The sequence below is a fragment of the Mobula birostris genome, chromosome 1, assembly GCF_030028105.1.
Source record: "Mobula birostris isolate sMobBir1 chromosome 1, sMobBir1.hap1, whole genome shotgun sequence".
In the NCBI taxonomy this organism is placed as follows: domain Eukaryota; kingdom Metazoa; phylum Chordata; class Chondrichthyes; order Myliobatiformes; family Myliobatidae; genus Mobula; species Mobula birostris.
This window is the reverse complement of record NC_092370.1, coordinates 162,704,274-162,948,066: the sequence shown is the minus strand read 5'-3', so window position 1 is coordinate 162,948,066 and position 243,793 is coordinate 162,704,274. Positions and strand designations below refer to the sequence as shown.

The 243,793-nt window shown below is 43.2% G+C and overlaps 2 protein-coding genes across 2 annotated transcripts; one reads left to right on the top strand and one right to left on the bottom strand.

The window, feature by feature from the left end:
• The first annotated feature begins 8,476 nt into the window (after positions 1-8,476).
• itpka (inositol-trisphosphate 3-kinase A) lies at positions 8,477-97,169 on the top strand. Its single transcript, XM_072265266.1, has 7 exons — positions 8,477-9,126; positions 69,146-69,245; positions 72,036-72,249; positions 77,851-78,055; positions 86,084-86,185; positions 86,838-86,909; positions 91,591-97,169. Exons 1-7 carry the CDS (start codon positions 8,653-8,655, stop codon positions 91,798-91,800), a joined length of 1,377 nt encoding a protein of 458 aa, XP_072121367.1. The 5' UTR covers positions 8,477-8,652; the 3' UTR covers positions 91,801-97,169.
• A 9,192-nt stretch (positions 97,170-106,361) lies between these two features.
• Positions 106,362-195,316, bottom strand: ltk (leukocyte receptor tyrosine kinase). Its single transcript, XM_072250730.1, has 21 exons — positions 195,256-195,316; positions 192,633-192,743; positions 189,079-189,162; positions 186,374-186,548; positions 185,206-185,356; positions 179,253-179,384; positions 177,898-178,054; positions 176,402-176,584; positions 173,989-174,087; positions 172,744-172,896; positions 165,908-166,018; positions 138,564-138,750; positions 132,780-132,870; positions 127,684-127,748; positions 125,242-125,371; positions 123,775-123,872; positions 122,329-122,421; positions 120,468-120,569; positions 115,659-115,793; positions 110,255-110,345; positions 106,362-107,500 (listed from the first exon to the last, which is right to left on the bottom strand). Exons 1-21 carry the CDS (start codon positions 195,314-195,316, stop codon positions 106,733-106,735), a joined length of 3,177 nt encoding a protein of 1,058 aa, XP_072106831.1. The 3' UTR covers positions 106,362-106,732.
• Positions 195,317-243,793: the final 48,477 nt, after the last annotated feature.

The following is a 243,793-nucleotide window of genomic DNA, read 5'->3' as shown; positions in this document are numbered from 1 at the left end:
TTTGTTCACTTCCATGGATGCTGCCTGACCTGCTGAGTTCCTCCAGAATTCTGTGTGTTTTGCTTTGGACTTCCAGCATCTGCAGTATTTCTTGTGTACATGTTCCCTTGTCCTGGTTTTGGTTAAAAGTCTAGCAGTGGCGTTATGAAAGATTTGAAGTCTGTCAATCGAGTGTTCTAATCTTTTCAACCAGACCCCTACGTGGTGACCTGTAGATCAAAAAGCTCTGCTGAATTAATCATGGTTATCATCCAATTTGGTTGACTCATGCATTTTTTTTGCATTAAAATAGAGTGCAAATTGTGCAGCTGAGTAACTTCCTGCAATGAATAACAAGGCTGCCTTTCTGCAGCTTTGAGGATTGTGTTAAATGCTGAAGAAACACCAGCCCAAGATATTTCATCCACTTAACAAAAAATCTTTACTTTAGAGTCTGTGAAACTTTCAGAATCAGAATCAGGTTTCTGGTTCATCTGGGGATAAGTCCAATGGACCATGATGCACAAGACCCTGGACAACAGGGTTAAAATCATATCCAATTCATGTATGGCTGCACCAGGCTGTGCGTGAAACCAAGGAATGTGTCACCTTGTACTGAGTTTGTACCTGTCCCTGATGCTGCACGTGGCCAGGTGGTTAGGGCATTGGGCTCACAATCTGAAGGTCGTGGGTTCGAGTCTCGGCCAAGGCAGCGTGTTGTGTCTTTGAGCAAGGCACTTAACCACACACTGCTCCAGTCCACCCAGCTGAAAAATAGGTACCGGCAAATTCTGGGGGTTAATCTCGCAATAGACTGGCGTCCTATCCAGGGGGAAGTCTCGTACTCTCAGTCGCTTCACGCCACAGAAACTGGCATGAGCACCGGCCTGATGGGCCACAAGGCTCGGGACAGACCTTAACTTTAACTGATGCTGCAAAGGATGGGTCTGACCCTTCTGGACATTGCCATACCACCTGTCCTAGGTGGAAAAGTCCTCCCAGACCAACACCTTTGACCACAAGTCCACCAGGCCGTGGTCAGCATAGAATGTCCTGCAGATACTGCAGGAGAAGGACTCGATGGATAATGGGGATAGGTCCCTGAGCAGACAGTCCAAATCATTTGGCAAAATGTCTCACGCTTTAACTCACCAACAAGCAACACGGCCTCTGCTCTCTCCCCTGGATGACTGCAGTGAGGATGCAATGGTAGCTCACATCTTTGTTTATATTATTTATTTATTTCCTGAGAGAAAACACGGAGTAGGCCATTCCAGCCCTTCGAGCCGCAGCATCCAGCAACTCCCAATTTAAACCCCAGCCCACTCACAGGACAATTTACAATGACCAATTAACCTGCTAACCGGTACATCTTTGGACTGTTGGAGGAAACCAGGGCACTCGGAGGAAATGCACATGGTCACAGGGAGAACATGGTGCATGGAATGGGTTGCCGGTGACGGTGGTGGAGTCGGATACGACAGGGTCTTTTAAGAGACTCCTGGATAGGTACATGGAGTTTAGAAAAATAGAGGGTAACCCGAGGTAATTTCTAAGCTAAGGACATGTTCGGTGCAGCTTTGTGGGCCGAAGGGCCTGTATTGTGCTGTAGGTGTTCTATGTTTCTAACATACAAACTCCTTACAGGCAGTGACAGGAATGAAGAGAGTGTGAAGAAAGATGTGAGGACCCCTGTCACAGTTCATCCACAGCAGCTGAGTAAACAAGGGCTCTCTGATCTATGGGTGGTCATCAGGGGCATTCATCAAGATAGATATCAAGTCTTCTAGACGTTTATCAATTCAGTGGAAGATGCTCTCTCGTCTGACCAAAACATGTTGGTCTTCCAATGAGATGTTCGTAAGGGAATGATCTGAATGGCTCATTCTGGGCTGGAGGAGTAGATGCTGTGGGATGAACTAAAGCTTGGTGCAGCCAACACAAGGGCTCAGTGGGAAAGAACCACAGGCTATTGTTCATCTTCTACTGGACACAGATAAGTGGTGAAGCCCATATATCATCTCAATTAATGTATTACCCTAGGGGCCCACACGAGTGGTTATGATTCTGTGGATTAAAAAAAATTAGTTCGCATTACTTAATTTATTGACCATGAATGTTAGCATTTGGCCCTGCTTAGTCTTCTGTATGTTTTTTATTATGATAATGTATTTCTGAAATATAAGGACAATTAAGTTGTATAGAACAACTATCTGACTTGTAAGATTTACTTCCAAATTTCAACTGAAGACAGTAATAAGTTCCATTTCAACAAAGTATAGGTAGTACCAGGTTATTTATGAGTCCTATTCCTCGGAATTACCTGTAAGCTGATGTCTCTGTAAATCAGAAATGTCCATTTCCTACAGTAGCCTGCAGTATGTTGTTTCCCTCTACATACAGTACACTTGCTATTATTACTTCATTTTATTGAGCCCTAACTCTATGGATAATTAAAGTAATCCTGTATCCAGTCATTAATGAATACTGCAAAACAGCTTCATTATTATGGTATTTTTAGTATTTCTCAGCTCAAGCTGGTAAAACTTGAGGTACGGGCATAGCCAAGCACACTCATTTCTCAATTGCTAGGAACTTTTGGACTAGTCTAGTGGAGTTTAGTATCGTAACTTTCTGAAGATTTACATAAATATTGCTGTGTAGTCCTAATTGTTTAATGTTACTTGTAGTGACTTTGGGATGATACCAGTTGTAGATATTATGCGTGGGACAATATTTATCCTGTTCATGTTCCATAGTCTTTCAAATTCCTCTTTTTTCAGCATATTTCTGGTGTTTTTCACAGATTTCTGTCTGTTGTGTGTGTTTCGAATAACTATATTATTAAATAAGTTGTTCTTGCTTGTTTATCCTGTAATATTATATCCAGATGGTTATTATGGATTGTCCTATCTGCAATAATAGATGAGTCATTACATAATTTATAGGACTCTGACTCTAAAATTGGATTAGGCTTGTATTTAGAGTGAGGTATGGTTTCTTTTATGAGTTTGTATTTTAAAGCAGGATTTTGATGAATGATGTTTGCCACTTGATTGTGCCTATGTAAGTAATTAGATTGTGTTAAAATGCTGCAGAATCTTGTAATGTATTTGATTGCTTCTGGTTTCTCTTGGCATTTTCTCAATTCATTGCCTTGAATTTGTTGCATCTTTTGTTATGTATTTTTGATAATCAAGGACCCCCTTCACCCTGGTCAATTTCTCTTCTTCCCCCTTCCCAGAGAGAAGATACTAAAGTTTGACAGTACATACCACCGGGCTCAAGAACGGTTATACCCACGGTTATACCTGGTCCTGTATTGCCACAAGCAGCTCCACTGTTTCTGGGGAGAGCTCTCCATCTCTGCATCCTTGTTGACATCTAGCCTGCTCACACATGTGAATGTCTTCCATGAAGGTCATACTCTTCCATTGGTTAACCTTTTCTTCTGTAGTGATAACCTTTTCATTTGTTCTGGGTTGTGCTTTCACTTAAGTTTTGTATTATGTACTTCTGATCAGAATTGCATATACTTGTGTTGAATGCTGAATCCTGTTTTTGTGTATGAAAATATATCTTTGGAAGTTTTATTTGACAGTTGTGTAAACTTTTAATATCTGTTATTCCCTTTCTCCTTCTGTCCTAGGTAGTGTTAGTCTAACTGTACATAGTGTTTTCTGAAATTTGTCATTTCAGTTCTTATTTTTCTTAGAAAGTTTTCCAGATTGGTTATGAACCAACAGTGGAGGTGTTTATTCCCTTTGCTATAGTTTTACTATGAGCTCTATTTGGCAGATTTTTTTTTAAGCCTTGAAGTAAATATGGTCTAAAGTTTCACTTTTATTCCACTCTTATCTGTTTTCTTTATTTGTTGATATCCAAGATACTTAAATGTTTCATGTTCATCCATCGGATGAGTTGTATCCTCCTGCTCTGTTTTATTTTGAATAGATCTATTGCACCTCTCTTTATGTTTAATTTTTGCAATTATCTAGTCCAAAGTTCATCATTATTACTATTAGCTTTAAGATATGTTTTACAAAATGTATGGAATAATTTGTGAATAAGTCAGTTTATTTGTAACCCAGAGATCCCCTGTAGAAAAAATAATACAGTCAGTAAGCTACATCACACTGCAATCACTACTGAGTTGGTCGTGGCTTTACTTTCTGAGTCAGACTCTTAGATTTGGACACATTACACAGGCTGATTCACCTGCAGTCGGGAGGAGTGCCACGCAGTCAAAGGAACAAGCTGTGACATTGTCTATCTTTGCACAACTGTTTCCTGAGCAATATTTGTCTCTATGAACACACCATAATAAATTATTAAACATTGATTCACTAATCTCAAAACCACTGTATTTACTGAACATAGAAAAGGCAGATGCTGGGAATCTGAAAAAAAAACTCAAGATTGCTGGAAACACTCATCAGGTCAGGTGGCACCTATTTTGAAAGAAGAAAAACAAGGTGGTTTGATGATGCAGAAAGAATGGAGGAGAAGAGAACGTTGCGAAGGATATATATACACAGTATATCTAAAAATTCCATTAACCTGCTGTTGGGCTTTTCAGTGATCCATGTCGTTTGAATCTGGCTCACCGAGTTATGTAAGCAATCCCCATTCTCAGTGTTTTAGGAATGGCTTCTTCCCCTTCATCATCAGATTTTGGAAAGGTTCATGGACACTAGCTCTCTAATCCCCCTTTGCACTACGTATATACCTTACAGAAATTTTTATGATTTGCACTGGACATGCCACCAACATCTCCATGTCACATACAGCACCCTGTCTACATTACTGCCCCATATAATCCATTTGACTGCACAACATGTCGTGGAGTCATCTCGTCAGATAGATTGACCTTTCTGGTTGACTGCCGATGACTTGTGCTGTTCTGCAGGGGCCGGTGTTGGAACTACTTTTTTCATGTTATATGTCAATAATTTAGATGATTATGTCATGGTCCGGTCCATGAAGTCCGCATTCCGGTTCACAGTCTGGTCTGTGGATTCCGTACTCCAGTTATTGCGTCTTTCCCTTGTTCCGTCAGGGGCCTTAATTGAGGCACGTGATTCTTGTCTCAGGCTGGCAACATACAATAGCTCTGGGGTCCAGTGATATTTACTGGACTGTTCTTGTCAGAACCCTGTAAGTTACCTTATCTGTAACCTTCGTCAGCGACCTCGTCAGAATCCCCGTCAAGTTAACCTGCTGGAGTGAGACTGGAGCCTTGTCGCGTCAAGATAAGGAACAGTCTATCATTGTGTGGTCTTGTCTCTTCGTGTCCTTGCCTTCACTAGGTAGGTCTGGCTGTTTGCCACTACCTTGAGTGGAGATCTGTCTCTCCGTGTTCGGTGTTCTGCTTATAAGAAGAGTCCCGTCCCTATGTCCTGTACCCAAGGAGGGGTCCTGACTCTGTGTTCCGTGTCTAAGAGGAGTCCCAGCCCCATGTCCTGTATCCAAAGAGGGCTCCGTGTTTCGTGTTCCAGTCCAGTCCGAGTCAAGTCTTTGTGTTCCAGTCCAGTCCGAGTCAAGGTTTCGTGTTTCAATATTGTCCACTGCTTGTGTCCGTGTCCAGCTACGCTTCTTCCAACTGACTTCAGGGTCTCCCATATGCCTTCTGGCGAACTATAACTGAGATTTCATGAGAGTTATTTTCAACAGTGGCTTCCTCTTTGTTTCAAGCATACTTAATAAATGACATCTTCAACAAACAAAAATTCAAAAGGGCAGCATCGTACAATGTTAGCCATACATTAACAATCAAAGCAGCGAAATCTAAATTTGAATCTTTGGGACATTGTTCACTTTAACTGAAGACTTATGTCAGTCCAATTTCTTCAAGTACACTACAAGGAGTCTCAGCTTCCTCTTGCAACAGAATGGTCCAGTCAGATATGGATCCAGCAACACAGACACTGTTGTAAACTCTCGCCATCCAGGGTCCCCTCTTGTTGAAACCAAACCCCCCACCCGCCCGGGTCGCCGATATCCGGGCAAGCCTGTTAATTGCCAGGAGGCTCCCATGGGGGGGGTGGGGGTGGGGGGGTACTGTCACAGTCCGGTCCGTGAAGTCCGCATTCCAGTTTATGGTCCGGTCCGTGGATTCCGTACTCCGGTTATTCCGTTTTTCCCTTGTTTTGTTGGGGGCCTTAATTGAAGCACCTGATTCTCGTCTCGGGCTGGCAACATAAATAGCTCTGGGGTCCAGTGATAGTTGCTGGACTGTTCCCATCAGAACCCCGAGAGTTACCTCGTCTGTAACCTAGCCTGCAACTTTTGTCAGCGACCTCGTCAGAATCCCCGTCAAGTTAACCCACCGGAGTGAGACTGGAGCCTTGTCGCGTCAAGATAAGGAACAGTCTATCATTGTGTGGTCATGTCTCTTCGTGTCCTCACCTTCACTAGGTAGGTCCGGCTGTTTGCTGCTACCTTGAGTGGGGATCGGTCTCTTTGCATTCAGTGTTCTGTGTATAAGAAGAGTCCCGGCCCTATGTCCTGTACCCAAGGAGGGGTCCTGGCTCTGTGTTCTGTGTCTGAGAGGAGTCCTGGCCCCAAGTCCTGTATCCAAGGGGGGGTCCCAGCTCTGTGTTTCATGTTCGAGCCCAGTCCGAGTTAAGGCTTCGTGTTCCAGTATTGTCCAGTGCTTGTGTCTGTGTCCAGCTATGCTTCTTCCTGCTCTGCCTTGCTCTCTCCTGGATTACCCCCTGATCAATCCTTTCTTCGTGACTTCCCTTGCTTTCTTGATAAACTCATTGCCCAGTTCCTAGTACTTCGGTGTCTGTGTCTTGCATTTGGGTCCACTATCAGTGCCCCCTTGCAACAGATTCTTTCATTCCCGGAATCATTCTCATGAACCTCCTCTGGACCATCCCCAAGGCTAGCAAATCTTTTCTTAGATAAGGGGCCCAAAACTGCTTGCAATGCTCCAAGAGCAGTCCAACCAATGCCTTATAAAGCCTTAGCATTATATCCTTGCTCTTATACTGGGACAGTACACATAGTGGTTAACACAACGCTTTGCTGTACCAGCAACGTGGGTTCAGTGGGCCTTGCGGCCAAGTTTGCTTTTGACACAAAGATAGGTGGAGGGTCAGATAGTGTTGAGGAAGCAGGGAGTCTGAAGAAGGATTTTGACAAATTTAGAGAATGGGCGAAGAACTAGCAGATGGATATGGTGTCAGGAAGTGTACATTTATGCACTTTGGTAGAAGAAATAAGGGCGTAAACTATTTTCCAAACTGGGAGGAAATTCAAAAATCAAGGTGCAAAGGGACTTGGAGTCCTTGTGCAGGATTCCCTGAAGGTTAACTTGCAGATTGAGTCAGTGGTATGGAAGGCAAATGCAATGTTAGCATTCGGTTCAAGAGGACCAGAATAGTTATTTATTTATTTACTGAGATACAACATGGAATAGGCCTTTCTGGCCCTTCATGTCATGTTGCCCAGCAATCCCCTGATTTAATCCCATAGGGCAATTTACGATGACCAATTAACCTACCAAATGGTATGTTTTTGGACTGTGGGGGGGGGGAACCGGAGCACCCAGAGGAAACCCGTGCAATCCCCGAACAGGCAGCGGTGCAAACTGAACCCGGGTTGTCGGTACTGCAAAGTGTTGTGCTAACCACTACGCTACTGTACCGCCCCAGTATAAGAGCAAGGATATAATGCTGAGGCTTTATAAGGCATTGGTTCAAATGCACTTGGAGCATTACGAGCAGTTTTGGGCCCCTTATCTAAGAAAAGCTTTGCTAGCCTTGGAGATGGTCCAGAGGAGGTTCATGAGCATGATTCTGGGAATGAAAGAGTCAATGTATAAGGAGCCCTAGAACTGTAATCCTGGAGTTCAGAAGAATGAGGGGGTATTTCATTGAAACCTATCACATATTGAAAGACCGCAATAGAACAGATACCGAGAGGATGTCTCCTATAGTGAGTGAGTCTTGGACCAGAGGGCACAGCCTCAAATTACAGGTATGGTCATTTAGAAAAGAGATGAAGAGGAATTTCTTTAGGCAGAGGGTGGTGAATCTGTAGAATTCACTGCCACCGACGACTGTGGAGGCCAAGCCATTGGGTATATTTAAGCTGGAGGTTAAGTTAGTGATTAGTTAGGGCATCAAAGGCTGCAAGAAGACAGGAGAATGGGGTTGAGAGGGAAAATGGATTATCCATGATGAAATGGGAGAGCAGACTTGATGAATCGAATGGCCTTACTCTGCCCCTATGTCTTATGGTTTTATGGGTTCAAGAGGGCGCTTTTCCGCCCTCCCTTCTCCAGGGTAAGGAAGTACCAACAAACTTTGGTCATGATAATATTATTCACATTCTTGGAATTGTCTTAACAAACATCATTGAACAGTTCCCGATTTTTGATTTGGTTTACGCGAGATTGCAATTTACACACACTTGTGGTTGCATTGTCATACGTCACACAAATACCGCCCAGAATCGAGCCTCCAATTGTCTTGTTTGCAGAAGGAGGGGTATTCGATCTTTAAATCAGACGTTTGAGCTAAGCTGCTGAATAGAGAGAGTTTGATCACCCCGTCTCGCTACAGCGGTCTGATACTGAACTTCCGCTTTTGGCACAGTTTGCAGTCAGAGGAGAGAGAAAGAGAGTCAGGCAGGTAATAAAGTGGATTGCAGAGCAAGGTATTCATGCAGGTTGGAACCACGCAGGTTCCCCTTGAGAAGCATCGTGCGATGCTTCATCGAAAGTCCTACACGATCAACGAGACGTCCAGGAGCAAAAGGAACTGCAGCCCTGCACCGCAAGCGAAATTCACCATGGTGGATCTGAGCGCTGCGAACACTTCCGCTGGTCCCACCAGCCAAGAGGGAGACAACTCTGTCTGCAGGCTGCAATCGGCCAGCTGGGACGAGGGGAGGACCGAGCTGGAACCTCGGCAGCGTCATCGACCCCCGGTCCCACAACTCACCATCACCTCGGACGAAGGGACGACGCAGGAAAGCCTGGAGCTGGAGCTGGACTCCGACATCAGAGTGTGCCGCAAGCTCTCCAACTCCTCGCTCTCCTCCACAGGCTCCTCTCTCCTCGAGGAGTCCGAGGATGACCTGCTGGAAGGTCAGGCGCAAGACCGGGGCGCCGAGGATCACCAGGGCTTCGGTCTGGTGAGTGCTTGATCTGAACTCTAGCTTCATTGCCACCTTTTAGAGAGTGTAGAGGGAGATTTCCAACAATGGTAAGAAACTCCAGAGTGTTGTGGACTGGAGATGAGATGAGCTGAGCTGGTACCATCAAATGGTCCCTTCAAACGCTAGGTGTTTTGAGCAGAACAATCGGCGGCAAGGTCGCTAACAGAGGGCACAAATATGACGTAATTGGCAGAAGAAAATTGTTTGTTTTGGAGTGGCACAGAGGGTGCAGCTGTTGTCTCAGCTCCAACAACCGGGGTTCACTCCTGACCTCTTGCAGATATGTGTGTGGAGTTCTCTAGTTCTTCCCGTGACCATGTGGGGTTCACGGGTGCTCCAGTTTCTTACCGCACCCCAAAGGCTGCCATGTGAGTGGGAGAGTCTGGGGGGAGAGGACCGTGGCGACAATGAAATGGCAATTGTCCTGACGAAGGGTCTCGGCCCGAAACGTCGACTGTACCTCTTCCTAGAGATGCTGCCTGGCCTGCTGCGTTCACCAGCAACTTTTATGTGTGTTGCTTGAATTTCCAGCATCTGCAGAATTCCTGTTGTTTGGGAATTGTGTAGATGGCTGTTTTTTGGTTGGTGTAGATGTAGTGGATCAGTGTTCCTGTGTTGTATGAGCTCTCTAAGTGTGTAAGTGAATGGCAGAATTTCAAAGTCAAAGTTGATTGTCATATGCACAAGTACATAATGCTAAGGTTCAATGGAAAACTTAATTGCATAGCAGCAGATACAGAACATTATTGCAAAAAAAAACAAATTAAGCATAAATCATGCACAATTAGAACAAAAACAAACTCTTGTTATACTGTAAAGTGGCCATACTGTTGCTACACTGAGGTAGTGAGTAGGGTTGTGCAGGTTGGTGTTAGAGCCTAATGATTAAAGGGGAGTAGCTGCTCTTAAATCTGGTGGTGGTGGATTTAATAATCTTGAGGCAAGTTAACAGGAATATGGGGAAAACAGATTCCAGGGAAAATTAGTGGGAGAATGTGATCGCTGGTGTGGATGTGATGGGTCAAATGGCCTTCTGAATAGGAAAGATCTATCAAAACAGAAACTTAAAATATAAAAAGCAGCAGGAGAGACAACATTTGTGGAGAGGAAACCATTCACCGTGATGGCATTTGACTAGATGCTGTCTGCTGTTGTGATCTGGAATGCACTGGCTTGGAGGATGCCTGGGGAAGGTTCAACTGCAACTAGCAAATAGGAACCAGTACAGTAGCTGTTAAAAAGAATATTTCGGAGCTCTTAGTTAAGGAACAGGTGTAAGGAGAAGGGGTGCCAGGGCCAAATTGTCTCCTCCCATGTGGTGGGCTTCCATGTGCAAATCAGAAAATGCCCAAGTCCCTGGAAGCATGGAGCCTCTGGGACAACTTTATGATCACAGATTTGAGCCGACTGGGCTCTCCATTGATGCTGCTCAGCACCATAATTTCCGTTCTTGTTTTGTTCACGGAACAGCAAGCTGTGGCTCTAAAGTTTATCATGTCCACCCATGCCGGGAGAAGTGCTCTTGTCTTGCTTGGTGCAGTATGAGATAAGTTACAAGAAATTGTTCCAAAAACTAGCAGCAGTAGGCGTGAGTAGTTCTTTTGTTATGTAGTTTCGCAGGCAGACAGGGACTGCATTGTTTACAGGTGGTGGAACAAAACTACTTCAATGTCACACACACACACACACACATGCGCGTGTACAGACTCAGTCCCATGTACACAAAAATGTACATTTATATGCGTACACACAATCACAATGACATACATATAAAGTATTGTGCAAGAGTCTTAGACACAGGTAAAAAAATATGTAAAATGAAGATGCTTTCAAGAATAATGACATGAGAAATTGCTAAATATCAAAAAATTTACTATAAAGCACAGTAAAGAGTAAAAAAAAGTTTGGTGTGACCACACTTTGCCTTTAAAACTGAGTCATTTCTCTTAGGTACACTGTTGTGCAGTTTATAAGAAAATCAGCTAGTAGGTTGTTCCAAGCATCTCTGAGAACTTGTCACAGTTCTTCTTCAGTCTTTGGCTGTCCTGCTTGCTTCTGCCTCTCCAGGTAATCCCAGACAGCCTTGATGATGTTGAGATGAGGGGTCTTTGGAGATCATACTATCCGAAACCAAAAATCTAGGGTGCCTAAGACTACATACAGAAAGGTAGTCAATACACTCAGGCAAACACACACACACACACACACACACACACACACACACACACACACACACACACACACACACACACACACCTGCCCTTATACAAAAATACACATGCAAGCACGCACTCATAATGCAGGAGATGTAATGAAAGTTGGAACTTGAAGTGAAACCAATAAAAAATGTCCATAAATGCTGCTGAGTCAATGGCTTAGTATAGACAGGGAGATGGCTTTGAAATGCATAATTACATTCAATTGCTAATCGTGGTAGGAATTTCTTCACAACAGGCAGGTCTAATTATCATTTTATCTTCATATTGCTCCATCCTGTACATTTCAAGCATTCCTAAGGATTCAGTGGCATATTTGCAGAAATGCATAAATAAAGTTTGTAGGTACTCTCAGAAACTCATCTGTTTCTGAAGGAACAGCATTTGCCATTTGACTTTGGACCCAGTGCATTCAAATATTCTTGAGTTATGTAATTAATTCTGTAAGATACAGTTCAGACTTAGGAGCCTCAAAGTTTACAAAATAATACTTTTATTGTCTATATACAGTGATTCCAAGAGGAAAATTTATATAGGTCATTTTTAAACATTTTGAAAACGTTTATTCTTATATAAATATTACAGAATAATATTTAAGAAGCACTTGGATAGGTGCGTGGAGGTGTGGGGCATAGAAGGATATGCGCTGAACGCGGGGTGGGCACCATGGTTGCATGGACTTGATGGGTCGAAAGGTCTGTATTAATGCTGTATTGCTCTGACTCTACAGTATGTATCTATTTTATAGTTAGTGCAATTTCTTTCTGATGTAATTTATATCAGACAGAGTATTGAGCATATAATGTAGTTGATGGTAGTCTGTATGCATTTTGGGTAGGCCTTTGCCTAGGTCCTACATGGAAAACATGCCTAAAAGGTTAGAACCTATAGGATCCTAGACAAATTGGACCCAAGATCAGCTTGGTAGAAAAAGGGAGAGGGTGATGACATCACCATCATTATGTGCCATGGACAACCATGGTCTTTCACCATGATTGTTCTTGGCAAATTTTTCTGCCGAAGTGGTTTGCCATCGCCTTCTGGACAGTGCCTTTACAAGACAGGTGACCCCAGCCATTAGCAACTCTCTTCAGAGATGGTCTGCCTGGTGTCAGTGGTTGCATAACCAGGACTTGTGATATGCACCAGCTGAAATACAACCATCCACCACCTGCTCCCAAGGTTTCACGTGACCCTGTTTGTGGGGGGGGGGGGGGGAAACAGGGAGGGGCTAAGCAGGTGCTCCAACTCACCCAAGGGTGACCTTCAGGCTAGTGAAGGGAAGGAGCACCCTTTGGTGGAGATGTACCTCCACCCCACCACCCAAAGGATTGTTTTTATGACTAGAAGCCTGTGACCAGTGGTGCTGTTTGATATGTACATTAATGATCTGGAGATGAATGCAGGAGGTATGGTTAGTAGCACTCACAACACACTGGAGGAACTCAGCAGGTCAGGCAGCATCTGTGGAAACGATCAGTCAACGTTTCAGGCCGGAACCCTTCGTCAGGACTGAAGGGGGAAGGGGCAGAGGCCCTCTAAAGAAGCTGGGGGGGAGGGTGGGAAGGCAAAGGCTGGTAGGTGCCAGGTGAAAAACCAGTAAGGGGAAAGTTCAAGGTTAGTAAATTTGCAGATGACAAGAATATTGATGGTCTTATTAGTGAAGAGAATAACCATAGACTACAGGGTGATAATGATCATTTGGTAAGATGGGCAGAGCAAATGCCGATGGATAATAAATGTGAGGAATAATAGGGGTAGGATGTAAACCAGAAATGGCTCTGGGGAGTTTGGAGGAACAGAGGAACCTTTTTATACAAATCCAAAGGTTTCTGAAGGTGGCAACATGGAGAGATGAGATGATGGAAGAAGGCACATGGGGTAATTTCAATCATTAGTCAGGGCACAACATATACTTTATACTTTATTGTTGCCAAACAATTGATACTAGAATGTACAATCATCTCAGTGATATTTGATTCTGCACTTCCCACTTCCTGGATTACAAATCAATAGTAGATACTAAAAATTTAAATTATAAATCATAAATAGAAAACAGAAAAATGGAAAGTAAGGTAGTGCAAAAAAAACTGAGAGGCAGGTCGGGATATAACAGCTAGGGCATTATTGTACATCTTTATAAAACACGCATGTAATAGTAACCTTGAATTGGACTATGTCCACCACCCTTTCAGGCAGTGCAGTCTAGATTCAATAAGTGCTGTCTGGGCCCAGGACAGGTAATCCAGTATGTTAACAGCCAGGAATTTAAAGCACCACTGATCCCAATCTGTGTTCACCCTCTTTCAACTTCCTGAAGTCAGCAATCAGTTCTGTAGTTTTACTGATGCAGAGTGAGAGTCTGTTTTTGAGGCACCACTCAACCAGTTGTCCTCTCACTCCTGTACACTGACTCATCACCATCTGCGATTCATGCAATAACAGTGGTATTGTTGGCGTATTTGTATATGGCATTGGAGCTGAGCTTGCCGAGCAGGTAGGGAGTAGGTACCTATTCAATAATTGAGAAATCTAAACGAGCATTCAAATTGCCTAAGCATAAAAATCGATGGACAAAGAGCTGGTGAATGGGTTAGTGTAGGAAGAGACATGATGGTTGGCATGGACACAGAAGGTCAAAGGGCCTTCTGCTGCACTGTGTGTCTTTTTGACTTTACAGTGTAGGTTGGCATTCCTGCATCATGCCAAAGGAATATTGCATTGTTGGTGAAGAGGATAAATAGAGGCTCACTCAAGTGTCTTTGTAGCAAACCATTGTGATATTTTGAAGAAACCCTGAGGCCTTCTCCATGATGAACTGGTCCATGTCAATCCTTTAGCCAATGACACCACGAAATAGACTATTATTTCAACAATAAACTTTATTCATCATAAAAAATATACAGTGGATTCCAGTTAATTGGGACACATTGGAACATTTTGGCTAAATTAAGAGGCTTCACCAATCAGCCGAAGTTAAATAGTAGTTTGTCTTCTTTATAAATCGTTCACGTATAAAAAAAAGACAAACTACTATTTAACTGAGTAAGAAATTATGTATTTAAATGAAATATACAGGACAAACTAAAACACTAACAATACTACTACAGTACAAAAAACTGTAGTTTCTAATGATAATCGACGGAGGTATTTATCCAGTGTACACTGCTGCGTTTTTTTGATTGACTGTAAATGAACATCACAGACACCTAGTCTAGATAATGGACTGGCTTCGTACAATGCTTTTGGCGATTGCATCTTCTATATCTTCATTTTCATTGTAACATTACAGATGATTGTTGATACCTTCAAGTTCTTCGGAGTTCCTAACTTGTTGAAGTAGCGAAAAAATTTCATTTTCACTCCAAGCTGTTTCTAGCATCTCCAAGCCTGAATGCTTGAAACCGCAGTGAACAAAACGGTTCTGAGTTGTCTTACTGCTTATTTCTCGCCAACTATCAGTGACAAAGATCACTGATCTTTGAACACAAACACATGCAATTGACGCTGTTTAAAAACTGTTTGCTCTAAGCACGGTATGGTGCCTAACGGCCACACAAATGCACGTGATGCTAGTTAGAAACTGTTTGGCAACAGTCTCTTGTCCCATTTAAGCGGCCTAGTGCCCAAATAAATGAAGGGAAACCCAGCTATTTTCTTGAATATTTTTGTTTCTTAAGAGTTGTCTGAAATAAGCGGCAGCACCAATTAACTGATGGCCCAATTAACTGATGGCCCAATTAACTGGAACCCACAGTATATCCAGAAGAATGTTTACTGCAAAATGCTTGCATTCATGGTCAATACAATCAATAGTGTTAACTTCTGTTTTAACTCTGGCATACCACTGATGTGGCCCTCTGAGGGTGATATGCCCACACTTACTGTAATTCCTGTAATGGCTGTGGAGAACAGGGAGTCATGCAGCCTTAGAGTCTAACCAGGTCTATACCAACTGTATTACCCAATGAACTAGTCCCATCTGATCTGTAATCCTCTAACCTCTTCTATCCATTTTCTTATTGAGCTAGCTTGTAAGTGCTGCTAATATGCCACCTCAACCACTATTTCTGGCAGCTCATTCCAAATATGCACGAAGAAGCTGTCCTTAATGTCCCTTTTAAATCTCTCACATCTGATTTTACACCTGTGCCGTCTTGTACTGGACTACTAAAGTGCTCCAGTAAATGTGATAACCTGCTTTGGAGTTTGTGGGGCATAGCTTTGGAAACACCTTATATTCCTGTGTTATCATTAATTTGGTAAAACATCCCAAGCTGTTTGGGATAGCTTGGTGCCATACAAATACAACTGCTTTCCTCCTCCTGTCCATCCTTTCCATGCGTGTAGGATTTAGGAAATAATCTCAGTTACGGTATTGCTGGTATATACTCCTCCTCAATTTCACTCCGAGCCAAGATTTTCACCAACAACATTGACAGAACTATTATTAGTTCTTGTGTCAGAGGGTTCTCCTGTATGGAAAGGTAAATTAAATACCCAAATTAAACATGTAGCTTTGTGTTTGTTGTAAAAGGTGTATCAGGCTGCACTCACTGGTTCCTATTTGCTAATGGTGTTGCCTTGACTGTCACACACAAATCAAATAATTGTAATTCCAGTGATTCAACCAGGATTTATGATGTGGCCGACAAACTTGAAATGCCTTGAAACCGTTCTTGTTGAATAATGGTTAAAATAACTAGTAGATAGCTGTGAGTACAGGAAGGTGCTTGTGTTTTTTTTCCCATTGTGATTATATTGAGCTGGTTCATGGTTTCAGCCCTTTGCACAGTTGCTCTTGATTCAGTCTGTCTCAGGCTTTCAGAGAAAATATCAGTCCCACAATATTTCAGTGCTTTCCTGTATTCCTACACTTTCCATGAGATAACATCCCACTTAAAACGGTCTCATCTTTTACCCAGTCTAGGGGTAAACAATCACCTGATCCAGTAGAATTTTAGTTCCATTCTCTCTGGAGACCAAGTTAATTCCAGTTAATCATTGCCCTTTACGCATTGGGTAATTCTATTCTCTGTATCTAAACCCACCCTCCTATTCCTTCTGAGGGTAAACTAACCCTCATGCTGCCCTGGCTGAGTTTCCCTCTCTCTTGGGCTACACCCATTGTCTCACACTCTCTGGCTCCGGGCTCCCTCTCTCTGGGGGTGCATATCTCTTCCCCCCCCCCACCCCAACTCTGTCCTGGACTGATTTTATGTTCTAGGAATACACACAGCTCCATACATCATCTCAGGCTGCAGGCACTATCTCTGCACACATAAAAGCTATCTCAAACTTGGCTGCTGATGCGGCAGTACTCCTAAAGAGCCTTCCTACCACACTGTGCAGTTCTTTGCCATTTAAGTAGCACTAGTATCCACCCCTCCCCTACCCTTCACACCTTTTCCTGTTCCACCCTTCCTGTGCACTCTTGTATCAGTCCAAGAACCGCGTGTTACTATACTTCATTCTGACTTGGTAGCATGCCCTATGTGTGCAGATTGTGAAAGGCCAGCCACCCCCTCCTCGTATTTGTTTACATGTGAATACTTGCGCTGTTTTGAGAGGTTTAATTAGTCATAGAAAGAGTCGTAGAAAAATACAGCACAGAAACAGACACTTTGGTCCATCTAGTCTGTGCCAAACCATTTGAACTGCCTAGCCCCATTAACCTGCACCTGGGCCATAACCCTCCATACCCCTACCATCCATGTACCTATCAAATAAGTCCTGGAAATCCCAATTAAGCAGACTGTCCGGAGCTTCTGTTCCTGGTGTTGTGATACTGCAGCAAATCTAGGTTATCAGAACGTCCTGTTACATTTTTGCTGCTCAATTACTTAATCGTTTCATGTTTGCTTCTGGGGGTGAAGGAGGTTGAATCTGTGCCAAAGCCAAGAGCTATCTCATAAATCCCACTGCCTTACTTGTTTTTCCACCACCCGGATTCTCTTGCCACCCACCCACACTCAGGAGAGGGGACTTCACAGCAGCCTTTGGGGTGTAGGAGGAGACTGGAGCCCTCAGAAGCAACCTGCACAATCACAGGGAGAACATGTAGACTCCACGCAGACAGCGTCACGAGTCAGGATTACTCGAGCTGCTTGGCAGCGGCACTGACTGCTGTGTCTGTGCCGCTCCCTGTCCTCAATTACAGAACTATGCACATTTTAGCTACATGACCTCCATCTCAGTGACTTCCCCTGCTCATATACTGATCAGCAGCCACTGGTTGGTAAAACTCACGGTTACAGTTCAGAGCGAAAAAAAAAAAAAAAAGATGGAACTACAGAGCGGGTCAGGCTGCAGAGGTGGAAAGAGAAATAGCATCAATGTTTTAGGTTAGAGCTGCTTCAGGGGAAAGAAAAATGTTTTGGGATTGACATGATTGTGATTTAGCTGGGTTGATATTAGAAGCATCCACGAGTAGTAGTCAGTAGATGAAGGCATCCAACAAAGCTCAATATACTCAGCAGATGCGGGGGTCAAAGCAACACTCACAACACGCTGGAGGAACTCAGCAGGTCAGCAGCATCCGTGGAAACGATGACTCAACGTTTCGGGCCGGAACCCTTCGTCAGGACAGAAGAGGGAAGGGGCAGAGGCCCTATAAAGAAGGTGGGGGGGAGGGTGGGAAGGAGAAGGCTGGTAGGTTCCAGGTGAAAAACCAGTAAGGGGAAAGATAAAGGGGTGGGGGCTGTTACCTAAAAAGGTACCTAAAAAAAACACTTAACAAAAGCTGTTACCTAATTTGTAGCTCATAGAATTGAGAGATTGTGGGATGAATGTTCATGCTGTAAGAGAGAGCAGGGTTAATGGGCCCATACTTGAACTGAAGGTGAAGAGACACTAATATTAAACCTAACAACCTGAGTTAGGGTCTCAACTATTGACTAGATCAGTGGTGCTCAACAGGGGCTATGCCGGATTTCATAGGGGCCACAAGTTAAAAAACTGGAGTTTCTGAATGGGCCGTGATAAGTTTTACTATTTTAATGAAATATTGCTAAAATATATAAATAGAAATGAATTTATGTAATTTAATTGGATCCCTGAATGAAATGAATGGGAAAATATGCTAGATGATGCAAATGAGGCAGCAAAACAGCTTTGCTGATTGTTATCTCTGCTCCTGCTTGAGTATGCTCAAATCACCATCCATTGGTGATGTGGAGGCCCCACTCCACATCCACCCCCAAATCACAAACTGCAGATTCCGACGGGGTTTTCTGCAGCAAGTCCAGTCAGCATGAGGCTGGTTCCACCGACCCTCGTGTACTATAATATTTATAAAATGTGACGAGGAGGGTGCAGTGAGGTCACCCGTCACTAATGGCTAAACTGCAGAGCAGTGAGAACACGTGAAGGCTACCACTACGTCCCCATCTACCAGCACAACTTCCATTAAATCTCTGATACTTAACGCATTTTGAAAGGAAGTTGAATTCACTTTTCTTGGTGAGGACACACTCGTTATTGCTACATAGAATGTGCATGTATAATAGCACTTAAAAATATATGCCTGAAAAATTAAATTATTTAAAAAAATACTCCCTGAAAAGCTAGTTTTATTTTTACATGTATATTCAATATTGAAACTAATACGTGAGATTATATTTATTATAATTTTTAGGCGTTTTCTAATTTTCTGTAGAACCTACTCACACAATTTTGTTGGTACTGTGTGTGTATATATACACACACACACACACACACACACACACACACACACACATCAGGTCAGTGAGGAAATGCCTTTCGCTTAAGAGCTTAAGACAGATACTGAATGTGAAACTATTTTTGAAGAAGTCAAGAGCTATATCTTTGAAAGTAATATCCTGCTGGAAAATGTAATGGCTTGTGCAACTGATGGTGCTGTTTCTGTGGTAGGAAGATGCATTGCTCATTTAAAAAATGCTGTGCCTTGTGTATTTAATATTTGAGTAGCATTTGAGAAATATTGTAAATATATTTGATTAATTATTCTTGTTCGTTTGGTAATTCATTACATATGTGAACTGCATACATCATGATAAATACATGCCTTGTCTTAAGTAAAAACGAATGTACATGAGTTATGACCTGGCTCTGTTGTCTTCCTTTCAATTAGTTTTATGTTTTGGTGTTACAAAGCATAACAGTGGTGATGAGTGAGTTTTAAATGAGTCCAAGATGACTTGAGGTGCAGCAAGGTGTTCAAGTTAGAAAAAGTGCAGCAAGAAATGATCGAGTTAAATAAAATCACAGCACTCTTTTTCTGATAACTGGCTCATGTATACTGAGTGAATTGAACAGTATTTTGAAGTAAATGGATTAGCCAATGAAAAGCGAGTTGGATTGGATTTAAAGGCACACTGTTTGCTTAGAAGTTTAACTTATAAAGTACATATAAAACTTATAAAGTATATACATGTCTTCACATACAACCCTGCCTGCAAGAAAATAAATCTCAGGGTTTTATATGTGACATATATGTACCTTGAAAATAAAATTACTTTGAAATTTGAACTTCGACTGCTCTATTCAAATCTGCCGAAATGAGCTGTGCTGTTATGAAAATAATGCAGGAACATTTATAACTGAAACCATTGTTGATTGCAGAGTGCTTTGGGTTTTATAAGTGGAATCAAAACGGAGTTCATTTTGGTTTAGATGGCTGAATTGAATAGATTGTCTGAACATTATCAGTTCAACGATAGGCTTAATGATACACTGAGAAATTTAGTTTGTGGAATCTTACAAGAAATCATGCAAAAATGGCTCCTAACTGAAGTACAACTTATGTTTAAAAGAGCAGTTGAAATATCTATATCAATGGAAACAGCAGAGAGAGACACAACTGAATTGCAGTCAGGAATGGAAGTAAGCAAAAACAAAATTGTAATATCTAAACAGAAACTGATCTGGTCAAAAAAATTGTGTTACTGTTGTGGCAGGGGCTCACATACACCAGACCAATGCTGGTTTAAAGGCAAAACTTGCAGAAAGTGCAAGAAAGTAGGACACATAGAGAGATCATGTTGGGCAGACAAAAGTAAATGGATTGCATGGGGAAGAGTAAAAGATAAAAAGTCAAATTGTAGTTTCCTAAAGAGCACTATTCTGTATGCTGTTGATAAAAAAAAAAATCTGATAATGATGAGAGTGACACAGAACTGGCTAGCCTTGAGCTTTACAGTGAGAAAATTAACAGTAGGCACCCCAATATGGCTTACACCAGGAGTGAATGGCAAATTAATTAAAATGTAATTGGACACTGGTTCGGCTGTTTCAGTCATTCCACAAAATCTGTTTGAATGGCATTTCAAAGACACTAAACTGAAGCCTGCAGATATTCGTTAAGAACTTACACTTTAGAAAATATCATTCCTGTGTGAATGACAATTGTAACAGTGAGATACACAACCAACAAGCCACATTGGGCTTGTATGTGGTAAAGACAGGAGGGGCAGCATTTTGGGGAGGTGATTGGCTGAGACAACTACAACTTGATTGGAGATCCATCAACTATTTGCATGTCACATTTCCTGTAATAGATTTAACTGAAAGTGGATTAAGAAAGATTGTTGCTACAACTGTCTCTCTGCTGTACACCATGAACCATTGCCCAACATAGGGCAGATACATGTTGATGCCAACCTCTGTGACTCTGTTTGGAAAGCTTATTGGACCAAGGAAGGACCATGCTGCTCAGAGGAATCATGAAAGTGATCAAAGTAGTGGTCCAACTACAACATTTTTTGTGGGTAACATATCTGAGAAAGGTTCTAATATATTAATCAGCAGTTACTTGCAAAACGTGACTTGGTTTTAAGCTAGAAGCGAGTTTAAGGAGCTACAGGAAAGTTGAAAGCCTTTGGCTTTTGTGAGTATAAAGATTCAGAACCTACTATGTGTGATTTAAGGTTATTGCGTGAACTTCAAGTGGAAGACAAAAAGTTGCTTGTAAAAACAGATGCAGAGACCAAAACCCAGCTGGATGAATGGAAGGCCAAAAAGAATGGAGACACAAAAACACAGGATTCGTCAGATGATGTTGTGGATGAGGAAACCAAAAGGAGAGATCAGATCGAAAAGGGATCAATAGAAGGATTTAATAAGAGAATGTTCTGGTGAACTGAATGCACCTTCCCAAAATAGAGATGCCCATCCAAGAAAGAAGGAAAAGAAAGAGGAGGATGACATATGGAAATGGAAGAAGATAAATGAGACCTAATTTCTCGAGAAATTAGCAAATTCTGAGATAGAAGAAACAAAAAGGAGAGAAAGAAGCTGGGACTGAGAAAGAAGTAAGGATCAAGGTAGATCCCAGAGCTGTCAGAACCACTTCCTGCAGTCTCAGAGCCAACTCCTACAACCACCACGGAGGTGGCCCCAGAACCTGAGATTGTTTTCACAGGCACGATTCTTACCTGCCAAACAAATTGACTGACACCCCCACCCCCTTCCTTTCAGATAAAACATTATTTCCCAAGAGTAAGAAAACCTGCTTATTGACTAAATCTTTTGGCCAGAATGGAACAATTTAAAATTTGCTATGCTGTGGATGTCTGTATATAGTAGTTGTATAATATTGTTGAGATGCATTCTATATTGAGTTGAAGTTTATAGCTAAGGAGGGAGGAGTGTTGTGTATTTAATATTTCAGTAATATTTGAGTAATATTGTAAATATATTTGATCAAGCATCCTTGTTTATTTAAATAATTCATTACAGGTTAAATGTAAAAATAAGTGAATTGCATGCGTCATGATGCTACAATGTCATACGTGCATGCCTCGCCTTAAGTAAAAATGAACATACACGAGTTACCTCCTGGCTCCCTTGTTTTCCTTTCAATTAGTTTTATGTTTTGGGGTTATAAAGCAACACATGCCTGACATTTTTTTGCATATACTGTGTCATACATGTCAGTATGTGATTGTGTGACATCCATAATAAAGGCTGTCAACTTCACCAAATCAAATGCAGTTCAAGATCAATTGTTTTGACAACTTTGTGGAAAACGAAGATTTTGAATAACTACTATTGCATACAGAGGTCTGAAGCTTATCAAAAGGGAATTGTCTTTGTTGCTTTAATGTACCTTGGGATAGTAATGTAGCATTTCAAAGTTATTGTTGCCGCTAAGTCCAATGTAGTTGATATCATTTAATCTTGTATCATGCAAAGAGTCTATTACTTTCCTTTGAAAACTCAAACTTTTCAGCCGCAATATTGAACATCATGAGTTTATGCAATTTCCTTCACTGGTCACTCTCAAATAGAAATGCAAGATGATGATCTGATTGTGTATCTTGATCATTTGAAACAACTGGACATTGATGGGGAATTTCCGTTCAGAGACCTGCTGGAGATGCATATTCCAGCTTGGGTGGTGGATCCATCTGGGGTGAATGTGGATGATGATGACACCACATTGCAAGAATGTCTTATTGAGCTGCAGAGTGATAAAACAGCTCAGCAAAATTCAAACACAGCAAGTGAAATTTCTGGATAACTAGTGATAATCAAAATAAGTTTCCACAGATCTGGAAGAAAGCAAAGTTGTTCCTAATTGGAATTCCCACCACATATCTAGTTTTGAATGTGGTTTTCATAGTCATACTTTATTGATCCCGGGGGAAATTGGTTTTCGTTATAGTTGCATCATAAATAATAAATAGTAATAGAACTATTAATAGTTAAATAGTAATATGTAATTTATGCCAGTGAATTATGAAATAAGTCCAGGACCAGCCTATCGGCTCAGGGTGTCCGACCCTCCAAGGGAGGAGTTGTGAAGTTTGATGGTACACTTGATGCTCTGTCGGACACACAGTGTTGCAAGCACACGTACTGTGGTCTGCCAGTCAGGTAGTCAAGAATCCATGATACCAGGGAAACATCCACCTGCATCGCTGTCAGCTTCTCCCCCAGCAGAGCAGGGCAGATGGTGTTGAACGCACTGGAGAAGTCAAAAAACATGACCCTCACAGTTTTAGCACTTCACCTGTGATCAAGAGCTCATAACTGCCTTGACGTTGTGAAAAGAGGTGATCTTCGATGATCTTCAATCAAGTTGCAACCAGATATTCAAAAACCTGCTCATTTGCATCAGTCACAAGTCTCTCACTAAATACCCAAAGTAGCAATAATAAGTGGTTTTTCGAATCTGGTAATGCCACCCCACCTTCACCATTCCCCATCCCCTTTTCCCTCTCTCACCTTATCTCCTTGCCTTCCCATCGCCTCCCTCTGGTGCTCCTCCCCCCCTTTCTTTCTTCCATGGCCTTCTGTTCTCTTCTATTGGACTCCCCTTCTCCAGCCCTGTATCCCTTTCACCAATCAACCTCCCAGATCTTTACTTCATTCCTCCCCCTCCTGGTTTCACCTATCACCTTGTGTTTCTCTCTCCCCTCCACCCACATTTTAAATCTATTCCTCATCTTTTTTTTCTCCAGATCAGCCGAAGGGTCTTAATCTGAAAGGTCGACTGTACATTTTCCATCAATGCTGCCTGGCCTGCTGAGTTCCTCCAGCAATTTTGTTTGGATAGATTTAGAATACACATTATTAGTCACCATCTCTTTGATCAGAGGAGTGAGTAAAAAGGCTTGTTCTTAACTTGCTTTGTGTCAGATGTCTGGTCTGATTGTGTTTGTTGACAGGGTGAGGGACCAAAGACTGCTTTAATGTCTGTGTCCTTCCAATCAACAGGCACAGTGTGGGATTGGTTTTGATTTCCTCACTACAAAAAGCAGTGAGAGGACTAAAACTGAAGAGATTCTGCAGGTGCTGGAAATCCTGAGTAACACGCACACAAAATGCTGGAGGCACTCAGCAGGTCAAGCAGCATCCATGGGAAGGAATAAACAGTCAACATTTCGGGCCAAGACCTTTCATCAGGATTGGAAAGGAAGGAGGAAGGAGCTAGAATAAGAAAGTTGGGGAGGGGGAGGAGGTGATAGGTTTTTTTTTTGGCTGACTGTCTGGTGTGACATGATTAAAAGAAAAGGTGATAGGTGAAGCCAGCTGGGTGGAGGAGGAGGTTTGAAATGAGAAGCTGGAAGAGGTAAAGGGCTGAAGAAGAAGGAACCTGATAGGAGAAGAGTATGGACTGTGGGAGAAATGTTCAAAGTAAATATATTATCAAAGTACATATGTGTCATCATATACAACCTTGAGATTCATTTTCTTGCGGGCGTACTCAATAAATACAATAACCATAATAGAATCAATGAAAGACCACGCTAGCAGGTTGGACAACCAATGTGCAAAAGACAAAAAACCTGTGCAAATGCAAATAATCAGTAATAATAATAATAATAAATAATAAATATTGAGAACACGAGAGGAGTCCCTGAAATTTCATCCGTAGACTGTGGGAACTATTAAGTGCTGGGGCAAGTGAAGTTGAGTGAAGTTATCCTCTCTGTGTCAGGAGCCTGATGGTGTGAGTCCTGAGGCTCCTGTACCTTCCTGCTGGCAACAGTGAGAAGACAGCATGACCTGGTGGTGGAGGTCCCTGATGATGGATGCTGCTTTCCTGCAACAACATTCCATGTAGATGTGGTCAGTGGTAGGGAGGGCTTTACCTGTGAAGGACTGGGCTGTATCCAGTACCTTTTGTAGGATTTTCCATTCAAGTTTATTAGTGATTGTGGTGGAGCCGGTCAATATATTCTCCACGACAGATCCATAGAAGTTAGTCAAAGTTATAGACGTCATGGCAAATCTTCACGAACTAAGGAAGTGGAGGTGCTGCTGTGCTTTCTTCATAATTGCACTTGCATACTGTACTCGGGTCCTCTGATCCCCTGCTGAGGGCTGGCTCCAGTTTCCTCCTCCTGAAGTCAATAATCAGCTCCTTGTTCTTGCTGACATTAAGTAAAGGGTTATTGTTGTGGCACCATTCAACCAGATTTCCAATCACCTGCCTACATGCTGATTCGTCACCACCTTTGATTGGACCTACGACAGTGATGTCATCCGCAAACTTTAGAGCTGTGCTTAGCCACACAGTCATAAGTGTAAAGCAAGCAGAGCAGGGGACTAAGCACACAGCCTAGTTGTGCACTTGTGCTGATGGTGATTGTGGAGGACATGTTGTTGCCAGTCCCACTGCGGTGGGTCTGTAAGTGAGGAAGTCGAGTATCCAGTTGCACAAGGAGGTATTGAGGCCAAGTCTTGAAGCTTATTAATTGGTTGACAAGCATCGGGGGGGAGGTGATAGGCAGGAAAGGAGAAGTGAAGAGGTAAGAGGGGATCCAGAGTAGGAATGAAGGAAGGGGAAGTGAGAGAAATCAATACTCATGCCTTCAGGTTGGAGTCTACTGGACGACATATGGGTTGTCGCTGTAGAGGAGGCCATGAATCGACCTGTTGGAATGGGAGTGGAGATTGGAATTAAAATGGCTGGCCAACGGGAAATCCTGGTTCTTGTGGATGGAGCAAAGATGCTCGACAAAGTGGTCCCCTAATCCATGGGTCTCACCAATGTGAAGGAGGCTGCATCGGGAGCACCGGACACAGTAGACAACCCCAATAGATTTACAGGTGAAGTGTTGCCTCACCAGGAAGGACTATTTGGGGCCCTTAATAGAGGGGAGGGAGGAGGTGAATGGGCAGGTGTAGTACTTCTTACGCTTGCAGGGATAAGTGCCAGGAGGGGATTAGTGGGGATGGACAAATGGACAAGGGAATCATGGTGAGGATGGTCCCTACGGAAAGCAGAGAGTTGGAGGGGTGATCATTAAAATAAAGATGGTGTTTGGCGGTACGACAGTTTCCTTAACATTGTTATAGCCGGGGGTGGTAGTGGGGATAAGCTGTCACTACCTATTAAATGCTCCCAATGGCATGCGTCTCAAATTGCCTCTGACAACTGAGTCCAGCTCCTGGCCTTTACGTGTGGCTTGGCTTCTAATCCCGGTGGAACCGTTTGTACTGACAGGAGAAGGGGCAAAGGTGGGTTACTGGCACCTTAGAACCAGTCACTTCGGGCAGATGGGACTCATCAGCTGTGGCTGGGAGCTCATCTAGAAGAAGAAAAACCCTGAGCTTAAACTCTTCTGCTTTGTGGCTGTACCCACTTGTGGAGAAGGCCTTGGGAGTAAACCCTGAGGAAAATTCCAGTTCTGGGGTCCCAAAGAAAGTCCTACGTTGAGTTCAACCCTGATTGACAACTCTGTGATGCTGCTAGTGCCAAACTGGATCGGTCTTTGTCATTACTTTGGATTCCTCAGCTGCGTTGAGGGGGGGGAGCCTGCTGCATGCGTCTCCATATTGTACTGCCCAGGCTTGCGTACTTGTGTACTGGTTTGCATATCATGTAGACAGCTGGGCGACAGCATGCATGGTTGACCCCAAGAGAGGGTCTCACTTGGTGGTAGGATCCCCATGAAAATGGCTGAGGTTGCAGAGAATGGTTTGCTGGATGCGGAAGCGCAGCGGGTGATCGGAACTAAGGGAGGACAATGTAATTGCTGTCTTCCTGATTTTAGTTCTTTCAAGGCTGATCCTTGCATTCCCTTCCTGGTAGGGATGGCAACTGACTAGGGATCAGACTGGGAAAATTCCTTCAGGGTCGGCATTCTCACACCAATCCACCGAGGCAGTGTTAACTGTGAAGTTATTAAATCACAACCATAGAAGCCACTTAATATATTCCATTGCGGTTTGTCTGATTGATGCCTCAAGTCTGGGACCAGTGTAATGTAGTGTTCCCAGCCTTGTATCGCTATGTAAGGGAGAGCTTGTGGTTGGGGCATCTTGTGGGGGTGAGCTTGTGGGTGGAGCGTGTTGTGCATGGGGCTTGTGTGTGAGACTTAAGGGTGGGGCTTGTGGATAAGCTTCTGGGTGGGACTTGATGGGGATGGGGCTTATTATGGGTGGGGCTCCTCAGAGCCATGGGCAGTGGCTAGTTTTGGGTTGTGAGTGCGTCTAGTGGGTGAGGACCATTGGGACAGCTTTTACTTTGGGCAGGGGCTTGTTGTGGATGGTGCTTACTCTGGGTGGGTTTCATTGTGCTCGATGCTTGTTGCAGCCATGGTAGTGGCTAGTTGTGGGTTGTGAGTGTGTTTTGTTGTGGGTGAGGCTGATTGGGATAGGTTTGATTATTATAGCTTACCCTCCCTGTAACAAATTGGGGAGTGGAGGTCCATCCAACCTCTTGATGCCTAGTGGTGTCCAGGAGCAGAGGTTGAGGGAGGTCTTTTTGCTTGTTCACAGGCTGTTTCCTGGTAGCCCTGGGCAGCATTGGATGGGAGGAAGACCGAGCCTTGGGTTGAAACTGAGCTTGGACTTTTCATGGGTCTAGACACCAAGGGGAGTCAAGTCCTATAGTTAGCTGCCACCATAGCCTCCTGAAGGCTCCTCGCCTCCTTCTCAGAGTAAACAGAGTGATAACATCAGTGGTTCTCTTTTTATGGAGTTATATCTATTCTGGGCTTTATTGTTGGTTTTACAGAAAAATTGGTTTCTTTTATTAATGTTATATGAAACGGGCAAGTTTCCTTTTCAACAAGGAAGTTCCATTTAGTAAAGGACTATTTGCAACCTCAGCTAAGCAACATTCATAGTCATGGAAAAATACAGCACAGAAACAGGCCCTTCAGCCCATCTAGTCCATGCTGAACCATTTAAACTGCCTACTCCCATCAACCTGCACCAGGACCATAGCCCTCCATACACCTAGCATCCATGTACCTATCCAAACTGCTCTTAAACATTGAATCGAGCTTGCATGCACCGCTTACACTGTCAGCTTATTCCTCACTCTCACAGCCCACCGAGTGAAGAAGCTTCCCCTCATGTTCCCCTTAAACTTTTCACCTTAATCCATGACCTCTAGATGTAGCCCCACACAACCTCAGTGGAAAAAGCCTGCTCATATTTACCCTATCTATACCCCTCATAATTTTGTATATCCCTATCAAAAGTCCCCTCAATCTACATTCCAAGGAATAACGGCCTAACCTATTCAACCTTTCCTTATAACTCAGGTCCTCCAGTCCTGGCAACATCCTTGTGAATTTTCTCTGTACTCTTTCAATCTTTTTTATATTTTTCCTGTAGGTAAATGATCAAAACTGCACACAATACAACAAATTAGGTCTCACCAATGTCTTATAGAAGTTCACCGTAACATCCCATCTCTTGAACTGAATATTTTGAATTATGAAGGCCAAAGTGGCAAAAGTTTTCTTTACAAGCCTATCTACCTGTGCTGTCACTTTCAGTGAATTATGGATCTGTATTGCCAGATCCCTCTGCTCTACCACACTCCTCTGTGCCCTACCACTCACCATGTAAGACCTACCCTGGTTGGTCATCCCAATGTGCAACACTTCACATTTGTCTACATTAAATTCCACCTGCCATTTTTCACTTTCCAGCTGGTCTAGATCCCCACTGCAAACTCTGATAATCTTCCTCACTGCCCACTACACCCCCAATCTTGGTGTCATCTGCAAACTTGCTGATCCAGTTAACCACATTATCATCCAGTCCTGGAATATGACACAAGTCGAAGTCAAGTTAATGATTCCAAGATGTCCCACGCAGTTGCCTTGGCAAAACATTCAGTCAGTTCTCTCATAACATGTCATTATACACTACCATGGAGCTGCCAGTTAAAGAGATCGATCATAATCTGTTTCGGTGACTCCAAACACACACTGTGAACTTTTTAAAGTAGATCAGGCTGAAACACATTGTGCAAGATCGAAGTCTCCGTGTTGTTTCCACACCTGGGGGTAAATTTGCTAGCTGTCAGTTGAAATGCTAATTCAAAAGGAACACGCGTCAAATCTACTTCAATGGAAATCATGTTTATGCATGAAAATAAATAAATTGCACTTATTGCACTTGCATCTGTGTGGACCTCAAGTGTAATTACCATTGTTGGGTAGAAATTAAGTGTGCTCACCATTTTAAAAAAGGTAGCCAATTTAGATGCATGATAGTCTCACAATCAGCAATGTGATAATGACCAGGATATTTGGTTTAGTGATGTTGATTGATAGATATTGGTCAGAACTTCAGGAAACTCAGTTAGGCCACTTGGCTAGCATGGAAATGTTGGGCCAAATGGCCTGTTTTCCTTGCCGTATAGCTCTGTGACTAACAATCTGACCTATTTTGCACAGTATCACTGGGTCTTTCTCATTAAACTCAGAATTTATCTGAAGTCTTATTTGCAAGTTGCCCCTTCTGACAATGCAGCTTGCTCTGTATGGCCTTTGCTTTGATTACATGCTCAGGCCTCTGGTGCAGTTCTTAAACACAGAACCTTCTGAACAAAGGCAACAGTATCTAAATAGTTATACCAAATTACTGAAGTAGTGAGTTGAATGCTGTGGAGAGGTTAGCAGTGGGTGAAGGAGTGCAGAGAGTGCTCTTGTTTGTTCTTGTCATGGGCAGTGGAAGATTGGTATTGGAATAGGAAGGACCACCTTTCATCAGTCACCATCTGTGCTCCATCCACCTCACCCTATCATTGCGCAAAGCAAAGAGGACAATTCTGCGAACTCCTGCAGCACCTGCAACTGGAATGATAACACATATGCACTTTCACATTCGTTTATTGTCAACAGGCATATATACTCAGGGTATCAATTCCATGAAAGTCAGCATTTTGCAGACCAGGTGACCTCAAGTGAAGTTTAAATTTATTCTTGTGGGCACACATGCCCAGGTGTAAATACAGTGCCAGCACAGTACATTACAAACATCAGTTAACATAGACTTAAATTAATGTAAATTATACTTAACCTACCAGGCAAAATAAACTAAAAGAAACTTTATGCATTAATGCAAGTTGAGAGAGGGAAAAAGTAGATTTGGTTTTGAGGTAGTTTTAGGGGTTTTCAGGTCAATTCAAGAGCCTGTGGATTGTCAGGCTCCTGTACCTCCTGCCTGGTGGCAGCGAGAAGAGGGCCTGGCTCAGGTGGTGGGGGCCCCACCCTTCTGAGACATTGCCTCTTGCAGATGTTGTCAATGGTGGGGAGAACCTGTGATGGAACTGGCTGAATCCACCACTCTTTGTAGCCTCTTGTGTTCCTATGCATCAGAGCTTCAACATAATTGCTTGAACTTCCAGCATCTGCAGAATTCCTCGTGTTTACGTTGAGCATTTTCTTGGTGAATTACATTCTTGCTTGTTACTGAATAACTAACTAGCAACAATGAATTTGGGTTCCCACATTCAACAAGCTGTTAATAAGTAACTCTGAGAATGGATGTTCCCTTTGAAATGATTGAGTCAGTGCAGGGTGTATGAATCAGATAAAGATTGGTCAAAGCAATCTTGAGTGCAATTAAGTTAATTACAAATACCAGAAGTTCTATCTGCTGCTGGCATTTTAGATTTACAGTACATAGATTAGTTAATTCAGAAATGTTATTGTCATGATTACTCTACAGTCTGTTTGAACATTATGGTACAAGGCTCCGGATTTCCGGCATATGTCCTTAGGGAATGCTACTGCACATAGCAGCTGGTGTTAATGCATTCAGGCGCCTCCCTGTCAGCTACTAATGCTGTTTTACTCAAGTAATGAAGTGACGTGTTACATTGCACCCTTCCACTTGCCTTACAGCTGCTGGTGTAGAGCATCTTGTACAGACTTTCAGAGCCATTTCTCCACGAGGACATCAAATCACAAAGATCTCACAGACCTATGGTTCAGGATGATGTTTATGTTCCTTTACTCTATCTCATCGTGTCAACATAACCTCTGTTTTTTCCTTCTTCACATTTAGCTGACCTTTAAATCCACCTATGTTTTTCATCTCAATTACTCTTTGTGTCAGAACTTGCACATGTGAGCTGCATTTTATTAGCATCTTCATGTTTTCTTCTAAAGGAGAGGGAGGATTAAACTGATGAGCATTCAGGAAAAGGTGCTGGGTATCGGATGTCTACTATAACTGGTTTCTTGGCTAGACTCAGTACAAGAGCTTGCACTGTGAGTGTCCAAACCCTATAGAATAATGTTCCAGTGGAAATCTTCAGTATAGAAATGCACTTTTATTTTTGTCCTAAGCATACTAGTGGCACTTTACAACTGATGCAGTACAAGGGGTGATTGGTAAGTTCATGGCCTAAGGTAGAAGGAGTCAATTTTAGAAAACCTAGCACATTTATTTTTCAACATAGTCCCCTCCTACATTTACACACTTAGTCCAGTGATCATGGAGCATACGGATCCCTTCTTTGTAGAAGTTGGCATCTTGGACTTCTAGAAAGTGGTCCACAGTGTAGAAGGAGATGAGTTATTAACTTCAAGCTTTCTGCATAATCACTCAAAGAGTTGAACTGCACGTGGATGTAATGAGAGCTGTATAACTCATCTCCTTCTACCTTAGGCCACGAGCTTATCAGTCATCCCTGGTACTTCTGTGCTTGACAAAGTTCTCAAAGAACTTTCTAGAGGACATAGCTTGCTGGGGTTTTGGACATTAAGGAATTTGTGTGCAGTAGTGTTGTCTGTGTAGAGTTCTTCCTGTGGCTGTGTGGGTTTTCTCCAGATTCTCTGATTTTGTTCCACATTCCAAAAACATGATACTGGTGGGGTAAGTAGCCACTGCAAATTGCCCCTGTTGTAGGCGAGGTGGTAGATCAAGGGGGAAATTGATGAGAATGTAGGTTAAGTGCAAGAATGATGTTATTCCATTATTCAAGAAGTGAAATAGGAATAATCTTGTAAATTATAGGCCAGTGTCTCATGCCAGTGGTAGGGAAATTATTGGAGAGGATTTTTAGGGATAGGTTTTATGAGCACTTGGAGAACTGTACCTTAATAAGAACAGTCAGCATAGCTTTGTGTGGGGCAAGTCATGTCTTGCTAACCTGACTGAGTTTTTTCCAGGAGCTATGGATGTTGAAAAGGTCCCTCTTGGATGGCTCTTACAGAAAATTAGGATGGATGGGATTCACAGTAAATGGTCTGTTTTGATTCCAAATTGGCTTGCCTGTAGAAAACTGAGGATAGCAGTTGATGGGGCTTCTTCTGGCTGGATGTCTGTACCTAGTGGTGTTCTGCATAGATCTGCACTGGGCCTCTGGTGATTGTGATATATGTATGACTTTGATGAAAATGTAGATGGGTAGTCAGTAAGTTTGCAGATGATCTGAAGATTGGGGGTGTTGTGGATAGTGTCAAAGACTGTCAAATGATTCAGTGGGATATAGATCAGTTGCAGGTATGGGTAGATAAATAGCAGATGGAGTTTAACCTGGCTAAGTGCAAAGTGTGGCATTTTGGGAGATGAAATATAAATGGACAGTACACTATTAATGGCAAGACCCTTAAGAGCATTGATGGATGGGCAGAGGGATCCTGGGGTCCAAGTCCATAGCTCCTAGATAGTGGCTACATAGTTTGATAGGGTGATAAGAAGGCATGTAGCATGCTTACTTTTATTAGTCAAGAGTCAGGAAGTTATGTGGCAGCTTTATAAAACTCTGGCTAGGCCAGATCTGGAATACTGCATTTAATTCTTCTTGCCCAACATAGGAACGCTGGAGAGGCTGCAGAAAAGGCTCACTGGGATGCTGTCTGGATTAGAGGGCATTGCTAAAAGGAGAGGTTGAACAAACCTGGGTTTTTTCTCTGAGGCAGCAGGGGCTGAGGGGAGAAATGACAGAAGATTATGAGAGGCATAGATAGAGCATGCAGCCAGTATCTTTTTCCCAAGGTTGAAGTGACTAATGCCAGAGGGTATACATTTAAGGTGAGAGGGATTAAGTTCAATAGAGATGTACTGGCAAAGTTTTTATACACAGAATGGAGGATGCCTGGAATACACTGTCTGTGATGTTGTGGAGACAAATATGATGGAAGCCTTTAAGAAGCTTTTAGATCGGTATATGAATGTGCAGGAAATGGAAGGATATAGATATAGTGTAGGCAGAAGCGATTAGTTCAATTGGGCATTTGATTACTAATTTAATTGGCTCAGGACAACATTGTGAGCCAAAAGGTCTGTTCCTGTACTGTACCTATGTTCTGTTAGTATAATAATTAACAGTGACTCAATGGGCAAATGTTTCCACTCCTTATCAGTTCTTTGACAAAGAGAATCATGAAGGGTTTTATCAGAGTGAATAAACAAAACAATTTCTGGTTGATGACCAGAGGAGATTGACGAGAGTGGAAAAAGACCAGAAGGAAATAAAAACGATGCAACTATTTATGGTAATGCCTACATTACCATTGTGAGGACATTTCAAAGTACTTAATTAATCGTTGAGCACTTTGGAATTTCCTGAGGTGAGGAAAGGTGCCATAAAGAAGCATGTGTCCCTGCACAGCAAAGTGTTACACCTGCGACATCCAGGGCCCTGATCACCGCTTCCACGTGAGGTAGTCTGTCACATGTGAGTTTCACAGGATTATGTTCTCCTGGTGTGTCCTCCTCCACACTGGTGAAACTGGAGATAGGTTGGGGACTGCTTCACCAAGCACCTGTCATGCCTGCTGCCATCTCCCTGTGTCCAGCTGCTTTATTTCCTCTTAATATTCCTGCACCAACATTCTGCCCACGGTTTCCTCCACTGCCAGGCCAAGGGTAGATGCAGATTAGGGGAGCAGTACCTCATATTCTGCCTTGGTGGTCTCCAACCTGACGCACGAACGTTGATTTCTCTAACCTCTGGTAACCGCTCCCCTCTGTCCCTTTTCCCTATTTATCTTTTTTCTCTCCTTCTGGTCTAACTGCCCCCCCCATCACCCTATCTCTTTCCACTTCCCTGTCCTCTCCATCTGCCCATCACCCACACATACCTCCCCCGTACTCCTACACAACTCCCTCACTTTATTCCATGATCCACTGTCCTCTCCTATCAGATTCCAATAGCCCTTTGTCATTTTCACCCATCACCTCCCAGCTTTTAACACAATTTCCACTCTCTGTCATCCCTCATTTGCCTGTCACCCCTGTCACCTGGATTCGCCTATCAGCTGCCAGCTCCCGCCTAGCCCCTCCCTCCAGCTTTTTATATTGGCACCTTCCCTCTTTCTTTCTAGTCCAGATGAAAGGTCTCGACCCGAAACATCGACACTCCCTTTCCCTATGTAGATCAGAATCATATTTAAAGTCCTAGGCATATGTTGTGAAGGTTGTTTTTACGCAGCAGCAGTTCATTGCTTACATAATAAAAAACTAAATTCTGGTAAGAAGTCTGTGTGTATGTGTATATATAATCTGTATTTAAAAAGTTAAATTAAACAAGTAGTGCAAAAAGAGAGAGAGAAAATAATGAGGTAGTGCTCTTGGGCTCATTGTCCATTAGAAATCTGATAGCAGAATTGTTGAGTGTGTGCCTTCAGGCTCCTGTACCTCCTCCCTGATGGTGGCAATGGGAAGAGGGGTTGTTCTGGGTGATGGGGGTCCTTAATGATGAATGCTGCCTTTTTGAGGCATCACCTCTGGAAGATGTCTTGGATAGTGCCCAAGATAGGGCTGACTGAGTTTAAAATTTCCTGCAGCAGTAACGCTGCCTGACCTGCTTTTCCTGTGCTTTGGGTGCTGATACTGTATCATTCTGTCTGATACAGGTGAGCTGACTCTCTCTGAGAACACCTTGAGGCTATTGCAACAGTTTAGCTGAGGCATGATTTTTGCCTTTTCATACTCTTTTGACATTAGGTGATGGGTGCTGTCCAAACTTCCATAGCTTTCACAACTTTCCACTGTTCGTCATTCACACTTTAAAATTCCAGGTGTGGAAAATTGACTTGAGCTGGCACTGAGACAGAACATGACGTAACTCAATAATGAAAAGCGGAAGGAGTCATTCTTCCAGGCTATTTATTTCTGTTCTGTATTATTGAAGCGAAATACACCATTACATCTTTTTTCCCTCAGGCATTAGAACAGCAAAGAGACTTCAGACTTAAGATATTTTCAAAGTGTCATTAAGGAGCAAAATATGGCAGACTTGTAAACAGAAAGCTCCCACAAACAGTGTGCTAACGTTTGGGTGACATTGTATATTGCAAAAAACTATAGATGTTAGAGTTATCAGTAGGTGACAACATTTGTGAAGAGAGAAACAGAGTTAATGTTTAATAATTCCTGTTTTTACGCGTCCAGCAGACCAATCATCTCCCTTTAATGCGCATTGACTACTCTGTTAGATGACACCAGTTGCATTCTCATGGTCTCCACCATGGCGGATATAACCTTTGTCCTCTGCACCCATTACTCACCTCTGCAATTTAAAACACTTCTTGTTTTCTCCTTCTCCCTGTTCTGATAAAAGGCCATTAGCATGAAATATTAACTCTCTCACACTTCAGTAGCCTGGATCTAATGCTGAGCTTGGGTGCATTCTGTGTGGAGTTTGAATGTCCTTCCTGTGTCTGCATGAGGCACTCGACCAAGAGATCATAAACATAAACTGTAAATCCAACAGGTCCTTGGAATAAATTACTTTAGCAAAACAGAGGGCAAAACTCATAGTTCTTACTACTGCATGCCCTTATGGTAGGAGAGAATTATAGGGATGCATATACTGGGCTGTGTAGAAGTCTTAGGCACATATATATAGCTAGGGAGCCTAAGACTTTTGCACAATACTGTAGTAATTTTATCTATTGCACTGCACTGCAAAAAAAAAGATATACCCGTTTGTAGGTTAATTGGTCATTGTAAATTGCCCCATGATTAGGCTAGGACTAAATCAGGGATTGCTAGACAGTGTGGTTTGAAGGATGATTCTGTGCTGTATCCCAATAAAAATTTTATGAAAACTTTGCCAGGAAGGGCACTTCCTGACTCAGGCAGAAAAAGCCTTTATTTTCGGTCTGTTTCATTGCACTTTTATTTGCTGTTTGCTAACCTTCTTTGGCTCTGCTGCCTCTGCGCAGTGTACTTGAGTCAGTAGGCTCAATCTTGGGTCTCATCCTTTATTCCTGTGCGATATTGGTTTCACAATCAGAAGTGCTGTCTGTTGGAAAGGACAACAAAAACCTAGACCTTACGTAGACTTAGATGGAAGTGAAAGATGCAAAGCTAGTGTTACAAAGTGGGGTTCTCCTCAGTGACTAAGCCTGACAATATTACTGAAAAATGATTTTACAGGTTTTCTGACATCAAGTCTGGGTGATGGTCTGGGACATTGACTTTCCATAATGTAAAACTGCATCATTTGTGCATGTGTCAAGAAATGCAAGTTGTTTATTTCTTTATTTGTTCACATAAGTTTTGCTGGAAAAAATTATTAATTCATACTTAAAAATTATCATGTAGTGATTCATGAATTCTGTATGGGTTATTACCCAAATGGCTGTAATGCAGAGTCTCCTGTATCGTTTTAGGATCCAGCTTTGTATAATGTTTCCAAAATTATAACGTATGTGCATATTTATGAATAATGACAATGGAGTTGTTAGGCTGAAAGTGCTTTCAGGTCTTGACATGCAGAATACAAGGGCCCGTTTATTTTTTATAGCCCTTCCTAATTAAATTGAGAAAGCTTGTCCATTCTACCTGCTGAAGGGTCTTTACCCCAAACGTCGACTGTTTACTCTTTTCCATAGCTGCTGCCTAGCCCTGCTGAGTTCCTCTACCATTTTGTGTGTGTTGCTCGGATTTCCAGCTTCTGCAGATTTTCTCTTGTTTGTCCATTCTAGTTGCTTTGCGGGATTTTAAAATTTGTTCATTCTTTGGTAGCCATGCTTTACAGTTATTTGTTACCTATCCTTAACCACCTTTGGGATGTGGTGGTGAGTCATTTCTTGAACTACTGCAGTCCTTTGGGAGAGGGTACTCTGTGGCACTCTTAGGGAGGGAGTTGCAAGATTCAGGCTCAGTAATGAAGGAACTGTGCTAAATCAGGATTGCATGTGACGTGGAGAGAAAGGCGCTGCTGATTCCATTCATGTACTGACTTGTCCTACTTTGTGGCAAACACGAGGAATTCTGCAGATGCTGGAAATTCAAGCAACGCACATCAAAGTTGCTGGTGAATGCAGCAGGCCAGGCAGCATCTTTAGGAAGAGATACAGTCGACGTTTCGGGCCGAGACCCTCCGTCAGGACTAACTGTAGGAAGAGCTAGTAAGAGATTTGAAAGTGGGAGGGGGAGGGGGAGATCCGAAATGATAGGAGAAGACAGGAGGGGGAGGGATGGAGCCAAGAGCTGGACAGGTGATTGGCAAAAGGGATATGAGAGGATCATGGGACAGGAGGCCCAGGGAGAAAGAAAAGGGGAGGGGGGACCCAGAGGATGGGGAAGGGGTATAGTGAGAGGGACAGAGGGAGAAAAAGGAGAGAGAGAAAAAGAATGTGTGCATACAATTTGAGAAAGCGGGATCTCCCAGTGGCCACACATTTTAATTCCACATCCCATTCCCATTCTGATATGTCTATCCACGGTCTCCTCTACTGTAAGGATGAAGCCACACTCTGGTTGGAGAAACAACACCTTATATTCCGTCTGGGTAGCCTCCAACCTGATGGCATGAACATTGACTTCTCAAACTTCCGCTAATGCCCCACTTCCCCCTCGTACCCCATCCATTATTTATTTATATTCACTCATTCTTTCTCTCTCTCTCCTTTTTCTCCCTCTGTCCCTCTGACTATACCCCTTGCCCATCTTCTGGGTTTTCCCCCCCCTCCCCCTTTTCCTACTCCCTGGGCCTCCTGTCCCATGATCCTCTCATATCCCTTTTACCAATCACCTGTCCAGCTCTTGGCTCCATCCCTCCCCCTCCTGTCTTCTCCTATCATTTTGGATCTCCCCCTCCCCCTCCCACTTTCAAATTTCTTACTAGCTCTTCTTTCAGTTAGTCCTGATGAAGGGTCTCGGCCCAAAACGTCGACTGCACCTCTTCCCAGAGATGCTGCCTGGCCTGCTGCGTTCAGCAGCAACTTTGATGTGTGCTACTTTGTGGCTTAGGTCGGAATGAAGGGCAGACTACAGAAGTAACTGCAGTGCATTTGTAGCCTGTACACACAGCAGCTCCTGTGTAATGGTGGTAGAGAGTGTGAATGCTTAAGCTGCTGGTGGTCGGAGTACTAGGCAAAGAGGCTGCTTTGAAGTGGATGTTGCTGAGAGGCATTGGAGTTGAACTCATCTCATTTTGATTTGTGTCTTGTAGAATTTGGAAAGGCCTAGGGCGTCAAGAAGAGATACACGTGCTGCAAGATACTCTGACTGTGACCTGTTCTTGCATCTATAGTATTTATGTAGCTGGTCTGGTTGAGTTTCTGGTCAATGCTGACCTCAAGAAACTCAGTGATGTTAGTGCCATTGAACATAAAGAGTGGGTGGAGACCCTGTTATTGGTATCGTTGCCCAATACTTTCATAGCACAAATGTTCTTAGCTACCTATCAAGGACTTGCTACACGCAGGCATGGGCTGCTTCATTGGCCGAGAAGTTATAAATAGAATTGAGTATTGTGCATTTATTAGCAAGTATCCCTAGTTCTAACCTTTGATGAAAGGAGGTTATTGATGAAGCAGTTGAATATAGTTGGGTCTAGGACCATCAACAATGATGTTGTACTCTCTGATAACCATGAGCACTGGAGTGTTTTCCCTTTGACCATTGATTTACCAGGTGGTACCTTTGTATCATTCTCTATCAAATTGATATGCAGAACACCTTTATTCACCTCTCCTCTGGAACTCAGTCCTTGGTGATGATAAGACCATGAGATTTCGGAGCAGAATTTGGCTCATTGGGTTTGCTCCGCCATTTCATCATGGCTGATCCATTTTCCCTGTCAGCCCCAATCTCCTGCCTTCTCCCCGTATCCCTTCATGCCCCGACTAATCAAGAATCTATCAACCTCTGCCTGAAATATACCCGGTGACTTGGCCTCCACAGCCACCTAAGGCAACAAGTTCCACAGATTCAGTACTCTCTGAATGTCTGGAGCTAAGTGGTCTTAGCAAAACCACAAGGGGCATCACTGAGCAGGGTGCTGGATAAGTAAGTACTGCTCGATAGCATTGTTAAAGAAGCTTCCACCACTTGGCTGGTGATGGACTGTACACTGATTGGGTGGGAATTAGGCAGAAAGGATTTTTGTGAATTGAATATAAATTTGTAGTCTTCCATATCATCTGGCAACCTTGGTGACATTGAAACTAGAGATGTGGCCTAGTTCCAGAGAGTAAGCCTCTAACGCAGGGCAAATGTTGCCGTCACTTTATCTAGATCTCTCATCCATTTCTTGATACCATATAAAATGACTGAAATGGCTGAAAATTGGCCTGTGTGAAGGTGAGATGGATACCATTTCTTAAAGACTTCTGCATACATGGTTGTAAATACCTCAGCTTTACCTGTAGCACTCACATGCTGGTCCTGCCATCGATGAGGATGAGGTTGAAGCTCCCACTTCCTGTTAGCCTCTTAATTATACACCTGCAGTCCCACTCAGACCCTGGGGCTTCAGCCTGATTCACTGGTCACAAGACCTCTCAGCTTTGTCTGTCGCCTACAGCTTTTGTAATTTACAGTCCGCATTATCTTTGTTTTTTTTTGACCATCTTGGTACCTCAATATTTTACTGTTGGCTGGCTGCTACGTCCTGCTCACCCTTTGATTCCCCTGGTTTGACTGTGATGATAAAGTGAGGGATGTGTCAGGCAAGAAGTCACAGATTGTGGTGGTGTACATTTCTGCTGCCACTGTTGATAGTTCACAGCTTCCAGAACTGTGATTACCCTGTTCAACACGAACATCTTGTCATACAACACGTGGTGGATGTGCTGGGTATAAAGACACGACTTTGTCTCCAAAAGTGCAGTGGCCGTATTATTGAAGTGGAACCCGTAAATTTCTGATAATTAGCGTTTCCTACTACACTGTGCACCATTCTGTTATTTTTGCCCGTCGCTGACGTATTCACTGTTTACACTGAGCTTCACGCAAGTCAAAAAATTTGATTGCGCCTTGGTGAGTGTAAAATGATCTGAGGTCACAAGAAAATGTTTAGACACGCAAGTTCTTTGTTTTCTCTCACTACTATCCCTTATCTGCTGTGTCCAACAGGCAGTGAGAATCATTCGTGACATGTTTCCCCTCAGCCAGCCAACAGTTTCACCGTTACCTGCACCACTCCGATAGTATGTGTAGTATTGGAAAAGGAAGGCATGGTTCAATTGACATGGCAACGTGAAATTTTATAGAAATTGTGCTGCAAAGTCAGGCGAGATCCATCCAGAACTTTACTTCAGGAGGTGCTATACTTGAGTTGTATACACTACAGATCTGATATTTCAGATTAATGCATTTATTATGGAGATACAGTGTGGAATAGGTCTTTCTGGCCTTTCAAACTGCTCCACCCAGCAATCCCCCGATTTTAATCCTAGCCTAATCAAGGGACAATTTACAATGACCAATGAACCTACCAACCGGCCAAACAATTAATCATGATTTATATGTTGTCAGCTCATATTTCCTATTATTTTAGGCTAAGATTGATATTCATAGTTGGCAACGCACACAAATTGCTGGAGGAACTCAGCAGGCCAGGCAGCATCTACAAAAAAGTAGAGTGGGATGTTTTGGGCCGAGACCCTTTGACTATACATAGTTGGGGCTGTCAGGCCAATGTTACAGCTGTTGAACTTATCCACATCACTAGATGACAAATGTTGTTGCATACTAATGACTCATCTCACAACATTGAAATCATAATCATAGAAATAGGCTGCTTTCACCAGCAACTTTTATGTGTGTTAGTTGATTTAACAGGTCAGTCACCTAGCATATGAGATCTCTTCCTCCAGGATCTCCATCTGTTCTTTTCTCCTGCATGTATTTATTCTCTATAAATGTATCAATACTATTTGCCTCAGTTGCTGATGCAGAAGGTCGAGCATCAGACTTTCAGTGAACATTGGACAGCGTGGAGTGTTGTTCCTTCAAAGGCCACACTCAGTCGTCTACAGGGCTCTCGGCTGCAGCTTACTGGGATACTGGCCTTTCATTTTCTCCTATAATTGATCAACTGAGAACAAATTTAGAAATTCCAAGCGCAAGTCATATTGAGCACAGGTTGAATATTCAGCCATTTTTTTGGGAAACATGGCCAACTTCATAAGAATGTAATGTTACAACTTTGCAAAAATTGCATTAAATAGGGTTGTTCTAAATAAAATGTTGAAATCTGCCTTATTCTTTTGTGCTTGATAACTAAAGAGCATTTTTACCAATTTTTGTAGCGTTTCTTAAAGTTAACCTTTTTAAACATAGCATTAAAAGGCATCTTTGAAATAGATGTTTTTTAAATAAATAAACTGACCATGACAAGTGAAAAGATCAAAGTATTTTTAACTTGTATTTAATTATTCAGAATTGAGTTGTGCGTCATTGGTGGTTTGACACTCGTTAATTTTTGTGATAAACAGATTTTGGTTTTGTTAATGGAAATGTAGCAGTTTAGTACCTTTAATGTAGCGACAAATACTTTTAAAACACGTTTTTACAAACATGCCACATTCTAAAATGCAGCCTTACTTTGATTCTTTATGGAAGATGTGACATTTGAAAATATGCAAATAAATTTTTGCAAAAACACTTGAGGAAAACAGTTCACAACAGTAACTCTTGGGAATTCATTTTTTAATTTGAGAAAGTGTCTCACGGGGCTTCAAAGAGGCATAAAGAGACGAAAGCTGGAGTAGCAATTGGATGAGGGAAAGCAAAAGCTTTGTTAAAGGAGGGCTTTAAGGAGGAATTTTGCTTCCTTCTCAGGGTACATAAATTTAGGATCAAGTATGTAAAAATGTTGCTCCACTACTCAACATAATCTTGGGTGATCATCTCCTTCAGTTCCCCGTTTGATGTCTTTTCCCTTATCCTGTGATCCCCTATCATCAAGAAATGCATCAACCTCCTCATTTGATATATTTGATGAAGTCCTGATGAAGGGTCTCAGCCCAAAACATCGACTGTTTACTCTTCCCTTTAGGTGCCGCCTGGCCTGCTGAGTTCCTCCAGCATTTTGTGTGTGTTGCTCGGATTTCTAGCATCTGCAGATTTTCTCTTGTTTGGCATTCAGTATGCTTAATGGCTTGGTCTCCACTGGCTTTCGTGGTAGAGAGGTCTGTAAGTTTACCACTCTGCTGGTTTTGCCTTACCCCAGATATCACAGTTCAAAATATAAACAAAAACTGACAAGCAACCAATGTGGAAAAGAAAATAGGGACACGTTTTGTCCCACTTCAAGCCCTTCTCCCAATGCCATTGGCTCAGATTTTGCCCGATGACACCCTTTTAAAACATTGATGCTTTTCGACACTGGAAAGTGAATGAGGCTCCAAGTTTACACAAACAGTTCAAAATGCAGATTTTGGGATCTGAATGAAATATACTTAACAGACTTATTTCCAGTCAGAGGGGGGATATAGGTCAGGGATGAGGATAGCCAGGTGACATGTGGGCATCAGAGAGATCCGTAACTGTAAGATAGCTACTAAAAGAATGTCCAGCAAGGAGCCTAGGATAGGCCACTTTACCCAAAGAGTGGTGAGAATGTGGGACTTGCTACCACAGGAGTGGTTGAAGTAACTACCACGAGCATGCTTAAGGAGATGAGCATATAGGAGGAGAAGGTAGTTGTAGGTTTTGATACCTGCAGAGCATAGATCTGACAGGGTAGCTGTAGGTTAATTCTTGTGCTGTACGTTCTCCTTCAGTTTGTGAAGTATAATTTCTGGCGCTCACTGCTTAACAAGTCAGCTAACCACACAGTGTTTTTGTTTCTGAATCCGTTGAGCAAGATATTTAAATATCTCTGCAGCTCTGCTTTTACACCTCGGAACAGGTGGCTAGGCCACGTTGTCTCACAGATAATCACGAGAAAGGGAGGAGTCTACGCACTGCCAACATTCAAAAAAAGTTGCCACAAGAACCACAGCAAGATCACACTCAGAGTGTGGCCTTGTAATGTCTCTGCTGTTTCCTCACGCTCTCCCGCTCTCTCTGTCTGTCTCTCACACAATCTTTCTCTCTCTCTCTCTCCTCTCTCCCCCTCTCTCCCCCTCTCTCCCCCCTCTCTCCCCCCTCTCTCCCCCCTCTCTCCCCCCTCTCTCCCCCCTCTCTCCCCCCTCTCTCCCCCCTCTCTCCCCCCTCTCTCCCCCCTCTCTCCCCCCTCTCTCCCCCCTCTCTCCCCCCCTCTCCCCCCCTCTCCCCCCCTCTCCCCCCCTCTCCCCCCCTCTCCCCCCCTCTCCCCCCCTCTCCCCCCCCTCTCCCCCCCCTCTCCCCCCCCTCTCCCCCCTCTCCCCCCCCTCTCCCCCCTCTCTCCCCCCTCCTTGGTGGGTGGTAACCTGTAAAGTTTAATGGAACTCATTGTCGCTGATGCAAGTTCTGTTCTAAGCTGATCATGACAGTACTTTGTAATTGGAACAGCCGCTAGCAGCAACAGCCTTCTTTTCTCTTGTCCTGATGCCATATAGCATTTCCAGTTTGACCCCATCTGATGCAGTATTCTTCAGAGGTCAGAAGATCACATCAGGCACCAGTTCCATGTAGGGTAATCCCCACAGCAGTAGTGAAAAGGATACAAAATCATTTCTTGCTGCCATGGTGCTCAGAAGCTGCAGTCTATTGGTTGGAATGATAGAGTCCTACAGCAGACAGCAAACTCCTTAGCCTATTTAGTCCATGCCAACGAGCACCCATCCACACTGCTCTCCCCACACTCCCACCACCCCAACCTCTCTCAAACTCCACCACCCACCCACACACTCTGGTCAATGCAAAGTGCCCAATTAACCAGCCTTTGGGATTGGGGGAGGGGGGTAAACCAGAGCATGGGGAGGGATATGGAGTGGGGGGTTGGTGGGGGGGCAAAGGTTGTGTTCAGTGGGCTTGGGGACTGTGGAGACTCGGGGGAGGTCAAGTCCTGGGATTTGGAGCTGTTAGTGGAACCACTGCCTCACTCCGTCAGAGACCTGATTTTGGGAGCTGTCGGCGTGGAGTCTGCATGCTCCCCTTCTGACCACATGGGATTCCCTTAGGTGTTCCAGTTTTCTCATGTATCCCATAGACATGTGGATCGGGAGGCTATTTGGCCACTGTAGGTGAAGTTGTAGAATTTGGGAGGAGTTGAAGGGAATCAGGGGCGAATTAAAAATATGATTAATATAGGCTTAGTCTTCAAAGTTCAAAGTTTGAGTAAATTTATTATCAAAGAATGTATATATAACCACATACTACAAACTAGTACATTGAAGTTTACTTTTTGCTGGCATTTGCAGGAAAAATAAAGCAATGCAATATAATATATGAGAAAACAACTATAAACAAAGTGACAAACAACTAATGGGCAAACTGTGTAAATAAAAGAAAATTTAAACTGAGAACACGAGCTGTACAGAGTCCTTGAAAGACAGTCTGTAGGTTGTAGAAACAGTTCAGAGTTGCGGTGAGTGAAGTTACCCACAGCAGCTCAGGAGCCTGATGGTTGTAGGGTAATAACTGTTCCTGAACCCGGTGGTTTGGGTTGTAAAGGCTTCTGTATCTCCTGCCTGATGGTCGTAGCGACAAGAGAGCACGGCCTGGAAGGTGAGGGTCTGTGATGATGGATGCTGTTTTCTTGTGTCAGCACCCCATGTGTGTGTAGTCGGTGGTGGGGAGGGCTTTACCTGTGATGGACTGGGCTGTATCCACCACTTTCTGTAGTCTTTTCCATTCCTGGGCACTGGTGTTAACGTACAGGCCATGATGTAAATCTATACCATTTCTGAGCAAGTAGAGACATCGTCATACCGTCTTTGTGATCCTCTGATATTTTAAAGCCAAGCAATGTAAAGGTATTGACCCTCTCCACCCCTGAATCCCTAATGAAGACTGGCTCACGGGGTTAATAATCAGCTGTTCAGTTTTGCCGCCGCTGACTGAAAGGTGGTTGTTGTAGCGCCATTCAACCAGATCTTCAATCTCCCTCCTGTATGTCAGTTCACCACCAGCTTTGATTTAGCCAGCATCCATGTTGTAGTCAGGAACTTAAAATACGACATTGGAGCTGTATTTAGCCTCATAGTCATAGGTATAAAGTGAGTAACGCTCTGTAAATGGCCATCACACACTCATTTGGCCAAAGGGCCTGTTTCTGTGCTGTTTGCCTCTGTGACTCCATTACAAAAGTCACAGGTGGAAGTTTCAGACTATGATGGTGGGAACTGAACTCAAATCCTTGGGATGCTCAGTAGGTCAGGCAGCATCTGTGGGGGGAGAAACAAAAGTTAACATTTCAAATATTGTCACATCTGTTCCCTTCATTAGAGTGGGATGGCTACAGATGGCTGTAAAGCCCAGGGCTGGATATAGATCGTGGGGAGCCAAGGTAGAGAACCACAAAATGTCAAATAACATGACATGGGTGGGCAGAGTCAGCTAAATCACCCACCAGCTGCACCATTGAACCTCAGGCTCTGCTCTATTCTCCGTAAAGGGAAATTTCCTCCATTCTCGAATCCCACCCACCCCCACCCTGTCATTTGCACCAATTAGAAGTGGGACTCCACGTTCATTTGCTCTGTTGTTTGTCCTGAAGCTGAGCTCTGCTGAAAGCTCAGCGTCACATCTTGTAGGTTGCACCTGTAGCCTGTATGCTCAGGCACAGCAGATGTGCCACCAAGACAGACTTCTCTAGACTTACCCAGGCACACTTCCCTCTCTCTCCTGCAGGCCAACAAGTCACACTATTAGCAGCCAGCCAGACAGGGGTGGGTGGATAGCTGGTCCCATCCTTCATTATATTTCTGATGGGTAGATGGTGGTCCGTCGGGAGTCATGGATACGGGGAGCAGGCAGGAGAATGGGGTTCAGGCAGAGATCAGGGCAGTCATGACTTGTAAAGAAACTCAGCTTCAAAACAGGCCATTCAGCCCTCTGAGTCTGTACCGACTGTTAAACACCCACTTCCCGTAACCTTACCCAAGCCTACTCTCCCCACATTCCCATCAATTCCACCCAGATTCTACCACTCACTCACTCACTGAGGGTTATTTACAGTGACTAATCAACACAGTCACAGGGAGAACATGCAGACTCCACACAGAGATCCAAGGTTAGGATCAAACTTGAGGCATTGGCTTTGTTATATGCGCCACCGTTTCACCCTCCTTTCCCTACTCCTATGTCCTCCTTCTGCAATCTTTGATGGCCTGTCCACCCATAGACAGTGCTTGCCATTGGGATAACTGTCAGCAGGGGAGTGAACTGAAACCATTGAGGACATCCTTCTGCTCATTTCACAAGTCACATTATAACCATATAACCATATAACAATTACAGCACGGAAACAGGCCATCTCGGCCCTTCTAGTCCGTGCTGAACTCTTACTCTCACCTAGTGTCACCGACCTGCACTCAGCCCATAACCCTCCATTCCTTTCCTGTCCATATATCCATCCAATTTAACTTTAAAGGATTATAGCTCATTCAGATCACTGTGAGCTATGGCCTGACGTAGAACAATTAATCGCACTCTTAATCTCACAGCGGCCGGGGCATAAGCACAAATACTGGCAATACAGGCAACTTAACAGAGTTTAGAGGCAGCATGGGCATGTGATGAGACAACAGATTAGACTGATTAATTCATACTGACACAATTGTATTTCTAAGCTTTCTTGACTGCTCTGTTGTATATCTTACGGTGCATACTGTTTATTACAAATCACTGTAATTTGCATATTGCACATTCAGACAGAGACGAGACAAAAATTTTTACTCCTCACGTATGTGAAGGATGTAAAAAATAAAGTCAACTCAATTCTGCTGTAAGCACGTTGGGCAGGGTCTGTAGAGAGAGAAACATTTCAAGTTAGTGACCCTTTGCCAGGATGGTTGGGAACATGCAGCTGGGACAGGACACAGAAGAATGTAAACAAGAGTGATTATTTCACCCTTCGACAGGGTGTGTGGAAATGGATGGCCAGGACAGGGGACTAAGGAAAGTGCAAGCTGGGATTGTACAAGCATTCCACCATAGAAGACACTGATGAGCCAGGCCACTGTGGAAGTCTGGGGCATTGGGAAGACAGGCAGAGAGCTTGAGGTCACTGTCACCACCTTGGCTCAGGTATCATACTGCGCTTCACTGCATGGAAACAATGAACAAGCGTGTTCATATACCAATGGATCTAGCTGCCCTGCATGGTCTGATGGCCAAGGTCAACAGTGTCAGCGGCAACACTCACTATTTAACATTACCCTGAGGAAGTGGTTCCTAGGACGGCAGGTCCAACTCATGAAGAGTCATTGGATTGGCTAATCTTCAATTGGCGGTTTATGGGCCAATTGTGGGCAAATCGGTCTAGCTTAGATAAGATTCTGGTTAGCATGGAGAAGTGGAGCCACAGAGCTTGTTTTGGTGCTGTATGACTCTTTGACTCATCCTGTAGAATGGCACAGAAGACTTGAAAGCTGCCTTCTACTGCTATTTTCTCTGTTCTTATGTTTGGGAGTTACTGTGGAAGGAAACTCACTCAGATTGTCCTCATGCCAGCTTCGCCTGATGACCGTATAGGCAAAGGCATTTGTAACAGCAGTCAGACTGGATGAGGCTTTGTCCCAGGGGAGTGGCTGTGTGGGGTATGAATTCTGAGGAAGATTTCCTCGCATATGCCCACCTGTTCAGCCTGGAGCACCTAATGCCAAGGTGGTACAGTTCACAGCTGGATCTTACAGCTAAGGCAAACCCACTGGCAGTTGCCCCCTTACAACAGCCAGTTGGGCTAGCTTTTGGCATAGTTGTGGTCAGAGTAAGGCTAGAACCTTGGAGGGTATTCTTGTGCATAATGTCATATCTACTCTCAAGGTACAAACTTTTGTGACTTAACGCTCATTTCAGCTTGTTGTGAACTACAACCTGGTAAGGAACAGTTGTGCATCTGTTATATTGGCTCAGTTATCTGTTGTTTTTCATTCCCTTATTGGTCTTATTCTCTCTGGGAGTGGAGGACATGCTCAGCAAACAATCCTTCTCTGCATTTCATGACTCCTACTTTTGTCTCTGTCCATTGTTTTCACTGATTGATCGGGTAGTCTTGTTTATAGTTAATCTATATAGTCAACCTGATTTTACCTGGTCAGAGACATCCCCTCACCTACCTTCACCTTAACAAGCTCCTTTTGTTTACTTTCCAGTTCTGACAAAGAGTCTTTGACCCGAAACATCAGTTCTGCTTCTCTTCCCAGACCTGCCGAATACTTGCAACATTTTCTGTTCCATAACAGTGAGGAAATGCTGTCACTAATTTCACACCGGCAGGCAAAACCTCAGATATTGGAAGTGGACACAATTTAAATGCGGGCTTGGAGGAAATGTGTATATGTGGTGAGATGTCTGATTGTAACATTTGTAGAGAGAAAATGGAGCTGGTAAATTGGTAAATTTGTTTATTATTATCACATGTACTGAGTAACAGCAGCAAACCTTGATTTGCATGTTTTCCACACAGATCATCTCATCGCACCAGTACATCAAGATAACACAAGGGAAAAGCAAGCACAGATTGCAGAATATAGTCTATGGTTGCAGAGAAAATGCAGTACAGGCAGACAATAAGGTGGAAGGCCATGAAGAGGTAGATCGTGAGGTCAAGAATCCATCTTCCGATACAAGAGGTTCATTCAGTGGTCTTATAACAGCAAGATAGACATTTCCCTTGAGCCTAGTGGTATAGGCTTTCAGGCTTTTGTATCTTCTTCCCGATGAGGAGGGGGTGGAGCTGAGAGAATGTCTGGAGTAAGAATGATCTTTGATTATTTTTGCTGCTTTCCCAAGTTAGTGAGAAATATAGACAGAGTCTATGGAGGGGAGAAGTTAACATTTCGATGGCCATCCAGTGTTCTTAAGCCTTGAGTATGTAGGTGTACGAGGGTAGGCAAAGTCACATGGAGGATATGGATACCACAATAGCACAAAATGGCAGGACTTTTAGGGCCTTCCATGCAAAAAAAAAAAGTTTGTGTGTTCAAGTGCAACACAAGTGAATTGTATGATGGAGAAGCATGCTATATATACATTTGTCATCGCTCATGACACCACTGTTGTTGGTAGAATCTCTGATGGCAATGAAGAGGTTTACAGGAGGGAGATAGGTCAGCTGGTGAGTGATTTTGTGTCAAAACCTTGCACTCAACATTAACAAGATGGAGAAATTTATTATGGACTTAGGAAAGGGAAGTTAGGAGAACACACACCAATCTTCATTGAGGGGTCAGTGGTGGAACGAGTAAGCAGCTTCAAGCTCACCTCAGGGGATTGTCCACATCGATGCAATCATGAAGAAGGCACACCAGCAGCTCTCCTTCGTTAGGTGTTTCAGGAGATTTGGTATGTCAATGTCTCTTACAAATTTCTATAGAAGTACCGTGGAGTTCTGACAGGTTGCATTGCATTCTGGTGTGGAAGTTCCAGTGCTAGAGGCAAGAAGGGATTATAGTCTCAGTCACCTCCATCATGAGCTCAGCTCAGCTCTCCCTGCCATCAAAAACATTTTGAAGAGGCAGTGCCTAAAGAAGGTGGCATCCATCATTAAGATCCCTCGCCATCTGGGACATGCCCTCTTCTCGTTGGTACCGTCAGGGAGGTGGTACAAGAGCCTGAAAATCCACACTCAGCAACTTAGAAATAACTTGTTAACGGTCCATGAACCAATTAACATGGCCATTTTTAGGCAGTATTGATTTATTTTTATAATTTATAGATTTTTTTTGCATGTGCTGTTGCTGTAAAGCATCAAATTCCACATCATATGTCAGTGGTCTGATTTTGATCTGATTCTGCTTTCCTTCATCATCCGAGTCACTGAGTGTCACAGTCAGGAAGTCTTACAGAAGCTGTATAAAACTACGACCACTTTTGTATATGGTACGCAGCTCAGATCACCGCGCCATAAGATGAATGTGGGGGCTTTGGAGAGGGTACAAAGGAGGGTGCTCCATGGATGAGGGAGTTGGGTAGAAGGAGAGGTTGGCCAAATTTGGATTGTTTTCTCTGGCGTGTCAGAGGCTGAGGAGCAAGCTGATAGAAATTCATAAAATTATGAGAGGCTGTGATAGGGTGGATAGAATCCTTTTTTCCCTCCCAGTGTGGAGATGTCAGATACTACAGGGAATATCCTGGAGGTGATGTGCGAAGCAAGTTTTTTCACACAAAGACCAGTAAGTACCTGGAATGTGCTGACAGGGGGAGATAAAAGAAGCCAATATGGCAGCAGCATTTATGAACATACAAGCTGGAAGGAAATGGAGGGATTTAGGCCATATGCAGTCAGGTTGGATTAGTTAGAATGGTATCATGATTGAACAGACTTAGTGCACTGTGCTGTTCTATATTTACATACAGTATGCCTTAATTTCATTTATAAATATTTAATTTGTGACCTTTTTTGTTTCTGGATATTGGCCAAACATTAATTGCTAGAGGGAAGTGAAGGAGCATTTGAATGGGGAATTGAGCCCTTCATTGACAGTCAGACCTGTCGCTGCTGCTTCCTCTTCTTTCTCCTCAAGCCCTTGCAGCTGAGTGGTCTTCTGTACAAGTGTTGCCCCCTCATAATCGGCAGGTAGCAGGCAACAGGCCACAGGCCATCAGCTACCCTGGCAGCCCCTCAGCGCAGCTCAAGCACCGCAGGGCTCCTCCAGTGCAGTCCAAGCAACACAAGTTTGCCTCCACAATGTCAAACATATTGACGCAACCACCCCGTCACGCTTGCAGTGGCAGCACGACTTGCGTTCACACAGGCTGTGCACAAGCACTTGGGTTGGTCAATAGCTTTGCTGTTAGTGCAGAGCTGTGTTTGCTTAGTAGCAATAATATAACAAAAAATTACTGGTTATGTTCAGCTGGTGGGGCACCATCCGAGCATGACCTTTCATCAGGTTAATGCCTTGTTGCTTTCCAAAGCATAGTTTAATTAAACTTTCAGGTTCAAATCTGTCTGTTCAAGTGTCATGTCACACGTTTGCTAAGTTGTACAATCAGCACTGTGCATCAGTGATACAGTACAAATTCCAACTGTATACATGCACTATATATAATTACCTTCACTACCTTACAATTATATGACATAAAATAAAATATATAATAACATAAGCTATTCTGTTTTAAATTAATGCTTAATTCGATGATATCATTTAAAAATTAAGTTTAATTACACGCATTCTATTCGTGACATTGCTGTAGCAGTCCAATATTACATCTCCAATTTCGAGTAATCGAGTCATACAGCACTGAACCAGGCTATTTGGCTCAGCCACTCCACAGCGAGTATTAACTACTCTTCCCACATTAACCCACCTCCCCCAGCTTCCACCACTCGCCTACACACTGGGGATAATAATTCACAGCAGCAGATTAGTTTAAGAGCTCGCGTCTCTTTGGGGTGTGGCAGGAAACCGGTGTCTGGAGATATGATGTGTGAGATCACAGGGAGACAGTGCAGGCAGCGCCCGAGCTCAGGATTGAACCGGCGTCGCTGGAACTGTGAGGCAGCAGGATTACTGGCTGCACCATCATTGACTTGACAGCGGTCATTTGTCTGTGTGAAGAGTTTTGATATAGCATTAATCCTGTTGCTGAGGTCACTGACTGCTGCTTGTTCTTGATATTTCCCTTTCCATCAGTTGTTACCCTTAAACTTTGGAGACTTAGATCCATGGAGTTCTACAGACCAAAATAGGCTCTTTGTACCAAACTGTCTATACTGAGCAAGGTGCCTTCCGCAGCTAGTCCCATTTGTCTGCATTTTGCCCATATCCTTCTAAATTGGGGGTTCCTAACCTTTTTTATGCCATGGAACAACACCATTAAACAAGGGGTCTGTGGGCTTTGGGTATGGAGCCCCTGCTCTAAACCTTTCTTACTGATGAACCTGTCCAGATGTCTTTTAAGTGCTATAATTGCGCCCACCTCTACCACTTCTTCTGGCCACTCATTCCACATACCCACATCCTCTGCGTGAAAGTCTTGCCCCTCAGATCTCTTGTAAATCTTTCCCCTCCCCAACTTAAACCTATGCCCTCTAGTCTTAGATTCCCCTACCCTGGGAAAAAGACTGCGCCCCTCGTGATTTTATAAACCTCTATAAAAGAAAGCTACCTCAGTCGCCTTTACTCCAGGGAAGACAGCCCCATCTTATCTAGTCTCCTTATAACTCAAGCCCTCTAGTCTTGGCCACTTCCTTGTAAATCTTTTCTGCACCCTCTCTAGCTTAATCACATCCTTCCTATAGTGCAGTGAGCAGAATTGCTCAGAATGTTCAAGTACTGCCTTACCAATGTCTGTTACAGCTCTACAGTGATGTCCCTGATAAAGTTTAAGGGAATGGGGGATTTTCAGATTCCTGTAAACAATGGATTGAGTACTTGACTATGTCTGTGACTGCAGTGTGTTTTGATGTTGTCTCACAGCTGCCTTCTTTGGAGCAAGATAATGGGTAAAGTTCGCCCAGATCCACATAAGATGTCTCTGGGCTTATCACACCTTTTGATTTTGACAAAAAGCGTACCTGATGGAAATTAGACAGAACATTCCTTTCTTAGTTATAGCATAAATTTGACGGGTGTTCTTATCTTTGTAATTAAGTTGTGGCTTCAGCAAACCAGGTAGGACATTCCTTTCTTTAATTAAGGTGGCTGGAGTGTCTAACAAACTGATTGTACTTTTGTATCAATAGTCCATTGACTTAGCCGGAATGGTTATCAAACTGATTGTTCTCTGTATCAATAGTCCATTGACTTGGCCGGAATGGTTATCAAACTGATTGTTCTCTGTTTCAATAGTCTATTTATTTGGCTGGAAGGCTTATCAAATTGATTGTTCTTTTGTATCGGTGGCCTTATAACTTCTGACAATTTTGACATCAGGTAGTGAACTTGCTGAACTGCCGGGGAGATGAGAACGGTTCTCTCCCTGATGTCAGGTTCAAGTTCACTCGCCGGCTGAGCTGGAAGAAATAAACGGGTGAAAAGATAGGTAACAATCTTTTTGTGCTGTCGTTATTTGTTCCAGCAAAGTTACATTTACATCCCAAATCCTGTTTTTGGTGGCCCAACGAATGAAGGCAAGCTTGCTCTAAACCTCCATTACCAGTCTGCTACCTGTATCACCACCTTCAGGAAACTGTGGCTTTCTATGCCGAGGTCTCTGTGTTCAACTCTGCTAAGGGCCTTGCTATCTATCGTGTATGTCTTAGCCTGGTTTAACTTCACAGACTGCATCACTTTGCACCTGTCTGAGTTAAATTCTACCTCCCGTCCTTTTGCCTACTCTAGATCTTGCTGTAACCTTAGGCATCCTTATTCATTGACCACTACACCAATAGTTTTTGTGTCATCTGCAGACTTACTAATCATGCCTCCTACATTCTCATCCAAATCCTATATATATATATATATATATAATAATCAATAGAGAACTCACTACCACCCTCTACCTCCTATCACCAAAGAAGTTTTGTATCCAGTTGGTCAGCTTACCTCAGCTCCCATGTGATCTGAGCTACCATGTGACACCTTGTCAAAGGTCTTGCTAAAGTCATAAGCAATCCCTCCTGATCTGCCCTTATCAATCCTCTTGATTACCTCTTCAAAAAAACTCAGTCAAATTTGCGAGACACAACTCCCCACGCACAGAATGATGTTGATCCCTAATGATCCCTAATCCGTTCCTTGCTTTCCAAGTGCTGTCCCATCCCGCAGAATCCTCTCCAGTAACCTTTCCAATACCTGTGCATTTCTTATGGACTTATTCTAGGGATGTCGGGGTCAGTGATTAGCTTTGCTTCCCATGCAGACACTCGGGGAAATTCTCACTGTTGATGTATCTTGTTTTTGCCAACACGCGTGCTTTCAATGCAAACACTATTACGTGCGTATTTTCTACTAGAGATGCAAAATGGCTTGATTTTCCCCTTTTTTTTAATGAGAGGCTTGTTAAAATTTTCCTCACTGCATCATAACCATCAGTATTCAGCTGCTCCTTTCAGTAGCTGTTTTAAGTTTGTTGTCTATTCTGACATACGAGGAATTAAAGAATTCAACTCCTTTCTTGCCCCTGATGTTTCTAGCTTTGCAGTAGCTGTGACAGTTTGGGGTTTGGCTCCATTCTGGGGTGCATACTGTTCTGAAAAGTTGGCATCCCTTCTCATTTATGACGCATTTAGCTTTAGAATAGTTTTGCGTTCTTTTTCCGTAGCCCCATGATTTAATGAGATCAACAGTTGTCACTCACAATCTTCCATTATCATGACGGGACATCCACTGAACTTTCCCTTTGCCCTCTGATTCCTACTATTTGTTCTTGTGGAATTCTGTACATGCCGTGATTATAATTTTGCTTTCTTTCAACATATTTTCTTTAAGATTATGTATCGGTAACCACCAAGTTTTTGAACCGACTCTAAACCTCTACATCACCAATATACTTGCACTGCTAAAGACTTATAATTGATTGTGTCTGTATGTTTTTTTTGGACTAAGTTCTTGTTTCTACACAGTCCTTTCCTTTCTCTCATCACTGTCATCACAGTAACATAGTGACTAGCAGAATTGCTTTGCATCGTTTGTGATCATCGATCAGAATTCAGTTCCTGCTGCTGCTGTCATTCTCCTGGTGACCTTACGGATGGGTTTTCTCCTGGCACAGCGTTCTCCTCCCACATAAAGACCTACAGTTCGGGTCAGGGTTAGTAAGCTGTGAGCATGCTGGAAGCCCCTTGCCGATTTGATTTGATGTGAATGATGAATTCCACTATTTGTTTCAATGTAAATGTGACAAATAAAGCTAATCTTTATCTTTTTTTATTTATCTTTCGTGTAACCTATGTATAATGCATGGATAATAATTTATTCTGTGTGGTGTCTTTTCCTACGTATGTGCATGTTCATTATACCTGTACCTCTCCATACTTGTGCATATGATGGTGCACTTGATTTTCAGAATTTCAGGAAACATCTTTCAAGTATAAACAGAGTGGTGTGATGTAATTATATCAACACACACACAAGATGCTGGTGAACACAGCAGGCCAGGCAGCATCTATAGGAAGAGGTGCAGTCGACGTTTCCAGCTGAGACCCTCTTACTATCTCTTCTTTCAGTTAGTCCTGATGAAGGGTCCTCACTTATTTCCCAATTGTTACAAAGATCTACTCGTTTCCCTGCTGCCTATAAGAAGTCATAGCTGATCACTTTGTTACTTGAATGGGGAGAAAAAAACCTGCAAATGGCGCAAATTGGGAATTAAAAACTAAAAATGCTGCGGAGAGAGAATGTTTAACATTAGTGTTTAGAGTTAATGCTCCAGGTTGATCACTGTTTGGTCAGAGCTACTGTATGAAGGGCAGCGTGGTAGCATAACACTATTACAACACCAGTAACCTGGCTTCAAATTCCGCCAGTGTCCGTCAGGAGTTTGCCTGTTGTCCCAGCGGCTGTGTGGGTTTCCTCCAGGTGCTTTGGTTTCCTCCCTCTAAGACGGGTCAGTAGGTTTATTGATCGAATGGCCTACTTCTATATCTTATGGTCTTATGATCACAGAGATATAATTGGGTGATGCAGTCTCATTGGGCCAGAAGGGCCTGATCCTTGTTGTATCTCTAAATTAGATTAAATTAAGAGTTAAAACACAGACGTGTTTAAAACTGCAGGAAAGGGGATGAAAACAAAGGGAGTGTCTGTGACAGAGTTAGACTAAGAAAAAAAAAGATGACACTGGTGTTGGCTAATAGTGAGTGGCAGAGAATCGTTAATGGCATCTAAGCCACCTGGAGGAGGGGAACAGAGAAAGGAAACATAAAGCAACACTGGAGTTCAAAGGGACTGAACAAAGCAGTCGTAAATCTGAAGTAAGGTAAAATGCTGGATAAGCCAGGCATGTTGGTCTGCATCTGTGGAGAGCGCAGAAACAGAGGGGATGACCCAGAGCTGGTGGTAGGATTGTGTGGCTGATGGGATGAGTGTAGGTAGAACTGAATAGATCAGGAGGAGGCAGAACATGGACAAAGAGACCAGTTTACTTGAAATTAGAGAACTCAGTGGGTTCATACTGTACATTGTGTTGAGGGTCAGCTAAAAGTCCTGCTCCCTGAGTACCCAGTGTTGGACTTGTCCCTTTGTCTCTCCTTTCTCCACCAGCTGGAGCTTTTCTAAGGACCCTTTGCCCACTCTCCTACTGACACTATGTAACAAAATGTGCGCCTGTTAACGCAGCCATGCCTAATATCTGTCCATTTGGTGTGGAGACCTTGAAAAGTATTAAGGTCAAGAAAAAATTTCCCAATGAGACGCCTCTCCGAAGACTATGAAATGAAATCAAGTTTAATTATCATTCTAACCATACATAGATACAGCTGATCGAGACAGCGTTCCTCTGGGGCCAAGGTGAAAAACATTCAAAATAGCAAGCAATCAAAAATAGCGAGTAACATAATTCAAAATAGTGAGCAAAGAAGCATATTGACTTGGAAAAAAATCATATGTATGGTCCAAGACCCTGGGTGACAATGTCCAGCAACCAATGGTACAGTCCCCTGGCAGTGTACAGAAGCACGCAATCCAGCCTGTCATTCCACATTTGTAAAATAGCAAGAACATGACATTAATCAACAGCTAACCCTTGAGTAATTTATGTTGCCTTTGAATAATTTAAATCTAAATTTAAAGGAGTTGATAGTTGTCTTCAGGAAGGGGAAGACAAGAGAACACACAGCAATCTTCTTTGAGGGGGTCAGCAGTGGAAAGCTTGAGCAGCTTCAACTTCCTGGCATCAACATCTTAAGAGGACCTGTCCTGGACCCAACACATTAATGCAATCACCAGGAAGGCACTCCAGTGGCAATACTTCGTTAGGAGTTTGAGGAGATTTGGTGTGTCACCAAAGACACTATTTCCAAATTTCTACTGTGGAGAGCATCCTGACTAGCTCCAACACAGGCCTGGTATGGAGGGTCGAACGAGGCTGCTGAGGGTTGTGTTCTCTGCCAGCTCCATCAGGGCACAATCTTCCCCACCATTGAACACATCTTCAAGGGCCAGTGCCTGAAGAAGGTGGCTTTGATCATTGAGGTCCCCCCACCCCCATCTGGGACATGGCCGCTTCTTGTTATTTCTATCTGGGAGCCTGAAGACCCATGCTCAATATTGTAGAAACAGCTTTCACAACCTATGTCAGAGATAATAAACCAGATTCTGATTCTAAACTGTCTTTCTCTGTTCTAAGCTAGCCTGCCCAGCTCTTCTTCATAAGAAAATTCACCTATTTCACATATTAGTTGAGTAAACTTTCTCTGAACTCCTCCCATCAAGTATTCCACCTCATCCCCAGCACCTGCACGGACAGGGTATCTCATTTGCGTGTCCCATTGATGTGCTTTTGTTGCTGGCCCCATTTTGGAATTCTGTTGGAACCACAGGTCATCCCTGGGCAATGAATGGGTTCTATTTTCACAGAAGCCCAACAATTGATTCTACTTACAAGTCATAAACTTATGAAAAATCACTTCAAATGCTAACCATAACTGCATAGTGTTATTGTGAATAATGCAAAAAGCACATAAAATCAAAAAAAAGAGAGGGGGAGAGAAAAAAACAAGTTCTGCCCCTTGTAGGAACCCACATATGTACGTATGTGGGACTCTGAATTTAATAATATTGTGGGCACTTCTTCATATGTGCAGGTGTACATAGGTTGGATGTTTGCAATCATTAGGTATGATAAACTTTCCCTCCTGTGAAATTGTCTGGAGCTGTTTATTTTGCTGCTCCGTATTTAGTTAATTTGAATGCAAAGTACTATATATCCATAAAATCTGATACAATGCAGAAAATTCCTGGACACCACAAGACCTTTTTAACTAGTGGGTGACTAGAAAAATAATGCCTGCCCCTTAATTCATTTTTCCAATCCTCCTGCCACTTGTTCTCTATACCTTTTTTAATCCTACTTCTCAATTCTGCTCTGCCTAGGGAAACTCTAATTTCTACTTGCCTGCTCTGTAAGGAAGACTTTGCAATGCCATCCACAATTTCATTTCCTTCCACCCCAGCATGCCCAGGTATCCATGAATATCTAACTGCACAACCCATCTTCCCTACTCTAAACAACACTAAGAGAATCTCAATAACTATGTTAGGACGAGCTTTTGATTTATTCCCTTTTATAGCCTCTAAGGCAGCAGCAGAATCCGAACAGATGATAACCCTACGTGGTCGAGAGTCTTCTATCCACCATAAGGCCCAGAGGATTGCTAATAATTCTGTTGCTAAGACAGAAACACCATCTGAAACCCGGTGACTAATCTTAACTCCAAGTTGAGATGCATACATCCCAAATCCTGCCCAACTGCTCTCTGCGTCCACTGAGCCATCAGTAAAAATCTTCAGATAAGATCCCAAATTATTATTTAAATATTCATTTGTGATCAACGCTGATGAAATTGCACTGCTTCCTTGAAGCTGAAAAAGGAGGAATAGGTCTACTTCTGGTTCTGGAAAGAGCCAAAAAGGGATGGGTGGCAAGCAAATTTGGTCAGCTCTGTCTTCCTCAGTCAGTTCCAATTTCACAGCCCAGTTATTAATCAAATCTAAAAATGGGTATCTTTTAATTTTACTTTGGCGCTCCAACTTCCCCTGCAAAAGTCACTTTGGTGGATAGCTGTGATTGAATCCATTTAGTTTTACCCAATACTACAGGCCCAACTGAATTTGTCTTAAATACAGAGGCACTTCTCCCATCTCCACACATAATGCCGGGACTGATGTTTGTTCTAAAAGCTCCACAACAGAGTCTAAGTGCTTTGGACCGCACAGTGTCTAGTTTTCCAAGCACTGCCGTAACAGCAGAACCATAATCTATAACTGATCTAATCATCAACCACACTCGAACCCAGGTCCACTTATGTTCCCAGCCTCAGGACGAGCATCAGGTGCCTATGATTAAGCCCAACTGAAACAAGGGCCAGCCGGAAGACCTGGAGTCCATGGACTGGACCATGAACTGGAATGCAGGCTTCACGGACCGGACCATGACAGACACAATGCATAAAAGCATGCAGACATGGTCACGAGGTTTGGTTATTGTTCAGACTGAACATCAGAATGGGGAAGAAATGTGACCTAAGCGACTTTGACCATGGAATGATTGTTGGTGCCAGACAGGGTGGTTTGAGTATCTCAGAAACTGCTGGTCTCCTGGGATTTTCACATGTAAGCCTCTAGAGTTTACAGAGAATGGTGCGAGAAACAACAAATGTTTAGTGGGTGTAAATGCCTTGTTGATGAGAGAGGTCCGAGGAGAATAGCCAGACTGATTCAAGCTGACAGGAATGTGACAGTAACTCAAATAAGCACAGTAATTACAACAGTGGTGTGCAGAAGAGCATCTGTCGGTGCACGACACATGGAACCTTGAAATGAATAGGGTACAGCAGCAGAAGACCACAAACATATACTCAGTAGCCATTTTATTAGGTAAAATGGCCACTGAGTACATGTTGCCTGATTTGTTGTGTATTTCTAGCTTTCTCTATTAAGTGTGGAAGATAAGGATGGTTTGCTGTAGGGATTTGTGTATTCAGTTCAAAAGGGATTTTTTGTGTTACAGGGGCTATTAATCCAGAAAGGAAAGATTAGTTTTTTATTGAAAAAAGTATATAGAGATCATGCTGATTCAAAGTGATGACAATAAACGTATCTATATGGATTTGGACCCTGAACCTATATTCTGAAATATGTTGTGGATTGTTTATTGTGTAAAATTGCTTGGAGTTGGTTTTCAGTTGTAGGGCAGGGATTGCTTATTCTGTAATTATTTATCATTTAGATTATCCAGCACAGTAAAATTTAAATGCTTTAGGATTGTAATTAAGATTTTTTTTTTGCATGCATATGTCTATCCAGGAACAATGGGAAAAGAAACAATGACTTCCATGTACTCCTGTCAAATCCTCTGAAAGGATTGCCCACACAAATTCTACCTGAAGAAAGGTACTGGTAGGGCAAATGTTCTGATGTAAGGTTTTGACACAAAATGCTGATGATTCCTTTGGCTCCACAGAGGCTGCTTGACCTGCTGAGCTCCTCTAGCAGTTTGTTTTTGGCTCCAGATTCCAGTGTCTGCGGTTTCCTGTGTCCCCATTTTGTTAATTCATTGGCATGAGAGTCACTAACATTGTGATTGCTATGCCATCGGATTTCTGAATGGACAATGAACCCAAGAACACTACCTCACTTTTTTTTGCTCTCATTTTGTGCTACTTATTTAATTTAATTTTTAAATATATACTTATTGTAATTATTAATATGTATTGCAATGTACTGTTCCCACAAAACAACAAATTTCATGACATATTATTAACCAGAATTCTGATTCTGCTTCTGCTGGAGTTGCTTAACTAAGCAAGACTAGAGTTGTTGTTTGTTCAGCAGTATTGCAATTGTTTGAGGAAGCCTTAGTCTAGGCAGCAGGTCAGAGAGCAGAGATTACTGCTGCCCAGTGGACCCTGAACCTATATGCTGGATTTCAGGTTCTATTTTTCTAAAATGATCAAAGTCTACTCTGGCACACTTAAGGTAAGGATGAATTTTATCCGTGGATGATTGCCTTCATTGAGATGTAGGAAGATGTTCTGGGGTTTATTATAAACTTCTTTTGTGGGTAGTGAGGGCTTGGAATGAACTGCCAGAAAAAGTGGTTAAGATGAGTACAATTGCAACATTTAAGAGGCACTTGGTAGGTACATGGAGGAGAAGGGTTTGGAGTGTTATGGGCTGGTTTGGAGCAACTGGGACTAGCAGGGAAGGTGCTGTGGTCAACTTGGACTAGTTGGGCTGAAGGGCGTGCTTCTATGCTGCATTAATCTATGACTCTCTAAACATTTGTTGTTAGCGGGTAGTGTGCAACAAAGGCAGGTTGGTGGAAACACTTTGATTAAGACCTGTTATCCTCATACCTACCGCAGGTATCTCGTAAAACTGCAGAGAGACACCGCCAGTGATTCCTCCACAGAATGTTCCAAATCCATTGGTAGGATAGGGGACCCAGTGGCCCTCCCCTCTGCTCACTCAGCATTCTCAGCATTGAGAATCGGCACCCAGTCATTTCTAACTTTCAAGCCCCCTGGTTTACACCCCAGATGCCAGACTCCTGCACAGATTACTGCTTGGAGTTCTTCCAAGGCAAGAGGTTATAGGCTGACAGAGGAAAGGATTCTTAAGACTATATGATCATAAAATATAGGAGCAGAATTAGACCATTTGGTCCATCAAGTGCGCTCCACCATTCAATTGTAGCTGATTATTTTTAACCCCATTATCCTATCTTCTTCTATGACTTTTACCCCTCCCTTTACCAATCAAATACCTATCTCTTCCTTTAATGCACCCAGTGATTTGGCTTCCACAGCCCTCTGTGGCAATGAAATCCACAGACTCGCCACGCTGTCAGTAGAAATTACCCCTCAAGTCAGTTTTAAAAGGATTCTGAGTCTGTACGCTCGGATCTTAAACTCTCCCTCTAATGTAGGCATCTACACGTCCACTCTATCCAAGCCTTTCAGTATCCAGTGGGTTGCAATCAGATCAGCCCTTATCCATCTGAAGTTCATCAAGTGCAGACCCAGAGACTTCAAATGCTCCTCATAAGATGAGTCCTTCATTCTTGTGGTCCTCCTCTGGACCCTCCCTAGAACCAGACAATGGGGCCCAAAATCGCTGACAATATTCCAGACGCGGTCTGACCAACACCTTATAAAGCCTCCACAGTACATCCTTGCTTATACGTTCTAGTCCACTAGATTTAAGGATCTTTTCCAGGCCTCCCATCAATTCCGCCCAAAAAAAGAGAAGGTGCATTGAGAACTTCAACTCTGGAGCACACAGAAGCCCAATGCTGTTAATGGAAGTATTACATCACTTCTCAAACTATGTTAAGCACCTCCTGTCACAGCTGTAGGAGAGTCTGTCAGTCCCATACGGAACTCATCACTCACCTGGAAGTCGGCGGAATTGGAGTGGAAGTGAGTCATTTTTGACCTTGATATATTGATATATTACATAACAGAAAGGTCACTGGTACACACTGTGTGGTTGCCGTTCAGTACAGTACTTAATAAATGGAGCACTGCCTGAACATCTATGGGAATTTACTGTGAAGATTTTAGGTTCCCATATTTGCGGAGTCTATCGTGAAGGCTCATGTGATGATAATTGGCTTCCTGGTATTCAGAACAAGAACAGGGAAATTGTCAGAATGTGCAAAAGTCATGGTGATAAGGGGATCTTGCTATTCAAATAGAGACTGGGATAGCAATAACAAGGGGAAAAAGAGGGGGTGCAGGTCCTGAGATGCGTTCAAAAGGACTTACTTGAACTTTATGTTTCAATAATGAGGAAGTCATTTTTTGCTGATCTTGCTTCTGGGAATATGTATCAAGTAGGTCCACATTGGTAAATTACTTAAATTTGGGAGTCACATGACTTCCTACCCTGCAATGACCTGGTTTCTCACCCTCCCCTTTTCTATTTTCCTCTATGCTTTAATTTTCATTCCCTTCCCTTCCTCATTTCTTGTTCTTAATCTTTTCTGCTTCTCTGCTTCCACATGTCACTATGATTTTATACCCCAATCCTCTTTCTCTCAGTTGATCCTTTGCCTGTAATTCCGTCTTTCTATACAGTTCCGTTCCCACCTTCCTTGGTACATTGATTTTCCTGTCATCTGTATCTCTCACTGTAATTCTCCTTGCTGTCTTTCTGACTCTAATCCCTATCTGAATCATTCTCCCTTTCTCATGTCTTTCTCCTTCTCTGTCTCACTTGCTCATTCCCCCATCACTCTCAGTAATTCAGGCTTGTCCTCTCTGTCCCTTTATATCCCTCATCCCCTTTTTTTGAATTAATTTTCTCTCCTACATTTTTCCCTTCTCTCACTTTCTCTTGTTCTGTTTTCAACTCTTACTGTTTTGCTTCCTAGCTTTCCATTTCTTATCCTTCATGCTCAGCTGAACTTTCTGTGAGCATGAACTTCAGTCATACACACATTATCTTCGTTTGCACACCACACTCTATCATAATCCATTCACTACCTTCTGTGTCCTTTACCTCACTTCCTCTTTATCTCTCTTGTAATTGTTTCTCCTCCTCTGGCAGCTCATCCCATGGACTCACCACTCTCTTATGTGAAAAAAATGGCATCTCACAACCCCTTTTAAGTCTTTCTTGGTATTTCTCTACCTGACTACTTTTCTCTTCTGTCCTCCCTCATTTCGCTCTGCTCTATCTTTCTTTCAGCTCTCCACCACCTGTCAGTCACCACTATATTTTCCGAGTCTGTTTCTTTTGCTTTATCTCCCTATCTCTCTCTCTTGCTCTATATTCCTTTCTTACTTTCCCTCGCTCCCTCTCCCTTTCACATGCTCCCTATTTCATTTCCTGTTAACCAGAATACACATTAACCAATCATTTTAACACATAGTTCATACTTTCTAACAAGTATGCATTACGTTGGAATCAAATCCCACAGGACACACACAGTGCAAAATGGTGGACACAGGATGTTAATAGCCCTGGCAAGTAACAGCAGTTCTGAAGAATAAAGAGGCTTTTGCAAATATGTGAAACTTGGCCAAGGAAATGATGGCGAGGGAAAAGCGTGAACTACAAAGAGAAAGGAACGGATTATAAAAGTCAAATGTAGAGATTGACAGGTATGCAGGCAAGCACAAGAAAATTTAAAGGGGAAGATGAAAATGGCAGAGTTCTGTTGGGTACTGGATTATATCAGTTGTCAGAAGCTAGGAATTATGCTCCTGGGCACTTCTTAAAGAAAATCACATGGATTCTCTAGGAGAAATGATTCCCACTATTCCAGCCACATTCCAGTTTCTGATCCCAGTCGTGGCCTTGGGACCTGATTCCCAACCCCTGTCACAGTCTGGCTTCCCAGCTCAGTTGTAACCAGTACCTGGTCCCTAACCCAGACCCCACCTTGGCCTGCAGCTTCCCATCGCAAACACTCTCCTGCTAACAGCCCCACACCTGTCTATATTCCTGGCCTTGTTTTACCTGCCCACCAGCTTGTCTTCCCACCCAGGCCCTGGATCCTGTCCCACAGCCCAGCCATTCCGCACAGTACTCCAGTTACACCACGCAGCCCTGTTTCCAAGAACTCTAACCACATACATGGCTCTCTCCCCAGGCACTTGATGCCTGCACACTCAGCTCCATTACTGGGCAATTGATGCTCACACACCCTGTTTCCAAGCACAGTGCCCACACCTGACTCTGTCCTGTTCCTTTCCGTATCCCAACCCTCAATTGAAGATATTTCTTTATTTATTGAGATGAAGCACGTAGGCTCTTCTGCCCTTTCAAGCCGGGCTGCCCAGCAATTCCCAATTTAACCCTAGCCTAATCACGGGACAATGTATAATGACCAATTAACCTGCCAACTGGTACATCTTTTGGGAGGAAACCGGAGCACCCGGAGGAAACCCATGCAGTCACGGGGAGACTGTACAAATTCCAGACAGGCAGCAATGGGAATTGAACTGGAGTTGCCTGTACTGTAAAGGCATTGTGCTGACCACTACACTGCCGTGCCATCCTAAATGCAATGGATGGAAACTCTTCTTTATTCACAGAGTTCACTTCAGGGGTGGTTGAAAAGGAAGATTTTTTAACGGTGCTCAAGAAGGAGCAAGAGGAAAAAGCACCAATTAGGCAAGAGGCCAAGGCCTGGGATTTGCACAAGCAGGACAGAGTTCACATCTCCTTCTTCTATGTCGACATTTGTGGTGCTCTACATTCAGTAGGGCATGAGATATTTATTAAAGTTGTATATGGTTTTAGCAGCGTAAGCATAATACGCTGCAAGGCAGCAAAACCACTGATTAACTGATTAGATTCAGTGGAAGATTGCCTTTGTAACTGCTGCTCTCTCATAGTCGTCCATCATTCCTGAGTCCAGTGCCATAAAGTTCTCTGGGCTGAGTTGAACCAATCTGTGTCGCCAATTGCAAGCTGTTGTTGCAGTTAACAGCACATTATTCTGAAACAACCACGCAGCAAGTTCCTGTTTTGAATGGAGTGACATTTGTAGAGCATGGTGACTGAGGTACCGCAATATTTGCATTTAAAATGTCTGGAGGAAGTTATTGCAGAAAAACAAAATGACTGAGGCTCAGGTGGCATTGGGAAGAGAGCGAGCAGACTCTTTGACTTCACTATCAATTTCTGGACCAGTTTAAAGGCTGAGATCCCATTTGCCTTTGAAGTTTCTTGGTTGCAGCTCCCAAAAACTGCACTCAGTGACACACACAGGCAAAAGCTGACTGCATTAATTGTAATTGACACATTATTTTCACAGTATTAACCTGTGATTTCTAAAGTAGCAGCATCCATCGTCAGGGATCCCCACCAGCCAGGTCATGCTCTCTTCTCACTGCTACCATCAGGAAGAAGGTCCAGGAGCCTCAGGACTCATATCAACAGGTTCAGGAACAGTTATTACCTCTCAGCCATCAGGCTGTTGAACTAGAGGGGACAATTCCAATCACCCCAAAACTGAACTGATTCCACAACCCATGGACACACTTTTAAGGGCTCTACAACTCATGTTCTCAATATTTATTGCTTACTTATTTATGGTTATTATTATTTTTTCTTTGGTAGTTGCACAGTTTGTTGTCTTTTGCACACTGGTTGTTTGTCCGTCTCTGCTGTGTACAGTATTTCATTGATTCTGTTGTGTTTCTTTAAATTTACTGTGAATGCCTGCAAGAAAATAAAGCTCAGGGTTGTATATGTTGAGATATATGTACTTGGATAATAACTTTACTTTGAACTTTGGTTAACTCATATGTTTTGGTCTTGTCCTCTTTTGGAAAAATATTGGAAAGCTATTTTTGATATTATCTCAACAGTTCTATGTTTTGACTTACAACCCCATCCTATTATGGCAATTTTTGGATTGCCAATGGTAGAACATAGATCTTTGTCTTCTTCAGCCTGTTGGATGATTGCATTTGTTACTTTAATGGCCAGAAGATCTATTCTATTGAACTGGAAGGAGACCAATCCTCCTACTACATTTCAATGGTTTTCCCAAACTATATTATGTTTAAATTTAGAAAAAATTAGAAGTGATATTTTTGATCCTTGGGTTAAATTTGAAGAAACTTGGAAATTGTTTATTCAACATTTTCATATGATGTAATTTGACCTTCCCGAATCCTTCTTATTAACTTAAAATATATGAATAGAGGAGCAGAGTTGACGACGTTACTGGACGTGTTTGATTTAAGGTATTGGTCTAGCCCTGTTTTGTTCCGTTTGCTTTTTTGGGTTTAGTATTTAGTTCTTTTTTTTTCTTTTTTTGGGGGGGGTTTTCTTTGTATTTTTTTTCTTTTTATTTCTTTTTTCTCTATGATTAATTACATCATGAGTTTGGAAGTCTATTATACCTGTGTTATCTGAAATCTTTTTTGTATATGTTTATTAACAATAAGATTATTCCAATCTCTTTTTGTATCAACATTGTTATTTTGTTTATAATTTTGGAAAAATTAATAAAAAGATTTAAAAAGAAAGAAAAGAACTTTGGTAAGGGTCAATGGGTTCATACCAAATTTCTGAGGAAGTAGAGACATCAGTGAGTTTTCTTGATCATGGCACTGAGGTGGTGAGATTTCTTGGCCATGATGTCTACATACAGTAGTTGGACCAAGACAGGCTGTTGGCGAAGGTCTCAACCATTTTAATCTCAGTACCTTTGATGCAAACAGGAACATGGGCACCACTCCCCTTTCTGAAATCAATGACCAGCTCTTATGTTTTGCTAATACTGAGGGAAAGGTTTTTGTCATCTTCTTCCTGTACTCCAGTCCATTATTATTTGAGATACGGCCCACTACCGTGACATTATCTGCAAACTTGTAGATGGATTTAGAGCAGAATCTGGCCATGCAGTTGTGAGTGTACAGGGAGTAGAGCAGTGGGCTGAGAATGTAACCTATGGGGCATTGGGGTTTAGAATAATCATGGTAGAGGTATTGCTGCCTAAGTTTACTGATTGTAGTCTGTTGGTCAAGAAGTCAAGGACCTAGTGCAGTGGCAGTTGTCTTCAGCCAGGTGTCAGAGTTTCGTGCTGAGTTTTCTTGGAATTAAGGCAGAGCAGTAGTCAATAAACAATAGTCTAACTTAGGTGTCTTTACTGTCCAAGCAGGGAGGTGATAGGCAGGAAAGGTGAAGAAGGAAGAGGGGAAGATACAATGGGTAGTAGAAGGAGGCGGAACCATGACTGAGGTGATAGGCAGCTGGGGGAGGGGGCAGAGTGACATAGGGATATACGTTCCCAGGAAGGAGACGTGGCTGTGGTAGCAGGTCTGGGTGAGGATCTGGTCGAAGAGTCGGAGAGAGGCGGAGATCACAGAGGGGGAGCAGTGAGAGAGGGTCTCACTGAACTCCCATCGAAGGGACGATTTAAACTTCTTCAGGGTAGACATACCTCGAAGAGACTTCGCAGTGGAATAGCAAATCGTAAACACAAAATACTCAGCAGATGCTGGGGTCAAGCAACACTCACAACACGCTGGAGGAACTCAGCAGTTCGGGCAGCATCCATGGAAACGATGAGTCAACGATTTGGGCTGGAACCCTTCGTCAGGACTGAAGAGGGAAGGGGCAGAGGCCCTATAAAGAAGGTGGGGGGAGGGTGGGAAGGAGAAGGCTGGTAGGTTCCAGGTGAAAAGCCAGTAAGGGTAAAGAGTTTGGGAAGCTAGAGTTAATATGTGCTGTGCTTAGCCTCTTGAAGTGGTTTATTATGACAGGAAGAATGAGAAAACTGCCTGAGGTGAGTGAGATGTTTGATTATGTTGGCTACTTTCCATTCTGATACCAGAATGGTGAATCTGTGGGATCCGTTGCCACAGGCAGCTGTGGAGGCCAAGTCTTTACGTACATTTAAGGCAGAGCTTGATAGATTCTTGATTGGTCACGGCATGAAGGAATACAAGGAGAAGGCATGAGATTGGGCTGAGAGAGAAAATGGATCAGCCATGATGCAATGATGGAGCAGACTCTATAGGCGCTCTTATATCTTACGGTCTTGACTGAGTCAGCGAGATGTGTAGAGTGAAGCCATGGAGGAGAGGCTGTTTTCCATGATGGACTGATTTCACTGATAGACTGAGCTGTGTGCGGAACTCTAGTCCACAGTTTCATGTGCTCATATGCAGAGCAGTTGCCATTCTGTTTGTACTTGTATCTGCTGGCATGGTTCAGTATCTGTATTTTTGTTTACATGGTAATTCTGTGAACTGCCTTGGGATGCTTTGCAATGTTAAAGGCATTGTTTTGCATGTTATCAGTAACAGAGACGTGTTGAATAGAAAGCTAGAGAGATGTGGAGACTAAAGATCTCTCTCGCTCTTTATATATATATATATATATATATATATCTATCACTCTCTCTATCGCTCTATCTCATGATCTCTCTCTCTAAAGCTCTCCTTCTTTATCCCGCTCGCTGTCTTTCTCTGTCTCTTTCTGTCTTTTCTCTTCCGTCTCTTTCTCCACACTATTTTCTTCATTTCACTACCTTTGTCTCTCTATTGTCTCCTTTTCTCTCTAAGATCGATCCTTTTCTCTATCCTCTACTCCCTCTCTCTCTGACACTGACACCACACTGTTTCCTTGATCTTCTTTCTCGTTTCCTCCACAATGACACTGGTCCTACATGGAAACCTTTATTGCATGAATGTAGTTGGACTTCATTGCAGACCTCTTGTCTTGTTGCAGAATAACCCCCAGGTGAAAGCTAAAAGGAAAGAGCACTATTCACCATTCAAAGTCTCCTTCAAGAAGGAATATTGCTGGATTCAACTGGCTGGTCATGCAGGTAATTCTCCTCATAGGCACTTTATCTCTGAAGCAACATGCATTTGCAAGTGACATTTTGTGTTGCTCGCTTTTATCTCTGTGTTTTACAATAATGAAAGGGAGAATTTGCATTAACATAATGCTTCTGAACATCTGAGCATCAGAGCCAAAGGTGGCATATAAGAATGAAGGAAAAGACTATAGTCAACTTGCATGCAACAAACTTACAAATAGTATTGATGCAATGAGCCAAGAATTTGGCACGGTAAAATTGCTTGAGGGAAAAATACCATGACGTAAGAACAGAATTAGGCCATTTGGCCCATCAAGTCTGCTCCGCCAATCGGTCATGGCTGATTTATATTCCCTCTCAATTTCATTATCCTGCCTTCTCTCTCTAATCAACAACCTATCAGCATTCGCTTTAAACACACCCAATGTCTTGACCTCCAGAGCTGTCTGTGGTAACAAATTGACAGATTCACCATCATTTGGCTAAAGAAATTTCTTTTCATCTCTGTTCTAAAGAGATGTCCTTATATTCTAGAACTGTGGTCCTAGGAACCATCCCACTCTCGGAAACATCCTCTCCATGTCCACTGTATCTAGGCCTTTCAATATTCAGCAAGTTTCATTGAGCTTCCTCTTTGACCCCCACTCCCATTCTTCTAAACTCCAGCCAGTCCAGGCCAGAGCCATCAAATGCTCCTCATACATTAACCCTGTCATTCCTAGGATCATTTATGTGAACCTCCTCTGAACTCTCCAATGCCAGTACATCATTTCTTAAATCCTTCCTTGCAGGACAAATGTGGGCCAGAGCATTGGGAAAGCTCTGTCGTTATTCTCAGAGTCTAATGAGCAGTCTGATAGGTCAAATTTAATTATTCATAAGAAAGAACATTAGAAACAAAAAGGAGGCCACTCAGCCTCTCATATTAGCTCTGTCACTCAGTGAGCTCATATCTAACTGTTTCGCTCAGCTACCTTTCCCTGCACTTAAACCCTATCAACCTTGGTCTTGAAAAAACACGAGCCGATTCTGGGATGCTTCAGTGGTGCAGCAGGTAGAGTCGCTGCCTTACAAAGCTGGAGAACCCGGGTTCAAACCTGACCTCAGCTGCTGTGCATGTTCTCCCTCTGACCACATGGGTTTCCTCTGCGTGCTCTGGTTTCCTCCCAATTACAGATGTGTAGGCTACTTCAAATTGTTCCTCATGTGTAGGTAAGTGGTAGAATCTGGTGGAGTTTTGGGGAGAATTTTCAAAAGGGGATTAATATAGGATTAGCATAAATGGGTGGACAATGCAGGTTTGCAGGGGTGGGGCGGCACTGTAGGGTCTGTTTTGGGCTGTTTCTACACTATAATCCTGCAGTGTTATTGGGTACAGAATTCCAAAGAACCTCCACCTTCTGAAGAAATTTCTTCCAAATCTGTGCTGAGGAATAAGGTTGAAGCCATATTTTGACTGGTTCTAAACATCCCAGCCAGAGGTAACATCATCTCCTCATCATTACATTTTGTACTCCTATTGTTGAGATAACACTCAAACCCACAACCACCAAACCAGAGTACAAGTGTGCTATTCAGAACAGTAAGGCTCATTTCAACTCATGAATAATCTTGCAAATCCAGTTGGATGGGTGTTATCAACTTCCTGTAATGTTTTAAGTGATCAGAAGTTTACACAATATTGTGTTGTGCGACAGCAAATATGTGTTCCAGTTGTTGCACTTTTTCACGTGTTGTCCAATGAAGTTTTCTTAACTTACTGTTAGATGTACTATTGTGGGCAGATTCTGTGAGCTAAGCTCTCTGTTCATTGTTTCCTGTTTACTGTTTTCTCTGGTATCTGTGGTCTGGACTGTCAACTTGGCAAAGGGTGAAGGACAAAATGTCCTTGTATTTGAGCGTCATCAGCTCACATCAACTTCTGAAGGAGCCGATAATAACCCTCAAACTAATTCCCACACTTGCTTGCTGCTATCTGTCCATTGGTCAGGGATTGTGGCCTCAATTTCAACTGTTTCTAGCTGGTCAGTTCCCACGTTCTGCATCAGTCCCACCTCCTCCTCACTGTATTCCCATCTTAGCTGGTTCAAGTGAAAAGGTGAAGAAGATAGACATGGGCCTGAGCAGGGGAGCAGTGATGGCTTCCTTTTCAGATTAACTTGGTGGGAACTAGAAGCCTGGAAGTTAAATTTTAATCATCTTCGGTTTCCTTGAATGGAGGAGTGCTTGTGTAGGGCTACTAAGCATTGAACCAAGCCTAGAGCCTCTCCTACCTCCTCACGATCCTGTCCAGATTTACCTTTTAAACCTGCCCGTCCCTTCACCAACATTCCTGACTCTTCTCATGCCTGGAGCACCTCTTGAACATGCCTGGAACCTCCCTTTTCCTTCCAACTCCTTCCTGGATCTCCACTGATCTTGCCCTGAGCTTTGCAGAACCTCCTGACTGTAATGGATGCTCCTAAGCTGTGCCTTGCACTCTTCAGTGTGGTGTAGACTTAAGCTGGCCCTAAAAGGTATCATTTTACTGTTGATAAACAAACAATCGATATCTTTTAACTACTCCTTTAAAGTTCCTTTGTGTTCAAGGGTGTCCTTCCTGAATCTGCTTAGAACTCCTCTCCACTCAATTTAATCCAGATGCTTACCCTGATCACCTCCCAGCAACTCACTGGCCAGTTGTTAGGCAGTTTTTGTGCTGTGATGCATCTTCATTGGTAATCGAGTATATTACCTTCCATTTTTGTCGCTATTCCTGTATGTTAAAAAAAATGTTTTCCTCTGTCTCTCATTTAGGTAGTTTCAAACCAGGGGATGATGGGAAGATCCTGAAGAAATACAGTGAAAATGAGAAGATGTGCTTTGAGCAACTAAAAGCAGACCGGTTAGCTCCTTTTGTACCAGGTTACCATGGTGTAATCAAAAAAGGAGAAGAGCTGTACATTCAGCTGGATGACTTGTTGGCCGAGTTTGACAGTCCGTGTGTTATGGACTGTAAAATGGGAGTAAGGTATGTGAGATCTTCATGTTTAAGGTGACCCAGAGTTAACCCCTTTGCTTTAAGAAAAGTGGAGAGAAAGGGAAAGAAGAGCCAGAAATAAAAGGAAGCCTTTCCGAGCTGCTTCACGTCAAGTTTATTGTCAAAAGTCGAGCTTATTGTCATATGCACAAGTACATGTCAGAGGTTCAATGAAAAACTTACTTGCAGCTGCGTCACAAATAAATAAATTAAACATAAATTATGCACATGTTTTACAAGAAAGAACACCATTAGAACAAAAAAAAACACCCTTGTTTTGTGAATGAAGTGGACATAATAATGTACTGGGGAAGTGATTCGGGTTGTAACAGTTGGTTCAGGAACCAAATGGTTGAAGGGAAGCACAATAGATGTCCTTGAACCTGGTGGTGCGGGTCTGCTGGCCTCCCTTCCTCCTGCCCAGTGGTAGCTACGAGAAGGTGGCCTGGCCCCACTGGTGGGACTCTTTGGTGACAGATGTTGTAGGCAGCACTTCATGTAGATATTGCTGATGGTTACGTGATGTATCAGGGTTGAGTCCAGTACACTTTGCAGCTTCTCTGCATTCCACTTTCTGCACCAGACCATGCTGCAACTCGTTAGGATTCTTTCAACAGTACACCTGTAGAAGCTTATTATTATGTTTGGTGACATGCCAAATCTCTTTCACCTCCTAAGAAAGTAAATACACGAGTAACACTTGAGGTGCCACTGTTGAGGCAATATAGGAAACGTAACAATGAATTTGATGATTTAGAAGTGAGATTTGTATTAAACCAATTGCCAAAAAATGTTATTCGTTGCAGTCAAGGTTAATGGGACCTCTGGCCATTACCTCTTGACAAGGGACTCCTGTTGCCTTTCACTCACAAACATACCTTCTGCTGGTTGATAGATGTGTGTTTGTTATTGCTTATTGAAAGATTGTCTCCTGCAGTGTGTCCTTGCACCCGTCAAATATGGACTCATCCAAAACTCTCGTCTGCTCCTGCTCATATTCTAACTTGCCCAGTTTCCTAATGCCCCCTCACCTATATTGGCTCCTGGTCCAGTCATGTCTCAATGTTAATATTCTCAGTCAGCATGCATATGCCCCTCTCTATCTCTGTAAACACCTGTCTCTCTAATCTGTGACCTTCCCACACATATCAGCAGATTACCAGCATTCTCAGTTTATTCTTCTACAGGTTCAAGATTCTTTCCCTGATTGGCCCATTTACAGAATGCCTGCTCACAAGTTGAGATAAGAAAGGTCTCACTGACAGTTCTGTAGATGTCTATCACACCGGATCTGTGTTTCCCCCCTAGGACTCCACTGCTTAAAAACCACAAGAATCTAGTTGAAGCTGCTTGTGTGAATCCGGTTGAGTTTCCCTTTTGTGTAGGAGAGTTATTTTTGATTTTACTTATTTTAGGATGCAATTACCATACTGCAAAGTATGATGCTAGAGTGGCATTCGAGATCTTATGCCAATCGGCATCTGAAATCCTTGCATTAAAATGGTGATCTCAGTAGAAGACGGAAGTCAAAGTGTCCAGAGTTAATTCATCATGAAAGACTCAACGTTGAAAAACAAAAATAAAACTGCAGTTGCTGCATATTGAAATAAAGATTTCTCACAGTACTTTTCCCGTGCACCTGCAGGAAATACAGCACAGGCCCATTTACCTCTTCCCTTCCCACACTCCAGGGATGTAAGTCGTCGCTCCAGGAGAAGCGGTAATTCACTTGCCCGTAGATTTATAGAGTCCGACACCACAGAAACAGACCCTTTGGCCAAAGTGGCCCACACCAACCTAATTCCCAACCAAGCTGGTCCTGTTTGCCCAATGTTTGGCCTGTAACCTTCCAAACCTTTCCTATCTACGTCCAAGTGTCTTTTAATTGTTGATACTGAACCTACCTCAACCACTTCCTTTGGCAGCTCATTCCACATACTTGCCATCCTGCCTCTTGTAATTTAGTCTACTCTGATCCATGACCTCATCTGTTGCTTAGTAGTTGCCTAGCCCCTCGCCATCCCCGACTAGATGGGGAGAAGCACTCATAATTCCCTTCGGAGTCTGAGGTTACCATCTGAATTTGACCGGAACAATGCCTGTTTTTTTCTTTGCGTAGTTTGAGCATGAGAGTCTCGGTGTCAATCATAGACCCTGCAACACATTCAGTGCCAAACCACAGGTTCCTAGTACAGAACAGTTAAGGAAACACTAAATTAAGTTGACATTTTAAACCAAACAATTGTTGAACTGAGTGAAAGAATAAACATGTAAGAAAGAACTTCAGTACATAGCACTCTTTTACAAATACAGGATAGTGCAGCACGAACAGGCCCTTCACCCCATTGTGTCAAACGTGTTAAACTAAATATCGGTGAGACCCAACATAGATTGGGAGACTGCTTTGTCAAGTACCTTCACTCCGTCCGTCACAAAAGGTGGGATTTCTCGGTGACCGCCTATTTTAATTCCACTTCCCATTCCCATTCTGACATGTCAGTCCCTGGCCTCCTCTACTGCCACAATGATGCCACACTCAGGTTGGAGGAGCAACACCTCATATTCCATCTGGGTAGCCTCCCACCTGATGTCATGAACATCGATTTCTTGAACTTCTGATAATTGCCCCCTTCTCCTTCACCATTCCCCATTCTTGTTTCCCTCTCATACCTTCTCCTCTTCCTGCCCATCACCTCCCTCTGGTGCTCCACCCCCTTCCCTTTTTCCCATGGCCTTCTGTCCTCTCCTATCAGTTTACCCCCTTCTCCAGCTCTATCTCTTTCACTGATTTCCCAGCTGTTTACTTCACCCTCTCCCCCATCCCAGTTTTGCCCATCACCTGCCACCTTGTACTTCCTCCTCCCCTCCCCCACCTTCTTACTCTGACTTCTCCCCTTCCTTTCCAGTCCTGATGAAGGGTCTCGACCTGAAATGTCAACTGTTACTCTTTCCCGTACATTCTGCCTGACCTATGACTGTTGCTTGGATTTCCTGCATTTGCAGGTTTTCTCTTGCCTATGATAAACTAAATCTCCTCTGCCTGCACATGATCCGTATCTCTCCAGTCCCTGAATATTCACGTGTCTGTCTAATAGTCTCTCAAACACTAGAGTCATGTTTGCCTTCACTGCTACCCCTGACAGCCCCTGATTTAGGCATTTCCCATTCTGTGTGTTAAAAACATTGCCCACAAAACTTTAAATATGTCCCCTATCAACTTCAGTGCATGTCTTCTATTAATTGACATTTCTGCCCTGGGGAAAAGATTCTGACTCACTCCCCTCTCTGTGCCTCTCATCATTTTATAAACATCAATTTGCTAAGTCTGTAAGAACTTTAAAGCTAAAGGAGTTCTGGATTCATTCTTACTTATACCGCTGGTGTTTAGGGCAGCAGTGAAGGTCCTCCGTCTCTGGCAGCGTTCAGAGCTTCCTTCAACAAGCCAGTAATTTCCTCTCGGTTTTCACTACTCAGTCAAATCCTGGGTGGAAACTCAGGAAAACCATCGCACTAGGATGTAGAAGGAATCTTCATTGCTGTTTCTGCAACAGTTTTGTTTGACCAGTTAGTGTTGTTAGCCCTGAGCTGAACCCCTGAACCGGGAGGACCGCTGGACCACTCTTAGTCTGGTCTCTACCCTTTGACCTGTTTGGCATTGGAGACTCTACCAAGAGCCAAAGCATAAAGCCCCGACTTCAGCCAGCATAGCTCTCATTGAAGCACAGAATGGGAAACCACTACGAGGTTGTGGTTCTCTTGGAAGATAGGTTCATACAGCACAGAAATCAAGGAAGGACAAACCAAGGTAGAACATACAAGTTAAATGGTAGGGCACTGAGGAGTGCAGTGGAACAGAGGGATCTGGGAATACAGATACAAAATTCCCTAAAAGTGGCATCACAGGTAGATAGGGTCATAAAGAGAGCTTTTGGTACGTTGGCCTTTATAAATCAAAGTATTGAGTATAAGAGTTGGAATGTTATGGTGAGTTTGTACAAGGCATTGGTGAGGCTGAATTTGGAGTATTGTGTACAGTTTTGGTCACCAAATTACAGGAAAGATATTAATAAGGTTGAAAGAGTGCAGAGAAGGATTTACAAGGATGTTGCCGGGACTTGAGAAACTCAGTTACAGAGAAAGGTTGAATAGGTTAGGACTTTATTCCCTGGAGCATAGAAGAATGATGGGGGATTTGATAGAGGTATATAAAATTATGATGGGTATAGATAGAGTGAATGCAAGCAGTCTTTTTCCACTGAGGCTAGGGGAGAAAAAAACCAGAGGACATGGGTTAAGGGTGAAAGGGGAAAAGTTTAAAGGGAACATTGGGGTGGGGCTTCACACGGAGAGTGGTGGGAGTATGGAATGAGCTGCCAGATGAAGTGGTAAATGCGGGCTCACTTTTAACATTTAAGATAAACTTGGACAGGTACATGGATAAGTGGTGTATGGAGGGATATGGTCCAGGTGCAGGTCAGTGGGATTAGGCAGAAAAATGGTTCGGCACAGCCAAGAAGGGCCAAAAGGCCTGTTTCTGTGCTGTAATTGTCTATGGTTCTATGGTAAATAGATTCTTTGGACCGTTGAGTCCACTCCAACCAGAATATCAGTCCTTTACACTGATTCTCACATTGTCATTGACACCCAGCACTCAGATTCCTCCACTTACTTACACACTGGGGTCAATTTACAGAGGCCGGCTAACCTAACAGCCTGCAGTTCTTTGAGGGTGAGGGGAGAAACCCACATAATCACCATGAGAGTGTGCAAACAGACAGTACCAGAAGTCAAGACTGAACTCGGGTCATTGTGGCCATGAGGTAGCAGCTCTATGGGCTGGCCAACTGTGCTGAAGCTATGCAGCCTGTGCTATAGTGATGTTAGTAGCACCCAAATTGGCCATAAGACCATAAGACATAGGAGCAGAATTACCACTGAGCCTGCCCCACCTGATTTATTATCCTTTCAACCCCATTCTCCTGCCTTTTCCCCTAATTTTTGTCATCCAGACTAATCAAGAACCTATCAAAATCCACTTTAAATATAGCCAGTGACTTGGCCTCCACAGCCATCTGTGGCAATGAATTCCACAGATTCACCACCCTCTGGCTAAAGAAATCCTACCTTATCTCTGTTCTAAATGGACACCCCTCAAGTCTGAGGCTGTGCTGTCTAGTCCTAAACTCACCTGTAATGCCATAGAGCGTAAAGACATGGAAGCAGAATTAAGCCATTCAGCCCATTGAACCTGTTATGCTGTTCAATCATGGCTAATTTCTTATTGCCTCTCTACCCACTATAGGAAACATTCTCCGTAAGTCCATTCTATATCTAGGCCTTTCAAATTAGATAGGTTTTAATGAGATCCCCTCTCATTCTTCTAAACTCCAGCAAGTATAGGCCCAGAGCCATCAAATGCTCTTCATACATTAACCCATTCATTTCCGGAATCTTTCTGGTGTACCTCTTCTGGCCCCTGAGCACCTCAGGGTATATCAGTGACACAGTGAACCTGTTGTAAAATGGATTTGGTGTCCTCCACAGTGAAAGTTCATCCCAGTCTCCAACACCTGCATCCTTTCTCCTCTATAGGACGTACTTCGAGGAAGAGCCAATGAAAACCCGAGAAAAACCAAAGCTGCGGAAGGACATGTACAAGAAGATGGTAGAGGTTGACCCTCACGCACCGACACCACAGGAGCATGCTCAGCAGGCCATAACCAAGCCACGTTACATGCAGTGGAGAGAATCACTCAGTTCTACAGCAACACTAGGCTTTCGCATTGAAGGTGTTAAGGTACAGGAGGATTAGGGGTTAATTTTAATCCTCTGGAGGCATCTTAAGGAAATGCTTTGTGATCCTTCTCCTGGAGAAATACAGTTGTGTACAAAAGTCTTAGGCACATTTATATAGGGTACTTAAGACTCTTGCATAGTACTGTATTTGTCAACGTGGAGCAGAGAGCAAATTTGTAAATCGGGCGGGAGCAAAGGATGTTGGGAATGGCAAGTGTGGATTGCTGCGGGGGGGGGGGGGCGGGGTGTGGGAAAGGTGGCAGAGGAATGCCAGACCCTTCTTTTCTCAACCGTGAATCCCCTCTCCCTATTCCCTTCCCACTTTCAGTCCACAATACAGACCCATATCAGAGCCAGGTTTATCATCACTTGCATATGTCATGAAATCTGTGTGTGTGGTTTTTTTTTTGCAGCAGTACAGTGTAATACATAGAATTACAAAGTGTGGTGCAAAAGTCATAAGTGCCTAAGACCTTTGCACAGTACCGTGCAAGCAAATTTTTCTGCCGTTTCTCTGACAAGTTGTTGTCATCACTGGTCGTGCAGGGGTAGAAATCTCACCTGCCACCCTGGAGCCCTGGGTTCGATTCCCAGCCAGTACAAAATGCTAGTCTTTAGAGTGACACAAGGCTGGTGGTGCCACGGTCTCACAGCTCCAGTGTCCTGGGCTCACCTCTTCCCCCCGTGCGGTCTTTGGGGAACGTCAGTGCCTCTCAAATTACTGTGGGTGTCGATTGCGTGTTTTGGTTTCCTCCCACAACCTAAAGACATTGCTGGTAGGCTAATTAGCAGCTGTGAGTTGCCACAGGTGAGTGCTTTTGGTGCTGAGGGGAGTTCATCAGAATGGGATTTATGTAAGGTTGGTGTGAGTGGGTGGATGATGGTCAGACCACACTCACTAACCTGGAGGACCACTGTGACCTTATGGGGGACTATAGTGACATATTTCAAGGGTTAGGAACAATCTTGCCTGACCTTCATAGGTGGACAATCACCAGTAACAGCTCTCTTTCTGGTCGCACGCTCTGGAGGTAACTTGGCCCATTCCCAACTGCTTAGGCCCCATCACTTCTGTGTGATGTGTTCTTTGATGACAGCCACCTCATCCGGGACTTCCAAATTATCAGTTTCCAATCGTAAACCAAAACTTTCAGCGGCAAAATATGAAAGCGTTCTAAACATTCCTTTCTTGTGCTCCATTTCTTGATCATTGATTTATTCTCCTTTTCTTTCACTCCTGATCTTTTCATAATTTCACGCAGACTTCTCTCTCTCTCAGTCTCCTTGTCTCGATTTGTGGGTGTTGTGGATCGTCTGGAGGGCTGTCAGAGGTTACAGCAGGACATTAATGCAGATGCAGAACTGGGCTGAGAACTGGTAGATGGAGTTCAACTCAGATAAGTGTGAGGTGGTTCATTTTGATAGGTCAAATTTGAAGGCAGAATATAATATTAAAGGTAAGACTCTTGGCAATATGGAGGATCAGTGAAATCTTGGGGTCCATGTCCATAGGACACTCAAAGCCGCTGCACAGGTTGACAGTGTTGTTAAGAAGGCGTATGGTGTGTTGGCCTTCATCAACCGTGGAACTGAGTTCAAGAGCCGTGAGGTAATGTTACAGCTATATAAGACCTTAGTTAGACCCCACTTGCAGTAATGTGTTCAGTTCTGGTCACCTCACTAGAGCGAGGATGTGGATATTATTGAGAAAGTGCAGAGGAGACTTACAAGGATGTTGCCTGGATTGAGGAGCATGCCTTATGAGAATAGGTTGAGTGAACTTGGCCTTTTCTCCTTGGAACGACGGAGGATGAGAGGTGACCTGATAGAGGTGTATAAGATGATGAGAGGCATTGATCATGTGGATAGCCAGAGGCTTGTTCCCAGGGCTGAAATGGCTAACACGAGGGGACATAGTTTTAAAGTGCTTGGAAGTAGGTACAAGGGGGATTTTAGAGGTAAGTTTTTCACACAGAGAGTGGTAGGTGTGTGGAATACACTGCCAGCAACGGTGGTGGAGGCAGATACAATAGTGTCTACCTCAGAGACTGCAGCGGTTCAAGAAGGCAGCTCATCACCACCTTCTCAAGGGCAACTAGGGATGGGCACTAAATGTTGGCTTAGCTGGTGACGCCCACATCCCGTAAATGAATAAATAAAAAAAAAAATCCAATTGACACACACAAAATGCTGGAGGAACTCAGCAGGCCAGGCAGCATCCACTGGAAAAAGTACAGTTGACATTTCAGGCCGAGGCCCTTCGACGGGACTGGAAAAAAGGATGAGCAGTAGATTTAAAAGGTGTGGGGAGGGGATAGTGAAACACAAGGTGATAGGTGAACCTGGGAGGGGCAAGGGGTGAAATAAAGAGCTGGGAAGTTGATTGGTGAAGGAGATACAGGGCTGGAAAAGGTGGAATCTAATAGAAGAATGAAGAGGCCATGGAAGAAAGAAAACGTGGAGTAGGGAGAGACCAGAGGGACGGCAGGGAGACAAGTTGAGAGAGGGAAAAGGGGACAGGGAAAGGTGAAGGGGAGGCATCACCAGAAGTTTGAGAAATCGATGTTCATGCCATCAGGTTGGAGGCTACCCAGATGGAATTTAAGGTGTTGTTCCTCCAACCTGAGTGGGCCCCATTGTGACAGTGGAGGAGGCCATGGACTGACATACAGGAACGGGAAGTGGAATTAAAATGGGTGGCCACTGGTAGATCGTGCTCCTTCTGGCAGACAGAGTGTAGGTGCATGGCAATGTGGTATCCCAATCCATGTCAGGTCTCACCGATATTCCACACCGGGAGCACCGAACACAGTATATGACCCCAAAGGACTAACAATTGAAGTGTCACCTCACTTAGAAGGACAGCTTAGGGCCCTGAATGGTAATGAGGGAGGAGCTGTAGGGGCAGGTGTAATACTTGTCCTCTCCCGCCCTGAAACTCATGCTCAGAAACTCCTGCCCTGAAACTCCTGCCTTGAATCTCATGCCCTGAAACTGCTGCTTTGAATTTCCTGCCCTGAAACTGCCTCCCTGAAACTCCTGCCGTTAAACACCTGCCCTGAATCTCCTGTCCTGATTCTCCTGCCCTGGATCTCCTGCCCTGAATACTTGTTCCGCTTGCAAGGATAAGTGCTAGGCAGGAGATCAATGGGGTGGGACTAATGGACAAGAGTCACTTAGGGAGCGATCCCTGTTTGGAAACAAAAAATGCGGGTGAGGGAAAGATGTGCTTGGTGGTGGGATCCCTTTGAGGTGACAGAAGTTCCAGAGAATTACATGCCGGACTTTTCTTTCATCATGGCCTTCTGTCTTCTATTAGATTCGCTCTTCTCCAGCCCTGTATCTCTTTCACCAAGCAACTTCTCAGCTCTTTACTTCATCCCTCCCTCTCCCAGTTTCACCCATCACCTTGTGTTTTTCTCTCTCCCCTACCCCCTCCTTTTAAATCTACCTTTCATCTTTTTTCCCCAGTCCTGACAAATGGTCTCGACTCAAAACATCAATGGGTCTCACCTCTCACCTGCCAGCTTGAACTCCTTCCCCTCCTCCCACCTTCTTATTCTGGCTTCTGTCCTTTTCCAGTCCAGGTGAAAGGCTTCGACCCGAAATGTTAACTGTTTTTTCCCTTCCAAAAAGAGCTGCCTGAGTTAGAGTCGTAGAAAAGTACAGCACAGGAACAGACCATTTGATCCATCTAGTCTGTGCTGAGCCATTTAAACTGCCTAGTCGCATCAGCCTAGACTAGGACCCTAGCCCTCCATACCCCTCCTAACCATGTACTTACCCAAACTTCTCTTGAACGTTGAGATCAAGCTCGCATGAACCACTTGCACTGGCAGCTCATTCCACACTCTCATGATCTTCTGAGTGAAAATGTTTCCCCTCATGTTCCCCTTAAACATTTCACCTTTCACCCTTAACCCATGACCTCAAGTTGTAGTCCCACCCAACCTCAGTGAAAATACTCTATTTGTACCCCTCATAATTTTTTATACCTCTATCGTTTTTATATTCTTCCAGCACGTTTTGTGTGTTGCTCAAGATTTCCAGCATCTGCAAAATCTCTTGTGTGTCTGGTGATGCTTTTCCAACATCAGTAGTTAGTGTACGTGAGAGGGCTGGAATCTAGTCTGCACTTGGCACTTAGTGCTGGTAGAGGTGGTGGAAGGAGATGGCCAAGGCGTTTGGCTGAATTGAAGATTGCCTGATGAACTAGAAGAGAATGTTAAGACCAGGAAGCTGTGAAGATGTGAAATAGTGGGAAAGCAACATTACAGGACATGTGGTGCAGATACGGAGTGCTAGCTACAGATTTTTTCTCTCCCTGTAATCTTTGTACATGGCTAACATAGCTGAAGTTTATTTAGAGATGTTATACTTTTAACTAACAAAATGTTTCTCTCTAGTATGCAAGTTAAATTAAGTGTGGAGGGTTTTGAGAATGGGCTGGGGTCTGGGGGCTTTCAAGAGGTGAGGTGGGAGGGGACTGTAATTGGAGACGTGTTAAACAAAAGAGTTGTTAGTCGTGTTACAGGGTCAGAGAGTAAGTAGCTCAGCAAGGAAATGGACCCTTCGCCCCAACTCACCTGTGCCAACCAAGCTGCCCACTTATGCCTGTCTCATTTGCCTGTATTTGGCCTCTCTCTCTTTGAACCCTTCCTAACTATGTACCTACACAGATGTCTCTTGCTATTGTACAACCCATATGTCAACTACTTCCTCCTCAGGTCCCTTTTAAGTCTTCCTCTTGTATCTTAATCCTCTGTCCTCCAGTTTTGAAAATCAAGCAAGGGAAAATCTGCAGATGCTGGAAACCCAAGCATCACACCCAGAATGCTGGAAGAACTGAACAGGCCAGGCAGCATCTATGGAAAAGAGTACATTCAATGTTTTGGGCCGAATGAGTTCCTCCAGCATTTTATGTGTGTTCCTCCAGTTTTGGTTCCTTTTCTTTAAGATCGTCTGATTTCACTCTGTCTATGTCCCTCGTGATTTTATATTTATTTATAAAGTGACTTCCAAAGAATGAGTTGTAGCGTGGTAATATCTCCCTATAACTCTGGCCCTTGGGTCCTTGCATCATACGTGGAAGTTCTCTCTGCACTCTTTCCAGCTTAATGAGATCTCTTCTATAACCAGGAGACCAAAACTGAACATAATACTCATCATCCTGTACAAATGCAACATAATGTCACAACTCCTATACTCGATGCCCTGTCTGATTAAGGCCAGCATGTTAAACGCCTTCTCCACCACCCTAGCTACCTGTGACGCTGCTTTCAGGGAACTAAGTACCGAGGTCTCTCTGTTCCATAACCCTCCTGGGATGCCACCATTCACTGTATAAATCCTACCGGAGGTTCAGCTTACCAAAATGGAACACCTTACGCTTACATGGATTGAAAGCCATTTGCCAGTCCTCAGCTCTTTCACTCAGGTGATCAAGATGCTCCTGCGGTTTTTGACAACTTTCATGACTGTGTACGAAATTGGTCTTTTGGCTAAGAATCAAGTCAGTTTCAACGTAGCTTTTCATACCACTTGTTTACATTAAAAAAGGATGAGCTGTAAGAGAAACAAAACTGCTTAAAAGCTGTCCAGGGAATCTTGCCACCCGACCTTGGCAAGAAATCCCTGTTACACGTGCCAGGAGGCATGGTTTGGCTACAAGGTTAAAGAAACAGGCCTTGTGATCATCCGAGAAGGGTTCGAGGGGAGCAAGGACAAAGTAGATGCTTGAAGAATTTGCAAGATGCAGTGCAAAAGGGATACTTCTTTCTCTATGGCCATTCCCCAGCATCATGAATGACCTGCTTCCACTCCAGTTGTGAAGTGGCTGATGAGGCCGATGTGTGGTGTGCAGGCTCTGCTGGGGTAAGGCAGGAATTACTCGATAGCCCAGGCAGATGGATGATTAGGGAAGGGGCTACTGTTTACCGAGCTTTTGTGTATCCCCAGCAAATAAAGCAGACAGATGATTCACGGAGGGAAAACAGCGAAAGTGCATCAGAGGGTCGCTAGAGGCTACACCTGGAATCTGGAGCAACAGAAACAAGCTGTTGAGGGAACGCAGTAGGTCAGGCAGCATCTGCGGAAGCAGTGGGATCCAATATGTGGCTTCATCCAACCAGCTGCTTCCACAGATGGTGCCTGACCCATTGAGTTCTTCCAGCACTTGGTTATATGCGACAGAGGCACCTGTGGTAACAATGTTACAGGGGGTTGGGGAATACTTTATACTTTATTGTCGCCAAACAATTGGTACTAGAACATACAATCATCACAGCGATATTTGATTCTGCGCTTCACACTCCCTGGATTACAAATATTAAATATTTAAAATATTAAAAATAGTTAAAATTAGTAAATATTAAAAAATTAAATTATATATCATAAATAGAAAATAAAAAAATGAGAAGTAGGTTAATGCAAAAAACTGAGAGGCAGGTCTGGATATTTGGAGGGTATGGCCCAGATCCGGGTCAGGATCCGTTCAACAGTCTTATCACAGTTGGAAAGAAGCTGTTCCCAAATCTGGCCATATGAGTCTTCAAGCTCCTGAACCTTCTCCTGGAAGGAAGAGGGATGAAAAGTGTGTTGGCTGGGTGGGTCGTGTCCTTGATTATCCTGGCACTGCTCCGACAGCGTGCGGTTAAAGTGAGTCCACGGATGGAAGATTAGTTTGTGTGATGTGCTGCGCCGTGTTCACGATCTTCTGCAGCTTCTTCCGGTCTTGAACAGGACAACTCCCATACCAGGTTGTGATGCACCCTAGAAGAATGCTTTCTACGGTGCATCTATAAAAGTTAGTGAGGGTTTTAGGAGACAGGCTAAATTTCTTTAGTTTTCTCAGGAAGTAAAGGCGTTGGAGGGCCTTCTTGGCAGTGAACTCTGCTTGGTTGGACCAAGTCAGGTCACTTGTGGTATTGACCCCGAGGAACTTAAAGCTTTTGACCTGTTCCACTTGCGCACCACTGATGTAAATTGGGTCGCTACTCCTTCCGAAGTGAACAACCAATTCCTTCGTCTTGTTGACGTTGAGGGATAGGTTATTGCCTTCGCACCATGCCACCAGGTTCTTAATTTCCTCTCTGTACTCAAACTCATCATTACCCGAGATACGGCCTACAATTGTTGTGTCATCAGCGAACTTATATATTGAGTTCGATGGAAACTTGGCTACACAATCATGGGTGTACAGTGAGTACAGCAGGGGGCTGAGTACACAGCCTTGTGGGGCACCGGTGCTCAGAGTGATTGTAGAGGAGAGCTTGTCCCCTATTTTTACAGCCTGGGTCCTGTCTGTGAGGAAGTTGAAGATCCAGCTGCAGATCTGAGTGCTATCTGAATTGTTTCAAGGCAGAGAGAAATGTCTTCAGCAAAGAGCACCTGCGGGGGAAATTTTAGATGTTACATGTCAGGGAGTGTGTTATTGCTTAAGGAGCATTACATGAGAAAAATAACGAACACAATAAAGTTCAAAGTACATTTATTATCAAAGTACATATACATTATACAACCTTGAGATTCACCTCCTTGCAAGCAGCCACAGAACAAAGAAACCCAAAAACCTATTACAACAAAAAAAAGACCATCAAACACCTAATGTGCAGGGGGAGAAAAAAACAAATCGTGCAGACAATAAAAGTTAGCAAATAACATGAAGAACTGAGGTTCACGAAAGTGAGTCCACAGCCTCAGTTCAGTGCAGGAATGATCAAACCTAACAGAACAGCAAGCCGAGCACCGACTGGCTCGTCCTTCTCCGCCAGCCCTAACACCCTGACATTTTCAATCTGGCCCACTGCTTAAATCGACAACAGAACTTATTGAGAAACACAGATAACCGGGGCATGCACTTTTATAAGGGAGGATGTATTTGGGACAGTACATCTGGATGTATTTGGGACAGTACTTTACAATGTCTAATCTTCAGTGGTTTATTATGTGACTCAGAGCCTGAGTTCTGTGCATTTGCTGTCTCCCTTCCTGGGTATAATTGTTACTCTCTTCTCACTCTCCCTTGCAGAGAGCAGACAACGGATGCACCACAAATTTCAAGAAGACCAAAACGAAGGAACAGATTCTTCAGGTGTTTGAAGATTTTGTCGACGGAAACAAGAACATCATGGTAATACTACTTTAGCAATACCGGACCCAAAGCACCAATACAGTCTGACAAAAGGCTACACAGTGGTGCAGCGAGTAAACTTGTTGCCTCATGGCTCCTGAGACACAGATTCATCAGGTGCTGAATGTGTGGAGTTTGCACGTTTTCACTGTGACCCTGTGGGTTTCTTCCAGGTGCTCCACCATTGCCCCACATCCCAATGGTTGGTCCATTGATCCCTGTAACTCGCCCCTTGTGTGCAAGTGGGTGGTTGAATCTGCGGCAGGGGTAAAATAGGATTATTGAAAATGGTTGCAGACTCAATGGCTGCTGAAGGGATGGTTTCCCTGCTTCATGACTCCAGGGCAGTGGGTTAAGAAACAAGACTGGGAGTTAAGAGAACCAAATAGGGTATAATGCACAATATCAGGGTGGTCGGGTGTTTGGGCGGTATGTGTCGGGGTGGCAGGGTTGACCCAGGGGTGGTGGGGGTGGGGGGGGGGGGTCAGCTAATGAAGAAAGAATGGGATCACCTGATCCCAACTTGTCCAGGTGAGCAGCCCACCCATCACCAGCAGGTATTACCAGCACAAGACCAGGGACAGGCTCTACGTTATCTCAATCCCTGTCGTGTGACTGACTATGTGTATTTCTGAATTCTTTGAACATGTAGAAAGCCTACCTGATGCGACTGCTTGAGATCCAGGAAGCCCTGGAGTCTTCTGACTTCTTCAAAGTGCATGAGGTAGGTGTCAGCTTGTTGTTAGTCTGAAAATCATGGGATAAACAGGGGGCCAGGGAGCACTCCAGAAGTGAGTACTGAATTTTCCCTGGATTTTCTTTCTACTCATAATGAATTGGGAACCACAGATCAGGAACTTTCCCTAACTGGTGTCCACTGGTCCTGACACAGAAGTACAATCAGGCTTATTATTATATTACTAACTGCCTGTTAACACCACTGGTGTTTAGGGCAGCAGTGAAGGCTTTCCCTCTCTGGCAGTGGTCAGAGCTTCCTTCATCATGTCACTGTCTTCCTCTTGGTTTTCACTACTGTCAGTCATCCAAGTCCCGGGTGGAGACTCAGGAATACTGTCGCACTCAGATGTAGAAAGATTCTTCATTGCTGTTTCCATAACAATTTTGTTTGACCAGTTAGGGTTGTTAGCCCCGAACCTGGAGGATCGATGGACCACTCTTAGTCTGGCCTCTACCCTTTGACCTGTTTGGCATAGGTGACTCTACCAAGAGCCAAACCATAAAGTCCTGACTCCAACCAACACAGCTCTCCAGGTCCCTGAGGCACGCAAGCCTCTAAACCATGACAAGCTTGTGGCCCTCTTGGAGGACCACTGACTTAGATGACATGACAATTGTTCTACAGCAACAATACAGTGCAAAGACATTAAAAAATACTGTAAATTACAAAATGAATAGTGTAAAAAATAAATAAGACATAGTGTTCATGGACTTTGTTCAGAATTCTGATGATGGAGGGAAGGAAGCAGTTTCTAAATCATTGAGTGTGTGTCTTCAGGCTCCTGTACCATCACCCTGATGGTAGTAATGAGAAAAGGGCCTGTACGAGATGCTGAGGCTCCTTAAAGGTTGGTGCTGCTTTCTTAAGGTTGCAAGCACGATGGAGCTGGCTGACACTACTACTCTCTGCAGTCGGTTTTGATTTTGTGCATTGCATCCTCTATAAGGGGCTGTGATACAACCAGAGTGCCAGAGTGCCCTCCACAGTACAACTGCAGAAATTTGCAAGTGTCTTTGGTCTGGTTGCATACACTATTGGTTTCTCACTCTTACAACTTTATTGGGATAATCGCTTTTACTTCATCAAATCTCTTAAGCCTGCAGAGTCCATAAGACATAGGAGCAGAATTAGGCCATTCAGCCCATCGAATCTGCTCCACCATTCCACCATGGGTGATCCCTGCCATCACGCTATATCCTTTGATGCCCTGACCGATCAGGAAACGATCAACTTCCACCCAAAATATACACACGGACTTGGCCTCCACCGCAGTCTGTGGCAGGCATTCCACAGATTCATCACTCTCAGGCTAAAAAAATTCCTCCTACCTCTGTTCTAAAGGGTTGCTCCTCAATTCTGAGGCAGTGTCCTCTAGTTCTGGATAACCCCGCCCTAGGGTGTTATGTTTGTAATAGGGAAGATTAGCTTGGAGTCCCTCTGCAGGCCTGGTTGTCAATATTAGCACCAATTGCTTGTCTGAAGTGTCTTGCAGTGCCCCTGCATTAGTTCAGCAACTTTTTCATTGGCAGTTAAGTGGCATAGTAGTTAAGTAGTTAACTGGGGGTGTTGCTATGTGCCGGAGGGAAGTGTGTTTTTTAGACGTTCACCTTGCAGGGGTGCAAGGATCCCCTGAGTGTGGGCTGGGCTAAAAGGCGCAAGGGCAAGTTGAGTGAGAAGCAAGGTATGAACGTTAGGACAGGGCCAATTTCTGCTTGGCCTAAGAGGAGAGGGGTGAGCGCTGAAGTCTGCTCTAAGTAATTTTTCTGTTGTACCCATGTGTACATGACAATAAACTTAAGTCTGACTTTGGAGTGTCAGGTAACCTCAGTCACGACACTAGTACTAATTAATGCACTTTGCACTTTGGCAGAAGAAATAAACGGGCAGACTATTATTTAAATGGGGAGAGAATTCAAAATTCTGAGATGCAGTGGGACTTGGGAGTCCTCGTACAGGATACCCTTGAGGTTAACCTCCAGGTTGAGTCGGTGGTGAAGAAGGCGAATGCAATGTTGGCATTCATTTCTAGAAGAATAGAGTATAGGAGCAGGGATGTGATGTTGAGGCTCTATAAGGTGCTGGTGAGACCTCACTTGGAGTACTGTGGGCAGTTTTGGTCTCCTTATTTAAGAAAGGATGTGCTGACATTGGAGAGGGTACAGAGAAGATTCACTAGAATGATTCCGGGAATGAGAGGGTTAACATATGAGGAACGTTTGTCCACTCTTGGACTGTATTCCTTGGAGTTTAGAAGAATGAGGGGAGACCTCATAGAAACATTTCGAATGTTGAAAGGCATGGACAGAGTGGATGTGGCAAAGTTGTTTCCATGATGGGGGAGACTAGTACGAGAGGGCATGACTTAAGGATTGAAGGGGGCCCATTCAGAACAGAAATGCGAAGAAATTTTTTTAGCCAGAGGGTGGTGAATCTATGGAATTTGTTGCCACGGGCAGCAGTAGAGGCCAAGTCATTGGGTGTATTTAAGGCAGAGAGTGATAGGTATCTGAGTAGCCAGGGCATCAAAGGTTATGGTGAGAAGGCGGGGGAGTGGGACTAAATGGGAGAATGGATCAGCTCATGATAAAATGGCCGAGCAGACTCGATGGGCTAAATGGCCGACTTCTGCTCCTTTGTCTTATGGTCTTACGGTCTTAATTTCGTCAGCTCGTGGGTGTCCTCGAGAGAGAGCATCAGAGCTTCTCTTTCTGAGTCGCACATTTTGCTAATTTTCCTTCTGCTCCTTGTCTAATCTTAACTTTAGATTTGGAAAGGAAGGGACAACAGAGTCATGTTGAACAGTGTTGTGAGGCGGGGGGGGGGGGAGCTGCTCAGTTTGCTTCTGATAATGGTGGGTGGGGTGGGGTGAACTCCTGCAAAGCCCCACTAGATTCTCCTGGACCTGGAGGAATGTGGGAGGAGAGGTGCAGACTGCCCGCATCCATAACCAGAAGCCAGTGCTGAAAGAAATTCAAACCGGAGTCCTTCTCCCCTCTACTCTACACCCCTAGTACCGCTCTCAATCCTCCGCCTCATACCAGGGGAATCGCACTTCATGTCGGAAATCATTACAGAGCAACTCCAAGTTCCTTAAGCATCCCAGTAGTTGTTGGTGCGTGTGGTCAACAGTGATTCAGTTTTAAAATCCTCCTCCTTGTTTTCAGATTCCTCCATTCCCTCACCTCCATTTATCGGTGCAGTCTGATTGAGTCAGGCCCTTCAGCCCATTGAGTTTATGGCAACAATCAGGATCCCATTTGCATTAATCCAGGGGTTTCCAGCTGGGGTCCACAGGACCCTCGGTTAATGGTAGGGGACCATGGCATAAAAAAAGATTGGGAACCCATGCACTAATCCTGTTTTATTTGCTCCACGTTCACATCAGCTCACTAAAGATTCTACTGCTCAATGACACAGGATGGGCAACGTACAGTGGTGAATTAACCTACCAAACTGCACGTCTTTAGGAGACGTTAATTAAATCAACATCACTCTCACCGGAGAAGTTAGATGATTTTTTAGAAAATGTTTCTAATGTTTTAGGACGGTTTCTCAAGTGCTGTTTTGCGACCATACATTTTAATGTTAACAACAATAAGTGGAACTTAAATAGGTGCTTTACCATAGTAAATGTTTGCAACAAACCTCACTATTGAACACATTTCACTGCTGAGCTACACATATATGACAAAAATAATGTCATCTCCTGTGCTGCAACTACAGTCCTCCTATACCAGCTCATTGAGGATTAATTTCATTGCTCCACTACTTAGGGCCCTGCTTTCCATTGCCAAGGTTCTCAGTTTGGAAATTCGCTCCGTAGCCCTCTCTGTCCATTTACGTATAAGTTATTGTTGTTAATTTGCAGTCTGTTACCCAATCTAGTGGGCGTGTGACACAGTAGCATAATGGCTAGCATCACACTTTACAGTATATGCGACCAGGGTTCAATTCCTGCCGCTGCCTGTAAGGAGTTTTGCGCCTTCCCCCCATGGCCACGTGGGTTTCCTCTGGGTGCTCCAGTTTCCTCCCACAGTTCAAAAACATACCAGTTGGTAGGTTAATTGGTCATTGTAAATTGTCCTGTGATTGGGCTGGGATTAAATTGGGATATTGCTGGGCAGCATGGCTCAAAGGGCCAGAACGGTCTAACTCATGCTGTAACTCAATAAATAAATAAGAAAAAATCTAGCTCCTCCTTTGATAGGTTCTAAAATAACTCATTTGCCCTCGGATATTGGCTGCTAGTTCATTAGATCTTGGTGAATCTGTGCATACAGTCTGTTTTGCCACCTTTGACAAGCCACACTTGACAGCTTGACCCAACTATTACCTTTCCTTGTTGCTAAAGCTCCAGTTATCCCAGAGAATTTCAGATTTCTGCTGGCTTCTTGTTTTTCTTCTGAGAAGACTTTCCAGGTAGAGGATTATGCTAATTTCTTCTAGATACTCCCATCAAAAAGAATAGTCTCTACCACATCTGTTAAAACCTGTTAGCATTTTAAACATCTCAGCCAAATACCTCCTCATTTATGCAATTGTTCTGACGTAGCTTCATCCTATATTCTGGTGAAGGTACAAACGTTTGTAAATTTCATCTTGGTGTGGGAGTGTTCTGAATCCTAGAGCCATGTTATTGATGTCCACCCTTCTGCACTTGATACAGGTTATTGGGAGCTCTTTGCTGTTCATCCATGACAAGAGTGAGGTAGCCAAGATTTGGCTGATTGACTTTGGCAAAACCAGAAAGCTACCAAATGGACAGACTCTTAACCACCGCCTGAGGTGGCAGGAGGGCAACAGAGAAGATGGCTACCTCTGGGGGCTCGACAACATAATTAACATTGCAACCACGATCTTGGAGGACAAGCGGTGATTCCTGGCCAGGACTTTCTTTGCTGTGGGTTTTCCATTGGGAACCTCCAAGGTTATCTGACTAGGTTTTTGAATGTGGGTGCATTACTACAATTCCTGCTAGTAAGACAGTGGGCAAAAAAAAAGAGAAAGAATGAAATGGTGAGACAAAATTAAGGTTTCTCCATTGACCAGAAACTTTCTTGAGTAATGGGCTCAGATTATGAATGCAATAATACCCAGAGAAAAATAGTCTCTACACAGTGAGTGGGTCAGCTTGTCAAGTGGGAAATAGGGTTACTGTTGTAACAGAACAGTTGCAAGTGATTGTTTTTGGCAAAAGTAAGAAAACTTAGGTTTTTCCCCCTGAAGAAATGATGAATTCAGATGAATATTAATGAAGCACCTGTAAACAAGCTTCTCTCCAGATATTCACTTCTGCCTCCTTGTGGCCAGTTTGAAAGCAGCAGCAGCCAAGGATGTTTGGTTTCCAGACTCCCCTTGGCCCTGTCCTGTAACATACCCTTGCGATCTCTTTTGCCTCAAATGTGAAATGACATCTGAGGTAGGAAATGGACTAATATTTTTCTAAGGAATTTTTCACTGTGTGCCTCCTTGCATTTCTATTGCAGCTTTCACAACCTCAGGATATTTTTAAGCCCCTTTCAGCCAATTTAGTACTTTTCAAGTGTGCTCATAGGAAAGCAACTGGTCAATATGTTTGCAGCAAGCTCTGGGCAAACAACAATGACTGATGCTTGAGTTTTAGCCATTGGCCAGGAGGCCAGGGAGAATTTCACTGTTCTCCAGAAATGTGTCACAGAACTCTTACGCAGACTGAAGAACATGACCGAAAGGAAGTCAGTGCAACTCTTGGCATTTATCTGCAGTGTGAGCTGAGATCCCAGAGTGGGACCTGAGACACAGTTAGACCGTCCTTCTGTGATGTTGCTGTAAGCAAGTATTTCATTGCACCTGTACCCCCCAGTACTTGTGCACATAACAATAAACTCGACTCAATTTGAACTGATGTTGCTTTATAAATAAAGTTAGTGTAGACAAGGCTTTGCTACTTACTTGGAGCTACCTGTGACAAGGCACTGATCAAGTGGAGCCCAATGGTGCGGACACTGACAAGCACAAAGATATATTACACTAAAATTGCAAATTTTAAAAGTAATAATTCTGACCAATATTCACTGTAACGACTGCACATTAAAACAGAACAAAGAAACAGTACACTAGACATTTCCTGTTGCTATGTCATTAAGAACTTAAAACACAGAATACAGCACAGTACTTCCTTGGCCCAGAAGAAAGATGTTTTGTAATACATAACAGATACAATGGATTACTAATTCATTGGTTTGCATATCTGCACACAATGAATTTCTATAAAACAAACATCTCACTTCAAAGCACAAATGTAACAAGCCGTTAACATTCTGATATTACCTAGCATCCGGCAGTGTAAAACTCTGAGAGACCCGCATCTCTTTACTGGCATGATCTACAGTTTGTAGGACCCAGGTCTCCTAGAATAAATCTCTGGCCATTCTTTAAACTACCTGATATCATCAGTGTCCTCACTCTAACACTCTATATATCACTCACCCCTCACAGCAACAATATATGCACCCCCCACACCGTAAGAGACTGAAATACTCCACCCTCTTACATGTACTACACACATTTTGATACAACCCACATCCTCTACGTAACACTTTAATGCATCCCACACCCCTCCATAACACGGATGCTTTCTACACCTCACACTTTAACACTCTTAGAGAGAGATATATGTATATATATGTATGTATATATAACACTGATATATTCTACACCCCTCCCTATAGTCTCATACCCTGACTATAACACCCTGATATAGCTCAAGTCCTCTTTATAACAATCTGATATACTCCACGCCTCTTACTAAAATACTGATACATCCCAACCCCAACAGACAGACTTTAAGATGCTCCCATCATAGGAAATAAATTCTCTGCTTCTTTTTGTACCACTTTAAAAATTTCCATCATATCACCTTGCCAGTGTCTAAACTCTGAGCAGTGGAAACCTCATTAATGTAATCTCCTTTATCAATGTAAACCTTAAAATTCTGCCGTTATTGTGGTGTGTGTAGTATTGTAAGACAATAATAACTTAAGACATAGGAGCAGAATTAGGTTTTTTGGCCCATGGTCTGCTCTGGCATTTCATCATGGCTGATCCATTTTCCCTCTCAGCCCCAGTCTCCTGCCTTTTCCCCATATCCCTCCATACCCTGACATAATTGAATGGCTGAGCAGACTCAACAGGCTAAATGGCCTAATTCTGCTCCTATATCTTATGGTATAATGGTCTAATCAAGAACCTACCAATCTCTACCGAATCACTTGGCCTCCACAGCCATCTGTGGCAATGAATTCCACAGATTCACCACTCTCTGGCTAAAGAAATTCCTCCTTGTCTCCATTCTAAAAGGATGTTCCTCTATTCTGAGGCTGTGTCCTCTGGTCTTAGACTCCCCCCACCATAAGAAACATCTCCACATCCACTCTATCGAGGCTTTTCAACATTCTATAGGTTTCAATGAGGTCACCCCTCATTCTTCTGAATTCCAGTAAGTAGAGGCCCAGAGCTATCAAAAGTCATATGATAAGCCTTTCAATCATTGAATCAATTTCGTGAACCTCCTTTGAACCCGCTTCAATGTCAGCACATTGGGGCCCAAACTGCTCACAATACTCTAAGTGAGGCCTCACCGGTGATTTATAAAGCGTAATCCTTGCTTGTATATTCTAGTCCTCTCAAAATAAATGCTTCCTCACCACTGACTCAACCTGCAAATTAACCTTTAGGGAATCCTGCATGAAGACTCCCAATTCCCTTTGCACCATAGATTTTTGAATTTTCTCTCCGTTCAGAAGATAGTCTATGTTTTTATTTCTTCTATCGAAGTGCATGACCAGACACTTCCCGACACTGTATTCCATCTGCCAGTTCTTTGCCCATTCCAATCTGTTTAAATCCTTCTGTAGCCTCTCTACTTACTCAAAACCACCTGCCCCTCCAATTTGTCTTTGTATTGGCTACGAAGATAGCTGTTCCATCATCCACATCATTGACATATAACATAATAAGAAGCGGTCCCAACGTTAAGAACAGACATTTTTCCCAAGTAAATATTGGGAAAACGAAAGCCATCACCTCAAGCTCCTGGAAGAAATTTCATTTTCTAGCCACTGACTCCAATCTATTCCCTGTTGGAACTTAATCAATTTCTGTTAAAACTCATCTAATACTGATAATCTGGCCCACACTTTTATTGCTTCTAAACATGATGCTCCAGCAGTCACATGGTTGATCTGCTGTGAATTTGAGGTTGCATCAAACGCTCTTCCAACCATTTCCTAACTTGCAATCACCATCATCCCCTGTTGCTCCAGTGTTTCTGACCAGTGTCAAGTCTTCCATTTTATTTGAGTATCTACTTAACATCTCCATGTGGTTCAGTGTTAACGTTTGTTTGATATCACTACTTGGGTCATTTTGACTTCTTAAAGGTGCTATCTGACGCAAGCTGTTGTTTGAATCTGCTAAGGGGAATATATCCTTCCTGAGCGCACTCCATTAGCTTATTCCTACGATGGAGCTGATGGTCCACCATTTATTGGGCTCCCTTCCGGAGCTCTCCTGCTACTGAAGGCCTGGCCTTTCCTGAAAGATTTACTCTTTCTCCTGACTCACTAACAATGGGACACTCCAGTTCCAAGATGTGGTGACACAGCAAACCTGAGAAAATGCAGATCAGTTGCCAGTCCAAGGTGAACTCCAAAAGCAAAGGCGAGCTGTTCCTAGCTACCTCAGTTGACTAAAGTTAAGCCTAATGCAAACGTTTGATGCAGATAGTTGTATCAAGTTGATCGACTTAGTGTTGGGACACTGGCGTTTCATCTACTGAATCAGGATTCAAATGGACCAGTTGCTGTGAGTGAGTGCCACCTCTCATAATCTCTAGTAGCTTCCTTCTAGGGTGGATAGCAGAACATTGCCTTCCCTTCCTGCTAGTTACACTTAGCTTCCAGAGCTCGGGTGCTATGGTGCTGTTATAATGGTTAAGGCCTGCCCTAACCACTGAGAGGCACGAGTCCACATCCTATGGTGCAGCATACAGGCTGTGTCCGTAACCTGGCAACACTGTGGGTGGGATGTGGAATCTCTGCAGATGTGTGAAAAGTATTATGACTCTGAGAACTTCCCGGTGAACCCTGGTTCACCCTAATTTAAGTGTGATTTACTAAATGTGCCCCATGAGCACCAGAATTTGAGTCTTCCAAGCCATGCACCTTCAATTGATAGCAATTTCAATTGTCATCAGTGACTTTGGCAAGTCAGGTCTTCTCTTTTGTACAAGGTGAAAGATATTTTCTTCTTCTTCATACACCATTCGGGTTTTTAGCCGAAAACCTGAGGTCTTAATAGTTAATTCTACTGATATCAGCTGGTTAAAAAATTGCATTAAAATCACAAACTGTCTCAGTGGAATTTGAACCAACTTTTTCCAGTTATTCCAGGAGCTAAGCTGAAGTCCAGAGCAATAGAGGACGAGGTGCTAGTGTTAAGGTTAAAGTTTCAGAGCGAGAGAAGCAGGGAGAGAGTTGCTTTAAAGAAAAGAGGAAACCATATTAAAGGTAGAGGAAAAAGAGTAAAGAACAAGGAAGAAAATAAACAATAAACAGAAAACTAAATAAGGGAGTATGTTCTTACATACTCCATCTAAGTTTTTTCATTGGTTTTCTTATATTTATACTTGTATTCCAAATGTAATGTAATTTTGTTACCTTGTGTTCTTCCTACCATTGTATATGAGCAGAAAAGAAAGTTTAAAAAAAAAACATTTTATTTCGATCACTGTTGGGTTCTCCATAGATACTTCTGAATCTAGGTCCTCACTTGCCTATTGAGAATAACAATAGAGGTCTTCCTTTCAAGGTCACATCATTAAGAAGCAAGTCCAAAAAACTTCCCAACTGAGTTTCTGTCTTGTTTGGTTGCCAAGGTATTGACTGCAGCAAAGTAAAATCTCCATCTCCGAGGGAGAGAATCGAGGTCATATTAAGGTGTTCTATATCATTTGTTCTGAAGTGAGGAAGGGAGTTATTGTGAATTATTCTGGACTTTGCTGAAAGCTGAAAATGATCCTGTAATTATTCCATGGAGAAACAGCTGATCTGTATGCATTGGAGCAAGTATTCCAACAAATGGGAATGCAGTGACTCCAGAGGAATTGCCACTGTTTATAACTGAACACTACTAATAATTGTTATAGAGTGATTTTGTACAATGTAGTAGAAAATGGGTTGTAAAATAAATTGTTATTGTATTTACTGTGGTCTCAATAATGTTATTTTGGTCTGATTAATAATTACAAGCACACGTCTCAATAAGCAAACCATGTTTTGGATCAAGATCTGGTGATCTGTTCTGATGTCTTCTGTGCCTCAGTGTCAAAATATTGCTGATATTTACTGCTGTGAAGCATCTCATTGGTTCAATTAACAATTTACATATAATGATATAACAATTACAGCACGGAAACAAGCCATCTCAGCCCTTCTAGTCCATGCCGAACTCTTACTCTCACCTAGTCCCACCGACCTGCACTCAGCCTATAACCCTCCATTCCTTTCCTGTCCATATAGCTGTCCGATTTAACTTTAAATGACAACAAACCTGCCTCAATCACTTCTGCTGGAAGCTTGTTCCACACAGCCACCACTCTCCGAGTAAAGAAGTTCCCCCTCATGTTACCCCTAAACTTTTGCCCTTTAACTCTCAACTCACGTCCTCTTGTTTGAATCTCCCCCACTCTCAATGCAAAAAGCTTATCCACATCAACTCTATCTATCCCCCTCATAATTTTAAATACCTCTATCAAGTCCCCCCTCAACCTTCTACGTTCCGAAGAATAAAGACCCAACTTGTTCAACCTTTCTCTGTAACTTAGGTGATGAAACCCAGGCAACATTCTAGTAAATCTTCTCTGTACTCTCTCTATTTTGTTGACATCTTTCCTATAATTCGGTGACCAAAACTGTACACAATACTCCAAATTTGGCCTCACCAATGCCTTGTACAATTTCAACATTACATCCCAACTCCTATACTCAATGCTCTGATCTATAAAGGCCAGCATACCAAAAGCTTTTTTCACCACCCTATCCCCACATGAGATTCCACCTTCAGGGAACTATGCACCATTATTCCTAGATCCCTCTGTTCTACTGCATTCTTCAATGCCCTACCATTTACCATGTACTATTTTGATTAGTCCTACCAAAATGTAGCACCTCACACTTATCAGCATTAAACTCCTTCTGCCATCTTTCAGCCAACTCTTCTAACTGGCCTAAATCTCTCTGCAAGCTTTGAAAACCTACTTCATTATCCACAACTCCACCTATCTTAGTATCATCTGCATACTTACTCATCCAATTTACCACCCCTTCAGATCATTAATGTATATGACAAACAACATTGGACCCAGTACAGATCCCTGAGGCACACCACTAGTCACCGGCCTCCAATCTGACAAACAGTTATCCACCACTACTCTCTGGCATCTCCCAACCAGCCACTGCTGAATCCATTTTACTACTTCAATATTAATACCTAACGATTGAACTTTCCTAACTAACCTTCCGTGTGGAACCTTGTCAAAGGCCTTACTGAAGTCCATATAGACAACATCCACCGCTTTACCCTCGTCAACTTTCCTAGTAACCTCTTCAAAAAATTCAATAAGATTTGTCAAACATGACCTTCCACGCACAAATCCATGTTGACTGTTCCTAATCAGACCCTAGCTATCCAAATATATACCATTTCTAAGAATACTTCCCATCAATTTACCCACCACTGACGTCAAACTCACAGGCTGATAATTGCTAGGTTTACTCTTAGAACCCTTTTAAACAATGGAACCACATGAGCAATACGCCAATCCTCCAGCACCATCCCTGTTTCTAATGACATTTGAAATATTGCTGTCAGAGCCCCTGCTATTTCCACACTAACTTCCCTCAAGGTCCTAGGGAATATCCTGTCAGGACCCGGAGACTTGTCCACTTTTATATTCCTTAAAAGCGGCAGTACTTCCTCTTCTTTAATCATCATAGTTTCCATAACTTCCCTACCTGTTTCCCTTATCTTACACAATTCAATATCCTTTTCTTTAGTGGATACCGAAGAAAATAAATTGTTCTGAATCTCCCCCATCTCTTTTGGCTCCACACATAGCTGTCCACTCTGATTCTCTGAGGGATCAATTTTATCCTTCACTATCCTTTTGCTATTAATATAACTGTAGAAACCCTTGGGATTTATTTTCACCTTACTTGCCAAAGCAACTTAATATCTTTTAGCTTTTCTAATTCCTTTCTTAAGATACTTTTTACATTCTTTATATCCCTCGAGCACCTCATTTACTCATTTACATCTGAATGAAATATTCTATACTTTGCATTAATATTTTGGTTAGCAGAGGTATTGGTCAACTCTGGAAACTTTCAGCAGATTATTTGCATCAGTGAAATGCTTCCTTTTGAACTCAAAGATAAAGCATTCCTGTCAACAACATGGAGCTTACAGGAGTATTGCCAGGAAGCTGAGAAACAGCAAACATTTTGTTTATAGACCACCTTCATGGATAAGTGTGTCAGACCTTCTCACAGAAGGTAGTGAATCCCTGCAGTTTCTTCAGAAGGTTGTGGAGGCTGGATCACTTGGGACATTTTGAAAGTAAGTAGTTACATTGCTTAATTATCAGGGGATTGAGGGCTAAGTGGAACTGATACAGATGAGGAGCTGAGGCCTGTGACAGATCAGCCATGATTATATTGAAAGATGGGGTAGGTTTGAGGGGCTGAGTGGCCTATTCCTGCCCCTATTTATGCTCTCTCTGTGCTGACAGGAAATTCACAGAAGTCACATCAGGTATTTATCAGTGATAGGAATTGTTAGCTGAGGTATTTAAGTTTCAAGTTAAATTTTAGAAAAAAGATGGAGATCATAAGGGAAGGAATTCCAGAGAATGGATGACAGATAAACAGCCACTAATCTACAAGTCCCTAGTATCATTGTTCCACCCCTTCCCCAGCACTTAAACTCCTGTGGGTGTCTTAAAATGAAAGTACCATATCCTTCAGCAAATGAAGTGTAACTCACTTGATTGCAAAGTGAATGTATTACACTTTGTCCAGGAAAGGAGGAATAGCACTAGAGGGGGGTGGTGGGCAGTTCAGCATCTTTATTCCATCTGGCACAAAAGTCAGGATTTCCTGGTGGAAATTAATTTGATTTCTCATTCTCATTCCAATATGTCAGTTCATGGCCTCCTCTACTGTCACAATGAGACCATGCACGTGTTGGATGAGCAACACCACACATTCTGTCTGGTTAGCCTCCAACTTGATGGTATGAACATCGATGTCTCTAACTTCTGGTAAATTCATCCTCCTTCCCTTCTCTTTTTTTCAATTCACCATTCTGGTTTCCCTCTCATCCATTCTCTTCTCCTCACCTTACCTGCCAGCTTGTACCCCTTCTCCTCCCTCCACCTGCACACTCTGGCTTTGTCTTTCTTGCCAGTCCTGATGAAGGGTATTGGCCTGAAACATCGACTGTAGATAGCCTGCTGAGTTCCTCCGGAATTTTGTACACGTTGCTCGAGATTTCCAGTGTCTGCAGAATCGTTTGTGTTCCACATCACTGGATGACGGGCAGCAGCACCAACCACAGAGCCGCTGTGCCAGTTGCCCTCGTCACTCCTTCCCCTTCTCTGATTCAGAGTGGTGGTGTTGTGGGGAGAGCCTCTTCTGCTGCCATCCAAAGACAAAGCAGAAGGAGGAACATACACATGCCGTGCAGAAATAACCTTCATGGTGACGAGAGTGCCCACTGTCGATTAAATCAAGGGAACATGGTATCACAATGGAACACCATAAGCTTACCTGGTATATTTAACATTGCCCCTGCTCATCACATTGTTTGGCCAATCTTTGGGGAGGAGTGTCACCTCCAGTAAGATGAAACACTAAGCTCTGAGGTCCCTTTGCGTCGGTTCCCCTCTCCCTGTGTAGAGGACTGCCCTTCTGGGTGTATTTCATGCAGAACTGCCACATCCTTCTCTGTAAACCGTGGGACTCATCCACTCTTGCCTGCATTCCCCCCCTCCCCCCACCTCCACAGCTGACTAATATGTGCCGCTGGCTTCCGGCCTGTGCGGGAAATGTGTCTTCAAGAGACAACTGCTCACTACGATCACTGGGGAGCAAAGTGTCCAGTTGAGCCTGGGCCCATTGGGAGCCAGATGGAACCTGGTCTTGCCTAGGTATGAACCTCCCCCGACTCTACTTCAAGTGCTTTTTGGACCAACTGCTCTAATTTTGTGATGGTGCTAAATGTGAAGATGTAGTCACAAACCAAAAAAAATGTAAACCCTTGTACTAGGGATTAGAGCATTGCAGCCAAGGTCAGCCCTTACCGCTCTTCCCTCGTTAACCCTGAAAAATGAATGGTCTTGAACACTACAGTTCATTTGGTGAGGCTGCTGTTAGGTAGGAAATGCCAGGTTGCTGATTGTGTGATAATAAAGAAAAAAATTGGAATGAGCATGTAAGCTGGAATGGTATATGGGATGATGAGATTCTCATGTACCTTCTTCCCTTCTTGCTAAACATATTTCTGTAAAAACTGATCTATTCTTCTTGCTATATTTACACCACTTCATTCGGCAGATATCAAAACCCCTGAACATTTTATGCAATTAACTCTAAACAGGAAATTGAATTGGAATTGGTTTATTATAGTCATGTACTGAGATACAGTGAAAATCTTAGTTTTGCAGCCATCCATACAGATCATTTCAAACACAAGTACATTGAGGTAGTACAAGGGAAAAGTAATAAGATACCCTGGATAATTAAGTACATTGTATGTGCCAGCTGACAGATAAGGTTATGATCTGTCCTTGTCTGTCTTGCTTCAATTCCAGTTATCTTTTGATGCACCATATGGGCGTTTACCCTTACTACCACCTGCACTACCTGTTCATGACTCCAGTGTTGTCGTGAACTATGATCTGATGTAGGAATGTTGGCTGATCCTTCCTCTTCCCTGGCCTTGAGATGGTGAGGAAAATACAGAAATACACATCATTATCCCAGTTGCTGGGTACTTTAGGTAGATCTGTCCTGTGCTGTCCCAAGGTGAGCAGCATAATCAGCAAAGAAGCTTTCAAGGAAGTTGTCAGTTTTGTGTAAATAAGCTTTAATGAACTTCTACTTGTAAATGTAAACAGTGCAACTTCTGAAGTGTCCTGTATAGAGATTGCCAAGCAAAAGATAGCCAAATCAAAAGAAACCACCTAATGTTAACATTGAAGTGACTGTGGTTTTTTTTTGAAAAACAACCATCGACAACCTGAAAAAAGCAGAAATTTGCTTACAATATCCACAGTAACATGAAAAATGTATCAAGTTTGAGTTAAACCAATCACATTCCGTAAAACATGAAATGACATCAGATTTGGTTTGACCAATCAGGCCCCAGCTCAGGCGGTGTTTCCAGCTTGAACTTTGGATCCCTGCCTCACATTCCTGGACCAATGAGTGAGCCAGATGCCAGGTCATCTTGATCTCTGAACTTCAAATGCAGGATTGTTGGAGTTATACTGCTTTTTTTTGGCTAGTTTTGCAAATATTTTCAAGGTATTGGTGTAAGCATTAGCATAATATGCAGCACATTAGCATACCAAAGGAAATACTCCAATTTCTTGGCACTGATTAATGTTACAGCAACATGTTACAGCATCCAACTACAACTTTACCAGCATTTGAGTAAACATGTTAGACATTTAGTAAACCCTACTGACAGAATTTGTAGAAACTATAACTATTGATTTAAAATTACTTAACAGTGTTTTAACTACCTAATACAGTTTTATTAGCATTCAGGATGTCTATAAGACACATTCCTGTTTGTTTTCAGTAGTTAATCCCCTCACACCAGCAAATATAAAAGCCACCTTAGAGACCAAAAGTACCAACATAAATCATGACATTAAATTAAGAATACCAGTTCACTGGAACTGTTCTGAATTCAAAGCTATAAGGAAACAAGGAAAATATATCAGGCACCTTTAAAAAATTTTTGTTTTAATTATTTCAAAAATGTTGGAAAGGGAAAATAAGGTTTCTTAATATGTCAGGCAGGTAAGATTTCCTCCACTGCTGGTCGAGGCCAAGGGTTCCATACTTAGCTACTGACTCAGTAAGAGTCAACTCATGCAGGGTAGGGGGTTGAAATAGTGATCAAATCAGCTCAATCAGCTGCACAGAGCATCTCACAGTCTCACTTGTCAGTGGCCAGTGTTAAATTAGATAAATCACTGGCGATCTTCACTAATTGTGACCATTTGGTCTCAATTCTGTGTGAACTAGTTGCAGTAATGTATGTTAAAAAACTGAAGAAATTATCCAACCACAGTTCACAGGCTTAGCTGAATGCAGTTCTGAACCTAATCTACCACAAAAGATTGGTACTTCTTACGATAAATATAGGGAAACCATTCGGCCCATTAAGTCCATGACAGCTGCCATCAGACCCCGCCTCAGGCCTTAAAAAATATTGTCTCACATGCTCATTAATTCCCCTTCAATCATTTTGCTGCTCACTGTACCAAAAGGACACGTATAGTGGCTAAGTTTCTAGCACGTGGGACGTGGGTCAAAACCAAAGCACCTGGACGTGACCCGTGCAGTCACAGTGAGAATGTGCAGACAGTGCCCGAGGCCAGGATCAAACCCGGGTCCCCAGATCTGTGAGGCAGCAGGACTATTACTATACCACCAAAAACAGTACAACAGAATCTACCGGAGGGTCTGATGTAATGTTTCCACCCAGAACATCCACAATTCCTATAAACCCCCACCACCACCCCCTGAATCCAGCACGACATGCTGAGCTCCCCCAGCGTGCTGTTTATCGCTTCAAATTCCAGTGTCTGCGGTATCTTGTGTCACCAAAAGTGGTAACACATTCTGTTTGTGCTCACTATCAGAAATCATCTTGGAAAATGTAACACTGATATGGAATTTGCCTTGCTAAGCTTCATAAAGAAATACTTCAGGACAAAACAACTGATTTTGGAAGGACTTAACATAAGAGACCCCTATTAACATCTCCTGCAGAAACTACTTGGGAAGGACACATTTTCTGAACTTGGTGCTGTTGATGTCAGATGACAAACTCTGCCATCACCATCCCTGATGAAGATGATAGAGTTTGTCATCGAAATTTCTGTTAAAATTGATACCCGTAATGGGCTGGAAGCCCGAGAAGAGTTTATTTGCATACACAACATTTCCTATCCGTACCTGAAACGTTTAAGGAACCTTAACACTGAACAGGGACTAAAGGGAAGGGTTGGAGAGAAAGGGTCAAAGAAGGGCAAGAGCTTGGGGGATAGTGTAAAATGAGGATCAAGGGAGAGAATGGTGAGTTTGTAAGGAGAACACAGGGGTGGAAAGAGGTAGAGCAGACAGGAAGCAGTGTCAAGAATAGGGAGAGGTGAGGACGGGGAAGTGAACAGGAAAGAGGTCAAACGGAAGCAGGTGAGGAGAGATGTTAAGGAAATGGCGGGGGAGTGTGGTTGTTAAATTGGAATTAGAGATAGTGGAAGGATGAGTGTCGCACGGATAGTGTGAAAGAATACTGGGGAAGGAAAGGATAACAGGATTTTAAATGACAACATTGCTGGCCACAGTTGCTATATGAAGTGTTTGTTCTAGTAACCCCATTGTTAAAAATGATGTGCGAAGGTAATACCACAAAAGAAACGCAAACACAAGGAAATCTGCAACTGCTGGAATTTCAAGCAACACACACAAAAAATGCTGGTGAACACAGCAGGCCAGACAGCATCAGACTCTCTGACGGTGGTGTCTGAAAAGAGGATGCTGTCCAAGTTGCATGCCATCTTGGACAATGTCTCCCATCCACTACATAATGTACTGGGTGGGCACAGGAGTACATTCAGCCAGAGACTCATTCCACCGAGATGCAACGCAGAGCGTTATAGGAAGTCATTCCTGCCTGTGGCCATCAAACTTTACAACTCCTCCTTTGGAGGGTCAGACATCCTGAGCCAATAGGCTGGTCCTGGACTTATCCTGGCATAATTTACATATTACTATTTAATTATTTATAGTGCAACTGTAGCGAAAAACAACTTCTCCCGGGATCAATAAAGTATGGGTATGACTATGACTATCTATAGGAAGAGGTACAGTTGACGTTTCGGGCTGAGACCCTGTGTCCTGACGAAGGGTCTCGGCCCGAAACGTCGACCGTACCTCTTCCTATAGATGCTGCCTGGCCTGCTGCGTTAACCAGCATTTTTTGTGTGTGTTACCACAAAATAAATATTTGCTGATCCAGTTCAAACACTTTGAATAAAAATTCGTTGCAAATGATCCCAATTGTTTGTCCTGCAAAAAACCTTATTCGGAGCCTTCCTGTTTCGGTGTTCAGCTTCAATGTTGCCGTATTTACTCTTTAAACGTTCTCTTGAATTCTGTTGGTTACCAGGTGAATGACCCATTCCAATTCGTTGTTCATGTGCTCCAATCCCTCTTTAGCGAAGCAGCAAGGCGTATGTAAAACAGTGAAAATGTAATCGAGACATCATTGACCGCAGGTGCTGATGATCTGGACAACACACAAAGCGCTGGTGGAACTCAGTGCGTCCGGCAGAATCTACGGAGGGAAATGGGCAGGCGATAATTCAGGTCGAAACCCTTCCCATAGATTCCGGTTGCCCCCTAGAGGGAGACGCGGCTGTGCAATGTGAAGTCAACGTTTTCATATACTGTAAACTCTTCTTTCACGAGGACGTGTGTGAAAGGAAGATTAAAGAAGCCCTCATTTACAAAGCCGCAAATGTTGAGTCAAATAGTCCTCACAGATTCATTTCCCGTTTCAAGATAAAGAATGCCTTCTACCGAAAAATCAGAAATAAATTTTCAAAATGAGGCTCTAAGGCAGGAGTTCCCAACGTTTTTTATGCCATGGGCCAATACCATTAAGCCAAGGGTCCGTGGACCCTGGATTGGGAACCCCGGCAAGCATTTGACAGAACGATAAGCGGGTTACACTTTTGTTTCAGAAACAGTAAAAACACTTGCTTCCGTTCCCGACCCGATCATCTCAAATTATTGTACTTCCTGTCTTCATTTCACGCGCGTTAATAAGTGCTTTTTAATCAAAAAATATTTTGACTAATGTTTACCGCAGTCAATGACTCACTAACTGCATCGAAGTCCGAAAGCCCGAGACATGCATCTCAGTTAATTTAAGAACACTACTTCGAAATAGGTGTTTGTAGTTGGGAATTAAATTGGATAAGATACAATACTAGGCAGAATGTTGGAAATGTAATTCCAGTCTGTATTTGTAACTCCTAAAGATGAGGGATTTAAGAGTTCGATCCTACATCTGGTCTTATATTTTGGAGGTCGCTGTAGACTTCAGACTGTCGAGACTCATGTTTAACTTCAGTTTTCAACTGCTCCTCTCCGCTGTGTGAGATTACTTCGCCGGTCCGATGCGGCGATACATCGCGTGTCCCATATTCGTCGACGAGATCCGCGGGAAAAGTCTCATAAGTGCCAGTAAGCGATGACCGCAGAGTCCAACAAGCTCTCAGCAGCAAAACAAATATGCAGTTTTCTGACTAGCGACCTAACAGCCTTTCAATCTTATCTTGAAGATTGACGTAAGGCGGCTACTTGATAATCTGAGTGCAGTGGTCAATGGAAATGGTATATTTTACTTCAACATTCAGGCCGAACTTGGCTAATTCATGCAACGTTGCACACATGGGTTGGTTTCTACACGGGGGTGATGCTGAGGTCCTCAGACAGTGAGAGGCCCGAGTCGCGATCTCTTGTCATCTTCTCCGGGTTGCTAAGACAATCCATCTCTTTATTCAGGGGCAGGGTCTTCTGCTTGGGACCATTCTCGTCACTGGCTTCAGTTGAGAGTCGCTCCCCATCAGCGTCGCAGCCCAGACTGTCGTAAGCATAGTTTATGTTTCCGCATGGGAAGCTCTGCAGCTTGGCCAGCGCCAGCCCGCCTATCTCCAGGGGTGTATAGTAACCGATAGGGGAGGGCGACTCCCGAGAGCTGGGCGGCGAGCTGCCGTTGCAATCCAATCCCGAGTCATCATGCTCGGGGGAGGCAGGGGGCTTCCCAGCCCCTTCCACCGCCGCGGTTTGGCTGAAGCTCTCGGAGATCCAGGAGCCGTAAGTGGGATTCCAGAGGGTTTTGGAGTGGTTCTGTAGCATCTGCCCTCGCCGAGGCTTAGCATCGGGGCGGGTATTGGCCTCGGGATCCTGGCAATGCCAATCGCGGCCAAGCGAGCCCGTCTCCACGCTGCCACCAAAGTTGCCTCTCTTCAATGGCTCCCGAGGGCACTGAAGCTTTGCCCCAGCTTGCAGAAACTCGGGCACCTGACAGGTAATTTGAGGCGCAAGGTTTGTATCGACCTTCAGGGGTGTCAGACCGCTGGAGCTGTCAGGCCGTATCACTGTACCTCCTTCTTCTTCGCAGGAAGGCTCATTCTCAACAGGGAGGAGTGTGTTCACAATGTCCGGATCCTAAGTCAACACACAATGCAAAAAAAAACTTTCAATACACGCTTTAAACTTCACTCTCCTCCTTTCTTAAAAATGCCCACCTATACACGCTCAGCTTCCCGAAGAAATATTAAATCCAAGTCTCCCAGTCACGTAAAGTAACACACAGGCTGTTTTCATTTCTTCTATTGACCTGCATTCACTGACTCCCTTAACTTGCAGGATGAGTCAGTATTGAAGGGTGGCAAATGCAATGTTGGCATTCAGTTCCAGAGGACTGGAATATGAAAGCAAGGGTGTACTGTTGAGGCTTTATAAGGCATTGTTTAGTCTGCATTTGCAATATTGTGAGCATATTTTGGGTCTTGTATCAAAGGAAGGACAAACTGACTGTGGAGAGGGTCCAGAAGAGGTTCCCAAGAATGATTCTGGGTGGTGGGAGGAGGGAGGAGAGGAGAGAATGGAGTCAGAATGATGAAGAGGAATCTCATTACTGCATACTGAAAGGACTGGATAGAGTGGACCTGGGGAGGAGGTTTTCGTTAGTAGGAGAGTCTAGGAACCGAGGGCACAGCTTCAGAAATAAAGGACGTCCCTTAAAACTGAGATGGAAAAATTCTATAGCTAGAGGGTGGTGAATCTGTGGAGTTCGTGACTAGATATATTTAAGGCAGAGAATGATGTAATTTTATTATAATTATTCATTATAATTGCCATACATTATAATAAATTATAATAATTTTATATTGTATTGCAATCTACTGCTGCCAACAAATTCCCTAACATACACCAGTGATGTTAAATTCAGATTCTTGATTGGCAAGTGGGTCAAGGATAATTGGGAAAGGTGGAGGAATTGGGTTAAGAAAATCAGATCTGTTCCTGCTTCTTCTGGTCATAGTAGTGTTGCCCCAGTGTTTTGGCCAATACTAGAATTAAATTATCTGGTAGTGAGCCTGCTGCTGTTTGTGAGAGTCAATAAACCTCATTCACGTTTTCTGGGTTGTTAAGCACATTGAAATACTATTGTGAAAATATTTTTCCATCCTTCGTAAAGAAGTTCTTAAAATTTCGGTGTTGTTCAATCTTGGTTGATTACCAGAGCAACCACACTTTAAATTAAAAATTTTAGTCATATTCAAGATCTGATGTGCAACTAATTCATCCCATCTTTATAACTTATTCCAGTGCTACAGTCTACTCCCCACCCATTCTGCATTCATCCAACTCTGAGCTCTCTGCCAATAGCAATTCCAGTTTCTCCGCTTTACTGCTGTTACCTGTGCCGTCACCTACCTAAGCCCTGAAACTCTGGAGTTCCCTCCCTAAATGCACTCTTTCTCTGCTTCATTCTTCTATTCAGTTAAAAGCTTGCGATCATCTGCGCTCATGTTTCATTTCGTGACTTGCCTTCACGTTCTTACTGATAGCATTTCTGTGAAGCTTCTCAGGATCTTTCCCATGTTAAAGTAAGTATATAAATGCTAGTTAATATTGTGTGATCCTTGCCAGATGAATTCCTCACAACACCAACAGTAAGTGACTATGTTATCTTAGTGTTTCTTATCCACAATCTTGGTGAGATTGGTGACCATTATTATTAAGCCCATGAATCTGGCTGTAACACACTAAATAGATTTTGATTCATGTCAAACCATGTACTAATGATAGTTCTTGTAGAACCACTCCAGTAATGGCTGCAGCTATTCACTAATCTATAGACCCGAAGTCCAAGGCTGGTATTTCTTAAGCCATAAATTGAATGTTGCAGGGAAAAGACTGATCAAGTCAGCAATATTAATTCATTCCGTATGAGTCATTTGACCACACCTGTTCTTTTAGGATGCCTGGACACCAGTTGTTGTTAATCTAATTCAGAAAACAAAATAAACTAGGTGTAAATCTGAAGTAAGAGCTGAGAAAGATGGAACTACTTAACTGGGCAGGCAGCATGACGGAGACAGAAAGAGATTAAACATTTTAGACCAACGAACTTTCATCGCTGTCTTTCACGCAGAGAAGGGTCATCGAGTTTAATCCCTTCCCCCCTCCACAGACGTTGCCTGACGCATTTGAATCTTTCCTGTTCTATCCTCTATCCAGAGCTATCCTTCAGTCCTGTACAGTTTTAATACCCTGTGTAGACTAAATTTCTTGTTCTGAAATGTCATTCTTTATAAAGATGCTCAGTTGATGTTCACTTGAACCAGTATCCAACTGGATCACAGCCCCAATTCCAGTAAAGGGTCCTCATAGTCCTGTCTCAGATTCAATTTGGCTAACTCCTTTTACCCATTGCATTTGTTGCCTTTGAAACAATTTTCTTTTTGATTTTTCATGAAGAATCCTTGGATATCAACCAGGTCACAGAAGAAGAGTCTAATGTCTATGTTACCATTAAGTCAAAAATTTATTTCTTCATCTATATGATACCCAATGTTCTTTAACAACCAATTTCCACAGAGCCTAGCTCAAGACTGGCCATTCATGGTTAGATGGCTGCCGCCTGGATCAGTGTGTTAAACATCCTTGTGAAAGGGAAACTAGATAGCTGCCTGAGAAAGAGATGGGTGGTTAGTGGACTTTTGTGATGGAGCTGATATTTTACTGTAATGCAAAATAGCTGACATTTGTGACTGATGGCCAACAAAGAACGTTGTCAATATGGTTTCTGTTTTAATGTAAGAATTATGGAAGTTATCTTCCACACAGTTGCTTCTGCAGCTGACAATGTTTATTCTAATATTTCTACTGAATACATACTGAGCTTCCTACCTGAGTACAGTAGTTAATTCTTTCCAAAATAGTGGAGAAATCTGGCCGATGTTCAGGTGAATGCTGCCAGCACTGGGTCATGATACGATATCTAAAGGAAGGTTACCAGATAAATTCATTCAAACTGTACAGTCTCAGGACAGCTTAGTATTTTACAGCCAATTGTGCACATTTGAAGCAAAGACCTTTATTGAATATAGGAGTACTGCATAGATGTCTTGCCACAATTATATTGGACCCTGGAGAGTCCAAATCTGGAGAACTAGTTACAGTTTTGGTCTACTTTCCCAGAATGCATGCTGCAGAGGATGTACAAAGATTTCTCAGACTACTTCCAAGGATGGTGGGTTGATCATACAGGAGAAGTTGAATAGAATAGACAAGTATTTTCTCAAGTTTAGCAAAATGGGAAGTGAACCTCATTGAAACTTACAAAATTCTTACAGGTATCATCAGGCTGGGTAGGATGTTTCCCTTGGATGAGGAATCTAGGGTATTGCAGTTACAGAAAAAGACACTGGGAATTTCTCCAAGAAATCCTGGAAGGTAGTGAATCATTGGAGCTCTCAAACCTGAAGGGTTGATAAGCCTTTTTCAAGGAGCTCATTGATGGATACAAAGGAGGATATTAAAGGGATCAAAGCATACAGGAGCAGTGCATGAAAAGGGTGTTGAGGCACAAGATTGTGTTGAAATCTGGAGCATGCTTGAATGGCTAGCTGGCCTACTGCTCCTAATTCTGATGTTATAATGTAGAAAACACAGCAAGCAAGTAGTACATTACAGACTCCCTACACACCAATGTGATAATGATCTGATGATTAGATTCAGTGATAATAGCAGAGAGATGGAAATTGGCCAGAGGACCTCGGAGGGCTCTTCTGTTCATTGCTGTTTTGTGACACCAGCTCACTTAAACCACTGGAAGACTTAGATAGGATTTTGGTTTAACATTTCATCCAAAACATAACAACCTTGACAGTGCAATTAGTCCCTCAACATGAAATATATGGATAGAGTACATGAAAGTTAATGAAATAGTGTACATTATCTGTGGACTCAGAGGAGATGGTGTGGCCAATGAAACAAGACTAACTTTGCATTTGTTGTGCTCTTCTGCCCTTGTCTCCAGTTTCTTGATGTTTCTATATTGGAGCCAAGTCATTCACCTCAACTTAAGAGACTATGTTTTCCCTATAAGTGCACGTATGATCAGCTGAAGGATGTCATAGTGTAGCCTCTGCAGAATTCTAGAGCAGGGGTCCCCAACATTTTTTGCAAAGTAGACCGGTTTAATATTGGGGTGGGGGTAGGGTTGCCAACGGACAAGAGTAGCAGTCAAATACATTGGGTTTACCCCGAGAAAGACTACAATGCCCATGAAGCCTTGCGCTGGCACCAGTGCACATGCGTGACTTGCGCATGCGAGACCTGTGCATGCGTGTATGTGCCGATTTTTTTCTACAAATCGTTTTTTTGGTGATTCTGTTCGGGGGGGGGAGTTAATCACGACCCGAATATAGGTGATAAGTGGCTAATACACTCAATGTCGTTTCTGAAAGAGTTTATCTAACAAATTTAATATTAAACACACAGCGCATATTTTCCTCGCATGAATGTAGTGATAAATCAATTATCAGGGGAGCTTGAAGTAAGTGTTGAACTAACTTCCAGTAGAAGTGGTAGAGGCAAGTTCGATATTATCATTTAAAGAAAAATTGGATAGGTATATGGACAGAAAAGGAATGGAGGGTTATGGGCTGAGTGCAGGTCGGTGGGACTAGGTGAGAGTAGCGTACGGCATGGACTAGAAGGGCAGAGATGGCCTGTTTCCGTGCTGTAATTGTTATATGGTTATATAAGTCAATAGCGTCATAACATTTTAAGTAACACTTAGATATTAAACGCACAGCACGTATTTTCCCCGTATGAACATAGAAAATCATCGCAACACACCAATATCGCTGAATCAGTGGGAGCCCTAGGTTTGTTTTCCTGCAACAAAATGGTCCCATCGAGGGGTGATGGGAGACAGCGATACTCGAAGGGGGTTCCTTATGTCCAGTCTATTCCGCAATTTAGTTTTCGTTGCATTCATTGCAGAAATATGTTGGAAATGGAAGCAACGTTTTCAGTGCTTTTGTGGCTGTCTCAGGATATTTAGCCTTGACTTTGAACCAGAATGCCAGCAGAGATGTTATGTCAAACATACTTTTCAGTCCATCGTTATTTGCAAGCTCGAGGAGTTGATCTCCTTCCCGCACTGACATGGATGACGCGCGGGTAATGACCTCGCATGCGTTCAAGCTCAACAGTGGGCGTGACAGGGAATGAGGAAAGGTGCAGCTGACTCCTATCACCAAATCATATCATTTCCTCACGGCCCGGTAGCGCATGCTTTGCAGCCCGGTGGTTGGGGACTGCTGTTCTAGAATTTACTGAGCCATAATGAAAAAGAGATTTCATAGCTAAAATTCCTTTTTTTGATTATTGAAGATTACAACGGTACCTTTAACATTTTCATGTATTTCCATATTTACTTAAGACATAGGAGGATGTCATTCGGGCCCTTGAATCCATAAAACCATAAAACATAGGAGCAGAATTAGGCCATTGGTCCACTGAGTCTGCTCTGCCATTTCATCTTGGTGGATATATTATGCCTCTCAACCATATTCACTTGCCTTCCCCCTACTCACCTGTAATCTTTGATACCCTTACAAATCAAGAATCAATAAACCTCCTCTCTAAATATATCCAGTGATTTGGCCTCCACAATTAATTTCACAGATACTCCACCCTCTGGGTAAAGAAACTCTCCCTCATCTCTATTCTAAAGGGACATCTATTCTGAGACTGTGCCCTCTGGTCCTAGACTCTCCTAATATAGGAAACAAGCTCTCCATGTCCACTCCTTCTTTCAATAGTCGATAGATTTCAGTGAGATCCACTCTCATTCTTCTAAACTTCAGTGAGTACAGGCCCAGAGACATCAAAAGCTCCTTTTTATTAACCCTTTCATTCCGGGGATCATTCTCAAGAACCTTCTCTGGACCCTCTCCAATGCCAGCATATATTTCCTTAGATAAGGGGACCAAATCTCACATTACACCAAGCACGATCTGACCAATACATTATAAAGCCTCAGCATCACATTCCTCCCTGGTCTTATATTCTAGTCCTCTCAAAATAAATGCAAACATTGCATTTGTTTTCCTCACCACTGTCTCAACCTGCATGTTAACATTTATGGAATCCTACACCAAAACGCCAAAATCCCTTTACATCCTAGATTTCTGAATTTGTGCTTCATTTAGAAAGTAGTCTGAGATTCTATTTCATCTGCCAAAGTGCACGACCCTACACTTCCCTGCACTGTATTCCATCTGCACTTCTCCAAACTAAGTGCTTCCGTAGACTCCCTTCTTGCTCAGAACTACCTGCCACTCCATCTATCTTTGTATTTTCCGCAAACCTTGCCACAAAGCCGAGTCGGCCATCCAAATCATTGATATGTAATGTGAAAAGAAACGCTCCCAACACTGGCCTGTGCGAGAAACCACTAGTTGCCTGTAGACAACAGAAGAGGCTCCCTTTATTCCCACTCTTTACCAGCTGCCATTCAGTAAATCCTCTAGCCATGATAGTATATTTCCAGTAATACCATGGGTTCTTTATCTTGTTTAGCAACCTCACATGTGGCACCTTGTCAAAGGCCTTCTGAAAATCAGTAAACAACATCCACTGACTCTCCTATGTCTATCCTGCTTGTTATTTCCTCAAAGGGTTCCAGCAGATTTGTCAGACAAGATTTCCCCTTAAGGAAACCATGCTGACTTTGGCGTATTTTATAATGTGCCTCCAAGTACCCTGAAATCACATCTTAAATAATGGACTCCGGAATCTTCCCAATCACCAAAGTCAGGCTAACTGGTCTATAATTTCGCAAACATGAGGAATTCTGCAGATGCTGGAAATTCAAGCAACACACATCAAAGTTGCTGGTGAACGCAGCAGGCCAGGCAGCATCTCTAGGAAAAGGTACAGTTGATGTTTCAGGCCGAGACCCTTCGTCAGGACTAACTGAAAGAAGAGCTAGTAAGAGATTTGAAAGTGGGAGGGGGAGGGGGAGATCCAAAATGATAGGAGAAGACAGGAGGGGGAGGGATGGAGCCAGGAGCTGGACAGGTGATTGGCAAAAGGGGATATGAGAGGATCATGGGACAGGAGGCCCAGGGAGAAGGAAAAGGGGGAGGGGGGGGAAATCCAGAGGATGGGCAAGGGACAGAGGGAGTAAAAGGTGAGTGAGTGAAAGAATGTGTGTATATAACGGAGGGGGTACGATGGGGATGTGGGACATTAGCGGAAGTTAGAGAAGTCAGTGTTCATGCCATCAGGTTGGAGGCTAACCAGACGGAATATAAGGTGTTGTTCCTCCAACCTGAGTGTGGCTTCATCTTTACAGTGAGATCCTGCTTTCTCTGGCAGACAGAGCATAGGTGTTCAGCAAAATGATCTCCCAGTCTGCGTCAGGTCTCGACAATATATAGAAGGCCAGTGACCCTATATCTATGGAAGGATGTGCTGGTACTGGAGAGGATTTAGAGGAGGCTACCTAGAATTGCTGGAGTTCAGAAGAATGAAGGGGAATGTTATTGAAACCTATTGAATATTGAAAGGCCTGGATAGAGTGGACATGGAAAGGATGTTTCCAAAAGTGGAAGAGTCTAGAATCAGTGGGCACAGCCTCCGAATAGAAAAAAAAACAAAGATGCGAGGAATTTCTTCGCCAGTGTGGCAAATCTGTAGAATTCATTGCCACAGCAAGCCAAGTCATTGGGTATATTTAAACTGGAAGCTGATAAGTTCTTCATCAGTCAGGGCTTCAAAATTACAGGGAGAAGGCAGGAGAATGGTGTTGAGAGGGAAAATCAATCAACCATGATCAAATGGTAGAGTAGACTCGATGGGCCAAATGGCCTAATTTTCTCCTTTGTCTTATATGGGCTTACATTGGAGTATTATGAACTCTGCGTTTGAAGTGGTGTAATCTACGCATAAACACCTTGCCTCTTTTCCTACAATAATGACTTTAACACACCTTACTAGCTGTAAAAATCAGGAGGTTTGAAAGTTGGTACATGATGCAATTTCTTAAGATTGATCCATATTCAAACAATTAACAATGTTTATTCAGCAACATTCCTCATCAAGTTTCATCCATGTGCTGATGAAATGTTTAATGTCCATCTTGATCCAGGATTTTGTCTTGTTACCCTTTTGATTACTGTTTAATTCACTCTGCTTTCAGGAACATCTTTTGATTACTGTTTGACCTGCAGCTATACTTTGTGCTGGAAATAGCCCTAATTTGTCATCACCCTGCTTTGCTAAGATTACTTACACAGGTCCTGGACAGTTCTTAGGGGGATCCATCCTTCCACCATTTGTCACAAACTCCAAAACTTCCTGATTGCTCTTGCAGGGATAGGGCATGTATCCAAGTGATAAGATCTCCCATAGCAACACACCAAATGACCTGCAGAGATATTCAAATGCAAGAAAGGACTTGAAATTTTATAGCGTGGCTCAAAGTGCTTTACAACCAGTTGGTGTGAATTTAATAATGTAGTGACACTTAGCATGGATTGTATCAATATGATTCATATTAACAATGTCACTAAGTACTAATATGTAGTGAGATATGAAACTAAAACCTGGGAATACTCCACAGGTTGTGCGGCACCTGGGGAAAGAGACAGACATAACATTTCAGATTGAAGTTAATTCTCTCTTTTTTCCATTGACACTCTCTGAAGCTTTTTCTTCTTTCATTTTAGATTTGTAGTATTTGCATTGTTTTAAATTTCTGTTTTTAATTTCAGTTGATTGCAAAATGAAATCCTGTCACAGGTACCAATGCTTGTCGGTGGAATCAGAAACGTGCTCGGGTCACTAGGAATACTGAGCTCCTCTCAAATACTTCTCACAGACCCTTTAAAGCAATTGAGAGGAAAGTTTGGGGGTGGTCTTTGTTTCAACTTTTCATTCAAATGATGGTACCGCCAATATTTCAATATTTCTCAATATTTATCAAGATAGAGCACGGTATGGGCTTTTCCAGCAGACCAGCAATCCCCCGATATAATCCTAGCCTCATGATGGGATAATTTACGATAACCAATTGACCTACCAAGTAGTCTTTGGATTGTGGGAGGAAACCGGAGCACCCAAAGGAAACACACGCAGTCATGGGAAGAAGATACAAACTCCTTACAGGCAGCAGTGGGAATCGAATCCTGGTCGCCTGTACTGTATGTCACTTCACTACCATGCCGCCACTGGCATGTTTTCCTGGATAATACACCCAAGGCTTTGAAGAGGGACTTTCAACTAAAAGCAGCAGTCTTACTATAGCTGACCTGAATTTTATTCTGTGGTGTTGCTGTGCAATATTTGGTTGCAGGGTTTATGTGTGGGCAGGATGGAGGCAAGCCCACATGACTAGTTAGATCTTTTGAGTGAATGAGTGAAATCATGGGGAAGTTGGAGGGCTATCATTTTGCAAGAGGTTCAAGTACAGACGAAGAATACAGCACCTCATCTGTTAATAATTAGATTAGATGAAATTGGATGTATCAGTGCCGTGTGCATTGAAACATAGAGTCAAATGCATCATTTGCATTAACAACCAACACTGTCTGAGGGTGAGCTGGGGGGAGCCTGTGGGTGTTGCCAAGCTTCTGGCCCTGACAAAGCATGCCCACAATGAGAACTAGACCATCTTCTGGCTGGAGCATGCCTGACATAAGAGGAAGCGTGCAGAGTAGTCTCCTATTGTCTCAGTTGCCTTTAGGTAGGTTTGAGGGATTATCAGTAAAAATCTCAGGGTCCTCCCCGCCCCCACCCAATTAAACTGAGATTTTGTCTGAGCGTTCACTGCTTCTCAACAAACTGCCATCATGTTCTTGAACTGAAATAAAAGACCTTCATTCTACCTCGGACTTAATTTCCCTCAACTTGCACTAATGTCATTATGTCTAGTTTTGTTTATCTTGTCAGGTGAGTTATGTATAATTTATGTTAATTTAATATGTGCTACTGATGCAAAAAGTAAATTCTGATGGTGTTTATATCCTAAATATGCATGCCCTTGACATCCACCACACTGAGTAAAATAACTTACCCCTTTTGCATCCCCCTTGAACCTACCCCCCCTCACCTTCAATGCATGCCCTCCAGTATTAGACATTGCAACCCTGGGAAAGAGATACACTCTGTCCACTCTATCTATGTCTCACGTAATTTTGTAAACCTCTATCAGATCTCCCTTTAGCTTCTGAGAAAACAAACCTCTTCTGCAGCCTCTCCAAAGACTCAACATCTTTCCTATAGCAGGCAACCAGAACTGTATGTAATACTCCAGGTGTGGCCAAACCAGAGTCATATAAAATTGCAACATAGCCTCCTGATTTTGAACTAGCATTCCAAAAGCCTTCTTAACCACCTTTTTGACCTGTGTAGCCACTTTCAAGGAGCTATGAACATGGATCCCAAGATCTCTCTGCTTGGCAACACTGTTAAGGATCTTGTCCTTAACAGTGTACTGTCTCCTTGCATTTGCCCTAGCGAGGTGCAACACCTCACATTTATCTGGGTCAAACTCCATCTGCCATTCCTCAGCTCACATCCCAGAAATCTCATCTCTTGCCTTTTTCAATAACCTGGGGTAAATCCCATCAAGCCCAGGGGAATTATCCACCTTAATACTCATTCGGAGACCTAACACTACCTCCTGCTTGACCTCTAAACACCCTAACATACTTATACGCTCAGCACTGATCTCCAGGTCCACCATATCCTTTTCCTTGGTAAGCACTGAAGCAAAGTACTCAAGTACCTCATTCACGTTCTCTGCATCCAAGCAAATGATCCACCCCCTTTATCCTTGAGCTCCCACCCCCTCCCTAGTTATCCTCTTGCTCTTGATGTAGGTATAGAATGCCTTGGGATTCACTTTAATCCTACTTGTCAACAACTTTTCATGGCCCCTCCTGGATTTCCTAATTCACTTCTTAGTTCCTTTCTAGCTTCTTTGTACTGCTCATGTGCTTTGTTTGATCCTATCTTCCAAAGTTTTACATACATTTCCTTTCTCTTCTTGACTAAATTCATCGTCTCTCTAGACATCCAAGGTTCTCTTATCTTTCCATCCCCGTCTGTCCTTCTAACAGGAGCATACCTTTCCTGTACTCTGTGCAATTGGTCTTTAAAATCTCTCCACATGTCTGATGTGGACTTGCCTGAGAAAAGGTGTTCCCAATTAATGCTTCTTAATTCCTGCCTAACGCCCTTGTAATTTGCTCCAATTTAAAACTCTCCTGTAAAGACTATATCTGTCATTATCTATAGCTAATCTGAAAGCTCAGGAGTTGTGGCCACGGTTCCCTAACTGTTCACCCACTGAAAGGTCAGTCACCCTAGCCAGGCTCATTACCCAACATCAGGTCCAGTACGGCCCCTCCTCTCATTGGTCCATTCACATATCGATTTTCAAAACCTTCCTTGGTATACCTAACAAATTCTACCCCATCTAAACCCCTTACGCTAAGGTGGTCCCAGTTTATATTGGGGAAGTTGAAATTCCTGTGACAATAACCCTATTATTTTTACACATTTCCTTAATCTGATTTTATATCTGTTCCATCAACGTCCCAATGACTACTGGGGGGGTCTGTAGTACAATCCCATCAGCGTGATTACATCCTTACTATTCCTGAGTTCCACCCAAAATGGACTTAGTGTCTGACCCCTCCGTTATGTCTCCCCTGAGTGCAGCTGTGATATGGTCCCTGATTAGTAGTGCAACTCTCCCTGCCCCACATACACACTTTTACCTCCTCCTCTCTCTTTTCTGAAGCTTTGAAAACCTGGTACATTAATCCCCGATTCTTGTCCCTCACTTCATCAATTTTCGGTAATGGCTACAACATTGTAGTTCCATGTACTGATCCATGCTCTAGGTTCATCACCCTTACTCCAAGCATTAAAATATTTCCAGCATCTGTAGATTTTCTCTTGTTTAGCATTAAAATATACCCACTTCAAACTAAGCGACCCACCATACCTGTTTTTTTTTTAAATCTAGAATAAATGATGCATCTGTCGAATTATTAGGTGCTGATCACAGTAACCTAACCTAGAAATTTAATTACACAAAATAAAACACAAGCAGTGAGCAGGATTGGTTGCAAACAAGCCCTTTGACATGGTACAGTTGTCATTCATTATGTGCCATGCCAATCACTTAGGTGTTCGTTGTCTTGACCATGACTGTTCCTGGCAAATTTTTCTACAGAAGTAGTTTGTTATTAACCTTTTTCTGGGCAGTGTTTTTGCTGATAATCCCAGCCATTATCAGTACTCTTCAGAGATTATCTGCCTGGAGTCAGTGGTCACTTAACCAGGACTTGTGATGTGCACCAGCTGCTGATACAACCTGCTCCCATGGCTTCATGTAACCCTGATCGGGGGCTAAGCAGCTGCTACATCTTGTCCAAGGGTGGCCTGCAGGCTAGTGGAGGGATGAAAGTGCTTGACACCTCCTTTGTTGTTGTCGTTGTTGTAGACAATTCATTGTAATGAGAGATGTTCTCAGTATAGTAGGGCTGCTATTGATTTTTCGTGTTGGCGCGTGGCCAAGTGGTTAAGGTGTCGGTCTAGTGATCTGAAGGTCACTAGTTCGAGCTTCAGCTGAGGCAGCGTGTTGTGTCCTTGAGTGAGGCACTTAACTACACATTGCTCTGTGACAAAACTGGTGTCAAACATTTCTCAAATTTATCAACACATTTTAGAACATACTCTCAATGGCCACATTAGTGGCGTGGAGAGGGGAGACTTGCAGCATGGGCAACTGCCGGTCTTCCATACAACCTTGTCCAGGTCTGTGCCCTGGAAACCTTCCACGGCACAAATCCATGGTCTCGCGAGACTAACAGATGCCAATTATTATTACTATTGATTTTTCATTTGTTTTGGTGGGTGTGAATACTTGTGCCATGTCTGCCATCTCTGTTTTGCACCCTTAGCTTTTCAGGGGTGCAAGGTTTAGTGAACAGAGAACATGCACTAGTTTGGCCACAACTGGTTAGACGTTGACTTCACAGAACGACCTGCCATGAGCTTTAGGTGTTGCAAATGTCTGCTGCATTACCATGTGTCTGTCTTTGAAGTGAAGATTCCTTCAAGGAAAGCTTCTGGAGGCATCCACTTGACTGGTAGCATTGCGCGCCCACCTTTCCTGTAGTAACTCGCCCTGGAGAGAGGCACATTGAGATCAAATTACGCAAGGAGAATCTGGGAATTAAGCTGAGTTTTAGGAATGAACTGCAATAATCACGGGCACTTCTGCAGCTTATTTCACAACAAAACATTCCAAGGAGCTTTACAAGTATATTCTCAAATAAGGTTTGACCACACAGGGAGATGTTAGCACGGGTAGGTTTTAAGGACTGTCTTAAAAGAAAACTAGAGGGGCTGACTAGAAAGGGGATTTAAGTGTTTAGCATAATGGCGGTGAGATTAAAATTAGGGCATTTTCATGGTGGGAATCTATTTATTTATTGAGATAGAGCATGGAATAGGCCCAGCTATGCCACTTTAGCCCTGGCCTAATCGTGGGACAGTGTACAATGATCAATTAGCCTACCAATGGGTACATCTTTGGACTGTGGGAGGAAACCAGAACACTTGGAGAAAATTCTTGCGGTCACGGGGAGAACGTACAAACTCTTTACAGAAGGTGGTGGGAATTGAACTGGGGTCAACGGTACTGTAAAGTGTTGCACTAACCAGTATGCTCCTGTGCCACCCCAAGTGGAAGAGTGCAGTGATCATAGGATAAGTGGTCTGGAGGAGGTTACAAAGATAAGGAGAAGTGACGATACAGCGGAATTTGAAATAAAAAGATATTGCTCTGATAATACCAATGTAGGATAGCAAATACAGGAGTGATGAGTGGATGGGACTTCTCTGCTCAACTTGCTCTGAGCTTTTAGTTAAGATCGAGTCTCGTGAGGGTGGAACAGTGGGAGTGCTTTGGAACACTTACATCCGAAGGTAAGAAAGGTAAAGCTGCAGTTAGCAGCAGTTGAGCTGATGGTGGAATCAGATCATTTTATTGATGTGGGAGTAGACTGCTTTAGCTACAGCATGGATTTGCAACCACACTGGACCACCATTGCCGAAGTTACAAGGCTCTGACAGGGATGGCATCAAGATCTGTGTAACTGAGCATGGACAGAATGCCTATGGTCTTCCAGATATTCAGCCAGAGGAAATTTCAACTCATTCTGTTCTGAATAGTAGACAAGCTATCTGACAAGTCAAATACAGGTGAGGGGTGCTTTACTGAGGCTGATGTTGGCACTCTGCATACTGAAGCTGACAATGGGCTCAGATAACACTACAAGGGACATCCTTCAGGCTCAGCAAAGGTAATCATTCCTAACTGAGAAGAGAAGTCATTATGGATAATTCTTTAGCTGCAACTAGACATATATTTAAGGAAACCATCGAGCATGGCCCCATCCAGATACAAGACAGCTGAGAAGTACTGAAGAAGAATGATTTGGTGAACCACACTAAAGACTAAATTTGTCAAGTATATCATGCATCCTTGTGAGTGGGTTTGTACATAGTAAGGCATTGGGCCGGCTGGTGGTGTAGTGGCATCAGTACTGGACTTCAAGGCAGATGGTCCTGAGTTCAAGCCCAGCCAGGTCCCAACCTGGGCAGCAACAGTATATGCAAGGAAGGAAGGCCTGTCAATCTACTTCCGTATCTTGCCTTCAGTCATTCTTCACTCCTCCCTATCCCTGCAATCTCCTCCAGACCAATAGTCCTCCAATCATCGCACTCTTCCAATTAGGGCGGCATCCTAGCATAGTGGTTGGTGTCTAGTCATTGCGATAGTAAGGCATGGACTTGATTATAGTAAATACTATCTAAAGGATGGACTGGTCCAGCTAAATTCAACTCATGTCAAACACAAGACTGGCAAGGATATGAGATACCTGTAAATGTCTCGAGCCATCCCGAAGTCTCCAATTTTAGCTGCTCGCTTGGGTCCAGTGCAGGTTAATAAACAATTCCTAGCTGCAATGTCCCTGAGAGGAACCAGCCAGAAAAGAGTTAGATAAATCTGACGCCAGCATGCTGAACTCTATCACAGGAATAGCAATGGCTGGCACCACTGTTGAAATGATGTACAGAACAACAGTAATAATAGAGGTTATAGATACACCAAGGAAAATGTGCAGTCATAATAATGGATACAGCGGCTGTAATAAAAAGGACACAAGAACTATAATAATAGTGGACATTCAATAACAACAAGGTATTAAGAATAGCCACAACTCTTACCAGCAGGATATAGTTGCAGAAGTAACAATGGACACATCTACAATAAAAACGATGGGAACTACAGAAATCATATCGGTCCCAACCAGAGCAAGAGACGGAACCACATAAAATCCAAAATTACAACTTTGTTCTTAGCTGGCTCCTGGTTTCCAGTCCAATTTTGTGAGGTTTTGAAGTGGATGAGGCCAATGTGGGAACTGCCAATTCTTCGACAGACAGTGTGGGTGGTGCCTAATAGGATGTTCCCTCTCAGCTGCACGGCCACACAGTAACTGAAGTGCTCCCACACACATAGCCTTTGTTGTCGCACAGCTGGAATTTTCTTCTATATAATGTTAATGTTAAGGTAACACACAGTTTTCAGGACGTGTAAAAATTTCCTGCTCAGAGCAACGGTTGGTCTGCACAGCTGTAAAAAAAGTTAGAGGGAACACTAATGGCTAGTGACCAGTTTGTGAGGTGGAAGTGCTTCCAATACTGTAATGGTATTCAAAACCATCCTAAGTTCTCACTCTCTGCTTTCAGAGGGTCATGGGTCAGAAATTTTCAGGAATCAGTGGGGATGTTGTATTTCTTCTAGCATGCTCTGAGAGCCTCCTTGAATCTTTTGCTCTGTCCACCTGGTCATCTATGTGACAGAGCTTGGCATAAATTGTCTACTTCTGGAATATGGGGTCATGTTGACGACACTGTGCACCCAACATGCTTACTGTAATTGCAGCCTCAGTGATCGGAGTATTGGCATGGGAGAGGATGCTGGGATTAGTCTGCTTATTCTTCTAGTGAACTAGGCTTTAGCAGAGAGAACATTGTTGGTATCTTTCCAGTACCTTGAGGTGCCTGCTACACTGCAGATATATTCTGCCATACTTATAACTTGCAAACTCTCAGGTTTATGAACAGTTCTCAGGAATGGAGCCCTCTTGTAACCCGGGGTGACCTGTACAGGAATAACTACAGTGATAAAGAAAGGTACATCTTCACTAGTTATAAAGGATATAACCCAAGCAAACAAAAAGAAACTAATACAATTCATTAATATAAAATCTAATGCCTTTAGTCTGATTAAGATTCCATAATCTGATATCATTACCAACCTGTGAATGAAATGGTTGTCTTCCAGGTATTTGCAGCCGCAAGCTATATCCTTGGCCATGCTCAGAAGGTCCAGCATTGTCATTGTAGATGTGTGTGCCTGAAGTAAAAACAATAAATGGCACTGGTATGAGATGATCCACTGCATTTAATATGGTTAAGAATAAACCATTAAATTTAGAAAATTAGTCAACAACTAGGTGTCAAACCATATAACTTATATTATGATCATAGGACACAAAGCTATAATTATGTCTTGAATTATGGAGTCTTTGGATATTTGTTGCATTTCTAAAGAAATACAAGTGAAAACAGAAGTACATTATGCATAAGACCATAAGATATAGGAGCAGCATTAGGCCATTTGGGCTTTCGAGTCTGCTCCGGCATTCAATCATGGCTGATATTTTTTAAACCTATCTTTGTAGGATACAAAGGGAAATTGACAGGATGCAGAGCTGGGCTGAGAAGTGGCAGATAGAGTTCAACTCAGAAAAGTACGATGTGATGCACTTTGGAAAGGTCAAATTTGAAGGTGGAGTACGGGCTTAATGATAGGATTCTTAGCAGTGCGGAGGAACAGAAGGAGCTTGAGGTCCACATCCACAGATCCCTCAGAATTGCCGTGCAAGTTGATAGGGTTGTTAAGGCGGCTTATTGTGTGTTGACCTTCATTAGTCGGGGGATTGAGTCCAAGAGCGACGAGGTAACGTTGCAGCTCTATAAAACTCTGGTAGACCACACTTGGAATATTGTGTTCAACTCTGGTCACCTCATTATAGGAACGATTTGGAAGCATTAGAGAGGGCGCAGAGGAGATTCACAAGTTTGTTGCCTGGATTAGAGAGCATATCTCATGGGAATAGGTTGAACGAGCCAGGACGTTACTCTTTGAAGCAAGGGAGGATAAAGGGTGACTTAATACAAGAGGATAAGAGGCATAGATCGAGTGGACTTTTTCCCAGGGCAGAAATGGCTAATACGAGTGGGCATAATTTTTAGGAGATTGGGGGTGATGCTAGGAGTAACTTATTTTGCACAGATTAGTGGGTGCAAGAAATATCCTGCCAGGGGTGGTAGTAGAGACAGATACATTAGGGATATTTTAAAAACTCTTAGATAGGCCCATGGTGATAAAAACAAAATGGGATCTATACAAGAGGGAAGGTTAAGTTGATCTTAGGTTAAGGGTTTGGCACAATATTGTGGGCCAAAAGGTCTGTACTGTGCTATCATGTTCTATGTTTTAATACATCACCTTGCTGCTAGAGAGAAAGTTATGTACTTGAATGGAATACATCACATCAGGCAAGGTTGGAAAGTGGTTGGAAAGTTTGTTTAATTATTTACTCGCCATCTTTGTATTTGTTCAACTAGTATTGAAGCCCACATGAGATCTGTCACTTGCTCTTCAGCCTTGAGAGGTGAACCACACAGGAAATATTACAAATATTTGCTTTTGTGCTTACAGCTTTAGGCCTGTTTTCTCTGAGAAAAGTCTTCATGTCTCCTCCAGACATCAGTTCCAGTAGGATAAATCGAGGCAAGGCTTGAAGACTCACACCGATACACTGGACAATATTCTGGTGGTTAAACTTGCTATTAAAAACAACGAGGAAATAATATAGTTAAAAGTTCAAAGCACATTGAAGACTAGGGGAATACTAGCGATGAAAATTTCACTGAATAAGGAAGAGGAAAGGATTATACCCATATAATAAACACCTTCTCACCAGTGGTAGAGAACAAGTTTTTAGATATTAGCAAAAGAACCTGAAGGAGGATGAGAAGAATTATTTTTATCCCAACTAATTGTTATGATCAGGGTCGCCTTGCCTAAGGAGGTGTTGGAAGCTGATTTAATGGTGGTTTTCAAAAAAGGAAACTCAGTATTTGTATAGAGGAAAAAAAAAGAGCTACAGTTGGATGGGAAACATTCTGTCAAGGCAGAACTTGTGGGGAGCTGATTGGGCAACATAAGATCAAGTTGTAGAACAAACTAAATTTGGAGCTAGGTTAATAATTTAGATCGAGGTGGCCAACCTTTTGCATTCCAAGCGTCAATTTTTTCACGCACGAGTTCAGATGCGCCATATATCTCTTGTACCCGCATTCAATTCTTGTAAAGATATGTTAATATAGACATATTTAGCATTTTTACATGATATATTGATTTAATATAAAAACAAGATAAACATTACTTACCTTAATGAGACTTTTGAGTCTGTTTTGATTTCGCCAAGCTTTTAATGTTTGGAGTTAAATTAGTTACTGAAAGCAGCAGAGAATTCTTCAAATTTGAATCAGTCAATCGCAACCTCATTTTGTTTTTAGTCATAGTCATAGTCATACTTTATTGATCCCGGGGGAAATTGGTTTTCGTTACAGTTGCACCATAAATAATTAAATAGTAATAAAACCATAAATAGTTAAATAGTAATATGTAAATTATGCCAGGAAATAAGTCCAGGACCAGCCTATTGGCTCAGGGTGTCTGACCCTCCAAGGGAGGAGTTGTAAAGTTTGATGGCCACAGACAGGAATGACCTCCTATGACGCTCTGTGTTGCATCTTGGTGGAATGAGTCTACTTTAATCAATTTCATGGCTGAAAATGTTTTCAGAAACAATGCACAACGGTTTTCCTGACGGACCCGCTATAAATAAGAACTAATTTTCCCACTGTTCATTGAATTCACGTTTACTATCACTTTCTGCTTTTCATTTGCTCACTTTCTTTTGCACTGTGATGGGTAACTGAATGTAAAAACAAGGCTTAATCTTCCAAAAAGTACAAAACTGCAAATGTTCTCAAAGGGCGAACAAAGCACAACTCCGTAGTGCACGAGTGTCAGTTGTAAACTGACTGGCAAAAACCTGCGACACACGGCTGGTGCAGATGCCTGGCGCCTCAGGATCAAACAAGTATCAAACATGTATTGAACAGTTATGGAACCACTGCAGAACAAAAGTCCTTCTTTCCTAGTTTGACTCATCGAACATTTTTTTAAAAATTGAAAACAGATTAGTGTGAAAGGAGATAACTTCCGCCAAAAGATGTGCACGAAATAATAAAATTGCTAAAAATAATTGCTAAGTTTTAGATTTATTCTCAGTAAAACCCATTTCTAGCTCAAAGCCTCTTGAATTCCTGTTATAGATTTTTTTTCTACAAATCGGTTTCTGGTTAATACTTTTTGCACGAGTAGGCTTACTTTTTTATTATTATCACTGGGGTGCAAGGCACCACTTTTGCCGCATGTGCCCCATCCCTGGTTTAGATGGCTTTCATGAGGAAGGGGATTTCAGAAGAATGTTTCTTAAATGGAGGATGCATTAATGGAAGCGTCACTCACAGTCCCATCTAACTGGAGAAGTGGGATGAAAAAGAACAGGATTGAATGTTCACGTACCACCCGCCTTTGAGTTTATCATTTAATCCTAATTGACCTTCACTAATTAACTGACAGTCAGCTTTTGACTGTCTGTATGAGTCCGGCAGTCCAGACTCAAAGGTCAGACCTGTGATTAACGTCCTGGGATGAGGTCCGAAGTTGGAGCCCAATGTCTGTGAGTCTGAGTATCCAGGGACAAGGACTAGAAGCCTGGGGTTGTCCTATCCTGGCATTGGAGTCTTCAATGGGTGCGGGAGGACTGGGAAAGGACTTGTTCTGTTGTCGTTGTTATTGTTGCTTGTGTTGTTCTTTGGAACATTATGGGCTTGCTACATTGGCGTTGGAATGTGTGGCAACATTTGGGTGCGTTGGTTGTTAATGCAAATGATGCATTTCACTGTCGGTTTCAATGTACATGGGATAATTAAACCTGAATCTAAATCTAAATGTAAACTGTGTGACTGTTCTAAACCTTCAAGCAATCAGAAATGCACGAAAACAGAGTTACCACTGTTACCTGATAATTAAAGCCTCCATCAGGAAATCCATTTCATCCTGCTCGGAACAGATTTCTGGCAGAGTCTGTGATTGGTAGCAAATAAGTGCAACAATACATCAGCATTTAAGAATTAGGAATTCAAGGATTTAATGAAAGAGGAATTGGATCATGGGCCTTACTTGGGCCAATTTTTACACTTAATTATATCCATTCCCTTAATTTGTAAAAATTCTTAAACCCAGACCCAAATATATTGAAAAATGAAGCATCTGTAGTCCACCACACAAAATAATTACAAAGAATTGCAACTTGTTGCATTAAAACAATCTCATTTAAGTCATAAATAGCTGATGGCTTATGAATCCTACTTAGCTGTACTGTAGAGTCACAGAAATCATACAATATTTAAACAGTCCATCATACTTATGATGACCTTTATACATATCTATACAAGTTCCACTTAGTTACATTCATTCTATAGCCTTCAATGTGAGGCATTTCAAATGTTTGTCTAAGTACTTCTTAAGATTTTAAGGAAGTTCTATCTCCACTGCCTCCTCAGGCAGTGTATTCCAGACTCCACTCTCTATACGAAAATATTCTTCTTCAAGTCTCCTCTAAACCTCTTGATCTCAATTTATACCTATCCCCTCTTGCTTTAGACACCCTCACTCAAGAGAATACCGTCTACCCTATTAACCTCTGTTTGCTTTTTTATACTCCACAGAGAAAATATCGCCATAGTGCCTACCGTGATAGTCTCTCACAGAGAACTTTCTGTTGTGTTGAGATCATTTCATTCTTTGATATTTCAAAGCATATAGTTCCCTCCTTCTCAATCTCTCCTCAAAAGATAGTCTTTGCATTCTAATAAATAATGCACTGTGCATTCATCACAGTATGTATAAAACAAGTAGAATCTTAGATAAGAATTCAAAATCTATACCCAGCACTCCACACGTGATCTCATCAAAGTAATACACAATTGCATCATCTTAATTGAAAAAAAATCAATGGCCACTTTATTATTACACCTGTTCATTAATGTAAATACTGTATCTAATCAGCCAATCATATGGCAGCAGCTCAATGCATAAAAGAGGTTCAGTTGTTGTTCAGACCAAACATCAGAATGGGAAAGAAATGGGATCTAAGTGATTTTGACCGTGAAATGATTGTTGGTGCCAGATGGGGTGGTTTGAGTAGCTCAGAAACTGCTGGTCTCCTGGGATTTTCATGCACAACAGTCTCTTGAGTTTACAAAGTAAGGTGCAAAAATTAAAAAAAAAACATCCAGTGAGCGACAGTTCTGCGGACGAAAATGCCTTGTTATCGAGAGAGGTCTGAGGAGAATGGCCAGACTGGTTCAAGCTGACAGGAAGGATATTGTAACTCAAACAAAAATATGTAACAACAGTGGTGTGCAGAAGAGCATCTCTGAACCTTTAAGCAGCAGCAGAAGACCAGGGATATGCACTCAGTGGCCACTTTACGAGGTAAAAGTACCTAAAAAGCATCGCCATTGAGTGTATATTCCTACTCCCAGACAACACAGGCCAAGCTGACGCCTGCTGTCCTTGCTTGCTAATGTTTTGCCATATGCACATAATGACGTTCGAATTTCTCCGATTATCAGAATAATTCATTCCCTCACCTTCTGATTAATGCTCTCATTCTTCCTCTCAAAGTGAATAATCACATCAGGCTCCATACACTTTTGGGGGTATTCTATAGGCACCCTGGTAGCAGCAGAGATACAGAGGAGCAGATTGGGAGGCAGATTTTGGAAAGGTGCAAAAATAACAGGGTTGTTATCATGGGTGACTTTAACTTCCCTGATATTGATTGGCACCTGATTAGTTCCAAGGGTTTAGATGGAGCAGAGTTTGTTAAGTGTGTCCAGGATGGATTCCTGTCACAGTATGTGGACAGGCCGACCAGGTGGAATGCCATACTAGATCTAGTACTAGGTAATGAACTGGGTCAGGTCACAGATCTCTCAGTGGGTGAGCATCTGGGGGACAGTGACCACTGCTCCCTGGCCTTTAGCATTATCATGGAAAAGGATAGAACCAGAGAGGACAAGAAAATTTTTAATTAGGGAAGGGCAAATTATGAGGCTATAAGGCTAGAACTTGCGGGTGTGAATTGGGATGATGTTTTTTGCAGAGAAATGTACTATGGACATGTGGTCAATGTTTAGCGATCTCTTGCAGGATGTTAGGGATAAATTTATCCTGGTGAGGAAGATAAAGAATGGTAGGGTGAAGGAACCATGGGTGACAAGTGAGGTGGAAAATCTAGTCAGGTGGATGAAGGCAGCATACATGCAGTTTAGGAAGCAAGGATCAGATGGGTCTATTGAGGAATATAGGGAAGCAAGAAAGGAGCTTAAGAAGGGGTTGAGAAGAGCAAGAAGGGGGCATGAGAAGGCCTTGGCAAGTAGGGTAAAGGAAAACCCCAAGGCATTCTTCAATTATGTGAAGAACAAAAGGATGACAGGAGTGAAGGTAGGACTGATTAGAGATAAAGGTGGGAAGATGTGCCTGGAGGCTGTGGAAGTGAGCGAGATCCTCAATGAATATTTCTCTTCGGTATTCACCAATGAGAGGGAACTTGATGAAGGTGAGGACAATATGAGTGAGGTTGATATTCTGGAGCATGTTGATATTAAGGGAGAGGAGGTGTTGGAGTTGTTAAAATACATTAGGACGGATAAGTCCCCAGGGCCTGATGGAATATTCCCCAGTTTGCTCCACGAGGCAAGGGAAGAGATTGCTGAGCCTCTGGCTAGGATCTTTATGTCCTCGTTGTCCATGGGAATGGTACCGGAGAACTGGAGGGAGGCGAATGTTGTCCCCTTGTTCAAAAAAGGTAGTAGGGATAGTCCGGGTAATTATAGACCAGTGAGCCTTACGTCTGTGGTGGGAAAGCTGTTGGAAAAGATTCTTAGAGATAGGATCTATGGGCATTTAGAGAAACATGGTCTGATCAGGGACAGTCAGCATGGCTTTGTGAAGGGCAGATCATGTCTAACAAGCCTGACAGAGTTCTTTGAAGAGGTGACCAGGCATATAGATGAGGGTAGTGCAGTGGATGTGATCTACATGGATTCTAGTAAGGCATTTGACAAGGTTCCACACGGCAGGTTTATTCAGAAAGTCAGAAGGCATGGGATCCAGGGAAGTTTGGTCAGGTGGATTCAGAATTGGCTTGCCTGCAGGAGGCAGAGGGTCGTGGTGGAGGGAGTACATTCAGATTGGAGGATTGTGACTAGTGGTGTCCCACAAGGATCTGTTCTGGGACCTCTGCTTTTCGTGATTTCTATTAATGACCTGGATGTGGGGGGTAGAAGGGCGGGTTGGCAAGTTTGCAGACAACACAAAGGTTGGTGGTGTTGTAGATAGTGTAGAGGATTGTCAAAGATTTCAGAGAGACATTGATAGGATGCAGAAGTGGGCTGAGAAGTGGCAGATGGAGTTCAACCCGGAGAAGTGTGAGGTGGTACACTTTGGAAGGACAAACTCCAAGGCAGAGTACAAAGTAAATGGCAGGGTACTTGGAATTGTGGAGGAACAGAGGGATCGGGGGGTACATGTCCACAGATCCCTGAAAGTTGCCTCACAGGTAGATAGGGTAGTTAAGAATGCTTATGGGGTGTTAGCTTTCATAAGTCGAGGGATAGAGTTTAAGAGTCACGATGTAGTGATGCAGCTCTATAAAACTCTGGTTGGGCCACACTTGGAGTATTAAGTCCAGTTCTGGTCACCTCACTATAGGAAGGATGTGGAAGCATTGGAAAGGGTACAGAGGAGATTTACCAGGATGCTGCCTGGTTTAGAGAGTATGCATTATGATCAGAGATTAAGGGAGCTAGGGCTTTACTCTTTGGAGAGAAGGAGGATGAGAGGAGACATGATAGAGGTGTATAAGATAAGATAATAAGAGGAATAGATAGAGTGGATAGCCAGCGCCTCTTCCCCAGGGCACCACTGCTCAATACAAGAGTACATGGCTTTAAGGTAAGGGGTGGGAATTTCAAGGGGGATATTAGAGGAAGGTTTTTTACTCAGAGAGTGGTTGGTGCGTGGAATGCACTGCCTGAGTCAGTGGTGGAGGCAGATACACTAGTGAAGTTTAAGAGACTACCAGACAGGTATATGGAGGAATTTAAGGTGGGGGTGTTATATGGAAGACAGGATTTGAGGGTCAGCACAACATTGTGGGCCGAAGGGCCTGTAATGTGCTGTACTATTCTCTGTTCTATATTCTATCTGCCACCTTCTTGCCATTCAGTTAATCTGGCCGCACCCCCTTGCTTCCATCACACATTTGCTCTCCCTACATTGTCTTACAAGTGAACTTAGCTAGTTCCCTCATCTCAGCAACCGAGATCTGAAGGGCAGCTTTTTCCCCGCAGAGTGTGAATACCCTCTGGAATGAGCTTCCAAGGGAAGTATAATTTCAATGCTTAAATGGATTTTGGACAGGTAATTGAATCGGGAAAGTGTAGAGAGCTACATGTCTAATGTGGCCAAATGGGATTAAGGTGGATAGGTGTCATGCTCAGCTTGGATGAGCTGAGCCACGAGGGCCCTTTTCTGTGCTGTATATTTCTGTGATTCTATGGTATGCAATTTAAATTGCTTATTTGTTTCTCCTTGCATCAGTCTATCGGTTACACTCTACTAACCCAAGAATGACCGCTTTATTTCTAGTCTAACTTTTATTTCTCATTAACCAGTCCTTAGTCCATCCACCCATAATCTGAGGAGTCTCAGTCTCATTCATTAACCCAATCACCCTTACATTGGAAAATGAACTTGGAAGGAGTTGCACATGTTTGGAGCAAGAATGGCAATGGAGCAGTAGGATTGAACATTTCTACTGAGTCACGTTAGCCTCCGTACACGCTGGGCAAACTACAGTGCAGGGGTTAGGAACCTGGCCCGCTGAGGCAACAAAAAAAATTTGTCTCAAAACACCATGCAAGGAGAGAGAGCCGTCCGTGCGTAGGCTGCCCAGTCAATGCACCACGCGAGTAGTCGGCCACATACATACTTGACGCATTCTCGCAAACAATCTGATATGGTTCAGAAAGGTCTATCACTAACCTTGATTGCCACTTGTAAAGGGGCTGATTCACCACCAATTCCAACCACATGGCCCTCATACACCTCACCAAAAGCACCATGACCAAGGGCCCTTAGAAAGAAAGATGCTTGGTTAAGATTGTAAAATGCACCTTGTTATCAAGTTGTATCTCATCTACAGTGTGAAATGCTAGAGCAACAATATCTTAGTCAACGTGTGGATCCAGAGGTGAAACTTGCCCATTGAACAGTGCATGTCAGTCTATCTCAGTCACAGCAATTTCATATCTATTCATCAGCAATGAACAAGTCATTTCCCACATCCTCTAGATCTGACATCTCAGTGGAACATTTGCAATATTGTCAGGGCTTTTTCTCCTGACTCTCCACTTGCATTGTGTCAGGCATGGGCAATGTCACCCCTGACGAGTTCCTCATCACCCACACCCCCCTATCCATGTTCACACCCTCCTCCTTCTGTGCTAGGTCCCAGTTGACCTGTAGCAGATATTTCCATGATGTCTTGCCCCAGGGAACTGACAAATTGTCTGTTGGGTATGAGCCTGCGTTCATGTTCTCATCATTGCTGCACTTATTCTAACCGTTCATTTATTCAGTCCAGGCAGCATTTTGGATGGTAAAGTCCGGACCAGAGCTACTTAGGCCTATTGTTGTGTAGAGGCCTTATACAGCCATCAGCTTCCTCCGTCTTTCCAGAACAGCCACATGCTGGAGGGACACAGCTGCAAAGGATAGATTGGCACATGGAAGGCAGACTGTAAAGAGCATGCACAAGAGGAGAGGATGGCTTCAGGCTGGGTGGTGTGGTCTAGGCCTGGAGCACTTTGCTGCAGTGGAGACCAGGTCCGAACGTGAGGCACAATCTGCTCTCTGGATGATTTATACGCCAGCCCAGATGGACTGGAAAGGCTGGGTGTTGAGACTGGAGGTGAGGATTGGGCCAATTTCACTCACTCTCCCGTGATGTTCACTCCTGTCTCCATGATACTGAGGCTGTGAGACTGCCCTGGCTGCTGTGCTTCATGTCTGCGAGCTTCGCGATGATTTGCCCCACTTATATGATGAAATGAGACCGAGGCTTTGGGCCTATTCTGGCCTACTCCGGGGATTCAATCTAAGGACTCAATTTGGTTGAGAATGCTGTTGCTTGCTTCTATAGTTTGCATGATTTGTGTTTTTTTCCCCTCTTTCTCTATGCATGGGGTGTGGGTCTTTTTTTAAATTGGGTTCTTCTGGGTTTCTTGCTTTGTGGCTGCCTATAAGGAGACAAATCTCAAGGTTGCATAATTTATACATTAAAAAAAACGTACTTTAAATCGTTGAAGGGTGGTGAGTCAGTGACCAAATAATTTCACTCACTTGGATTTTAAAATTGTTGAGTTGTTTAGATGTGGCTTTCATGGTTTGTTGCAAAACCAGATACAAAATCTGGTAACTGAAGAACACAAGGACAGTATTAGGTTTCTGGCTATTATTTATAAACCCATTCAGTGTTTTAATTTCACCCATGTATCTACGATTGGGATTTCAGATCATGCATGGATGCACACTACCCTTTCTGTGCAGGTACATCACATTTATGGAAGATTACAATCAAAGGTTAAGCAACAGAAGGTTGCAACTATATTTCCCTGTTCATTTCATGCCAGAAGTTTGTTGTGGGTCTACAAAAAAACCTGCCGTTCATTTGTATTTCCAGATAACAGAGAGTACCTCAGGAGTAGCATGAGTAGTCCATTATCCATCGGATCTTGTAGAGTTCAAAGAATTCTCAGGGACCAGTCATTTTTACAATCTATACAATTGACATAATGACTTGAATAGGGATCCCATAAGAATAGTTGTTGTCGACAGCTGCAGTCAGTGCTTTTGAGAGTTTAAATTTCAAAGTTCGAAGTAAATTTATAACTGATGTACACAGATGTCACTTTGAGATTTGTTTCCTTGCAGGCATTTACAGGACAATAAAGAAATACAATAAAATTTATGAAAAATTATAAATAACAAAGACTGACAAACAACCAATGTGCAAAAGGCAACACATTTTGTAAATAATACAAAAAAGTAAATAAGTAATACCGAGGACATGACTTGTAAAGACATTGAAAGTGAGTCGATAGGTTGTGGAGTCAGTTCATTGTTGAGGTGAGTGAAATTATCCACACCAGTTCAGAGCCCAAATGGATGAAGGGTAATAACTGTTCCTGAACCTGGTGATGTGGGACGGAAGGCTCCTGTACCTCCTCCCCAATGGGAGTAGTGAGAAGAGGGCAAGGACTGGATGATGGGGGTCCTTGATGATGGATGCTGCTTTCTTGTGGCAGCGCTCCATGTAAATGTACTCCATGATGGGGAGGGCTTTGCCTCTGATGGACTGGACTTTTATCTACATTTTGCAGAATTTTCTGTTCCTGAGAATTAGTGCTTTCATACCAGTCAGGATACTCACCACTTTGCATTTATACAAGTTTACACTAGTTTTAGATGACGTGCCAAATTTACACAAAATTCTAAGAAATAGGAGACACTATCATGCCTTCTTTGTGATTTTGCTTGCATGCTAATCCCAGGACAGATGCCAAGGAATTTAAAGGCGACCTTCTCCCCCTCTGTTCCCTTAATGAACACTGGGTCATCGACCTCTGGCTTCTTCCTATCATCAATAATCAGCTCTTTGGTTTTGCTGATGTTGAGTGAGAGATTGTTTTGATACCATTCAATCAGATTTTCAATCTCTCTCCTTTGTGCTGATTCATCACCAGCTTTGGTTCGACCAACATACTAATTACAACCAGAAATGTATTAGCTGGAGTAACAAACTGTAATTTCTATTGGTAGACTTTTTTTAATGCTTGTATTTAATTTGGCTTGAAGACATTTTTAGGTTTGTATAAGAATATTTAGGACACCGAAGAGCATTTTTGCCAAAGGCATCTTGTTGTTTTCCCAAGAGATTGAGAAGGGTTTACAACCAGGAAGGTTTTAATGGATTGAGAAAATACAAACCATTTTCACTAGTAGGTGGCCTATTACTGGTGGTCCAAGGTTTAAGGTAATTTACACTGGGTTGTGGGCTAGGTGGAAGGTGAGTTGCTCACATAATTCTACAGTAGTTCTGATAGTTCAAAGTAGATTTATTATCAAAGTACATACATATCACCATATACAACTCTGAGATTCATTTCCTTGTAGGCATTCACAGTAAAACAAAGAAATAATAGAATCAATGAAAAACTACACGCAAAGACCGACAAACAACCAATGTACAAATAAGTAAATACCGAGAACACGAGTTGTAGAATCAGTTCGGTGTTGAGGTGAGTGAAGTCATCCGTGCTGGTTCAGGAGCCTGATGGTTGAAGGGTGATATCTGTTCCTGAACCTGATGGTGTGGGACTCAAGGCTCCTGTACTTTCTTCCCGATGGCAGCAGCTGGTTCCTCTTTGGAACTGAAATCTGCAGCCAGAGACTGGCATGTAGCATTGTTTCAAGCTATTCAAAAGAACTGAGAACCTTCAGGAGTTCGGAATGTGGTTGCAGCAGCTGGGAGCTCAGGAAGTTCCCCAATTTCTCAGGACACGAGGTTGTTCAGGAGGCCGGAATAAAACTGAAGCACAGGGCTTTAAGGCCTATACAGATGAAGATCGTGTGAGGTGTCACGGATGTTGGTAAGAAGGGACTGAAGTTGGGGGGATAAAACAGTGTCAAGGTATGCAGATATGAGTTCAGTTGGGCAGGAACAAGCTGAAACGATGGTTTCTACCCGGCCAAGTGGGTTTGTGGATCTTGGGTAGGAGCTAGAAACGGGAGGTAGAAATAACTTCAAGACCTGTGTGGAGAAGTGTATGCCTTTGAGAGTTTTCCAAAAATGGATGCCCTGGGTAAACCAAGAGATTCACAGTTTGTGAGAGCTGGATCTGTGGCAATCTGGACTGGCAGTTCAGAATCATTCTAGAAGTCCAGGCAGGATTTACAGAAGGTCATGAGAGAAAAAAGATAATTCATGCTAGAAGCAATCAGATGCATGACAACTGTGGCAGATTGGTATGCCATTAAGTGAAATTTGACAGCATAAATGGCGGTAATGTATCATTTCCTGATAGCTCAATGCCCTTTTATGCATGCTTTGGAAGGGAGAATAACACTAGATCTGTGCAAATCCCCATAGCATCCAGCAATCCTGTGATCGCATCTCAGGATGAGATGAGGGTGAACTCTTGCAAGGCATCCGGCCCCAGTAGTGTACTTGGCCAGATACTGAAAAATGGTGCCGACCAAGTGGCTGGAGGACAAGTGTTTGAGGACATCCTCAACCCCGCATTGCTGGGGTCTGGGGTTCCTCCCTGCTTCTAAAGAGCAGCAATGATACTGATGCCCAAGAGCAGGGTGAGCAGTTTCTATATTAACCACCCAGTTGCAGTCATGTCCACTGTGATGAAGTACTTTGAGAGACTGGTTATGGCTAGAATTAACTCCTGGCTGAGCAAACAGCTGAAACTATTGAAATCTTCCTACTGCTGCAACAGGTCTACAGTGGACACAATCTCACTGGCTATGGAGCACCTAGACAACTGCAAAACATAGGTTTCTATTTATCGATTACAGTATAGTGTTCAGCACTGTCATCCCCTCAGTACAAATCACCAAGCTTCGAAACCTGCTCCTCTAACTACCTGTGCAACTGGACCTTCAGCTTCCTCGTCAGGACTCCATAGCCAGCAAGACCATTTCAGTTCTGACAATCAACACAAGCAATCTACCTCAACAGATGAGCTTAGCCCACTACTCTTTTTTTTTCTAAAGTCATGACAACATAGCTATTTATAAATTTCCAGAGGACACCACCATTGGTAAAGTCTCAGGTGACAATGAGAAGGCATGCTGGAGTGAGATAGATTGACTAGTTGAGTGGTGTTGCAATAACAACCTTGCACAGTGCCAGCAAGATCAAGGAACTGACTGAGAATGCCAGGTAGGGGAGGTTTGGAGTTTGAGATGTCAGTGATGGAAGGGGTAAGCAATTTTAGGTTCCTGTGTGACAACATCTCAGATTTATCCTGGGCCCAACACATTGATGCCATCTTAAAGGCCGGACACCGGTACCTCTACTTTGATAGGAATTTGAGGATATTTGGTATGACACCAAAGATTCTTGCAAATTTCTGTAGATGGACCGTAGAGAGCATTCCAACTGGAGGCATTGCCATCTGGTGTGAAGCTCCAACATACAGGATCGCGACGGACTGCCGAGGGTCGTGGATTCAGCCTGTTTTATTGTGGGCACAATGCTCCACACCATGGAGGACATCTTCAAGAGGCGGTACCTCAAGAAGGCAGCATCCATTAAGGACCCTCACCATCCAGGATGTGCCCTGTTCTCACTTCTACAAAGGGTGGCGGGGGGGAAGGAACCCAAAGTCCCACATTCAATGATTCAGAAACAGCTTCTCCCATCACGATCAGATTTCTGAATGGTCTGTGAACACTACCATGTTACATTTCTTGCAGTACTATATTTGTCTCTTATACTTGTTGCTATTCTGTGTTCTTGCACTGTACTTCCGCGGTAGAACAGCAACTTTCATACCATACAAGACAGTGAAAGTAAACCTGATTCTGATCTGTAGTAGACTGCCTGAGTGGATGAAAGTAGCTCAGTACATTCACACAAAATTGATGAGTAAAATGGAAAGGCGAGGAGGAAAGGACAGGTTGGAGTGAATCTCATTGGACAGCAGTAAGATAGGCTTAATGGTGATTCTCCACAGCTTTAGCGTCACCCACCTCAGCAAGGAGATGTTCCTCCTGGGTACCTCCCTGAGTTCGTTGAGTGATGCCACCTTGCCCGCAAAGCAGTAGTTCGGGTTGTAATCCGTCATGATGGTTGAAGTCCTGATCTTGCTCAGCTTGTACTCCGAGCTCTGCAGCTTCACCCTCACCGCCGCCAGCCTGCTGTTCTTACGATAGTGAACTGCCGTGGAAACAATAGAACGATTGATCAGGGTGCTGCCTCATACCCTGCCACGGTGCCATGCCCACCAAGCAGTTCACACAGGCCGACTGTAGGCGCACACTTATACGCGCGACACATGCAAATATACAGATCCACAGACTGGACAAGGGTTGCAGTTTGTAACACTCCAGTGGCAGCCATTCTGGGCTTGTATCCATGCTTTATGCCATAGGTGTTCTGCATTACAACAGTAACTCCACTTCAGAAATATTTCACTGGCTGCAAGCACTCTTGGATGTCCAGGGGGTACTGAAGGTTGGCACAAATCCTTTTTGTTCTCCCTTGCAACACAAAGAGAAACAAATCCCTGTGTACTTAAGAACCAGTCAGGAGGTTATGTTGCAACTTTATAAGACTTTGGTTAGGCCACATCTGGAATGTTGCATACAGTACTGATTGCCCCACTACTTGAAGGATGTTAAGGCTCTGAAGAGGGTGGAGAAGAGGTTTACCAGGACACTGCCTGGTTTAGAGGGCATGTGCTATCACCAGAGGCTGGATAGACTTGGGTTGCTTTCTGTGGAGCACCAGATGATGAAGGGAGATCTGATAGAAGTTTATAAGATTATGAGAGGCATAGATAGAGTGGACAGAGTGTACCTGTCTCCCAGGGTTGAAATACCAGAGGACATGCAATAAAGGTGAGAGGGAGTAGGCTCAAGGGGGGTGTTATTTACCTAGAGAGTCGTAGATGCCCGGAATGCACTGCCTGGTATGGTGGTAGAGACAAATACATTACCAGACTTCTAAGAAATATTTGGATAGGCACATGAATGTAAGGAAGATGGAAGGGTATGGACATGGTGTAGGCAGGAGGGAGTAGTGTTTCGGTGTTTTTGATTTGCTTTTTAGCTGGTTTGGCACAACATCGTGGGCCGAATGGCCTGTTCCTGTGCTGTACTCTTCAATGTTCTAACTATAATAATGAGAAACCTCTCACATCAGCCCATCAGAACTGGTTGCTGAGCTCAAGTTGGCTCATTGATGGTACCTTGCCTCTGATTTAGAACATTGTACGCATTTACTCCTCCATCACAAGAGAACCAGTTACTATAATCTTACAGTTTATGGAGCTCTTCCTTGTATGTTGTGTTGCCTTTGAGACACAGTGAATATATTTAAAATGCACTTCGAGATGTGAAGTGCTTTGAGATAGTCAGTGTGAATAGCCCTGTACAAATGCAAACTCATTTCCATTCATTTTCTAAGTGTTCTGTAACCATATTAGTCTTAATTTTTTACTGATGATCAATTTATGCTTTTGCTAAATGGATATCTTAAGTTAAGCCAAAATTAGTTAAGATAAGGAATGTACAAACAAGAGTTACTGATGCAAGAATAGGCAAATTTGGCTCCTCTGACATTCAGAAAGGTCATGAATGATAATTTCCCTCATTACCACTTCTCTGCCCTAAGCCCATATCCATTGGTTACCTTAATATCCAAAATTCATTGATTTCCATCTTGGATATCTGTCCAGCCCCGTAAGAATGGACATCGAGATCAGCATTTATTACATGAAACTCTCGAGAGTATAGGCTCTGTTTGCTAACACAAGCTAGGACTCAGTTGTTGATTCTACTGATTTTAAACTGTAATTTCCAATAGAAACCCATCAAATTTCTTTTGAAACCTCTCAACCTTGTTTCCACTTGACTTAGGGTAGCAGTTGAAATTAGAGGACAGAAAGCCAGGCATGACTCGTAATGAGGAACTGCAATATTTGGAAAAAGGAGAGAACGTCATCGTGTACTACCCAAGAGGAGAGGGGTAATGGTGACTGGCAAATGGATGTCTTCTGAATTCTCTACTGTACAACATTTTAGAAACCAACTACTCTCATTTTTTGAGCAACACACTTTATCAAAGTTGCTGGTGAACGCAGCAGGCCAGGCAGCATCTCTAGGAAGAGGTACAGTCGACGTTTCGGGCCGAGACCCTTCGTCTCATTTTTTGATATAGAGGGGAGCACTCAGCCTTCTCGGCTGGGTCTCAACATCTCCTGTTAGTACCATTTGCCCATTAATTTCCGGTTTTTTCCTGTCTATCCCACTCTGGCTCTCCTTCACTAGAGGGAACATACAGTGGCCAGTGGACACTGTCATATCACTGGAATTAAACTCTCACAGTCACAGAGATAACACACCAACTCTCTAAAGGCATCAGCTGATTTTACTGTAAAATAACACGTGATGAGTGTTAAGCACCATTTTATCACAACAGGAATTGGGACGAAATATTGGGAGCATCTCTCCTTCACCGAGTGCCTGGCCCCTCAAGCCATGTACTGGACTCTCCTCATTGGGCACACTTTCAAAACCCCATCCCATGCTGAACCTCATGACTGTGGGTGGGTCGTGGCCCTTATATAAAATGAGATTTCTGCAGTTTCTCTGTTGCGCTCTATTCAATTAAACATCCTTAAAGTGAGGTGATCACAATCATCCTTATGGTTTCCCGAGTACCCAGTGCCTCATTGCCCGCACATTTGTGGGCTAACTTTTCCTGTCAGTAATATACTTCAACAATCATGGTTACTTTCCCTGCAGAAACTGACAAGGACAGGGGAAAGGGTTGGTGTGTTTTGATTGAAAAGGAAAGCTTCACAAGGAGGCAGCCACAGAGTTGTTTCAATCACTGACGCACACTGTCCCACCGTGGGGGCCCCGACTTATTTGGTCAATTAGCACCAGAGAGATTGGTGTGGCCCCTTGAGCTTCCTCTGTCAAGCGATTCTTCCTTGAACCTGAAGCAATGCATTTAACTATGCCAGACTTTGCAATTTTAGCGAGTACCTTTCCTGCCCAGTCGCACCAAAGAAGGTGACTCATAAAATAATAGAAATTTTATGACACAGCTGATGACATCTTGGCCAGTCTTGACCATGTTGATGAAAAATGGTGCTTCTTCAAACACTAACAATTTAGCTCTTGAAGTACCCATTCAGGTACACTTTAAACGTGAGAAGGGCAGCGCATGAAAGAGCAGTTTTAGTCCGTGGCTAACCTATATGACAGATACATTTGTATGTCTTTAATAATCAGACCAGAAAAATCAATTGACATAGGCTTGAATGCTTAACTCGAAAACTTTGGTATTGTGTTGCCCTTAATGTTAAAATATACTAGCTGCTTTTTCTCTTGAATGGTTCTGATTTTATTCCTCTCACTCTTGGCTCCCCCTGCAGGTGAAGTGGTTTCTCTCAGTATACAGGGTTGCATTGTCTTTTCAGGATCTTCAGTCACATTCATGTCACCTTCCCTTCTCCCATTCTTCAGGGAATACAAGGCTAATGATGCTGAGGTCCATGCTAGGGCGTGCTGGGAAACAACATCAGTGATGTCACCTGGGGTCATCGGGTGTTTCAGGTCTTTCAACATCAGACGCCCTTGCCCAAGCGACCTAGCCAGGGTTGATCAGGCCCCAGCTTGTGTCCCAGCAGCAATGATCCGCCGGTCACACCTCGAGCCATAGCCATCTGGAGGCTCACTCAGAAGCTTTTGGTTCTTTTCTTTGTAGCCCCTGTAATGCCAAGGAAATGTATCCTGCACACAAATTGAAAGCTGGTGATATTAACGACAGGTGTCCCAAAGCTCCAAGGTTAAAATGAAATGGGATTTCTGCAAGCTGGTCAATTGTAATAACTTTTTCGAAGCAGGACCATAAGAGCCAAGATATTTCCTCTATCTTATTCCCAGTATTCCAGCCACTCCTGTAATGGCTACTACTTCCCTACTGGTGATGAGTTACTGCCTGTGTGGATTTTATGCTCCCAGGCCAAGCATATACACATCACTCATAGGAAAACAGACGTTTTGGAAACCCGCTGCAAAGATTGATGACATAATTTGGGCAGAGTACTTAGTGCAACTCTGAAAGATCAACCCTCTTATTCAGACAAGATTAAACTAAGGTCCTCTCAGCTCTTCCTGGTGAACGATCCCAATACTTGTTTTAAAGTAAGGACACTCTTCTTAATGTCCAGACCAATATTTATCACTCACAGAACAGCTACAGTAAATGGAAAGGCAGCATTATATTGTTGAATGGCAAATCTTGTTGTGCTGAAGTTGATAGTCATGATTTCTCCGTAAAACCATCACTATACTTTAAAAAATGTACTTTACTCACTTCAAAAAGATGTGAAAAGTCATAAGGTCAACAAGGTGATATGAACCATGACATTCATATATCGCTGTGCTAACATCCTGAACAAAAATGTTGCAATAGATTATGAAAAGATAAACCTTTTTTTTTAACCTGCCAGCAGATAACATTTAACCTCAAGAGGCCTTGTCCTTCCTTCTGTGCTCTATTACTTTTAATTGACAAGTAGTCTTCTAATTTCAAAAGTAGGCAAAGGAAATTCAAACTATTCCGTTCTAAAAAGGGACAGTAAAGCAGGTAAACGCTGATGCATTCATCTCTCACAAGTTGTGGATAAACTTGGAGTTTAGTTGAAATTAGAGAATATTTAGAAAAGTATGGGAAAATTAGAATCGACCTACCTAAATTCACTAAAGACAGATTGTGCTTAGCAAATTCAACAATGCTCCTTTAATAAAAACAAACTGGTGATAAGGTTAATTACTAATAACAAGGAGACCATTTAGTCCATTGTGTTCATACTGGCTCCCCACAGTTAGCTGCATTCTTTCCATTTCTCAAATTCCTTTTTCTCAGTGACCAGCTTTATTCTCTCTCTCTCACCGCTCAGCAACTCCCCCGTGATCTTCTGCTTGCTACTTGCTTACACCAGGGACTAGTTAACCCACCAATACACACAAAATGCTGGAAGAATTCAGCAGGCCAGGCAGCATCTATGGAAAAAGTACAGTCGACGTTTCAGGCCGAAACCCTTCGGCAGGACGGGTTTACCCACCTTCAAGTCTTCGGGTTGTGGGAGAAAATGAATGCATCTGGTGGAGACCCTACATGATCACAGGGACAACGCGAAAATGCCACAGAGACAGGGTCATGAATCAGGATCAAACCCAGGTGCAAGTCAGTAGCACTAACCACTGCGCCACTACGCTCTCAGTGAAACATATATCTACAGATATTTGTGGTTTATACAGAACAAACAGCATGAAAGAGGTCCCCACGGGCTTTACTAAACAATATGCATTTTTACAGGGCATTTAACATAATATAGGGTGTCAACAATATACAGTATTTGATCTGCACTTAATAGGATAGTGAGGCCTAAAGGAGCAGCAGGGAGTTGAGGGCATTGGAGGAGAATATTTCATGGAGCTGAGTTCCAGAGTTTAGAATAAAACTAATTAATAAAATTAGAGTTTAATTAAAATGAAATGAATTAGCTGAAGACTACTTTATAATTGTTCTGGGTGCCAAAGTTAGTGTGTCTGAGGCTCTGTAAGGCAGAACTGTAGAAGTGAGATAACGGAAGGACTTACAGAGAAAGTTGAGAATTTTTAATCCTTCATAACATTTATTTTCCCAGTACTTCCCCATTGGCTGGAATCTTTCAAGAACCTTTGGTGATAGATTGCTTCCAAGTTTCCTTCTGTAAGATTGTAGCATGGCACAAGCTCAAAGCAACTGACACCGGAGCTTATTGAGTTTCCAGTGGGTCGCTTTGAAAGTCTGCCTGATTCAATTCCTGCTGAAGCTACTTCACACTGACTCTGTTGGACTTAACATCTGTGTTGAAACAGCTACTGAGCAGCAGTGGACCTCTGACATGTTGTTTAAAAAATAAGATGTTGTTTACGATTTGGAGTCAGAGTCAGAGAAAAGTACAGCACTGAAACAGGCCCTTCGGCCCCTCTAGTCCATGCCAAATCCATTTCAATTGCCTACTCCCAACCACCTGCACCAGGACCATAATCCTCCATACCCCTACTATCCATGTACCTATCCAAGCTTCTCTTAAACATTGAAATTGAGCTTGCATGCACCACTTGTGCTGGCAGCTCATTCCACACTCACACGACTCTCTGAGTGAATAGGTTTCCCTTCGTGTTCCCCTCAAACTTTGCTACAAAATGGTAAGGTGGGTTAATTGTTTCTCTTTTACTTCAATTGAGAACTTCCTCCTAATCATGTTCTTTTACATTGCAACTATAACTGCACTCCAGAAGTACTTCACTAGGAGTTTTGAAATGTTCTGAAGCTCTGAAAGACACCATAAAAACATATGACAGTCTTGTTTCTTCCTTTAGAAAATGAAGTATTTTTCTTGCGCTTAGGTCAGGATATTCCTCATATTCATTGATCAGCAGAACCTTAAAGTTTACAGTTTATAACTTCAAGGGTATACCCCTTTTTAGTCAGTGTTAGGCAATTGAAAGGCTATTTTCTGTGAAGTACAATGCAATGCCAACCATTTCTGGGTCAGTCCAGCAGTTTGACCTGGTACAGTGGCCCAGTAATCTAGCAGGTAGAGCTAATAATCCAGAGATCCAGGTTCAAATCCCACAACTGCAGCAAAAGGAGGAATTGGGAAATAAAACACATACATATAGCTTGTTTCAATTATGACGTTACAGGAATCCATCAGCTTCACTAGTTGTGCTTCAGGGAAATAAATTTGCTCTTCTTACCTGATCTGGCCTGAGCAGGATTCTGACCACCAGTGTGGTTGATTCTTATTTTCCCTTGGAAAATGACTCCGCAATTAAAGGGCATTTAAAGATACTCAATAAGTGTTGGCTTTGCCAATGATTCCCAGCTCTGAAAAATGAATAAGTTAACAAGAACTGGAAAAGAGTCACTCCAATGATCTAATCTCTGATATGATTTCAGCATGGGGGTGTTAAGGATGCCATCACTCAGTCCAAACCCCCTGTAGGAAGGTTGCAGGGACAGTTGGATCCTGAGGGAGCCCATCATCGGGTACTTCCAGCATGATCAGAGCTTTCCAGTGCAGTACCCGACCAGAACACTCGCCAGGCAAGTTGGCAACTTGCTGCAGCCCAGTTCCCACTGTCACATTTTCAATGCCAATAATGTGCAACACCAAGTCTGTTATCCCCAATGTCCAAACACCTTCAGTTTGCTGTGTGGGACAGGATAACATTGGTCCCTGCTTCCATGCTCATGAGTTAGTATGCATTAGAATTTTGAGGCAGATATCTCCTATTCCAAAAGCAACTTCTTTGCACAGTGGTGAGATAATTACCTCATCATTGTGGACAAGCTGTCCCATGGTATCGCCTTGAAACTTCTTCTGTAGGAAATCTATAGTCCCCCAGATGTCCATCTCTGGTTCAACTGTGCAAGTTCAAACTCTGGGAGACCTTCCATAATCCTCTTCACCCGTCCTAACCCTTCCTTAAGAGGCTTGGGTTTATATTTGGACCTAATCTTAACTCTCTCCATCTCTAGCATTTACCAAGTAGGCTTAATGTACAATGAGACGTGGTGAAAGACATTGGTAGAGAAATATTTACTGTAATTGCATGGAGAGATGATTAAAGCCACTGCAAGCTCCAGCTACTGCAAAATTAGAAAAAGAGACTGTTGTAATGTTGCATAGGGATATAATTATAGTCCCATGTTTATTGCAGTTAAATAGATGGTTTGGTCACTGAGTGGAAAGCTGGGAAATGCAAATTTTTGTGTGTTTTCCTTTCTAAAAGAACAATATACCCCAATGAATCTACTGCTACAATTACATCTTCTACCTGTGATTCATCGGATCATCTTGCCATAGATTATGGTGTAGTTATCTCAGTGACAAAAGTACCATTAATTAATGAAGAATCTAAATATTCTGTTCACATAACTTGTGCATCTGGGATTTAAATAGATTAGAGGCTTAGTCTTGTTATTCCTAAAAGAATGGCAGACTTGTATGGACATTGAGTAAATACCCTTTGTACACGTTATTAATGAAATTTCCCCTTCAATCAAAGGGAATCAGAGCTGCTATCTTTATCCAGACACATCTATGTCAGGGGTTCCCACCCTGTGGTCCACCGACACCTCGGTTAATGGTAGGGGTCCATGGCATAAAAAAGATTGGGAACCCCTGGCCTGTGCGAATTTAGGGTTATATATATTGAATTATTACTTCTTAATGTTTGGAATTTTGTTTTAAATGTACTTGGGTATGAATGTAGGAGGCATACTGCATTTAGTAAGTCTACAGATGACAGCCATTGATACTACTGCAGATGACAAGGAAGGTTGTCTAAAGCTGCAGTAAGACATAGATCAGGTGGAAAGTTGAACCAAGCTTTAGCACATGGAATTTAATCCCAACAAGTGCAAAGTGATGCACTTTGGAAAGTCAAGAAAGGACAGGGCAAAGTAAATGGCAGGGTGTTGACGATCGGTTGAACTTTGGGGTTTAAGTCAATAGTTCCCTGAAAGTAATGACACAATAGATAGGGTGGAGGAGAGGGCATGTGGTTCAACTTTACAACACACTGGTTAAATTGCTCTTGGGGGATGGGGGGTGGGATTGTGTGCAGTTCTGGATATGACATAACACGAGTGATGTATTTGAGCTGGTGAAAACGCAAAGGACATTCACCAGGATGTTATCTGAATTGGAGGATTGTAGTTATGGTGAGAAACTGGATAGGCTGGACCCGCCTTCTGTGGAGCGAAGAACAGTGAGGAATGACATATCAGAGATATAAAGTTATAAGAGACAGATAAGGCAGATGGGCAGAATTATTTGCCCACAGCAGGGGCATCAAAACAAGGGAATAGGTGCAAGGTGAGAGGAAGGAGTTTTAAAGGGTATTTGAGAGGAAAGGATTTTTTTTATATACAGAGAGTGGTTCATATCTAGAACATGCTGCTGGAGGAGCTGATGGAGTCAGACACAATCACTACATTTAAGAGACATTTAGACAAGCACTTAAATCAGCAACGCATCAGGGGCAAGTAGGATTCCAGTAGATCGGCATGGATGTAATAGGCTGAGGGGCCCCAACCTGTGCATGTAACTCGACCCTATCATGGTTCCACTTAATATTTCCCTCTTTCTTGCATCTTGCTAAGGGCACTTATAGCTTTTGAGGAATTTGGATGAATATCAGCTTGTGTGCCTATAGGTATATTGGCAAGTAAACTATTTGGTGCAGCTTGACCCTACATATATTTTACCTGATATCCATATACAATGTCAGGACTTAGGAGCTGTTGGCAAGACAGGCAGTTATTGCACAGCCCCAAATGTCAATACAAAAACAATGGTGACTTAGTTTGTTCCTGAACTGCTGAAGTTTGCATATTGCAAATAGACCACAATTCCGTTAGGTAAGACGTTTCAGGGCTTTGAATTGGAGTCAATGGAAAAACAGTGATAAGTGTTCAGATAATCTAGTATGACACTTGGAATGTGGATGGCCTTCCTAAAGACCTGCTGTCTTTCTCCTATTAAATTACTGAGCTTACATCTGGGAGGGGCAACCAACAATGCCTCAGTGAGTAGCTATTGGTTGACATAAGCAGCCATGAAGCCCCGGAGGAAGGGGGACATTTAGATTGGTGAACGAGGTAGCAAATAAATAGATATTGCCCTTGGTGCTGAGCTAAAGTATGGTGGAGCTGTACTCAACCAAGTAAATGGTATTACCAAAATGATGGAGGGAGAGGTAAAAGAGCTTCGCAAACATACAGCCAACTCTAACAATCTTAGGTCAACCAAATGGTTTATGGCTGATTAGGATGTTAAATATAATTTGGAAGTCTAATATAAGAAATATGTCAGCAAATTTGAACAAAGTAAGATACCATTATTAGCAATGAAATAAGTGCCTGTATATTGCTCGATGCAGTTAAAGAATAATATCAGGACTGGACAATGAAAGAATTTCTCTACCCTTTAAAAAACATCATGTGATCTATGACGTTCACTAAAAAGGCAGACTTCAAGTTAATAATAATTTTAAAACCGAGCAGCACTCCCTCATCACAGCACAAAATTGTTAATGTCAGTAGCAGGACTTGAACCCTCAATACCCTAACTGAGGTGGTAAAAATGTTACCCTCAGAGGTGGCAGTGCTGTAATAGAGCAGCATCTGTAGGAGGAGGGAAGAGGGAGGCTGTTACGTTTGTATTTTCCTCTGCTCCATGGCTGGCAAAATCAATTGTTAAATTGACTCTTCAAAGACCAGCAATTCAAACTGGTGTTGGCTTCAAACTTTTCTAACTGATCCAGTGTGGGGAACTCAAATGACAGAAAACTTATTAGGGTGTTCAGGAAGAGCACTTGTCTCACTTACCCCAAACACTGACAGCCAAGAGATGCTTGCGTTCGTAAAATATCCAGGAGAGTGAGGTCAGCCAATACCAATGAAACCAGACAAAAGCAGCAATTGCAATGAGAGAGAAAATCATTTCTTTGAAATCTCCTTACCTGATCTCCATGGAGACTGTCTTTCTAGGATGGATCTCCCTACCAGATCTTCATACCAGATCTCCTTAACATGATGTGGGAATAGTTTGTTCTCTTAAAAACAAATCTCAGTCTTGGAGACCTACTTCTAACTTCAAAGAATGTGGAGTTCATTGACTGCTCATTTCACAAACTGCTGAATATATTCTATTTGTTGATATAACAGAATTACAATTCTCAAGATCACTTCTCGATTAAAAGTTATAAGTGTTTTTATTTGATTTCTGTTTGATATATGGAAAGTGTTTGCTTCCTAACAGCCTTTCAATCCAGTAATTTTTCTTGGAGCCATAATCTTTTGTCACGGAATCTTTTAAAGATCAAAACCAAATTAGATAAAATATCAGGAAAAATAATCTAGTGGCACAGTGATATAGCAAGAACAGATTCTGCCTCAAAGTTCCAGCAGCCTGGGCTTGATCCCAAACTCTGATGCTGTCTGTGTGGAGGTGGCACTCTCTTTCTGCGATCTCATGGGTTTCTTCAAGGACCTCTGGTTTCCTCCCATGTTCCAGATTAATTAGTTACTCTACTTTGCCTGTCGTGTGTGGGTGGAAGAAGAATCAGGGAGGGATTTATGGGCATATGTGTGTGAAAATACTTTACAAGGAAATTTGTGGGGAAATGGGCAATACTCATAAAATGCTGGAGTCCTGTTGAAGAGCCTTGGCCCAAAATGTCAACTATTTATTCTCCTCCATAGATACTGCCTGATGTACTCTCCTCCAACACTTTGTGTGTTGAACAGGATTTACAGCATCTGTAGACTGTCTGTGGGAGATAGGATTGATGGCAGTGCTTTGTGAGCTGCCAATGACTTGATGGCCTGAATGGCCTCCTAATATGTCATACACAAGTATGAAACCATACAAGTGAAAATTATCAGTTCTAGGAAAGCTGGGACAAGGGTAGAATAATCTGGCTGGATGGCCCTCAGAGACCACCGCTCTGGGAATACTGGGACGCTTGTAATAAACCAGCTTATCTAACACTGCAGCAAACCTGGAAAACAGTCACAATAATCCTCTGAATACAGGGAAGAGCCTATAAGGCATGTCCTCTGGGAATATCATGGTCAACGCGAGGATAGCCGACTGACAATTACACCGGGAATTCTGTGGCCCCACCCCCACCCAACAGAGTTCCCTCATCCTGCGATCAAGTCATAACCACGACATCAGAAGTACACTGTTTGCTAGTCCAGTTTACAGCTTGCCAAAGGAAATAGGAATAGAATGCACACATCTCATTCAGGGAGCAGTACCTCAGAGAGCCGGAGCCCATCATTAAGGAACCCCACCACCCAGGACATGCCCTCTTCTCATTGCTACCATCAGGAAGGAGGTACAGAAGCCTGAAGACACTCACTCAATGATTCAGGAACAGCTTCTTCTCCTCTGCCAGTTAATTTCTGAATAGATATTGAACCCACGAACACTACCTCACTACGTTTTTATTTTCTATTCTTTTGCACTACTTAATTTAACTACTTACTACATACTTACTGTAATTCAGTTTTCATTTTTCTCTCTATCATGCATTGCATTGTACTGCTGCTGCAAAGTTAACAAATTTCACGATATATGCCAATGATATTAAACACGATTCTAATGGACAAAATGGACCTAGCTGACGCTGAGCCCACTTTTAGCAGGTACGTACGTCCAAAGACATTTTCATTATAAACTTCCCGTGCTACACCAGTTCAAATTCAAAGTGATGTAGTCACCCAAAGCATTTGGACATGGGGCTCAAGCTTGAAGTGGAAGTTTGGAGCACAACTTGAGGAGTGATATTGTACATCCCAAAGTGATCCTGTAAATTATAGTTCTGTTATATCAATCAGCAAATAGAAGCATTTAATAGATGTAAACTAATTCACCCAGCTTATCGGGGGGGGGGGGGGCGGGAAGCATTGGCATCAAGTTTAAAGTCTAGGTAGGAACTTGTTTACTAGTCAATTTGTCCTTCCTTGAGATATCACTGAGCATCATGACAATCCAAAGGAAATTTAGATGGTGGGATACCAGTTTCACTAGTTCCACTGTATTCTATTAAATTTCTGCTTACAGTTCAGATTTGAATTCATGTTTGTCATCTTCCCCAAAGACTTGTCTTGATTGCACAATGGTGCAGTCCTGTGGCACACCCCAGGTAGTCTGAAACCAGCTGACTTTCCAAAGACAAGAACAATCTAATGTAAAGCAAGCTGGAGCAATGGTCAGATGTGCAGACTCAGGCCTCGATATCTCATCCACGAAAATTGATCTGTCTTCAAGTGAGGCAGAGGCCGAGTGGCCCCATTTCATCTCAGACTTTTGGGTTTCAAGAAACACAGGACAGAAGCGTTGAAAGAGAAAGTTGGGGTTGTTGATCCACTGGGACACCATACCAATCAGTCTTTAGCATCTACGATGGGAATCGCATATGTGTTGACATCTGGATCTGAAGGGGTTGGACTGAACTGCAAGATTTTTCATGGTCAAATGGATCACCAATACTCCAGTGGAGGGCCACCATGGAACTGCAAGTTTATTGAGAGTTAATGCCTTCACAGCAAGTTGGACAGAAAATTGCGGCAAAAGACTACGAAGTCTTTATCCAGCCAAGTGCAAAAAGCAGCAACACCATCAACCTTCTCTGACCCCCAAGAAAGCACCTTACTGACTACAGTACTATGCAAGGGTCTTAGGGACATACAGTATACATAGCCAGGATGCCCAAAACCTTTGCATAGTACCGTGTATTGGTTAAAGTAGGAAGGTGGTTGGGTAGCAGCAATAGCAGTATTTAGCTTTGTATTACCTCAGTAGTATTAAGTGTTATTTGGTCACTGGAAAGGCATTATATACAGTAACGTGCAAAAGTCTTCAGCGCCCATATATATGCCTAGGATTTTGAGCACAGTACTGTATATCCCATTAGATCTGATGAGGGTGCTTCTTGAATTAAAATGGCATGACTCAAAGGTGGAACTAAATCCCCAGCATTTCAATTTTAGCCTCGCTTATTAAATTCCTGTTCTTTCCTTGTCTGACTCACTGAAGCTAATAAATCAATCCTTGGCCTTCCAATCAATCCGATAAAAGGTGACCCCTCAGATCAAAGCTATGCACCTAACATGAAACATCAGAGCCTCTTTCCTGCAGGTCACAAGAAGAAAAAAAGGAAAAATTGAGCCAATGCCCACATTACTGGTGCGATATCAAAAAAATCCAGTTCTCACACCAAAAACTGATAGGATGGCTTTTTGGACATCCAAAATAAGGACCTAAAGCCTGTTTAAAGATCTTTAGCAATCAGGGAAATCAAGCTATAATGTTGCCCAGTTAGTATGCCTAAAGGAGCAGCTTGAAGCTGCAACCATTAAGGTCAAATGTTGACACCATACTTACCTGAATATGGGGTTTGAGAGGAGCAGAGATATTCAAGGTGGGTTGCTTTGAACTTGACCCATTCCCTTCTCAAGCTGAAGCCCACAAGCACATTTCCCCACTCTTTGCAGCTTAGTACTGGTACATTAGCACTTAAATAATTGCACCAGACACAAGGAACATTTTCTAGTGAGCCTTTATTTGCCTCTTCTGTTAGACACAGTGCACACTTGACAACGTATCATAGGCTCTGCAGAAATTCACTGCAGATTAAAATGACTAAAGCCAACTAAATTAAGTTCAGATTTACAAATTGTGGAGCCATAGTTCAAACAGGCCAAAGAATTGGTATTGATTGCTAAAGATCATTACCTTGGTTAGAAACAAGGAATTAATTAGTCAAGATAAAATCAACTGAATCTTTTGTTTTATTGAGGTGGACAGAAGTTTTGATTGATTGTTAAAGGTTGTGATATCAAAACACCAGTGAGGTTGTTAAAGACATAATAGTGATGGAAAAGATAAGAATGGTGATGGCAGAGTGTCATTGTGGTGATGTCAAAGGCAGTAGTGATGGTGTCAAGGACAATCATGATGATATAAATGGCAATTGTGATGATGTCAAAGACACGGCAACAGTATTAACAGTGATATGGTACTGTCACGTTATGGCGTGATAACACTCCATAATGGCAGATCACGATAAAGCCATCAGCTGAAGCAATTGAGTCTAAAATGTTTGCTGCTCTGTGCTTAGTCAACTAATACTGAGAGAACGATTGGTTTTTACATTCTCAAATGTTTAAATCTCACCACTGAGGTACAGTATAGCTTAAATAGATGATCAGTTAGCATTTAATAAATGGTGAGACGAGAGCAATATGAAGGATTATGTGAGGATTAATGGTTAAATATTGTATCACCTTAGTATTTCCCATTGTATACAAATGAGGCCTATCACATTTAGACTATCACATCTAGCCTGGATCAATGAATGAGCTTCCCAAATAGCCCCACCTTTGCTTCTTCCCTAGGATTTATTTTTAATCTTTTACTACATCAATTCCCTTTTGACAGATACCGTGCTAACAAGTGCCCAATTAGCTCAGTTGTACAGTAATTTGGAGTCGTTGAATTCCAAGACTCAAGCACATGGTCAAAGACAATACTTCAATGGAGCTCTGAGTTATTAAAGATCCCATCTACCTGTTCCTGTGGTTCAGACTTATCCTCAAAGCTCTTCTTCGATTACTTGAGGAATATTTTGCACATGGAAAGGACTAGGTTAGTTCATTTCTTTCCTCTTACTATTCAAACATTGATTCTTAACAATAGAACTTAATAATACTTGGTACTTAAGCAGGAATAAAGTGCAGCTTCTAACAATATCCATAAAGCTCAGGCAGTCTGACTACAGCGGGGTACATAGATTAGTTTCCATTAATACTTGAAATAATATTACAATATATTGAAGATTAGAACAACAACTTGCATTTTAGTGTATTTTGAATATCAAAACTGTTCCTAGGCACTTCACAGGAGCATTAATAAGTAAAATTACGCTAAGTCCTCAAAAAAAGAGAGATGGCCAGATTTTCAAGAGCACATTTAAGAGGGTGGGGAGACATAAAAGGTTTATGGAGGAAATTTTGGAGCTTAGGTAGGATCAAGGCAACCATTGGCATGCCTGTCAGTGATGAGATGATTAAACTTGGGAATACCCCAAAAAGGAGCATTGGGATCAAGGATTGCAGAACTGGAAAAGATGACAGAAAGTAGTAGAGTGAACATGAAGGGAGTTGAAATCAGGATTCTGAAGGGGAAACACAAAGTTCCTGGGTTAGCTGAACTGTTAGCAGGCACTGGAATTCAATGAGTCTTGTAAAAATTGAGTATAATTTATGTTTTTCTTGTGAATGCTGCTGATATGATACTATGCACCTGTTTTTAATGCACTTGTACATACACGTACTTGTGCATATGACAACAAATTTGACTTTGACTCTAAGCTCATGCGGCAAAGAGGATGGGAGGCTAGACATTGGACCGTTGGAACAGTCTACAGATAACAGAGTTATAGAAAACATAGAAAACATAGAAAATAGGTGCAGGAGTAGGCCATTCGGCCCTTTGAGCCTGCACTGCCATTTATTATGATCATGGCTGATCATCCAACTCAGAACCCTGCCCCAGCCTTCCCTCCATACCCCCTGATCCCCATAGCCACAAGGGCCATATCTAACTCCCTCTTAAATATAGCCAATGTACTGGCCTCAACTGCTTCCTGTGGCAGAGAATTCCACAGATTCACCACTCTCTGAGTGAAGAAGTTTTTCCTAATCTCGGTCCTTAAAGGCTTCCCCTTTATCCTCAAACTGTGACCCCTTGTTCTGGACTTCCCCAACATCGGGAACAATATTCCTGCATCTAGCCTGTCCAATCCCTTTAGGATTTTATATGTTTCAATCAGATCCCCCCTCAATCTTCTAAATTCCAATGAGTACAAGCCCAGTTCATCCAGTCTTTCTTCATATGAAAGTCCTGCCATCCCAGGAATCAATCTGGTGAACCTTCTTTGTACTCCCTCTATGGCAAGGATGTCTTTCCTCAGATTAGGGGACCAAAACTGCACACAATACTCCAGGTGTGGCCTCACCAAGGCCTTGTACAACTGCAGTAGTACCTCCCTGCTCCTGTACTCGAATCCTCTTGCTATAAATGCCAGCATACCATTCGCCTTTTTCACCGCCTGCTGTATCTGCATGCCCACTTTCAATGACTGGTGTATAATGACACCCAGGTCTCGTTGCACCTCCCCTTTTCCTAATCGGCCACCATTCAGATAATAATCTGTTTTCCTATTTTTGCTACCAAAGTGGATAACTTCACATTTATCCACATTAAATTGCATCTGCCATGAATTTGCCCACTCACCCAACCTATCCAAGTCACTCTGCATCCTCTTAGCATCCTCCTCACAGCTAACACTGCCACCCAGCTTCGTGTCATCCGCAAACTTGGAGATGCTGCATTTAATTCCCTCATCCAAGTCATTAATATATATTGTAAACAACTGGGGTCCCAGCACTGAGCCTTGCAGTACCCCACCAGTCACCGCCTGCCATTCTGAAAAGGTCCCGTTTATTCCCACTCTTTGCTTCCTGTCTGCTAACCAATTCTCCATCCACATCAATACCTTACCCCCAATACCATGTGCTTTAAGTTTGCACACTAATCTCCTGTGTGGGACCTTGTCAAAAGCCTTTTGAAAATCCAAATATACCTCATCCACTGGTTCTCCCCTATCCACTCTACTAGTTACATCCTCAAAAAATTCAATGAGATTCGTCAGACATGATTTTCCTTTCACAAATTCATGTTGACTTTGTCCGATGATTTCACCGCTTTCCAAATGTGCTGTTATCACATCTTTGATAACTGACTCCAGCAGTTTCCCCACCACCGACATTAGGCTAACCCGTCTATAATTCCCTGGTTTCTCTCTCCCTCCTTTTTTAAAAAGTGGGGTTACATTAGCCACCCTCCAATCCTCAGGAACTAGTCCAGAATCTAATGAGTTTTGAAAAATTATCACTAATGCATCCACTATTTCTTGGACTACTTCCTTAAGCACTCTAGGATGCAGACCATCTGGCCCTGGGGATTTATCTGCCTTCAATCCCTTCAATTTACCTAACACCACTTCCCTACTAACAAGTATTTCGCTCAGTTCCTCCATCTCACTGGACCCTCTGTCCCCTACTATTTCTGGAAGATTATTTATGTCCTCCTTAGTGAAGACAGAACCAAAGTAATTATTCAATTGGTCTGACATGTCCTTGCTCCCCATAATCAATTCACCTGTTTCTGTCTGTAGGGGACCTACATTTGTCTTTACCAGTCTTTTCCTTTTTACATATCTATAAAAGCTTTTACAGTCAGTTTTTATGTTCCCTGCCAGTTTTCTCTCATAATCTTTTTTCCCCTTCCTAATTAAGCCCTTTGTCCTCCTCTGCTGAACTCTGAATTTCTCCCAGTCCTCAGGTGAGCCACTTTCTCTGGCTAATTTGTATGCTTCTTCTTTGGAATTGATACTATCCCTAATTTCTCTTGTCAGCCACGGGTGCACTACCTTCCTTGATTTATTCCTTTGCCAAACTGGGATGAACAATTGTTGTAGTTCATCCATGCAACCTTTAAATGCTTGCCATTGCATATCCACCGTCAATCCTTTAAGTGTCATTTGCCTGTCTATCTTAGCTAATTCACGTCTCATACCTTCAAAGTTACCCCTCTTTAAGTTCAGAACCTTTGTTTCTGAATTAACTATGTCACTCTCCATCTTAATGAAGAATTCCACCATATTATGGTCACTCTTACCCAAAGGGCCTCTCACGACAAGATTGCCAGTTAACCCTTCCTCATTGCTCAAAACCCAGTCCAGAATAGCCTGCTCTCTAGTTGGTTCCTCGACATGTTGGTTCAAAAAACCATCCCGCATACATTCCAAGAAATCCTTTTCCTCAGCACCTTTACCAATTTGGTTCACCCAATCTACATGTAGATTGAAGTCACCCATTATAACTGCTGTTCCTTTATTGCACACATTTCTAATTTCCTGTTTAATACCATCTCCGACCTCACTACTACTGTTAGGTGGCCTGTACACAACTCCCACCAGCGTCTTCTGCCCCTTAGTGTTACGCAGCTCTACCCATATCAGTTCCACATCTTCTCGGCTTATGTCCTTCCTTTCTATTGCGTTAGTCTCTTCTTTAACCAGCAACGCCACCCCACCTCCCCTTCCTTCATGTCTATCCCTCCTGAATATTGAATATCCCTGAACGTTGAGCTCCCATCCCAGGTCACCCTGGAGCCATGTCTCTGTGATCCCAACTATATCATAATCATTAATAACAATCTGCACTTTCAATTCATCCACCTTATTACGAATGCTCCTTGCATTGACACACAAAGCCTTCAGGCGCTTTTTTACAACTCTCTTAGCCCTTATACAATTATGTTGAAAAGTGGCCCTTTTTAATGCTTGCCCTGGATTTGTCGGTCTGCCACTTTTACTCTTCTCCTTAGTACTTTTTGCTTCTACCCTCACTTTACACTCCCCTGCTCTCTGCACTGGTTCCCATCCCCCTGTTTTGAACTAACCTCCTCACACCTAGCCTCTTTAATTTGATTCCCACCCCCCAACCATTCTAGTTTAAAGTCACCTCAGTAGCCCCCGCTAATCTCCCTGCCAGGATATTGGTCCCCCTAGGATTCAAGTGTAACCCGTCCTTTTTGTACAGGTCACGCCTGCGCCAAAAGAGGTCCCAATGATCCAAAAACTTGAATCCCTGCCCCCTGCTCCAATCCCTCAGCCACGCATTTATCCTCCACCTCATCGCATTCCTACTCTCACTGTTGCGTGGCACAAGCAGTAATCCCGAGATTACTACCTTTGCAGTCCTTTTTCTCAACTCCCTTCCTAGCTCCCTATATTCTCCTTTCAGGACCTCATCCCTTTTCCTACCTTTGTCATTGGTACCTATATGTACCACGACCTCTGGCTCCTCACCCTCCCACTTTGGGATATCTTGGACACGATCAGAAATATCCCGGACCCTGGCACCAGGGAGGCAAACTACCATCCGGGTCTCCGGACTGCGTCCACAGAATCGCCTATCTGACCCCCTTACTATCGAGTCCCCTATCATAACTGCCCTCTTCTTCCTTTCTCTACCCTTCTGAGCTACAGGGCCGGACTCTGTGCCGGAGGCATGGCCACTGTCGCTTCCCCCAGGTAAGCTGTCCCCCCCAACAGTACTCAGACAGGAGTACCTGTTGTTAAGGGGCACAGCCACCGGGTTACTCTCTATTACCTGACTCTCCCCTTCCCCCTCCTAACCGTGACCCACTTGTCTGCCTCCCGTGGCCCCGGTGTGACCACCTGCCTGCAACTCCTCTCTATCAACTCCTCACTCTCCCTGACCAGACGAAGGTCATCGAGCTGCAGCTCCAGTTCTGTAACGCGGTCCCTTAGGAGCTGCGTCTCGATGCACTTGGCGCAGATGTAGACGTCCGGGAGGCTTGGAGACTCCAGGGCCTCCCACATCCGACACCGAGAACAGTGTATAAGTTGAGTTGCTGAAGAGGGGTGGAAACAGGCACTGTTCTGGAGGTGAAAAGCATCTTAATGAAGGAGATAGGGAATTAGAGACTGAACCTGGCACTGCACAGTTGTAAGTGAATGATTATGGAGCCAGTAGTTGGCAAATATGATGTTTAGAACTCTAGAAATCATACAATCATTGAACATCTATGATACATATGGAGGCTGTTCAGTCCATTTTGTCTGCTCCAAGCAAAAGAGGAATTGTCAATTCCAATCCCACCTCCCAATTTTATGGTGTTGGCCCTACAGGTCTTACTCTTCAAGTGCTGGTTAACTAAGCCGAAGATTTCAGCCTCTTATTCCCCCCACTTCCCTCTAATCCACTCATTTCTTCAAATTGATGGTCCTTAGTTTGAGTTTCCATCCTATTCAAGCAACACACATCAAAGTTGCTGGTGAACGCAGCAGGCCAGGCAGCATCTCTAGGAAGAGGTACAGTCGACGTTTCGGGCCGAGACCCTTCGTCAGGACTAACTGAAGGAAGAGTTAGTAAGAGATTTGAAAGTGGGAGGGGGAGGATGGAGCCAAGAGCTGGACAGGTGATTGGCAAAAGGGATATGAGAGGATCATGGGACAGGAGGTCCAGCATCTACAGATTTCCTCGTGTTTGCGTTCCATCCTATTCATTCTATTTTAGATCTCTATGAATTAGAATAGCTCAAATTTAGTGTCCCCTTAGCCTTCTCTGTGGGAAGTTAAGCCAATGTTAAAAGCTTCAGTTACTCCTAGGATTTGGCTGTAGAGAATTCCAACTCAGCCATTTCTGTGTCTGATGAATCAAGAGGAGAGGCAGTGGTAGTTCAAGCTGTTAAGAGCAGGCAGACGACAAATGAGGAATAGAAAGAACGTAACATAGAAGAGCAAAGAATAGCCATAACACATGTTTCTCTGCCTACAAATAGATAACTTGGAATAGAACCAGTCAATCAAGGCTGGTCCCTACAGCTGAGTAATGATATGGTAGAAGAACATAGAACAGTCAAGACAAAGTTGCAGATGGCTCTGATAGAATGGGAGAGATGAGCTACTCCAGTCAGTCACATCTGTCAACCATAAACATAGCAAGCCTTCATCTGTACTAGAATGCACTTTCCATCTTCAGCTGGCTGAACTCCACCATATCTACAGCACTAGGTTACCAAAGGATCCACTCAAGAACTTGTTGCATTGAACAACCTGGATCAAGCGTCACACACAAAATGCTGGGGGAACTCAGCAGGCCAGGCAGCATCTATGGGGGAGAAAAAAGTACAGTTGACATTTCGGGCCAAAACCCTTCAGCAGGACTGGCCCTTCCTGAGTCCTGCTGAAGGGCCTCGGCCCAAAACGTTGACTGTACTTTTTTCTCCCCCATAGATACTGCCTGGCCTGCTGGGTTCCCCCAGCATTTTGTGCGTGTTGCTCAGATTTCCAGCATCTGCAGATTTTCTCTTGTCTGCATCAAGCGTGCATGATTGCACTTGTCACTCATGTCTTACTGAAGTTATTTCATAAGAACATAGAAAATTCAGATAGCTCTCTCAGGCCCAAATTATGCTAGCTATCAGCATCCATATTACCTGCTCAGAATTGCTAGAAATGAGTTATCTTGGTTCACAGTCCTGTTTCTGATAAGTTTGCAACCTGCTTCTTAAGATGTTATTTTGATATTCATTACAAACTGTATAGCTGATACAAACAGCTACTAATGCACACTGACACAAAAGTGTGGAATGCAATGCTATACAGTGCCTATAAAATGTACGCAATCCCCTTGGAAGTTTTCATGTTTTGTTTTACAACATTGAATCAGTGGATTTAATCTGGCTTTTTTGACACAGATCAACACAAAAAGGCTCTTTCATGTCAAAGTGAAAACTTCTCTACAAAGTGATCTAAATTAATTACAAATATAAAACATAAGTGATTGCATAAGTATTCACATCCCTTTAATATGACATACCAAATCATCACAGGTGCAGCCAATTGGTTTTAGAAGTCCCATAATTAGTCAAATGGAGATCACCTGCGTGCAGTCAAGGTGGTTCAATTGACTGTGGTAAAAATACACCTGATCTGGAAGGTCCAACTGCTGGTGAGTCAGTATCCTGGCAAAAACTATGCCTTGAAGACAAAAGAACACTTCAAACAACTCCACAAAAAGGTTATTGAAAAACACAAGTCAGGAGATGGATACAAGAAAATTTCTAAGTCACTGAATATCCCTTTGAGTACAGTCAAGTCAATCAAAAAGAATTGGAAAGGATATGGCACAGCTTTAAATCTGCCAAGAGCAGGCCACCCTCAAAAACTGAGTGACCTTGCAAGAAGGGGATGAGTGAGGGAGGCCACCAACAGGCCCATGACAACTCTGGAGCAGTGGCTGAGATGAGAGAAACTACGCATACAACAACTGTTGCCTGGGTACTTCACCAGTAGCAGCTTTAAGGGAAAGTGGCAAAGAGAAAGACACTGTTGGGGAAAAAAAAACACATGAAATCTTGGCTAGAGTTTGCCAGAAGGTATGTGGGAGACTCAAGTCTGCTAGAAGAAGGTTCTGTGGTCCAATGAAACCAAAATTGAGCTTTCTGGCCATCAGACTAAACACTATGTTTGGTGTAAGCCAAAAACACCACACATCATCAGAAACACACCATCCCTGCTGTGAAGCATGATGATGGCTACATCATGCTGTGGGGATGCTTCACTGCAGCAGGCCCTGGAAGGCTTGTGAAGGTAGAGAGTAAAATGAATGCAGCAAAATACAGGGAAAACCTGATGCGGTCCACAAGAGAACTGCGATGTGTGAGAAGATTTGTTTTCTAGCAAGACAATAACCCCAAGCATAAAGCCAAAGTTACACAGGAATGGCTTAAAACCAGAATCCAGACCTCAATCCAACAGAGAATTTGTGGCTGGACTTGAAAAGGGCTGTTCACTCATGATTCTCATGCAATCTGATAGAGTTTGAGCAGTTTTGTAAATGGGGAAAAATTGCAGTACCAGATGTACAAAGCTGATAGAGACCTATCCACACAGACTCAAGGCTGTAATTGCTGCCAATGGTAAATAGTTAAGCAATCAATTATTTTGTTTTATATTTGTAATTAATTTAGATCGCTTTGTAGAGATTTGTTCTCATTTTGACATGAAAGTCTTTTTCTATTCATCAGTATCAAAAAAACCCCTAATTAAATCCACTGTGATTCAATATTGTAAAACAATAAAACATGAAAACTTCCCAGGGAAAACAATTTAAGCTATTCTACACCAAAGTATCCATTTATGTAGCTATCCAATGTTTAGATCAAAGAATGGGAAGAATTCCAGTCTGACCCCTGTTAAGAAAGTGTGGTGATGTCACAGCTGGGGGATGAGAAAAGACCTACATATCATCACCACCCACTTTGTGAACAGACACACCCTGTCTACAGAAACAATAGAGAGACACAAGATCAAGTCAGATGGACAAGGACAGTTAGGTGCTTGTAGAGAGGAGCAACAGAGACAACACAATAGGAGAATCCAGTCCAAACCTCAGATGGCTAACAGGTGTATCACCAGGGCTTTAATAATTTAGAGTAATGATACAGGAAAGCAAGAAGAGAGAGACTTGCATTCATCATAGCTATAGGATGCCTCAGGGTATTTTGCACCCTTTGTCACATATTTGAATTATATTTGTAATACAGGAAGGACTATATTGAACTGTATATTTAGTGCCAAGTAGAGAATACACTGGATTTCCTGGTGTGATAGAGGTGAATTTGCCAGTCTGAGATTACAAGAATCTTCATCCTCAAAAACCCAAGAATGAAACCCAAACTAAAAATTATAAGCATGCAGTCTTGAACTCTAATCAATGAGGCTGAATACAAATCCTTTCAGAATAGAGTCACAACTAAAACTAACGCATTTAGACAGGTGACAGATACAAATAACCCAAAGCTCTGCTTTACAAGAGGTACAAGCTTGTGGCTCTTTACGTTGTGATAGACATATGAGTTCAAAGTGATACAAGAACGAATATTCTGCAGCAACTCTGTCCTTAACCAATACAAAAGTTATATAAATAGCAACATGAAGCAAAAAAAAAATGACGAATCAGAATCAAATATCCAAAGAATGGAATGCAAAGTAGAGGGTTAGACCACAAGAACACAGAAGTAGAATTAGGCCACTTCACCCATCAAGTCAGCTTGCTATTCCATCATGGCTGATTTATTATCCCTTTCAACCCCATTCTTCTGTCATTTTTCTAGCTTTTCAGTAATGAAGGGAAGTCCTGATGCATCTGAATTTAATCAGGAAGTAGGTGAGCTGTGCAGACCAGGCAAGTCCCATGTTCCATTTTGCTCTGTGCCAAACTTATGTGTGTCATGCATTGGAGGAGCAATAGTTGAAGCTCATGAAGTTAAGGGGTGGAAAGTGACCATGGTCAATTTTGTATTGGAATGTAAACATTGTAATGGAGAAGGAGATTGGACTCAGAACCCATCTGGTGCCTCACCTTCTCACTTTGGAATAGCTGGCTGCAACTTGCTTTACCATTTTCATGGGCTGTGGGCAGTTGTGGATTGTTTTTTGGAAACATTCGATGAACACATCAATCACAAGTCAACGTGGGTAGGAGAGGGTGGTGAAAATTACTGGGAAAAGGAAGAAATAAATACCAGCTCTAGGAACCATATCAGGAAGATTACGCAAGATTTATAACTGAAATGATGTGGTATGAAATTCAGTGGCACCCATTAGATACAGTAGGAATTGGTATGGTAGAAGAACCACCATTGCTTATGTGTGACTGATAATATACCCAACTAGTAACTGTATTTCCCAACGTCATGAAAGAATAAAGAGCTTTATCCTTGGTTGCTAATGACAGAGGTAGTTGACCAAGAGAATTGTGTAGATGGGAGGAGGAGGTTACACAGAAGCCTTGAAAGAACAAGTGAGTTGGGGAAGCAGATAGACTTTAATGTGATGCATTGTAGAATCAGCCACACTGGACCTAATAACATTGGTCAGCAGAGTTTCGAAATAATGAGAACTACGGAAGAGCAGAAACCTGGATGTCTAATTCTAAAGTTGATGGCCTTGTGTAAAAAAAAACAATACGTTTATGCCAAGAGCACTAGGATATAAGCAAAGGAGGATAATCTTCAAAACATAGCTGGGCTAGGAAGGATGCTGTCTGACTAAATACGTGGAACTCTCACACCCCCTCCCCACCCAAAGATAAATACATTTTCTTTCAAAATCAAGGATGATATATTTATGTTGGGGAAGTATACAGCAATACTGAATAAAGACTGTTGGATGGAATTAAGATACTGATGAGCACGATCTAATTCTACATGGTACAATGTACCTGGGGCCTTGAACAGCCTTCTCCTATCTCCACACCCTACAGTGAATCAAGTACTCTACAGGTTAATTATAGGACATTTATGATTTTATGGAATAGATATAAAACATTTTAAATGGCAAAGTAGGATTATTGCTTTAAGATAATTGAAACAATTATAATCAAAGGCAAAATTTGTGAAAGATAAAATTGAAGTGACAACAACATGTTCAGATTTACATAAAGAGTGCTGAATGTTTAACAATCTGCCAGGTAGGGCAAGAATGAGCAAAGACGTGATGTGTAATCATGCAGGTGGACACAAAGAGAAATACAGGAGACTGGAGGGACAACTGGAATTGCCCTTTTTCTTGTCATCCTACCGTGGGTCAGCCGCAGAATTCTCAGGCATCGTCATCCCTCTGCTGATTGACCTGGTTCGCCAGTGCCAGTACATTATCATACCCAAGCCCCCTCAACATGTCTACATCTTCCTTAAAATGCTCCAGTGTCCAGGACCTCTACACTCCTCCAACTGTGACCTCTTATCCACTGGTAACACTGCCTTAAGTTGTCTAGAGACCTACTTCTGGCATCACTTGATTAAATCTCTGCTGCCCTTTGCCTCTTTCTTTTGATATTCTCCTTCTATGGCTAAATATTTGGTTAACTCTATCCTGACTGCCTGCTTAGATCTCCCTTCTTTACCACTTCCCTTTTAACTAATTCATTGACCAAGTGTAACATTCTATCCATGCTGTCCTTTGGCCTTAACAGTCACTTACTTACAGAAACTGATTGCACTGTTTCAACAGGAAACCTTCAGGCACAAGATAGTCAAGCACCAAGTGTCCCCTAGAGACACCTCCTTAGGGAGCAGGGCATGGGCAGGGTCTGATACTTGATTCTGATTGGCTGGATCTGAATTATCCATTCCTGATTGGTTAGTTTGAATTGTTCTGATTGGTTGATTTTTAGGCCAAACCTCATCAGGAATCTTCGAAGCTAGAGTAGAGATAGGTCCAGTCTGGCATCACACATTCCGAAAGAGGGTTCGGCCTAAAATAAATTGGCCAATCAGAACAAGGCCAATTTAAACTAACCAATCAAGAGTAGGCAATTCAGATTCCCCCACTCAGGATTGAATATTAAACCCTGCCCACTCAAGAGGACATATAAGGAGGTGTCTTTCAGGGAATTTATCATTTGATTAACTTGTGCCTGAGGAAGATAGTTGGGTTTACTGTTGAAATAATGCAATCAGAGTTAAGTATTGCCTATGGATAGATTTGATAACCAGTCACAGGGCTTCTGTAGTCAGTCAAGTGTAATGTTACCTCTCCTAAATCGTCCTCCTTTGTCCCAGTAATGTTTACCTGACATACTCCTGTAAAGATTCCTGGGATACTTCAGTGTGTTAAGGGTGCTTTATAAAGCAAGTTGTTGTCCTACTTTCTGCTGTGCTGATATTCTGCAGACCTTGAGAAGAACAGGCCAGGTTTGTCAAAATTAAGTAACCAATCCTGGTGCCGATAAAAATGTTTGCCCAGTCATCCTATCTACATAACAAGCACAGAACAGTGCCTTAGGCAAAGCTGCACAACATAGATATTTACACTAATACAACTCGCAATATTGACTAAGTTTCTTTCAGGTATGAGGGGCATACAGAGGCAGTAAAACTGTGGTTAGATGTTTTCAATGAAGGATTAAAGTTGCACCATGAGGCACGATTGGGGAAAAAAAAAGCAGTTATGGACAGGAATTTAAACAACAACAAAAAAGTCCTCCTGAGCTTATAGCTTGTGAAATGTTGGTTGAGAAGGGAGCTGTGCAGTACAAAGTTTAATGAAATTCTTACTGAGAGCAAGTCCAGCACAGGTTAGAACTACTCCAGTAACAATGGTGGACGTAACCACGGCAATTATTAGGGAGGAAGGAAGATGGCCTTCTGGAATGATGCCTCCAGGAACTGTAGACAAAGAAACAAAAAGCAATTAAGACCTTAATTCACTTACGCCCAAAGGTTCATTCTCAATGCTTTCATGCACAACAGCTCCTGATTATAGTATTAGAGACTGTTGATCGATCAGAGGAACAAAACCAAAAAACACCAGGCCAACAGTTTAACAAATGTATCCCATCCCCAGAGTTGACCTATAAAGCATTCTCCTTAAGACACTACCCAAGGTGCACAGGAGAGAGACGTTTGAGTCAGTGTGCTCCACCGGAGTGCCTGGGGTGGTGTGGTGTGACATCCAAGCTGGAGTTGGTGCTGCCCCCCAGTGTATGCTTGGCAGAAGACAAGCTGTGTTGTATTCAACTGCAGACTGCTGCAACATTCCTGGACTCAGGGTCTTGGACTGCATTCTTTGTGACTGTATTTTACAGATATCTTGTAGGTACTTGCTATCCTATATGTTCTTGCTATCTTGTGTGCTCCATGTGTCTTGTGCGGTGTATGACTGTTGGTCTTGTGTTTTGCACCTTGTTCCTGGAGTTATGGTGTTTCATTTGGCTGTATTCAAGGGCATTCATGTATGGTTGAAAGACAATTAAACTTGAACTTTAAGGTGCAACTTCAGGGAGGACAGCAGGTCAATCTACTGCCAAGCCAGAGGCAGGATTAGCTGGTCACAGGGGAAGAGAGGCCATTTGGTAGAAAGATGAGAGCCTGGGTCATAAAAAGGCAGGAATCTTCTACGAGGGTTTGGGAGTAAACCTTGCTTTAAAAACCTAGTGTAGGGTTTCAGCCTTAATGATTAATTCCTTTCTTCTCTCAAATGCTGCTTGATCCACTGAGTCCAGATGACAGTATCTGTTGCCTTTTCAGGTCGTCTCAGTAGCCAGCAGTTGGTGGGGTGGGGGGTGGAATTTAATGGTCAGGAAAGTGAATTTAGTAGTCATGGTAGTAGATTTCGAAGCTGTATGATTGGTAGTTGGAGGTACTATAGGTGCAGGGTGATCATCACGCGGTTTGGGAGGCAGACCAATCTGTGGTTGAGCAAGGATAGGAGGTTGGGTGGTGGGTGCAGATCACTCTGGAGGAGGACATTCTCCAGGTGGGCAAGGAGATGGTGGAGCTGAGGGCCCAAAAGAGAATTAACTACCTTAAAAATACACCCAAGTCAGATTTCAAGCCAGGCTCCCTTTAAGTCACAAGGGCCACCCATGCATCTCCTGCATGAGTGGCCCATGAACAGTACATGGCGCATATGTGTAAATAAAAATTAGGCAAGTAGTTCCGTGAATTGCCTGCCATTGGATGTGACTGAGCATGCATGATACCAGAGACCCACAAACAAAACACATGCACGCCATCCAAAATGCCGATGGAACCCGGCAGATCAGGCACTATCCCTGGAAAGGAATAAACAGTTGACTTTTTGGGCCAAGACCCAGTCCTAATGGAAGGTCATGGCCTGAAACAGTGACCGTTTATTCCTGTCCTGCCTGACCTGCTGAACTCCTCCAGCATTTTGTATGCTTCACTCTGGATATCCACCATCTGCAGGATCTCTTGTGTTAACAACATGTATGGGTTCTGCGCAATTTAAATCATCTCCAATATTCATGGTGAACTACATTCCTGTTTCTAGCATGTATTCCTTCTGCAGTTCCAGATATTTATTGCTAGAGGTCACTCATGTCCTATCTAGTTGCCTATGCAAGCACACGCTCCATTCATTACCCAATTCCTGACATGACTAAACTATTTATTACAATGATACAGTACAGGAGTTGAGCTGTCCATAATCAGTCTTAATTACATTTTAAACTATGAACAACATGAACTTAAACTAAGGACCAGAGGGAACACAAGTTCCAATAATAAGTTGGCCTTATCATGCACTCGCTATGTTAAGGTGAAAATGCAGAGGACATTTCCCATTACCAGACATCCCACCCTGCAAAAACTCATTTCAGGGAGGTAGCACCATCAATTTGTGGGAGACTCCAGGAACTTCAGGCAGAGGTGGGATGTCTGCAATAGAGTAGCTCCTTAGCAGCTAGCCAGCTAGTTTAAATAACGTTAGCTATACTAATGAATGAATGACACCTGTTAAACTCACCTCAACATGTCTTTTACAGTCTTAACCCACCATGGGCAATAGAAAAGTCACTGTTGCAAACAGTGCAGTGAGCAACACTGTCATTATTTTTGACCCCTGTTAGGCAGGGGTACACTTTAGTGTAGTCTGGGGTGAAGTACATTTTATATTTTTTGGAACAATCTGCCATGGCTCGCTCATGCTCGCTCTCAAAAAAATCGATTGTATATAATTGTTTCCTCTGGTCCTTAGTTTAAGTTCATGTTGTTCATAGCTTAAAACATAGTTAAGACTGATTATGGATAGCTCAACTCCTGTACTGTATCATTGTAATAAATAGTTTAGTCATGTATATAATTTCCAGGCATCAGGGAGCTGCTATCAATATGCCGGAGACTCCCGGAACTTCCGGGAGAGGTGGGACGTCTGCATCACAATGAGGTCAGAGAGCATTAACACTATATCAAGCATCACATTTACCATCCAGAGCATCCCAGTGATTCTGTTTACTTCACACAGCCACAGGCCTGTTACCCTTGACTGTTGGAGGGGCAGGTGACATGGGAGCTGTGTAGCCTTGGTTGTAGCGAGAACTTGGGCCTCAAACCTCAGGTTTGCCTGCTGCTACAGACCAGGGAAGATGTGGAAGTGTTTACAGCGTGATGTTCAAGCTTGGCTGAGGCCTGGCCGCTCCTATTGGTGCTGCCCTCCTGTGTTTGAGCGGTGGAATGACAGGCTGGGTTGTGTGTATCTATATACTGCTGGGAGACTACACAATCAATTGCCGGACAGTGAATATTTTGAGTGAATGTGCTTCTTTGCTCACTATTTTGAATTCTGTCTCTTGCTATTTTTGAATGTTTGCTTGATATTTTGAGTATTTTGCACCTCGGCCTTAGAGGAACACTGTCTTGCTCAGCTGTATTTATGTATGGTTCGAGTGATAATAAAACTTGATTTGATTTGATTCATTTATGACCATCTACATTCACCCATCTGCTGCATAGGTCAGAGCACTGCAGCCATTTCCCTGATGATACAGATTCCTTTCATTGTGCTAACCATGTAGAGTACACCCTCCATTACAAAAAGTCTCACATAGAGAACATCTTTTCTAGTACTCTAAGTATACTGAAAAAGAACCTTTCCATTACATAGGCCATACAGAACATGCCATTCATTACAATGACCATATAGAATTTGCTATCCACGACAGTGATTATATGGGACATGCATTATTACAATGACCCTGTGGAACACACCGCCCATTATACTATCCATAACACTGACCATACAGATGTCCCATTGTCCATTAAAGGGAAGCATTCTGGCTTAGAAAGTTCACTGCCCAACCCCAACAAGCAAACGGTGCTAAGTTATTCCGAACATGCTTAACCTATTGCCAGATATTACTGCATCTGGGTCTCTTGGCACCCAGTGCCAAACACAATCCCCATCTTTCAGGCTGGATGTCCATCAGCAATGAGAGCTCATTCTCAGGGTAAAATTACCTTAAACCCTGTCAACAGCAGTACAGGAATCGTCTCCAGCATGAATTTCAATTCTCTGGTCTTACCCACTCACAGAACATCTAACTTTTACTAGTCCTGTTTGCTTCCTTTGTCTGAAGTTGCATTATCTAGAGGACTGTCTGCAGTCCTTGTTCTTCATCTATTGGTTATCTCTTGAACACAGCTTCACTTGTTTGCCTGCACTGCTTTGTTTGTGGAAGTCAAGGTTACAAGTCTTCAGAATTATCCCAGGTTGCTGCTGGTGACCTCTGCCACACCTCAGTTTAATGCTCACCGCTGCATTAAGGAGGTAAAGTCCTTAACTCAGAGCCTCTGCTCAAAGAAAGATGACTTCATCTACTATTAATATGGCTCTTGGGAATCAATACAGAGTTCCCAAAGCATAGTTGTTCACAGACTAGACTGATGGGGTGTTTGCTTCCTACAGAAAATTACCTGACAAGTTGCTGTAATCTTGGAGATTCTTCTGTGGAGCCCTTACCAAAGAACATGCAGGTAAGTCCACCACCAGACTGAACAGGTTTGTCTCAATCTTCCTGGAACACTCCCCTATTTACCAAACATCACTACAACATCCATTGTGTAAGCAGCAACATTCTCCAGTTTCTGGAGCTGTGCTGTTTGTCCTCTTCTGTGCTCTTTTAAAGCTGACAGCTTCACGGATACGAGGCTAATCAAGATGTTACAGTAGAGTGGAAGAGTGTGTAAATGGGATTAGTACAGGTTGGCATGGACACAGAGGGCTGAAGAGCCTATTTCTATACTGCAAGGCTCTATGCCCTGAAACCGGTATAACATGGCACGTCACGGACCACAGGATCATTGTAGTATACAAGGGCAATAAGCTTGTTGAGTCCGTGCCATTTCTAAACAAGAGCAATCCCACTGACTATTGCCCCCACTCCCCCACCTTCATCACAGATCACTGCACACCCCTTCAGAATCGTATCCAGGTCTTTGAACTACAACTGAATCTGCCTGGCCACTATCTCCAGCAACACGTTCCTAAAAACTTCCTGTTTGGAAACATGTTTCCTCATATCGCTCTTGGTTCTTTTGCAAACCTCTTTCATTCTGTGTCCATTAGCTTTTGATGCTCTGTCAATGGGAGCAGATTCCCCATCTCTACAGTGTTGATGGCCTTCCCATTATTCAGATTGTGTTGGCACATGGCCAAGTGGTTAAGGCATTCGTCTAGTGATTTGAAGGTCGCTAGTTCGAGCCTTGGCTGAGGCAGCGTGTGTGTCCTTGAGCAAGGCACTTAACCACACATTGCTCTGTGATGACACCGATGCCAAGCTGTATTGGCCCTAATGCCCTTCCCTTGGACAACGTGGTGGCGTGGAGAGGGGAGACTTGCAGCATTGTCAACTGCTGGTCTTCCATACAGCCTTGCCCAGGCCTGCGCTCTGGAAACCTTCCAAGGTGCAAATCCATGTTCTCATGAGACTAACGGATGCCTATTTATTATATATATAATTCAATGCTCTGGCCCCTCAAATGGTTTGTTTCAAGGAGAATAATAACATCCTATCCCACCTATCATTCCTGGAATTGTTTTGGGAAATGTTGCTACATCTTTTCCGGTTCTTTCATGTGGCATCCTGGATTGGACACAATACTGTGGCCAAACTAGTTTTACAAAGATTCACCCTGGCTCCTTTGCACTTGCATTCTTCCCAAGAACCTATGTGCCTTTTCAACCACTTTGTCCACCTGCCTTGCCACATAAAACAAATAGTACATAAAATGTAACACTTCACTTTTTGTGGTATTAAATTTCATCTGCCTATCATCTATTTGCCCACCTATTCGACCTATTAGTATCTCGTTAAAGTCCATTGTCACGCACTCACAGTTCACTACACCTCCAGGTTTTGTGTCATTTACTAAGTTTAGAAGTTGTGCCAAAGCCACTCATTAATACACACTAGGCAAAAGAGTGGTTCTGATACCATATAGTACCTGGAAAATTCCACGTACACTTCTAGTCCAGGAAAGCAACCTGTAAGTGCAGCTGTTTCCTATTGCACTGCCACTTATCTATCTGCACCACTAAAGCTCTCTTTAGTCTGTGACCTTCAATTTTATTGACAAGTCTCCAGTGGAGCACGTTATCAGTTACTTTATGGAAATCCAGATATTGCTTATCAACCACACCTCTCTCAATAATCAGCTGTTACTTCAATAAAAAAAGTTCCATCAATACCTTTAACAAATTGATGCTGGCTTTCCTTATTCAATCCACATATCTGTGACTGCTAATTTTACTTTTGGTTAGTGTTTCTAGAATTTTCTCCATCATTGGTTTGCGATTATTAGTTTTAAACCTACACTGCTTTTGGAACAAGTGTATAATATTTTGCAGTTTTCAGTCCTCAGATAGCACTGGCTCTCTCCATTTTCACAAAAACACAGGCAAATAGGAGCAGGAATAAGGCATTTGGCCTCTCAGGCCTGCACCGTCATTCAGTATGATCATAACTGATCTATATTGGCCTTGATTCTACTCCTGTGCTGGTTCCACATAACCCTCAATTCCTCAATCTTCAAAATATTGATCTATCTTCACCTCAAGAATATCAAATGATCTAGTCTCCACCACGCTCAGATGCAGATAATTCCATAGGGTTCACTGCCCCTTGACCAGTCCTTATTTTGTAGCTATGTCCTCTTTTCTGTGGCTCTCCCATCTCCTTAAGATGCACATATCTGGACAGGCAGTTTAACCACTTAATAGTGTAGTTAATCTTCCTAGTGCCTTCTCATTTCGATTCTTATCCCATCTAGGATCTATCTCTCGCTCCATTAACCCTACTCTATGTATGTGGCTGTAACTCTGCCCCAGTTTGCACATGGATATCTAATTTCACAGGGAAACTTAATCAAGGAGTTCTGGAATACTGACATTGGAAGACTGCATTCCTTAAGGAATCTTTAAAAGCAGAGTTAGGGTTGCACATAATGTTGATTTAGCATGATTAAAATATAATAAAGTAATTTCAAGACCCCAACTTGATGGTGAGTTGAAATAGATAATGATGACTAAGTGTACTATTACTAATCATACTGAATAATTCTGCAAGACAGCATGTTCTGTGATCTGTTCCTACCTGTGCAGCTAACGTTATCCTGGGCTAAAATTTTGCCACTCAGGCACAGGCACAGTATCTTCTTTGACTTTCTCTCCCATATGCAGTTGTCCGACTCACAGTGGCTGCAGTTGATATGGATCTGAATTTCAGCTTCTCCATGGCTTTCCATTGCTGTAAGGACAGAAGGACAACATTACTCACAGGAGGAAAAGACATGAACGGAAACTACTTTAAACCGCACTGGACATCCAGCTGTGAAATGAATCTCAGGTAGAGGGTAGGTTTGGTGAAAACTTCTGCTCCTTGCTTTGGGGCAGCTAAGTGGCACAGATGGTGGGGCTGATTCTTCGTGGTATCAGAGATCCAGGTTCACTTTGGCACTGTCTATGTGGAGTTCTCAAATTCTCTGAGACCACATGGGCTTGCTCTAGATGTTGCAGTTTCCTCCCACATTCCAATCACGTGCAGGTCAATAGGTTAATTGGCTGTCGTAAATGATCCTTTATATAGATGAGTGTGTGGAGAATCAGGGTGGAGTAAAAGAGCATGTGGAAGAGAATAAAATACAGGGCAGATAAGTGGGATTGATAGGATTGGCGTAGACATGATGGGCCAAGTGTTCATAAGCCCACGTGAAAATATGAAACAATTTGCTAATCACAAGAGGTTCTGCAGGTGCTGGAAATCCAGAGTAACACACAGTGCTGGAGAACCTAGCTGGTCAGACAGCATATCTGGAAGGGAATGAGCAGTCAACAATTCAGGCTGGACTCTTCATCAGGGCACGTGAAAGCTCTCCCCCTGAGAAAGTCAAGAAGGAGATTCTATTTTTAGAATAAGAATCAATCTATTTACATGACGTTTGGTTAAGTCTTCATACAAATCAATGGAATTCTCTTCCAAAACTCACTTTAAATCTTTGACACAATGAAATTGGTGGATCAGGTCAATGAACGGAGTTATGTTATTGATCAACCTTGAACTCAATGAACAGCAGCTTAGGTTGAAACCATCGGACGGGCCACTCCTATTCCTCTGTTTCAACTGTGGTGCTTGAACTCCTCCTTGGCTACTGAAGATAATTCTCATCAGCCTGCAAGCCAAACCCTTTCACAGTGACACCGAGCCAAAGTGGAAAGCAAATAAATTATTTTTCAAGAAGTTACCTTTTCAAGAACTGTTTCAATGATTTATTGAAATAAATGTTCCTTTCAATGCGTAGGCAACATCAAAACCGACTGGCAGCATGCCTATGCACTTTACCTGCTAATGGGAGGAGGTAAAGCTCTCCAGCTTGATTAACAAATGAAATTCCGTCATGGCCATCAGCGCTAATGTGATCAGCTTTTGATGCATTCCCACCTGAAAGAGGGCACAGAAACTGAGAGCTGCAGGTTTACTCCTTACACAGCTGATAAAGGGGCTCATTTATAAGGCTTCAGACTTCACAGTACAGTTCACACTGCTCAGCTAGGATACAATGGACCCCCACTTCCAGAGATTTCAGCTCATAAAGTTGGAGATTCTACTAGTTAAGTGGAATGTTAAATTGAAGCTCCTGCTGAATATAGATGATCCCATTTCACTGTTTTGAAGAAATAAAGATCATTCTCTTTGTCCTGGTCAATATTTATCTCACAGTCAACCTTGTGCAATTGGACCCTTGATCTCCTCACTTGTAGACCACAATCAGTTCGGATTGGCAACATCTCCACAATCTCCATCAGCTCAGATGCACCGCAAGTCTGTGTGCTTAGCCCCCTGCACAGCTCCAATACCATATTCAAGTTTGCTGACGACACCACTATCATAGGCTGAATCGAAGGTGGTGATGAATCTGCATATAGGAGGGAGATTGAAAATCTAGCTGAGTGGTGCCATAACTACAACCTCTTGCCCAATGCCAGCAAGACCATGGAGTTGATTATTGACTTCAAGAGAAGGAAAGCAGGGGTCCATGAGCCTGTCCTCATCAGTGGATCAGATGTGGAGAGGTTCAGCAACTCCAAATTCCTCGGTGTTATTGTTTTGGAGGTCCTGTTCTGGGCCCAGTATGCAAGTGCAATTATGAAGAGAACACTGCAGTGTCTCTACCTCCTTACATGTCATACTGAATCTCCACAATCTCCTAAGATTTTGACAAACTTCTATATATGTGGAGTGGAGAGTATATTGACTGGCTGCATGGAAACACCAATGCCCTTGATCAGAAAATCCTACAAAAGTAGTGGCTACAGCCCAGGCTGTCATGTGTAAAGCTCTCCCCACTATTGAGCCCATCTACATGAGATACCGTCACAGGAAAGCAGCACCCATCCAGTATCAGGGACCCCACCCTCCAGGATATGCTCTCTTCTTGCTGCTGCCTTCAGGAGGGTGGTACAGGAATCTTTGGGCTCACACCACCAGCTTCAAGTACAGTTATTACCCCTCAACCATCAGGCTTTTCAACTAGTGGGGATAACTTCACTCACCCCATCACTGAACTGTTCTCACAACCTATTGGCTCACTTTCAAGGGCTCTTTTTTCATGTTCTCAATATTTATTGCTTATTTATTTATTATTATTATTATTTTTTTATATTTTCACAATTTGTCTCCTTCTGCTCTCTGGTTGAGTGCCCAAGTTGGGCAGACTTTCACTGATTCTGATTTGGTTACTATTCTATAGGTCTATTGAGTATGCCCACAAGAAATTGAATCTCAGGGCTGTATATGGTACTTTGATAATAAATTTACTTTGAACCTTAAATCAAGGGACTGCTAATTATCTCACTGGTGTCTGTGGTAATCTCTCTGGCCCTTTAATCACAGCAAGAGCAACTACGTTTCAAGAGTACCTGTACAACACTTAAAGGATATTTTGTGCCAATGAGCATGTACCTAACAACTCTGACATTTCAGTTTATGGTTCTACTAAAGGTAGCCAGTTAAGTAAACAACACACAGGAAGAATCAGATCTGGCAAAGGAGATCTCTGTGCAGAATTACAGGCAGAAGATCCTGTGTGTTCCAGCTTCAATATAAAAGCAAGGAGCCAGTTATGCAACCTTCCTCACAGCTGGAGATTCCATTCATTGCTCCGTATCGGAGCAGCTTTTCAGAAGCAGGGACAGGAACCTGGCATAAAAAAGTGCAGTGACCCATCATTTAAATACAATAATGAGGGAGAAGGGATTATTTATCTCAGCTGGAAGCAAGGAAGTTGTTTGAATAGAAATATTCTTGAATTTTCTGCATGGCTGTAATATTGTTTGCTAAACTTGTATAATTGCCTCATCATTTATAATGAACAGACACAGCAACCTGAATCGCAGAGTTTTAGTGGAGGAGTGTCAACTGCAGTTTAGCTTACGGCATTTTGTGGTTCAGTGATGTGGGCTGCTCTGGGGAAGCAGGCTCCAAAACAAGGGGCGCTTAACTGAGCTTCAAACTCTGCGTCTGTCATCAGGATGAAGGAAAATTCTCCCACATGTTAATATCAAAGCAGGCCGCAGCAATTGAACAGGGGCGCTACGAGAGTAAGCCAGGGTGGAGTTAACCGTGGTAATTGTAAGACATCTCCGCAGAAAGCGAAAAAAGAGCTGAAAGCAAGCAGAGATGAAAGGCAACTACATAATCCTAAACCTTTACATACAAGTCAGTTCATGAACACAGTGTGGTTGGTAGGGCTCACCTGTGTATCCACCACCTCCTCCTCCAGACGTACAAGCTCCACCACCCCCTCCAAATCCACCATGTGTTGCCCACCCCAGCTTCTCCAATGCCCGGGGGCACGCACTGCCCCCACTCGCACCTTCCACCAGAGATTTTCCTGACCAGGGAAACCTTGTGACGTCATTCCAACCTCCGCCTCCGCCTGCAGGACAGAAGTCCCCGGGAAAGAAGTTAAGATAAGGACGAACAGTTCCACCTATTCACAATAATCCACTGGACAACCACTTGAACAATAGCTGTGCTGGTGTGACTTGGAAACTAAGTGTTGAAATTGTCACCCGTATACCCAAAGCTGGAGCTCAGACTATGGCTGACTTAGAGTGGTGCATTTTCCGGACAGATCCTGCCATGGTAACGCTGACTCTAGAATCAAGTGTTGCTCAAACCTTTGACTTGCAGAATTGTAGAAAACCTAAAAGCACACTGACAAATGTATCCCCATCAGCTCTCTCCCCCAGTGGGACACAGTGGCAGGCCTGTCCCTCCAGTACTGAACCCCAGTAGTTTACGCTGACAGACATGTTCCCACCAGTACTGCCCCAGTGTTTTATACTGACAGGCCTGTCCCCCCAGTACCGAACCCCAGTAGTTTATGCTGACAGACATGTTCCCACCAGTACTGCCCTAGTGTTTTATACTGACAGGCCTGTCCCTCCAGTACCGAACCCCAGTAGTTTACGCTGACAGACATGTTCCCACCAGTACTGCCCCAGTGTTTTATACTGACAGGCCTGTCCCTCCAGTACCGAACCCCAGTAGTTTACGCTGACAGACATGTTCCCACCAGTACTGCCTCAGTGTTTTATACTGACAGGCCTGTCCCTCCAGTACCGAACCCCAGTAGTTTACGCTGACAGACATGTTCCCACCAATACTGCCCCCAGTGTTTTATACTGACAGGCCTGTCCCCACCAGCTTTTTAGCCCAGTGATAGAACTGTTCCCATCAGTACTATTCCCTCCAGTATTACTCTGAGATAGACTTGTCCCTGCTGGTCTGTTCCCCCAGTGTTTCACACTGACAGACCTGTTCCCACCCCAGTCACTGTCTCCAGTGGGTTACACTGAGGGAGACCTGTTCCCCACCAGCACAGTCACGCAGTCCTCTACATTGTTGAACTTCTCCCCACTTTTACCTAAAAAATCTTTGTGCGCAGTTTTTGAAATTTTTAAGGTCACGAATGGCCAATAAATGTGGCCTTTTCAGTGTTGCTCTCATATCAACATCTTGTTACCAGTTGCTGATCATGAGAACAACAAAGAAAAACAAAGTAAGGCCAACACATTTGTCCCTACAAAATAGGTCCGGCTTTGGCTATAGCGTTATGTTTGAATAGGGTTATGTTTGAAAAGTGTGTGACAAAACCTACAGCAGAGATTTGATGAACAAGAGACTACCAAAATTTTCATAACACGCTAATGAGATGTCTCGACCTATTTCTTTCCTCTCACTGACCTGCTGCCCCTACTTGGCCATTGTATCCAGGCACTGATGTATCATTTTCATATTGTTCCATTACATGGACATCCGTCGAGTAATTTGGGTCTTCCAGGTACGCCTTTCCTCCCCCACCTGCCGCAATGAGCAATGGCACTTGAACGCCATTCTCCATCTGAATAAAGTGACAGAGTTCAATTGTTTCACGTAACTATTTTGTTCTGCAGAAGTGTTCTAGTACTTGGCTGTAGCTTCAAAACATAGTAATTGTGTAATCTTAGAGTCATAGAGGGTAATACAGTATAGAAACAGGCCTTCTCCATGCTGACCACAGCATCCTTCCTGCTAATTCGAGTTGCCTGTAATCCCTCCAAGCCCCTCCCTTTCATGGATGTACCTATCCAAATGCCTCTAAAATATTTCAGCTGTACACACCTTGATGACTTCTTCTGGAAGCTCATTCCAGGTACTCACTATTCTCTGTGTAAAAAGTCTTTCAAAAAATCCCTTTTAAAAAAATCTCTTTTCAAAGCCTTTGATTTGCTGTTAAAGTACAGATGTTGGCTAATAACATATTTCACTATATGATAAGGCTTTTTTTTCCTTTTTTCTTTCTTTACCAAACAGCTTCGATCTTGGTAGTCGGCTTAGATTCTTTTTTTGTATAATAAATTATCATATTTCAATATTACGATTTAATTTAATTTACATGAATATAGGGTAATGAGATCGCAAGTGTGATTCAAATATAATGTATTTGGTATTATTTTCTTTTTTTGACTTATATATATTCTTGTACTCTGTATTCTTCTATGTAGAAATTAATAAAAATATTGAAAAAGAGAAAAAAGATAAATCTCTTTCTCCCTCTTACCTTGCATCTGTGCCCTCTAGTTTTGGACTCCACAATCCTAGGGAAAAGATCGTGACTGTCCACCTTGTTAGTACATTACTGAATAAGAGCTGAACTGTCAGAGATGCTTCTAAATTTCATGGGTTTGCATACAATGGACTCTGCTTTTTTCACTATAATTGTGTTCACCCTTGCATAATTTGTGATCAATTAATATTTTTCTTGTGAATACTGTGCCTGTGATGCTACTCCAAGTTTTCCATTACACCTGTGCATACATGTACTTGGGCACTTGAAACTGAACTCTAATCTGTCTTTGACTTGTGAAAGAAAATCCCCAATAACATCAGGTACCCGATACCACAGAGATTTTGATGGAGACGAGGGACTTCTCTTCAATGTCCTAACTAAAGACTTTTGTGGCAGTTATGAATGCTCATTTAAATACATGTGATGTTCACATTAACATGTGCATGAGTGTGCAAACATCTAGTTGTCTATCTCAAAAGAGCTTGTATACCTTAAAAATGTATGTTGCTCCACCACCTCCACCTCCACCTCCTGCCCATTCTAACATGGCTTTATTATTGTTGTAGTCATCTTCAATGATGGAAGATTCTCCCAAGCAGATCTTCTGAGTCACTTGGTCTTTCTGAAGAGAGAAGCAGAGATGTTATTAGCTTCAAGACCTTGCTGGGCATGCTCAGCCATTCTATAGATTGTAGCTTGCTCTTAATATCATCTAATAAGTGGAAACTATGTAAATATGAAGGAACAAATGCAAAAGGATATGTTGACAGGTTACATAGTCACAGAAGAACAGGAATACTACTACAGGAGGTGCTACTGCAGTTGTATAAGGCCTTGGTGAGACCACATCTGGAGTATTGTGTGCAGTTTTGGTCCCCTAATCTGAGGAAAGACATTCTTGCCATAGAGGGAGTACAAAGAAGGTTCACCAGATTGATTCCTGGGATGGCAGGACTTTCATATGATGAAAGACTGGATCAACTAGGCTTATACTCTCTGGAATTTAGAAGATTGAGGGGGGAATCTGATTGAAACGTATAAAATTCTAAAGGGATTGGACAGGCTAGATGCAGGAAGATTGTTCCCGATGTTGGGGAAGTCCAGAACGAGGGGTCACAGTTTGAGGATAAAGGGGAAGCCTTTTAGGACCGAGATGAAGAAAAACTTCTTCACACAGAGAGTGGTGAATCTGTGGAATTCTCTGCCCCAGGAAACAGTTGAGGCCAGTTCATTGGCTATATTTAAGAGGGAGTTAGATATGGCCCTTGTGGCTAAAGGGATCAGGGGGTATGGAGAGAAGGCAGATACAGGGTTCTGAGTTGGATGATCAGCCATGATTATACTGAATGGCGGTACAGACTCGAAGGGCCGAATGGCCTACTCCTGCACCTATTTTCTATGTTTCTAAGTTTCTAATAGGCCTTTTAGACTATTTCACTCTTCACTGAAATTAGTGCTGATCTCTGATTCAACTCCTACATTTGCTTTTACCCCCATTTCTCTGATACAACTTTTTATCAAAAATCTACCAAACTCAGGCTTAAAAGTATCTGATTGAACATCAATTGCTGATTATTAAGTACATACACTTCGTTTATAGAAACATTTTCCTAACTTCACATGGAATAAAGTCACTGAAATGTTATCTGACTCAATGTTTCTCCAGTAATTCCACTGCAAGCTTACCCATTCTTTGGGGCAGTCCTCTGTTTTCGTGGATGTTTGTGAAGAAAAAGAATTTCAGGATGTATATTATATGCATTTCTCTAACATTAAATATACCTATTGTAATGTTGACTCTGTTTTACTCTCTCCACAGACATTGCCTGATCTTTTGGGCATTTTCAGCATTTTCTCATTTGGTTTCAGGAGGAGCTTTGACCTGTATTTCACAGTTTTTAAATGCCTCTTTATCCTCTAACTCCCTTCATGAATTATTCGCCATGAGGCTCTGCAAATATTCTGATTATTTTTTAACAAGATATTGGTGACTACTGTGTTAGTTTTCATCACCCTGCTTTAGGAACAATGCCATTAAGCTGGAAAGGATGCGGAGGAGATCTACGAGGGGCTGAGTTATGGAGAGGGGTTGAGTGGGTTGGGCGTTTACTCACTGGACTGTAGGAGAATGGAGGGGGAAATTATAGAAGTGTATAGATTCATAAGGGGCAGAGGTAGGGTGAATGCAACATCTTCCCCCCTCTCTGCCCCCCAAAGTTGGGGAATTGAGAACTAGGAGACATAGTTTTAGGGCGAGAAGTGAGAGACAATAGGAACCTGAAGGACAACTATTAGAGGAATGAGAGGCTCATTATAGGATGCACATGGAGGGTTTGCAGAGGGAGCAGAAGAGGTTTACCAGGATACTGCTTGTGGCATAAGGAAAGGTTGAATAAACTTGGGTTGTTTTCTCTGAAGCAGGAGAGGCTGAGGATTGACTTGATAGGAGTTTATAAGATAAGGGCAGCGAGCACAACGTGGTTAGCACAACGCTCTTCAGTACCAGCGACTCGGGTTCAATTCCCGACGCCGTCTGTAAGGAGTTTGTACGTTCACCCCGTGACCATGTGGATTTCCTCCGGGTGCTCTGGTTTCCTCCCACCATCCAAAGCTGTACCAGTTGATAGATTAATTGCTCATTGTAAATTGTCCTGTGATTGGGCTAGTGTTAAATCGGGGGTTGCTGGGCAGCACCGATTGAGGGGCCGGGAGGACCTATTTTCCCCGTATCCCAATAAATAAAAAATCTTAAATTAAGGGTTATAAGAGGCATAAACAGAGTGGAGACTGGTATCTTTTTCCCAGGTCAAAATATCTAATATAAGAGGGCATACATTTAAGGTGAGAGGGGATAAGTTAAAAGAGAGGTGTGGGGCAAATGTTTGTTTCCAGGGTGAGTGGTGGTGCCTAGAACTTGCTGCCCAGGGTGGCTGAGGAGCCCCTGCCATCGTGCAGAGAATTTACAAGCTCCTTACGTACAGTGGTGGAATTGAACCCGGGTATGCTGGCACTTAAATAGTGTCTTACTGACTGTTACGCCAACAGTGGTGCTCCAAATAAATAAATAACATTTAAAAAGCACAAAGGAGAGGCTGATAAGGAAATAGGTCAAATGCACAACTGGAATTTACTCAGATGGGCAACTTGGTCATCGTGGACCAGCTGATCTGAAGGGCTCATCTCTGTATGACCCTATGACCTGTGTGAACTTGGCTTCACCCTGTCAGAGATATTCACTCGGTCCTATCAATACTTCAGCTCCCCCTCCACTCCGGCAAAGTGGGTCTCACCCTGACCTCCAATGCTGTTTGTTTGGAGTTTGCATGTTCTCCTGCATGGCTTTTTCTTTTCTGGGTGCTCTGTTTTATTTTCCGTTTTCCAAAGATCGGAGCGGTTAGCAAAATGCTACTGCAGCACCACTGGCCCAGGTTCAATTCTGCAGCCATCTGAAAATTGCTGTAGGTTTCCCCTAGTGTGGATGAATGGTGGAATCTGGGGAGGTTTAGGAAGAGAATATTGGAAAATAAATGAGGCAATGGGATTGATGGGTTACTTTGAAATCTAGTCTAGATTAGATGGACTGAATGTCCTATCTGTGTTATAGTTTACTTATTTGGAGATACAGCCACCGTAGAACAGCCCAGCAACTCACCTATCTAAATATGAGAAACAGAGTTAATGTTTCCAGTCGGAGACCCTTGTCATAACTGTAAAAGTTAAACGAAAACAGGTCTCTGACTGGAAACATAAACTCTGTTTCTCCCTCCACGGTGCTACTGCCTGACTTTCAGATGTTTCCAACATTCTCTGCTTTTATTTCTTTGCTTCACTCCTGATCTCAATGACCGTGCGCTTTGTGCACAACATAGGGACCTTGGACGAGTCCGGTCCCATCTGGTGTCTTGTCTGCCCTACTCCACACTGGCTATCTCACACCCAGCCCTGCTGACACAGTCTCAGGGATTTATCAACAGAGAACCAACTCACAATGTCATCAGGGAAAATGTGTGGAGACTAGGAAGATTGTGAAGTCTGAAGATAAAGTCCAAAGACCCCTACACCCCAACACAGTCTATCCATTGAACTTTATAGGATGTATATTCAATACACGTAACTGTGCACCACTTACAGTGGATAGTCTTAGCTCAGCCATCAATCCAGAGTGATTAAAATCGTGGATGCACAGGGCAAAAGAAGGCAAGATAACTTCTCAAAAGGGTAAGTAAACCGATTGAGGGATACAAAGTCAAGGACAAGAAGTTTAAAGCTGTGGACTTCAAGACTTCAGGACCTTGAAGCTCTTCTGTTGAACATTCAAAATCCTCTACTTAGGCTCTCTGGAGAAAACCTTGAATCATTTCACAAAAAAAAAAGAGTGATGCGGTTTGTTTAAAATGACCCAGAGCAGAAACATCAGGCTGTAGATTGTGCTTCAGCTTTAAGTGAGATGAGTTTGATTGCCATTCATCGGTCAGTAGTATATGAATTCTGAATGAGGAGGCATTAATGATACAACGATACATCGATCCTGAATGAGGACGAGTTCTTGATATGAGGATCCTGAAATCAGGAGGAGGGAAGTGCAATGAATTTGCTACAATAATCCATGGCAATCTCTGACCAAATAGCTAAGGGCACCGAATAACCTGAGTGCTCCCATCAGCCACACACTACTGACCTCACTGCCGACAAAGCAAGATAGCACATCACAATTAAGCCTGAGTCCTTTCAGAAATAGAAATATTAGACAAATTAGCAGAACCTGCTCATGTTTTGGACTAATGACCCTTCCTTCTCAGAGTTGGCTGAGTTCTTTCAGCATTTCAGTTTTAGTTCCAGATTTTGAAACTCTAGTTAGGCTGCATCTGGAGTATTGCATTCAATTCTGGTCACCCTGTTTTAGGAAGGATGTGGAGGTTTTGGAGAAGATGCAGAAGAGGTTTACTAGGATGCTGCCTCAATTAGATTGCGAGAGGCTGGATAATCTTGGGTTGGGAACATTTGGGTCCTTTTCTCTGGAGCAGAGGAGGCTGAGGTTCATAAGATTATGAAAGGCACAGATAGAGTGGATAAACGGTATTACTTTTCCCAGGGTCAAAGTGTGCAATACCAGAGGGCATGCGTTACAGGTGAGGGGGAAGTTCGTTTTTACTTGGCTGGGTGCCGGGAATGTGCCACCAAGACTGGTAGTAGTGGCAGACATGACAGAGTCATTTAAGCAGCCCTTAGATAGGCACATGAATGTGCAGGGAATGGAGGGATATGGCCCATGTGCAGTCAGAAGGGATTCATGTAATTAGACATAAAGTAATAATTAGTTAAGCACAACATTGTGGGCAGAAGGGCGTGCTCCTCCGCTGTACTCTTCTATGTCCTACTCCAGCAAGGGCTGAGCTGGCATCTCTGTCGAGATCGTGCTTTAGGCTTAGTGGTTTTTTAAGTTTGTAGGGATGGTTTTGGAAACAAGGCAAGTTAGGGATCAGGTTAGGATTTAGAGACAGTGATGTGGGGAAGTTAGACTTCAGACTAAGGTTTAGGCACAGGGATGTGGAGGAGTTAGAGGTCTGACCTCCACTCCAGGTTCAAAGGTCAGAGATGTGGGTAGGTGACAAAGGACATCTGGAGTCAAAGTCTCAGCTCTAACCTTGAAGACGAGCAATGTGGACATGGAATGAAGGACATCTGGAGTCTACGTCTTCGCTCCGCACTCGAAGGTCAACAGCATGGAACGGTGATGAAAGACATCCTTTGATGTCTGTCTGTACCTGAACTGGACGTCCATGAAAGCAGGAGGCATGAGGGCCAGTCAGTCTATGCACCTGGAGTTCGAGCCTGAAATTCGGTGTCCTGTCATTGGCTAGTCCAGGGGTTGACACTGAAGACTGGAGCCCAAAGGTTGATCAGAAGTTTGGAAATCAAAGCTTGAAGACTAGAGGCTGTCCAGGAGTTGGAGGACATTCCACGTGTGAGGGTGAGATGGGGGAGTGGAGAGGGAAAGTGGGAGGGAGGGAAGTGGGACTTGTTTTGCTGTTGCTCCATGTTGTTTTGTTAAGCATTGTGAGCATGCTACGTCAGTTCAAAGTTCAAAGTAAAATTTATTATCAGCATACGTACACGTCACCACATACAACCCTGAGATTGTGTTACTGCGGGGAATTTGCACTGGAATTTGTTGCATCCCTAGGTGTGTTGGTTGTAAATGCAAATAACGCTTTCCACGGAATGTTCTGGTAAACATGTGATAAGTAACCCTGAATCAGCACCCGCAGGTTTTATATATTTTCTCTGGATCCTATTCAGACCTAATGCTTCATCCCAGTGCCTTAGTGGGGTGATCTGCTCACCTTCCTGCTCTTGGTGCATACCCTCTGTGAGTAACACATTCGGTTGCTTGCAACAGCTGGTTGCTCTGATGCATCTGGTATGAAAGACCATCCACTTACCCCAGGACAAGCGTCCTCTCCTTGCTGTCCAATGAGGATATAAAGAAGTTCATCCTTCTTCAGATGAAAGATGGCTGAAATGATGATCCCATGTGACCTCTTGTTGCTGTTCCGGGCACCTTTGCCCCCTGCTGCTCCATAAGCGAACAGCCTGGAGAAGAGGGATTGGAGAAGGACTAATGAGATCAGGAAGCTGGGACTAACCATTCAGGCTTGCTGGACTGGGCACTTCCACTACTGGCTTAATCCTGTTAGAACTACACTTGGAAGTAACAGGTATCATTGGTAAAGCCAGTATTCAAATATGTGTTCAATTTTGACCACCCTGTTGTTGGAAAGATGTGGTTAAATTGGAAAGAGTACAAGAAAGATCTACTGGACTGTTGCCAGGACTTGGACTGAGTCATAAGGAGAGCTTAGACAGACAGGGCCTTTACTCATTGAAGCAGGGGAGACTGAAGAGTGATCTCAGAGACATATATAAAATCGTATGGAGCATAGAGAGAGTGAGTGGTCTCTTTGCAGGGTTGGGGAATCAAAAAGTAGAACATATAGTTTTAGGGTTAGAGGTGAAAGACGCTGAAGGGCTTATTTTTAAGAGGTCATAGGTTAAATTTTATTTATTTATTGACATGCAAAGTGGAGTGGGCTTTTCTGGCCCTTTGAGTCACACCACCCAGCTAATACGCCAATCTAATGCTAACTTAATCACAGGACAACTTACAATGACCAATTAACCTTAAGGGTAAAAAGTGAAATATTTGAGGGGAACCTGAGGGGGAGTTTCTTCATTCAGAGGGTGCTGCAAGTGTGGAACTTAGTTGTCAGTGGAAGTGGTGGATGTGGGCTCAATTCAACAGTTATAAGAAGTTTGGATGAGTACATGGATGGGAGGGCTATGGTCCAGGTGTGGGTCTATGGGACTAGGCACAATAACTGTTCAGCATGGTCCAGATGGGCTGAAAGGCCTGTTTCTATGCTGTAATGTTCCATTATGATTCTATAACTGGGATGAAAGGATTAAACAGGATCCGCAGGATTCAGAATTCAATAAGACCAGCAGTCTCTGGCTGGGAAGTCCACCCACTCCTTGTCCCAGATCACGTTAGCCTGATCCTGCCTCAGTAACCCACATACCTGTGCCAACATCAGAGATGGTTCTGCTTACACATATTTGTTGGTTGCTGGCACTCGCCACATCTGGATGCCCTTGAGAGGCCCTTCTGGCTCGATCCCCACGGAGACGTTCGAGTGACGGTAGGCATTGTTGCACTGCGCCTGGGTGGGGCCGTTTGGACCACTTGCCCCACAGGATGTGAAGAGCCAAGCCATGTCAGAAGAGTCTGCAGTGGGATGAGGTACATTGTTTTTCACGCAGCCATCCATAACCACATGCCTTGTTCACAAAGTTCACAGAAGTACATTTAATATCAAAATACGTATACTATGCACAACCTCGAGATTCCTCTCCTTACGGGCAGCCACAAAACAAGGAAACCCAATCCAACCCATTCATAAACAGAAGACCGTCAAACACCCAGTGCACGGGGAGTGGGGAGAGAAAGCTAATTGTGCAAAACAATAAAAATAAGCAAATGATATTGAGAACTGAAGTTCACAAAAGTGAGTCCACAGCCACTGATCCAGGAGGCCGTCAGTTGCAGGGCACAGCCTCAGTTCAGCTCAGCGACGAGTAACTCAGCTGAACGTCGGCTCGTCCCTCAGCACCCTGACCTTTTCAATCTGCTTAAATCGGCCAAGCCGTGGGTCATTCCCCACTCTTGAATCTGGGCCCTGCTGCTTTGATACGTTCATAGGAAACATAACTCAGATAAGGTAGCAATGTTTAAGAGATTTTTAAGGGAGACAAATGAATATGCTCACAGTGAATGTATGGGAAGGAGGAAAGGGGCTTGTTTTGCTGTTGTTGATTGGTGCTTGTTGTGTTCTTTTTACTGTGTCCTATGTTGTTCTGCTGAGTACTGTAGGCAGGCTATGTTAGTGCCATAACATGTGGCAACACTTGTGGGCTACCTCCAGCACACCCTTGTGTGTGTTAGTTGTTTTACACATTTCACTGTTTCAATGTACACATGATAAATAAATCTTAATCTGAGTCTGCTCCAAGTGAGGTCTAACTAACATTTTGTACAACTGTTACATCCCAATTCTTGTACTCAGTTCTATGGCCAGTAAAGGTAATCATGCCATATGTCTTCTTCACTATCATCACTTGCAGCAAACTTAATAACTGTACCCCTAAGTTCCTATGTTCAACAACACTCCCCAGGATTCTGTCATTTATTGTGTATGCCCTGCCCTGGTTTCACTTTCCAAAATGTTTCACTTTGCACTTGGCTGAATTAAATTCCATCCACTATTCCTCCGCCCATGCTCAGAGTTGAGTAATAATCCATTGTAATCTTAGAAACCTTTTTCACCATCCACTGTACCACCAACTTTGTTGTCATCTGTAAATACTCAAAACAAGAAAGAAGGGGAACAGAATTTTTTTGTTGGCAAACAAGGTGAGCAAGGCATATGGAAACACGATATGGAGAAAGTTAGGCAGTTCTGGAAAATAAGTGGCTGCAAGCTAAGCAGCAATCAAAAGGTTAAAAAAAACTGCAGACCCTGGAAAACTGAAATAAAAGTAGAAAGACTCAACAGATCTGGAAGCATCTCGAGGGAAAGAAACAGAGACAATGAAAGAGGATCTAGTGCTTTCCCAGCATATGTGACAAATAAACTCTCCTTGGGTTGGGTACAGGTATCGATTTTAACTGATGTTGCAATAACAAACTCTGCATCTTCATCAGGGACGGTGATGGTCATCCAATCGCCACTTTAAATCGATACCTGTAACTGGCTGTAAACCGTGTTGTGTTTAAACAAAGACAATATTCCAAGCAATGTTTCTGGTAGGACAGTAACCTTTCATTAGAACAAGTGAGTTGCTTTTAAAAAAGTCAAACGTAGAAGGTGTATGTGTGTGTGTGTGTGTGTGTATAATATTTATATATCAGGAAATTGCAAAGCTTGGCTTGAACAACTGAATACAAGAGCATTGTGTTCATTATGACAGTACAGTGGATGATGACGGGAGAAGTGATCTCAGCACAACCTGTTCAGAAAAATGTTGGAGGACTGCAGAGCGGGAGGATGATCAGAGTTTCAGAGTGATAAAGAATTTGAAGACACAAGGGTAAGAATAATAAACACTAAACAGAGGCCGCTGTTGCTCATTGAACATGGCAAATTTGGGAACAGGACATGATCTCAGTTCGTATATACTGTACAGTATATATATATATATATATAGCAGTGTACGGGGTAAAGTCAAACATTAACTTGATAAACCAGGTAACTATGATAATGAAGTTGCAGAGTAATACACACACGGAATAAAGGCCTTTCATCCCAAACTTGTCCCTTTAAACTAGTTTTGTTTGCCTGAGTTTGGCATATATCCCTCAAAGCCTTTCCTACCCATGTACCTGTCCAAATATCATTATCATACCTGCCTCAACTATTTACCCTGGCAGCTCATTCCGTATAACGCAATTAAATGTGGACCCAGTACATTCTGTACACAACACAGATTATTGATCTGTGTATATTAAACAGATAATGAGAGGATTACAGACATGCAGCACCACATAATGGAGCAGAACGTGCATAATAACTGATGGTGTCCAAATAGTATCTGTGATCACTGGTCAGCAACTCCTGCTGAGAAGGGCCAGTCTCTGCAAAACCCCACAGCACCTCTGATATTCACAGAATTGCATATTAACCACTGGTTAAATTAACCACTGGTGGTTGCTGCAATTAGTACAAATTCATTTTGTATACATTTCTCAGTATTATTACCTGATGGAGTGATGTCTGGCATTGGAAATGGAAGATCTTCATGATGGTGCATGGAGTCACTCTCCAATGTCACTGATTCCGTCTCTGTGAAGACAACAAAGGCACTTATACAGAATAATAGAGCACTTTAAGGAACTGACCTGTAGCTGATATACAATGGTGATGCATGAAGCTGATAACCACAGCCAAATATCTTGACCTTAGTTCACACACAGGCCATTCAGCCCATCAAGCATGTTCTATTTTCAGCTTCAATTATATCACTGCTGTTCTAATCTAAACTCCAAATTATTAAACTCATCCTACTGATGTGGCTTCACAAATGAGTGTAGTAAATGTCAGTTTCTTCAATATCACAAGCAATGAGTGCAGTACAAATGGGTTTGCAGTGACACTGTAAAGGGAAAAATTTAAGAGAAAGTCAAGGTGCAAGTTTTTTTTTACACAAACAGTGGCATTAATGTGGAATGAGCTGCAGAGGAAGTGTTTGAGGGAAGTAGAATGGACTGGATGAAATTCTTTCTGTTTGGGATTAAAGACGATAACTTTGGACTTTCCAGAGCTGGATGCTAGGCAAGGAAACAGGTAAGTTCCGTTAGTTGAGGGTGCAGGGGATGGCAAGAGATAGTGGAGAGATAACCTCATTATGGCCTTGCACCTTATTGTCTGCCTGCACTGCACTCTTTCTTTAACTGCGACACTTCATTCAATGTTCAGTTATAATGTGTGGATATGAGGTAATGTTGAAAGTTTTCCATTGCATTTCAATACAAGCAACAATAGTAAGTCCATTTACCAAATTTACCAATAAAGAGAGCAGTGATTTGTTTACTTCTATAATCTAATATTGTGGCTTCAAATGTTATTGTTGATGGGCTATTAATGCTGATGAAAGAAAGAGCCAAAATACATCTACTCAAAAAAGATTTTGCCATATAAGCAGAGGGATGAGTTAGCAATATTATTAATAACGATTTAGTAGATGACTTTCCTGTCAGTAATGAAATCTATTTAATAATAGTTTATAGGGATTATTATTGATATGGAATCATCTTATTGATACTGATTTTGTGGATAGACAACATGACATGGGGTGTGGATGGGGTTCTTGTTATTAACACTGGAATTAATTCACCAACACATACTGCATGGATAGTTTCCCTGCAATTAATAAAATCTGTTTATTAGTGTAGGTTGTGTTCCACATGATCAGTAATGTGAGTTAGCTATTAATAAAGAGCATGGGGACAGGTCTCACTGTTGCTAATTGAACATAAATAAATGCTGTCTGCATTGGTCACACTCTTGTAATGGAGTCTATTTATTGTTAGATAGTTTACAAATGACGGGAATGTTATTAGAGGTAGCTGTTAATTAATTTAAAATAGAGGTTCACTGGTAATACTGTCAATTTTAATGTTGACATCATTATCCTCATCTCAATTGTAATAGAGGCTTTTTATTACAGTGATGCACACAATGGCTTGAGGCCCATGCTGTGCAGTGCCACCTTACGGTGCTATTTTACTGATCCATTTATTGCTACCTATCTATTGTTTCAAGGAAGTGTGTGGGAGCATCACTAAGTTCAAAGTAAATTTACTATCAAAGTACATATATGTCACCATGCATAACCCTTTTTTCTTGCAGGCATACCCAATAAACCCAAAAACCATAATCAAATCAATGAAGGACCATCCCCAACAAGGCAGTCAACCAGTGTGCAATAGACAATAAACTGTGAAAACACAAAAAGAAAAAAGATATAATAATTATAAAAAAATACATCATCAATAAATACCAAGCACATGAGATGAAGAGTCCTTGAAAGTGAGTCCATAGGCTTTGGGAACAGTTCAGAGATGGAGCGTGAAGTTGAGTGAAGTTATCCCCTCTGGTTCAAGAGCTTGATGGTTGAGAGGTAATAACTGTTCCTGAATCTGGTGGTATGAGTCCTGAGGCTCCTGGACCTTCTTCCTGATGGCGGCAGCAAGAAGAATGTTGCGATGGTACTCATTGGATCAATAACTGGTGGTACCATGTCATGTTGAAGTACTTTTCCAGGGAAAGATTCTTTTATGGGGCTTTAAGAATTTTAGGTCTTGTGCAAAGTTGTTTCAGGTTGCGGCCAATTTGGTTAACACTGTGATCACCGGAATTTACAAAGATGAGAAATGGAGAAAGAAATCGATGCAGATGCATTCCCATTGTCCAGTTGTATAATTTTCCAGCAATGTGCTTTCCAACCATTAGACAGAACTTTGTCCATTAAAAGTATAACACTCTTCCAGAGATAATGAGTGCTGCCTCTGAAGAGGTAGTGCAAACAGGGATGGAACATCCTCTGTCCCATAAGAAAATTGCCACTCAAAGTCAAAGTTAATTTTACCATCACATGCACAAGTACAGATATGCAAAGGTACAGAGAAAAACTAACTTGCAGCAGCGTCACAGGCACACAGCATCATACGGACAACATTTAAAAGAATAGCATCAATTACACATAAATTATACACTTTTACGGTGTATACTGTGCTCAAATACACTGTGCTCAATTCTGGTCACCTCACTACAGGAAGGTCGTGGAAACCATAGAAAGGGTGCAGAGGAGACCTTTGCAGAGGACGTTGCCCGGATTGGGGAGCATGTCTTATGAGAATAGGTTGAGTGAACTCGGCCTTTTCTGTTTGGAGCGACAGAGGATGAAAGGTGACCTGATAGAGGTGTATAAGATAATGAGAGGCATTGATCGTGTGGATAGTCAGAGGCTTTTTCCCAGGGCTGAAATGGCTGCCACAAGAGGGCACAGGTTTAAGGTGCTGGGGAGTAGGTACAGGGGAGATGTCAGGGGTAAGTTTTTTACGCAGAGAGTGGTGAGTGTGTGGAATGGGCTGCCGGCGGCGGTGGTGGAGGTGGATACGACAGGGTCTTTTAAGAGGCTCCTGGATGGGTACATGGAGCTTAGAAAAATAGAGGGCAATGGGTAAGCCTAGGTAGTTCTAAGGTAAGGACATGTTCGGCACAGCTTTGTTTGCCGAAGGGCCTGTATTGTGCTGTAGGTTTTCTATGTTCTATGTTCTTTTTTTTTACAAGAAAGAACATGATTAGAGCAACAAAAAAAATGTACTACAATATTCAGAAGTTGTACTGTGATTGGTAGTGGTAGTGGGACAGTCAGAGAGAGAGTGATGGAGTAAGGCAGAAAGAAAGCAATGTAGGGCTGGAGAAAATCAACCATAAAGGTAGACCTAGGCAAAGAGAGAAATGTAAGCGTGGAGAGAGGAGACATATTCAGTCCCAAACCTGAAATGTGCCACATTCAATGACCTTGCTGTCCACTTCCATGGAAAGTTATTAGCAAGCTGAAAGAGACTTTCATCTTTTTACCTTTGACAGTGCATTGAATGTATTTATGCTTCACTGCTTTGTGAAATAAAATGACTCTCTGGTTGATCTCCCAATGACATTTCAGCAAGCATTGCTTTGTGGTCAAATCTTGTCCGTCAACTCCTGCCACCTTGTGTAACAGTCGCTCTGATCCTGCTGTCACTTACCATCAACAGCAATCTCTTCTGGTAGGTGAGCTTCCAACTGGCTCGGTGCATGAAGGTCAGTCTGCCCCGTTGCTGCAGATCCCTCAGTGGGATGACTTCCAAAGCCTGCCGCTAAAAGAAAGTTTGCACAACCGCGTGAGACTTTGGGGCAGTGCCAAATCCTTTCACCCACAGGGCTTTGGCAGTACTTAGTGCAGTGCACGGAAGACTGAGATGGTTTATGCAATTTGGCCAACAGACACTCAGTGCACTGTCAGACAGAAGACTGGCAGTGACGTCACAGGTTGGTGCAACGTTCGTTCCGTTCCAGAAGTAGGGCTCATGTCCAAGTCTAGCAGAAAGGGGTCTGGGAACCGAATGATGGATTTTATCACCTCTGTACAAAATCAAAGTCAAAGTCAAGTTTATTGTCAGACGCGCAGGTGCAAAGGAAAAGCTGAGTTGCAGCAGCATCACAGGCAGGGAGCACCAGGTACACAACATTCTCAGGAGAAACGTGTTATATACAACTTTTACAAGAAAGAACACAATTAGAACACAAGTTGTCAGAGTGTTGCTATACTGGTGTAGTGATTAGGATTGTGCAGGTTAGTTCAAGCAGCGAATGATTTAAGGGCAACAGCTGTTCTTGAACTTGGTGGTAGGAACTTCAGGCTTCTGTACCCGCCCCCGCCCAATGGCAATGGCAGAAGATGGCACAGTCAGGATGGAGGGGATCTTTGATGATAAATTCTGGCTTCTTGAAGCAGCTCCTCATGTAGATACTACTGATGGTAGGGAAGGCTGTGCCCGTATTGGGTTGAGTCCATTACTCTCTGCAGTTGAATTTAACTGTCCCTTGGATAAAAGCTCGAGCAGAAGAACTTAAGATGTAATGTACATTCCTCTCCCTTCCTTTCTGCAGAATCCTTTGATATTCCTCACGATATTCCAAAGTTTACCTAATTCCAAGTGCCTTACTGCCCTCTCAAGCTAGCCGGTTGTGTAGTGGCACCAGCACTGGACTTCCAAGGCAAGTGGTCCTGGGTTGAAATCCAGCCAGCTCCTTGTAGGCTTGCCATCTGTGCTGGGTTGAGCATCAAGCTAGCAACTCAGCCTCATTAAAAAAAAACAGAGGAAATGCTAAAGAAACGGCAATGTTGCCACCCAATGCACCATAAGTCGCTGAGAGGAGTAACATAACTGCCCTCCGTTGCTAAATTATCAAATGATTGTGGGTTCAAGTACAAAATACAGTGAAAATTCTATTCTGCATACTGGTTGGTGCAGTCTTTCATTGATCCTACTTTGGATTTATTAAGTATGCCCGCAAGAAAATTAATCTAAGGTTTGTATAAGGTGACATACATGTACTTTGCTAATAAATTTACTTTGAACTTATACGTTATTACACAGAATGAGCCATTCAGACCACTGGGAGAATGAAGAGCTTTCCCAACAATCACATTCCCCCTTCCCGCTATGAGTGAAAAGCACAAAATCGAAAGAATCTGGGCATATTCAGCTCAGCTCGGTGTTCATTAGCTGCAGGCCACCCTGATCAGAATGGGGGTGGGGGTGGGGAAGGGGGAGAGGGAGAGGGAGACACCATCACCTGCAGACACCTCCCTCTGTCAGCAGTGAGCAAGAGGCTGGCACACAGCACTGAACACCTGCTCTCCTCCAGCACTCACCTGGATGATTTCAATCATCCTTGGTGAGATCAGTGAGAAATGAGGTCGATCAAGGACTCACGCCCCATCTCCAGGTTTCTTGGCCTTGAGGCCACACACTTGGCTTGGAGACACCCCCGTAGACAGCAAAGAGACCAGATCACTCAACAGACCACCACTAAGATGTAGATCACGGGCCCCAACAATAGCAGAGCCAAAGCAGCCCACACAAAACGCTGGAGGAACTCAGCAGGCCAGTAGACGTTTCGGGCCGAGACTGAAAGGTCTCGGCCCAAAATATCGACTATTCACTCCTTCCCACAGATGCCGCCTGGCCTGCTGAGTTCCTTCAGCATTTTGTGTGTGTTGCTTTGGATTTCCAGCATCCGCAGATTTTCTCGTGTTTGAGTAGCAGGACCACATTTGAAAGAAAAAGACATAAAAGAAGTGAAAGAAGTAGTTTCTAGAGCCATCCAGAGGTTGTTGCCCCTGGTCGCGTTGTGTGCTGGTGTCACCTTCTCCGCTTCAGCCAGTGTGCTTTCTCTCTCGCATGTCCATTGGCTCCTCATAACCATCGACCTCAGCTGAAAGGTGATGAGCGTGGAAACCAGTGCGGTCACAAGGAGAACGTATAAACTTTACGCAAAGTGCACCTGAGGTCAGGATTGAACTTAGATCAGTTGAGAGTGAGGTGGAAGCTCTAACCACTGTGAAAACAAATCCATCCTCTACTTCACCGTTTGGCTGTGAGGCAAAGGTTTCATTTGCCTTTGTGAGTGGAAGTGCAGAATGAGAAAACCAGTATTCTGAATGTAACGGACAGCCTGCTGGAGCAACTCAGCAGTGGAGCACCATATGTGGGGGGAAAGGAATTGTAAACGCTGCAGGTCGAAACTCTACATAGCCCTGATGCCAACATTACGGCTGTGTAGAGCTTTCAGCTGAAATGTTGACAATTCCTTTCCTCCCACGGGTGCTGCTCGACCCACTGCATTCCTCCAGCGGGTTGTCTGTTACTCCTGATTTCAGCATTTACGCCTCATTTCCCTGAAATATCCTCAATGCTCGTAGTTTCTCCGCCAGTCAATAAAACAGATTATTTATCAAAAGCACTCTGCAGTCTGTGGTATCTTGCTATAAACAATTTTGCTACGGTAGTCTGTACTGGAAACATAAAATAATACAAATGGCTATAAAGAGAAATCAGAGCCGTACTGACGTCCATGCTTCTGCGATTATTCTTTCATGCGGACGAGAAAACTAGTCACACGTTCTTTCCCATATGCAGCAGGCAGCACTCCATCTATAAATGGGCCATTTTAAACCCTGTCTGAGAAAAGTTTCAGAGCTCAGCTTGGGACCTCACCTTTATGTCTTCAGCTTCCCTTATTCAAAGAGGGTCATGACTTGTCCTCTTCATCAAACATCCTCATTATATTGGTAAGATGCCTGAGTGAATGCCACTTCAACATATATTGGCTCAATGTCATCTCTCCAAGGGGTCTCTCGCCAGTTTTCCCATGGAATAGTTTCTTACTCATCACCCCACGTGACCAAGACAGAAACCTGGCCTGAATAACACTATTCAAAGTGCTGGAGGATTTTTACAACTCACTACATAGGCCTTTAATTAACAACGCAAAGTAGAATGCACTGCCAGAGATTCGCTCTACAACCTTCACAAACCTTCCCAAATCACCAACACCCATTGAGATTCCTGAAAGCCTTCTTCAGTGTGCCAACATGGCATAGTGCCAGGGCCATTTTCTTATCACACTGCCACTGCCTCTTAGAGACTCAAAGAACAACACCTCACATTTTACTCAGCCCGGCTGCCAAGATCGGGTGGGCGAGTTGGTGCTGGTGAGATGGGGAGGGGAGGGCGAGTTGAATTTCTCAGTCAACTGTTTGTGGTACCATCACTGGGCTCTATCCCTCACCCAGAATTCAGTCCAGGTGATGGATTTTCTTTTATCGGACGCACAAACTCCTCTTCTCAACCGCATGTTCCTTTCCTGCTGAGGCTATACTTTAACAGTGCTTTCGAGGATGATTAATGCGGACCCTGGTAATAATGCAATCAGTGCTTGTAATAATGGAATGTTTTGTGGTTGCCTATTGCGCACTCTCTGCATGTCTACACATAAATCCTTGACAGAGAGAGACTGAGAGGGGAAGCGGGGCAGTGGTGGGGGGTGGGGGGTGGGGGAGGTGGAATTGGGGTGAGAGAAAGAGTCTTTTGTTGAGGCTCCTTCTGAATAATTGACAGCATGATGAATTAACCTCACAAAGGACCAACACTAAACTGGTCGCGTTTGTCCATTTCCCAGTACATTACAGATCTATTAATCCGGATCCTTCTTCCTTCTTGGAATAAAGGTTCAAATTCTGCAAAAGGCAGAGAGTGGGAGTCTCAGGCATGTTCCAAGTGTGCAGGCGTGGAAGGTGTAATGCAAGCAAGTCTGTCACAAACTCTAAGAATTGCTAAGCGGATCAACTATAAATTAAATTTGGCTGAATCAAGTCAGGTTTTTTTTTGCACCATTTGTAGGTTCATTCTCACTTCCCAAGTGGCAAAGTAACCACGATGGAGCAAGTGCTCAACAAGTTATGGCGACAGGAATCTTCACTACTTCTGCAAGTGATTGAAGAAACAAGAATGTTTTATTTAATTCGATCATCTTGGCAGTTGAAGACCCTGTTGTGTTCAGATAAAAAGGCACCACTTTCATTTGCCTTCCTCCATTGTCCTCCTGTTCCCTTTCGAGAAGCCATTCAAACTCAAGCACAGGGGTAAAACCCTGAAATAGTAGCGAGAAAAACAACTGCTGGAGGAATTCAGTAGGCCAGAGAGTGAGTGTGTGTGTGTGTGTGTGTGTGTGTGTGTGTGTGTGTGTGTGTGTGTGTGTGTGTGTGGCGCGCGGGTGGGGGAAACAAACAGTTGATGTTTCAGGTCCAAGCCACTTCCTCTGCATTGAAAGATAGGGGGAGGTAGTCAATATAAAGAGGCGAGGTAGATGGGCAAGAGGTGGCACGTGATGTAGCCGAGATAGGCAGATGGATTCAAGTGAAGGAGGTGGGGTGGAGATAGTGAAAGGTGATAGATGGAAGCAATAAAGGCCTGCAGATTATGGAATCTGATAGGAATGGAGGGTGGAACATGGAAACAAATAAGGGAGATGGGGAGGGCAGGTGGGAAAAATGGGGGGGAGGGGACCAGTGTGTGGGTGATGGGCGCATGGAATGGAGATTTAGGTGGAGGAGGAAGAGAGAAAGGCGGGAAAGAAACTGGGTGTTCGGAGGAAGTGGAGGGGTTATTGGAAAGAAGGTTTTTTGGAAGGTAACCTGGATGGATAAGGAAGAGAAAGAAATGGACAGAAGGGGGAGCAGGTTATCTTAAAATAGAGAATTCAGTGTTCAAGCAGTCATGTCGTAGACTACCCAGGCAGAATATGAGATGCTGTTGCTCTAATGTGCAATTTGTCTCATCCTTGCAGTAGAGGAGGTCAAAGATAGACAGATTGGAATGGGGATGGGGAGGGGCATTAAAATGCCTAGCAACCGGATTGTGCAAATGAAAGTTTGGCTATAAAACAGCTTTCAGTAGATTCTTTCTTCCCCGCTCTTGATCTTTCCCACCCACTTAGCTTCACCTTTTAAGTCAGACATTTCCCTTCCTTCCCTTTCAGTCCTAAAGAAGTGTCTTGGCCCATAATGTTGACAACTTACTCTTTTCCGTAGATGCTGACTGACCTGCTGAGTTCTTCCAGCATTTTGTGCCTGTTGCTTTGGATTTCCAGCTTCTACAGATTTTCTTTTGTTCAGTAAGTAGAGGATGGACTTCCTTTTCTCCATTCAGTCATAAAATCAGTACAGTAAGTATTGCACTCAACAGGGTGATAGCAGTGATCCGGGGCAAAGATTGTGTTATCCTGCACACAGTCACACCCCTCAGATCACTACTGTTGTCCTGTACACAATCACATACCCCCAGATCACTATAGTCACTGTAAACAACCACACATCCCAAATCACTACTGTTATCTTGTACACAGGCACACACCCCCTAAATCATTAGTAATCTTGTACACAGTCACATTTCCCAAATCACAAGTAATCCTGTACACGGTCACATTCCCGAAAATCACAAGTAACCCTGTACAAAGAAACATCCCCCCAAATCATGAGTAATCCTGTACACAGTCACTCTCCCCTAAATCACTAGTAATCCTGTACAGAGTCACAGTCCCCCCAAATCACTAGTAATCCTGGACACAGACACACAGAACCCCCCCCAGTCACTAGTAATCCTGCACACAGTCACATTCCCCAAATCACTACTAATCCTGTACACAGTCACATTCCCCCAAATCACTAGTAATTCTGTACACAGACACACACACCCAAATCACGAGTAATCCTGTAGACAGTCACATCCTCCCAAATTACATGTAAACCTGTACACAGTCACATCCCCCAAGTCACTAGTAATCCTGTACACAGTCACATCCCCCAAATCATTAGTAATCCTGTAAAGTCACACTCCCACAAATCACTAGTAAACCTGTACACAGTGACATTTCCCCCAAATCACTAGTAATCCTGTATGTCATATCTCCCCAAATCACTAGATATCCTGTACACAGTCACACTCCCCCCAAATCACTACTAATCCTACACACAGTCACATTCACCCAAATCACTAGTAATGCTGTACAGAGTCACACTCACCCAGATCACTAGTAATCCTGTATACAGTCAAACACACCCTATATCACAAGTACTGCCGTACACAGTCACATCACCCGAAATAATAAGTAATTCTGTACATAGTCACATCCCCCCAAATCACTAGTAATCCTATACAAAGTCACACTTTCCCAAATCATTAGAAATCCTATAAACGGTCATATTCTCCCAAATCAGCAGTAATCCTCCACATAGATACAGTCCCCCAAATCACTAGTAATCCTGTACACCATCATATCTCGCCAAATCAGTACTAATCCTATACACAGTCACGTTCCCCAAATCACAAGTAATTATGTACGCAGTCAAACCCTCCTAAATCACTAGTGATCCTGTACACAGTCACACCCCATCGAATCACTAGCATTCCTGTAAACAGTCACATTCCCCCAAATCACTAGTAACACTGTACACAGTCACCCCCCCCAAATCAATAGTAATCCTGTACACAGTCACAATCACCCCAAATCACCAGTAATCCTGCACACAGTCACATTCCCCCAACTCACTAGAAATCCTGTACAGTCACACTCCCACAAATCACTAGTAAACCTGTACACAGTGACATTCTCCCCAAATTACTACCAATCCTGTAGACGGTCATACTCCTCCCAAATTACTAGTATTCCTGTACACAGTCACATCCCACCAAATCACTAGTAATCTTGTACACAGGCACATCTCCCCATATCACTAGTAATCCTGTACACAGTCACAACCCTGAAATCACTAGTAATACTGTACACCCTCACACACCAAAATTATTAGTATGCCTGTAAACAGTCACATTCCCCCAAATCACTAGTAATCCTGTGCTCAGTCACACCCCCCTAAATCGCTATTCATCATGTACACAGTCACATTCCGCCCAAATCACTACTAATCAGGTACACAGTCACACTCCCCCCAAATCACTAGTAATCCTGTACAGTCACATTCCCAGCAAATCACTACTAATCCTGTACACAGCCACATTCCCCCCAAATCACCAGTAATCCTGTATACAGTTAAACTCCCTCAAATCACTAGTAATCTTGAACACAGTATCACTCTCCCAAATCTCTATTAATCATGCACACAGTCACATTCCCCCAAATCACTAGTAATCCAGTGCACAGTCACACTCCCCCAATTCACAAGTAATCCTGTACGCAGTCACAACCACCCAATTCACAAGTAATACTGTACACTGTCACACACCCACAAATCTCGAGTAATACTATACAGAGTGACACTCCCCAAATCACTAGTAATCCTGTACACAGTCACACTTCTTCCCCAAATCACTAGTAAGCATGTACACAGTCACATTCCCCTGAAATCACTAGTAATCCTGTGCAGTCACATCCCGCAAATCATGAGTAATCCTGTATACAGTCACATCCCCCCAAAATCACCAGTTATCCTGTACACGGTCACATCCCACCAATTCACTCATATTCCTTTCCAAAGTCACACACCCTCAAATCACTAGTAATCCTGTACACAATCACACTCGCTCCAAATCACTAGGAATCCTTTACACAATGACACCACTTCAAATTAATAGTAATCCTGTACACAGTCACACACCCTCAAATCACAAGCCTATAAACCATCACAATCTACCCAAATCACTAGTAATTCTGTGCACAGTCACACCCCCTAAATCACTATTAATCATACACACTGTCACATTCCACCCAAATCACTGCAAATCCAGTAGACAGTCACACTCTCACCAAATCACAAATAATCCTGCACACAGCCACATCCCACCGAATTACTAGTACTCCTGAACACTGTCACACTCTCCCAAATCATTAGTAATCCTGTATAGAGTCACATCCCCCCAAATCACTAGTAATCCTTTACATAGTCACAAACCCCCAAAATCACAAGTCATCTTGTACACAGTCACGTTCCCCACAAATCACCAGTAATCCTGTATACAGTCATATCACCCAAAATCATGAGTAATCCTGCATACAGTCACACCCCCTCCAAATCACTAATAATCCTGACAACTGTCACACTCTGCTAAATCATGAGTAACCCTATACACAGTCACATCCCCCCAAATCACAAGTAATCCTTTACAGTCACATCTGCCAAATTGATAGTAATCCTGGCAACAGTCACACTCCCACAAATCACTAGTAATCCTACACACAGTCACATCCCCGAAAATCACTAGTAATCCTGTACAGTCACACACCACCGAATCGCTAGTATTCCTGTACGTAGTCACATCCTCCTAAATCACTAGTGTCCTGCAGTCACATTCCTACAAATCACTCATAATCCTGTCCCCAAATCACTAGTAATCCTGTACAAAGTCACATACCCCCCAAATCATGAGTAATCCTGTACACAGTCACATCTCCCAAAATCACAAGTAATCCTGTACACAGCCACATCCCACCAAATCATTAGTACTCCTGTACACTATCACACTCCCCCAAATCACTGGTAATCATGTACAGAGTCACATCCCCCCAAATCACAAGTAATCCTTTACACAGTCACATACACCTCCAAATCACTAGTAATCCTGTACACAGTCACATTCCCCAAATCACAAGTAATTATGTACACAGCCACACTCCTCCAAATCACTAGTAATTCTGTACGCAGTCACATTACCACAAATCACTAGTAATCCTGTACACAGTCACATTCCCCCAAATCACTAGTGATCATGTACACAGACATACTGACCCAAATCACTAGCAATCCTGTACAAATTCATATCCCCCAAAATCACTAGCAATCCTGTAGACAGTCAAATCCCCCCAAGTCACTCATAACCCTGTCCACAGTCACACACCTCCAAATCACTAGTAATACTGTACACCATCACCTCCAAATCACTAGTAATACTGTACACCATCACATAGTACAAATCACTAGGAATCCTTTACACAGTCACTTTCCCCCCAAATCACTGGTAATCCTGTAGAGTCACACTCTCCCAAATCACCAGTAATCCTGTACACAGTGAAACTCCGTCCAAATCACGAGGAATCCTTTACACTTTACACCCAATCATTAGCAATCCTGCACACAGTCACATCACCCCAAATCACTGGTAATGCTGTACACCGTCACACTCCCCGAAATCACTAGAAATCCTGTACACAATCACACTCGCTCCAAATCACTAGGAATCCTTTACACAATGACACCACTTCAAATCAATAGTAATCCTGTACACAGTCACACACCCCCAAATCACGTAAGCCTATAAACCATCACAATCTACCCAAAATCACTAGTAATTCTGTGCACAGTCACACCCCCTAAATCACTATTAATCATACACACTGTCACATTCCAACCAAATCACTGCAAATCCAGTAGACAGTCACACTCTCACCAAATCACGAGTAATCTTGTACACAGCCACATCCTACCACATTACTAGTACTCTTGTACACTGTCACATTCCCCAAATCATTAGTAATCCTATACAGAGTCACATCCCCCCAAATCGCTAGTAATCCTTTACACAGTGACAAACCCCCAAAATCACAAGTCATCATGTACACAGTCACATTCTCATAAATCACCAGTAATCCTGTACACAGTCACATCCCCCCCAAATCACTAATAACCCTGACAACTGTCACACTCCGCTAAATCATTAGTAACCCTATATGCAGTCACATCCCCAAATCACAAGTAATCCTTTGCACAGTCACATCTGCTAAATCAATAGTAATCCTGTACACAGACACATCCCCCCAAATCGCTAGTAATCTTGTACACAGTAACACTCCTCCAAATAAATAGTAATCCTGTACACAGTCACATCCTTCCAAATCACGAGTAATACTGAACACTGTGACAGTCTCCCAAATCACAAGTAATCCTGTTCACAGTCACATCCTCCCAATTCACTTGTAATCCTGCCCACAATCACACACCACCAAATAACTACTAATCCAGTATTGAGTCACACTCCCCCCAAATCGGTAGTAATCCTGTACACAGTCACACACCCCCTAATCACTAGTACTCCTATGCAAGTCACATCACCCCAAATCACTAGTAATTCTGTACACAGTTACACTCCCTGCAAATCACTACTAATCCTATACACAGTCACAATCCCCCCAGATCACTAGGAATCCTGTACATAGTCACATCCTTCCAAATCACGAGTAATACTGAACACTGTGACAGTCTCCCAAATCACAAGTAATCCTGTTCACAGTCACATCCTCCCAATTCACTTGTAATCCTGCCCACAATCACACACCACCAAATAACTACTAATCCAGTATCGAGTCACACTCCCCCCAAATCGGTAGTAATCCTGTACACAGTCACACACCCCCTAATCACTAGTACTCCTATGCAAGTCACATCACCCCAAATCACTAGTAATTCTGTACACAGTTACACTCCCTGCAAATCACTACTAATCCTGTACACAGTCACATTCCCCCCAGATCACTAGGAATCCTGTACAAAGTCACATAGCCCCCAAATCACTAGTACTCCAGTACACAGTCACATTCCCCAAATCACTAGTAATTCTGACAACAGTCACACTCCCCCAAATCACTAGTAATCCTATACACAGTCACATCCTCGAAAATCACTAGTAATCCTATACACAGTCACATCCCCGAAAATCACTAGTAATCCTGTACACAGTCACACACCACCGAATCACTAGTATTCATGTACGTAGTTAAATCCCCCCAAATCACTAGTATCCTGCAGTCACATTTCCACAAATCACTAGTAACCCTGTAAACAGTCACACTCTCTCTGAATCACTAGTAATCCTGTACAAGGTCACATACCCCCCAAATTACTAGTAATCCTGCACACAGTCACAACACCTCAAATCATTGGTAGTTCTGTACACAGTCACACTACACTAAATCACTATTAATCATGTACACAGTCAGGTTCCACCCAAATCACTACTAATGCAGTAGTCACACTCCCCATAAATCACGAGTAATCCTGTACAGAGCCACATCCCACCAAAACACTAATAATACTCTTCACAGTCACAAATCCCCAAATCACTAGTAATTCTGTACACAGTCACCTTCTCCAAATCATTAGTAATCCTGACAACAGTCACACTCCTGCAAATCACTAGTAATCCTACACACAATCACATCCCCAAAAATCACTAGTAATCCTTTACAGTCACGCACCACCGAATCGCTAGTATTCCTGTATGTAGTCACATCCACCCAAATCACTAGTATCCTGCAGTCACATTCCTACAAATCACTAGTAATCCTCTACACAGTCACACTCCCCCAAAATGACTGGTAATCCTGCACGCTGTCACATCCACCAAATCTCTAGCAATCCTGTAAACAGTCATATCCCCTCAAACCACTAGTAATCCTTTACACACTCACATCCCTCTAAATCACTTATAATCCTGTCCACAGTCATACACACTAAAATCACCAGTCATACTGTAGACAGTCACAATGGCCCAAATCACAAATAATCCAGTACACAGTCACAGTCCCACAAAATTAGTAGTACTCCTGTACAAAATTACACCCCCTCAAATCACTCGTAATCCTGTATGCAGTCAGAACCACCAAATCACTAGTAACCCTGTACACAGTCACAACTCCTAAATCACTAGTAATCCAGTACACAGTCACATTCCCCCAAACCACAAGTCATCCTGAACACAGTCACATCCCCCCAACTCACTAGTAATCCTTTACACAGTCACAAACCCCTTAAATCACAAGTCATCTTGTACACAGTCACATTCCCCACAAATCACAACTAATTCTGTACAGTCACATCTCCCCAAATCACTAATAATCCTGACAACTGTCACACTCCGCCAAATCATTAGTAATCCTATACACAGTCACATCCCCCAAATCGATAGTAATCCTGTACACAGTCACACTCCCCCAAATCACTAGTAATCCTGTACACAGTCACATTCCCCCCCCAATCACTAGTAATCCTCTACACAGTCACACTCCCCCAAAGTGACTTGTAATCCTGCATGCTGTCACATCCACCAAATCTCTAGCAATCCTGTAAACAGTCAAATCCCCCCAAATCACAAGTAATCCTGTACGCAGTAACACTTCGCAAATCAATAGTAATCCTGTACACAGTCGTATCCCCCCAAACCACTAGTAGTCCTTTACACAATGACTTCACTCCAAATCACTAATAATCCTGTCCACAGTCATACAAACTAAAATCACCGGTCATACTGTAGACAGTCACGATCACCCAAATCACAACTAATCCAGTACACAGTCACACTCCCACAAAATTAGTAGTACTCCTGTACAAAATCACCGCCCCAAGTCACTTATAATCCTGTATGCAGTCACAACCACCAAATCACTGGTAATCCTATACACAGTCACAACTCGTAAATTACTAGTAATCCTGTACACAGTCATATCTACCCAAATCACGAGTACTCCTGTACGCAGTCACATCCACCAAATCACTAATAATCATGTACACAGTCACATCCCCGCAATCACTAGTAATCCTGTACACAGTCACATTTCCCCAAATCACTAGTAATCCTGTACAGAGTCACATCCCCCCAAATCACAAGCAATCCTTTACACAGTCACAAACCCCCCCCACCACAGTAATGCTGTACAGTCACATTCCCCCAAATCATGTATCCTGACATCAGTCACACTCCTTCAAATCAATAGTAATCCTGTACACAGTCACACTCCCCCAAATCAATAGTAATCCTGTATGCAGTCACATTCCACCAAAATCACTAGTAATCCTGTACACAGTTACGCTCCCCCAAATCAATAGTAATTCTGAACACAGTCATATCCCCCGAAATCACGAGTACTCCTGTACACAGTCACATTCCTCCAAATCACTAGTAATCTTGTATACAGTCACATTCCCACAAATCACTAGTAATACCATACAGAGTCACCTTCCCCAAAATCACCAGTAATCCTATACACAGTCACATCCCCCAAAATCACTAGTAAGCCTGTAAACAGTCACACTCTCCCCAAATCACTAGTAATTTTGTGCACAGTTACACCTCCCTAAATCAGTATTAATCATGTACACAATCACATTCCACCCAAATCACTACTAATCCAGTAGACAGTCACACTACCCCCAAATCACGCTTAATCCTGTACACAGCCACATTCCCCCAAATCATAAGTAATCGTGTACACAGACACACTGACCCAAATCACTAGTAATCCTGTACACAGTCAAATTGGACCATCAGGCCATATTCCTCCTCCCGGCTCACAAACAGAAACTGAAGCGGAAGGTCACGGTGTCAAAAGTGGTGTCACGTTGGACGGAGGAAACGGATGAGGTCTTCCGTGACTGCTTTGAATCGATGGACTGGTTGGTATTCAAGGACTCAGCAGCTAATCTCGATGAGTATGCCTCAGCTGTCACAGACTTTATCTGGAAATGCACAAAGGACTCTGTGTCTCGCATGATGATCAGGGTATTCCGTAATCGGAAACCTTGGATGAGTTATGAGGTCAACTCCCTTTTGAAGACTACAGCTGCAGCTTTTAGGTCCAGGGATACCAGTCGCTACACGGAATCCAGGCGTGAACTCCGGAAAGCCATTAAGGGCGCCAAGAGGGAATATTGAGCCAAGTTGGAAGCCCAGGCTAACCAGAGGGATGCTGGTAGACTATCACAGGGTCTCAATGAGATCACTGGGTGCAAAGAAAAGGCTGGGAATATCAATAACTGTGGCGCTTCTCTTCTTGATGAACTTAATGTATTCTACGCAATATTCGAACAGAAGAGGAGCGTCCCGCTCCCTCCGGATGAACCGGACCTGGTGGCATTGAGATTCATCGTCACCGAGGAAAATGATAGAAGGGCCTTCCTGAAGATAAATCCAAGGAAGGCGACGGGCCCAGATGGCGTCTCGGGACGGGTTCTCCGGGCCTGTGCAAGCGAGCTAGCTGGTGTGTTTGCTGACATCTTCAACTGCTCCTTGCTTCAGTCTAAGATCCCCTCATGATTTAAGAAGGCAATGATAATCCCGGTGCCGAAGAAGAGCAAGATGGCATGCCTGAATGACTATCGACCTGTGGCTCTGACATCAATTGCTATGAAGTGCTTCGAGAGATTGGTTATGGCACACATCAACCATAGCCTACCAGTCAATCTTGACGCTTTGCAATTTGCATACCAGAGCAACAGGTCAACAGCAGAAGCTATCTCTCTGGCCCTACATTCCTCCTTAGAACACCTGGAGAATAAAGACGCATACGTAAGGCTCCTTTTCATTGACTACAGCTCTGCCTTTAATACCATCATTCCAAATAAACCGATTCCTAAGCTCCGGAACCTGGGCCTTAGCACTCAGATCTGCAGCTGGATCTTCAACTTCCTCACAGACAGGACCCAGGCTGTAAAAATAGGGGACAAGCTCTCCTCTACAATCACTCTGAGCACCGGTACCTCACGAGGCTGTGTACTCAGCCCCCTGCTGTACTCACTGTACACCCATGATTGTGTAGCCAAGTTTCCATCAAACTCAATATATAAGTTTGCTGATGATACCACAATTGTAGGCCGTATCTCGAGTAATGATGAGTTTGAGTACAGAGAGGAAATTAAGAACCTGATGGCATGGTGCAAAGACAATAACTGATCCCTCAACATCAGGAAGACTAAGGAATTGGTTGTTGACTTCAGAAGGAGTAGCAGACCACATGACCCGATTTACATTAGTGGTGCGCAAGTGGAACAGGTCAAAAGCTTTAAGTTCCGTGGGGTCAATATCAGAAATGACCTGACTTGATCCAACCAAGAAGAGTTCACTGCCAAGAAGGCCCACCAGCGCGTTTACTTCCTGAGAAAACTAAAGAAATTTGGCCTGTCCCCGAAAACCCTCACTAATTTTTATAGATGCACCGTAGAAAGCATTCTTCTAGGGTGCATCACAACCTGGTATGGAAGTTGTCCTGTTCAAGACTGGAAGAAGCTGCAGAAGATCGTGAACACGGCGCAGCACATCACACAAACCAATCTTCTGTCCTTGGACTCACTTTACACCGCACCCTGTCGGAGCAGCGCTGCCAGGATAATCAAGGACACGACCCACCCAGCCAACACACTTTTCGTCCCTCTTCCCTCCAGGAGAAGGTTCAGGAGCTTGAAGACTCGTACGGCCAGATTTGGGAACAGCTTCTTTCCAACTGTGATAAGACTGCTGAACGGATCCTGACCTGGATCTGGGCTGTACCCTCGAAATATCCGGACCTGCCTCTCGGTTTCTTTGCACTACCTTACTTTCGATTTTCTATTTATGATTTATAATTTAAATTTTTAATATTTACTATCGATTTGTACTCCAGGGAGTGGGAAGCGCAGAATCGGATATCGCTGTGATGATTGTACGTTCTAGTATCAATTGTTTGCCGACAATAAAGTATAAAGTACAAATTATCCCAAGAAATCACCAGTAATCCTATACTCAGTCACATCTCCCCAATTCACTAGTAATCCTGTACATAATCACATCCCCCCAAATCACCAGTAATCTTGTACACAGTAACACTCCACCCAAATCAGCAGTAATCCTGTACACAGTCACACACCCCCTAATCACTAGTAAATCTGTACACAGTCACACTCCCCCCAAATCAGGAGTAATACTCAACACAGTGACACTCCCCCAAATAACTAGTAATCCTGTACACAGTCACTTCCCCCAAATCACTAGTAACCCAGTACACAGTCACATCCCCCCAATTCACTTGTAATCCTGTCCACAATCACACAACCCCAAATCACTACTAATCCAGTACAGAGTCACACTCCCCCCAAATCAGCAGTAATCCTGTACACAGTCACACACCACCTAATCACTAGCAATCCTGTACACAGTCACACTCCCCGAAATCACGACTAATCCTTTACACTATGACATTCCCCCCAAATCACCAGTAATCCTGTACACAGTCACATCATCCAAATCACCAGTAATCCTTTACACCGTCACATTTCCCCTAATCACTAGTAATCCTGTACACAGTCACATCCCCACAATTCACTTGTAATCCTGCCCACAATCACACCCCCCCAAATCACTACTAATCCAGAACAGAGTCACACTCCCCCCAAATAGGCAGTAATCCTGTACACAGTCACACACCCCTTAATCACAAGTACTCCTGTGCACAGTCACATCACCCCAAATCACTAGTAATTTTGTACACAGTCACAGTCCCCTAAATCACTTCTAATCCTGTATACAGTCACACCCCCTCAAATCATTAGTAATCCTGTACACAGTCAAACTCCCTCAAAATCATGATTAATCCTTTATACAATGACATTCCCCCCAAATCCCTAGTAATCCTGTACACAGTTACACTGCCCGCAAATCACTAGTAATCCTGTACACAGTAACATCGTCCAAATCACTAGTTATCCTGTACACAGTCAAATTCCCCCAAATCAACAGTAATTCTGTAAACAGTCACACTCCCCAAATCACTGGTGATCTTGTACACAGTCACATCACCCCAAATCACTAGTCATCCTGTGCACAGTCCCCAATCACTAGTAATCCTGTACACAGTCACATTCCTCCAAATCACTTGTTATCCTGTCTACATCACACACCCCCAAATCACTAGTAAGTCAGTAAACAGTCAGACTCCCCCTAAATCACTAGTAATCCTGTGCACAGATCCACAACCCTAAATCACTATTAATTGTGCAGTCACAAACACCCCAAATCACAAGTAATCCTGTACACAGTCACACACCACCAAATCACAAGCAATACTATATACAGTCACACACCCTCAAATCACAAATAATACTATACACAGTCACCCTCCCTCCAAGTCAGTAGGAATCCTTTATACAGTCACATTCCCCCCAAATCACTAGTAATCCTGCACACAGTCACACTCCCCAAAAGTGACCAGTAATCCTGTATGCTGTCACATCCACCAAATCTCTAATAATCCTGTACACAGTCACATCCCCCCAAATCACTAGTACTCTTGTATGCAGTAACACTCCACAAATCAGTAGTAATCCTGTACAGTCACATTCCCCCCAAACCACTAGTAATCCTTTACACACTCACATCCCTCCAAATCACTCATAATCCTGTCCACAGTCACACACACTAAAATCACCAGTCATCCTGTAGACAGTCACATCCATCCAAATCACAACTAATCCAGTACACAGTCACACTTCCACAAAATTAGTAGTAACCCTGTACAAAATCACCCCCCCCCAAATCACTCATAATCCTGTACACAGTCACATCACCCCAAATCACTAGTCATCCTGTGCTCAGTCACAGTCCCCTTAATCACTATTAATCCTCTACACAGTCACATCCCCCCAAGTAACTAGTAATCCTTTACACCAGCAGTCCACAACCACCGGGCCGCAGACCGGTACCGGGCCGCAAAGCATGTGCTACCGGGCCGTAAGGAAACAATATGAGTCAGCTGCACCTTTCCTTATTCCGCAGTGCAAAAAAGGTTGGGGACCCCTGTTTTACACAGACAAATTTCCCACAAACCTCTAGTAATTCTGTACACAGTCTCATCCCACCAAATCACTAGTAATCCAGTATACAGTCACACCCCCCCACAAATCACGAGTAATGCTGCACACAGTTACACACCCCCTAAATCACTAGTAATTCTGTACATAGTCACACTCCCTGAAATCACTAGTAATCCTGTCACAACACTCTCCCCTAAATCACTGGTGATCCTGTATACAGTCACATTCCCCCCAAACCACTAGTAATCCTGTACATTGTCACATCTCCAAAATCACTAGTAATCCTGTACACAATAAGACTCCCGCAAATCACTAGTAATTCTGTCCACAGTCACATCCCCCCAAAATCACTCGTAATCCTGTCCACAGTCACCCCCCCCAAATCACTGGAAAAACTGTAAACAGTCACACTCCCCGAATTACTAGTAATACTGTACACAGTCACACTCACCAAAACCACTAGCAATCCTGTACACAGCCACACTCCCCCCAAATCAATAGTAATGCTGTATGCAGTCACGTCCACCAAATCACTAGTAATCCTCTACACAGGCACAACTGCCAAATCACTAGTAATCCTGTACACAGTCACTCCCCCCAAATCAGTAGTAATTCTGTACACAGTCACACACCAGCAAATCACAAGTAATATTGTACACAGTCACACATTCCCTAAATCACTAGTAATCCGGTACACAGTTAACATCCCAAATCACTTGTAATACTGTACACAGTCGCATCCCCCCAAAAACACTAGCAATCCTGTACACAGCAACACACCCATAAATCAACAGTAATTCTGTACATAATCACATTCCCCCAACTGACTAATAATCCTGTACACAGTCACTCTCCACCTAATCACCAGTGATCCTGTACACAGTCACATCCCCCCAAATCACTAGTAATGATGTACACAGTCACACTCACACAAATCACTAGTAACACTGTACACAGTCACATCTCCCTAAATCACTTGAAATCCTGTACACAGTCATATCCCCCAAATCACTCGTAATCCTGTACACAGTCACATTCTCCCAAATACGAGTAACTATGTACACAGTCATATCCCCCAAATCGCTAGTAATCCTGTACACAGTCACACTCCCCCAAGTCAATAGAAATCCTGTACACTGTCACACTCCCCCCAAATCACCACTAATCCAGTACACAGTCATACTCCCCCAAAATCACAAGTAATCCTGTACGCAGTCACACCCCCTTAAATCACTAGTAATCCTTTACCAGACATATCACACTAAATCACTAGAAATTCTGTACAAAGTCACATCCCCACAAATCACTGGTAATCATCTACACAGTCACACTCCCCTAAATCACTAGTAATCCTGTACAGAGCTATAGACTCCCAAATCACCAGTAATATTGTACACAGTCAACTCCCTCCAAATCACTAGGAATCCTTTATATAGTCAAACTCCCCCAAAATCACTAGTAGTGCTATACAGAGTCACAATCCCCCAAATCACTAATAATTCTGTACACAGTCACACATCCCAAAATCTCTAGTAATCCTGTATACATGCACACCCACCCCAAATTACTAGTAATCCTGTACACACAGTCACACTCCCCCCAAATCACTAGTAATCCTGTACACATTCACACACCCCCAAATCACTACTAATCCAGCACACAGTCGCACTCTCCCCAAATCACTAGTAATCATGTACACAGTCACACACACCCAAATCACTAGCAATCCTGTACACAGTCACAGTCCCCTAAATCACTACTAATCCTGTATACAGTCACACACCCCCAAATCATTAGTAATCCTGTACACAGTCACACTCCTTCGGAATCATGAGTAATCCTTTACACAATGACATTCCCCCAAATCCCTAGTAATCATGTACACAGTTACACTGCTAGCAAATCACTAGTAATCCTGTACACAGTCACATCATCCAAATCACCAGTTATCCTGTACACAGTCAAATTCCCCCAAATCACCAGTAATTCTGTAAACATTCACACTCCCCAAATCACTGGTGATCTTGTACACAGTCACATTCCCCCCAAATCACTAAGAATCCTGCATACAGTCACATCCCCCCAAATCACTAGTAATCCTGTACACAGTCACATTCCTCCAAGTCACTTGTTATCCTGTCCACATCATGCACCCCCAAATCACTAGTAAGTCAGTAAACAGTCACATTCCCCTAAATCACCGGTAATCCTGTACACTGACCCATAAACCCTAAATCACTAGTAATTGTGCAGGGTCACAAACGCCCCAAATCACAAGTAATCCTGTATACAGTCACACACCCTCAAATCACAAATAATACTGTACACAGTCACACACCCTCCAAGTCAGTAGGAATCCTTTATACAGTCACATCCCCCCAAATCACTAGTAATCCTTCACAGAGTCACACTTCCCCAAATCACTAGTAATCCTGCACATAGTCACACTCCCCCAAAGTGACCAGTAATCCTGTATGCTGTCACATCCACCAACTCTCTAGTAATCCTGTACACAGTCACATCCCCCCAAATCACTAGTACTCTTGTATGCAGTAACACTCCACAAATCAGTAGTAATCCTGTACAGTCACATTCCCCCCAAACCACTAGTAATCCTTTACACACCCACATCCCTCCAAATCACCGATAATCCTGTCCACAGTCACACACACTAAAATCACCAGTCATCCTGTAGACAGTCACATCCGTCCAAATCACAACTAACCAGTACACAGTCACACTTCCACAAAATTAGTAGTAATCCTGTACAAAATCACCCCCCCAAATCACTCATAATCCTGTACACAGTCGCATCACCCCAAATCACTAGTAATCCTCTACACAGTCACATCCCCCCAAATCACTAGTAATCCTTTACACCAGCAATCCCCAACCACTGGGCCGCAAAGCATGTGCTACCGGGCTGTAAGGAAACGATATGAGTCAGCTGCACCTTTCCTCATTCCCTGTCATGCACTGTTGAGCTTGAACATAGGGTTGCCAACTGTCCCGTATTTGCCGGGACATCCCGTATATTGGGCTAAATTGGTTTGTCCCATATGGGACAGCCCTTGTCCTGTATTTCCCCTACTAAGGTAGAACGTTCCTATGAAACCTTTCGTGCCGAAATGGCGTGAAGCGAAGAAGCAATTACCATTAATTTATATAGGAAAAATTTTTGAGCGTTCCCAGACCCAAAAAATAACCTAACAAATCATACCAAATATCACATAAAACCAAAAATAACACTAACCTATCAATGGAGGGGAGGAGAAGATGGCGTGATGCAACGCGTGCAGCCTCTCCAGTGAATGATACCTGTATTTGTCAAGTAGGATACCGTGCATAATCCTGATTTGATGGAGGTGGACGTGAGAAGCACGGAGGAACATCTGGAGAAACTTCTGAAATGCCCGCTTCACTGCCGCTGCTACTGTGCAATCGAGAATCTCCGGAGGAGAAGGCCCCGAATCCTCGGCTTTGCCTATTGCCTGTTGCCGGGGCTGGGGTCGAAGTGCTTGGCAGAGATGGTGCTCGGTGTCGGAGGGCTGGTCAAAGGCTCGAATTTGTCGGGCGGAATCAAGAGTCGGCTCTGGTCAGGTGCTTCTAGGGTGCTGCACGGGCAAGTTTGCGGTGCTGGAGGTTCATGGCAGGGTGTGTTCCTCCCTTCTACCATCTGCGTGAGATGATGGGACTTTCACGACTTTGAGACTTTTTTTCTTACTATGCCCATGGTCTGTTCTTTATCAAATTACGGTATTGCTTTGCACTGTTGTAACTATATGTTATATTTATGTGGTTTTTGTCAGTTCTTTTCATCTTGGTCTGTCTTGTGTTTCTGTGATATCATACTGGAGGAACATTTTTTCATTTCTAACTGCATGCATTACTAAATGACAATAAACGAGGACTGCGTGTCCTCATAATCTAATCTAATCTAAAAGCAGGAATGATATGATAAATACACAGCCTATATAACATAGAAATAATGTATGTACAGTATAGCTGGGAAAATGAAGGCAAAACCAATGTGAGGGGGGGAAATTCGGCACAAACGCGCATGCGCACTCATGTGCCCGCGCAAGGCTTCATGGTCATGGTAGTCTTTCCTGGGGTAAAGTGTCCTGGGATTTGACTGCTACTTTTGTCACTTATTTGGGAGTGAGAAAGTTGACAACCCTAACTGTAAAAGACATGTTGAGGTGAGTTTAACTGAACTTGAACACCCCCCACCTCCCCCCGGTCGGCTGGTCCGCAAGAATATTGTCAATATTAAACAAGTCCGCAGTACAAAAAAGGTTGCGGACCCCTGCTTTACACAGACAAATTTCCCACAAACCACTAGTAATTCTGTACACAGTCTCATCCCACCAAATCACTAGTAATCCAATATACAGTCACACCCCACACAAATCACGAGTAATGCTGCACACAGTTACACACCCCCCAAATCACTAGTAATTCTGTACACAGTCACACTCCCCGAAATCACTAGTAATCCTGTACACAACACTCTCCCCTAAATCACTGGCGATCCTGTATACAGTCACATTCCCCCCAAACCACTAGTAATCCTGTACATTGTTACATCTCTCAAAATCACTAGTAATCCTGTACACAATAAGACTCTCGCAAATCTTTAGTAATTCTGTACACAGTCATATTCACCCAAAATCACTCGTGATCCTGTACACAGTCTCAGTCCCCCCAAATCAGTTGTAATTCTGTACACAGTTAACATCCCAAATCACTTGTAATACTGTACGCAGTCACACCCCGTCCAAATCACTGGGAATCATTTATACTGTCACACTCCCCCCTAATCACCAGTAATCCTGTACAGAGTAACACTCACCCAAATCACTATTAATCCTGTACACAGTCACACACCCAAATTACTATTAATCCTGTACACAGTCACATGCCCCCAAATCACTGGTAATCCTGTACACAGTCGCATCCCCCCAAAAACACTAGTAACCCTGTACACAGCAACACACCCATAAATCACTAGTAATTCTGTACACAATCACATTCCCCAACTGACTAATAATCCTGTACACAGTAACTCTCCCCCAATCACCAGTAATCCTGTACACAGTCACATCCCCCCAAATCAGTAGTAATCCTGTACACAGTCACATCCCCCCAAATCACTAGTAATGATGTACACAGTCACACTCACACAAATCATTAGTAACGCTGTACACAGTCACATCTCCCCAAATCTCTTGAAATCCTGTACACAGTCATATCCCCCAAATCACTCGTAATCCTGTACACAGTCACATTCCGCAAATCATGAGTAAATCTGTACACCTTCACACTCACCCAAATCACAAGTAATTCCATACACAGTCACATTCTCCCAAATCACGAGTAACCATGTACACAGTCATATCCCCCAAATCGCTAGTAATCCTGTACACAGTCACACTCCCCCAAGTCAATAGAAATCCTGTACACTGTCACACTTCCCCCAAATCACCACCAATCCAGTACACAGTCATACTCCCCCAAAATCACAAGTAATCCTGTACGCAGTCACACCCCCCTAAATCACTAGTAATCCTTTACACAGCTATATACTTCCAAATCACCAGTAATACTGCACACAGCCAGCTCCCTCCAAATCACTAGGAATCTTTTACACAGTCAAACTCCCCCAAAATCACTAGTAGTACTGTACAGAGTCACAATCCCCCAAATCACTAATAATCCTGTACACAGTCACACACCCCAAAATCTCTAGTAAGCCTGTATACATGCACACTGACCCCAAATTACTAGTAATTCTGTACACAGTCACGGTCCCCTAAATCACTACTAATCCTGTATACAGTCACAGCCCCCCAAATCATTAGTAATCCTGTGCACAGTCACACTTCCTCAAAATCATGAGTAATCCTTTACACAATGACATTCCCCCCAAATTCCTAGTAATCCTGTACACAGTTACACTGCCTGCAAATCACTAATAATCCCATACACAGTCACATCGTCCAAATCACCAGTTATCCTGTACACAGTCAAATTCCCCCAAATCACCAGTAATTCTGTAAACAGTCATACTCCCCAAATCACTGGTAATCTTGTATACAGTCACATGACCCCCAAATCACTAGGAATCCTGTATACAGTCACATCCCCCCAAATCACTAATAATCCTGTACACAGTCACATTCCTCCAAATCACTTGTTATCCTGTCCACATCACACATACTCAAATCACTAGTAAGTCAGTAAACAGTCACACTCCCCCCCAAATCACTAGTAATCCTGTGCACAGACCCACACCCTTAAATCACTAGTAATCGTGTACACAGTCACAAACGCCCCAAATCACAAGTAATCCTGTACACAGTCACACACCCTCAAATCACAAATAATACCGTACACAGTCACACACCCTCCAAGTCAGTAGGAATCCTTTATACAGTCACATTCCCCCCAAATCACTAGTAATCCTTCACAGAGTCACACTCCCCCAAATCACTAGTAATCCTGCATGTTGTCACATCCACCACATCTCTAGTAATCCTGTACACAGTCACATCCCCCCAAATCACTAGTACTCTTGTACGCAGTAACACTCTGCAAATCAGTAGTAATCCTGTACAGTCACATTCCCCCCAAACCACTAGTAATCCTTTACACACCCACATCCCTCCAAATCACTTATAACCCTGTCCACAGTCACACACACTAAGATCACCAGTCATCCTGTAGACAGTCACATCCGTCCAAATCACAACTAACCAGTACACAGTCACACTTCCACAAAATTAGTAGTAATTCTGTACAAAATCACCCCCCCCAAATCACTCATAATCCTGTACACAGTCACATCACCCCAAATCACTAGTCATTCTGTGCAGTCACAGTCCCCCTAATCACTAGTAATCCTCTACACAGTCACATCACCCCAAATCACTAGTCATCCTGTGCACAGTCACAGTCCCCATAATCACTAGTAATCCTCTACACAGTCACATCCCCCCAAATCACTAGTAATCCTTTACACCAGCAATCCCCAACCACTGGGCCGCAAAGCATGTGCTACCGGGCTGTAAGGAAACGATATGAGTCAGCTGCACCTTTCCTCATTCCCTGTCATGCACTGTTGAGCTTGAACATAGGGTTGCCAACTGTCCCGTATATTGGGCTAAATTGGTTTGTCCCATATTTCCCCCACTAAGGTAGAGCGTTCCTATGAAACCGTTCATGCCGAAATGGCGTGAAGTGAAGAAGCAATTACCATTAATTTATATGGGAAAAATATTTGAGCGTTCCCAGACCCCAAAAATACCTACCAAATCATACCAAATAACACATAAAACCAAAAATAACACTAACCTATCAATGGAGGGGAGGAGAAGATGGCGTGATGCAACGCGCGCAGCCTCTCCAGTGAATGATATCTGTATTTGTCAAGTAGGATACCGTGCATAATCCTGATTTGATGGTTACAGACGTGAGAAGCACGGAGGAACATCTGGAGAAACTTCTGAAATGCCCGCTTCACTGCCGCTGCTACTGTGCAATCGAGAATCTCCGGAGGAGAAGGCCCCGAATCCTCGGCTTTGCCTATTGCCTGTTGCCGGGGCTGGGGTCGAAGTGCTTGGCAGAGATGGTGCTCGGTGTCGGAGGGCTGGTCAAAGGCTCGAATTTGTCGGGCGGAATAAAGAGTCGGCTCTGGTCAGGTGCTTCTAGGGTGCTGCACGGGCAAGTTTGCGGTGCTGGAGGTTCATGGCAGGGTGTGTTCCTCCCTTCTACCATCTGCGTGAGATGATGGGACTTTCAAGACTTTGAGACTTTTTTTCTTACTATGCCCATGGTCTGTTCTTTATCAAATTACGGTATTGCTTTGCACTGTTGTAACTATATGTTATATTTATGTGGTTTTTGTCAGTTCTTTTCGTCTTGGTCTGTCTTGTGTTTCTGTGATATCATACTGGAGGAACATTTTTTCATTTCTTACTGCATGCATTACTAAATGACAATAAACGAGGACTGCGTGTCCTCATAATATAATCTAATCTAAAAGCAGGAACGATATGATAAATACACAGCCTATATAACATAGAAATAATGTATGTACAGTATAGCTGGGAAAATGAAGGCAAAACCAATGTGAGGGGGGGAAATTCGGCACCAACGCGCATGCGCACTCATGTGCCCGCGCAAGGCTTCATGGTCATGGTAGTCTTTCCTGGGGTAAAGTGTCCTGGGATTTGACTGCTACTTTTGTCACTTATTTGGGAGTGAGAAAGTTGACAACCCTAACTGTAAAAGACATGTTGAGGTGAGTTTAACTGAACTTGAACACCCCCCCACCTCCCCCCGGTCGGCTGGTCCGCAAGAATATTGTCAATATTGAACAAGTCCGCAGTACAAAAAAGGTTGCGGACCCCTGCTTTACACAGACAAATTTCCCACAAACCACTAGTAATTCTGTACACAGTCTCATCCCACCAAATCACTAGTAATCCAATATACAGTCACACCCCACACAAATCACGAGTAATGCTGCACACAGTTACACACCCCCCAAATCACTAGTAATTCTGTACACAGTCACACTCCCCGAAATCACTAGTAATCCTGTACACAACACTCTCCCCTAAATCACTGGTGATCCTGTATACAGTCACATTCCCCCCAAACCACTAGTAATCCTGTACATTGTTACATCTCTCAAAATCACTAGTAATCCTGTACACAATAAGATTCTCGCAAATCTTTAGTAATTCTGTACACAGTCATATTCACCCAAAATCACTCGTGATCCTGTACACAGTCTCAGTCCCCCCAAATCAGTTGTAATTCTGTACACAGTTAACATCCCAAATCACTTGTAATACTGTGCACAGTCACACCCCGTCCAAATCACTAGGAATCATTTATACTGTCACACTCCCCCCTAATCACCAGTAATCCTGTACAGAGTAACACTCACCCAAATCACTATTAATCCTGTACACAGTCACACACCCAAATTACTATTAATCCTGTACACAGTCACATGCCCCCAAATCACTGGTAATCCTGTACACAGTCGCATCCCCCCAAAAACACTAGTAACCCTGTACACAGCAACACACCCATAACTCACTAGTAATTCTGTACACAATCACATTCCCCAACTGACTAATAATCCTGTACACAGTAACTCTCCCCCAATCACCAGTAATCCTGTACACAGTCACATCCCCCCAAATCAGTAGTAATCCTGTACACAGTCACATCCCCCCAAATCACTAGTAATGATGTACACAGTCACACTCACACAAATCATTAGTAACGCTGTACACAGTCACATCTCCCCAAATCTCTTGAAATCCTGTACACAGTCATAACCCCCAAATCACTCGTAATCCTGTACACAGTCACATTCCGCAAATCATGAGTAAATCTGTACACCTTCACACTCACCCAAATCACAAGTAATTCCATACACAGTCACATTCTCCCAAATCACGAGTAACCATGTACACAGTCATATCCCCCAAATCGCTAGTAATCCTGTACACAGTCACACTCCCCCAAGTCAATAGAAATCCTGTACACTGTCACACTTCCCCCAAATCACCACCAATCCAGTACACAGTCATACTGCCCCAAAATCACAAGTAATCCTGTACGCAGTCACACCCCCTTAAATCACTAGTAATCCTTTACCAGACACATCACACTAAATCACTAGAAATTCTGTACAAAGTCACATCCCCACAAATCACTAGTAATCATCGACACAGTCACACTCCCCTAAATCACTAGTAATCCTTTACACAGCTATATACTTCCAAATCACCAGTAATACTGCACACAGCCAGCTCCCTCCAAATCACTAGGAATCTTTTACACAGTCAAACTCCCCCAAAATCACTAGTAGTGCTGTACAGAGTCACAATCCCCCAAATGACTAATAATCCTGTACACAGTCACACACCCCAAAATCTCTAGTAAGCCTGTATACATGCACACTGACCCCAAATTACTAGTAATCCTGTACACAGTCACACTCCCCCCAAATCACTAGTAATCCTGTACACAGTCACGTTCCCCTAAATCACTACTAATCCTGTATACAGTCACAGCCCCCCAAATCATTAGTAATCCTGTGCACAGTCACACTTCCTCAAGATCATGAGTAATCCTTTACACAATGACATTCCCCCCAAATTCCTAGTAATCCTGTACACAGTTACACTGCCTGCAAATCACTAATAATCCCATACACAGTCACATCGTCCAAATCACCAGTTATCCTGTACACAGTCAAATTCCCCCAAATCACCAGTAATTCTGTAAACAGTCATACTCCCCAAATCACTGGTAATCTTGTATACAGTCACATGACCCCCAAATCACTAGGAATCCTGTATACAGTCACATCCCCCCAAATCACTAATAATCCTGTACACAGTCACATTCCTCCAAATCACTTGTTATCCTGTCCACATCACACATACTCAAATCACTAGTAAGTCAGTAAACAGTCACACTCCCCCCAAATCACTAGTAATCCTGTGCACAGACCCACACCCCTAAATCACTAGTAATCGTGTACACAGTCACAAACGCCCCAAATCACAAGTAATCCTGTACACAGTCACACACCCTCAAATCACAAATAATACCGTACACAGTCACACACCCTCCAAGTCAGTAGGAATCCTTTATACAGTCACATTCCCCCCAAATCACTAGTAATCCTGCACACAGTCACACTCCCCCAAAGTGACCAGTAATCCTGTATACTGTCACATCCACCAAATCTCTAGTAATCCTGTACACAGTCACACTCCCCCAAATCACTAGTAATCCTGTACACAGTCACACACCCTCAAATCACAAATAATACTGTACACAGTCACACACCCTCCAAGTCAGTAGGAATCCTTTATACAGTCACATCCCCCCAAATCACTAGTAATCCTTCACAGAGTCACACTCCCCCAAATCACTAGTAATCCTGCATGTTGTCACATCCACCACATCTCTAGTAATCCTGTACACAGTCACATCCCCCCAAATCACTAGCACTCTTGTACGCAGTAACACTCTGCAAATCAGTAGTAATCCTGTACAGTCACATTCCCCCCAAACCACTAGTAATCCTTTACACACCCACATCCCTCCAAATCACTCATAATCCTGTCCACAGTCACACACACTAAAATCACCAGTCATCCTGTAGACAGTCACATCCGTCCAAATCACAACTAACCAGTACACAGTCACACTTCCACAAAATTAGTAGTAATTCTGTACAAAATCACCCCCCCCAAATCACTCATAATCCTGTACACAGTCACATCACCCCAAATCACTAGTCATTCTGTGCAGTCACAGTCCCCCTAATCACTAGTAATCCTCTACACAGTCACATCACCCCAAATCACTAGTCATCCTGTGCACAGTCACAGTCCCCATAATCACTAGTAATCCTCTACACAGTCACATCCCCCCAAATCACTAGTAATCCTTTACACCAGCAATCCCCAACCACTGGGCCGCAAAGCATGTGCTACCGGGCCGTAAGGAAACGATATGAGTCAGCTGCACCTTTCCTCATTCCCTGTCATGCACTGTTGACCTTGAACATAGGGTTGCCAACTGTCCCGTATATTGGGCTAAATTGGTTTGTCCCATATGGGACCGCCCTTGTCCTGTATTTCCCCCACTAAGGTAGAGCGTTCCTATGAAACCTTTCGTGCCGAAATGGCGTGAAGCGAAGAAGCAATTACCATTAATTTATATGGGAAAAATATTTGAGCTTTCCCAGACCCCAAAAATACCTACCAAATCATACCAAATAACACATAAAACCAAAAATAACACTAACCTATCAATGGAGGGGAGGAGAAGATGGCGTGATGCAACGCGCGCAGCCTCTCCAGTGAATGATATCTGTATTTGTCAAGTAGGATACCGTGCATAATCCTGATTTGATGGATACAGACGTGAGAAGCACGGAGGAACATCTGGAGAAACTTCTGAAATGCCCGCTTCACTGCCGCTGCTACTGTGCAATCGAGAATCTCCAGAGGAGAAGGCCCCGAATCCTCGGCTTTGCCTATTGCCTGTTGCCGGGGCTGGGGTCGAAGTGCTTGGCAGAGATGGTGCTCGGTGTCGGAGGGCTGGTCAGAGGCTTGAATTTGTCGGGCGGAATCAAGAGTTGGCTCTGGTCAGGTGCTTCTAGGGTGCTGCACGGGCAAGTTTGCGTTGCTGGAGGTTCATGGCAGGGTGTGTTCCTCCCTTCTACCATCTGCGTGAGATGATGGGACTTTCAAGACTTTGAGACTTTTTTTCTTACTATGCCCATGGTCTGTTCTTTATCAAATTACGGTATTGCTTTGCACTGTTGTAACTATATGTTATATTTATGTGGTTTTTGTCAGTTCTTTTCGTCTTGGTCTGTCTTGTGTTTCTGTGATATCATACTGGAGGAACATTTTTTCAGTTCTTACTGCATGCATTACTAAATGACAATAAATGAGGACTGCGTGTCCTCATAATATAATCTAATCTAAAAGCAGGAACGATATGATAAATACACAGCCTATATAACATAGAAATAATGTCTGTACAGTATAGCTGGGAAAATGAAGGCAAAACCAATGTGAGGGGGGGAAATTCGGCACAAACGCGCATGCGCACTCATATGCCCGCGCAAGGCTTCATGGTCATGGTAGTCTTTCCTGGGGTAAAGTGTCCTGGGATTTGACTGCTACTTTTGTCACTTATTTGGGAGTGAGAAAGTTGACAACTCTAACTGTAAAAGACATGTTGAGGTGAGTTTAACTGAACTTGAACACCCCCCCACCTCCCCCCGGTCGGCTGGTCCGCAAGAATATTGTCAATATTAAACAAGTCCGCAGTACAAAAAAGGTTGCGGACCCCTGCTTTACACAGACAAATTTCCCACAAACCACTAGTAATTCTGTACACAGTCTCATCCCACCAAATCACTAGTAATCCAGTATACAGTCACACCCCCCACAAAACACAATTAATACTGCACACAGTTACACAGCCCCCAAGTCACTAGTAATTCTGTACACAGTCACACTCCACGAAATCACTAGTAATACTGTACACAACACTCTCCCCTAAATCACTGGTGATCCTGTATATAGTCACATTCCTCCCAGACCACTAGTAATCCTGTACATTGTTACATCTCCCAAAATCACTAGTAATCTTGTACACAATAAGACTCCCGCAAATCACTAGTAATTCTGTACACAGTCACATTCTCCCAAAATCACTCGTAATCCTGTCCACAGTCACATCCCCCCAAAATCACTCGTAATCCTGTCCACAGTCACACGCCCCCCCCCCAAATCACTGGAAAAACTGTAAACAGTCACACCCCTCTGAATCACTAGTAATATTGTACACAGTCACACTCACCAAAACCACTAGCAATCCTGTAAACAGTCACACTCCCCCCAAATCAATAGTAATGCTGTATGCAGTCACATCCACCAAATCACTAGTAATCCTCTACACAGGCACAACTGCCAGATCACTAGTAATCCTGTACACAGTCACTCCCCCCAAATCACGAGTACCTTTGTACACAGTCACATTCCCCCAAATCACTAATAATCCTGTGCACAGACCCACACCCCTAAATCACTAGTAATCCTGTACACAGTTACACACCCGCAAATCACAAGTAATATTGTACACAGTCACATATCCCCCAAATCACTAGTAATCCGGTACACAGTTAACATCCCCAAATCACTTGTAATACTGTACACAGTCACACCCCCTCCATATCACCAGGAATCATTTACACAGTCACACTCCCCCCTAATCACCAATAATCCTGTATGGAGTAACACTCACCCAAATCACTATTAATCCTGTACACAGTCACAGACCCAAATTACTATTAATCCTGTACACAGTCACATCCCCCAAATCACTGGTAATCCTGTACACAGTCACATCCCCCCAAATCACTAGTAATTATGTACACAGTCACACTCACACAAATCACTAGTAACGCTGTACACAGTCACATCTCCCCAAATCACTTGAAATCCTGTACACAGTCACATACCCCAAATCACTCGTAATCCTGTACACAGTCACATTCCCCAAATCGCTAGTAATCCTGTACATAGTTACACTCCCTGAAAATATGAGTGATCGTGAACACTGTCATATCCCCACCAAAACACTATTAATCCTGTACACAGTCACATTCCCCAAATTACGAGTAAATCTGTACACCTGCACACTGTGACGAGAATACACATAGATTAAGATGTTAGCTGTCCTGTGCTGGCACCAGTGGGATCCGCAGTTGGTCTGCCACCTGTCTTCAGGAGAAAGAGAGATAAGGAAAACAATGGAGGAGCATTTGGAGATGTTAATGAAGGGGAAGGAGAGCTGTCAAGATCGGCTCCCCCTTTGAACCCTGAACTGTTTGAAGTGATGGACAGGCGATACCCTTGCAGGGGGATAAAAAGGGACAGGTTCGCTAAGGCAAGACACACACGACACCCCGAGGTAACGAGACCCTGGAAGCGGTGCATCTCCCACAAGTCAGTGGGAAGTTTTGGAAGGCTGTTCGCGGGACCAAGCCATAGACGCATAGGGTGGAAAGGCACGATCAGCGGGAACCTGGTGTGTGTCTGCCCTTGCCTGGGTGCCAGGTTCACCGCAGAGAAACGATCGTATCTGGAAACGGAGGGGTCACGGTCGGTGACCTCAGAAGACATCACAAAGGGGTCGCCCGAAAGCTGACTGTGAAGAATATCGAAGGTCTGTGTGGAAGCCGTTTGAATATTCCTTTGTTTTGCTCTCTCTCTCCTTCCCCCCACTGTCCATCTCCCATGGCAGCGATTACTGCGAACTGAACTGAACTCAATTGAACTGAACTTTGCGTCACTTTGAAACTGGTCATTTACCCCTAGACGACGATAGAGCTTGATTGATCCTGTTATCGTAATTCTGTGCACATGTGTGTTTATCATTGCTGAACTGTTGCATTTATTATCCTTTTGATTAGGGTACTGTGTTGCTTGTTTCTTTAATAAAACTTTCTGAGTTCTAGTAATCCAGACTCCAACTGAGTGATCCATTTCTGCTGGTTTGGCAACCCAGTTACGGGGTACGTAACATAAGTGGGGGCTCATCCGGGATTTTGAACGCTAAATTTGGGACGGAGTAAATTGATTGGGTTAAAATTCCCAAAAGAAAGAAAAGACAAACAGCAGAAATGGAGGCTGAGGAATTTATAAAGGCGCCGACCTTGGAGGCATTAGAGGATGCCAGGAAAGCGGAACTGGCAGCTGTGGCCAAACGGTTGAATCTTGCTAAGGGGAAGTCGACAATGAGGAGAGAGGAGATACACAGAGCTATCGTAGAGCACTATGTATCTAAAGGTGTGTTTCCCCAAGGGGAGCTGGAGGTGGTGTCTATTGAAAAACCTGCTGGAGACGCGGTACAGGTACAGCTTGAAAAACTGAGACTCGAGCATGAGTTCCGGGTACGGCAGTTAGAACACGAAGAGAAGCAGTTAGAAAGGCAGGGGAGAGAGTTAGAAAGGCGGGAGAAAGAGAAACAGTTAGAAAGGCAGGAGAGAGAGAGACAGTTGGAGCGAGAAGAGAAAGAGAGGGACAAACGGTTGGAGAGAGAAGAGAAAGAGAGGCAATGGGAGCGAGAAGAGAGAGAGAGGCAGAGGGAAAGGGAATTTGAGCTGGAGAAGTTAAAGATAAGGGCAGAGCAGGGGCCCGTGCCGAACCAAGGTGGAGGGTTCCGGGCAACCCAGGAGGTTAGACTGGTTCCCTCATTTGACGATACCGACGTGGATCGGTACTTTCTCCATTTCGAAAAGGTTGCTACAAGTCAGGACTGGCCGAGGGATAAGTGGGCTGTTTTGCTTCAGAGTGTACTGAAAGGGAAAGCCCAACAAGCTTACTCAGCTTTGTCCGCGGAAGATGCCCAGAGGTATGAGGTGGTGAAAGAGGCCATCCTCAGGATTTATGAGTTGGTCCCGGAGGCATACCGGCAGAGGTTCCGGAATGTGAGGAAGCAGTGGGACCGCACGTATTTAGAGTTTGCCCGTGAGATGCAGACATATTGTGAGCGTTGGTGCGCCTCGAAGGGTGTAGAGGGGGATTATGACAGACTGCTACAGCTGATCCTGATTGAGCAGTTTAAAGGTTGTGTCCCTGAGGGTATGAGACCCTACCTAGATGAGAAAGAGGCAGCCACGTTAGCCGCAACTGCTAAGTTAGCGGATGAGTATGCGTTGATGCATAAAATGAAGTTTGCCCCAAGTAAAGGCTACCAGAAGGGTAGTCAGGACGGCGGGGAGAGTCCGCCAGAAAAGTCAGAAAGTAAGCCGGGGACTAGTGAGAAGGGTAAGGTAGACCAGGAGCAGTCTGGTAGGAAGTCTCCTGGGGTCGTCTGTTATAATTGCGGGAAAGTCGGACACTTTGCGTCCAGGTGCTTTGCCCCAAAGAAGGAGACGGGAAAAAGAAAAACGGCGATTTTGACTGGCTGTATCGAGCTGGTAAACGAACCGCTAGGAGAGGAAAGGTCTGCCAAAGTTCAGGAAAGGCGCGAGAGGTTTATCTCAGCCGGATTGGTGTCAGTGAAGGAGGGGTTAAAACCAGTTCCAGTGCGGATCTGGAGAGACACGGGAGCATGTCAGTCATTGATATTGAAGAGTGTATTAGAGTTTAGCTCAGAGACCCAGACTGGGGAGGTCAAGGTCAAAGGTATTGGGGGAGGGACAGAGGCAGTCCCTTTGCACCAGATACACCTACAAAGCAACTTGGTCTCTGGACTAGTCACGATCGGGGTGAGGCCCGAATTACTGATGAAAGGCGTGGAAGTCTTGCTCGGTAATGACCTCGCCGGGGGAATCGTGTTCCCAGCCGTGAGATTGACAGGTCAGCCTGCCAGCATTGAGGCCCCGCCCATGGACTCACAGGTTCATCACGGGACTGCCGAAGTAAATTTAGCTGAGACGTTTCTGCCAGCCTTGTACGAGAAAGGGGTAGAAAGTGAAAAGAAGGAGTGTAGTGAAACAAGAGGTAGTGAGGGAGCTGAGACAGACTTAGCATTAGCCAGGAAAGAATTTATGCAGGCGCAGGAGCGAGACGAGGGGCTGATGGTTTTGGCGGAGACAGCTCTCTCTGACACAGAATTAAAAAGGGAACCAGTAGGCTATTGTGTGGAGGAGGGAGCGTTAAGGAAGAAAGGGAGACCAAGTACCGTACCCGCAGATGAGGAATGGGGGGTGGTGCAAAAGAGTTATGGGGATGAGATTTTTAACCTGGCCCACAAGGTACCCCTCGGTGGACATTTTGAGGTGCTGGAGGAAACAGTTGGTGGAATCATGAAAGAGGTTTACCGGCTGCACAGGAGGAAGGATGTTATTGATTATGGCAGATGCGAACTGAGACGGTCACAGGCTTTTGATATGCTAACAAATCTAGTCGGTGTTAGTGCAGAAATCAATGAAGCTAGGGTCCCCCTGATAAGAGAAGAAAACCATTTTGAAAAGATGAGTATGGTACCGAACAGATGGGAGAAGGCTATTGTTTTGGCCAGCTCTGCTGATAAGGTCTCTCCCTTAATCCCCGAACAAAGTGACTCTTTAGGAGAAGTAATTAAACGACTCGCACACGTGTGTTTGATTGTCCCAAGGTGATACAAAGAACTAAGATGTTGGGTGGTGTTTGTTACGCTAGGTCAGCCTAGTGAGCAACAACCCTATAGAATGAGTAATTCAGTGACGAAAGGGCTGACGAACACAGAGGTGTGTATTGGTGATGTAATACGGCTGTCTGAAGCCAGCTTGATAGTGAACCTTGAAAAAAATGAGTTCGGCCACATGAAGGTCACTTATCTGGGAATTGTGGTGACACAGGGGCAGCTGGCAGCGATGCAAGCTAAAGTGTGGGCTATCTCTGATATCCCAACCCCGACAGACAAGAGGGCCCTCAGAAGGCTCTTGGAGATGGTGGGGTACTGTAGGAAGTTTTGCAATAACTCTGCAGTTACTACCCCTCCCCCTCCTACTAAGCCCTTGCGAGAGAAAACTAAGTCGGAATGGGACGACCCTTGTTATTGTGGTCCGGGATGAAACCCAATGAGAGGTTACATTGATCGCAATTCATCAGTGTTTTTGGCCACTATGAAGTTTGCTAAGTTGGAGCCTGGTCTAAGGGATTATTAATAACACATATAAAAGGAACAGAAAATGTGATGGCTGACTGTCAAGGTGTTGACAACTTCAAATTCGCTGTATTAGCCAAATAGCTGTTAAAGATGTATATTTGTGTATCAAATAATGTATTCATGTTTGTAATTTTTACTCGGGTAAAAATCCTTAAAGGTGAGAGGTGTGACGAGAATACACATAGATTAAGATGTTAACTGTCCTGTGCTGGCACCAGTGGGATCAGCAGTTGGTCTGCCACCTGTCTTCAGGAGAAAGAGAGATAAGGAAAACAATGGAGCAGCATTTGGAGATGTTAATGAAGGGACGGGAGAGTTTAACGGAAGGAGAGCTGTCAAGATCGGCTCCCCCTTTGAACCCTGAACTGTTTGAAGTGATGGACAGGCGATATCCCAGCAGGGGGATAAAAAGGGACAGGTTCGCTAAGGAAGACACATGCGACACCCCGAGGTAACGAGACCCTGGAAATGGTGCGTCTCCCACAAATCGGTGGGAAGTTTTGGAAGGCTGGCCGCGGGACCAAGCCATAGATGCACTGGGTGGAAAGGCACGATCAGCGGGAACTTGATGTGTGTCCGCCCTTGCCTGGGTGCTAGGTTCACCGCAGAGAAACGATCGTATCTGGAAACGGAGGGGTCACGGTCGGTGACCTCAGAAGACATCACAAAGGGCTCGCCCGAAAGCTGACTGCAAAGAATATCGAAGGTCTGTGTGGAAACCGTTTGAATATTCATTCGTTTTGCTCTCTCTCTCCTTCCCCCCACGGCAGTGATTACTGTGAACTGAACTGAACTAAATTGAACTGAACTTTGCGTCACTTTGAAACTGGTCATTTACCCCTAGACAACGATAGAGCTTGATTGATCCTGTTATCCTAGTTCTGTGTACATGTGTGTTTATCATTGCTGAACTGTTGCATTTATTATCCTGTTGATTAGAGTACTGTGTTGCTTGTTTCTTTAATAAAACTTCCTTAGTTCCAGTAATCCAGACTCCAACTAAGTGATCCATTTCTGCTGGTTTGGCAACCCAGTTACGGGGTTCGTAACAACACTCACCCAAATCACAAGTAATTCCGTACACAGTCATATTCTCCCAAATCACTAGTAACGCTGTACACTGTCACACTCCCCCCAAATCACCACTAATCCAGTACACAGTCATACTCCCCCAAAATCACAATTAATCCTGTACGCAGTCATCCCCCTTAAATCACTAGTAATCCTTTACCAGTCATATCACACTAAATCACTAGAAATTCTGTACAAAGTCACATCCCCACAAATCACAAGTAATCATCTACACAGTCACACTATCCCTAAATCACTAGTAATCCTTTACACAGCTATATACTTCCAAATCACCAGTAATATTGTACAGTCAACTCCCTCCAAATCACTAGGAATCCTTTACATAGTCAAACTCCCTCAAAATCACTAGTAGTGCTGTACAGAGTCACAATCCCCCAAATCACTAATGATCCTGTACACAGTCATACACAACTCCAAATCTCTTGTAATCCTGTATACATGCACACCCACCCCAAATTAGTAGTAATCCTGTACACAGTCACACTCCCCCCAAATCACTAGTAATCCTGTACACATTCACACACCCCCAAATCACTACTAATCCAGTACACAGTCGCACTCCCCCCAAATCACTAGTAATCATGTACACAGTCACACACACCCAAATCACTAGCAATCCTGTACACAGTCACAGTCCCCTAAATCACTAGTACTTCTGTACACAGTCATTCTGCTAAATCACTTGTAATCCTGTACACAGTCACACTCCCTCCAAATCACTAATAATCCTGTACACAATCACACTCCCACAAATCACTGGTAATCTTGTATACAGTCAGAGTCCCCCTAATCACAAGTAATCCTCTACAGAGTCACATCCCCCCAAATCACGAGTAATCATTTACACAAACAAATACCCCCAAATCACTAGTAATTCTGTACGCACTCACATTCCCTCCAAACCACTAGTAATCTTGTACACTGTCACATCCCCCAAAATCTCTAGTAATCCAGTACACTGTCACATCCCCCAAAATCATGAGTAATCCGGTACACTGTAACGCTCTCGCAAAACACTAGTAATCCTGTACACAGTCACATTCTCCCACTCACTAGTAAACCTGTACACAGTCACACTCTGGCAAATCACAAGTAAGCCCGTACAAAGTGACACACCATCAAATCACTAATAATCCTGTACACAGTCACATCATTCAAAATCACTAGTAATTATGTACACAAACTCCCCCAAATCACTCGTAATTCTGTAGATAGATTACATTCCCTTAAATCATGAGTAATCCTGTACGCAGTCACACTTCCTCCAAATCACTAAGAGTCATTTACACAGTTACACTCCCCCCAAATCACCAGTAATCCTGTACAGAGTAACACTCGCCCAAATCACTAATAATCCTGTACACAGTCACACACCCCCAAATCACAAGTAATCCTATACACATTACCCACCCAAATTACTATTAATCCTGTACACAGTCACAATCCCCCACATCACCAGTAATTGTGTACACAGTCACATTCCCCCAACTAACTAATATTTCAGTATACAGTCACTCTCCCCAATCACTAGTAATCCTGAATACAGTCACATCCCCCTAAATTACTAGTAATGATGTACACAGTCACATTCCCCAATCACTAATAATCCTGTACACAGTCACACTCCCCACAAATCACTAGTAATCCTGTAAACAGTCACATCACCCCAAATCACTAGTAATTCTGTACACAGTTACTTCCCACCAAATCAATTGAAATCCTGTACAAGGTGACATCCCCCAAATCACTCGTAATCCTGTGCACAGTCAGATTCCCCCAAATCACTAGTAATCCTGTACATTGTCACACTCCCCCAAATCACCATTGATCCAGTACACAGTCACAAGTAATCCTGTACACGGTCAGCCCCTCTAAATTACTAGTAATCCTTTACACAGTCACATCACACTAAATCACTGGAAATTCTGTACAAAGTCACATCCCCACAAATCAGTAGTAATCCTCTACACAGTCACACTCCCCTAAATCACTAGTAATCCTGTACAGAGCTATAGACTCCCAAATCACCAGTAATACTGTACACAGTCAAGTCCCTCCAAATCACTAGGAATCCTTTACATAGTCACACTCCCCCAAAATCACTAGTAATCCTGTACAGAGTCACAATCCCCCAAATCACTAATAGTCCTGTACACAGTTACACACCTCAAAATCACTAGCAATCCTGTACACAATCACTCCCCCCCAAATTACTAGTAATCCTGTCCACAGTCACACTCCCCCAAATCACTAGTAATCCTGTACACAGTCACATCCTCCCCCCCAAAACACTAGCAATCCTGTACATGGTCACATCACCACAAACCACTGTACACAGTGACACACTGCTAAATCAGTCATAATCCTGTACACAGTTACTCTCCCTCCAAATCACTAGTAATCCTTTACACAATGACACTCACCCCAAATCACTAGTAATCTTGTACACAGTTACACTCCCCTCAAATCACTAGTAAAGCTGTACACAGTCACGCTCTGGCAAATCACAAGTAATCCCATACACTGTCACACACTCAAATCACTAATAACCCTCTACACAACCACATCCCCCAAAACCACTAGTAATTATTTACACAGTAACACTCCTGCAAAAAAAACTAGTAATCCTGTTGCAAAAAAACTAGTAATCCTGTACAAAGTCACAACCCCCTAAATCACTAGTAATCCTGTGCACAGACCCACACCCCTAAATCACTAGTAATCCTGTACACAGTCACACACCCGCAAATTGCAAGTAATATTGTATACAGTCACACATCCCCTAAATCACTAGTAATCCGGTACACAGTTAACACCCCCAAATCACTTGTAATACTGTACACAGTCACACCCCCTCCAAATCACTAGGAATCATTTACACAGTCACACTCTCCCCTAAGCACCAGTTATCCTGCACAGAGTAACACTCACCCAAATTACTAGTAACCCTGTACACAGCAACACACCCGTAAATCACTAGTAATTCTGTACACAATCACATTCCCCCAACTGACTAATAATCTTGTACACAGTCACTCTCCCCCTAATCACCAGTAATCCTGTACACAGTCACATCCCCCCAAATCACTAATAATGACGTACACAGTCACACTCACACAAATCACTAGTAAAGCTGTACACAGTCACACCTCCCCAAATCACTTGAAATCCTGTACACAGTCACATTCCCCAAATCACTAGTAATCCTGTACACAGTTACACTCCCTCAAAATACGAATGATCCTGAAAACTGTCACATTTCTGCCAAAACAGTATTATTCCTGTACACAGTCACATTCCCCAAATCACGAGTAAATCTGTACACCTTCACACTCACCCAAGTCATTAGTAATTCCATATAGTCACATTATCCCAAATTACGACTAATCCCCAAATCACTGCTAATCCAGTATACAGTCACACTCACCCCAAATCACAAATAATCCTGTATACAGTCACACCCCTTTAAATCACTAGAAATTCTGTACAAGTCACGTCCCCACAAATCACTAGTAATTCTCTACAGTCACACTCCCCTAATTCACTAGTAATCCTGTACACAACTGTACACTCTCAAATCACCAATACTGTACACAGTGACCCTCCTCTAAATCACTAGTAATCCTTTACACAGTCACACTCTCCTAAATCACTAGTAATCCTGTACACAACTATACACTCTCAAGTCACCAGTAATACTGTACACAGTCACACTCCTCCAAATCACTAGGAAACCTTTACACAGTCACACACCCCAAAATCAATAGTAATCCTGTACACATTCACACCCCCAAATTACTAGTACTCCTGTACGCAGACACAAACCCCCCAAATCACAATCATTTTATACACAGTCACACACCACCAAATCACTAGTAATCTTGTACACAGTCACACTCCCTCCAACCACTGGTAATCCTTTACAAAATGACACTCACCCCAAATCACTAGTAATCTTGTACACAGTCACACTCCTCCAAATCACTAGTAATCCTGTACACAGTCACATTCCCCCAAAATCACTAGTAATCCTGTACACAGTCAGAGTCCCCTAATCACAAGTAATCCTCTACAGAGTCACATACCTCCAAAGCACTAGTAATCATTTACACAGTCAAATTCCTCCCCAAACCACTAGTAATTCTGTACACACTCACATCCCACCAAATCACTAGTAATCCTGTACACGGTCACAGCTCCCCAAATCACAAGCAATCCTGTACACAGACACATTCCCCCCAAGTCACTAGTAATCATGTACACAGTCACATCCCCCAAAATCACCAATAATCCTGTACACAGTCACATAACCCCAAATCACTACTAATCCTGTACACAGTCACATTCCCAAAAATCACTAGTAATCCTGTACATAGTCACATTTCCCCCAAACCACTTGTAATCCTGTACACAATCACATCACTCCAAATCACCCATACTCCTGTCCACATTCACACACCCCTAAATCAGTAGTAATCCTGTACACAGTCACATCACCCCAAATCACTACTAATCCAGCACACAGTCACACTCCCCCAAATCACTAGTAATCATATACACAGTCACACACCCACAAATCACTAGTTATCCTGTACTCAGTCATACACCCCCAAGTCACTAGTAATCATATACACAGTCACACACCCCCAAATCTCTAGTTATCCTGCACACAGTCACATCACCTCAAATCACTAGTAATCTTGTACACAGTTACACTCCCCCAAATCACTAATAATTCTGTACACAGTCACACTCCCCCAAATCACTAGTAATCCTGTACACAGTCACATTCCCTCAAAATTTACCTAGTCAAATTCCCCCCAAATCACTAGTAATTCTGTATGCACTCACATCCCACCAAGTCACTGATAATCCTATATACAGTCACAGCTCCCCAAATCACAAGCAATCTTGTACACAGTCACATTCCCCCCAAACCACTAGTAATCCTATACACTGTTCCATCCACCAAAATCACTAGTAGTCCAGTACACTGTAACACTCCCGCAAATCACTACTAATTCTGTACAGAGTCACATTCCCCCCAAATCACTAGTTATCCTGTATAGAGTCCCCAAAATCACCCATAATCCTGTCCACATCCCCCAAATCACACTCCCCCAAATCACCCATAATCCTGTCCACATTTACTAGTCACGAGTATTTCTGTAAACGGTCACACACCCCCAAATCACTAGTTATCCTGTACATAGTCACATCACCCGAAATCACTAGTAGTCCAGTACACTGTAACACTCCTGCAAATCACTACTAATTCTGTACAGTCACATTCCCCCCAAATCACTAGTAATTCTGTACACAGTCACACTCTGCTAAATCACTAGTAATCCTTTACACAATGACACTCACCCCAACTCACTAGTAATCTTGTACACAGTTTCACTCCCCCCAAATCACTAATAATCCTGTACACAGTCACACTCACCCCAAAACACTGGTAATCCTGTACACTGTCACATCCCCAAATTAACTAGTAATCCTGTACACAGTGTGAGGGGATCCAGAAGTACCCCTATTAACTGTTTGGAGAGAGACATTTATCATTGATGGTTTGTTTGGAAAGGAGAGAGAGACAGAGTTATTTACCACTGATATGTTGCTTTTGAAAAGAGAGAGAGAGACGAAGATTAACGGTTGGACTGTCACTTTAAGGCATTGGAAGTAACTTTGGATTTTTACTGAGTTTGGAGTTAGAGACAGCACCGAGCAGCTCGAAGGTTGCTATGGTGACCAAAGGCTGGTTGTTGATGTTACTTTCAAGGACATGTTGCCTGCTTGTGTACTCCTTTACAGACAAAGGAAGGAGGGACTCTTTGAGTGACAGGTGATGCTCAGCCTGGTGAAATAAATGGGAGGTCAGATGATACAGACCTCGGACACATGGTCTGGACACTGAATGAGCAGTGTTGTGCCCACAAAGAAAGTGGGTTTTGGAGGATCGATCAGGCGGATCGATTCCAAATTGCTATTCCATCAGTGAAGAAGGGGTTGACTGGTGGGGAGTTGTCTATGTGTCCACCCTTGCTGGGGTGATAGCTCCACCACAGGAAGACCGGTCCCCCTGGTTAAAGTCACAGTCGGTGACTTGTGAAGGATTTCGGAGGACGGCAAGAAGATCGACGGCATCAGCTCACCTGAAGACTCAACTATCTCACTATCTCTCTCTCTCTCTCTCTCTCCATCACTACTCAACTAAATACCACGAACTGAACTGAACTGAACTTTACTCAACATCGTAAGACTGTATCTTTTTACCCCTAGACTGAAAGAAACTTGGTTTTTTCATACATATATATTCCACACTTACTTTTATATATAATCATGCTAACCTGTTTGATTTATCTACACTCATATTACTGTATTGCGTAGTTACTAATAAATATTAGTAGTTTATAGCAATACGAGACTCCAAAGTGTTTTCCATCTCTGCTGGTTCTTTATCCCCATCACGGGGTCCATGACAACAGTCACAACCCCCCCAAATCACTCGAAATCCTGCACACAGTAACACTCCCGCAAATTACAAGTAATTCTGTACACAGTCACATCCCTCCAAATCACTTGTTATCCTATCCACAGTTCACATCCCCCAAATCTCTAGTAAGCCTGTAAACAGTCACACTCCCCCCAAATCACTAGTAATCTTGTGCACAGACCCACACCCCTAAATCACTAGTAATACTGTACACAGTCAAACTCCCTCCAAGTTGCTAAGAATCCTTTACACAGTCGCATTCCCCCCAAATCTCTGGTAATACTGCGCAGAGTCACACTCCTCCAAGTCACTAGTAATCCTGCACACAGTCACACTGCACCAAGTCACAGCTAATCCAGTACATATTGCACTCCCCCAAAATCAGTAGTAATCCTGTACAAAGTCACCCCCCCAATCACTAGTAATCCTGTACACAGTCACACTCCCCCAAATCACTAGAAATCCTGCACGCTGTCACACTCCCCCCAAATCACCACTAATCCAGTACACAGTCACACTCCCCCCAAATCATAAGTAATCCTGTACACAGTCACACACCCCTAAATCACTAGTAATCCTTTACACAGTCACATCGCACTAAATCACTAGTAATCCTGTACAAAGTTACATCCCCACTGTCACCATGGGGGCATTGGGAATGGACCCAAATGCACGACACAGACACTGAAGTACAAAGAACAGGACTTGACTAGAGGAGGGATGTGACAGGATACAGACAAGGAGCAGAGACAAGAACGCAGACTAGGGCTTGGACCCCGAGGCAGAGACTGGACAAGGACCCAGAACCTGGGTCTTGCCTCGGGCTCAGGCCACAGAACCAGGCATGGACATGACATGACTGCAGGACTGGAGGCTGGGGTCAGGCTTGAGGCTTCGAGACAGGCTTGGGGTCTTGAGGCTTGAGGCTTGAGTCTGGGGTCTTGGCCTGGAGGGTTGAGCTTGGGGACAGGCTGGGGTCTTGGTCTTGAGGCCTGCAGGCTGGGGTCTTGGGTCTTGGGTCTTGGGTCTAGGGTACTTCAAGGCTTGGGTATGGACTCTGAGCCAGAGACTGGGCAAGGACCCAGAACCTGGGACTTGACTTGGGCTCAGACTCCAGAACTAGGCGAGGACAAGACGAGGCTACAGGACTGGACATGGTTTGGGTGTGGAACTCCTGGGTAGGGCGAGACACAAGGACAGGACTCGGATAGGACTGGACTAGGCACGACTGGACGAGGGCCTTCGGGAGCATGGAGCCTTGGACTAGAAGAGACAGGAACATGGAACACAGAGCTGGGACGCCTACTTGGGAACAGGACGTAGGGCTGGGACTCATACACAGAATACTGAACATGAAAAGACGGATCCCAACACAAGGTGGCAGCAAACGGCCAGATCCACCTAGCGAGGACGTGGACACAGAGACAGATCCCAACACTAGGTAGCAGCAAACGGCCAGACCTACCTAGCGAAGGTGTGGACACTGAGAGACAATTCCACACAACAAAAGACAGTTCTTTATCTTGACCTAACAAGGCTCCGGTCTTGCTCAGCGATACAGGCTGGGTAAACAGGCGGGGTATCCAGGCTAGGTGAGCAGGCAGAGAGTCAGGCAAGAGGAGAAAGACAAGGAGGGGAACAGGATAGTCCAGCTGGGAATCCCTGGTTTGCAAAGGTATTTATGTCTCAGCCCCAAAATGAGAAATATGTGCCCACAACAGAAACTGGGGAAAACCAGAATCCCCGGAACAAGGAACCATGGACTGGACTGTGAACCGGAACATGGACTTCACGGACCGGACTATGACACCCACAAATCACTGGTAATCCTCTACACAGTCACACTCCCCTAAATCACTAGTAACCTGTACACAGCTATACACTCCCAAATTACCAGTAATACTGCACACAGTCAACTCCCTCCAAATCACTAGGAATCCTTTACACAGTCACACTTCCCCAAAATCACTAGTAGTGCTGTACAGAGTCACAATCCCCCAAATCACTAATAATCCTATACAGAGTCACACTCCACCAAATTACTAATAATCCTGTACACAGTCACACCCTCAAATCACTAGTAATCATGTACACAGTCATATCCCCCCAAATCACTAGTAATCCTGTACACAGTCACTGCCCCCCCAAAATTACCAATAATCCTGTACAGAGTCACATCCCCCCAAATCATTAGTAATCCTGTACACAGTCATATTCCCCCAACTCACTAGTAATCATGTACACTGTCACACTCCCCCCAAATCACTAATAGTCCTATACACAATCACACTCCCCCAAATCACTAGTAATCCTGTACAGAGTCTCATCCCCCCAAATCACCAGTAATCCTCTACACAGTCACATTCCCACCAAATCACTAAAAATCCTGTACACAGTCACATCCCTCCAAATTACTCGTGATCCTGTACATATTTACACCCCGCCAAATCACCAGTAATCCTGTAAACAGTAACAATCTTGCAAATCAATAATAATCCTGTACAGAATCACACTCCCCACAAATCACTAGTAATCCTTTACACAGTCACATCCCCCCAAATCACCAGTAATCCTCTACACAGTCACATTCCCCCCAAATCACTAAAAATCCTGTACACAGGCACATCCCTCCAAATCACTCGTGATCCTGTCCACAGTCAACCACCCCAAATCAATAGTAAGCTTGTAAACAGTCATATTCCACCCAAATCACTAGTAATCCTATGCACAGACACACATCCCTAAATCACTAGTAATACTGTAAACCATCACACCCCCCCCCCCCCCAAATCACTAATACTACTATACACAGTCACAATTCGTCCTAATCACTAGGAATCCTTTACGCAGTCACATTACCCCCAAAATCTCTAGTAATCCTGTGCAGAGTCACACTCCCCCAAATCACTAGTAATCCTGTACACAGTCACATCCCCCCAAATCACTAGTAATCCTGTACATATTCACACCCCGCCAAATCACCAGTAATCCTGTAAACAGTAACAGTCTCGCAAATCAATAGTAATCCTGTACAGAATCACACTCCCCACAAATCACTAGTAATCCTTTACACAGTCACATCTGCCCAAGTAACAAGTAATCCTGTACACAGTCACATCATCCCAAATCACTAGTAATTCTGTACACGGTCATTTCCACCAAATCATAAGTAATCCTGTATACAGTCACATTCCACCTAATCACTAGTAATCCTGTACACAGTCACATCCCCCCAAATCACTAGTAATCCTGTACATATTCACACCCCGCCAAATCACCAGTAATCCTGTAAACAGTAACAGTCTCGCAAATCAATAGTAATCCTGTACAGAATCACACTCCCCACAAATCACTAGTAATCCTTTACACAGTCACATCTGCCCAAGTAACAAGTAATCCTGTACACAGTCACATCATCCCAAATCACTAGTAATTCTGTACACGGTCATTTCCACCAAATCATAAGTAATCCTGTATACAGTCACATTCCACCTAATCACTAGTAATCCTATACTCAGTCACATCCCCCCAAATCACTAGTAATGCTGTACACATCACATCCCACCAAATCACTAGTAATCCTGTACATAGACACATCCCCCCAAATCACTCATAATCCTGTCCACAGTCACACACACCCAAATCACTAGAAAGCCTGTAAACAGTCACACTCTCTCCAAATCACAAGTAATCCTGTGCACAGTCACACACCCCTAAATCACTAGCAATCCTGTACAAAGTCACACTTCCCCCAAATCAATACTAATCCAATACACAGTCACATCCCCCCAATTCACAGTAATCTTGTACACAGTCAAACACCCCCAAATCACTAGTAACCTTGTACAATCACATCCTCCCAAATCACTAGTAATCCTGTATACAGTTACATCCCCCCAAATCACTAGTAATACTGTAAACCATCACACACCCCCAAATCACTAATACTAATGTACTCAGTCATAATTCGTCCTAATCACTAGGAATCCTTTATGCAGTCACATTACCCCCAAAATCTCTAGTAATCCTGTGCAGAGTCACACTCCCCCAAATCACTAGTAATCCTGTACACAGTCACATCCGCCCAAATCACTAGTAATCCTGTACATATTTACACCTCGCCAAATCACCAGTAATCCTGTAAACAGTAACAGTCTCGCAAATCAATAGTAATCCTGTACAGAATCACACTCCCCACAAATCACTAGTAATCCTTTACACAGTCACATCCGCCCAAATCACCTATAATCCTGTATACAGTCACATCTCCCCAAATCACAAGTAATGCTGTACAGAATCACACTCCCCGAAATCACTAATAATCCTGTACACAGTCAGACACCCCAAAATCACTAGTAATCCTGCACATAGTCACATCACCCCAAATCACTAGTAAACCTGTACACAGTCACATCCCCCCATCACTAGTAATCCTGTACACAGTCACACTCCCTGCAAATCACTAGTAATCCTGTACACAGTCATATACTCCCAAATAGACATTGGACAATAGACAATAGGTGCAGGAGTAAACCATTCGGCCCTTTGAGCCAGCACTGCCATTCACTGTGATTATGGCTGATCATCCACAATCAGTATCCAGTTCCTGCCTTATCCCCATAACCTTTGATTCCGCTATCTTTAAGAGCGCTATCCATCTCTTTCTTGAAAGCATCCAGGGACTTGGCCTCCACTGCCTTCTAGGGCAGAGCATTCCACATATCCACCACTCTCTGTGTGAAAAAGTTTTTCCTCAACTCCGTTCTAAATGGCCTACCCCTTATTCTTAAACTGTAGCCTTTGGTTCTGGACTCACCCATCAGTGGGAATATGCTTCCTGCCTCCAGCCTGTCCAATCCCTTAATAATCTTATATGTTTCAATCAGATCCCCTCTCATCCTTCTAAATTCCAGTGTATACAAGCCCAGTCGCTCCAATCTTTCAACTTATGACAGATCTGCTATCCCGGGTATTAACCTTGTGAACCTACGTTGCACTCCCTCAATAGCAAGAATGTCCTTCCACAAACTTGGAGACCAAAACTACACACAATACTCCAGGTGTGGTCTCACCAGGGCCCTGTACAGCTGCAGAAGGACCTCTTTGCTCTTATACTCAATTCCCCTTGTTATGAAGGCCAGCATTCCATTAGCTTTCTTCACTGCCTGCTGTACTTGCATGCTTGCTTTCAGTGCCTGATGTACAAGAACACCTAGATCTCATTGTACTTTCCCTTTTCCTAACTTGACTTCATTTAGATAATAATCTGCCTTCCTGTTCTTACCATCAAAGTGGATAACCTCACATTTATCCACATTAAACTGCATCTGCCATGCATCTGCCCACTCACCCAGCCTGTCCAAGTCACCCTGCATTCTCATAACATCCTCCACACATTTCACACTGCCACCCAGCTTTGTGTCATTGGCAAATTTGCTAATGTTGCTTTTAATTCCCTCATCTAAATCATTAATATATATTGTAAACAGCTGTGGTCCCAGCACTGAACCCTGCGGTACCCCACTGGTCACCGCCTGCCATTCCGAAAGGGACCCGTTAATCGCTACTCTTTGTTTTCTGTCAGTCAGCCAATTTTCAATCCATGTCAGTACTGTGCCCCCAATACCATGTGCCCTAATTTTGCCCACTAATCTCCTATGTGGGACTTTATCAAAGGCTTTCTGAAAGTCCAGGTACACTACATCCACTGGCTCTCCCTTGTCCATTTTCATAGTTACATCCTCAAAAAATTCCAGAAGATTAGTCAAGCACGATCTCCCCTTCGTAAATCCACACTGACTCAGACCAATCCTGTTGCTGCTATCCAGATGTGTCGTAATTTCATATTTTATAATTGACTCCAGCATCTTTCCCACCACCGATGTCAAACTAACCGGTCTATAATTCCCTGTTTTCTCTCTCCCTCCTTTCTTGAAATGTGGGACAACATTAGCCACCCTCCAATCCACAGGAACTGATCCCAAATCTATAGAACATTGGAAAATGATTACCAATGCGCCCACGATTTCTAAAGCCACCTCCTTAAATACCATAGGATGCAGACCATCAGGTCCCGGGGACTTATCAGCCTTCAGACCCAACAGTCTATCCAACACCATTTCCTGCCTAATATCAATTTTCTTCAGTTCATCCATTACCCTAGGTCCTTCGCCCACTATTATATCTGGGAGATTGTTTGTGTCTTCCTTAGTGAAGACAGATCCAAAGTACCTGTTCAACTCGTCTGCCATTTCCTTGTTCCCCATAATAAATTCACCTGTTTCAAGGGCACAATTTTGGTCTTAACTATTTTTTTCCTTTTCACATACCTTAAGAAGCTTTTACTATCCTCCTTTATATTCTTGGCTAGTTTACCTTCGTACCTCATTTTTTTCTCTGTGTATTGCCTTTTTAGTTATCTTCTGTTGCTCTTTAAAAGTTTCCCAATCCTCCGGCTTCCCACTCATCTTTGCTATGTTATACTTCTCTTTTATTTTTATACTGTCCATTACTTCCCTTGTCAGCCACAGCCTCCCTTCACTCCCCTTAGGATCTTTCTTCCTCTTTGGAATGAACTGATCCTGCACCATCTGCATTATTCCCAGAAAAACCTGCCATTGTTATTCCACTGTCATCCCTGCTGGGGTATTGTTCCATTGAACTTTACCCAGCTCCTCCCTCATAGCACCATAGTTCCCTTTGTTCAACTGTAATACTGACACTTCTGATTTTCCCTTCTCCCTCTCAATTTGTAGATTAAAACCTATCATATTATGGTCACTAGCTCCTAATGGCTCCTTTACCCCGAGGTCCCTGATCAAATCTGGTTCATTGCACAACACTAAGCCTAGAATTGCGTTCTCTCTGGTAGGCTCCAGTACAAGCTATTCTAAGAATCCATCTCGGAGGAACTCCAGAAACTCCCTTTCTTGGGGTCCAGTACCAACCTGATTCTTCCAGTCTACCTGCATGTGGAAATCCCCCATAACAAATCTCTACAAATCCTGTACACAATCACATTCCCCCCAAATCACTAGTAATTCTGTACACAGTCACATACCCCAAATTACTATTAATCTGGTACACATTCACACCCCGCCAAATCACTAGTAATCCTGTATACAGTTACATCCTCCCAGATCACTAGTAATCATGTACACAGTCACATCCCCCAAATCACCACTAATCCAGTACACACTCACACTCCACCCATATCGCTAGTAATCCTATACACAGTCACACTCCCCCAAATCACTAGTAATCCTGTATACAGTCACATCACCCTATCACTGGTAATCTTGTACACAGTCACACTCCCCCCAAATCACTAGTGATCCTGTACAGTCACACCCCCCTAAATAACTAGTAATCCTGTACACAGTTACATCCCCCAAATCATGAGTAATCCTGTACACAGTCACATCCCG

Coding starts and splice junctions, on each gene's coding strand:
- itpka (XM_072265266.1), top strand. CDS start 8,653: ATGCAGGTTGGAACCACGCAGGTTCCCCTTGAGAAGCATCGTGCGATG. Junction 9,127..69,145: donor ATCACCAGGGCTTCGGTCTG/GTGAGTGCTTGA, acceptor GTCTTGTTGCAG/AATAACCCCCAGGTGAAAGC. Junction 78,056..86,083: donor TTCGCATTGAAGGTGTTAAG/GTACAGGAGGAT, acceptor TCTCCCTTGCAG/AGAGCAGACAACGGATGCAC.
- ltk (XM_072250730.1), bottom strand. CDS start 195,316: ATGCTGAAATCAGGAGTAACAGACAACCCGCTGGAGGAATGCAGTGGG. Junction 189,163..192,632: donor AGAAGAGATTGCTGTTGATG/GTAAGTGACAGC, acceptor TTGTCTTCACAG/AGACGGAATCAGTGACATTG. Junction 179,385..185,205: donor GAGAGGACGCTTGTCCTGGG/GTAAGTGGATGG, acceptor TTCTCTCTTCAG/AAAGACCAAGTGACTCAGAA.